The 205,213-nt window shown below is 49.3% G+C and overlaps 2 protein-coding genes and 1 long non-coding RNA gene across 6 annotated transcripts in view; 2 read left to right on the forward strand and 1 right to left on the reverse strand.

The window, feature by feature from the left end:
* The window catches only part of RXYLT1 (ribitol xylosyltransferase 1), an 8,978-nt gene extending 6,857 nt beyond the window's left edge, over window positions 1-2,121 (forward strand). For both annotated transcript variants that reach the window (XM_037515105.1, XM_037515106.1), the window contains exon 6: window positions 1,487-2,121. In XM_037515105.1, coding sequence (XP_037371002.1) covers window positions 1,487-1,901 — 415 coding nt within the window. In that variant the 3' untranslated portion in view covers window positions 1,902-2,121. The remainder of the gene's footprint in view (window positions 1-1,486) is intronic.
* Window positions 2,122-11,326: 9,205 nt separating this feature from the next.
* Window positions 11,327-193,868, forward strand: SRGAP1 (SLIT-ROBO Rho GTPase activating protein 1). 3 transcript variants are annotated; one of them, XM_037515107.2, is made up of 22 exons: window positions 11,327-11,422; window positions 96,815-97,010; window positions 101,524-101,686; window positions 112,355-112,417; window positions 126,576-126,758; window positions 127,226-127,354; window positions 138,977-139,198; window positions 141,127-141,228; window positions 149,331-149,528; window positions 150,057-150,141; window positions 155,988-156,015; window positions 159,568-159,670; window positions 163,487-163,547; window positions 163,958-164,035; window positions 166,448-166,582; window positions 172,861-172,966; window positions 175,275-175,499; window positions 177,866-177,945; window positions 183,656-183,836; window positions 184,671-184,805; window positions 184,936-185,275; window positions 188,065-193,868. In XM_037515107.2, the coding sequence occupies exons 1-22, from the start codon at window positions 11,356-11,358 to the stop codon at window positions 188,440-188,442; spliced, it is 3,258 nt and encodes a 1,085-aa protein (XP_037371004.1). In that variant the 5' UTR covers window positions 11,327-11,355; the 3' UTR covers window positions 188,443-193,868. The 3 variants fall into 3 exon arrangements, with proteins under 3 accessions (XP_037371004.1, XP_037371005.1, XP_054552719.1); XM_037515108.2 differs by lacking the exon at window positions 159,568-159,670 and adding an exon at window positions 160,178-160,211; XM_054696744.1 differs by lacking the exon at window positions 11,327-11,422 and adding an exon at window positions 68,182-69,016.
* Window positions 63,888-77,285, reverse strand: LOC119248116 (uncharacterized). Its single transcript, XR_005125862.1, has 3 exons — window positions 77,159-77,285; window positions 76,774-76,838; window positions 63,888-64,094 (listed from the first exon to the last, which is right to left on the reverse strand). It is a non-coding gene; the product is annotated as an uncharacterized LOC119248116 (long non-coding RNA).
* Window positions 193,869-205,213: the final 11,345 nt, after the last annotated feature.

Below are 205,213 nucleotides of genomic sequence, written 5' to 3' on the forward strand. Positions count from 1 at the left end.
ATCTTGTTCTCCAGTCTAAGCTGACTTACGTGGTAGCACAGGTTTCCACAGAGACGCTGCCAGCACCACCAAGAGCAGACTCACTAGAGACGGGTCGTGATTGGGATGGTTCTGAGGAAACCGGGTGCAGACGTGTACAGTGGGGAGAACCTCCCTTAGCGCTTGTCTGTCTTGAAAAGAAATCCTGGGGACGGTCAGATGCCAATGTCATTAATGTGTCAGGTGGGCCCAGAGATCGTGGTGCCTGGCCCCCCGAGAGGCTCAGCAGGCCAGAGGACTGGCAGGCAGTCCTCCTCCCCCTTCGGGACCCGACGCCACACGAGGAAGGTGTCACACCTCCTCTTCCTCGAATGCCCAGGTGTAACATGGAGCCTCCCACAGAGTCTTCTCTGGCCGCTGGGGAGGGAAGGGATGGATGGATTTAAGTCAGGTTCTCTTCCTTTCGTTTTTTACGTGGTAGTCCTGGTGTAGAGGAAGAAATTCTGCAATCACTCATTTTGTTTTTGAATAAAAAATAGAGTTTCATGTGCACACAGCAGTCAGCAAAGCAAAGAGTCCTTCCGGAGCTAGAATTGTTCTACATTTTAACAGATACTCTTTTAGAAAGCTTAGCGCCCAGTTCTTTCATTAGCGAACCACACTGTATTTAGTCAGTCAACAAATATTTATCAAGCAACAAGTATTTATCAAGCAGTTTCTGGCAAATAGCCAGAGCAGCTATTTGCCAGAAGCTGTGTGAACGGTGAAGGGCCCAGCAGCGAGCGATCCAATGTCCATGCCCTCTTGGAATTTGAAGGCTGGTCGGAGGTGATGAGTCAGTGACACACTGTGGTTCAGAAGATAATAAATTCCATTGTTTAAAAAAATGTGCAGACAGAGGGAGTGGAGATAACTCGGGAGGAGGAGCAGAGCATTTGCTGTTGTGCAGTGACCAAGGGAAGTGTTCGTGGGCCACCCGGAGCCAGGCCTGAGGAGGTGCAGGCTGACCTCGTGCGAGTCGGCCCGCCCAGGCGGCGGGGAGCAGAGGTCAGGGCCGCGTGAGGAACGACGTGTCTGGGCTGGGGCGAGTGTGAGGTGCGGTTTATTGTAGAAACGGGGTGATTCTCGTGCGGCGGAGGCGGGAGCTGGCCTGTTCTCTGCGCAGCGACCTCACGGCAGCGCTCACTTGTGTTTCTCCAATGGTTCACGATGGCGAGCGAATTTTCGTGAGTCTCTGCTCTCTGGCGTGCCTCTGTCCTTTCCCTGCTTATAAAATTGAGACTTCATTTTTCTTACTGTTTCCAGATCATGCCCGTCACCAACATGGCGGCAGTGATTCTTCCCTATTTTCTAGAAATCAGTCTAGGCGAGAGTTTACTGACCTTTCCTGCCCGTCATCGCTGTAGTGTGTTGACCATTTCCTGTAGCGCACATTGGAAGGAAGATCTTTTCTTTTACAAAGATATGCTTCATGAAGTGAAAACTACAGTTTCTCCCGCTTTTCTAGGTGGCAGCCTCAGGAGACAAACGAAAGCCTGAAGAACTATCAAGACGCGTTGCTGCAGAGCGACCTCACGCTGTGCCCCGCGGGCGTGAACACGGAGTGCTACCGGATCTACGAGGCCTGCTCCTGCGGCTCCGTCCCGGTGGTGGAGGACGCCATGACCGCAGGCAGCTGCGGAAACACGTCTGTGTCCCACAGCGCGCCCCTGAGGTTGCTCAAGGCCATGGGCGCCCCCTTTATCTTTATTAAAAACTGGAAGGAACTTCCTGCTATTTTAGAAAAAGAAAAAACTATAATTTTACAAGAAAAGATTCAAAGAAGAAAAATGTTACTTCATTGGTATCAGTACTTTAAAACAGAGCTTAAAATGAGGTTTGCCAGTATTTTAGAAAGTTCATTTTTAATGACCAAGAATTAACTGTTAATTCTTTTAGAGCAAAGATCTGATTTTTTAAAGCACTACTAATACTGTACAGAGGGTGTGTGTGTGGGGGCGTGTGTGTGTATGTGTGTAGATGCTCTTTGAGGTGCCCTCAGGGGCCCGGGGTTGTGTCCTGTCATGCTGTCCCTGTGCTTCCTTACCCGACAGCCACTTCAGAAAATAAAATGTTTCTCCGCTCACTTCTGCAAGGTGACTGATTCAGCGCTCGTCAGCTCTTTTCACCCAGTTAAACTCACTCTAGGAAGCAGCATTGTGTAGTGGGAAGACCAGGCCTTGAGTCACACGGATCCTGGGGTAACACCCGTCTCTGCGCCTCTGCCTGGGCACCTGGCGCCGGCGACCTGCTCCTTCTGAGTTCGGGCTCCTTTATGTGAGACGGAGCTAACGAGGAGCACCTTGTGGGGTGGGTTGTGAATGTGAAACGAGATCCTATGTGGAAAACCTCACATCAGTAGCAAACTCTAAAGAGTAATTTGATTCATTTTGCATTCCTTGCTGGTCAATAGGTAGGTACATGATAGGTCTGAATTTAAATATTTTAACACAGTTGCGTAATTTGGGGGCATCCTGCTCCGTATGGACGGTGTGTGGACAGACAGGACTTCGGATTGCCCAGGTCTTGCTGGGTGGTGCTGAGGTCGGTGCGTGGATGCAAACCCGTGTCCGCGTGGGAGAGGTTTCATGGCAGGTGACGGCTGCACGGAGATCAACAGACGCAGAGTGAATGTTGTATTTGCGCTTTTAAATACATCGTTTGCCAAGTTTAGACCGCGAAGCAGGAGTAAACAACGTTTTCATTCCGCGGGGGACAGTGCCTGGCGGCCCCAGTGCAGGGCCGGGCCTCGCCAGGAGCGGGAGCCGGGGAGCTGCGCTGACACGGTTTCCCGCTCCCTGGGGCCGCTCTGGGAGGAGGCGGAGGGAGGGACGTGGGCGTCCGGCCTGGGAACGGCCTCTCCGCCGCGGCCTGGGGCTGGAGCTGGACGCCCGTCGCGAGCCGTCTAAGCGCCTTTCCCTCAGGCAGGAGAGTCAAGACCGCGTCCTTCACGCGGGAAGCTTTCCCTTCGCGACCGGATGCCTGGAGCCCAGGACGGTCGTCGCTTCGTGGAGAGCGGGCCCGTGTCACCGGCATCTGGTGACACGCGGGAGGCACCACAGGGAGGACGGGCTGTCAGGGCCGGGCGCGGCGCCTCAGCCGCCGTCGCTTCTAACTGGTCTTGCTGTGGAGACGACCGTGACTGTTTTTATTAAACGCGAGACAGTCACTAGTGCGCGTGCAAATTTCACTTAAAGTCACTTGAGCTGAATAAATCCTGCCCCGTCACGGTCCTCAGGGGCCTAATGGCGTTTCCCACGGGGCCTCCTTGCGCCGGGGGGGCCCGGCCCCGCGTGCGCTCCCCCGACGGCCGGCCGGGCCAGGGGCAGCACAGACACGCGCGTCCTCGCGGGCGGGCAGGGCGGGCGGGCGGGGGTCAGTGAACGCCCCGCGCCGGCGGACATTTTCAGAGTCAGATTTGGGTTTGGAGGAAAGTGGCCGCCGTGGCGCCGCGGGAGGGTCTGGTCCCGCAGCCGCAGGAGGCAGCAGCGCGCGGCGGGAAGCGAAGCGAACGGCGCCCGCGGTCTGCGCCGCCCCTGCGGCTGACGGTCCGGCCGCAGCACGTGGACGCGCCCCCCCCCCGGGGTCCCCCGCCCGCGTCGCGGAGACGCGCTCGCCCGCGCGGGGAAGGCGGCCAGACGGTCAGCGGGCGTCGGCGCGCTGAGACACTGGAAATGCCGTCCGCGTCCCCCAGAAACGCCCCCGCCGCGCGGGAGGAAGGAGGCGTGGGCGTTCCCTGGGGAGGAAACGACGCCGAAAGCCCCAGGCTCGAGCCCACAGGGCGCGTCTCCCGCGCGGGGCCTGGAGAAGCGCCGGGACGAGGCGTCCCCAGCGCAGCCCGCGGGCTCAGGGCCCGGTGCCCGCCGCGCCTCCCGCCGGGGCCGCGTGGAAGCGGTTTCCTCCTCCCGCTCTCCGGGCCCGCGCCCTGGCCCGCGCCTCGTCCCCGTCCCCGGAGCCGCCACGCGGGGCCGGCCTGTCCCGCGCGTCCCCGCCGCGTCCCTCTCCCCCGCCTCGCTGGCCGGAGCCCGCGGGCCCGCCCGGGCGCTGCTCGGAGCCGGGGCGCTGCGCGGGGCGGGGCCCCCGGGCGCGGGGCGAGCGGGCGGCGATCCCGGGCGCGCGGGACGCGGTGAACGGGGCGACACGGACACCGCCCGCCCGTCCGCGGCCTCGGCGCGGAGACAAAGCCCAAGAGGTCGCGTGACGGGCCGAGCCCGCAGCCGTCTCACGCGGGCCTGGACGCCGCTGCCGCCGCGCCTCCCCGTCCCCGCCGGCCCCGCGCGCCGCGACGCCGGCCTCCCCGAGCTGGGGGCGCGGGTCTCGTGTGCTCCCCGTGACCGCCGCCCGCGTCCCGCGCGGGGGCAGCCGGCTGCGGGCGGAGCGTCCCTCGCGCGGCCTCTGGCGCGACGAGCCCGGAGCGGGGCGAGCGGGGACACGCGGCCCGGAGCGGGCTGGGCCCGGCGGCGCCCGCAGGGAAAGGCGCCCCCGGAGCCGCCGCGCGCCCCGAGCCCCCCACAACCCCCGCCCCCGCAGCCTGCGGCCGGCCCGGGCGGCCCCGCGGGGTGGGGGCGGCTCCCCGGCCACTGGCTGAAATTTTCCATTTGCGCGTCAAACGCCACGTGTCTGGGGCGAGGGGTGACGTCTGCCGAGGACACGCGTTTCCCCGCCGCGCCCCGCACCGCCCGGCCGAGCGCCGGCGCCTCGCGTGGGGTCACTGCCGGGCCGGGCCGGGCCGCCGCCGCTGCCCGAGGGCCTCGAGCGCAGCCGGACCCCAGGTGCCTGCGCTGAGACGCGCGCCATCTTCAAAGCTGTGGTTTCGTCTGCACAGCTGCTGGCCTTGGGGTGCAGCTGGAGACCCCCTGTGTGCACCTGCCGCTCCCCCTCCCTCACCCCACCTCACCCTCCGGGGCCGCAGCCCTGCCGCCCGCTCCCCCGCGCCTCCCCCGGGAGCCACAGAGCCCGAGAATCATCTCTCGTGGCTTGTGCTCTGGTCGCTCACACTCCCCAGGTGGGGGGTCTGGTCAGTGTCTTGTTTTCTGACTCGTTTCTCTCAGTATAAACACCGCAAGATCCAGCCATTTTGTCCCAGAAGCCACTGATTCGTCATTTTTAACAGCTGAGTAGTATTCCACCGAGCGTCTCCTCCACGATTCTCCCCAGTTGCCTATCAATGGACGCTTAGACTGGCCCCGTGTCTGGGCCAGCGCGAACCACCCTCGTGTGAACATAGGAATGCGTCAATATTTCCACCCATGATTTCATACTCTCTGGGTCCCTACCTGGCTGTGGTCTTGCTAGGCCCTATGGCATTCCTGTTTAAACTTCTTTGAGGATTTTCCAGGCCGGTTTCCATAGTGGTTGCACCAAGTTACATTTCCATCAACAGCAAATGCGTGTTCCTTTTCCTTAGAGGAGGTGACAAAATAAAGCCACCTTAAAATATCCACTGCCAGAGGCCTCCCTGGTGGCGCAGCGGTTGAGCGCTGGACTGTGAAGCTGCCCGCAGCCTCTGCAGCGCCAGTTTGATCCCCGGCCGCCGGCGAGGGTCCCACATGGCGCGCAGACGCCTCCTGCTGTGCCTGCTGCTCCCCTCAGCAGTGTCCTTCGGTCCTTCTGCCTGCTCTGCTCCCCGCTCTGGCTCTGGTGAATCCTCTCACCCTCCTGCGCTTCTGACTGTCCCCAGTGCTTGTATAAATAAATAAATCTTAATAAAATAAAATAAAATATCCACTGCCAAAGTCTGACAGCAAGAAGGGGAGGAATGTGTCATTCCTGTAAATAAGTGCCAGGATATCTGTGCCCCTGGTGCCATGAACCTGGTTATCAGCGTTGACCCCACAGTACTAATCCACTGCTGAGTCCCGCAAATGAATTGCAGCTGCCATTTCTTGCCTAACTCTGGCTGTTTTCCTCTGAGTAACAATACCACCGTGTTTGTTTCCGTGTGAGGGATGGGGTTTAACACTTTCATCAGGATGGGCTCATCGAATATTCATAGGCTGCTTATATTGTGCAGCAGCCGCATGAAGCGCCGTAGTAGGATTTCAAATCAGAAAATAGAACTGATGAGAAGACTATTATGTGTGGGTGTGTGGAAGTTATGAATGTGAGATGAAACAAAGCAAATTCTATTTTAATAATGATTTGTGTAAAATGGAAACAGGTGATTTTGAGCAGATGGCTAAATATATTCTAAAGCAATTTTATTCAAAGGAAATGAAGGATATTTTAAAGCCCAATTTATTTTGGCTTTAAATAGTTTTCTTGAAAATCAGAGATGAATTGGGGGGTGGGAGCTTAATTATACAATTGAGCATTTTAGAAGAATCATTCGTTGTATTGTTCTCTTTGGCTTAGCCTCTCCCGACTACCTTTACTTCCTGACGGCGCCTTCTTGTTCACCTTCCTCTCCCGTCTCTTGTCAGTCGCGCCTGCATTGGCCCCTCCAGGATCATCTAAACTCACCTTTATTGTTTCGTTCTACCGCCTCCCTGCCAGAGACAGGGCATCAGAATGTACTTGGCAGGTTCTTTCAACAATTTTTCTTTACTACCCCTCTTCCAGAAAGGGAGAATAACTATTTATATGCCCCCTTTTCTCAGGCTGTTTTTAGATTATGGGCCAACTTTCTCTTCAAATACTGACCCCGGCCTATTGACCGACCTCCAGCAAACTGCGCTGGGCTGATCCAGCCTGCGCGTGAGTGGGTTTCTCTGGATTTAGACCTGGTTCCACTGACCTCCCCCACAGATGTGTCCATGGCTTTACTGTTGAAGTTTTATTTATTTATTTATTTATTCTTTTTTTTTTTTAATTTTTTTAAAATAAATTTTATTTTTATATTCCCCATACAATTGCAACCCCCTTATTTTGACCCCAATCCCTCCCCTCCCCGCCCCCCACCCCCCACTGTTGAAGTTTTAGACTCACCAAAGTGTGTGAGGCTTATTGGGTTGACTCATGTGACATTGTCAACTTTATGACAAAAATGATCAAATATCAGCCATGTCACATCGTTCCGTTTAATAGACGCTCAGTAAATATCAGTGGATTAAACTGAATCAATTATGGAAATCATTCTATAAACAATTTGAGATAGTATATGGGAAATGCAGACACAGTAAACCAATAAACTGCAAGACCCATTATACACAGAGACATTCTCAACGAACACAGACGGTTCAAACAAGGAGGTCAATAAGAGACCGATAGCCGCGGTAGAAGGCCCTCCACAATTGCACTGGTTTTTCCACAAACTGGACTTTAACTTTCTGTACCAAAGTAATCATGACAAGAACAAGAACGACCAACATTTATTTAGCACTTACTATGTGGCTGGCTTGGTACTAAGTGCTTAAATGCTTTATACACACTGCACTTAATTTCCACCACAAGCCTGTTAGTGTCAGCAGGCCGAAGGGCACCTCAAACCCCCCCAAACCCGCCTTCTTTAAATGGGCTCTGCCATGCACTGCATCAAGACAAAGCGTACTCCAGTGCGTGAGGCCTTGCGAGGAAGGAGCTCAGATAGAACTGGTGGGCCACAGAGAGCAGAGAAACCATATTGTTTCCAAACGAAGCCCCCGAAGTCACTCGACCCCTCGTGGGATCAGGCAAGGGTGACCCAAAGCAGGGCCACGCGGACCTGAAAGCTGCCCCCGTCTAAGTCGCCTCCTGGTGGGGCGATGGGAACGGGCAGAAGGAGAGCCAGGCACGTGTGCAGGGAAAGAGCTAAATCAAACCACGAATCAAGGTAAAGGCTGCCGTGGTCAGCCTCCCCACGGGTCTCTCCGGGGCGACTGTCTCGAGTTTTCTCTCTCTGCGCCCTGCAAGTCCCTGGCACAGGGGAATGTGGGGCGGTCCTGAAGGGGAACAAGGTGGATCCTACGTAGGAGAGACCTCATTCTCGGGGGCTCCAAATTTCTCACAGCGTGCCCCCAAAGTGAGAGTGTGTCAGGGGCGCAGGAGGCTGGAGGGGCACAGCGCAGGCAGCCACCCTTGTTTTAGAGCGAAGAAGGCAGCTACCAGCAGGTGGAGCAAAGTCCCAGCCGTGGAGAAGGGCCAGCTCCCCAGCCCTGGCCGCGACACCCTGGCTTCCCCGGCCTGGGGTCTCCGTCGCTGTGCGGGGACAGGGCTCGAGCTGGGCAGATGAGGCGAGCCAGAGGCAGAACCGAACATTGCAGCAGCCCCCGGGGGGCAGGAGGTAGGGAAAGCCATGGACGCAGGTGCTGGACTTTCTGAGCCCCAGATTTCAGTCTGAGGAATGAGGACCGAAGTGTTCGCCTCGCAGGGCTGCGGCAGCCGCTTGCCACACGGCTGGGACCGTCTTCAAGGACAAGGAAACAGTGACTCCCCGATGTCGAGATGTCCACATTTTTTTTTAAAAAAAAAACCAGTTGATTGAGCTCCAGGATAAATCAAGGCTGGGTAGGAGACGGCCCCTATTTTTTAAATGACTTTCTTTTGGAAAAAAACTACAATCGAGGTAATAATGTCCATCGAAACATTCAGGAGGCAACTAAAAGGGGAAACGTGCGTTTATTCCCAGGTGCAGAGAGGAAAGGAAACATCAACAGGCAAAGCGGAGAAGGGGTGGCCCGCGCTGACACCCCAGGGGCTCTGGGCTGCGCCGCGGTGGCCGCCTCTGCCCTCGGGCCACAATCCGTCGGTCTCGAGCTCCCTGGTCCAGGGGACCGCTCGGCCACGGCCGGGCTCTGTCACCCAGAGCGGTCGCTCCTGCGCGGAGGCCTTCAGGAGAGGGACGCGGCGCCCGCGGGCGGGGCGGGCCTGGGGGACCTGCGGAGCGGCTGGCGGACACCCCGGGCCCTGGGCCTGCGCGAGCGCCTCGCGGGCTGGTCTCGGGGCGGACACTCCCGGGAGCCGGGCGCGCTTCACAGACGGGGCGGCTGAGGCCGGGGAGGCGCGTGACTGTCGCCCGTGCACCCACCCAGGACGGCGCAGACTGGGGCGCACGCTGGTCACCCCGCCTTGGCTCACGCTGGCCACCCCGCCTTGGCGCACGCCGGCCACCCCGCCTTGGCGCATGCTGGCCACCCCCCCTTGGCGCACGCCGGCCACCCCCCCTTGGCGCACGCCGGCCACCCGCCCTTGGCGCACGCCGGCCACCCCCCCTTGGCGCATGCCGGCCACCCGCCCTTGGCGCACGCCGGCCACCCCCCCTTGGCGCACGCCGGCCACCCCCCCTTGGCGCACGCTGGCCACCCGCCCTTGGCGCACGCCGGCCACCCCCCCTTGGCGCACGCCGGCCACACCCCCCTTGGCGCACGCCGGCCACCCCCCTTGGCGCATGCTGGTCACCCCGCCTTGGCGCACGCCGGCCACCCCCCTTGGCGCACGCCGGCCACCCGCCCTTGGCGCACGCCGGCCACCCCCCTTGGCGCACGCCGGCCACCCCCCCTTGGCGCATGCTGGCCACCCGCCCTTGGCGCACGCCGGCCACCCCCCCTTGGCGCATGCTGGTCACCCCGCCTTGGCGCACGCCGGCCACCCGCCCTTGGCGCACGCCGGCCACCCCCCCTTGGCGCATGCTGGCCACCCCCCCTTGGCTCGCTCCTGCCACCGCGGTCGTGTCCTGGCTGGGCCGGCAACTCGAGCGAGCAGCCCCCCGCGGCTGGGGCTCCCTCAGGTGAGAAATAAGTGACCCGCAGCAGCGCCGGCCGCAGCGGCCGCAGCCCGGTGACCCGCCTGTCCCGGGAGCCGCGGCGCCCACAGGCTGGGCCTGAGCTCAGCGCCAAGGGCCGCTCCCTGGTGTCCCCCCCGCCCTCCCCAGCTCTGCTCCTTATTCTGGGTGGCCCCCCCACTCTGGCACGAGACGGGTCCACATGCGACTAGGGCACTCAGGGGTCCAGGCGCACCCTGTGTGGCAAATGGGGGGGCCTTTGAAGTAATGAAGAAACTCTTCCCCACACCCCGCCCCGCAGCTGTGCAGGGAGAGACTTGGGGGGCATCACAAGCTGCGCGGCACCGGCCGTTGGAAAGTCACACGTTCGGGTGTTTTCCGTCCAGCAGAGCGGGGTTCCCGGGGGGCTCCTTGTAACCCTCTGCAAAGCGCCCCAGGGCGGAGGCGCCTCCCCCCACTGCAGGCCGCGCCCCCTCCAGGGAGGCTCCCGACCACACGTCCCTCACCCCGACTTACACACCACCCCCAGACCTGTCTCCCCAGACCTCTCCTGCGGTGCATTTTCCTTTCTGGGGCTCCCCAAAGGGGGGAGCGCCCTCTCGCCCCACGGGACGGCTGCGGGTCTGCGTCCGCCCACAGCCCCCTGGCCGGGCGTCGGGGCGGGTCCGTGGGGGGCGAGGCCGCAGCCTCGGGGCGCGGAGGGGGGGCCGGGGCAGGGCCCCGGGGTCACCGTGCGCCCCACAGCCCGAGGATGTCCTGGTGACCCCCGCCCCCCATATCCCGCTCACGAGTGGGGACACCCGGGTCCAGGCTGGTGTTTTCTCCACCCCGTTGAAGAGCTTTGCCCCCCGGTTTCCAACGCCCGGACCTTCCGGAGTCCGCGCCCGCCTGGTCCGCGTCTTGGGGTCACATCTCCTGTCGCGGAGACGCGTAACCCCGGCTCCCCCCACGAGCTCTGGGAGGGCCGGACCCCGGCCGAGCACCCCACCCCGGGGTGGAACTTTCCAGGCACTGGGGGTTCCGGGGAGATGGGAGGCGGGAGGGGGCGTGCGGGGAGCCCCAGGGGGTTCCCCAGTGGGGGGGCGCGGGGAGGCTGGGCTGGGGGCGTGGGGCTCAGGGAGCCCCGGCTTGAGGTATTGGGGGGCCCGGGGAGCCCCCGCGGGGGGCGGGGGCGTCGCCGGGCTGGGCGGGGGGCCGGGCCGGGGTGGCCACCGGCGTCCACCTCAGGCCCGGCCGGGGGCCTCGCGCGGGGCGGGGCGCGGGGGGGCGCGGGGGGCGCCGCCGAAGCCCGTGCACCCCCAGCGCGCGAGGCCCCCGCGGGCGCCGGGCGGGCCGGGCTGGGGCGCGGGCGGCCTGCGGGGGGCAGCAGCGGGCGGCGGCGGGCAGGGCCGCGAGCGGAGGCCCCGGCGGCGCCGGCTCCGGAGCCCTCAAGTCGCGGGGCGCGCCCAGGACGAGCTCCCGCCCGCCCGCCCGCCCGCCGGACCCCGCGCCGCGCCCCGACGCCCGCCCGCCCGCCGGGAGGACCCGCCGCGCCCCGGCCCCGCGCCCCGCGCCCGCCCCGCCCGCGCCGGACGATGGAGGGGGGCCCCCGCGCGCGCCCCGCGCCCGCCCCGCGGCCCTAGAGGAGGCGCCGCCGCCCATGGAGCCCGCGCGCGGGGCGCAGTAGCCGAGCAGGGCCCGGGCCCGCGCCCCCGCCGAGGATGTCCGCGCCCGCGCGAGGCCGCAGGGACAAAGAGATCGTCGCCGAGTACGAGAGCCAAGTCAAGGGTGAGGCCCGCCCCGGGGCGCGGGGCCGGGCGGGGCCGGCGCGGGGTTGGGGCGCGGGGGCCGCGCGGGGGGCGGGCGGGGGTCCGGGGCGCGGGGGCCGGGGCGCGGGGGCCGGGCGGGGGGCGGGAGGGCGCCCCGGCCGCGCGCGAGCGGGTCCCGGCACCCCCGGAGCGGCGAGCCGGCGGCCGCGGCTGAGCCTCTCGGACTCGCGGGGTCCTGCGCCCCGCGCCCTAGCCCCCCTTATTCTTTGTGAATGACACCGCCCCCCCCGCTGTGTTTGGGGGCGTCGCTGCTCCGAGGGGCGCCCCGCGCGGCCGGAGACCCGCGAGCACGGGGAGGGTAGACGTTTGCGCTGTTCACGACGGGTGTGCTGGGCGGACGCCCCCTTTTGTCACATAGCCCCCCAAAACCTGGCAGTTCAGCCGAGCAGGGACGAGTGGACCCCGCCCCCCTGAGGGCGCGTCCGCGCGGGCTCTGTGTTCGCGGGAGCCTGGGGGTTGGGGCGCGGGGGGACGGGGGGGGGGGGGGCTCCCCTCGGGCGTCTCCACCTGCGGCGCCGGCGGCTGGAAGACTCGATCCCCCTCGCGGGCCCGCGGCGCCGGCGGGGGGGGGGGCGCGCCCCACGTCGCTTGCGGCCCCTCGCCGGGAGCCGGGGGTGGGGGGCGCCGCGCTGCACTCGCGGAGCGTCCAGGGCAGGGTCGGGGGATACCCCCGTGGACACCTGCGCGGGGCCGCGCCCCGCCGGAGGGGCTGGGGGAGGCGCCCGGCTCTGCGCCCCGAGACCCGCCGAGCAGCCCGCGCGCCCTCCGCGTGGCCGAGCTGGAAAGGGCCGGGGTCCCGCGACGGCCGGGGACCCTCTGTCTCCCGGAGGCCGGGGCGCGCGCAGGGATGGGGCGCGGGGCCGCGGGGCGCAGCCCAGCACTGCTCAGGACGCAGACTCGGGGCCCCGGGGGTTCCCGCTGGGAGGGGCGCGGGCGAGCCCCGCGGGGACGCCGTCCCCCTGGAGGGGGGGGCGCGGGAGGGACGCGCGTTTCTCCTCCTCGCGGGCCAGACGCGGCCGGTTACCTCCCCGGGGGGCAGCGCCCCTCCCCTCGCCGGCCCTCCCGGCAGTTTCCCCGGCTCCTTGGGGCCTCCGGGCCTGGGGTGCGCGATTCTGTCCCTGGGGTGCCCGATCCTGCCCGGGGTGCCCGGGGCCCTGATATCAGAGACACTTCCAAGTGCTCAGCGAGCTCGTCCTGCCACAAGGTCCTTTGCCCCCACCAAGCCCTCGTCCGGAAAGTCCCCCGGGGTCACTGTCCGCGGTGTGGGTGCTGCGCGCAGGTCACTCCTCCAGGGCGCCAGGCCTCGGCGGGGCAGCGGGGACACGGGGGTGCGGCCGTGCCCGCTGTCTCCGCCCAGCCCCGCGATGATGAACCTGGTGCAGATTATGTTGGGGACAGAACTCCCTCCCCGGGAAGTGACCTCTCTCCCCCCAGCCTCTCTCTGCTTCGCGGTCTCGTCTCTCCACCACCGCCCCCCCTTGTCTCTGTCTCCCTCTCGGGGTCCCGCAGCTCGGCGACTCCTTCCCGACCTGCCAGCCGGGCTCCTCAGGGGCCAGCCGGGCTCCCCAGGGCCTGCCTGCGGGCTGTGGCTGCCTCCTCTGCCGCTCTGACCCGAAGGGCTGTGTCCCCATGCGGGCCTGGGAGCGGGGCAGACCCCGCAGGACGCGGTGGCCCCGCTCAGGCCCCTGGTCTAGGCGGCGCGAGCAGGGTGCAGGCAGGGTGCAGGCAGGGTGCAGGCAGGGTGCAGGCAGGCGGGACTTCGGTTTTGTTTCTTTCCCGAGTCCCTCTGGGTGAGACTCTTGCGGCCTCGTGTTTAAAGATGTGGATCCAGAACCAACAGCTCTTAGCTCCAGCCAGCGTGTCCTCCTCGACAGGCAGAAGAGCCGGGGCCTGTTTGTTGCTGACGGGGAGCCGGGCTGTTGGGGGCTGGCGGGAAGACACGGTCTGTCCCCAGGGGGTGAAGGCATTTGTCTGGGCCTCTCGGGGGACCTAGACGTGTGGGTGATTTCAAGAGTCATTTTTTATTTAAGTGATTTCTGTGAACCGTCTGGCCTGGAACCGCACACTCTGGAGTAGAGTCTTATGTTGCCCCCACTTCCCGGGGGCCAGCCACACAGGACAATTTCTGAGACAACGGTTAGCTCTACAGGAAAGATCCAGAAGTGGGATTTTGCCACTGGCTGCTTGCACATGTTTTCAGGACAGACTTCATGGGGCTCTGCTCACTCGTGAAAGGACCGTCCCCGCCTAATAACGTTTCACTGGGTTCCTGTAGCATCCGCAGCTTTCGGACGAGTCTAGTCAAATGTAACCTGTCGGGCGAGTCATTCAGCTGGACTTTGGGTTTTGGGTTTTTCCTATAAGATAAGGAGCTTGGATTGTCTTAGTCCTGAGGGTCTTGGGGTCGAATCGGAGGCCTCATGTTACTTCATATTAATCACTTAGTCAAATTTATTTTGAAGCTTTTTACATTTTCTCGCGACCGCCTTGTTTTGGGGGAATCATCTGTTTTCACTTTTTTTCATAATGAACTTACAAATGTATCCTTTGCACGCTCAGGGAATTATAATGTAATGCAAAAGAACATGCAGAAAAATAATAAAAACCATGTCCAGAAAAACAGAGCACAGAATTGGGCCGCAGGGAGAGCGGGCGGTGACGCAGGTGGGTACAGACGAGACAGACTCCCGGCAAGGACGCAAGGACCCCAAATAATCACTGGACAGGCGTGTTTACGGTAGGAGGAGAAAGACTGTTTCGGGGATGTTGGTCAACTTCCCAGAGATGGAGAATGCAGAGAAACGAATCTCGTGTTTGCGTGGGCCTTTGAAAAAGCGAGCTTGTCTGGGAACGTCCATGAAGCACACGCCCGTTGACTCTACTGCTTGATAGAATCCCCGGCAAAGGCTCCGCAGGGGAAAAGGTCCGAACAAGAAGCTAACAGAAGGTTGGTGTGGGGACTGCCTGTGGAAGTTAGTGACCTGTGTCATTCTGCAGCAAAAATAAAAAATAGTGCTTCGCGCACCGGAGCCAACAGAATCAAAAGATGCCCCTGAGGCAGAGCTCATGGGTGAGCGGGTGAGCTTGTTTTTAAAAATGCTGTTCGTTGCTAAGAATCGACAGCGATGACTTGTCTTATTTTCCTGAGGATAATCTCGTAGTCACCTGCAGGCCTCGCGTGCAGGACGTGTCAGGAAAGCTGTTGTTCCTCGACCGCTCTGCGGCCCGAGACACTCCGTAGCCGGGGGCCGTGGGGAAGGCTAAGTCGGTTTGCTCTGACCCGGTGGCACGCAGCAGGAGTCCGTGGGGGGCAAAGTGCTGTCGCCACTAATATGGAACCTGTGCCTGCATTTAATGCCTCTCATCTAAGGTAGAAGAGAAAACAGGCGCCGTTCAATTGTGAATTAAAACCTTATAGTGACAAGTGCCTTTAAGCATTTCCTGTCCAGCCCGCTCGTGGCGAGGAGCTTCATGACAGAGGGAAACAAGTCATTCACCCTACCCGGGACAAGAACCCGGGTCACCTGCTCTTTCGGGAGCCATGGTTTGCTTTTGATTCCTCAGGAGGTGGAGTCGGGGCTGGATCACCACACCCCCCCGGACTTTGCCTTCCTGGAGGAATATACAGCTGGATGGAAGCAAGCATAGTCAATCCAGTCCACTAATAGGAGGGGTTCGTTAAATTGATTAACTGTAACTAAACTGTTTTTTCCACCAGGATCCTTTCAAGAGGCCACAAAGCCCAGGCAGCACCCACGGGGTGTCTTTAAGATCAAGAGAAACAATGGGAACGTTTACAAATGTAACGTGCTTGGGATTTTTGGTCAGATTAGTTGCAGCGACTGTACACTCCCTTTCCTACTGCCCAGACTGTTTGTTTCCTAGAACTTCAGTATATACTCATGTGTGTAGATGCTGTACACATTATAGCTACATAGTACAGCTGTGTCCTCCATCTTCTTAGCTATATTTTAGTATCTTCAACGAGATACTGATGTGGCTTCCTGCAGCACAGTGAGGGCTGGAAGATGCCCTCCCTCCCCGTCGCCTGCGCTGGCTGCTCTCCCTCTGTGAGGCCTGAGGCCCAGATCCTCAACCCTGGTCCAGGCTGGAGAGTCTGGACTGACTCCTTCCCCGTGCTCCCGTCTGTCGCTGCAATTCCTGCAGCTGAGGAGACAGAAGAGGGAGTGAACATGACGTCTGACCGCTCGTTCTGTCTCTGTTTTAGTAGTCTGAAGGCAGGAGTTGGGAAGAGAGAAGTTGCTGGCAGGTATTTTTAGTTATTTGGAAGGTGAGTGTGTTAGCTCCAGGTTGTTTCCGAGCTCAGGAGGGCCATGACTGCCTCTCTGCGGGTGTCGCAGGACGGAAGTGGAAGTGCTGAGGTGCAGAAGCCTGGCTTAGTCATCCCCCCTGCGCTAATTAGATGTGTGACCACTAAGAGCCAGTGTCTTTATCTGTAAAATGGAGGTGAGGCTCGGACTTCCCTCTTTGTGTTTGTGAGGCTTCAGAGAGACAATTTGTGGGCAGCTCTCCTCAGACTTGGCACATAACACGTGGTCAATGAAAGTTAGTCATTGTTATCTGCTTAATTTTGGTTTTCTTTGCGCTGTAACTGCTGCTTGTTACATTCTGATTTGGGGTAGATCACCCAGTGGGCGAAGCTTGACGCATCCCACAGAGGGCTGTGGACTTGGAGAGTGGCCTTTCACCGCGGGGTTAGAAAGAGAATGTCATTGGCAAACCAGCTCCTTTTAATGTGACTTTTATCCCGTGTTATTAATTTTCATCCAAGTGCAAGTAAGAGAGCCTGAAAGCACCTTTCCAGGTGTGTTTGCTTGTTTTAAATTTTGTCTGTGGTCAGGGATGCTGTGTGGACAATGAAAACCCATCGTCCGGTCAAGGGGCTTGAGTTGTCTGTGGTGACAAGGATTCTGTGGCATCAGATAAAGCCTCTGACCTAATTCCCTGGTCTGAGGAAATTATTTTTGTTTAAAGTCAGTGTAGAAGCGAAAATTTCAGTAATAACTGAAAACTTGCTTCTGCCTCCTTAGCAAGTGCTGTGACCTTGGCGGCTGAACGAGGGTTCATTGAGGCCGCGCAGAAAGCCCTTGGAGAGTAAAAAGTACTGGACCTGCCCTTCCCTCACCTCTTAGGACAAGGCGTCATTAAACATTTATTGAATGAATAATCATTTGCGTTGCTATTTCTTTGTGATATAAATTAACAGGGTGATCGTTCAAAATTAGGTCAACGCAAAGAGTGTGCAACCGCTTTGGACAGCCACGCGCGGAAGCCGCCTCAACGCCCAGCTGGCGGGGACGCCAGATGCCACCGAGGAAGGTCGCCGGGGGGTGCCGTGGGCATTAACAGTGGCTTTGGAAGAGCACTATGTATGGGGAAATAACAATCACTGAAAAAAGAGCACGGAAGAAGAGTGGCAGCGTAAGCGAAAGTCATCGCGGCAGCCGTCGCGGGTCGCGGTCATGGAGCCCGAGGGTGTTCAGGACTGTTCGGGGCTGAGGTTCCCTGTTCTGGAAAACACTCTGTACAAACCAATATCTTAGTTAAGATCAGGACTAAACTGGGGATATGATCCTAGTTCTTTTGAAATAGATGATCTTTGTCTTGATTCTGTTGGGGAAAGTATCCCTTGATATCTGTCGACAGAGCTCTACATGCACACGCCAGGCCATAAAGTGTGGGGGGAGAACCTTCTGGCTATTTTCCCTGCCTGGTCTAAGTTTTCCTTCCTGCACTTTGACCATGACATATCCTGCTCCTGGTAGATTTCCTGGTTTCATGCAGGAACCTCACTCTGCGCTCCAGGGTGGAGACGAGCAAGATAAATCCACTGTTTAGTCTCTGGATTGAAGCCTCCGCTCATCAGATTTATCTGCAGGACAATTACTAACTTCTTGTTTGCTTATAGGGCAATTATATGTTTGGTTTTTCTTGCTTTTAGTTCTGCTGGGGTGTGTGTGTGTGTGTGTGTGTGTGTGTTATGAAAGTACTCACTTTTTTTTGGGGGAGGGTGATATATACATACAGGGGGTACAGAAAATGATGGTAATTAAATAATAATAGAATGAATATCTATTTAACAGGGTTTTAATATAGCATACATACTATCCTCTTGTTTTCTTTAATTTTATGACAGTTTTATGATTTTCTTTATGGATTTGATGTGTGTTCTATTCATATATCATGAATATAGAACCATTTGAACACTTACTGGACTTTGCGATGTTATGGAGGAATTGATATTAATTTTAAAAACTGAAATCAAAATAGTATTTTGGCATCTGTAATAAATCTTTATTTTTCAAATGTACATGCTGAAGTATGTGTGGGTGAAATGATGTCTCAGATTTGCTTCAAAATAATTTGGTGGAAGGGCCTCCCCTGGTGGCGCAGCGGTTGAGCTCTGGGCTGTGAAGCTGCCCGCAGCCTCTGCAGCGCCAGTTCGATCCCTGGTCACCAGCGAGGGTCCCACATGGCGCGCAGACCTCTCCTGCCGCCCGCTGCTCCCCTCAGCAGTGTCCTTCAGTCCTTCTGCCTGCCCTGCTCCCCGCTCTGGCTCTGGTGAATTCTCTCACCCTCCTGCGCTTCTGACTGTACCCAGTGCTCGTATAAATAAATAAATAAATAAATCTTTAATAAAAAAATTTGGTGGAAGAAGGCAGCAGGGGAATCAGATAAAATAAGGTTGGTCATGAATGGATAACAACTGAGGACATGGGGTTCATTATATGCTCCTTACTTTTCTGTACATTTAAAATTTTCCCTGATAAAAACAATTGAAGTGTGTATTCTGTGACTTCCACTTTTTTCTCCCAATATTATAATAGTAAGATTGTTCTACGTGAAGGTGTTCTCCTGGTGTGCAGTATTCCAGCAGGTGAGAATATTGCAGGCTGTTTGTTCATTCTGTGTGACTTCTGGATTATTTGTGTTTTTTGCCATCATGAATGGTATGAGATGCTATAGGAGTCTCCTGGTGCGTATGAGCTTAGCGGTGCTCGCTGGGTGTAGGCAACGTCATTCAACTCTACTAAGTAATGTCAGACTGTCCTCAAAGTGCTTGATATTTATACTCTCAGCAGCCATGGAAGAGAATTCCACATTCCTTAAGATAAAGACTAAATATAGATTTAGTTCTCTTGAAATATGTGATCATTACTTTGGTTCCCTTTGGCAAATTATCCCTTCTTTAAAAGTTGATCTGATAGCGACTTATATCTTGACCAGAGCTTCACGTGTGCATGAATCTCTTTCTGGACTTTGTTGGGTTTCATTGGTTAATTTATAGATTCTTGGATCAATACTACACGGTTTTACTGATGATAGCTTGATTACCAGTCCATTTGGTAGGCCAAGTCCACCAGCCTTATTCTCTTTCAGAAGTATCCTGGTGATCTTAGCCCTTCTCCAAATACACTTCAGAATCAGTTTGCCATACATGGGGAGCCCTTTGACATTGAGATTGAAACTGCATGAATATAACATCAATTAGAGGATGATTGGCATGTATATAAAAATAGCTTTTCTTACCTGTGACTATTTCCTCGTTTTTATTTAGTTTTTAAATGTTCATAGATCTCTCTTCAAAATGTTTTCCAATTGTTTCTAATCTTTAGAAATCCTGTTTTTTTTTTTTTGCATATTGGTCTCATTTTCAACTACTTTGCTAATCTATTAGTTTATCTTTTTCTTAAAAAATCTTATTTGCAAATAGACTTTTATTTTCTCCTTTATAAAACTTATAGCTTTATTTTTCTTGTTTTTTTCCATGGGCAGAATTTTGAACACAACATTAATAAAAATGGTGACATTGGCATTCTTTTGATCTGAAATTAAAGGGAATGCTTTCAAGTCCCTCCTCCCTTAAAGAAGGATGTTTTTTAAAAAGTTTAAATAGATACTTTTCATCAGATAAAGTCTCTTGCATTCTTTGTTGACTTGAAGTTTTAATCATTAATAGACAGTTGAATATTATCTTTTTTCTTTTTGCCTCTATTGTTATATCTTTTTTCTCCTTTAGTCTAACACTAGGAAATATTGGATTTCCTAAATATTAACTCATCTGGGAGTTCCAGAATTAAACCTGTTTTCATTGCTATGTTACCTATATGGTCTGATTATACTGATTTTTTGAAATTACTTTTCTTGACAAGATTTTCTTTGACTATGCAAAGAATTATAAAAGTCTTAAAAATTTAAGATTCTATGTAAGGATATGATTGGATTCAGTTGGCCAGTATTTAGCTTAGGGTTTTTGTCTCTAAATTCTTGACTGTAACAGGTCTATAGTTTTCCCTTTTGATAATGGGAAAATGGGAACCCTTGTTTGGGTTCATATCTACAATCACAGGATGTGTTAGAGTCTTGCTTCTTTTGCTTACTTAGTAGCAAAAGAATCACTATAGCTTACTTAGTAGCTATAGAATTATTTACTTCTTATTCTCCCACAATTCTGATAAGTTATATATTTTTTTAGAAATTTGCCCAATTTTGTAAATTTTCAAATGTGTTTACATAGTGTTGATGATAGTATACTCTTAAAAATATGAACTAATCTGTATTGAATTTAAAATACTTTTGCCTTATCCCTTTTTTAAGTTAGAGACAGTTTATTCATTTTTATTCTTTGCTGCTATAGGCACCTAAGGCAATAATCAATACTTGTGATAATTTCATTTTAGTTATATTAACTGCATCTCATAAGTGTTGACCTGCTAAGTTTATTAGAATTAAGTTCTAAGCATTTTAAAATTCTTATAATGATTTTTTTTTCTTTGACCCATGGAGTATATAAGAGGATGTCTTTACCTTAAAAAGTACCTATGTGGGGCTATTTAATTTATCTTTTTAAAATAGTAATTCCATTGTGATCTGAGAGTAATAGTATTGAAAGCAGCTGGGGATTGTTGTGTCCTCTTACAATTCTCTGCATGAGTTTGCATCAGATTGGATCATTGATGCTTAAATGTTTAGTAGAATTTACAAATTTTCTGATTTACTGACACAGAATTGTTTATAGTGTCCTCTTATCTTTTTAATCTCTGCAGCATCTGCAGTTGTGATGCCTCCGTCTATTAATAACAATCATCTGTGAGCTCTCTCCCCTCCCCCTCTGGCTGACCTTGCCAGCAGCCATAGACGTAAAAATGTTTATCAGTCTGTAAGTTCTTATTTATTTTCCTAGCTTTTATTTTTCTTTTCTAATGTAAATTTGTAACGTAATAAAAATTCCTCTGAATATTGCTTTGCCTGCATTCTGAAAATATTTATATGTTTCATTTTCATTTTGGTTTTCCATATTTCTCATTTCCGTTATGATTTTTTTTCCCCTGTGACTCATGGTCTACTTAAGTATGTTTTAAATTTTCCAAATGTACAGTTATTTCAGCTATCGCATTGTTGCGGATTTCTAACTTCACTTTATTGTCCTTGTAGAATATAGTCTGATTATGCGGATCTTTTGAAAAATTTTTGACAAGGTTGTTTTTCTAGGACGATGAGCTTTAATGGCTCCGTTTTCTGGCTCGTCCCATCTTTCTCCCTTTGCTTTCTGTCTCTCGGTGGCACTCGCTGTCACGGGATCTATTGTAGATTGACTTTATCTTGATTGGGTTCTTTCTAAATCCCTGCTTACATGAAAGCAGATGGTGTGATTAAATCATATTTTTAAAATATTTATCCAGCATTTTAGTTTGCCCAGGAGGTCTGTACACCGGTCTCTAAGAAAATTCACTATTCTATAGGAAATTGAAGGCTAATTCCCAGGTTTTTTTTCCCTGAGCCCATCAAAACATAATGATTTGTCCAGTGCTGAGTTCTATTTCCGCAAGAGACTTCCTATAATATATATGAAGTCATTATCGTTACTATGGGAAGAATAAATCTGCATTTCTTGTTCTGTAAAGAATGACAGGTTTCTTCTCCTGACCATCTAGAATGATGTTTATAATCTAAGATCCACACTTTGTATTTATGTATCTACATCTTCCTCTCCAAATACACACACATACACACATACATGCTCAGACACACCTACATACAGGAGAGTAAATAATTTGCACTAACATTTTAAAGTTCTTCCAACATAGCTTTGCCTCTGTACATGGAAAAATCCACGATACAGGATGAAAATGAAGTGTGGGTCACTGAAAGTTTCAATTATGTCGGAGCATAAAAACATCCACACGCGTCTGAGTAAATCTCGTCACTGTCGTGAATCATTCAGAGTTTGGTTCTTCACTCTCGTCGCTTGCAGGTGACAACTTTCCTTTGCTGCTACTTCCATGCTCGCCCTTGCACCTCTCTCCTGCTCCCCAGCTTGTCTCTCCTGCTCCCCAGCTTCCTGTGGAGCCCTCAGGTAACCTGGGCTCTGGAGGCAGCCTCCTGCAGGCGTCTTGGCATAACTGCCGAATAGCTGAGCCGGTGCGAGGAGCATCAGCAGAGGTTCCAGCAGCTCTGCAAATGCCTCCTGTCCTAGTTCTTGAGCTGTCGCCTCCTGTCTCCATCCTCAGTGGATGGTGAAAGACCTCTGCACTTTGCCCTTACCTCTGCGGCTCTGAAGGTGTGGTTTGCAAAAACACTTCCCTCCCCCAGTTCTTCAGGAACTGAGACTGAACAATAGGTGTCTGTTTCCCTTAAATCAGACAGTTTTCACTTCTGAGGACGTCGGAATTCCAGCCTGTGTGAAACTAGCTTGTTTTTTAAAATGTAACTAAGCTCCAACCATTACTTACGAGGAGAGGGGGTAGGATGAAGTCAGCCTCCATCTTGTGTTGCATGTGCCTCTTGTGTTGCATGTGCTGTGACTACGTTGCCTATTTTGAGGCCTTGTTGGCGCAGCTCACAGAATTTCTCCTGAAAGGATCCGAGAGGGCTGCCCTCGTGTTCATCTTGAGTGTCTGCAGTTACCCGCCCCCAAGTCCCAGGAGAGTCTGGAACTGGAGCCAAAGGCCCCATCACAGCTTTAGAACTAAGTGCTGCCCACGCCCTCTCCGGAGAGCAGGGGGGGCAGGGGTGAAAGGGGAGGTGCAGGCGGCAGCACTGGCGAGGACAGGCCCCTTTCCCGGCCACCCTGGCGCTGTGGGTTGGCTTTCCCTCCGTCACCCAGTCGAGTCTCCTTTCTTCCCGTCATGGCACGAGTGGACACGTTCCTTGCTAACGCTGTGGCACAGAGTGGGTCCATTTTGAGAATTTAGAGAAGAGAATTTAGCGTCTGTGTCCCTGAGATGGAGTTTTCTGAGTACAGCATCCAAGAGGACGCAAGCGAATGTGTCTCGCATGGGCCCCTCCATCTGGAAGAGCGCTCCGACGGCAACGGTGCCAAAAACGTTTATGGGAACCCTGCGGTGTGTCGCCCAAAATCTGCGCTTGAAGATTTCCAGGCTGTTGTCCCTTGAGTTTTGATCATACTCAGCGCCCTGCGCTGTGCAGAAACGTGACCTGCAGGGAACGCTGGCTGCGGGGACACCGCGCTCCTGCAGGCCCGGCGGGCCCTGTCTCCGGCCAGGTCTGCGCCTCCAGCCGGCTGGGGATGGAGGGGCGGGACGCGCGGGGAGCTCTGTGAGGAGGGCAGCAGTAAGAGTCATTCTGTGGTCTGCGGGTCTCTGGGCATTTCTGACAGTCTCCCCATGCCATGTCCGTGTCCCCAAACCCGCAACTCTGCGCCGAGCGCGCCCGCACATGGCTCTGGCCCGCAGCCGGGTCCTGTGACGTGGCCCGCGCGTGGCAGGCCGCCGGGGCTGGGTTGTGGCTCAGCTCCTTCCCAGCTGCGTGTCTGGGGGCAGGTTCCCTGCTGGCGGGTCTCGCTTGTCTGTGCGATGGAGACCACCGTCTCCACGACCACGGCCGAGCTCTGCCCCAGAGCACGGGGGAGACGGGCTTTGACTAACTCGCCAGCGCTCTCCTGAGCTCGGGCTCTGCAGGGAGCACTGATGACTGATGAAGCTCAGGTACAGAAGACGGAGCAGCCGGGCGAGTCCGAGGAGGTGGACGGGCAGGAAAGGTGAGGGGCCAGAGAGGAGAGGAACGCGAGGCAGCAGTGAAGACCATGTGAATAGAACACGGACTCTCAGCTCTGAAGCACTTCGAGGAAAACAAATTTTCTCTTTTTAAAAATCCCACTCATCATTTTCATTATTACAAAAATCCTGTTAGCTAGATTTCAAAATTGGCCAGACCAGCCGGGCATTCCCGGGTGGCCGGGGGTGTGTGCCCGGCGGCGCTGGTGCTGGTGCTCGTGTCCGTCGTGTCTGTGACTTTTCTCTGCACGCGCGCACTCGGGGCACGGATTTGCTGTTGTCGCTCCACCCTGTGCCACCAGCCCAGGGCTGCTCGGGGCTGGCCCGCCGCCCGTGCCCGCCGGGGAAGGGGAAGGTGACCGTCGCTCTGCCCCGGGCCCGCTTCCTCACGTGGCTGCCCGCCGAGCCCAGGCTCAGGGCTGTGGCGAGCGGGTCCTGGCACGAGCCCCTCGCTGAGGCTCTGCGTGAGCGTTCGCGGGCGGCGTGGGCAGTGCTGGCCCGCCCCGCTCTGGAGGCGCGTGTGCACGTCTGCCTGTCCCTTCAGGCCTGTGGTCACGGCCTGCCTATTACTGCTTTAGGGCCAAGGTCACCTTTTAGCGACACGGGTGACAATCCTCCGTGGGCCCCTCTGCCTTAATCATCAGTTTCAGTGAATGTGCTTTCCGCCAAAGCCCAGGGGGAAGCGGGGTGACCCAGCCTGTGAGCCCGGCCTGCATGCTAAGGGGTATGGGACCAGCCCCCAAGCAGGTTGATGCCGAGCACGAGAAAGGGGGGTCCGGGGGGAGAGAAGGCAGTGCCCGGCCGGCGTGCGGCGGTGTGCCCGAGTGCCCGCGGTCCTGCCAGCGGGCAGTGTCGGCTTCGCAGAGGTCAGGATGCCAGACGAAGCCGACAAGGACAGGGGCCTGCCTCTGTGTGGTCTTGTTAGGGTCCACCCCGAGTTCCCAGGGTGCCTGTGAGGGCCACCCGCTGGCTTGGCGGCTCTTCCTCAGCGCTCCCCATACAACTGACGTCTTCAGAGAGCAGCAGGTACGCAGGCCCGGGTCTTGATCCATTCAACTCAATTATGGTTTCTCTGGAGCCTGAGTGTTCTCGCTGAGAACAGGTATGATGGCTGCGTCTGTTTTTACAGGATTGTTGTGAGGATTAAATGAGATTAAACGTAAATACCTGGACAGAGCTCAGTGCTCTTGGCACGTCGGGCTCAGTGCTCTGGGGGCGATTCTCCATAGTCCCACCTTGAGTTTCCGTCTTTGCCTACAGGCTGCCCCGAGCGAGCTTAATGGCTGTTAACGAGCTCTGTCCCCACCTCTGATTTCGGGCCCTCTGAAGTGTTCATCCTAAATTTCGACTCTACGCTTCCATGAGTAATAAAAATGAGCTGTTATAATGATTATTATTAATATTTTATTTATTATTAATAAATAATTAATTTATTGTTAATATTAATAATATTAATATTGGCTTTTACCTGAAGCTGTCAGATTTCTTTCTTAAATCATTTAAAACTTACTCATTTCCAAAGATTGAAGTTACTGAACAGATTTGAATCTTAAAAAGCAAACACTAAAAATATGGATTTTCGTAGTTCTTTAGAACAGCAGCGGGAGGCAGTAGCCAAAATCACCAGACGCGATCCTGGACCCAGCCTGGCAGTTTCGTGCTGGTGAAGCTTCCGATGGATTTGCCCACGAAGAGGCACTTTGTTACGATTCTTTGCATCATGGTGTTAGAGAACCTTGGGGGCTAATAAATTCTGTTTTCTCTGTGTGTGTGTATGTGTGTGATCGCTGCTGTCGGTGTAGACTGCCCTCCCATTACCCTGCGCTTGTTCATTAAGGGCTGCCAAAAATAAATCACCTGCAGACAAACGGGGAGAATCATGGTTTTTCCAGTTGGCTGTTAAAGGCATAAATTCTCTCATTTGCTTGCAGACAGGATGGATCTGTGGGGGGTGTGTGTGTCTGTGTGTGTGTGTGTGTGTGTCTCTGTTTCTTCTGCCCTTTGAGCGAGGCAGTCAGTGTCCGTCATTCCTAAAAACACCCAAGAGAGACTCTCATTGAATGCTCTTGGCCTGGCTGTTTACAAACCTGTGACTTCGCCCTGATTTCTCCTGTGTTCCCCTCCAGATGCTCATTGTCCTGTTAAAGAGGCTCTATAATGTGACTCTTTGGGGCTAAGGTCAGCTAATACCTCCACTGCATTCCTGCTGAGAGGGGCCATACGGTGTCACCTTACAGATGGGGAAATGAAACTCAGAATTTAGAAACTTGAAGGAGTTTCCTCAAGATCACGCAGCTACTCAGCGCTCAGCCCCGGGGTCCCAGCCTGTGCCTGCCCCTCCCGCAGACTCCACAGGACGCGGCCCCCTCCGGTGCGTCACTTCATGTGGGTCACGCTCTTGGAACTTCCAACAAGCTAGACTTATGTTGCCTTCATGAACTTAGTTCAGATAAAAATCTGGTTTTTTGTTGTTCAGTGATTATGTTCTAGCATTAAATTATCGCCTTATTATGATCTCAAAGGATTACTCGGTGAGGAAACTTCTGGTGGAGCTGCTGCTTTGTACGCGTTAGAAAAGGCATATTGGAGGGGAAATGTTTTCAAAGCCCCAACTAGAATATTCTGGCTAAATTTAGTGCCTTGTTCCTGGGGATAATGAGAATTGCTGCCTCAGCTCCTTTGTCTCCCTCGGAAAGGCCTGCTCTTGCCCAACTGGAGAGGCTACTCCCTGGGTTGATTTCTCCTGGGAAAGAAGTTGCATCTCTCCAGCTAGTTCTCTAGATTTACGTAACTCTTTTCTTTTTGTTGCTGTTGTTCCTCTCTGGTGTTAGACATTCTGGTAGAACCACTTGGCACATATTAGAATCACCTGGAGGGTTTGTTGAAGCCGCTTGCTGGGCGCCACCCCAATCCCTAGATTTTGAGTTTTTAATCAGTTCCCAGGTGATGCTGTGGGTTGAAGACCACGTTTGGGGAACCATCGCTGTAAAAAAAAAATCAAAGCAATTCAGTCACTTCCTTAAGCTGGCCAATTTAGATGCTAATTTTCCTCCCAAGTTCCCCAAGATCTTTACCTTTCTTACAATTACTCTCGATTCCTGTAAATGGACATCAAATCATGGCTATTCAAACTAAGATGACAGGAAGCGAATGCCGCCCCGTCCTTGCTCTGCCTCTTGTACCCCTGGCCCCGTCCCCGCCTCTCCGTAATTGGTTAGTTTCTTCGATTATAAAAAGCCTGAGCACGTCCTTCTGGGTCAGTTGAAAACTGAAGTGGGAATGTGATGAGCCCGTGAGGAATCCTGCTTCCGCTTCCGTGCAGGCCTGCGTGTGCTTTCGGAACCGAAAAGCCAGGAGGAGAGCCCAGGGCGGTGCGCTCTGCTTCGGGCCTCCAGCGGCACATTTCTGCTTCCGACTGTCGCTGCCAACTCAGGCCAGTCAGGACACTTGACACCTACGTTTGGAACAACTGACGCGCAAGTTACGGTTCATTCAAGCTAGTGTGAGAGGAGCTGGTTGGTTGGTTTGCTTGTTTTTAAATATAGATAGGAAACTTTGTTTTGTTTCGTGAGCGCTTTAAATGCATTTTTTTTTTAATCTGAGGTCCACTAACCGTTCATGAAATTGACTCAGTAATAGTTGTCAGTGTGCAGACCAAGGGGCACCCCAGGACCCCCAGACTTGCACGCTCTAAATGGCACCAGCATCCGCTGCATAAAAGCAAAGATATTCTTAATGTGTAAGACCTTCAATAGAAAAGAACTTTAATAGGGTTAGTAGCATAGAGAAAGGAGAGGAGAAACTTTCCAAACAAAATCCCCATCCCCTGCATGTAAATGCTCCCCAGGGCTGGCCCAAGGCAGCCGCTGAAGCCTGAAAACTCAACACAAGGCAGAGAGAGGCACCTTCTGGCAGCGAACCCCAGGAAAGGGTTCAGAAGGGGCCGGGCAAGTCTCGGACGGAAGCAGCAAAATCAAAGTACAAATCGAGGTCGCAGCTGCCGCTGTCTCCCCACATCTCTTGTCAGCGTCTCTACCTGTCTCCACTCCCCGTGTCTCCTTCCACATCTCCCGAGGCCCGAGCTCAAGTCCAAAGCCAAGAAACAAGTTGCAGCGGCAGGAGGGGGCACTGGGCAGGTTTTCTGATCCCGCAGACCAGGAGAAGGAGGACAGACAGAGTCCTGGAGCCCTCGCTGGCTTTTCAGGCCTTTATTGGGATTTACCAGGCACACGGCAGGCAGAGGCCGGCCAGCCTCCCAGCCCCCAGCAAGTCTTCACCCTGTCTGGGCTCTCCGGCCTTCTCTGGCGGCCTCTGCTTCTCTGCTCTTCCATCCGCGCTGCTTCTCTGCTGCTGCTTTCTGCTGCTTCTGGCGTCCCCGTGACGCCGCCCTTATAAGCCCCGTCTCAGCCCAGGGGAATCCCCTCTCCCTAGGCCCACACCCCACTCCAGGGGCCGCCCTCAGGCATGCACTCAGGACCGCAGGGTTCCGTCATCCGTCCTGATGGCGGGAGGGCAGGAAAGCCTGATGCTTTTACCTCACCCTACACTAGTGAACCCTCCTTCACACGTCTCTCTGCCCCACGTGTCTGCCCTACTCTGTCTCCTCCAGGATTTCCCCAAGTCTTCTCCAGCTTTTCCTCAGCTCTCGGCACCACCCTTCCCCGGGGCACGGAGCATGGAATCGCCCCTTTTCTGGAGATCCCTTTTTGTAACAGAGTAACGTGGGAACTACAGAACATTGAGTGTTGGGCTCTCACATCAGATTAAAAAGGAGAAAAACAAAATCACCCTTGAAACTATCCAAGTTACCAAGATAACATTCATGAAGGCCCAGCAGCCAGCAGTTACCCTGCGTCTCTCTGACAGACTGGCCCCCGCCCCGACGTCCACGTAGCCCGCGTCTACCTGCAGGAGGGAAAGGACATTGGGGAAGATTGAGCTTCCCTCTCCTCCCCAGCCCGTCCAAGTGCTCTCGACGTACAGTTCACTTCTAACCCATTACATGCGACTCCACTGCTCTGCTACGCTAATTGAAGCGGTTGATTCTGGGTCACTGGTTTAAATTCTTCTACAGTCATGTTGAAATTAAATATTCATTCACTCATTCATTCATTCAACAGACAGCCATGGAAAACCCCCTTTGTCCATGTGTAGACTTCCCAGCTGCAGATATTGTGTCTTGGAGTCGTTGCTCAGGCAGTATTTACCTAGGGAACAGCTAGTGAAGCACAGGCGGTGCCCTTGTTTGGAGCCTGCCCTAGCCTTACAGACGGGGACGTGAACGAGATTGCCATGTAGAGGCTAGAAATGTTTGAAATTTATGGAAAAACTGTTCAGGAAGAAATTGTTTCTGCCTGGGAGAGAAGAATACAGACTTGAGGAGAGGTTTGAGCTAGCCTTGATGGGTAAGTAGGTGTTCCCCGGGAGAGGAAGGGCATTCCAGGTGAAAAAGTCTCTTCCAAAGAGTCTTTGAGTTTCCTTTTTAGGAATCATTAACTTAGTGTTTTTAAAGTTCTGAGCTGAGTAACTAGATAAGAATAGGAAGGCAATGCTGATAATAGCTGATAGCTCTTGGGCGTGTACTCTGTGCCTGGCGGCGGATTTTGCACACATTTTGTTTGACTCTCACAAGAGACACATGAGCTCAACACTGCTGGCCCATTTTCCATATGAGCACATACTGAGGAAAGTTTATTTTGCCAGTGATAACATAGAGGGTGGCACCCGTATGTTCTAATGTGCCTTGTTTGAATGCGGTGTAAGGAGCTTAGACTGCGGATAATGTCAAGTAGCTGAGGGTGACATGGGCAGATGCAGGAGTGCAGCGTAGATTACAAAACTCTTGGTGGAGGGAGACCAGATGAATAGTCTCCTGGCGCTCTACAGTGGCATAATGAGGCCCTCAGTTCCATCCTAGATCTTGGGCATTGAAACCTATGGGACAGGAAGGCGCTATGAGAGGTGCGATCAAGAGGACTTGGTGACCCATGGGAGAAAGAAGTGATGGTCAGGTTTGTAAAGACAAGACACTGATATGCTAGAAGAAAAGCTTGCGTGTTTTAATTGTCTCCTTTTAAGCCTGTGTTCTGTGTGTAGACTACCCAAGACATTTTGGACATTATCTGCACAGTGTTACATGTCCATAATTTTTTTTTTAAAGATTTATTTATCTATACAAGAGTTGGGGTACCGGCGAGAGGCACGAGAGGGAGCAGAACAGGCAGGTGGACTGAAAGCACCGCTGAGGGGAGCAGCGGGCAAGACAGGAAGGTCTGCGGCACCATGTGGGTATCTCCCCGGCTGGCCGGGAATCGAACCCATGCTGCAGAGGCTGCGGACAGCTTCACAGCGCTGCGCTCAACCCACTGCGCCACCGGGGAGGCCCACCTAGCCATCATTTTAATATAATTTAATTGAAATACATTGAAGTTATGCTCATTTTTTCTTTGTGGTATATACATCAGAAATTTTTGGAGGCTGCTGAGCCAAATGAACCCGAGAGATGTATCACCATCCAGAGTGGGTGAGCCCATGCCTGACTGAGATGAAATGATGGCGACCTGGACCTTCACTCCCCCGGGCAGGCTTTTAAAGTTCATTCTCTGTATTTTTTGAGCCATTTCTCTTACACTGTAGAATAATCCAAACATCTTTAAAGTCAGGATAAAAGTACGAAAGGGGGAGAAAGGTACCCCTTTCCTGTGGGAAAGACGCTGCTCCAGCTGCTCTCGGCATTGGAGAATGTTAGAAGTGAAGTGGACATGAGGGTCACGTAATTCAGCTTCTTTCTACCCATCCAGAATCTCAGCGTGTGGCCACCGGGCCTTGCTTTGATCTTGAGACACAGGCAGCCCAGTCCTTCGTGCAGAAGTTTGGACACATGTAGTGGTAGAAAGTTCTTTTTGCATGGTATGATTTCTCTTTCCCTTAACATATAGAACCAGGGACGCCATAAATAGTGCTTTTACTGTTTACCAAGTACTTACAAGTCTCATTTGTTGCTCAAAACTCTTCCATGGAGTGGGCAGATATTTATTCTAATTAAAGAAATGAGGCTGTTGAGACTACAGTTTCATGAAAGAGCGTCATAGTTATTTTACCCCTAAACATTTGTCATGCCTGGTTTGCATACTCTGTAGAGGAGTATTGCCAGTGCCAGGAGTCTTCTGACCTGAGTTTCAGTTCTGGTTCTACCACATTCTAGTAACAAGACCACTAGCAAGTTATGTAGCTTTTATGAGCCTTGGTTTCCTTGCCTATAAAAATAAGGACAATCTTCTGTATCTCAGGGCACTGTTGGGAAGATTAAATTAGCAAACTCTTGCCGAGCCCTGACTTAGAGAGAGGTATACAACAAATGTGAATTTTCTTACTTTTCTTGTTTCACATAACCTTTCAAAAATCCAGGTACAGTATGATGTTTATCTTTGTTAAATTTTATGTCAGGGGTTCAGTTCCACTGTATTAGCTAAAGGAAGTTACTCTGTTTCTTTCCCCAGCTGCATTGAGATATAATTGATAATTACATTTTGTGCTTTTAGGGTATACAGGGATAATTTGATATATACATGTTATTACAAAATGATTATTACAATAAGGTTAGTTAACATTACTATTACCTCACATAGATATAATTTGTGTGCTGAGCACATTTACTATCTACTTTCGTAGCAACTTTCAAGTATATAGAACAATATTTTAACTATAGTTACCTTGCTATATGTTGGATAACCAAAACTTATCTTAAAAAGGACTATAAATTGGTGCCCTCTTTCTATAGTGTAATTGATCTCTGTAATCTCACTTTTAGACGTCTATCCAAAAGAAATAATCAGAGATAAGGGTGAAAGTTTATCCCTCAGAATTCTTATCATAGTTTCTTTTAAAAATAAATGAAAGTTGTAAGCCACAAAATGTCCGTAAGTCAAGAAACAGTCAAGGCCCCTGTGGTCTGCCCAAGTGTTGGGATACTGTGGAACCACTAAAATTATGGCTCTGAAAGTGTTTAAAGACAAGAGAAACTATTCAAGATATAGCATTAAGTGGAGAAAAAAAATATGATATACACCAGAATATCACAATTGTTATTTCTGATAATAGGATGGGCTAAAATTTTTGTGTACACAAGTATTTATTACATTGAAGTCTAAATAAACATGTATTAAACACTAGAATTATGCCTGTTCCTACAGTGAGCTCTCAAATAGTAGCTTTTACTGTTGTGGTTTTTACTTTTATAATAAGAATAATAGAAACCCACTCTAATTTATTGTTGAACGACTTGTTTAATATCTGTTGTCTATAGATGGTGGCTCATTGTCTGACATGTAAAAGAAATTTATCATAGTTTCTTTTAAAAATAAATGAAAGTTGTAAGCCACAAAATGACCATAAGTCAAGAAACAATCCAGTCCAGAGCATAGCATGGGACATACCTGGCAGATAGTAAATGTTCAATAAATAATAGTTTGGCCCCTCAAAGATCAGATTTCTGTTTTCTCTTATTTCAGTCGCCTATCAAGAGGGCCACTTGAGAAAGGTATTAAAATGTTAGCCAATAAATATATTGACTGATTCTGAGGTTACAAATTTGGCAAGAATAGGCACACTTTTAATGGCGAGGAAGATATTTTGGTGAGACAGTGGGAATGTACCTGCTTATACAAAGATTCATGCTTTTATAAAAGGACATGATTTGAATCTGTAGCCGATTATAAGTTTAGAGGTTTCTGTAATATTCGGAGTTTCATAATTGTAAATAGTCACTTCCCGGGACTTGCTGATGTCTGTAAGGAAGTAACCTTGGGAAGATTTACCAGCTGCTGTTTATGAAACCGAAGGATAAAATTCACTTAATGAAAGTAATGTGCTGACAGCAGTGTTTATTGTTTAAAACATGGTAATCATGGGTGTTGTGTCTCTCTGAGACAGAATATATCTTATATATATACCAGAGGAACTGAGAGCAATATTCTTTCGTTTAAAGTGCTTTTATTTACATTAAACCAACATGAAAAGTTTGCCGAATTCTTTATTAGAGGCTTCAGTTTTATCCGTTAAGCTGGAAAGATTGCAGAATTGGATACTAACTATTATTTTTGGAAATACAAGAAATTCAGAAATATAAACTTAGAAAACAGGCACTTGGGGAAATTTTTAATATCATGAACCATAGACCTTGTGAACTTCAGAAGACCTTCAAACCCACTTGATAATTTTTGGAAGCCTGGAAATAGTGTTGAAATAACACGGGCTAGAAATGAATAATCAGGGAGCTTAATGCAATCAGAACCTCATAGTCTGTTAAGGGAAGTAGCATTTGGCAAAGCCGGCTAAGCTACTGTAAATGAATGTTAATCGCTTTCTATCTGCTGCTTTTACTATCTCTATTACATAATTTGAATATTTATGACCCTGTAAATATGTTTAACAGTGAAATTACAGTGTTTATAGAACTCAAATTCCAAAAAGCATACAGCCCTTTGATAGAGAAGAATTATATTTAAATACCACAAAATTCAAAGATGTTTCTGCCACTTGGCAGTAGACTGTATCCTGTGGTACCAGGATTTCTGAGTAAAATACTGTCAAACAGTGATGCATGTCAGAATAGGCTCTGAAGACAAATGTGATTTAGTTAATTTATGGTTTATGCAAAAATAAATAGCCAAGTAGAATATTAACATTTTAGGATCAAGTACGATTTATTTTATCAACATAGTTTATATCATTTTGGTTGATTATATCCTTATCTGCTTGGAAATTATTAATGAACCTCTTTTTTGAGATATAAACTAGGCTTTGGAATTCAACAGTTCCTCCTAATGTAGCAGCAATATTGAAAATGAAAATCATGGATGGGAATGCCTCTGTAGTTTTGTAATTTGTGCTTTCGCGTGTGTATGTACTTTGGGAAAACTTGACTTTCTGCCAGTTCTTTCTTCTTTGCAAACATAAACACACTCAAAGGTATTTACCCCTTCAGAGAGATCTAAATGTGCATTGTTCTTCTGGAAAGTACGGCCTATTAGAAAAGTACAGTTCATATGAGGGCAAAAAAAAAAAAAAACCCACCTATAATTATAATTAAGAGGTTTCTCGGTCACATTTTTTCCTGTGTTTTGTTAAAACAGAAACATGGACTCACTTAGATCAATAACATTGGTGGGTAAAACATTTATTTTCAAATAAATTATAGGAATAGTTACAGTAACGTGACAACTGACAGGCTATTCCACTTTGTCTAAGAGAGTCACAGTTCTCATTTCATCAAATTTGGGTATATCTGGTTATTTCACATTTTGAGGTTGATGGGGATTATTTTTGGTGTTGCTGTCCTTTCACACACGAGCGAGAGGCTCCTTGGAATCTGGGTGCGGGCTGACGCCCATTCCTGAGCCAGGGTCACCCGGCTGGCTTTGGTTCTGATCGGGTTTCTGAGCCTCAGGGCCGCCCTCACGGGCATCCAAGGGCCACAGGGAGGGTCTGCGAGGCAAACAGCTGGAAAGGGCTGAGGTCACGGCGTGTGGGCGGCAGCTGGCTGTGCCTCGGGATGTGTGGGTGTCTGTCCCAGTCGCGTGACCTGTTCAAGTTCCTTAACGGCTGAGCCCCACGTTCGTTGTCTGTCAAGTGGGGGTACCCACTGTCCTGAGAGGACTGTGACAATTCAACCGATGATCCATGAAAGTACTCGGTGGCCTCACTATCTCGGTAGCGCGTTGCGGCCCCTTCATGTGTAGGCGTTTGGGAAAGTGCGTGTACAGGTGTTCCAGGCTGGTAGTCAAAGGGCAGTGACGGTTTTCAAATAGCAGCCCCCAGAGGACCAACAGCAGTTGTGTTTGCAAACGACTTGTGTGTGCAGGGTCCTTATCTGACAGGTGTCCTTCCTGTTTCATATGCATAATTTATTCTTCCGGAGTCCTTCTTGAAACGGTTATCCTTAACTCTTAAAAGCGTAGCATCGACAGGTAGTTTATAATTTATTCAAATAAATTACTAAAATGCTAGGAAGAGCAATAAACAAACCATATGACACGAAGCTCTATTCATGGGATACAGTGTTAGGAAATATGGCCTGTCTTTGCTCTGACAGTCCTGCTCAGCTTGCTCAGCACCCAAGACACCCCTCGAGTTTGGCATTTGCTGTAAAGGGGAACCCTTTGAACGTGTTCTGTGGGCAGTTAGGGGCACATCAGCCGCTGAGACGGTCACGCGTGGATGTGGATCATCACCGTGACTCCCTTTCCTGCAAGGGCCGGCGGCTCATGCTGATTCTGTTTCTCCAGGTACAGCCAGCGCGCTGCGGGCTCCGACCCCTGCTGGAGGAGGGCAGGGTCACGGCACAGAGCACCCCTCCCCTGCCCAGTCCCAACCTAGTGCTGCCTTTACCAGGAGGAAGACAGTCTGGCGTCAGAGCATCTTCGAAGCAAACTTCACAGAGGCTAAGGGAGGAGAGTGTGCCGGGGGGCGGGTATTGGTGAGTAGGTGTTTCTGGGGGTGCCGGCCCCCCTCCTTCGTGCTACCCACTCTGGTGGGCCACTAGCAAAAGGTTGAGTTTGGGTTTCACAATAGATGAAAGAACCAAGTTGATGCAAAAGGTTGTGGTTTTTGATTGTGGGAAGTTAGAGGAGTCTCCGCTGTGGACGCCGGAGCCAGCTGGGCCTGCGGGTGAGCGGAGTGCGGTTGTGCTGGGCACTGGCCTCCCACCACCGCCCCTTCCTTCCCAGCGCGCCAGCCGCACGTAGGGGGAGAGGAAGGAGAGCAGGCCAGGCCCAAGGAACCCCTCCTGACTGCTCCTGGCAGAGGCATCCCTGCAAAACAGGAGGCCTGGCCTGGCCCCAGCAGGCCCGGAGGCCGGGCAGCCGCATCCTCCCCCTTGAGATCTCTGCCCGGCCTCTTCCAGTTTTTTCCCACTGGCTGGGGGACATGGCTCTATGGCGCTGAATGTCCCAACCTTCAACCCTCCTCCCGGGGCCCAGGGCGAGCGCATCCTTGGGGCCTTTCTTGAGGAAGTTCCACCCTTTCCAGGGCTGAGGGGGTGAAGGTCCTGCTAGCTCAGCGCTGGTGCTGGACGCCTCTCGGTCAGGTGCAGGCCCTTCCTCGGGTCAGGCCCCAGGCCCCGCCCTCCCTTGCGCCCGGGAGCTCACCTGCTTGGCTCCGGTCACTCCGCACCTGCCCAGGCCCAGCGGCCTCATCGCCACACCCGTGTGGCGGTCACTGAGGAAACCCCTGCTCTCCTGCCGCCGCTGCCCGTCCACTTGCCGCACCCGGTACCCGCATTCTCAGAGGTTCCTGCCCATCATCCCCACACCACACGGTCACCGTCTCCCGAGGGTGCCCCGAAGCTGACAACTCCCTTCCCCGAAATCCCCCTGTGCCTGCTGCTCTGACTCCAGCCCATTGGCTGACAGCTGCGGGCGGGGTCCCCTCACCCTGAAGATCGCTGGACCCCAAGCGCCCCTCGGTCCAGTCACACAGACCATGTGGAATGTTTTGTTGCCCTGAGTGAAGCTGTCGCTGGCTTGTTACATGGGAAGCGTATCAATAGGATGAGGAAAAACATTGTCCTGGAAGGTGGCCCTGTGCCTCCCTTCCCCCGGAAAGGCAGAGCAAAACGAAATCGTTCCAGAAATTCTGCAAGAGACTCTGCCCCCAAATTCAGTCTCGTAAGTTAAAAACAAAGGACGATGACAGTACCGTGTGCATAGGGTTAAACCATCAAGTAGGACCGTGCGGAGTAAAGAGCATCTTCTCCCGCCTCGTCTTGACCCACAAGCTCAACTGTGTTTTAATGTTCGGATTTTGGTTTAGCGGCTAGTGGTGGCCTGTGGTCGCATCTGAATAGGGCGGCTGCAAAAGACCCTAAAATAAAATCTGTAACACTGGGTCATTGTTCACTCTGGGTCCCTGGTACCAGTTGCATGATGAAAGCTACTGAAGATGTCCCAGTCTTTGAGGAACATCGGTACCCAGCAAGATGGCGGCCCTCTTCCTCTGAGAGCCCCGGGAACGGGTTGCTTGTCTCCTACACGCCATTGTCGGTGAGACAGGACTGCTCTACGGAGGGATAAATCCCCACACCTGCGTGATCACCACCCCCACCCCACGGCACCCCAGGCCTCCGCCCTCGACCCTGGGGCCGCCGCACTTGGCTTCCAACCTCCGGGAGCCTCGGTTCTGCCCTCGTCACTCTAGGGTTTGTTCTGGCTGGGGAGCGAAAGCTCCTGATGTTTGTTCGCTATGTTCTGTGCATTATTTCTGGGTGTTTCAATAGAATGAAAGTGGCATTTCCCCCAATCCTTTCTCTTTTCCTTGTTCTTTTGCGTTTTGTGGCCAATGTTTTTTTTATCATGTGAGGACGCAGTGTGGAAAGTGTTTAGCGCCCAATTCACAAAACCATGAGAAACTCCTTGTGCAGATTCTTAAGGAGAGCTGCCGCTCCCTGTCTCTGGGTGCGTCTCTGAAGGAAGACTGCCAGAGGGGCCTCTCCCCGGCCGAGGCGAGGCCTGCTTTGGAAAAAACCACGACCTAGATGCCTCATTACAAAATGCAAAATGGCTGCCTGGGGTGGAGAATGAGCTGGTAGGTAGAGACTTTAGCACATTTAATTAAAAGTACTGTGCTGAAAGAAATTGGAGCAATTACATATTATTAACCTAAGTGGTGCCGAGGCTTTGAAGTTGTCTGCCCTGGCCCATGATTCTCCTTGATGGCTTGCCATCCGCGACGGAGCGGGGCTGCGCAGCTATGCAGGCACGGAGCAGGGCCGCACGGTACACCCAGCACAAAATTAGGATCTGTGCAACTCTGGGCTCCACACCCGAGCAATTGCTCCGTGAATCCAGTCTTTTGCTGCTATCGTTATTTTGACTACGATTATGCTGCTTCTCTGCCCGCTCCCCAAACGATATTATGTAGTTTACGGGAAAATACATGTTGTAGATGTCAAGTAAGAACAGGGCGTCATTTGGGGGCTTGTATGGAGGAGCTTTTATTTCAAACTGAAGTGAATGAATAAGGAAACGAAAGGTCTGGGAAGAACAGAGCTGGGCCCATTACAAGGAAACCCAGCCTCGCCGCGGTGTGGGGCCTGGAAGTCGTTCTGTTTGGGGAGGGAGCAGGGGGTGTCTCTGGCTCCGAAGACATGGAGATGTCCTGTGCTGTGTTAGTAACTGCAAAGTGGCAAAAGGTTTCAGTGAAAAAAAAAATAAGGTTCTAGATCTGGTTTCATCATTTTAAGCTGAACTCGGCTGCAGTTATTAAATAGAAGAGCTTTGCCAGTGCCCACGACTTGCCTGGCAGCTAGACTTTGACAGCTGAAGAAGACTAGGCGTCGAAGGCCCACCCCCCGCTCCTCAGGAGAGGACACCTGGACACCTGCCTCTCAGTGACCGCGCACCGGTGCTCGCCTCAGTAAGTTTGCTGCATTTTGCTTTGATTGGCTCTGCACGTTTCTATGCACTTTAAGACTTATTGGAACCTTGTGACTGTAGTTACACCCCATGCTCCTGCAAAGGTGTGTTTGTTTTTTTAATGCACTAGGAAACTAAAGCTTTTATTTCTTTACTGAAGAAAACATTCACGGAGCACTGACTGTTCAGGGCACTCTTGCTTTTTGAGGTAGAGTTTGTTAGCTTCATGTAAAAGTAGTTAGTGTCAAAGCAAGTTTAGAACCTTTGACTCTTGATCTTTTTTTATCCTACGTGGGAGTTATCAAGCCTCTTAAAATAACTTTTATGGGACGACTCAGAAAATGTGGTTGAGGAAGCTCATGGCACTTTTATGCTGACATTGTCAAATATGCCAGGGCCAACCTAAAAATCCCAGAGGCGATGAAAAAGGAAAGCACATTGTTTTTGAGAACAAAGAATTGCGTTCTGGGGTTCAGAGCTTCAGGCAGAAGCGCTGTAACATGTCTGTCCCTCCCTCGCCTCCCCCTGTGGGGAGGGCCAAGCCGGTGGGTTGTATCAGAGGGAAAGAGGAAGATGAGGCGTCGAGTCTTACTGTGTTCTTGGCTCAACATAACTGGTTGCTGATGCTGCCGCTGGGCAATCACTCCATAATCTTCGTCCTGTGGATCCAAATGACTTGTCAAGACATTGATTGCTTGAGGGTTTCTTAAAAACAATTGTTTCTGGCTCAGTTCAAAGATCTTTGGCTTAATTCAGACAGACAGGTGTACTGGGGTCCAATTTCCCATGAGTGTGTAGAGGGAGCCCCTCACCAGCAAGTCATCCTAGACACGGGGAATCGGACAATTAATTCAGTTTGGACACTGTCTACCCAGAGATGAGCCGCATTCCACGGGCTAAGGACTGTCTTCGACGACCACCCTCTTCCGCAGAAACCGGCCACAAGCCAGGAGTGTCTCCTGTGCATCCGGCGGACAACTACGGTGGCCACAGCCCCCCTCTGGTTCAGTCAGTCTGCTCGAGTGGCTCACAGAGCCTGGGAAATCCTTTTACTCACTCGATCATTGATTTATTAGAAAGGATCTAACTCAGGACTAGCCAGAGGGCAGAGACGCACAGAGCAACGTGTAGGTAAAGGGCAGAGCTTCTCCCCTAATCTCCACGTGCTCCCCAACCTGGATGCCTTCCAAAGCCCTCCTCTTGGGTTTCTACGGAGGATTCATTATATGAGGCTCCATTGATTAAAATATTGACAACGGAACTCAGTCGTCAGACTCTCTCCCCTCCCCCGAGGTTGAATCCCAGGGTGGGTGCTCAGGCCCCCACCCGTAGGTCCCTGCACAGGTCGCCTCTTTCACTTTAACAAAAGGCACCTTTATCCTGCCCGCACTGGGGAAATCCCGAGACTTTGGGGAACTGTGCACGAGGAAGTGTGCATGGAGAGCAAATGTGTGTGAGACACAGATCTGGTTGCCTGCCCGGCCCAATGAACTTGATAAATCCCAGCATCGCAAGAGGGAACATAGTTTCTCTGTAATGGTTCCTGGGTCCATTTTTTAAATGGCTCCATAAATGTCAACTTTTGCTCCACGAATGTCAGCTTTTAAGCAAACTTTTTATTTTTCTTCTCTGCTCTCCACGCGCCTCTGTAATTTCTGGTTACCTAATGTGTGGAGGTTTTCCCCACATTAAACAGTGAGGCGCCCTCGATTTACCTCAGTTCTGACACTCGCTAGAGGTAACGTCACGTCCCACGGTCACGGGTTACGAGCCGCCCCACTCCAGAGGCCACCTGCAGGCCAAGTTGTCAGCCGGGCTTCTGACCACGGCGGGAGCTGGATGTCCCCGTGGCTGGGCTTCTGTCGTCTGCGAGAAGGGTTCGCAGAGCTCAGGAAAACAGTTTGCTTACCGGATCACAGGTTTATCCTGAAAGGAGACAACTCAGGAATAGCCGGAGGGGAGACTAGATAGTTAACTGTTTAGCGTGAAATGAGGCTCCGTGGCCTATCATACCTGTAAAATGCTCCCTGTTATGCCTGAAGCGTCCACGGAAAGCTAAACGCTGGGGCGCCTGTGAGCTGGTTACCGATGAGGAGTGTTTGCACTTGAAGTTCTTGCCTCCTTGCTGCCTGGTGGGGCATTCAAGGCATGTGCAGCCTCTCGCACCCACGTGCCTGTGGGCGAGCCCAGCGCTAACAGCAGGTGGCCGGTGCCTCTATTCCTTGGGTGATCACGAGATAACACGTTGTCTCCTGCCAGATTCCCTAGGCCTGTCCTACGCTGAACCCAGTTGTCTAAAAAGGCTCAGCAGAGGCTAGTGGTTGAGAACACGGGCCCAGCGTCTACCCGTGGCAAGTTGGACCCCGTTCTCTCGTCAGCAAGTGGGGGCAGGACAGGAAAGGACAGTCACCACAGAGGGGCTGCTTCTGTGCGCGCCCGAGCACACGGGCACTAGGAAGTGCTCAATAAGCGGGTTTTGTTTTTTAATAATAGGATGATGACGCTGAGAATTGGGCATAGAAACACTTTGCAGAACATTCTAATTCAGCTATCTGGTAGGAGTAGATTATCCGGGTATCTTGTTTCACGCTTGACAGAGAGAGGGTGGGATTTGAAAGTTTTCAGGTTGGCAAGGAAGGGTGTTCTCGTTGTCCTCATGGCTGATCAGCTCCGGGAAGCAGGCTTCTGGCTCTTTCTCTGTGTCCTCTCTCCCATGCATGTGGTCTCAAGGGCAAACACGGCCCTCAGAGAAGCAGCAGAAAGTTGCAGAAAGTTGACTGTGGGTCCATAGAGACACCATAGAGAATGGAAAGTCTGCAGCAGCTGGAGAATCCCTGGGGTCCTGCAGCGCTCTAAATGCACTGCTGAGCTCCAGCTAGTCATCACTGTGGATGGAGTGACAGTGAATCTAGGTGGTCTTGTGGCATCTCCAAATATTCAGCATTGGCTCAATTTTTATTTAAAACTCCATATGTACTAGATAGACCATGTCTGTGGGGTGGAGCATGGGCCACCGTTTTGTGATCTTTTTTTTAGAAGTAGGGTTTCCCAATATCTTCCAGAATGCCAGCTCTGTGAGCTGTTCACTTGGCATTACTTGAAAAGAAGATTCTGTAGTCAAATGATTTTGGGAAACCTTGCTTCTGTGACCAAATACAGTTAGAAAATACTTCGCACTGTGAAGCTGCCCGCAGCCTCTGCAGCGCCGGTTCGATCCCCGGCCGCCAGTGAGGGTCCCACATGGCGCGCAGACCTCTCCTGCCGCCCGCTGCTCCCCTCAGCAGTGTGCTTTGGTCCTTCTGCCTGCTCTGCTCCCCGCTCTGGCTCTGGTGAATTCTCTCACCCTCCCGCGCTTCTGACTGTACCCAGTGCTTGCATAAATAAATAAATAAATAAATCTTTTAAAAGAAAAGAAAAGACTTCGCACTGGAGGTGCAGGTAGAGAAGCCTATCCAAAGAGCCTGCCCCGTCACCCCATGTCAGAAGGAGATAGCAAGAGTGGGCTGATCTGGGAGACTGTGCGCTGCGGCTGCCCATCAAATCTTAATTAACACTGGGAGAGAAATTAGATCTTAATCTGCTAATGCTTTTGTAATGTAAATGGAACTCCTGGAACTGTCCACCTGACCACATCAGCTTTTCTGCTTTTATTTTATTTTAGGTTTTCTGTTTCTAAATAGAGGATCTTATCAGTGTGAAGTCTGTTATAGACGTAGGGTGCTTTTGCTGTCGTTTCTATAGGGATAGATATTGAGAAGGTTATTTTGCTTGGGAATTAGGCTAACATGTTCCGTAATAAAATGGGCGACCAATTTAGGGGATATAAAATATGAGCCCAGACTCCTGGAGCAGTTCTCAGGAGAATAAAGTCTGTCACACTCACCAAGTGTGCGAGCAACTTTCCTGCGGGTACATTATCTTAATGACTTTGTTACTTGGGGGGGTATTTTTCACTTTCATTAATGAAATCTGTGCAATATATGGGAGGAGGTAGAAAAATTCCTCTAAAAGCAATTCCGTGAATGTTCCATTTAGTCAGTAACTCCTCAGCATGCTCTCAAGAATTCCTTTGGTAACAACCTCCATCTACCTTGCCTGCTATTTCAGAGGTGTCTTAAAATAGCATGATTTCCCACAGTCCTATTGAAATTATTGTGCTTCTCCACTTAGTAAAGCGTTTCTGCATTAGATTTCACTTAATTGCATTTTCATGTGTCTTTATTCTGTGCCTCAAATTCAATTTGGGAGCACAGTTAACTAATACAAATCTTTCTGGGGATTTCATTTTGGGTGGCGTTTGAATTTGAGGGAAAGAAATAGATTTTTTTCCTCCTTCATGTTTTTCAAAGTATTTCTAGATATTAGTATAGAAATCAGCGAACAAGACGGCACAGAGGCCCACTCGCCTGAATATGCTTCAAACACCGAGAAAAAGGAAGCTTTGGGCAGTGGGCCGGTCTCACCCTCAGCACAGCTGCTGCACTGAGATAAGCCAGCAGAGCCCCATTCATGCTGACCTTGTATTCAACCTAAACTTATTCTGCAAACTATCAGGGGAATAAAGGAAGAGCTTCCTGTGAAGTGAAGCTGATGTGGGCCGGGAGAGGGTTGCAAAATGAAAAGCTGTGACATGACGCATTCTTGCAGGGGGACTCCAGCAGGATTTCCTGTGCTGGAAAGGAAGCTCGTTGGAACATTCTAGTTCATTCAGAAATGTGGAGACTAGTATGGCTGTAAGAAGCTCAGCTCTGCAGTTCACTGAATCTAGTCTGTTATAATATAGTCAGCTCCGTACATCCCAAATTATAAGAATATAATTTATAAGTTATGCACCATTTATTAGAATACACTGTACACAGTATAGTTAGATATTATACTGTTATAGTTAAATACTGTCTTATACTGTATTTATACTGTTATAGTTAAATTTATATTTATAAAAATATTTATATTTATAAAAATTTATGCTGTTATAGTTAGCTACTGTGCATAACTATATACTATACTAACTTGTGTATCTGGTTATACAGGTAACTGTACTGTGCGTAGTGTCTTTCTTCTGAACAGTGAGAATGTTGTCTTGAGTGGGCACCATTTCCCTTGACTATTGCACGTGTTCCCTTCTGATAATTTAATATGTAACTCTGGGGCCTCCTTGGTGGCGCAGAGGTTGAGCGCTGGGCTGCGAAGCTGCCTGCGGCCTCTGCAGCGCCGGTTCGATCCCCGGCTGCTGGCGAGGGTCCCACATGGCGCGCAGACCTCTCCTGCCGCCCGCTGCTCCCCTCAGCAGTGTATTTCGTCAGTCTGCCTGTTCTGTTCCCTGCTCTGGCTCTGGTGAATTCTCTCACCCTCCCAGGCCTCTGGCTTGTATCCAGTGCTTGTATTAAATAAATAAATAAATAAAATGTAACTCTGCCAGGTAAGATGGACACTTCCGTGGGGACCTTCAACTCTATTGCAATACGGAAATTTCCTCAAACTTAAATCATGCTGACTTTAAACTGAATGTCTTACTAAGATTTTTGAGAGCTTTACATTGTATAAATATTCTTAAACTGGAGTAGGTGCCAGAAAACATCATTCAGCATCAGATCATTTGAAACAACAGCATAAATCAAGACTCAAAGCAACAAATACGAGCTAATAAATGAAACTTGGTTGTTGTTTTAATTAACTTCTTTGCTGTCTTCATGTTTACCGTTGGTATGTATTTTCGAAATTGTTTTTGAAGAGGAAAACACAAGTTTGGGCACAGGTATACCTTTTGGCAAAAGGAATAGGAAAAATTAAGTTACTTTTCTTTCAAATTAGAGCAGTTATTTGGAGGAATCTTGATGAATGTGCTTCTTTCTTGTCTTTCCTCATGGAGCACATGGCATTGGTTGACTTTCAGTACTGTTTTTGCCAATGTATTTAGGTGCAGCTAAGTTACCATGACTACATTAAAATGACAGAAGAGAAGTATTCAAAACTTCCTCAGCTACGAAGTTTACGTTCATGAAAATAGGACCAGGTTTGCTAAATAATAGGCATCTTACAAGTCGTGTTTATATTGGTGTGTACGCATGACTTTTCTTAATCTCTGTGTTCTGTATTATAAGAATCGAAATAATCAGCTGTGAAGTATCTCCTTATATAATAAATGTAAGTTATCTTTGTTCCAGGATGTCAGATTTATAACTCATGGATAAATGTGAGGCTCTGAACTCAGTGTCACGGAAGTGTTAGTATAAAAGGACCTTCCAGAATCTCGATTCTCTTAAGAGGGTTTTGTTTTGTTTTATTTTGGGAGACAGATTGGGGATAATATTGTGATAAATAATGGTCTAAAGTGTTATGCCAGATATAGCAAAAGACTCCCTGCTTCTTCCAACAGACATTCCTTCCTCTGTTTGATACGTAAGCGATGCTGATGGGAAAAGTTCTGCTGCCGTAGTTACAAACTAAGCAACACCGCACATCTCCACTGGCCCTTCTTTATTTTTAACTCGCAATAAATGAAATTACAAGGAAGGTGTTATAGTTTAGCATTTTGTGCTCTCAAGCACAAACTATAACTCCTTAAGTAAGAAGTTATCCATGCTGAAGGACACTGGCAGGCGGGAGGAATGATGTGGCCGAGGTGAGGAAACTACTTAATGATGTTTTAGACCAAAGTCTCAACGCGATTTTTGTGGGTGTTTTTTTTTTTTCCTTCGGACAATCACGACTTGCTGGTTTGGGCTGTTGCTATATGGCAATTTTTTGATCACTTATTTGCCAGGCATTTTCAGAATACTCCGCACAGGTTAGTGTCCCGGGTGATAAGACCTCGTGGATGAATACAGTGTGGGTCCTTGTCTTGGGGAGATCTCACAGTTATTTAAAAACCCTTCCTCATATGGCTTGTTCTTATTTCTCCAACTAAAAGATGAAGATCTCTGGAGCAAGTAATTCTATCGCAGATACATCTTGAAGGGGGAAAGCAAAGGGAAACATTCGCAGTCTGGCCCGATATTCAGCCTTGCCAGTTCCCTCTCCCCAGTCCTCCAAGATGTGCGCTCTTCTTGGGGGGTTCCCTTGTTGATCTACCACACGAGCCTGCCTGTCCACCGTCACCAGTTTGCCTCTAACGCAGCTTGGTCCTCTCTCCTCTGACCATCCGAATCATCCTTGGTTTTAAGGTTGATCAAAACCAGGCTTGCCCATGTGCGGCCCCGTTGCTCCCCTGTCGCTCCTGCCTGCACTGACCGCTGCGTTACACTGGCCCGTCCAAAGTTGGCATCACACAGTCAGCACTTAATCACGCGTTGGTTGCTCAGTGGCTTTTTAGCCAGAGCCTCCACCCCCCCCCACCCCCAAACACACACACACCAGCATGGTTTTCTAAGCTCCTGGGAGCTGTTCCTAAGCCAGACCTGGATTCCAGCTGCTTTGGCTGGCAAAAAAGATCCTGAGATTGAAACGTAACCGGATTGTCATCATAAACTACAACCCGTATGAGGACTATTCAGCGCCAGGGATGCCAGGCAGAATTACTTATATGCTTTAATTTGCCAAAATTTAAGTTAACTTATTCCTGATGTGGTATTGTAAGGGGAGGACGGACATGGTGCAGGTTTTCTGGATCCAGCAGACCAGGTGAAGGAGGAGTCAGAGCCCTCAGTGGCTTTTCAGGCTTTTATTGGGGTTGACCTGGTACACAGCAGGCAGGGGTGCTGGGGGGCTGGGAAGCTGGCAGGCCTCCCAGCCCCCAGCAATCCTCACTCTATCTGGGCTCTCCGGTGATCTCTGCTTCTGCTTCTCTGCTTCTGTCTCAGCTTCTCTTTTGGCTTCTGCTGGCGTCCCCGTGACGCCGCCCTTAAAAGCCCAGTCTCAGCCCAGGTGAATCCCATCTCCCTAGGCCCACACCCGACTCGAGGTGCCGCCCTCAGGCATGCACTCAGGACCGCAGGGATCCATCATCCGTCCTGATGGCGGGAGGGCAGAAAAGCCTGATGCTTTTACCTTACCCTACAGGTATGCTCCCTAGCACTGTTCTGCACACAAATTTAAACTGGAGATTGGCAGGTCAGTGGGGTTAGCTGCAAAGTGCCTGCTTGGGCCATTATGGTGTTTGAAAATCAGAAAATCTTACAAAATTTTGAATCTCTTGGTCTGAAATATCCTCCAGAGACATCTCCAGGAAGCTAAATAGATGAGCTCTTTTTCAAAGGACCGTGGAGATGGCAGGTTGCAGCCGCGACAGCCGTGAACACACACGGGGCAGTTACTGTGCGGCAGGAGCCATGGGGCCTCGTGTCTCTAGCAAGCAGTGTAGGGGCAGGAATGACCACTGAGCAGGTTTTCTGATCCCATGCAGACCGGGTAAAGGAGTCATCAGAGTCCTCAGTGGTTTTGCAGGCTTTTATTGGGATTACCAGGTACACAGCAGGCAGGGGTGCTGGGGGCCCGGGAGGCTGGCAGGCCCCAGCCCCCAGCAAATCCGCACTCTCTCTGGGCTCTCTGGCGTTCACTGCTTCTGCTTCTGCTTCTGCTTCTGCTTCTGCTTCTTTGCTTCTCTCTTGGCTTCTGCTTTTGGCTTCTGCTGTTGCTGCTGGCGTCCCTGTGACGCCGCCCTTTAAAGCCCAGTCTCAGCCCAGGTGAATCCCATCTACCTGTGCCCACACCCTATTCCAGGTGCCGCCATCAGGCATGCATTCAGGACAAGGATCCATCATCCATCCTGATGGCGGGAGGGCAGAAAAGCCTGACATTTTCTTTACCCTACAGCAGATACTGTTATTCTCCTTGCTTTGCAGATGAGGAAACTGGGGTACAAAGAAGCCCTAAGCAGCCTGGTTGCAAATTCCCATCCTCATTCTGCTTTCCCGCCTCTTCAGAGGGTCGGACGGCAGCTCAGAGAGCCCTGGCCAGGGTCACCAGACTGGGTTAGAGAGCCACGAGGTGATTTCAGGAGCGAAAATTGTCTTTCTGGCCTTAGGTTGCTTTTCACTTGATTCTAAACTTGGAAGCAAAGTGAGGGCTGCAGGACGAGGCCTGCGCAGATTAATGGCTTAGAATCAGTTGGTGCTGGTTGTTGCTGTGGTCGGCGGCCTCCACCGCACGCGCTCTGTCGGGCCCCGCGGCCTCAGCCTTCCTGGCCGCGCGTCCTCCTGCCCGAGGGCTCCGTCTGCGCCTCTCCCCTGGCTGCCCGGCCGCGTCCCGCCCATGCGCTTCGAAACACTTTAGGGACGGCGCGGCCCCTTGCCCGCATGCACACTCAGCGCGTGAGCTGGCGGAACACTCGGGACAGCACTTTTTGTAAAGCAGGTTTTTAATAAGTCTTGTGAGACCGAGAGGGTGTGCGCTGTTTTCCAACGTGCTCAAGAGTATATAGTAGAACGAACCTCCACCCACCCAGATCCTGCGTCACCAACTCACATTTTTTTTTAATTATGAAATATACATGGAGAAGATACACACGCACGCGCGCACGCACACACACACGTGCCAAAAAAAGAGCCTGAGATTTAAAATTAACTAGTTGTATAACCCAGATGAGGAACAGACAACTCTGAGACTGTCAGAATTATTTAATGCATATATTTATAAACATATTGAAAAATATATATATAAGAATAGTAATTAAACTCCATGTTATGGTCCGCTGGCTTGAGAAATAAGTGTTATAAATACCCCTAAAGGCCTGGGAACAAAGCCTCTCCCCTCCCCGCCCCCCGAGAGAGAACTTCTCCCCTGAATTTTGTGACTGAAATTGCCACAACGATTTGTATGACCACACCTGCCTTCCCTTCTCTTTTGGAAATAACAAGGCCTCCCGTTTTAGCCGGACTCTGCCTTCTAGAGATTATTCCCCCAGCCCCCGTGTGCGTATGCATGATCACGTGACTGAGTCGCGCTCACTGTGAAAGAAGTGACAGGTGCAGAGTCTGTGTGGTGTCTCAGAAGGACTGTGCTCTCGCGCGCTCCCTCGTGTGGGTTAGAAGGTGGGCATGACGGCAGGTGTGACGCAGGGTCTGGGAAACTGTGAGACAGAGGCCAGGTGGGTGTTGAGGACAGAGAAGCACCCAGGGGCAGCCGTGCTGGCATCCCTGATCGTCTGGCTTCTGCCAGAGCATGTATGTTTCATTTATAATATGTCGCTTTAAAAAACAGTTCCTTTTAGATAAATGTTATAGTCACAGCCAACATCCGAAAGTCTTAAGGGGTAGGGGAAAAGCTTCTCTTTACTCTTCTACCTGCTGCTCCTCCTTCAGAGCAAATAATTCCACGACTTTCTTTTACATTGTCAACCTCCATCAAAAAGCGATCAGTTATTTCACCAGCAAAATGGGTTTCTTTGGAAGCAACAGGACAAAATGGCGAATTAGAAAGCGAGTCTCGTGGTGGGTACAAGGTCACGTTCCCAGAACTAACCCTGGCACCGTCCTCTGCCCCTGGCGGGGGCCTCCCGAGTAGAGGCCTCGTGCTCCTCCCCCGAGGCAGGGCCACGGCTTCCTGTGGCGTGGGGTGCTCCGTGGGTCCTGCCCGTGGCCGCCTGCACATGTGGGCACCTCTTCTTGCCTCCCGCCTCATTTCAGCAGGACTTTTCTGTATTAAAATGTTCACAGCCCCCTCCCAGGGAAATGCATGTCTCGTTATGTATGGAAAGTGTAGTGATTAGATTGTCCAAGTCAGGAAGCAGCTACGATTCCTCCTCGGGACATGTCTGTGACTCCCAGTTTGGGGCGTGTGTACGGGTTGTACCTTAAGCGACAATTTGGATATTATTAGTATCTCCTGAAACGCTGCCAGAAGGAATTCTGACGCGTCCTCCATCCAGTGAAAACAGCACAAACCCAAATGTCATCATCAGTTAGCAGAGTCTGGGCCCAGGAGGAGGTAGCTGCCCCGCGTGTCCAAGTTCTCTAATCACTGAGCTGTCATTGCCTTCGTTTCTTAAGAGATGAACTGATCAAGGGCCAGCAAAGATAGGTCCAGCACAGGAAGCACAGTAATACGGGGAGCCCAGCTGTCGTGGTAAAGCACCCCCTTTTCTGAATAACCCAGGTGCGTGCACCAAAGCTCATGTAGTTTACACACTGGGGAGTCTAAAAGGCTGCTCAGAACCTCACCCCCCAGCTCTGATCTCCCCATATCTCTGAGCCAGTCTGCCTCATCATTCGGGCGGCAGCGTTGGCATCCTGCGGGGGAGCAAGGACGCTTGCCCTGCGCCAGCCCGCGGACAGGAGTGAGAACCAGCAGCAGCCGGTGACAACACAGGAAGAACGCGGCCTCTGCAGCCCAGGCCACTTCCCAGAGGGACGGAGCCTCCCACAGGCCTCGGAGCGCTCGGGCGTGTGGACCCCGCACTGGACAGGATACGGAGCTGGTGTTTACAGAGAGGAGCTGAGTCCCCGAGAGAGCACGCCCAGCGGGTGGGGTTCTGAAAAGTTGGAACCAGTCAGTCCGTGGAGAAATGAAATTTTGAAATGATAGGAAAACTGACAGACTGAGCGAGACCAAAATGAACTTCTACACACAGGAAAAAGAAAGCAAAACAAAACAAGGGAAGCAACAAACTGGAAAAACTAGTTTTACTACTCGCGGTAAGCAAAGGGTCAACGCTGTGGCCTAGAGAGGAGTTCAGGGGTTTGCTGGCCAGGGGGACTTCCTACAGCTGAGCTGGAAGGAAAAAGGAAAAACCCCCTACCTCGAGGATGCAGCAACAGACGGCTTCGAAGCATGTTAAGTTTTTTACAATAATGTTCATGAGGATAAACAAAAATGTGTAGCAAAAGGCCTGGGACTTCTCATGAGCCGTTCTAGAAAGATTGTCAACAAGATGTATAGGAGACATCTCGGGTTTTTTGTTTCGTTTGCTTGTATGTGCAAATGGGGTACGGTTTAGAACCCCAGAAAGCTCTGCCAAGACTAATTTATACCCTTGGGGCAGTGCTATCCAGCGCACGCATAGGGGCCTGGGAGTGTGGCCCCGGAGGCCCTCGGATTCCACGAAAATTTTAAATACTTGGAGAGTTTTTCTGTGATGTTAAAAAGACATATACGGGGCTATGGGGTGGCGGCCTCCTGACACTGCTGCTTCATATTTGCTTTCGAATACAAAAAGCTTTAGATCAGGTAGAATTTATATCTGATAAAGCTAGTCCAGCTTAAGTAGACATTCCAGTGGTTTCAGTAAACTTACAGAATTCTGCAGCCGTTTCTGCAGTCTCGGTTCAGAAACTCCCATCACCCCAAAAAGTCGTCCCTTCTTGTTTTGTGCGGCTCAGCGCCCCCACCCCGCCCCAGGTAGCCAGTCCGCGCCTTCTCCAGACTCGGCGTATCAGTGGAATCAAGGAATCTGCAGTATCTTGCGTCCATGGGGCCTGAGGACCCTGGCCCCGGGGCCGAGTCCGGCCTCGTGTCTGTCCCCGGCGCCGTCCCGCCGCGGGGCGTCCCCGTCTCCGCAGGGGCTGCACCCGCTCCCCGGCCGGCGGACACCGGCTTGTTCCCAGCCACGTTCTCTCTTGTGTTTGCCATCAGATGGGCACGAGGAGCCGCTGGAATTAGGACAGAGGATTTCTCAAGGTGGAATTTTCGCAATTATTTTCCAGGACTCCTGAGTACACTCTTGGGTGCATCTTTGAACCAATTTCTTTTTCCTTTTTGCTGTTTGCTCATAATTGCTGATCATACCGTGTGTCAGTCAGGGTCTTCCACAGAATCAGAACCAATGGGACGTCTTTGGCAAGTTCAGAATCTGTGGAGTGAACCGGCGCCCTGGAAAACCAGACAGGAGTTCATGCTACAGTCTTCAGGCAGAATTTCTACTTCTTTCTGGGAAACCCTGGGTTTTGCCCTTACGACCTTCCGTGTGACTGGGGCTCCCCCACAGGAGGAAGGGGACTCTGGCCGGAGGGTGACCATAGTTACAAAATGCCTTCACAGCAACACCTCGATGGCGGATTAAACTGCGGGGTGCTGTCACCTCCCCGAGTTGACTCATGAAACGAAGCCTCAGAGACCAAGCTCCTGTCGGCCAGGGTGTGTGTCTTCTGCGCAAGGCTGCATAATCAGCAGACATACTATAAGTGTTCGAAGGAAAGAGTCAATGACATGAACAAGGTTAAACCCACAGTCCCGCTTGAAGCCTTGAGAGTTGTAATTTGGGCAGGGTGGTTGTTATGTAGCAGGTGTTGCTTCGCGAGGTGTCACTTACTTGTGCTGTCAGATATTATTAGCAAGAAATTGTTTTCCCGATCTCCAGCAGCCCAGCCACCCCACGAAATACATCTGTGCCTTCTGGTCTAGCTTTATTCCTGCCTCTGGGTCACTGACACCGAAAAAACTGTTTTCTTTAGTTGACGATCCTTCTCAAGGCGACTGGACTGTTGAATAAATGCAGCATTTGAGGGTCACGCGGTGATGCACAAGTCTTTCCCCCCGCCACATCTTGAGCTTGCAAGGATTGAGATCACCTGCCTGTTTTACTCTGCAGTAATGCTGAGTCTTTTGAAACATACTGAAGTCGTATATATTGCTTAAAAAATTCCAGAACCTGACTGGAATTTTTTAATAATTTCTATGAGACACGGTAGCCAAATAGAATTAAGAGATTAAAAGCATGTGTTTATCTTTTTGATTGCTGAGTAATATTCCATGGTGTGTATGGACCACACCTTCTTGATCCAGTCATCTATTTTTGGGCATTTGGGCTGTTTCCAAAGCTTAGCTATTGTAAACAGTGCTGCTACAAACATAGGGGTGCAGGTGCTCTTTGGAATGGATGTTTCTGTGTCCAACATGGCTGGCGCTGGAAGGGATCATGCTCAGCGAAATAAGCCAGAAAGAAGAAGAAAAATACCGGATAGTCTCACTCATAGCAGGAATCTAGAAAACTTAAATAAGGGACCAGGAAAAAGACTAATTATAATAAAGTAAAAATCAAAATCAACAAGCAACTATAAACCAGAGACACACTACGGGGTCAGGGAGAGGAAAGAGTAGGATCAAAACAAGGGGGTGGGAATTGTATGGGGATATCACCAAGATGAAAATGCATACATTGTGCAAAAATGAAAAATGATGTAAAAATATATAAAATTAAAATTAATAATAAATAAAATAAATAAAATAAAATAAAATACAAAAGCGTTTAAAAGCGCAGTGAGAAGCTTGGAAAGGCTGAGGAAGCATTTCTCTGCAGATTGCAGAGGGACCCTGGGCCTCCCGACACTTCCATGTGGGGTTTGTAGCCTCGAGAACAGTGAGACAATACTGCTCAGTTGTTTTAAACAAACAAACCCCAAAACATAATGAAAACAAACAAAGAATGGAAAGGTTGGTGGTGGCTACAGATGCCATAATAATATTTTCTCCTGTGCTTTTCATAGTCTCTCTCCAATGTCATTTTTTTGCCTGTAAAGGACGACACTTGTGCTCAGGGGAGGCGTGGTCAGCCCCGCCTGGCCCTGCAGGGGCTTCTGCCAGGGGTGAAGCGAGACGGACAGGCCTCATCACTGCAGGGTCAGATGCAGACCCGTGAGGTTACAGGGGAGCAGGGAATGGGCTTCAGAAACAATACACTTGACAATAAATTGCATTAGTTTTTAAAAGGTTGATCAGCCCGAGACACTGGAACTCTGGACGCATTTGCAGAGCGCCCTCAGCATCCTCAGAGCTGGGTCTTAGCATCTTGGAATCGGAGCATATTGCAGTCTTGCGCATCGTCTCTGGATTCCTTCAGGGTTTGACTGGTCTTCAGCACCATCTACGGCAATCTTGTTCTTCTTTGGAATTTGTGCTGATATCGGGGAGCCTCCGTACCCGTCCATGTAGGGGGGTGTTTTGTCTAGACAGTGCCCCAAGCTGGTCTCCCCGGAGACCTCAGGAGATGAGACTGCTGCCGGCTGCGCAGCTGCCAGATGAGGATAAACCCGTGCATTCCTGACCCCCAGCCCCCCCCTTGCCGAGCCTCGTGCGAACCCCACATCCACATCGCTTGCTCTGCAGCCCCGTCGTCGAACTCCAGCGCACTCTCCACAGCCAGCTCAGACGCTGAGGCGTGTAAGCATCGCCCTGATTACTTCTCATTGCTAAGAGGTGCTAAATGTTTTACATAAAGTCTCCTGAACCGTCTTGTCTCGCTCCGGTTTCCCTTCACAGAGGAAGTGTCTCTCAGTAGCCCCAACTCCTGGCTTCTAATTTTAGGGATTACCGAGGTAGGATCAGGACAGAAAATAAGCTCTTTCTCTATTGATTCTCCTTAGTCATTTCGCGCCACAGGCCTATCATTAGCTTTATTTTCTCCACCTGTAATACATGTTCAGGGCTTCGGTGGTGGCGGAGAAATGGTGTGGGAGGCACAGGGTGAGAATTTGAAGAGCCCGCTGGCCCCTGCTCCGCTGTATTTATGGAAGTGACGCCGGGGCGGGGAGGGGGGTGTTGTGTGTCCTGCCACCTCCTTTTCCTTTGATTTTTAATGAGAGGAAGGACGCGCTCTGCCCCGGCACGGCCGGGAGTCCTGTCCTTGTCACCTGCTCTTCTGCGTGACTCTTCCGTGGCCACCCCGGTTCAGTGTTGAGGAAGCTGAAGGATTCGATAAAAGTCAGCCTGGACAGAGCCCACCTCTCGCCGTGCCCGTCTGCAGGAGAGGCGGCCGGGAAGGAAGGAGAAAAATCACCTAAAAAAAAGAAGAGTAGGCGCCCACACGCGCCGCCCCTCTGTGTCTGCAAGCTCTGGGCCGTGTGCCGGGCCTTTCCCAGCACCTCAGAGGACCTGGCGGGCCGTGCCCGGTGGAGAGGGCGCACCCCTGCCTCGCTGGCCGTGCGGAGCAGGCACTGGTGAAGGCAGAAGCTGCGCTGGTGCGTCCCAAAGTAAATGCATTTCTGGCCATCCCTGGGGTGTCTGTGGAACGGCAGCTTCAGCGCCCAGCGAGGGCCTCGCTGCCTCCTTCTTCAGCCTCCTTGGGACATTGTGCCGTCGGGGACCGAGCCAACGCACCAGGCCGCGCTCGGGTGGTGACACCCTCTCCCTGGCTCCGTCACCCCTCCGTCCTCGCTGATAGGAAAGTCCTCGCTCCTCCCGCGCAGGGTGCTCCTGCCCGGGCGGCTCTTCCCGTCACCCCCGTGCGCCGTCCTGGTGTCTCCTGCTCCATTTGTAAAAGGTGGTTCAAGGGCCACACCTTCCGCGGTTTCCCCTAAGTTGGCCTCATCCCTGGGCCCGGAGACTGACCACGTCCTCCTTGTGACGATTTACCTGACCCGAGTGGGCGCCCGGGATGCTTTCCTGCGGGTCGGTCCTCGGCCTGAGGTTGCCTCACCGCCCTCCACGGCATCAACGCAAAAATTGAAGGTCGATGTTTAGAAGTTTGGAATTTTGCAAAAGTCCCCGCCTGTGAAGAAACAATCTTTCTAAAGAACTCCTCAGCGTGGATAGTCGGGGAGTTCCGCTTGTCATGTTTTCTCGCCAGTCCCGTCCAGACGGTCAGCAGCTCGCGGGCAGGTTCGCCTGGGCACGAAGACGACTCCTGCGTCCACGGTGATGAATTTGACCTCCACGTCCATGAAACCGCTTCTCTCGTTAAACTTGTTCTGGTCAGACACCCACCCCTTTTGGGCCACGTGGCCCTTTTTTGAAGACAGAATCGTGCATTTATGCTTCAGTCGTCATGTTTAACTCACGCTGTCATTATCCACTCAGGGCTGTTTTTCCCCTAAATCCTTATATGTGATCAGACTAGTTTTCTAATCACTTTTGCACCCCCAGCGCCAGCCTAGTGCTTGTGGACGAGCGTTCATGAAGCATTGCTGACTCAGGGAGCCCACGAGGGGGTCCTGGCTGTCTGTCCTTCCTTTTTCGTTCAGTGACGTCACTTGATTCATTAGCTGGCAGGTTCTACAGATGCCTGACGATTTAACCCTACGTGTTAAGGAAATATTTAAACAGGCCCAGAAGCATTAGTTTCTATCATTGAACTATTTATAGACTCTGCGCAATTTAACGGTGTTAAAAATAAAAACGAGCAGCTCAATTTTCGGTGGCACTGTTTTTTCCTACATGAACAAAATGAGGCTTGTCTTCTTTATTACTCGGACAAATAAAAGGTCTTTGTATCATGTTGCTACCAATTCACATGATTGTAATCCTGCCACCCAGATTCCTCCCTTCCAAGATAATCAAGTTTGGTCCTCAGCCCTGAGTTGCTCCCGCTCTCAAAAACATGGCAGCTAGAGGAAAACCCTCAGGGTTCTAAGAACCGTTTGCTTTGATCCATTGACTATCGATGTGGCTTTTTCTTCAAGATCTTTCCCGATTCTGCAGATCTGCCTACTTAGGACCTTGAAACACTCTGAAGAATCTATTTTCTAATTTACATTTGAATTCTAGATTTCAGCAAAGCCTCTAACCTTACTCAGAGGGCGCTAAAATTATTTTTTGAATGTTGCCTTTTAGCTTTCCCCAGTTACCGGGCCGTCCATTCCTAGATTTTATTTTAGTCTACTCAGCCTCTCAAGTGCTGTTTCCTCTTAGATATTTGGAACAAACAGTCAGCATGAAATAATTGAGGTATTTGATATGGGACTAATCATGTGAATTAATAAAAATATATTTACATTAACTTTAGTCAAATGGGGGAACTAGAAAAGTTGTATCCATTCGAAAGTTAATCTTGAGATATTCCAAGTCAGGAACTTGTTAAATAAACAGCACTGAAGAATCCCACTGAAGAATCCCACAAGCTGGTGTTTTTATTGTCCATGCTCAGTTTCTACCAGTGCGTATTAATCTGTGTTTTTGAGAAAGAGGAAGCAGCAGGATGAGCTGCCATGTGAATAACTTACTTTTAAGGATCAGGAAACATCAAAGTATAAATAGTATTTCTAATGAACTACCAAATGCAGTGATCCAAATAAAATCATCTCCAGAGGAACCAAAGAATGGGGATGTTCTGTTTGTATGAAATATAATGTGACTAAGAAACTGAGCGGTTGCAGTCGTAGAGAAATAAGCGACGTGTGAGGGGAAACAGCGAGGATGGAGGGAGGCCCGGGATGAAAGGAGCCGTCCGCATGTTGAAGATTTTTAGCCAGTGACACGAGCGCGCCTAGCAACCATCTCCAGGGAGACCTGTGGAAATGCAGAAAACGCTGAGGTCACCCAGAGAAATTCCGTGCTGATGAACAACTTCTAGATGCATCTCTCGCTGGTCCCCGTCGCTGCAGCGCGCCTTAGAAACAGCGCTTATTGGAAGGATAAAGGAGAAGCAAATGTGATTTGCCCCGAAGAGAAAAAGTTAACTCTCAGAGCAGAACCTCTGCCCCAGTCATGTGAGCAGCCTTTGGCTGAACCTCAAAAGCTGTTCAGAAACTTGGATATTAATGAAGTGAGGCGTCCCAGAGACCCGATGCAAGCCGTGGTCGTCGGTGGCAGTGACGGTCATTGTTTCACTGACGAAGATTCAAGTTTGAGATCTGGGCCTGGAAGCCAAGTTCCCAGGAGGCTCCTCCTCAAGGCCCTTCAGTGCTAGTCACGCAGCTTGACCCTGGGGCAGACACTCCTCCCTCTCCGAGTCCCTCCATCCAGCCCTTTCTGCAAGGGCATTGTTGGGGGGCACGGTGAGGAGGGATGTGCTCTGCCCTCGGAGCGATGGTGTGCTTAGTTCACGCGGCCAGTCAGCATCACTGTCCCTCGGCAGCTGCTCGGCCGACGCCACCAGATACCGGGAGAAGCGTCCCCGGGGTCTCGAGATGTGAAGACTTTCACGGGAAGTCGGACCCTATAAGTGGAGCCGCACACAGAGTGTGACGAGCACAGAGGGCCAGAGGGAGTGACCGGAGACATCTGAGTCAGGATGAAATAAATCCCAGGAGGAAGATGTGGCTGCGCTGGAAGCCAGGAGGGTGGAGGGGGTGGGAGGGAGGTGGGAGAAGGTCCCCTGGGTGACATAAAGCCGTGGGGTAGGACAGGTCTGGGACTCGGTGCAGGCCAGGAGACTTGGGGAGAAGTGGTCGGGGTGCGGGAAGGGACAAAAATTGAGTACCCCTTCCCTGCTTCTCCCCCCTCCTGCACATCCTCCTTTATTTCTACTTGGTTAATTCTGGAGACATAGCAGCCTGGATGGATAAGGGAGCACCACACGTCATCGAAAGCAGGCCACACAGGGCCTTCCTGGTGGTGCAAGGGTTAAGACGCAACCTATGAAGCTGTCCACAGCCTCTGCAGCACGAGTTTGATCCCCGGCCAGGGAGCTACCCACATGGCACAGCAGACCTCTCCTGTCTCCCCGCTGCTCCCTCAGCAGTGGATTTCAGTACCTCTGCCTGTTCTGCTCCCCACTCTGTCTCTGGTGAATCCTCTCACCCCCCACACCTCTGGCCTACACCCCATCTCTTGTGTGCATAAATAGACAAATCTTAAAAAATAAAAGCAGGCCACGCGATTGGGAGCCACTGACTCTTACTCTTGGAGACCATTTGGGATTTTAGCTCTGGTCTCCCCTGATCCTACAAGGTCAGTTGCGTATAGATGCTGCGTGTGCTCACCCAGGGAGCTCACAGGAGTCTCTCAAATTACAGACTGTATGCCCATCCCATGGAATATGTATGTAAATTAAGTGAGCAAATGTGTATACAAGGCTTGGAGTAAATACTGCCCAGTACATAATAAATACTGTGTAGCAGCTGCTATTGTTGTTGTTATGAGTCATGATCATCATTATTATAATCTGGAATTCTCCCAAGTCTTTGGAACCCCTGGGGTGTTACCCAGATCTGTAGCCTGAACAGAGCTGGGGTAGATCTAAAATGACCTGCAGCTCTCCAAGAGGCTGTGGCTTTCCAGAGGGAGGGACGCCCTGGGTCGTTGGCCGCAGCCCAGATGCGGAGCGCGGGTCCCTCCCCTGAAAGGCTCATCTTCCCTCCGAGTGGTCTGGGGCACTGTGGGCCCGTGGGCCTGTGGGGTTTGCGCCTTTTGAGGTAGAGGCGTCATGGTAGTAGTGTTGAGACGGAACTGCACGAATTACAGCTAAGTCTGCTTTCTGGAATCTTGTGCACACCCATGTCCCAAGCTGGGTGTTTGAGGAATTCTGAGATGACGCGTCCATGTTGTTGTGCATAGAGAGAAAACCTCAAAAAATGACAGGTGCTATTTTTGCTTTCCTCCATCGGTTGCTCCCCTAAGCTGGTGGGCAGGACAGATGCAAGGTTCTATTGTGCCATCCCCACTGGGGTTTGGTGCTTATGAGATTTCCCTGGCGCATCTCTGCAGCCCGACCAGACTGCGGAAGGAACCGTAGGATTCCAAATCTGTCCGTGCTTTAAAATTGGGTGTGGAGGAAACTGGTCATCGAAAAACAGCCCCACGAATTGGAATCGTTCGCAGCAGTGGAGAAAGGATATCTCTTCATGGGGAAATTATGTTGGTATTACATGCCAATAATTCTGTGCTAGGCAGAATTTAATCCTTTAACCATTACGTCCGCCTCTTGCTCTACATGACAGATGAGGAAGCTGAGACCCGGCGAGGGACTATCTCAGGGCCCCCAGCTGAGAGGCCGAATGTGTCGTGCTCCAGAGTCCGAACCAATCCATAGTCTGAAGCCCCAGTTCCAACACCCAGAGGCAAACACTGTTCCTGTTTTGTCATTTTCTATCCAACCTTTATCTGTGCCCATGTGTATTTTCCTAAAATAGTATCCGATTGTACTGCTTTTTTGGGTAGCACACCTTTTCCTCTTTATGTGTAGATGTATTTATGGCTATGGATAGATGTCGTCTCCATGTTACTATGGATTTTATACATGCAACCTCATTTTATAAAGGCTTGTCGATATTTTGTTCATACTTAAAATTTTTAATTTGTCGCCTTTTAATTTAACGAGTGGCTAGGATGAGAAAATGGTTCTCTCTTACTGTTTTTAAACAGTCATAGCAAAGAAATTTCACACGATTTTATATAAGAGACAGAAAAATTTGAATTTATAGCTACTTGGTACATAATTAAGATGGTATTTCATAGCCTCATCTGTCTCTCTAATCAAAATGATCTTCCTCCAGATGCCCATTTTAAAATTCCTTTGTTGCATAATATAATCAAGATAATTTTCTCCTTTATTAGACTAAGTAAGACATTCTGAGTTTCTTAGTTCTGTGTGAAAAATATACAAAGATGGCTGTCGAAATTGCTCATTTTTGGAGGAAGTCACTTGAGAAAGGCGGGAGTCAGTGCTGCACACTCTTAAGCATCTGAACTAGTCAGTTGGTGATGTGGACCCTCTGGCCACTCAAAACGCTGTTCATACCATTTGGGGTAAACCACTGCTCTGTGACAGGACCCGAACGAGCGGGGCCCTGCAAACCTACGTCTTCCCGTTTCTGTTATTTTTACTTTCGAAGCTTTCTCCATGGGTTGGGTTCTTCTGATTAAGCCCCAGAGAAAGCGGGTGTCATGCCTCTTGGTCTGTGCTACAGACCAGTTGGGTTTCTCTACGGCCCACCCCGCACCCCACCCCAGCGCTGCTCTTGGGAACGGCAGTCACCGTCCTCTGGTGACTCCCGGGGTAAGCGGCGTTCGCCGGCTGCACCGTTCAGCGGATCCTCTCACTTAGATGTCACATGGACAGTTTGGGGGACAGGGTGTCAGGGTTCTTCAAAATGCCAATAACTGATTTCATGTTGATTTTCAAAAAGACTATTTGCGTTCGTCTGGCTAACAGGAGCGTGCAGGACGAAGCAAATTCATCTGTAAAGACCTTTTTTGCTTCAATAACTAGGCGCGTCCTCCCTGTATCCCTTGGCCAGTGCCGCCTCTTACTGACGACCGAGGAGAGGAGTTTAGGGGACTCCCAGAGAGATCACCCTCTTGGGGACCATAGGGTTGCTTTCCTGGAGAACCAGCCTGTTTGAGGATGTGACTCTGACCGTCTCCAAGCACTTCTCACCTGGAGGCGCTGTCTGTGCAGTGCCTGGCCCTGGAAAGTAATAAGCAATTGCCAAATGAATGATTGAAAAAAGGAATGAATTATTTTAAAACTTTGTGTAAAAAAGGTGACATCACGACTTGACAAAGCCCTGCCATTTGGCTGACGGCTATTTACAGCTGGTCAGTGGCGTCGGTTTGCAAAACGCAGGAGGGGGCGACTGTCACGGCACCTGATGTTCCCCCGGGTGTCCAGAAGGCTTCAACAGCTGAGGTAAAGTGGTGGGTTTTGTTGCCTGGATCTTGATTTAGCCACAGAAGCTCTTTCAGAGTAAGCAGCCGACCTTCCCCAGCCGACGTGCAGAGAAGGGCCGCTCTGGGTGAGGGTCGCCCCGCGCGCACGGGCAGGGTGGCTGCCGTCCACACGACTCTCTCTTCACCATGATCTCTTGCTTCGGCGTCTGCAACTCAGTCTCTCCCCAAGGCAGGTGACTGCTGGTCCTCCGTGTTCTTCCTTGATGGCCATTTGGAAAACTAGCCAAGATGTACAGTATCTGAATTTTGATGAACTTTCTGTCAACTTTGAGGACAAAAAAAATGCTAATACTCGCGTCCATTAGCAAGAGAAAAGGATGCCCGCGAGGAGGCTGTACCTGCCGTGCAGAAATTACAATGTCGAGGTGGCGTCATCAGCTCCCCTCAGTGCCCCAGAACGCAGACTTTCTGGGAAAGGGTTACAGCGAAGCAAAGTGGAGCGAAATGCTAACATTTATGGAGAGTTAGGCGCTATAATTTTCATGTCCCAATATGTCGATGATCAAAAGTAGAAAGTCCCAGCAAGGAGGAAAAGAAGATGGAGGGAGCCAGACAGGGCAAGGAGGGGGACAGCGTGTTTGGCATGAAATGCTGCGTGGTGAGTCCATCAGTCTCGGCCAAGGGGCACCAGAACTGGGCCCAAGCGTCCCGAGGAGTCTCCTGCCAGTCCTTTCTCTAGATCCAGGGTTAACGCGCGTCCTGAAAACCTCCCGGACAGGAATATCTCCCCAGAGAGATGACAGAGGAGTCTAACACTGTTGAGGAGAGCCTGAGACCCCGTGTTTCCATTACACGTCATTTTGTTCCCGCGTGAAATATTAAATTTGGGACACGCCTGAGGGCAAGAGCCGGCCGGGAGGTGCAGGAGCTGGAAGGGGACAGGCAGGAGGAGACCCGGGGCCTCTCTGTGCTTCGCTCATCTCCGCGTGTCTGAGTCTTTGAAAGAGCTTGAATTTTCCGCCAGAGCAGGGCGTCGCTGCCGGGTGTGGCTGCCGCGCGCGAAGCTCTGGGCTCATGCCCGAGCAACACCTGCCCACGGGGAGGCCGCCGGGCTCGCCAGCGTCACTTGTGTGCGCGCAGGGGGGACGCGCCCCGCAGACAGGCGGTGTTGGTGGACGGGCTTGGCCTGACGACAAGACCTGAAGATGGGAGAGTCCAGCACCCTGGGGGTCGCGCTTCCTCGGCAGGCTCGAGGCCAGGGAATAGTTCACAGAGTGGCACACGCTTGAATCGCGCCTTGGCGAGAAGTGCATCAGGTTGTCAAGACGTGGAGGGTCCCCCAGGAGGCCGGGGCAGGGCGAGGGCGGGAGGCAGGGCCTGGGCGGGTTTGCCGTGTCTTCAGTGAGTCTCTTGGCATCTTCTCCTCCGTCGCGCGAGGGCCTGGTGGACGGGGCCAGTCACCGGGCCAGCTGCGTCCTGTGGCGTTGACCCAGAGGCGCACTCTTGGGTGCAAAGGACGGTTTGGCTGCTCCTGGGAGATGCCGTTTGGAAGAAGGGCTCGTTCCGTGGCGCCCCAAGAGTGCACACGTAGAGGGGGGAACAGTCAGGAGCAGGCGGGGCTCAGCGTTGCAGCAGGGAGGGTCCGCGACGAGGGAAACACTCTCCACTTATGAAGCTGGGGACGTGGGGCCATCACTGCCGGGGAACCCAGAATCCCGACAAGGACAGACGCCGACCAGAGAGGGAGAAAGAGCTGGGTGGGCAGCTGGGTGGGCAGCGCGGAGAGAGTCCTCTCCAGTCGTGTCCTCGGGCGCCGGCTCTCCCGGGGGCCGCGCCAGGGCTGTCTCTCCCCCCGCCTGGTCACAGGGCGCCCCCATACACTGAGAATCAACCATCGAGGACAGAAAGCTCGAGGAGTTAGAGCTTGAGTTAAATTTTTTTTTTTTTTTTTTTTTTTTTTTTTTTTTTAAGAGGCATGTATTTTTATTTATTTATTTTTATTTTGTTTGTTTGTTTGTTGTACATGCACTGGGTACAGTCAGAAGCGCGGGAGGGTGAGAGAATTCACCAGAGCCAGGGCAGGGAGCAGAGCAGGCAGAAGGACCGAAGTACACTGCTGAGGGGAGCAGCGGGCGGCAGGAGAGGTCTGCGTGCCATGTGGGACCCTCCTCCGGTGGCCGGGGAGCAGCCGGGGATCGAACTGGCGTCGCAGAGGCTGCGGGCAGCTTCGCAACCCAGCACTCAACCGCTGCGCCACCGGGGAGGCCCTGAGTTAAATTTTAAAAGGCAAAATAATTCTTGCAGTTTTCTTTTTTTTGATTGGATAATGTTGGTTGTTCTTTTTTTCTTCTTGGGGCGTCTACCCTGGTTAGGGGTCTGGGTTCACCGCAGCGATACCCCCACGTTCCCCGCAGAGTAAGTGCAAAGTGTTTTCCTGATCACTGACCTCCTCCCCTTTTCTGATGCTTAAACCTCCATGTTCCTCAAATATTAGTCACATTTTCCAATAATGTATGTTTTCTTACCACCTCGTGCCCGTCACCACCTGCAGCCGCCAGTCAGCTCCCCCGTCTGTTCTCTGCACCTTCATCTGGCAACCCCGACCCCTGTCAGAGTTCAGGGGGTTGTTTCTGGTTTTGTTTTCATTCTCTTTACATGCCACAAAGGAGTGACATCATCGTGTATTTGTCTCTCTCCCTCTGAGTTATTTTACTTGGATAATATCCTCAAGGCCCTTAAATATGGTCACACATGGCAAGAGTTCCTCTTTTTTATGGGTAAGCATATGTCCCATCGTGTCCTCCCACCCCACCCCCACACACACCCCTTCTTCATCCACTCACCCGTTGTTGGGCACTGGGATGTTTGCACACGTGGCTGTTGTGAACAACACTGTAGTGCACAAAGGCACGTGTGTCCTTTCGAATCAGTGTTTTCGTTTTCTTCAGGTAAATACCCAAGAAGTGGAGTGACTGGATCACAGGGTGGTTCTATTTTTAATTTTTTAAGGAACCGCCGTCCTGTTTCCCACCGTGGCTGCACCCGTGTCCATCCCCCCCCCCCCCCCCCAGCAGTGGAAGAGTCCCTTTCGCTTCACGTCCCGTCAGCGCTGGCTGTTCTTACTGTTTCTTGACTTTTCTGTAACAGCCGCTCTAACAGCATGAGGTGAAGTCTCACTGTGGCTTTGACTTGCGTTTAAGGACTGAAATTTTTTTTTTTAGATTGATTTATTTATGCAAGAACCGGGGTACAAGCCAGAGGCACGGGAGGGTGAGAGGATTCACCAGCGACAGAGCGGGGAGCAGAGCAGGCAGAAGGACCGAAGGACACTGCTGAGGGGAGCAGCGGGCGGCAGGAGAGGTCTGCGCGCCATGTGGGACCCTCACCAGCCAGCCGGGATGGAACCCACGCTGCAGAGGCTGCGGACAGCTTCACAGTGCGGTGCTCAACTGCCTGTGCCACCAGGGAGGCCCAGGACTGAAATTTTAACCAGAGAAGATAGGGAAGAGATTCTCAATGCTCATATACCCGTGGGAGCTCCGAGCGTGGCCAGGGACACACACACTCAGAGAACCCGCCTACCCGCCGCTTCCGCTGTCACCTCCTGCTCGTGACTCCTGAGTCAGCAGGCCTGGGCCTCACCTCCTGACTGACCTGTGCTCCTGCATTGTCAGTTGCCTCTGAGTCAGCTTTACTGGGTAGGTCTCCACAGGCCATTCCACCTACTGGCGATGACTTCTTGCCTCCGCTCCACCGGCCTCAGGAGCCCCGCAGCCACCTCCTCCCCCAGCTGTCAAGTCCTTGGAAGACGCCCTGGCCCCCTGGACGCTTTCCTTCCTCTGCACTCATAGACTCTCCACTGCCCTGTGTGGGGCTGTGTCCATGACCCACCTTGCAAGAATTCTTGAATTTCTGTCTGTTCCCAGGCATTGTTGTTTCAGGCTTTTGTTATCCACCAATGTGCTCTACTCGATTCTTCCGGGATCTGCACACAAAGCCCCCCATGGCCTGTAAACATCTGTAGGTTACAGATTCCGTAGATATCCTGCAGAAAAATAACTGCAGCCAGTTAACGAACAAGGCCTGGAAGGCCTCTGAGCATCCTCTCAGCCACTGCTGCTGCCTTTCCTCCTGGACTTTCAGGTTGCTCTGCATATTTTCATGCATTTCCCGAGGAGGCCCCCCAGCATTTCCCCAGCATTCCCAGCATTTCTCACTTATCCACTCCACCCCCACTTCTTCCCAGTGACTGTTGCAATCTGAATTCTAGAGTTTCTATTTAGACTTGCTTGCCCAGGTTTCATGAGTAAGATAGAGAATTCAAAGGGGGTTGTTATTGAAACGGAAACCCTTAACCCACGCGTTAACCCCTCGGTGATGTCTTTGAGTCTCCACCTTCCTGTCAACTCCATGGGGTGGGCGGGGGGGCCTTTGATTTTTGCACACCTCTCAGTCACCAGTGGCTGCAATGGCACATAGTAGATGTTCAGTAAATAAATATTTGTTAAGTAGAAATGAGAGAGAGAGAGTTTTAAAGGAGTGAGTTCACATGATGGTGGAGACTTGCTGGATCCAAACTCTCCATGGGAGACTAGCAGCCTGGAGACTCGGGGGATAGTTGCATTTCGAGTCCAAAGGCAGCTCTGGCAGAACTCCTTCTAGCTTAGGGCAGGTCAGTCTTTGTTCCACTGAGGCCTTCAGCTAAATGGCGGATGACACTATGGATGGTAACCTGCTTCACTCTCCACCAAGTTAAATGTTAATTTTATAGCCCCTCCCCCAAAAAAAAACCTTTATAAAATGACCAGTGTAATGTTTGGGCACCAGGACCTCGCCAAATTTACACATAATTCCACCATAATTATTCCCATATACTGATGATGCAACTGAAGTTACTTGAAACTAAAAACAACTTGCCTAAGGGCTCAAATCCAAGTTTACTCATTGTGAGTCTTTCTACCTTCTTTACCCTCTTTCAAACGGAGTTTCACGAAGCTGGAGAGATTTGTGCTTGTAACCAACCCGTTCTGGATCAAATGCCTGCTTTTCGCCAAGCAAAGTTCTAGGAGTCGGAGGCCCAAAGCCGAGGAGGGGAGGAAGAGACAGCAGGAGAGAGTGAGGGTGTGCTCAGCGGGGGCTTGTGAAGTCTCAGGTCGCCTTCACGGACGTTGCATGTTGATGGGTAATAATTTCTGGGTCTTGTTAAATTGGAATTAGATTGTGGAGACCTAAGAATTCCAGGCTAAATAGTTAATTTTTACATGGTGGGAAAAGCAGGTATGTTGATGACAATGTCCCAGAATCATATACAACCAAAAAAAGAGGACCTTTAACGCCCTTGCATTATATATATAAATATAATACTATATATATATATATATATATATAGTATATATATACAGGAATACATATATATATATTCCTGTATAGACCTTGATATAATGGAATCCCAGAAACATTAAGAATGCTTCTCTTGGGCCTCCCTGGTGGCACAAGGGGTTAAGATGCAACCTATGAAGCTGTTGGCAGCCTCTGCAGCACGAGTTCAATCCCAAGCCAGGGAGCTACCCACATGGCACAGCAGACCTCTCCTGTCTGGCCTGCTGCTCCCCTCAGCAGTGGATTTCAGTCAGTCTGCCTGTTCTGTTCCCCACTCTGTCTCTGGTGACTCCTCTCACCCCCGCACCTCTGCCCTGCACCCCAGCTCTTGTATGCATAAATAAATCTTTAAAAAAAAAGGAATGCTTCTCTTTACAGATGGATAAGTTAGCATTTTCCATACCTCAAAAGCAATTTATTATGATTTTATGAATTATTTAGTTCAAATCCAACTTGTCTACGACATCTGGGCCCCATATGGCAGATTAATTAGAGCAGGGATGCTGAATTTGGAGAGTTTGAGAGCCTCCTCAAGACCCATCTCCCTTAGGACTAACAGGGAAAATCCTGACATTTTGATTTCTCTGTGTTCAGGGACCTTTGACGTGAGAACAATAAACAGCCTTTCGGGGCTTTGTGAGGACCCGTGTGTTGAGCAAACACCCGGGGGCTTGTCTGAACTCTTCTCCCCGACTAGTCCCTAGTAAGTGTTCTCTGCATGCACGCCGCGGTGCCTTCTTCTTTATTCTTTCCACCCATGTCAGTAGTCTCGTGTTTTCTGGTCTCACGACCCTCCTGGAGTGTGGAGACAGCACACGAGTTCTAGAAGGTGCTCCCGGCACACTTAGCCTGGAATCTCCGTCACTCCCACCCAGCAGCGGGCGGCCCTAGGCTACCGGGTCAGCCAAAAAGTAAGTTGTGTCCTGCAAACTTGCAGTGTGCGATGTTCTCAGAGGGGAAGGGCTGGGTGCTCTCTACGGAGGTGGGTGCCCGGGCCCCGTGGCCTGAGAAGCCAGCCTTGCAGGAGCCGGACCGTGGAGGTGGCCGGAGAGGAGCGAGGGCGCCGTGGGCTTCTAGGAAGGCTGCCCTCGGCAGGGTGGGCGTGTCTCGTGTGTTCTGGTTGCCTGGCGTGTTTCCTCTGCTTCTAAATCTAAATGCTGACACTTCATCCAGTCCACATTTCACTTCTCTTCAAGTCACATGTGTTGTGTAGAGACCCGCACAGGCCCGTGCAGCTGGGCAGAGCAGGTGCCTCCCTGGCTGGGGATGGGGAATCTTCGAGGCTTGAAAAGGTGTCTGGTTGTGTCTCCGGTGACTACTCAGCGTGGCGTGTTCTTGCTTCCCGCTCACTTGCGCCCTAAACCCAACCCCGTCCCCTGAGAAGCTGAGCGGAAAAGAATACTTGACTGCTTTCTCTGTTACTCTTTTCCCCCCTTTCTAGGTGCTATTGCCCAAATAAAAATGATGCCTTGGGCAGCTGAACAGCTGGAAGGTGATGTCAGTTATTGTGCTGTTTGTATCATCTGGAAATAGAGGGAAACAGTAATATTCACCCCATTGGCACCTTCAGCAATTGTTTGCAAAATTCCTTTAGAAATATTTTTGAGGTTATTTCAGCCTGAATTGTCTTTCAGTTGAATTAAAATGTGTCTTAAAGACTTGAAGGTTTTGCTAATGTTCTTCCCAATTTCATCTGATTTTTTTTTTAATGTATAAAATCTGAATTGAGTTTTCAGTGAGGATCCCAACAAGTCTTGCTAGGAGGGCGTGTTTTCTAAGGGAGTGGACAGGAAAGCCAGCCCCAGCACTGCCCTCCGGTTCCCAGTGTGACCCCGAGAGGGAGAACAGTATCCTTCCATCTCCCTCCGCTGCGAGGTGCAGGGAGACTGTGAGCGCAGGCCTGTGAGCACCCCAAGGTCCTTAGAAGGGCAAATGTTACATAAGGTATTTGTAATATATCCTTTCGGGTCCAGCACGGTTTAGGGGAGCTTGTAAGGATCCACAAAATCCAAGAGAACGAAGATGTTCAATGGAGAGCCTGGGAGGACAAGAGAGTGCATCCAGGGGGCTGGAATAAGATTAAGGGGGAGTAGAAATAAGATTAAGAAAAATGGCCCCACCATGGCCTGATGAACGAGGCGGCCCCGGGCTTCCAGGAAGGTTTGTTTCCCCCGGTGGAAAGGGAAACCTGGCCTGTGAAACACGTCACAGCCGCCACGAAGGGGAAAACATGCTGTTTCTCGGGAGAAGAACAACCGCGTGGGTCGAGACGTCCTTGTCTCCCAAGGGTGCGCCTCGCTAGGGAGCTCTGAAGAGGCAGGCGCCGGCATCACGGCCTGGGGAGGGAGCCGTGTGGCTCCCCCTTCTCTTCCCTCGTCTGTAAAATGGCGGGATCGAGCTTAGAGCCCATCAAGTTCCCGCAGCTCAGCCCTCCAGTGAGTCTGCTCCCGACACGCCTCGTCACGTTCTCGTCTACACGGTCTTCTCTCTGGGTTTCTCCCCCATTTCTTCGTGCTGAACCGTCTCCCCTCCCAGCCTCCCCGCCAGGCCTCCCTCTGCAGCTGCCCGAGCGAAGGTCTGTCAGCCTCGTCTATCTGTCTCGGGTAGCTGCTCCTCTGCTTTCCCTTCTTAGAAAACAAAACCCCAAACACCAGAGGCAAAGGCCAGGGCCAGGGAGCGTGTGTTTGGGCGGCGGCCGCCCGGGCCGGGGCCGGGAGGGTCTGTCTGGAATTCAGGCCAGGAAGCAGGAAGCCTTTTGATGCTTCCTCCCCTTGCAGGCCGCTGAGGAGTCCGCCGGGAGCTCGGCTTCTTGTTTAAAACACAGGCCTCAAGACAAGCGGCTCTGGTGGTGCCCTGAACGGCTCATGGCTCTTAATTGCATTCTTCAGCGCGCACCAGACCACTAACGAGGGTGTCGGCTTAAAAACAGTGTTTACAGAATTTGTTTGTGCCTCCATTTGTTTTGAGAGTCTAGTGTTTTCACAATTGGAGGCAACTTGCCTCCAAGTGTCACACGAAGGCCGGCGGGGGCTTCTGTGGCCGACGCGTGCGAGTCCGCTTCATCGGCGCAGTGGACGCCAGAGCGCGGCTGCTTGGGGACAGCTGGGCCGCCCCTGCCCTGCCCGGGTCCGGCACAGGCAGCTTCGCTCTAGACGGGGTGTTTTGAAACTCTCAGCGGAGTGAGTTTTAAACAGCGGGGACGTGGCACGATCACCTGGTGTTGCTGGTCCAGGAGCGAGCGGCTCATCGTGAGAGGGAGACTTGAGGGCGCGTTCGGGCCTGGTGGGCGCATGTGAGATGGGTCCACTCTCTTCCTCAAGCCCCTCCTCCTGCCTTGCCCTGCTGCAGCCTGGTGCACCTGCTGAGCTGGGCTGCCATCCCTTGGCCTTCTGTGTGAATACAATAAAGGCGTGACGCTGGGTTCTCGTCACTGTGCCGAAAAGTAGACTTTAAACTGCAGGCTCAGAGGACTGGGCTTCCAAGGTTAAAAAATACCAGTCAAGTCTGCTGGATTTGACGGCTCCGCCGGGTACAGGTGTGGAGACTCGTGCTGGTCTGTGCTGTTACAGTAAGCTAAGCGCAAGAGCGGTGAGTACGTGGTTTCTCTCTAAAATTATAATTGGAATTTTTAGAATTTTACGTGGATTTCATCAAATCCGCCCCTTTATAGTACAACGTGAGATTCCTCCCCAAGCCCTCTGCGTGGCCTGTTTGTTCCCAGTGAGGGGGTCGTGGTCCACCCCTCCAACATGCCCGTTTAGAAAAGGAAGAAACAGAATTGACTCCTTTGAGTGGAAAGTCCTTTCTAGCTGCCGGCCACTTCCTTGCTTAATAGCTTGAGTTTGACTGAACATAATTGAACACGATTCTCTGGAGGATGGTGCCGGGGAGCCTGGGCTCCGCTGCGTGTAAGGACCTCGTCCAGCTGTGGTTGCTGAGCCTTTCGGTGTGAAATGTATTATTTGGTTATCTTTCTTATTGGCACTGCTTGATTCTTGCCATGTTTAACTTATTGCCTTCATTAGTTTTATAAATCAGATCTCCGTGGGTATTAGAAATCTGTGTAAAATGCGAGTAAGTGCGTGTTCATCATGGCCTGAGGGGAACGCCTTTGAGTACAGAACCTGAAATTCTGTGCATTTATAACCACTCCATCCGTTATGCAAATTTCTCCCCCTCTCCACTCCTTCTACTTGCACTCAGGTAAGAAAAGAGGAAGGTAGCCTCGTTGAAAAGACGCTGTGGACATCAGTGTAATGACCAGCTCGCGCTGGCAGGCCTCACGACTGTCACTGATGCTCTGAGAAAAACCTGGCTGTAGTTCTTTCATTAAATAAGAGGGACGTCCTTGAGAATGACTTTCCACAAGGTAGCTTTTATGTAGAACTTCCAAGCGATTAAATTAATGGCATACGTCTAAATGAAGCATATAATCATGAATTACACTTGTGTGGCGTTCTCTTCCAAGCCATCTCAAGTCATTTGGAAGATTTGGGAATAGCTCGTTTGGCAAGATGACGTTCTTTTTCCGTATTCGTTGCTTCCGATTTGCGGATAGATGCTGCTGCAGTTCGTTTTCAGTCCTAGTTGAACCACGTGATTTTGCTGGTCGGCTCAGTCGGGCTGGGTTTCCAGGATAACTTCTCTTACTCCATAAGGAGCGTGACGGTTGCCCCCCGGCTCCATCGGAAACATAGTGATGAACCATTATCACCCTCAATATAATTGGGGGAACTATAGGCACCAGAAAATCTAGGCTAGCTCCAGTTCCTACAGTGAGTCCCAAATTTAACTCTGTTTCTTGACAGTTCTAGAAAGAGAAGTGTGGTGAGCCGTGCGCCACTCGTTTGCTGCCTGAAGGAGGCACGCCAGGGCACCAGGAGAAACAATATAAATGTTCTTCTTAGCACTTATTTCTATGTGTGCGGTTATTCATGCCACGAAATTATTTACATTCATTCATTCATTCCACAAAATTATTTATCGTAACTTTACAATAAGCTGTAGATATTTTTGGCTCAGTTAAAAAAAGCACACTGAGCATCTAACATGTGCGAGGCGTTTTGCCAGGAACTGATCATACAGCGGTGACTAAGAATCCCAAGATCTCGGTCATCAAAGAAAAGCCCCTGAAAGTATCCCGCACAACGAGTTAATGGTGATGATTAATAACCATCGAGTTGGTGGTTGAGTGTCAGCCCCTGTCTAGGTGTGTACATGTGTGATCACGATCATTCTAATAACATGCTATTTGTGCCAATATTTCTCCATTTTACCGTTGAATAAACTGAGGGAAAGGGAGGTTAAATAATTTGCCCAAGTTTTCATCGCCTGTAAGTGGCAAAGCCGGGGTCCATGTCTGGCTAACTGAGGTTCCCGAGTGCTCACTTCTAGCAGCTCTTCTATGTCGTTCTCTAAGGACAGAAGAAAAGAGAAAACGGGATTGGTGGCTGCTGGAGGTGGGTGGAGATGATTGATTTGGAATTCGAGTTGAATTCCAGTTGCCTGACAGTATCGAGGACGGAGATGTCAATTGGGCCACGGAGTACACAGATGCGCAGCTGAGCGGAGATATCCGGGGATTTAGGAGGTTTATCCATGATGACAGGACATGGTTGGTGTGTGAAGCCATGGGGAGTAAGTCTATGAAATGGATGGGATAGGACAGTTTTTAAAAAGGTGCTCTCACAAGAAAAGGTCCAAGAACATATAGTAGATGATTGTGCAGTCAAGGTGTCATGGAGGGAGTTCATGTAATGCAGATAAAGATACGTAACCTTCAGGCAATGGGTGTGTGTGTGTGTGTGTGTGTGTTGGGTGCTGTGTGCACTGAGCTGGTCAGGAGGAATGGGTGGTAGCATTTTCCTCATGGGGCAGAGCCAGCCTCGTGTGGGGCACACACACCCCATCAGGTCTGACGCCCCCAGGAAGATGCTGTTATCTCCATTTACAGTTGAGGAAGCTGAGGCCTGCAAGCAGGTACCCTGGTTGCACGGCAGTCAGGGGGCAGCGCAGTTGAAGTCAGGCGTTTGCAGGAGCTCGCGGCTCCGGCTCCTGCTCTCGCTCCCGCTGCAGAATTGGGCCTGGGAACAGCAAAGGTTGTGAGAGCTGCCAGCGACGTGGACCGGGCTCACCTCACAGATGCGCAGCCACGCGTGGTTGCAGGCCCGTGGTGTGAGAAGAGATACTCCAGTCTGAAAAGCGTGGAGGACTGACCTTATGCGAGTCCCCGCCGTCTCGTTGAAGAGCCGGGATGACTCTGGTGACAGATGTGCTTGGGCGGGGGAGCAGGACCACGCCAGGCGGGCAGCAGCCTCACCGCCCTCACCGCCCTCGGCTGGGCCTCCTCTCCAGGCGCAAGCTCTGTGTCCTAGGTAGGCTGCCCCCCCCGCCCCCGGCCGGCCTGACGTGAAGAGGCCACGGATCCCCTCCTCAGCCACTCGGGCAGAACGATGCCTTCCTGGCAGAGCCCTCAGGAAGCCCCCCCGGCCCCAGGAAACCAAACAAACAGAGGCCTTCCTCGTCCCCTGCCCTGACATCCTCTTGCTCCCCCCCCACCCCGCCCCAGCAGAACTCTGGATTCAGCACTTTTACTTTTAACTCTTCAGGGCTGTGGGTGCTGGTGACTGTCCTCGGGCTCCGAGGGCCTCTGCCCTCTCGCCTCTGGCATCCCTGGCGCTCTGCAGATTGCCCATGGGCGCCTTCTCCGCGGGACACAGAGCTCCAGGTCGCCAGTGACGTGGCTCGTGGATCCGCCAGCTTCCGAGCGTCGTCCTCATTGTCCCCCAGGGGCGGCGAATGCGGGACCCTGTCCCCCTGCGGCGGGGGCGGGGGGGGGGCCGAGCGTCCCGGCACCACTGTCGTCCGTCCGGTACAGTCGCCGTCGTTTGTCTTCTCGGCTGAAGCCGTGCGTCTGGAACACTCTCCCTTTTCTCTGGCCAGTGATGGCAAGCCCTCCTTCCAGTCGCGAGCCTGCCCTGAGCGCCTCCCACACCTCCGCCCTCTGGCTGAGTGGGTCGGGGCCGTCTCGGATCTGGCTCCCGGAACCTCGGCGGTTGTGAGCAGGTCGCGTGTGGGGCAGCACTGCGGACATGCCCGCCCTGCAGGCGCTCGGGCCCTCGGGAGGCTGCAGAGCCTTGGGGGAAGTGTCTCCCTTCGGCCCAGGACAGTGGTTGGGGGGAACGCAGTTGGGGGCCCCGGGGCGAACCCTCCTGGCGGCTGGAGCAGGGAGGGCTTCGTCTGCAGCAGGCGTCTGAGCAGAGTCACCCCCTCCTCGGCAGCAGCCTCCCTGCCGGGCACCGCCTCCTGGCCTCTCCGGGCTGGGTCCCGGCTTGCAGAAGCCGCCTCGGCATCTGAAGGAGCAGGTTCCATGGGGAGCCCCCTCCGTCCCCGTCCCAAGCTGCAGTGCGAGATGATGCTAAGGAAGAGGAGCCACAACCAGCATCACAACGGGGAGCTCTGACTCCCCGTGTCTTCTGCTGCCGTCGCTCCCATCCTCGCTGTGGGCTGCGTTCCCTCTGCTGGGCTCCCCGGAGCGACTTCTCTTTCGCCCGATTGTTTCTTTTTACGGTTGACTGTGCTGCGGGTTGGCTGTGACACGCCGTGAAGTCTTTGTTGAGGGAGGGGCTCTGGCTTCCTTCCCTCGGCACAGGTGTCTGGAGATTCGTGGGCGTGTTGTGTCGACCCCTGGCTCGTTTCTCTGCACCGCGCGGTGCCCTGGTGTGGAGCTCTAGCCCGGGGCGGCTCTCCAGGGCCCTCGTCGGTGGGCGTCTGCGCTGTCTCCCCTTGGACCGCGCAGGAAAGGCACCTGTGACGCGCGTGTGGCCGTCGCCATGCAGCTCTGCAGCGTCGCTTCTCCTGGGCCCTGAGCGCACGGCGGCATCTCGCAGCAGGCCTGCGCCCAACTTTCCAAGAAACTGCCCAGCGGTTTTCCAGAGGGGGTGCCGTCCCGCGCCCTCCCCAGCCGTCTGCAAGCGCGAGGCTTCCTCCTCATGCCTCCAGCGCTGGACATGTGGGTCTTCTGCCTTTTAGCCCGTCTATTGATTATGTGTTGGCATCTCGTGGTTTTCAGTTCCATTTCCTTAGCCAGAGACGCCAACATGTTTATCTTATATTTTCCTTTAAAAGTTGTAAATGTTCAGTTTTCCCGTTCAGGTCCGTGGCCCATTTTGATTGAGTTCAGTGTGTGGCGTCAAGTGTCTTGTCTTGTTTGAGAGGCGAAGGACAATCGTCCCACTTTCTGTGGAGGAGATTCTCCTTTGCTGTGGAACTTTTGAGAAAGCCGCCCAGGAGAGCCGGGCGTGTCTGTTCCCAGGCTGCTGTGTCTCCGCGAGCGCCTCGCGGTCTGCGTGCTGACACCGCCCTTCCTGGCGACGGTAGCGTCATCGCTGGTCTTGAAATCAGGTAGCATCAGTCCGTCAACGTTGTCCTTTTTGTTTCTTCAGTTGTTTGGGCTACGTTGGGCGCCTGGTGCCGCCCTTGTCATTTTAGAACGAGCTTATCACGCCTGTGAGCGCCTCCAGGCCGGTGCTGAAGAGACCGTGACCGCGGCAGGGGTCCTCACCGGAAGGGGGGAGCAGACGGTCTCTCCCCCTTAAGTTGACCGTAAGCTAGGTTTCCATCGATTCCTTTTATCAGGACAAGGACATTTCATTCTAGTCCTCGTTTGCCAAGAGTTTTCATCATGAATGGATTTTTAATTTTGTCAAATGATTTTTTTCCTGCATCTATTAAGCTGATCATACAGTTTTTCTACTTTATCCCACAGAATGTACTTTAGCAATACATGGAATAATTTCAACTGAAAATATCACCTGGCATTTTCTAATCCCCGTGAAGTGTAGGCCTTCATGGCGTGACAGAATAACGAGCCCCTGCAGCAGACCTGGATGCCTTTCTTCTCTCCTCACCACTGTCAATACCCCGATATTGGCGTTAATCACGCAAGCTCAGATGAACACGCGAGTACTTGGCGTTTATCACTCAAGTCCAGATGAACACGCGGGCGTCTTAACTGCTCTTCCAGTCCAGTTCCTCGCCCTTTCTGGCGTTAGCTGGGAAAAACATGTTAGAGGACATCCCTGCTCAGGGTACTGTCTGTTTTCGTAGCAAATACCATCACTGGCTTCTCATTCCCCTCAGGACAAGGTCCCTCGGCTCAGCCGGGAGGGTTTCTCCCACGTCCCACAGCCGTGTCTGCCGGGAGAGCCCTCCCAGGCCCAACTCAAATGTGCTCACTTCCCTTATCAGTGTTCTCCTACCTCCAGACACTTACCACGCTTAGTTTTCTTTTTTTTCTATGTCTTTATATTTCCTGTTTCCCACAAGATTATAGGCAGCTGGAGATACAAACTATGTTGTATTTATTTTGATATACACACTGTGTCTCCCCAGTACGGGACCTTCATATCTCAGGCATTCCACATGTGTTTATTGAATGAATAGATGGACATAATTTATACAATATTCACAACTACATATTTAATACCAAATAAAAGAATATATTTTTAGTGCAGATGGAAAGTGATTTCCCACCTTCACATTGATAAAAATGAAGAATACTGATAAGTGTTCTTTAATTCTATCCTAGCTGCTGGGTGACTGCCATTGTTTTTAGAAAAATCTAGATTTTAGGACCAGATGTTTTCATTTTATTGTTTTTAAGGATTTATTTTATTTATGCACACAAGAGCTGGAGTGTAGGCCAGAGGTGCGGGGGGGTGAGAGGAGTCACCAGAGAGAGAATGGGGAGCAGAGCAGGCAGATCCACTGAAACCCACTGCTGAGGGGAGCAGCGGGGAGACAGGAGAGGTCTGCTGCGCCCTGTGGGTAGCTCCCTGGCTGGGGATAGAACCCGTGCTGCAGAGGCTGCTGACAGCTTCATAGTCCTGAGACTTTAACCCCAGCACCACCAGGGAGGCCCCAGATGTTTTCATTTTAAAGGCTATAATACAGTCTGGAAATGTAGTGGATTGCATACATGGGATTTTATGACTTTGCAGCACTTTTTCAACTGGTCAAGCACTCACCGTTACTGACAATCTTCTGACCATTACCAGTGAAATCCAATTATTATCTGGGCCGGGGGAGCCAGGGAAGAAGGGAATCCAAACTAGAACACACGCACAAATTCCCTCCACTCTGCGTCCGATTGAGCCTAATAGCCCTTGTTTTGAATGTCATAGTTCCAAGAGTTAAACTTGAAAATGTATTTCTAAACAATGGAGCCTCTGTTTTCCACCAAAAGGCAGTGATTGTGTTGAGCATTTTAACTGGTTATCAGACCTCAGGCTGCCGGTTTGAAGAGTGAACTTTGGCAATAGCAACTTGGCTCTCGACCCTGTTGTGCAGCTGGCTAGAATGTGAATAAACTCCCATTGACAGAGAGACGTGTCTTCTTAAAGACGGAGAGGAATAAAGTCCTCAACCTACCAGCCAGCCTATTTGCCGTCTGCCTGCCCCACAGTTCTACTTACCTTTCTCCAAAACATCTTCAAGGGTCGGAGAGAGCGAGGCTCTGAGATGGCTGAAAACTCTGAAAATAAGTGGACGTCCCAAGAGCTTCATTTGTCGTGACCCCCTGCTTCAGGAGTGTGGTTTGCTTTCTGACTTCTCCCTCTTTAAAGAACTGTGCAAATACTGCGAGCCTTTGTGCTCTGTGCAGCCCGACTGATTCTCTTTGGTTTTAATCAGATCCCGTCTGTCCCCTCGCACGAGAAGGGCTGTGATGGACGGGACGTCCCCTGCGGCGGCCCCGGCCTCCTGCTCACGCCCGGCGTCTGGTTTTCTCCCAGAGCATCGTTCTGGGGCCTCGTTCTGTTTGTTTTGAGAAAGGTTCACTCTTTCTGCAGCCCTCCATGCCCTCTACCACCCAGGGCTCGCCACCTAGCCAGGGTCTTTGAGTTTTCAAGTGAGGTGGCCCTAAACACTGTGCACTCATGCCGTAGGTTTGTGAATCCCCTATAAATCTACCAGACGCACTGGAGATAGGCTGCAGGTCTTGCCTGGGATTTATCATTCCAACAGTGAACCATTCCTGAACGTTCTTTACATGACGCCCACGCCCACAGAACGACCTCCCTGGAGTTCACGCCTAGATCTCTGTGGCTCCAAAGCTTGCACTCTTTAATTACACCCCACTGCCGAAGGTTTGCGTTTGGAAGCTGATGCTAATGTGACAAGGCCGGATAGGGAAGTGGGGGACAGGAGGCCGCTGTCAACAGTGATGTTGCCACACGTATTGGGGAGCTGTAGAGCGAGCCCCACGTGGAAAATCCGACACTAAACATCATCACTTTAAACTTCCATTTCTCCATCTTTGTAGAGAAGGAAAAGATCTTTATTACCTTATGAAGCGGTGGCCTCACTTCTCTTGCTCAAGACTTTGGTTAAGTTTCTGGGGTTCCGTCACCTGGAGAGATAGAAACTGTAGAGTTAGAGCGAAACTGTCCCCTCCAGACACTCACCCTGAGCTGCACCCCCGCTTATTTCAAATCACATGAACCTGGCTTTGTTTTGGGGTTTCCAGCACCGGTTTTGCTGTCGACAGGGTGAATGCAGTTTTCATTGACTCACTTCTGAGCCCTGAGCTGCCGCTGACCGATCTTCGCTCTGTGCGAGTATGTGAGGACACTGTTTTTCATTATCACCATTTTTTTGCTCTCTAAGACATTCCTCTGGTTAGGATGTTGCACCCACATTCTCTCGCTCGCACAGCACCTCTCACATTACCTGTCTGAATATTCTGGTCGGTTCTTTAAAACTTTGCTCCATTTTGTTCAACAAGCTGTGTCGTGAGAGTAGCTCGATGTTAAGTGTTTTTCTTCCTCCGCCTAGGGAACAAGGCGACAGCTCTGCATACGTCTCTTAGGAAGATGGATCAACGGTTCAGCATATTAGTAGCACAGGAAATCTAACATTTCTGTATTTTGTTTACCTAATTACTTTCCCTGAAAAACTTTTCCTGATCTAGCAATTTTTAGACTAATTTTCTCCTGTTCTATTCTGATGCAATTGGTCCCCCGGCTTCGTCATTAAAAAGAAAACAGTCTGATGCAGCTTAGTAGAGACAATTTGGAGCAATGGAAAGACATTCAAGTCACACAGATGTCGGTTTGAACCCCAGCTCTGCTGCTCTCTGAGTTGTGGGACCTGGAGCAAGTTCCTCACCCTCTTCGAGCCTTGGGTTTTCATCTCTAAGTGAGTCTGGTAACTCCCCTCAAGGTTGTTTTAAAGAGTGAGTGAGGTGATTCACGCCGGTATCGGTAAATGTTCGTACATTTCCTCTTTCCCTTTTCCCTGCTTTCTAAATACTTAATCTAGCTGGACTTAACACCCCGTCCCGCTCTCCTCCAGGGCCCCATAAATACCTACTTAATAGAATGCATTAAATGTAACTCTAAGGGAAACTCTACTGAGGCATAAGACCACCGGGGAAGGGAGACAGCCCAGGTGGGTGGCACAGGTTGGGGTGGGGGCAGTAGATGAAATGTGACAGAAGGTCCTGGCAGGCACGGCGTGGTGTATACTGTTGTCAAGGTGTGAGCTGTGCACGAAACTCGCAGCGCTGTACACCGAAACTCACCAAGGTTACCTCCGTGAAACGAAAAAAGAGTAATAAAGGGGGACAATTCTCCACGTTGATTTTCTTCATAGATAATCTGCTTTCAGGTAAGGTATTGAATTGTATGAAGTGGTTAATTTTTTCTTACTCTTTTTGACAAGTTCTTTTTTTGAAGAGGTACCTGAAACTGAGTTGTTTTTGCTTTAAAAATAATAAACTGCTCTTGGACATTTGAATTTGGAATAAAAAAAGGGAATATTAGCAAATTCATTTCTTTTGGTGACTATTGGTTTGCCGGGACCCGTTTATCTAAAACACTTGGCGATGTACGCTGCTGATTACAAATCACTGCCCTAAGAGAACTTTTATTTCTCCATCTGAAGAAAGCAGAGGGTCATCTAAGGTAGTGGACCTCTTTGAAGGACTCCATCCAGAAGGGATCATGTGCTTGGGAGTTTGTTATAGCTGAGCCCCTGGTTGTGTAATAAAACTTTGACGAGTTACTGAAGTCTCTTGGCTCCATCTGCATGACATGGAAATGATTCAGGCTCTTAGGCAAGCTAGGTTTTAAGAAATGGAAACCACTAAAAATGGTATATTTCACAAGCATGTAACATGCTTTAAAAGTTTTGATCATGCTCCATGATAGACCGGGAGATTGGTCAGAAATCTCTCTTGAATACAAGAAACGTCAGTTGTCAAAATCCTGTATAAAACATAGTATTTAACCAATTCATTCAGCAAATATTTATTGCGTGCCTACTATGCGTCGGGCAGTATCGTAGGCCCTGGGGAGACAGTGAGCAAAAGAGACACATGTTTCTCCCCACACGGGGTTACCCTCCAGAGGGGAGAAGACCAGTAATCAGCAGATCTATGTGCAGTGTATAATATGGCAAACGGTGGGACGCGCTATGGGGAAACCTAGCGCGGAGGGGGGCAGGAGCCCCCAGACAGGAGGGCGGGCGCGTGTGCAGACGTGGTGGTCAGCAACAGCTTCGCTGGGAAGGTCGACTCTGTCTTTGTAAATTCGCCCCCCCTCGGCACTTCTTATAAACGGGATTGTGTAACATATGCCCTCTGTGACGGCTTCTCTCACCTGGTGTGATAGTCCCAAAGGTCATCCCTGTTGGAGCAGCCACAGGTAGCCAGTCCTTTCTCCTTCCAGATGACCTCTCCTTCTGCGGCTGCACAGCCCTCTGTGTCCCTCTAACAGTTGGTCAGCATCTGGGTTGTTTTCGCTTTGGGGTCATTGTGTGTAATGCTGCTGTGAACACCAGAATGCGCCGCGTGATGCCAGGTGGAGTTATCGTGGGTTTTCTGCCCACCGGAGCCGGGAGCCAGGGCCCCCAACATCAACCCAGATCCCCACTGTCACCCCAGTTCCCCACCGTCACCCCAGGGCCCCCACCGTCACCCCAGGGCCCCCACCGTCACCCGGGCCCACTCTGGGAGAATCCAGGCATCGGGCAAGACTGCACTGGGCACCTGGCTGGGCTCCCCCTTGGCAGGGATGGAGAGAAGGAGCCAGAAGGGGCTCTGCAAGCCCTTCCCACCAGCTTCTCCCTGACTTTCCCACCAGCATTCTCGGGTCCTTGGTGTAAATGGTCGCTTCCGCGAGACACAGCAGGTGTGGACTCTCCCTGCCCCCCACCCCATTCCACACTGAGGGAGCAGGTGCGTGTGGGCGCGGCAGGGGGATGGTGAAGGGCCTCGCCCGCGGCTTATCTCCACTCGTCTGTGGCTCCCTGATGTGTCTTTTCTTCTCATCGGCTTTTTCTGGGAAGCTTTACTTTTTTTTTTTTGTTTCGCCTGTGCATTATTTGATCTTGAAGATGATGTGTGATGTCAGATTTCTTCAGGAATGATTTCGTAGTTGGAGCTGCGTCTCCCGTCTGCGGAGGCAACGGCCCGGACTCTGGGGTGATGTCAGAGCAGCGGCCAGGGTGAGCTCTCGAGAGGACCGGGGGGGACAGGCCACCGGAGGCTGCTCCCGTGGCCAGGAGGGTGCGGCTGACGGAGAAGTGCCCCGGGACAGCTCTCTGGAGTCTGTGGAGCCGCCCGCTTTCCCGCACACGCGTGCCCTGGTAGTGTGAGGACTGGGCTTGCCCACAGTGTCCCTGGAATAGCCGAGAACATGCAGGGAGAGGGCGGGAGAAGCAGCAGCTGAGGTGCCCTGGCATCCACTGGTGCCTTTGAAGGCCTTTCCAGAAGCCTGAAGGGCCCCCGAAGCTCCCCTCTGTGCACACTCGCGCGGCTGCCTCCCACGGCCTCAGCTCACTCCCGCCCACTCCCCGGAAGCCCAGGACTCGCACTCCTCAGCAGGACGCCGTGTCCACGCTCGTCCTCAGGATGACGTCGCCTGCGGCCTGTGGCAGGCCGGCTTTCATAGTGACCATTCACTGTGACTGGTCACCCTCGGTGAATGCCTCGGCTTTACGAGCAGCTTTACTGAGTGATTAACAAGGTGAAGGAGAGTCCAGAGGGTGTCATTTTAGACGTAGTTTGTGGACACTGAGATTGGCATTGACCTTAGCATGCTGTCCTTTGGTGATTGGGGTTTGCAGAGCCACCCGATTGTGTTACTTTGGCAGCCTGTGTCACGTTGTTTACCAGCTTTCTGCGGTGCTCCCTTTAAATCCCAAAACTCAACTGTGAATGTGTTGTTGTTGTTTTTAAGATTTGCTTTCATTTATTTATGCACACAAGAGCTGGGGTGCAGGCCAGCTGGGTGGTGAGGGGACTCCCCAGAGACAGAGTGGGGAGCAGAACAGGCGGATCCACTGAAATCCACTTCTGAGGGGAGCAGCGGGGAGACAGGAGAGGTCTGCTGCGCCCTGTGGGTAGCTCCCCGGCCAGCTGGGGATCAAACTCGGGCCACCCAGGCCACAGCGGCTGGTGACAGCTTGATATTGCTGACACGGTAACCCCTGCGCCACCAGGAGGCCCTCAGCTGTGAATTTGAAGCCTGGAAGTGTTGTGCCACATCTCACTAGAGGAGTCAAGTCAGCAAGAAAGTGCTGATTTTAACTATTTTTCATACTTAGACTTCTCTCTCCATCCCAGTCCGCTCTCTCCCTAAGCGCCAGGCTGGTGTGCGTCTCTTCATGAAGTTGCCCGCTTCCCTAGCGCTCCCGTGGAAGGCGGGCACGGCTGTCATGCGTGTGAGTGGGATTACTTTGTCACTTCAAGCACACCATGACCCCAGTGAGCCCCAGCATGGACTGTGGCTCAGTCTGTTTGTTTCCTCCCTGCCGGACACCACGCACGGCCTTTCCTAATCCTGGGAAATGATCCCCAAAGCCGCTGCTGCGTTTTCCCCAAGAAACAAGTTTGGGCGTTATCGTCAGGGAGATAAGGTCTGATGAGCAAAGTCTAGTTTTCAAAACACTTTCCCTTAGACCGTAGCTCGCGCATCAACTGAGGGCTCTTAGATATTTAATGTTTTCTAATTCAGGATTGATGCCCAGATAGCTTGAGGTGAGTTTTATTATAGTCTTTAAAACTCTAGGAAAGCCTGATGGATCATTTAAAACTGAGATAAAACTCAAGAAATTCAATTCAGCTGGCATTTGCCCTGAAGATTTAAGTCCATGTCATTAATTATCCGTAGTTATTTTGTGAGGATTTACGGATGCGTTTCTTTCCAGATCTAAAATTCCTGCTTCCGTGATTGGTTATTGTGGGTTGTTGGGATTTTTTTTTTTCACTGTTTAGGAGGCCAGGCTCAGGGTATTAATAATAACACATTTTCGATTATGATTCTTCCAAACAAGACTTTGAGTGAATTATCTTTATCACCTACTGAACGTGAGTGGGACGGAACCTGAACTCCAGCAGCCCTCAGTGACACGCATTCTGACCTTCCCTTTAAAGATGAAGAAACTGATGTTCAGTTAAACAGGCTCCTCAGGCTCCCCAAGTCAGTATCACGGCGAGGGCAGTATGTGGATCCAGGTCCGCGAGACAGCAAAGTCCACAGGCTCAACTGCGATGTTTATTCCGCTGCATCTCCCAAATGCATGTGTGGCTTTGACACAGAAACGCCCTTTTCTCTCCACCCTCAAACAACTCCCGCGCCCCGAAGACCCTGACCTGGGGACTCGACCCCTGGCCTTCCCGCTCATCTCGGAACATCCGGTGAAGCCTGATGGATCATCTTTTCCTAACACCTTGTCTCGGGAAAAATACTTACGAACAGGATTTTGCAGATGTAACAGCGTTAAGAGTCTTGAAAGGGGAGATTATCCGAAGAGTCCGGCGTGACCAGAGGGCCCTTCTAAGCGCGAGGCGCGGGCGTCCGGGCGGAGAAGGCCGCACGTGACACAGCAGCAGACACCGGAGTGTGGCTCCGGTCCCGGCCTCCAGAAGCTGGACGAGGCAAGGGGCCTGGAGTGGCCAGGAGGAACTAGCCCCCCGGGCCCCTCGATATTAGCCCCCAAAGTGTCATTTGGGTTTCTGACCTCCGGAACGTAACAGAACAGAGTTGTGTTGTTTTAAGCCATTAAGTGTGTAGTGATTGTTACATCACAATCGGACACCAATGACAATCTACTCAGTAATCACTGATTTTCTTTTCCACTAGCTTGTGCTGCCCCAACGGAGGACACTGGCCGCCTGTGGCTATTTCACTTTGAAATAAGACACAAAATGTAAATAGTTGGGCTCATCCAGCTCATTTCAAGCACTTACGCAGCACATGAGGCCGTGGCTAGGTGGAGGGTGGATCTGGAGTGCGGCTGGAGGGCCTGGAGGAGCAGGCTCGGGCTGCGTGGCGGGGACGTGTGCTGTGTGTGCTGCAGGGCCACGCAAGGGCCTCCCTGGCCCCGCGACTCCGTACCAGCATAGGGGCACCACTTGCCCAATTCTGGGACTCTCTGTCCTATTTGCACCTGCCTCAGTCCCTTATCGTGGATGATGGACGTTGAGTAAACAAAGTTGTTGAAATCCCACCTACGAATGCCCTGCCCCGTGCCAGCACTGGGTTTCCACAGTGAATTGAACAACTTCCCTGTCTCGTGTGCCTCATAGTCTAGGGAGGAAATAGTTAATTTGCTAATAAGTTCATAACGTCAGGGGAAGATGAAGGCAGGTGAAGAAAAATGACTACAGTAACGGCTGGGTTTGGGACGGCGGGTGTATTTTAGGTAGATGACTGGATTCACCCCTCCAGGGGATGGTGATGGAGCTCGGTGATGGTAGGGGTGGGAGGAAATTAATTTAAATCACTGCTGTTCAGAACCTCCTGTGTCCCGACAGCACACTGTAAGGGCAGGACTGGCCACAGGGCAGGTTTTCTAGGACCCAGCAGACCGGGTCAAGGAGGGGGTCAGAGTCCTCAGTGGCTTTTGCAGGTTTTTTATTTAGATTACCAGGTACACGGCAGGCAGGGCGCTGGGGGGCCGGGAGGCCAGCAAGTCTTTACTCAGGGCTCTCCGACCTCCTCTCACATTCTCTCTGCTCTTCTCGTGGCTCTGCTTCTCTCTCGGCTTCTGCTGCGTCTCTGTTTCTCTTTCGGCTTCTGCTGGCGTCCCCGTGACGCCGCGACTTAAAAGCCCAGTCTCAGCCCAGGTGAATCCCATCTCCCTAGGCCCACACCCCACTCCAGGGGCCGCCATCAGGCATGCACTCAGGACTGCCAGGATGGTGGGAGGGCAGAAAAGCCTGACATTTTTCCTTACCCTACACACAGCCACCCTCTTCCCCTGCTTCCCTTCGTGCGCTCACACCTGGCGTCCACACTCGCCAGGATTTTATTATTATATTATTATTTAAATACGGAAAATTGCATGTTTACATACACACATTTTTACAACCTAGCTGTTATTTAAGCTCTAATTGAAGAGGACATTTGTACTAAAGCACTCTCACTTTTAAACATTCGAGAACAACCAAACTGTTGTAGCGTTTTTGGTGATGGGAACGACAAATCTGGCTGATCCTCTGACCCCTCTCATACTCTGAAAGTGACCCCAGAGAACTGCGCTCCCCACTATGGCGGCCACACGAACAGCCTGAGGGAGCTGTGGCACCCGAAAACCCCGGGCGTGGTGTGCTGTGAGGGCACAAGGCTGAGATGCCGCCAGATCTTGAGGACTTAATGTAAGAAGTTATAAGGGAGCTCCTTGTTACCTTTTCATTCCTGATTCCATGTTACCGTTACAAAATTTCGATATGGTGGGTTAAATAAGCTCTATTATTAAAATGAATTTCACCTGTTACTTTCGCTTTCCTTCTTAATGTGGCTGCTAGAAAATGTAAAAGTACACGTGTGACCTGCATCCGTGGTGCATGTTCTGTCTCTGCTTTTCTTTCCCCCGGAATAACCAGGACCTTGTGGTGTTGGTGCAAGCACAGGCGGTCACAGTCTCTCGGCTTTTTAATCGAATTTTATTGATACGCCTTTCATTGGCACAACTGAGTGCAGGGAGGCACTTCACCCCTCGGTGTGTGCGCACGCGTGATCTGTGCTCCAGGGCCCAGGGCCAGGACACCGTCACTGCACCCCTTCTGGGCCCCCCACTCCCGTCTGCTTGCTTTTTGAGGGTACGTGTGTACGGTTTAGACAAATCGTGTGAATGTGATGCCGTCTAAAGACAAAAAGTGTGTGAGAGGAAACAGCCGCAGAACCACGCCGGCCGTGCAGGCCCTTTGGCTCCGCGGGAGTTCTGAGCGCGCAGGCGAGCGGGCATGGCGGGCAGAGTCCTGGGACCCTGGGAATAGGACCGTCATCTGCCGTAGGCCTTCATCGCCGCCGCACAGTTTCCTTCTTTGACGGTTTTTCCCAGAATTGAAACTTTAAGATCGTGAGCGCCACCCTCGAGCAAGGCATAATCTTTCAGGACCGTTGGGGGAAAGTTCTCGTGAGAAGCATCTTGAAAAGAGTCGTATTTAGTATTTGAAGAAATGAACCTTTAAAAACTTTGATGAAACGACCTAGAATTGCTAAGTATGACATTGCCGGAAGAGACAACATAACTGTCTTTCGATCAAAGGCTTGTTAAGATCGCTTTTTCAATGAAAACAGGTCATTGGAAGCAGCAGAAGTTGCTGAAATAGCAGAATATATGTCATTACTCTGTTTTCCCCTAAGAGACTGTGGGAAGTGGGAGAAGAGGAAGAAAAAAGATTCCAGCAATCTCCTTGTCATGTAACTTACAGCATCCCCGGTAGCCAGAGCGCCTGTGCATGGAGGCCCGCTTTACCTGCCAGCCAGGTGACCATGGGCAAGGCCTAAGCCTCTTCTGCCTCAGTTTATTCATCTGTAAAAATGAAATAGGGATAATACTTACTACCTAATCGATTGCTTAGAGAGTTAAATAAGCTAATCTGTGTAAAGCAGAACAGTGCTTGACATGCGGTACGCCCCCTGGAAGGCAGCGGTGGTGATCCATTCTTGCTGCAGTTGTCATTGTTTGATCGGCTCTTACATTCGAATGGAAAATTACAAAGTTCTGAACCCTTTGGTTCACATCTTCGTCTTTCTGGCAGTGGTGCGAGTCCACAAGGTGAGTCTGTATCTAGTTTACCTGTTTTATAATGAAGTCACTTGGGTCCCGAGAGGCTCACTTGGGTATTTAGTGACAGCTGGAAACCTCACCCCAGTGTGGATTCCCCGGTTACTCTTCATCAGAGCCTGATCAACAGGACTTTTAAGCCCCTTGCGGAATACACTGAGGCTCGGTAAGTCCCTAGTTACACTGTGGTTTTTACTTTTTGAATTACACCCCCAGGAATCACCAATGATTGCTTGTGGATGGCTTGAGGGTGTGTTTATTTACCTAAAATCCTAAAACTCTAAATTTAAACATGTCATAGCAGAGGGTTATCTGTGTGCTAAAATAGCGGGATCCCCGTCTCACCTGACTGTATTGAAGACCAAACTCTCCCCCGATTAGCTCAAAGGGACTTTGAGTCACTTTTGTCCTTTTGTTAAAGGGAACTGTACTGTTGATACGTGGTTCCCGAGTGAGGCTCTGTAATCTCACTTAAATTTAGGTTGGTACAAGGAGGGAAATGTAGACTTTGGAACCAGACAAAGATGGATGAGAACTAAATCTGTCTCTTTTCTGTGGCCTTCAGACTCCTCAATAAACTTTTTGAGTCTTTGTTTTGACATCTGCACAACAGGGCTGTGGGGATGAATTTGCAGGCTGACGTGAGGCTCGGAGGTGAGCTGAGGGAGTCTGGCCCCAGGAGCGGACCCGGGGCGGAGCTTATTCATGGGCTGGAATTTCTGCCTGGGTACCGGGGATTGTACCTTCAGCACCGAAACAGCATGTGCTAAGTCATGAGGGGTTGGGAATTCAAAAAAGAATATAACCTGGAGCTTTGCATACTGGAAGACTAGAAGGCTACAGAACAAAATATTATCAGTATTAATATCTTGATGATAGAAAATCAAGTGGGCTTTTTAAGTTACCTTTTCTGACTTATATATATATATATATATGTCTACTTTTGTACACAGTTATTTTTAAATTTAGAAAATCATTCCTATTTTTTAAACGGTGCAAAATGTAATCACACCATATTAGCAGATGCGTTCTCAGAGTGGGTGATTTCTCCCTCTTTCTACTTTTCTAATCTTCTAAAATGAGTTTGTTTGCATGAATAATGCAGAAAATAAAAGTGCATTTTAATGGCATAATCACCACCCCAAAATGGAACCTACGGTGTATTAGAATTCACAAAAATATGGCTTCTTGGGCCAACTGGTGTAGTAGTCCTATTGACAATAACAGGGCCTGCGTCCTGAGCACTCCTGCGTGAGGCTCTCCTGGAACCCTTGCATGCGCCATCTAACTAAATCCTCATGACAACTTAATGAAATTGGTTTCAGTTGAGGTTTAAAAGTCCATAAATTACCCACGGTTAGAACTCAAAATTTAAATTTATATTTTCAAAGGGGAAAAAAATCTTGATGTTAGTAACAGAAGAAATCTTCAGGTATCCTCAGCTGTTATATATGCTCCACAAAAGTTTTGATCATGTTCTCATTCAGCTAAGTGGTCTCAGCTGCTCGCTAGCTGTCATGGCAATCTAACTACCAGGCGACTTTTTTTCTGAATTTCTTTCTCAAGTTTGTGTTAGTTGGCCAATTGGGATGTGGATTATCTTTTTCTTGGTTTAGACTAAAGGACAGCACAGGAGAAGGAGAGATGTCTTGTTAAGGGGAGAGGTTTGTTTAGTGAAAACAGGCCATACAATCCAAGCCTGATTTTGAACAACTCGAAGGTGGTGGTTGGGGTGAGTTGATCTGCTCATCCTTGGTAGCAGGTAACATCTTCCTTTTAGCCTCTGGTTCCCAGAATGTTCAGGAAACGATACTGTTAGTATGAGTTCGCCTGAGTCAGTATGTGTGAGTAATCTTAACTGTTCTTCACCACCATTAAGCCTTTCCTTTCATTAATGTTTACCTTTTTTTTTTAAACATATTTCTGTATTTGCTGCTCCTGAATCATCTTACATCCTGGCTTTTTGATGGGTCTGCTTCTCCTGCTTCTTGAGTGCACTTACTCAAACAAAGTACTCTTGTGGAAGTTTGATATTTAATTTTAAAAGTATGTCTGTGAGCTTTTTTGCACAGGGGGAGGAGTGGCCTGGCTTATTCATCTTTATATAGAAGCAACGCGCATGAGTCATGCTGTTGGCATTTGATCCATCTTGTTGAACTCATAGATGAGTTCTTATTTCAGTGCCAGGGAGACTCCTCTAAGGACTGGAGATGCCCACTGGAGGCACAAGCTGAACCTGAGAATTCCATCACCAGACAGTAGACCTAGCGAAGTGATTTCCAAGCTTATTGGAAATCCGAGTGCCCATGATTCCTCTACTATCTAACACGCACCCAAAGAGGAGAGACGGGGCAGCTCCTGGGTAGACCAGATTATCCCAGGAAACCTCTGATGACAATGGTGACTAATGGGATTTGTACCATCACAAGGAACAAAAGCACTTTTCTGTGAGTTCTTGAATTGTAAACAGTGTTCATCTCCAGAAACATTTCCAGTAAGATTGGAGCTGACACCACTTTCTGGATATGGGCTGAGCCCCAGGAGAGCATAGTGAGGAGGGGGGAAATGCTGTAGTATTTTCAATTCTGAGAAAACTAGTAAGACGTTTTAGACCAATTTTCAATCCATTATCATCCAGGTTTCAAATAAATTCTCTTAAGAGCTGGGAAAAACCACTCCTCGCATATGCCACCTGACATGCTCTTGATTGGTTTCCACACACCATGTCCATTGCTGCCTCGTTAGCGAGGTCCCCCCAGTTATCCTTAGTTTAAATTTTGTTTCTCATATATTTATGACCTTTGGAAAAGGTAATCACTGGAATGTTTCTCTGTCAGGCCACAACATGGTAGTCAAGAGGTGGAACGTGGCACAAGGCTGGTGTTTGATGACCTCTACAACTTTTTCTTTTAATTCCTTGCTGGTATCTAAAATTTTGGAGATTTTACCCTCGAATCCAAGTTTCCGCTTTCTCTTTGAATATAGCAAACCCGGCATAACTGCAGGAGACATCCCCGCAGCTGAGATTATGGGGGCTCGCACCTGGGAGGCTGGTACCCACTGCGCCCCGTCACCTGCATCACGGGTGCGTCCCCCTCGGCCGCTCTGCTGTGCGCCCTGGGCGCGCCTCCCGGAGCCTTGGGTGTCGTGGACTCCGCGCAGCTGTTGTTTCAGCATCCGGGGCGGGGACCGCGGGGTGATGCTGGGGTCATTTTACAGAGAAAATGGGGCAAAGCATTGTGAGGACACCTGCCTGGTTTTACGGCCTTTCTGCTCCAGCCCTGAGCCGAGACAGACATCACACCCACAGAGGAGCTGGGAACCCTCCTTGAGGACAGGATGATGCGAGGATTGGGATCTCTGGCTGCAGGAGCACACTCGAGCAACAGGCCCTGAAAGCAGGCGGTGAAGGAGTCTTGGGGCAGATTCCACTGACATTAGAGCTACATTCACGACCAGTTTCTGCTCCACTTGGGGTTCCGGCCGCGGAAAGGTGGGGCAGACAGTTCATAGCTCTGAACAGCCCTCACTTTCCTGCTGCTAGGACAAAAATCTGCTTTATGTTTGACCCTGAAATTGTATTCTCACGCTGGCCCAAGACTGGAGGCTGACACATTGAGTTTTTTAGAAGCAAAATCTGCCTTCCAGAAATCTCCAAGCCCGAAGACTAGCAGGAAACAGCTACAGCTCTCCCCAGGCCTCTGTCCCCCAGGTCTGATCCAGGGACTTCCGAGCCTGTCCTCACTCATCCCCCCGGCTTCATTTTCTTCACCTGCCCCTTCCTTTTTCCTTACTCTGTCCTCTCTCTCTCTCTCTCTCTCTCTCTCTCTCTCCCCCCTGCCCCCCACTTCCTTGTCTTCTCATTAAGCTATGATTTCCTTTATCCCTTTTCTGCTCTCACCTTCCCTCTTCTTCTCAGCCATCTAGTCCACTGTCTTGTTTGCATCTTTTATTGCTCACCCAGGAGCAGGGAGATTTAACGGAGGAGATCTGCCTGGTGGGAAGAGAACAGGGAGGGAAGGATTCAAATAGATGCAACATTAAGATTCTAAGTGCAGACTACAGGGAGAGGTGGGGAGAAGCTACTTGGTGCCGGAGGCTTGGAGGGAGGGGGACAGCACTTTCCAGCGGTGCACGAAGAGCTGTTTGTGCATCTGATCGTGTTAAACGAATCTCTTCCAAATAAGAGCGGAAACCGAGTAGGCCCCGTGGCAGAGGCCGTAAACCTGATATTGCCTGTGAGATTCTACATGGAGCTCTTAAGAGACCTAAGACTGGGAAGTGCTGGCCCTTTACCTTAGCATCTCTGCTTTGTGGTAAGATTAAGTGACACAATATCTTTCAAGAGCTGCACCTTTTCAGAGTACATTGCATAGACCCCAAAGTGAATAGGAAAGAGAGAAGTTAGGTGTTTTAATTAATTTGTGGTTTAGGGCCACTTTAATTCAAAATTTATATCTAATTACAGTGAAATAAAAACAACTGATCATTTTACAATATGTATAAATCCTCCCACTCAGTACCCACTGTCATCTGTGAATATAGCTGCCTCTGCCCTTCCTTATCTAGATGAGCAGAAAACAGCTTTTACGAACTACGTGTCAAATTTGGGGTTGAAGATTTCTTAGTAATTTCCTCAAAACAGTCCTAGTAGATATCTTTTCTAAATGCAAAAACCATGCATGCATTTTTCATTTGTCAAATACATACATGGGAACGCCCCTATAGTGAGTGATCAGTGAGTGAGTGAAGGTGGTTCCCTTATTGCTGTGGAGTGTTTACTCCAAGCCCCTGGTGATTGGCCCTGCCCCTGCTCCCCCTGAGCCCTGCCATGCAGAGCAAACTGCACTCCTTACAGCACCCACACTCCCTGGACACTCATGCCCCTGGGCCTTTGCACAGCCTCCTCCTTTGGCCCACCATACCCTTGCCATCCCCACCCCCCAAAGTGGCACCTTCCTGCATAGCTACCAGCTCCAGTGCCACCTTAGGCCCGACTAACTGGCCAGCATGAGCCATTCCCTCTTGTGTGCCCTCAGTGTTACAGAGCAACCCCAATATGAAACTGGTTGCCTGGCTGTGGGTCCTCGCCTCTGTGCTTAAAGGGGATTTATTAATGCTAAACTGCAGATACACAAGTTAATAAAAGGCTTATTTACAAGGGAAGGGAAAATAAAGAAATGAATAACTCCGGGAGAAAAAGAAGGAGATAAATTCGTGAATGCGTCCTACCCATTCCACTGACCTGGAATCCCAACAACCCACTGAGGGCTGGTGAAAAGCCAAGCTCCGTGAGGCCAAGAGGGCGACCCCCAGCCACATGGCTGGTTATATACCCAAACAAAAACATGGCTGCTTAACTCCGCCCTCATATCCCAGCAACCCTCCCCTGGTGATCATGGGATTTGTAGTTCCCAGTGTCTTGGTGGCTTCGGTCTGGAGTGGGGGCGGAGTCCACAAAGCCTGTATGGAGTTTGCTCAGGACATCCTCCCCCCAACAGCAGCTCTGTGTTTGTGTTTCCTGCAGCCCTTCACCACTGCTGCACTGTAAATGACGATCATTATACAAATATCAGGTCCTCATTTCCCTGTCTCTACACTGCAAACTAGCCTGGGAGGCCCAGAGGGTAAAAAGGAATAGTTTTATTTTTGTCTCGCCAGAGTCCAGCATCTGGAAGATGTTCAGTGACAGCCCAATGAGTCGTGTAAGCGTTTCTGTGTGCATTTGCTCAGTGGACATTGCTGCATTCCATTTTTTCAGATCGTGTGGGTAAAATCAGATGTTTGTGCAGGACGAGACGTACAACTTTATTATAAAGTCTGGCTCATATCTGAGAATAAAGTAGAAAGATGTTATTTTTAATACATTGGTTAACTATCAAATTGGACATTTTCTTTAGTACTTTGAAGAGAGAAAGTAATGAAGAAGAGAATACGGCTGACATTTTAAACAAAGGTGGTTCGTGTTCAATACTTACTTAGACTTGAAAAAATACATATAATAATCTTTTTTTTAAAGATTTATTTATTTACGCAAGAACCAGGGTACAGGCCAGATGCGCAGGAGGGTGAGAGAATCCACCAGAGCCAGAGCAGGGAGCAGAGCAGGCAGACTGATGATACACTCCTGAGGGGAGCAGCGGGTGGCAGGAGAGGTCTGCGCGCCATGAGGGACCCTCGCCGGTGGCCAGGGATCGAACCGGCGCTGCAGAGGCTGCAGGCAGCTTCACAGCGTGGCACTCAACTGCCTGTGCCACCAGGGGAGGCCCATATAATAATCTTAAAAGATATATGTGTTGTATGTGTGTGTGTATGCAGATATCTACCTAGCTATCTAATTTCAAAAACTGCCATGTCGTTAAGTGTTTTATGCTTGAAACTTGGAAGGCGTTTCTTTTTGCTATCATCCAGAATTGAGGAGCTGGAGTGGGGTGCAGGGGGAGGAGGAGGAAGAGTTAGCAAATCTGAGTCCTAAGTCTATACCTGCATGCCCGAGTGCTTCTATGACATATTCTTGACTGAATGGGACATCTATCAAAGTTACTTATTGAGTGTTGTGTGTTTTATGACAATTTAGAGACATGATATTTCTATTCAGGGGATAAAATCTGTGTAGTTCAAATCTTCATAGAAGCAGTAACATAATAGTAATACTGCAGAATTATTTCGAACAAGCAAATATGGATTCCCTCAAAGCCATGGCAATCAGGAAACACTAGGAATTAGCATTAGCCACTAGTTCGTTTTTAAAAATTATTGGAATTTTTTTGTCGCCTTTTGTCTTTCTTACTTTTGGCTTTCTTTAAGTAAATGATAGAAATTCTCATTGTTTTTCTAAATGACACTAGACACTTGGCACTTGGCCTTTTATTTGACACATTACAATTACATGCAGCATCTGTATATATCCTGACAAGTTATCCAGACGCCCAGGTCACCTTGGCATGCTTTGTATAATTATACATCGTGTGTGATTGTGGAGCTCTATAATTTTGCGCCATGAACTTTGAAGTCAGACAAACCTGAAAGCAAATGCAAGCCCTGTTACTTGTTAATTGTATGATTTTGTGTAAAATACTTCACCTCTGTTCTTTGGTGTCCTCACCTGTGTGATGGAGTCACTGCATAAGAGGATTGCAGCGAAATTAAATAAGCTAAGCTATATCCAGTCCATATCACAGGATTAGGAACATAGTAGTAACTTAATAATCTGTTAGATATAAACACTAAGTTGCTTGGGAGAGTTGCTGTTCTTGTAGATGCTTTAAAATTGTAATTACTGCAATAGGGAGATAGCCTTGACCTGAAAAAGTCTCAATTTGCAATTAATTCCTATTTAAACTAATGGAAGAATTTTTCTTTCTTAAAACTAATAGAAAATAAAAGAAAAAACTTGTGCAAGTTTTTATATTACTCCACGCAACTTCATGTTGAATTAGATCAGAAAAGAGAGTCAACATTCAGAGAATGCCCCAAACTTCTGTTAGCGACACAGTCATTACTAAATGTAAATCTCTGTGCTCTCCGCGGATCAATGATTTCCACACACTGTCTTTCTGGTAGTGAAAATCAATCTAAGAATACGGTCTTAAATGTCTTGCTTAATTATGGGGAAGTTAATGAAATCATGCCTCTGTGCCTTCCACAAAAGCGCTGCAGTGAGTCGCTCAGACGTGCGCCCCCCGAAGCAGGCTTTGCCTACAATGTGGTTAAACAGCAATAATGGATCATCTTAATCGATTGCCCTTTATCCCGGCTAACTTTCATTGAGAAACAAAAGTGCACATTTGTTTTCCATTCTTTACCTAAAAATGTTATCTAGGCCCAAATACAGTATTTGGTTTTCGGGTGACAGCGCTTTGGAAACAGGATTGTTGTTTTTTTATCCCTATAGGCTCTTCCTTTGCTCGATCCTTCGGCCCAGAGATCGGTCTGAAACCCTGTGCCCTTCATAAGTCGCTTCATTTCAGATCAGTCATTTCATCCCAGTCAGGACCATTATAATATCAATGTATGTGACGCTCTGACCTAGGAAGTCGTCCTTTATCTTCTGGATTAAGATACTAAGAGAATATACACCTTTTTGATATCATAAGGGAAATCTGGCCAAATCAGACTACGGCCGTCTCGCTCACTCAGGGTCCAGTAGCCCTGGTCGCCCCGTGGCATACCGGAGAAGCAGCCACGTCTGGACTTACTCTTTCCAGGAAATGTGCCCCAGTGCCGTCTCACGCGATTTTATTTTTAGAGTTAGAACTTCCCTTTATCAGAGCAATAGCCAGGAAGGCCTCTGTCTCTTTCCCAGGCAATTCCATTCCATTGGGAAGGTGTTAGTCAGCAGATTTTTATAGCTCAGGGGAACTATTTCAATTTTTTTTTTTTTAACAAAATAGTTGAATAACTGGAAAGCGCGCTCAGTGTGTGTCCTGTGGCTTCACCGGGGCTGATTCACTCTGTGTGACTCTAGTGGAACAGAGTCACAAAAACAGAGGGTGGTTTTTAGCACCTGCATCCCTCAGCCCCCATTAAAACAGCCGAGATGATCATTGAGTAGGTCCCGCCCCAGATTTAAGTCATGGCCACTTGGAGGCTCTCAGAAGCGGCATTTTTCTGCCTCCAAGAAGTTGTGCCACTTACGCAGTTGTGTGGGAGTCAGGCGATCACCCCTCCTGGCTTCCTGTGGAGCAAGTTCCATTCCCGCATCGGAAATGATGCTGGCTAGGACGTCAATCTGCCACTCGGGCTTAAAGATAAATTCAGGATAAAGTGAAAATATTGAAAGAAATCCATTTTATGAAAAAGGCATCAGTTTCTTTATTTAAATTTTTTATTGTTATCTAAGAAAAAAATTTTTGAAAGACCCTGTGAGAATGGCCTTAAGAAACGAGGCTCACAGTTTTATTAGAATCAGTCCTTCATATGGCCCTTTTGCCAGTGCCAGCCCCGGTCTCTGGGGTGTTGGGGTGACCCACACGTGGCTCCCTCCCAGGCTGGCGTGGGCTGGGCCAGGGCCCCTGGCTTGTTGGCTCTGAACAGTGGAGAAAACGTGGTCCAAAATTTGTGTGACTAGGCATTTATTTTAATCATCTCATTTATTTGAAAATTTTTTACATTCTCAGTGCCGTGTAAGGTTCAGTCCCATCTAGCGAGGTTACCTGAATAAAGTCACCCCGTAAGTGCAGGAAGATGACCCCCCGTGCTGACCTGTGACTGCCGCAAGGTGTGGGGAACCCAAAGGTTTTCCATTGCTAACAAGATATTTCTTTTGGGTGTGCTTTCATTTTGATTGCATTATTTTTCTTTTTTTAATCTTTTCCTCCTTTGGCAAACTTTTTAAATTAAAGAGGCAGCTGAAGGGATTTTCCTGTTCCAGTTTTTGGAGCATATTCTATTTCCTCACAGCGATACTCTGGTGTCATCACCATTGAACTGCCGTGGGCGTCCTGATTTAATGGGAAAATCACAGGTAACATGAAGTAACAATTACTCTCCGCGGAATGAGGTTGAGGTTTAGCCAGGGAAGTGCTGTCCTCAAAACTCCCTTGTTGTTGACTTTGAGCTCCCAAGGGAGCAAGCAAGAGAATACCTGAGAATGAGACGTGACAGGGAGTCACATGTAATTTTTGTGCACTCTGACGAGATCCGAACTCTCAGCCACTTTTAATTCTTATTTGGCACTTCAAGGCCACTTTCAAAGAAACAGAAAAACTAGTTGACAGTCTAGAACGATTGATATATTTTCTCTTAGCATAGCAACATGTGTGGAGATTACTTCATCTTGAAATATTTATGGGATTCCTGAATGAGAAATAACCCCCACCCTTGAATATTTTTTTATGAAGCAAAAATATTTCTGCGTTTGTGAGGGGAAGAACTTGGCAGATATGCTGATTATCAAACTGCATTAAAAACACTTATTTTGATGGACTGGAAGCCAGATCTATCCGTCAGTTATAAGCCTGTGATAACGTCTTTACTCTGGCGGTCACCACATTTCTATGAGATTAGTAAAAGGATTCTCCAATCTAGACATGGAGAAACCAAAAGAATATACTTGAGAACTGTGTACAGATTCTTCTTTGTAAAAATGAGGATAATTCTGGTACCCCCTTCACTGGGGTATCGACTCATAACTGATCAGCATTATCTATTACTAAATTAAGCACATTTCATGAATTTCCATGCAGAACCTGACCATCCTGCTGTTCATGAGCTTGATTAAACATCGCCAAGTGTCTGCATCTATATGGTCAGCTCAGTCTTTATCAAAAATAATCGCAAGAAATCGAGGAGGTGTTTGGACGTTGCTCACTATCAACTCCATTGAACTAGCTTCAGCCCTCGCTGTGAGGGACTCTGTGCTCACACTGGAAAAGACAAGTGAAGAAGTTTCCAGTATGAATCTTCTGGCCTGTGGATGGTAGCTGGGGCTGAGGACAAAAACAAGCCAGTAATTAGTAGTTACTGTATCTCATTTTCCAAAACACACGTTTCATTGCCACAGTCATTTATAGAGAGTTTTGCCTGACAAGATTAGCTTTTGTGTCTTTTGCTAAATCACAAAAGAATAACCTTCATGTTCCTAATGTATTAAAATTGTCCAAGAATTTTCTGCAGGATACTAGCGTTGATAAGGCTGTTGGCTTGAACAATGTATAAAAAGCAAAGGCCAGTTGACATGAGCCCTTGATATTGTAAACAGAGTAATAATGTGGAATCCAAGGGTTGCCTCTTGTGAATGGATTACTTGGGTATAAAAAGAAATTATTTTTAGACGTGGCATCCCTGTAAACCCTGAAGCTTCGTGTTTTACAAACTAGAAATTTATGCACTAAATAAAAATTACCAGATGTCAGAGACGGTTGTGCCAACTGACAGATGAGGAGTGGCTCAGAGTCTGGAAGAAGTGATGCGCATTTCTTAGCCATTCAAACTCAAAAGGGGTAGTTGAGGTAAAATGCTGTTGAAAAAATGACAGTGCACTCAGGGTCCCCAGAGAGGTCACATGGGACAAATGATTATCTGGAAGTCTTTAGTTTTTCTTCCCTCAGGACTCCGTGTGTGTTTGTGGCATTGCAAATATAACCCATGTTTCTCTTCTAATTTATTCCATTCTTTCTTGTGGTTTGCTTCATTTCTTAAAGGGTCAGCAGTGACCTTATTAAAAGGATCAACCTGCACACAGTGGATTCATAAGGATCCATATAGAACTAACTGTATCACAGGATCCATCCCCTTCCCTTGCGCGGACCAGCACACCTTGGTACTTTTCATGAAATCGTCAAATGGATTTTTTTCTCTCTTTAGAAATTCGAGCTCAACTGGTGGAACAACAAAAATGCCTGGAGCAGCAAACAGAGATGCGAGTTCAGCTTCTCCAAGATCTGCAGGATTTCTTCCGGAAAAAAGCCGAAATCGAGACTGAGTATTCTCGGAACCTGGAGAAGTTGGCAGAACGATTCATGGCCAAGACGAGGAGCACGAAGGACCATCAGCAATACAAGTAAGAGGCTGTGTTGTGCCACCTTTCCAAGGCACGGTCCCGTTTGTCAGCCCCCTTCTTGGCTTCAGGACCTTCCGTTTTTGTCTTAGACGTTCAGGGATTGGCCATCTATGAACGCAACTCTCTGCACTTGTAGTCTGAGCACCAATTTATCTCATTTTATAGTCTTCTCTGGACACGTTTCTCTTTCCAATAAATATACATTTGTGGATAATTTTATATGCAAGAAGAAAAATATGTATTTATAATATCCATGATATCAACAAATAAGGAGTTGACACTGACCACGAGTAGATATTTGAATGAGTCTGTTTAACTGCTTCTCCCAGCACCAAGCTGAGGATTTCTGGAGTGATTGCTTATGAAAATAAGCAACAGGGGCTGCTTGCATTTAGCGCACCCCCCGCACCTCGTCATTACACTGAGACAGGCTGACAATAAGGGTCTTTGGTAAAACATTTACGATTGAGTATAATTAACCTTTTCATTCATTGTACTCCATTTGATTAAACACTCGTAGAGGCTCTTCTGATCATGACCTTGCAGCCTAGACCCTGGAGACAGAGAGAGGCTGGTCATGACTCCAGCAGAGGACACAGATGATGTGGTGGGGGGGGGGGGCTGTGGGGGGTGGTTCACAGGATGCCCTGGGCAGACAGGAAGTCGCAGCATTGGGGGGCGGGGAGGGAGATCAAGGGGAGGTCCTGGAAGAAGTGACGTGTCAGTGAGGACCTCATGGACAAGTTGGCCGGTTCCGGGGCCAGAGCCGGATGCTTGAGGCCGGAGAACAGCCCGTGTCGGGGACGGGGGTGGGTGTGGGCGGCCGTGCAGACAGAGCCCCGTCCCGCCGGGGTGAGCGCTGAGAGATCCTCTGCGTGGCCATAGCGGCCAGCGGGCCAGCTGGGTGGTGCTGGCCGTCCCTCAAGAGCAGCCTTTGTGGCTCTGCTGGATTCCAAGAGTTTAAGCGGAAGAACGGGCGGCTCAGGGCGGCTCAGGCCTGTGTTTTAACATGACAAAGACCAGGACTCCCGCCTGGGACCTTCCTCTGCTCAGAGAGCTTTCCTGTTCTCCAGGCGCACAGCACGCTTCTGGCTTTTCTGCCTAAGATAAATAAACAAGCAACAAAGCAAGCAAACAAACACATAGATAGCAAAAGCCAGAGACAGGACTGTGGGTTGACGGAGGATTAATCAGGGGGGGGGGACGACCCTGTGGGGGCTGCGGTCAGGCGGTGAACTGGCCACACAGGCAGGCAGGACGGGGCCCGGGAGGGTGATGTCTGGAGCCAGCACAGCCGTCGTGCCTGCAAACGCCCACACGAGATGGTCTGGGAGACACTTCTCCAAATCTGCCAGGAATGCCGAGTGAGACCCAAAGACATCTTCTAAACAGCATCTTCCTATTGCTGAACTCACAGGAAAGTGCGGGCGATTTCCAAGGGGCGAACAGGGGACGAAGGAGCTGAAAACCAGGCGGTGGTCACGTCCCGCCCCTGGCTCTGGCTGGAGAGGAGGCCTGTGCAGGGGCAGGGCTGGCGCGACGGCTCCCGCCACCCGTCCCGTCACGTTGCATGCCAGCCCGCGTCGGGCCGGAAGAGCTGCCAGCTCTGAGAATGGCTGAGGCCGAGAACCCTCTCCCCACAGCACAGGGTCAGCACGCGGAGGCCTGCCTGCTGGCCTGGGCTCCGGATTGCACGGGGCTGCAGAGACCCGTCTCTGCTCTTGGCTTTGCGGCTCTGGGTGGCTTTGGCATAAAAAGCCGGGCAGGAGCCACCCCTGCTAACACCTCAGCTACCCCTGAGGCACTTTTGAGTAAGTGCAGAGCTCTCCTGAGGGGGATACCTTTTTCTTTGTCTTTTGTTTTGTTTTTTTTTTTTTTTGGTTGACTTTAACCTCTAGTCTTGGTCCAGCATAGAAATCACTTAGCGATGGTTCCCAGGGAGAACAAAATGTCAAAGAGGCCTGACAAAGATCGGAGCCGGAGAGACGGGAGCCGTGTTATACCCCAGAGTACTGTCCTCCGTTACGTGGCGGCAGACAGAAGCCAGCCCGTCCCCTCAGTCAGTACATCTTTTTTATTGATGTCTCCTGTGTTCAGTCGAGAGCCGAACCCAGGTGTGGCTCACGCACCCTCCTCTGGTTCCCTGATGGATCAGCTTCCGCTTTTTGTGTCTCCTGGATTGTTTACTAGTTTTCCTCAAAAAAGTGGAATTTTCTTTAACGTGGGTGAGCGCAGCATCGACCGGGGCTGCAGGTCAGAGGGGTAGCCGTCGTGGACGGTACGAGGCAGCGTTAGGAAAGATTCGAAGGCAGGCTCTGGGAAGAGTCAGACAAAGCGGGTGTGAATGTCCACCCCGCCATGACGTTGGTCACGTTGCTGGACCTCTCTGAGCCTCGGCCCAGCTTGTGGGTGACAGTCGCTGACCATGAATGAGAAATGCAACAAAGATGTGGTTCAGTGTCGGGGTGGAGCGCGACGCCATGTTCCTGCTCGTCGCCAAGCCAGCGTCCATGTCTAGCATGAACCCTGCCAGCTCTTACAGCCGGGCTTCGGACCTGGCTCTCGCTCCACTGGGGGCGCGCAGTGGAGACCAGCTCTTGGCCTAAGTGGCCGCCGTGTGTGACGCCCCAGGCCAGCTCCTGGGCATCAGACTCTGACACGCTGTTGGCTTCAGCAAATGTCCGCCAACGGCTTGCTTCACCCCCTCAGCAATGGGGAACGCAGACCTCTGCCTCGGACGGCGCTGAGGCCGGTACTGCCAGGTGTCCGCCTGCTGGATGCCGTGAGCTAACTCGGGGCAGCGCTAACTGTGCGCCTGCAGCTCTGTGGGAAGCGCTGCCGTGTGCGTTAATGCCGGCGATGCTCATCGTAGACTTCTAGGTCTTGTCATCTGACCCACTCTAGGAGCGAAGCGACAGAGGCATAGAGAGGTTAAGCTCATGTGGCCGAGGTCACACGGCTGCCGAGGGCGGCTCTGGGGCTTGCGCCTGCACCGCGTGGACCCGTGTTTTACCCGATGGGCCTGTGCGCTGCTTCCCAGTCCCCCAGAGCTGCTGCTAGGGTGTTGCCGCTGAGGTTATTATGATTCACTAAGGCAGTAACCTTCCCTCCATGAATAGTATCTATTCAATATCTGAGAATACAAAGAAGCATAAAATGTTCTCAACGACTTGACCACTGTCCCCACGTGGACGCTGCGTCCTCGCTCTTCCCTGCGATGCCAGCAGCGCCCACGTGGAGTCAGGTGATTCTCGAAGTGTTGCCTCCTCTCTCCCCCTTTGGATGTCTCTGTCTCTGTCCTGATTCTTTCCTCGAGTGTCACTCTAAGCGCACCGCGTCTTCCTTCCCTTGGATCTTCCACTTCCTCGGCTTGCTCGGGGATTTTTCGCCTCCTCCGGTGATTGTCCTGCAGCCTGCAGCTCAATCATTTTCTTATTTCAAATTTCAGTTTCCACCTTCTGTTCCTGGATTGTATTTCTCAGAACGTTCATTTGCTTTCCGAGTTTTCTTGCTTCTCTCTGAGCTATTTTTTTCTAGTTTTCTTTGGATCGTTCCAATTCTTTAATTTTCATAATGATGACAATTTTGAGTTCTCTGTCTGAGAGGTGAGGAAGCTCCTCCGTGCCTTTGGGACTTGGTTCTGGGTTTGTTTTCTCTCTGTGGTGTGTTGCTCCCCCGGGGACTTGCTTGGCTGTTAGTATTTTTCTATCTCCCCGTTGCTTACTCTGGGCTTGCTCTGCCGTGACTGGGCCTCTGCTGGGTGTGGGTCTTGCCCTCCCCTGTCATTCACCAGGTGGCAGGTTCAGAGCCGGGGCCCCCGGAGCTGATCCAGCCAAGCTGGGCCGCGGGGCCCCTGGGGTCCCTGGGCCGGTGGGCAGGGCCTGCAGCTTCCCGGGGGCTTAGAGCCACACAGGTTTTCTTTAAGGATTTTTGCAAACTGTCCAATGCCATTTACATTCACTTTTAGCTTAATTATTAAAAACAAAAAAACAAAACAAAACCAAAAAACCCAAGGAGTTACCAACCTGAAGTAGTGTATCGGGTTAAACAGGCACGTGGCAGGTTAAGAGAGACTTCTGGGGCCTATTCAAAGCCTTGAGACAACTCTACAAAGTCCTGGCTCCTGGAAAGGCTGTTTGGGAGGCCGGGGGCCGTGGATCACGGGATTAATAAATACCCTCAGATTTATGTTCTGTGAAAAGCATCCCTGGCCAAATCGCTTTCCCAACAGCAGACTGAGCCGTCAAAGCAGGCGTTGTGCGCCGTCGAGGGCGCCAGCCAGTGGCGTCTACGTGAACACGAGCTGCTTCCCTCACGGGGTGTTGACGGCTCAGCACCCGCCTGCGTCTGTGCTGGGACCCGCGGCCCAGTCTGCGGTGCAGGTTCTGACCCGTGGTGTTGGTCCGGGTTTTCCCTCCCCAGCCTGGGGGCTCTGAGTTTGTGCTGGTGACTCCCCGCGGCTGCCCAGGGCCGCTCTGAAATCCACGCTGACCCTGTCTTCCTCCGTTTCTAGGAAAGACCAGAACTTGCTGTCTCCCGTGAACTGCTGGTATTTGCTCCTGAACCAAGTGAGGCGAGAGAGCAGAGACCACGCCACCCTGAGCGACATCTACCTGAACAACGTCATCATGCGGTTCATGCAGATCAGCGAGGACTCCACCAGGATGTTCAAGAAGGTAGGCCTGCCTGCGACCCGGCCGCGGGGCCGTGCGCTGTCCGGGCTCCGTCGCTGCCAGGTGGAGGAAGAAACGAACGCGGGTTTAAGGCGGAACAGCCGGTCAGGCCTCGGCAGGCGAGCTGGCAGAGCCGAGCCCCCGGGCCAGCGCACAGCAGGAGCAAAACCTGAAACCGCGCTGTCCCTGCAGACCGCACCTCTGTGCAGGCCACGGCGCCCTGGGCCGCCTCCCCCAGCGGTGAGGCCTCTGCCCGAGAGGACGCCCCTCCGAGTGGGTTTGGGGCTCGCACGGGGTCAGGGACTCGTGAACAAGATAACCGGCTGCGCTGCTCTCTCGGGAGACCCTTATCACGGCTTTTCTCACCCCGCCAGGCCGGAAGCCAGAGGTGACACGAGGACCTGTCCCCAGAGCACAGAAAACTCAGGGCTTCTTCCTCCCCAAATCCAATTGGCAAAAAAAAAAAGAAGGGGGTGGGTTTTTTAAAGCTTCTTTATCGTTGTCGCTAGGCTCAGCCAGCTCTCAGCAACTTTTTTGTCACTTGGACATTTTTGTTGAGAACAATAACAAGATGAGACTGTTTCCTGCGCAGCAAATGCAGCTCCTCGCTCAGAGCTTTTAGTTTTTATATTTGTAGGACAAGGGTCCCCCCCCCACCCCGGCTTCCTCGCCGTGGTCTTTGCTGCCCATACAGCATCTGTACTTCCCGTCAGCAAATGATTATTAGCTTCAAAAAGTAGGGGGAGAAGCACCTTGTGGATTACTGACGAGTTTCTATCTCGAAGGGCCCTCTCGGAAACAGAGACGCAGTGCTCAGCCGGCCGGCTGGGAGACCGCTCGGTCACGTTTGATGTAGCCACATGGGTTTTGATTTCTGCCTAGGAAGGGAGTCTAGCAGACTGTTTTCTTTTGCTATTTTTTTCTATTTAAGGGGGAAAAAAGATTTCAAACAAAGGAGAAATTTTGAGATTTGGAAACAAATGGGTTAAGAAGAGAGTGGAGACATAGCCTGTGTTCTTGAAAGTATTTATTTTTAAAAATAGTCCCGATGGACCGTGAAGGTGAACTTTCCTCATGCGCCAGACGACTCAGCCAGGTCCTCACTTGGTTCAGCGTGTTTTGTTGTTGTTGTTGTTTTAGCCTCTTCTATGAGCACATGATGCGGTTAGGGCTGCACAGACGAAGAAAAGCTCGTCCTCTTTCAAGGAGGTCACGGCTTATGCACATTTTTCTGGTGCAGGATGATGCCTCCCGGCCGTGGGGGCGCGGGCGCCTTGCAGCCAGGGCTTCTGAGACCAGCACCTCAACTGAGCTAGTTTATTTATCCAGCCAACAAAACATTTTTCAAATGCCCGGCTGAGGAAGCAGAATTAAAAGACTTGTCTCTGCCTGCAAGGAGCGCATCATAATAATTAACAGTTACCGTATGAAAGGAACGCAGACCCCTGTGGGAGCCTGAAGGCTGGAGATCTCAGCCCCTCTGAGGCGTCAGGAGCCGTCTCACGCCAGGGCCCCCTCGAGCGCGCTGGCAGCAGCTCCGCGGGAGGAGGTCGTCAGACCGACAAGCGCAGGGCGCCGTCGGGAGCGCGAGAGCAGAGCAGGTTCAGGGGCAGTTGGATGTCGCTGGCCCAGGGCGCGTGGGCGCGGGTGATGAGATGTGAGGCCAGAAAGGCCGTTCCTGCAAGGGGCTCCGCACGTCTCGCCGTGACGTAAGGATGTGTATTTTGTAAGTCAAGGCTTGATGAGACGGATCCGACGCCCAGCACTAAGGGTGAGATGGAGCTGGGCGTGCGCCCCAGAGCTCCCGCTGACTGGCATGCGGCCTCGGGAGGCAAGGAGCCCAGAGCTGGTGGGCAGGGCAGGCTGGGCAGAGGGGGACACTGAGCTGATGGACGGGCCGGAGCTGGGACAGGTTTTTGGGTTTGTTCTCGGAGTCTCTGAATTGAGCTGCACTTGGGGAAGGGCTGAGTGACCCTGGCGTGAGTGAGTCCCGTTCGCGCAGGGTAGTTCCCAAGGGGAATTCCCAAAGAGGGATCAGCTGGGAGGTTTAGCAGGCGCAGCCAGCATGCCCAGGAGTTGGGGAAGGAGCCCCCGAGTCTTGGAGAGAGGGTCTGGGGAGTGAACAGTGAACACACAGACTCACCCCACACCCTCCTTACTGACTGCCTGGAGGTTCTCTTCTGGCCCAGACTTTCTGGGACTCGGCGAGTTGCAGTCCTGGAAACCGTCTGTGTATACAAGGCCCCGGGTTGCTGTGGCCTGTGAGATCTCATGACAAGCAGCACAGTGATTGGACAGACAGCACGCGTGCCTGAGCGTGCAACAGGCGCGCAACACAATGATTCGGTATTTGCCTCTCGTCAAAGTTAAGTCTCGCCCACACCCATCGCCTGCGTTGACTTCGGTGCTGCAGACTCTCTTCTCACGCCGAACGTTTGCTGACCAGATGGGGAAAAAGTTAGCTGACAGTTCCAAGTGTCCCCTTCCACCTCCCTCAAGGAGACCCGGCAGGCGAAGCCCCAGCTCACGTGTTCTTGCTGGGAAAAGAACAAGAGGTGCCAGTTTTCAAAAGGGAGGGACCGCAGCCCGCTGAGGAGCCAGACCTCAGTGTCACCTGCCGCCGCGGGAAGCCCAGCTCCCCGGCAAGTCCAAGTGACTTCAGGCTCCTTTGGATGCCAAGGCAAGGAGAGGTTTTCTGCTCTCTTTTTCATCGTCCAGGCTTCCTCCCCAGCTGCTGTGGCCATCAGAACGGCCGGGGCACCCTCGGAGTGTACATTCTGGTCCGGGGAGGGAGACTAGAACCTCGTTTTCCAAGAAAACCCCGCGAGTGTGGGGGTCCGGACGGATGCTGGGTGTTTGACAGGCTCCCCCCCCACACACACAGCTGCATTTTACTCCGTGTCGTCAGCGATAGAGAGTCCTTCTGGCCGAACTATTGGAGCAAATAAATTCTAGGAAATTTTTGTACCCAAATAGCTCTCGTCATCCGGGAGACTCTTCTAGGGATCCCGAATCCCATGAACAGGCGGAGGGAACAGCTTCTCGTCTTAAATTTTCATCACCTCAGAGCCTGTTTGACTGAAAGTTTCAACAGGGAAAAAAGCTGAATCTTTTAAAAATAGCAATATCTGATTACTAAAATATTCACTACTTCAGATGTAGGCCTTTAGGGTGGTAAATGAGCCTTGTCTGGATCACACCCAGTCATCTCCGAGACGCTGAAACCAGATGTTTGGGTCTGTGTCTTGGCCGTGTACACGGGGGCATATTTGTAAATCCTTGAGCCTCAGTTTCCACGTCTGTGGAAGGGCCCCAGTGACCTCCTCCGGCTGACTGCACGGGCGTTCGTGACTTGTGCTGAGGTGGGAAGCCACTTACTGTGTGGACTTAAGTTCTGGCTTTTAGCTGCAGCTTCATTGTCTCCTGCCTTGTGGACCTGCCCTGCACCCGCGGGATGATGTCACGTGAGCTGACGCTAGACGTTGTACCAACGCTGTGTTGTTCTGAGGAGGACGTGGGGCTCGCCGTGCTCCACAACCACACGTTCCTCCTCATCACTCCTTAGACCTTCCAGACCCTACTTGGGCGCCGTTCAGAAGTGCCCTCGCCGCACCCCGGCTTGGGAGTGACTCGCGGTTGGGGTGCTCACATTTGCACGGTGAGCTGGAGCCGGGGGAGCACTGAGGGGCTGTGCCAGGCAGCACCCCCCGCCCTGCCAGGCCGGCGTCTCACGTGGGGGTCTTCTCCCTGATGCTGCCTTCACCCAGCACTCAGCCGTTCCCTTCTAGACCCCCGCCGGGCTTGGGCAGGGAGCGCGACAGGACAGGGCAGCGCCCTTCCCTCTCACGTTCCACCTTGTCCTCTTCGGAGAGTCAGAGACGGAAAACTCCTCGCGCAGACAGTTTGGAAACCCTGGCTTCTTCCCCAGGGAACGGGTGCTGAGATGCCCTGCCCTGTCCCGCAGCGATGAGTCTCGCCCCGTCTCTCCATCACTCCCCCTGGCAGCGCGTCCCGCATCTGGGGGTGCTGCAGCCGGGACAGGTCCTGCCAGTGGCCACGGTCGCGGGGCAGCCACGGCCGACTCGCAGCAGCGCCTCGTGTCAGCGCCTCACCCCGTGGTCGTGGTTCATTTTTCAAACGTTACTCGACGCGTGGAGTCGGGCGGGAGCCTGGAGAACAGGGGCGCTGGGACGTGTTAGATTAGCCGTGTGCCGTGAACTGTCTTGAGCTCGGTCGTCTCCCCACGGATCATGTTCGTCACCAGTGGTTCTGTGCCCCGACGTGGCGGAGGAGCCCTTCTTCTGCTTCCTCCCCGCTGGCAGCATCCGGGGTCCCCCTTCCTGCACTGTGTGCCCCTCTGTGCTCCGCAGCTCTCGGGCGCTAGCCCAGGCGTCCCCACAGCTGCCCGAGGAGCGGGCGTTAGACTCCACACTCCAGGGGGGAGGAAACACCCGCCCCCCGAGGGGCCCACACAGCTTGGGTGGCTGTAACTTCTGTGACCGCCCGTGGTGACTGGAGTCCCGCTCGGGGCGTAGGTCAGGAACTTCTGAGAATCGGGGCGCTGCTTCTCTCGGTCCCGTTCATACAAAAGTCCTGCAGAATGACAGAGTCCTGAGCGGGCCGCGGGATCCATCTGTCATCCCGGGGGTAGGCAGGGACCCCAAGCAGCAGAGACCGGCCCGGCCACTGAGGATTACCCCGCGTTAGTGTCAACGCTGTGGATTATCAGACTCAGGCGCGTGGGAATTAAATTAAACCACTTCGGTATGGCCGGGGACGTGGCTAGTCTGCAGAGAAGGAGCGATTCCTGGTAGGATTGGGAAATTTGTCGTCATTTTTCATTTCGATCAAAGCCAGCCATGGTCTATTTGCAGACTCCAATTTGAAAGAAAACAAAGACACGGAGGAAGAAAAAAACCGTGTCTTGGAGTAGACTGCCAAAAATAGGTTAATATTCAGACACGCATTTTACTGTAAGTTAGTGAAAGAGGCCAGATTATTCGAGGTCTCTGAGGTGCTAACGTTATTTTGAGAAAAGGCCCATGAGTTTTTAAAAACCTGAAAGCCGCTCATCTGTGTACATAAAAAGTTACCTACCGTCTTTCTTTTGTAATACTAAAATACGTATCATTGTAAAAACATAGAAGACACAAAAATATAGAAATGAAAGTAACATTTATCTGTATTACCGACTGGTAATATTTTAGGCTATAGCTTTTTGCTATTTACAGGTGTACACATGTATGTGCAGCAGACAGCATCTATACATACATGTTTTACAAAATTTCATGTAAAATATTATCAGCATTCCCCGTGTCTGGAAACAATCGTTCCTTAAAAGCAGCATAATTCACGCCTAAACAGTGTTTCAATGTCTTCACAGGCGTGTTATTTTTCTCTTGTTGGGCATGAAATCTCTGAGCTTTTTTCTATGATTTTTTTTTCTTATGCTACATTTCCTTGAAGAAGAATTATTAGGTCCAAGGTTCACATTAGAATTTTTGGCTTCAGATGAAATTTATACACTGCCTTTCTGGGATAATAATGTTCATGGCTATGATTTACCAGTGACTAATCTGGTCCCTGAAAAATAGATTGACTATTTTATTAGCAGAGAGCTATCACCTCTGATTTAGTATGCTGATGCAACAGTATTAAATAATATAACAAGTGGAAATTTTGCAAAGCAGAAGAATTAAATGGCATCCTGGTGGCCTCAAGGGACAGCTTAATTATTGATAGGGCGTGGACTATAGGGCGTGGACAAAGAAGGGAGAGCTCTCCAGCTAACAGTGGCTGGTGGCTTGAATTTTCCAGACTCTTGGGCTAGCTCAATTTTCTAGAGAGAAATCAAAACCAAACTATTTCTTGAATGATGCCATCTTCTGAAATATTTTAGAAGTCATTTTATTTGTATTTTTAATTGCTTATCAAGTTGACTGGTCCATCGTAAGTGCTCAGAGAGCAGTGGCTGGTGGTGCTGCTGTTTCTCCATTTTCATCACTGCTTTTGTTACTGAGCGACAGCGGGACATGTGTGGCCGACTTGGCTACAAATTTAACAGGTGAATTACTAGATAAGCACATTCACCATTGGCTTAGAAACTTTATTAAAGATATTTAAAGAGAATAATTCAGCAGGTGATATGTGTGTGTCTCCTTGGAAGATTATGTAATTTTTAAAACCTGGTGTCAACTAAGTCATACATTTTATCTTGCAGCATTTCACTGACGTGATCTTGTCAGTAGTTGAAACAGTTTTCCAAAAGCACCCGAAGTTTTTCTACAGTTAAATTAAAAATCTGGAAGGGTGGAGACAAACATTATTTAAGTGGCTCTCTCTGAGTTGATTTCATTTACTCTATTTGCTTCTCTGTACTCCTGATGTGTGTCTGGTGTACATATCGTCTATAACACACAAGAAATTAACTATTATAAACTAAAGCCTCACAGAGACCTGGCTCAGAGGATACAGGCACTGTTTACTACGTCGTCTGCACGTGTGGTGTACAGTGTGCATACAGATGTGCTGGACACTCTATTCAGGATGCTGTTCATGAATGGATAATTTGTCTGTTCTCCTGGTCCACTTGAAAATCATGCTTTGAATTTCAGTATCAAGATGATTAAAACGAAGGGCCTCCCCAGTGGCCAGTGGCGCAGCGGTTGAGCGCTGGGCTGCAAAGCTGCCCGCAGCCTCAGCAGCGCCAGTTTGATCCCCGGCCGCGGGCGATCACCCTCCCGTGCTTCTGACTGTTCCCAGTGCTTGTATAAATAAATAAATCTTTTTAAAAAATGATTAAAATGAAAAGACGTTTTTAAAAAGGAACTTTTGAACTATTGCAGGATGTGCATGGACTCCAGTGACCTAGATCCCAGCTGTCTTTAACCAGTTTTGAGGTGATGTTGTTGTTATTCCACGAACAATAGATCTTTAAAGGCAGTTTCTATTTCAGACTAAAGTCTTGAAGACTGATTAGTTTATAAGTTTGGAGTTTGGTTCAAGAGTTACACAGAGAGATTTTATTTGGTTTAAATTGTTTGAATAAGCGTAAGTCAGGCTGGCATAAAATTGGTTTACCCCCCAGTAGTTAGTTGTACAGCCGCTGTTCCATCCTCAGCACAGAGCGCGCTCATGCACACCGGCGAATAAATGAGTGATTGCATGAGTGAATGAATGTTTATCAGTTTCTCAAAGAATCTCTGCCTTTTGTGTATTAATTCAGTGGGTAACTTAAAAATGATCCAATCGCCTATATATTGACTTATTATTTTTAAATAGTCCCCGATTTTTTCTTTGCAGGGTGCTGTTAAGACTCTGATCATGGATTTCCTACACTAAGTGATTTCATTTGCTTCACCACAGATTGTACCCATATCCCAGCCCGCTGTGCCAGAGGTCTAACCTCTTGACAACACTGGGGCGTCCATGGCTTACCATCGCTGCATTACCATGCCTGCCGCAGGAAGCACAGTTGGCCTTAGTAATAAATTAGTAGACCCAGATTTATGTATGAAAACATTATGGTGGCGACATTAAGAAACAATAAAGCTGAGTCATTAAATGTTTGTAAAGTTCAACATGTAGAGAAAAGGTCTGGACGTCTATTTCTGATTTTTTTTGTTAATTACATTACGGTCTCAACCAGAGTTTCATAACATATTCTGATTTTAATTGGGTAGGTTTGTTTATATCAGTCCCTCCCTGAGGGTTTATGCCTAAGCAATTATTCATTTAGTGACACTGAAAAGGTATTTCGAATTTATTACCACTTTGAGTAGAACAATAACCCTAGCATGGAAGATTGTGTTTCTAGGGAAGTGAAAGCTGAAAATGAAGAGTTATTTTACCTACTCTACTCCCTGTAGAATGTGAACGTTCACTCTTGAGTTACTTAATCTGTTCGAGGGCTGTTTATACCTGGGAGGTTAGAAGTGACTTTGGCTCATGTGACTTTGCACTTGCAAATTATCTGCTCACAAATTGAAGACAGAAACCACAGGCCTCTTCACCGGGGTCTGGATGCCACCTTTGCCTAGTGATGGCATCAGTAAATAAGAGATGCCCCTGGTATTTCCTTTAAGATTAAGTTTCATCTCATTTCAAAATGGTCTGAACTCCCTGCATCTATGGTTCATTCTAATTTCCCCATGTTTTCTGGAATTTTGTCTAAAGGGATATTGAATGTGTATTTTCCTCAATCGACAGTGAAGTCGATCATGAAGCTAATTCCGTGCACATTAATATTTAGTTGTGATTTTAATAAATGCAAAACCATGTCCCTTGACACATAGAAGGGAAATGTGCAGAATCCACAAGCCTGGTCGAAGCCATTAAGCCCAAGTCAACTCTCTCCATCGTCACTTTAGAGGATGCTCTTGCCTCTGTCAGAAGTTGGTGGTGAATTACGAGAATCTATTATTAAAAAGACACATGAGCGTGAGCGTGGACACTTCCCGGCACACACACCGTGGAAGCATGGGCTCACCTTTTCACCAGAATTCACACCCCAGACTCACCAACAGTGAGACACTAAAATTCAAAACCTCAATAAATATTGAATCAGGTTTTCCTCTTTCCCAGCACAGGTCAGACTCCTTGGCTGGTCATCACTATAGATTTACTGTATAAGCACCTCTGGGAGAGGCCAGTGGCCTCTGAACTGACCATTTAATCTGGCCGCATGGACCCTTGAGGATGTGTCCATGTGCTCAGATTACTGTGCTCCTTCTCCCGCCCTCCGGTCCTCCCTGGGAGGGCCGAGGGGCAGGTCCCAGGCCTGCGTGGACAGGGCCGGGCCGAGCCACTCGTGGATCCGGTGACGGGGCTCCCCGGGGAGAGCCAGGCTTCCCTCAGCCCCAGGCCGGGTCCGCAACGAGTCCACTGAGCCCACTAGGGCTCCCCGGCCTTGGGGCCTCCTTAATTATTGCTGTTCTCAACCCTTGGCCGAGGGGCCTTTGCGCTGGGGACGCAGGACCTGGGAAGTGGGCAGCTGAGCGGGGTGGACGCGGGGCCTCAACCCCACCAGAGCCCAAGCTGGGCCCGGACCCGCCGTGAAACTGGGTGTTAAGATAACACGAGCCGAGGTGGCAGGAGGCCGCGGGGACATGTGTGCCTGAAGAGCAGCCCCGAGCAGAGGGGCCGAGCGCCTCCCGCGTGCGTGGCCGCGACCGTCCTCGAGTGCTGTTCACGCCTGGGAGGTTAGAAGTGACTTTGGCTTCGGGAACACAGGAAACCCCGGCAGGATGAAAACGCATACGCTGTGCAAAAATGAACAATGATGTAAAAATATATAAAATCACATTAAATTAAATTTAAAGAACCTGGTCTCTAACTCCAGTCTAGGAATTTTAGAAGCTTTCGGAGCTTGGTCATCCACAGCAGCCTCCTCAACGCTTCAGAAAACTCTAGGACTTGCTGCTCATGAATTTGGATTTCTCAATGATTTGAACCCATCCGTGCTCTGAGGACATCTCCCCACACTGCTTTTCCTTCCGCACATCTTTGTTTCATCATATTCCTTCTTTTCTGAGGGAAGCCTGACCCGATGAGCTCGTGTTTGCAGACAGACGAGGTCCTGCTATTTTCTGAAGAGCAGCTGCGGGCCTCGGCCTGCTGCCCGCGCACCAGCGGCCGACCCCTAGCAAGCTGGGGGGCTCCTCAGCTGTTCCGTGTCTTGTTTGTGGGTTCCTGAGCAAGGGTTTACTGGAAATGTTTCCTGTGCCCAGGCAGGACCCAGACTCGGGTGAGAGTAAATGTCTCCTTAAATTCTGACCCCAGGAGCAGCCACCTACCTCCCCCTCGTGCCGGCCCTGCACCCACGCCCCGTGCACATTTCCACTCACCGGGCAGATGAAGGTACACCCTGGTCCCGAACGCTGACCGCTGGCCGCGCACAAGCGACCAGGGCTCTGTCGTCTCAAAGTGCAGATCAAGCTGCGTCACACGTGATTTCCATTCTCTGTAGCTGCCTAGGGTGACTGCAAAACAGGGAATACATAAATATAAATATAGAGATATATATACATGAAATTTGAGTAAATGATGTCCTTTAAACAAACTTATAGATTTTGCTGAAAAAAAAAAGTTCCAATAATCTTCGACCAAACTCAGAATTAGCCAAGGAAAGAATATTTCAGATGTGACTGGCCAGCTGGGTAAAGAGTAAAACTCTGCTTTTGGTCTCCATGAAAATAAATAAATAAATGCAGAGGAAAATTAACATTATAATCAAAAGTATTTCTTTTGGAAAGAGAAAGTCAGTTTCCCTTTGTTTTCAGACTTTTGGGGAGTCACACAGCAACATTCCTTTGTGATGATATCAGTGTAGGAGACAGGACACAAATTCATCCTTGAACGACTTTGGTTCTGTCAGTCTTTTCTGAGCAAACAAGATGCTTTGCTCTGGCAACTCTCTCTGTCTTCTTGGTAAAGTCTGATTCGGATGGCAGGAGAGCCATGCAGGCCGTTGACATGTCTGCCTCTGTCCAGCCGTGCTGACCACTGCTGCATCTAATATGTATAAAGGCTATTCAGCAAAGGCCACACTCGCCTGCTTCTCACATAGGGACTTTTATTTTCAGTCAGTGGACTTTGTATGATGTAAATAATTTAGAAACAAAATTCTATTCCATTTCTAAATATTCCTTTTTAATTTCTTCTTAATTACAGAGCAAAGAGATTGCCTTCCAGCTTCATGAGGATTTAATGAAGGTTCTTAACGAGCTCTATACGGTAAGCTCATAGTCTTTCTTCTTCTGCAAGTATCTTTGGCTTAGAATTCTGGTTTGCAGAGACACTGCTCACATTAGAATTCACCCAAGCAGGGTGTCGATGTCGCTCATCTGGTGAAAATGTGGAACCAAGTGGACAGAAGCAAACTGCTGTGTCCCTTTGCTCTTCTCTTCCAGTGGGGGGGCCTGTATTCAGGTAAATATGTGTATGCAGTTAGCACGTTTGAAGAAACTAGAGTAGAGGTTTCCCAGCAAGACCTGTTTTTAATGCGTTGGGTTATATTCAGGTTTGTAATATTTTGTTAAAATCGTTGGCCTTCTTGGATTAGCCATTCTGGGATTTGAGCAATTTAGAGTTGCTTTATATTGGCATTTAATTTCTTTTTCCCCCCATTACAGCTAAATTAATTATTTGATTAATAACTTCATTTATTAAAATTACTTTGGGGGAGTTTCTGTTCTCTTGGCGATAATTTGTTTTCTGAATTTAAATTTTATCTAGGTTGCTGTGTATAATCACAAAAAAATAAATAATTTAAAACTAGTTTATTTTAAAAAATTTAACACCACTGTGGTTGCAAGTTGGAATTAGTCATATGCCCATGTAAATATTATTTTACACTAAATGATCATATTATTAAATACAAATTCCTTTTGGAGGAATTCAGCAACTTTTTATTTTATAAGAGAGGAAAATATTATGAGAAATGAGTAATACTAGTTTGCTCTAACTGTAGATATTTGTATTTTCATTGCACAAGATTATTTGAGTTTTCTTTGCAGGCAAGTTAAACATGAAACTTATTAAAATATGTTTCCTTTTTTTTAAAGATTTATTTATTTATGCATACAAGAACTGGGGTACAGGCCAGAGGTGTGGGGGGGTGACAGGATTCACCAGAGACAGAGTGGGGAGCAGAACAGGTGGATCTACTGAAACCCACTGCTGAGGGGAGCAGCGGGGAGAGAGGAGGGGTCTGCTGCACCCTGTGGGTAGCTCCCTGGCCGGGGATCGAACTCGTACTACAGTGGCTGCGGATTGCTTCGTAGGTTGTGTCTTAACTGCTTGAACCACCAGGGAGGCCCAAAATATGTTTCTTGATTTGCAAATTCTGTTTGTTCTTTAAAAGCCATGTGTATTAAGTGCAGTTTTGTGAATTTGTTTTTAATGCTCCACTGACGCTTGCTAATTATTGCTAATTCAAATAGCCTAAAATACTCCGTGTTCCTACCTCCTCCAGAAACTTTTAACTTTACATGCCCACAAGCAGAAGTATCACGTAGTGAGTGAGCATTTGCCAAATACCCGATGAAGTTGTTTTAGAGGATAAAGACCTGTTCCTAGCGCTTGCTTCCAGTGATGTGTTCACTTCTGAAACCTAATGTATTATCCATGTTTGGAAACCCCGGGTTTAGAATTTTAGAGTTAAATGAACTTTGTGGCCTGAGACGTCCAAAGGAAAATTTCTAGATCATCTTCCGTTGCACTCTTCTACAGTGAGGGCTTCCTGGCGCTTTCCTTGTGCCTCCCTCTGGGGGGGCCTTGTCTCCCCAAGAAGTAGGCTGACTACAGAGTCTTTATCTCTGTGGCCGTCGTCCTGGGGAACCACTTTCTGATGAGGAACTCACAACTACACAAATCATGTAAACCCTTTATTACTTGCTTGTATTTTCCAGAATCAGTGGCACTAATGTTATTTAATAACAGCCCGGGTAATAAATGGAACATGTGAATTAGTGACGAAAGAGAGCCACAGGGAGAATCAGCAAGTTTAGAGAGAGTTCAGAGAGCAGGAGACTCTTGTGCTGTGATGAAATGGAAATGACTGGACTGGCAGCAGCAAACTGGTCGACATGAGAATCAAAGACTCTTAGTTCACTGAGCCAGTCTCAGCGCTAAAGAGACAGAACCCCTAGGAGATAGAGGATGGATGGATGGATGGACGGACAGATGGACGATCAGAAAGTATTTTTAGTATTTGAAATATGCATATACCTGTATCTGTCGGTCTGCACCTATGGAGACAGAGCTATAAGTTAGAGATTTACTTCAAGGAACTGGCTCATGGACTGTGCAGGCAGAGAAGTCCAGGGTCTGCTAGCAGCAGGCCAGGACACTAGGGCCTGAGGCCTGAGGGCCAGGAGAGCCAGCGGGGTGAGCTCCAGCCCAGTTCACTTCCAAAGCAGGAGAAAACCTGGTCTCACCTCCAGGACAGTCACACAAAAGAGCATGAGTTTTTTTTTCTTACTCAGCCTCTTTGTTCAAGCCCTCAGTGGGTTGGGTGGGGCTCACCCACGGGGGAGGCCAATTTGCTTTATGCAGTGCACTGAGCCAAATGTCACTCTCGTGCAGAAACCCCCTCACAGGCACACAGAATAATGCTCACCCAGGTATATCCGGGTACTCCTGAGCCTGTCCAATCGACACCTAAATTAACGAATCTTCACAGCTCCCCGGCTCCTGAGGGAGAAGCCCTGCTTCCGCCCCAGCCCACCCTCTGGCTCCAGGTGGCCCTGGGCTCCGGCTTCTTGGCTGTCATGTGGTGATCGCAGTGACACCTGCCTCTTCAGTTGTTAGAAAGGATAAACATTATGACGGTCACGTGGTCAACAAACATTTCTAAATGACCACGGCTGTGCCAGACCCTGTCAGACAAGCTGGGGCTGTCGCTGTGATGGGGAGGGGCCGGCCCTGGCTCGCGAGGCATTTGCCAGCGCAGCTCTGGCCCGCGGCCAAAGCTCAGCGGACTCCGGTCACTCCTGTCGTCTCCACCCCGGTGGGCTGGAGGGGGTGACAGCCCCGTGTCTGCACACAGAGGACGGGGAGCTCGTGGGGTTAACAGCAGTTACAGGTGGCGTGTGCACATACGTGTGCGTGTGCATGTGTGTGCTGTTTTCCTTTACGATAAATGACATTTGTACAAAAAGGAGAAGGTGGTACCGTCCCCCAGGAAAGCTGAGGCAACAGTGCATGCCGCGGGGCTGCGCCGGGTCAGTGAGCAGCTGGGAAGGCACCGCCGCGGGGAGAGCACGGCCGGCGGCGATGGACCAGGGCCGCGGCGGGGGCAGAGCCTCGGGGACTGCACCTGAGGGGTCAGAGATGGTACAAAATGAACAGCGATGTAAGAAAATTTTCAACTTTAACTACTTTTTTAAGAAGGTACAACAGGAAAAATGATGACGCCAAAGGGGAGAAGGAACGTTCCAAGCGAAATGCGGCCTCGTGGGCCTGGCGCAGACTCCCCTTCGGCAGCAGGGTGAAGTGCCACCTGCCTCTGTCCCGACAGCGCTGAGGTTCTGCTGTGCTCTGGGGGAGAAACGTCCGTCTCCTGGCCCGGGCTTCACAGCGCTCTGCTCGCGTCCCGCGCGCCTCACCCCCAGTAGGCACGTTCTGAGAGATTACCACAGACGTCGGGGTACATCCCCGTGAAACTGATTGTTAATTATGTGTAATTGATGATCACGCTCTGTATACATCACTGCCACCCGCGGCGAGCCGGAGCCGGGAGGTGATCTATCCTCAGGTGCCGTTCAATCAGGGTGGAGAAAGGAGAAAATGAAGATTTATCCCGCCTTCCCTGTGAGGCCGCACACGAGCCCCTTTTCTTGAAGCAGCCTCGGAGGCAGGGACTCCCAAGCCCAGGGTTACAAGGGGGAGGTGAGCTCAGAAGAATTCGTTGAGGATCACACAGACGGCAAATGAATGTTCTGAAATCCAAACCCAGCTCTTTCCTCCAAAGTGCCACGAGGTCCCCCCTGGCGGCTGCCCTAGGAGGGACTGCTGAGGGCGCCCGACCCAGTGGTCACCTCCAGGTCAGACCCTGACACGCGTGCTCGGATCGACACTCGTGAAAATTTGATCAAACGTTCCAGATATCGATAGGGGTTCAAAATGGGCAACCCAAGTGGTTTTGCGTGTTCAGCTTTAATAATGGGGTGTGTTTATTTGGGGTGCCTCCCTCAGAGTGTGAGCATTCATTCTCGCTTTGTGGTTAGACGTGTCACCTCCTGTCAAGCATAGATTCACGCTCCGCGATGACGCCGAGTACTGCGGCTCCATCCACTCGTGTTTTCCTCCTTCTGAGCGCGACTCTGATCTGCCTGACGAGAAGAACCAGAGGCGGCCACTTCCCTGGTGCAGACCCGGAGGCTGCCGAGCGCCTCGCCCAGGGGCTGTGGGGAAGCCGAGTGGCTGGCGGCCACCCTGACCTTCGCGTGTTTTCGGAGCCCTTATCTCTTTTCAGTGTTAAAATGAAAAGGCCAATTATTTTTCAGAGGCGATGGGAGGGAAGATGCCGTTTATTATTTCAAGCCCTGCCTTGAAAGCTCGCCCCAGAGGACTGCTGAGGAAAGCGTTCCCGGCTGCTGCGGAGCCTCCCACGAGCCCAGAGCCAGCGCATTCTTCTAGAAAGAAGCAGCAGGCCCGGGGCGAGGTCGAAAAGTCCTTCCGAAGGACCCAAGACACTTGCCACCTCTCAGCGGACGGTTTTCCTCTGAACCTCAAAGAGATTTTTGATTTTTTTAAGTATTTATTTTACTTCAAGGGCATCTTGGGTGTTTGAAATAAATATTTCTGTAGTGAAAATGAAAATCCATCCCTTTGAGATGGACCACAAAGAGGCCTGATGTCAGAACAAAACACTGAGCAAAGAGAAATAAGGCATCAAAGAGATGTAAAAAACTCCCAGATTGAAAAAACCTCTTTGGACGTCCACACGCTCCAGGGTGCCACCTGGACAACTTTTTCAAACAGCAGTCTGCGTAGAGATGTTGGGGTGGCGGTGTGTCGCCGCGGATCCGTCCCCCGCCTTGTTGCTAGACACTCAGTGGGAACGCGGGAGGGCTGGGGTGGGGGACCCCCCACCGGCCCTGAGTCCTCAGACTGCCTTCCACACAGGTGAGTCGGGGAGGTAGCTCATTCGTCCTCATTTCCATTTCCTGCCAGAATGAAATTTCCATTGCAGAGATCTCAAAGGACAGCTGTGTGACAAGAACTTCACGTGTCGATGTCTTTGAGGACATCCCGCTGCTTATCGAATCCTCCTGCTCCCGAGCTCCTGCTCGGACTTCTCGCTGGCTCTCTGAGAGCTGAGGATCAGCAGTGACGGGTGCCGGCGACCTACCAACGAGACAGTCTTTTAAAGAAGTGAGCAATAGCTGAGCTCTCCCCTGCACCCCACTCTTTGGCTTAGGAATGAGAAGCAAGTATGGAAAATAGAGTTTCTTAAAAACAAAAACCCATTTTTCACTGAAAGAAAAGGATTCAGATTTTCTACCTCACTTGATATCTAATTCTAAGGGTTATAGGATTTTTATGACTTTATAGTTCCACTTACCTGTGTCCTCGGTTCCCACATCTCACTGAGGCATCTCGTAACTTTGAAGTCCCATCCACACATGTAATATTGATGATGTGTGACACATTTCTCTGAAAAATATAAAATATTTAAAATTGCAGGTGACTGAAATTCTAGTACATTCCTTGTCCTTTCATTAAACACGCGCTTTCCCCTCCACATTGCCAGTTACTCTCAGCTTTCCCCCTGCCACCGTATGCAGCGTGCCCTGCTTAGTGTGTATTCCAAAGGCCAACGCTTGGGTGTTTTTTTCAGTAGATTAAACTTGTATTTCAGGGCCTCTGAAGATTTTGTAGGAAAGACCTTTTGGAAACAAGGACTTTCCGAATGACCTTCTCTAGCCCTGGCTTTCTCTGTTGACTCATTGGGCGAGGATTAAGTCTTTTTGCAGCTCAGTTTCTTTGATCCATAAAACAAAGACCATCCCTCTGCTCTCAGTCCCTCAGGTGTGCAAGAATAAACAGGAGCGTTGGCAGAGCTCACGGATTCAACCACATAGTGGAAGTGTTGGGTGTTTCCCTAGCTATGACAGCACTCGCGGGGCACGCCTGTGTTCTGGCACCGCTGCCAGTGCTTGGCGTGTATTCACTCATTTTATCACAACAGTGGCCTTGTATAGGTAATAGCCTTACTCCAAATTAGAAGGGAACTAGGAGCATGGACTGGAGCCCCGGCAGTCTGGGTCCCGGGAATAGCGCAAGAGCTGTCAGAGATGCAAGGAGCTCTCTCGCTTCTTTTTTTTTTTTAAGATTTATTTATTTATGCATGCAAGAACTGGGGTACAGGCCAGAGTTGTGGGGAACAGAACAGGTGGAGCAGCAGGGAGACAGGAGAGGTCTTCTGCTCCATGTGTGTAGCTCCCTGGCCAGGGATCGAACTCGTGCTGCAGTCGCTGCGGACAGCTTCATAGGTTGCGTCTTTACCCCTTGTGCTGCCAGGGAGGCCCGCAAGGAGCTCTCTTTTAAGAAATATATAAGTCCTCAACACAAACAAAGAAAATAATCCAGTCAAAAAATGGGCAGAAGAGCTAAAAAGAAACTTCTCTGAAGAGGAAATGCAAATGGCCAACAGGCATATGAAAAAATGTTCAGCATCACTTGTCATCAGGGAAATGCAAATCAAAACTTCCATGAGATACCATCTCACACCAGTGAGAATGGCACATAGTAAAAAATCTAGCAACAACAAATGTTGGCGAGGATGTGGAGAAAAAGGAACTCTCCTGCACTGTTGGTGGGAGTGCAAACTGGTCCAACCACTATGGAGAGCTGTGTGGAGATTTCTGGACCTACTAAACATAGAGCTTCCACAGGATCCAGCAATTCCACTCCTAGGGATTTACCCAAAGGGCACAGAAACATCCATTCCAAAGAGCACCTGCACCCCTATGTTTATAGCAGCACTGTTTACAATAGCTAAGCTTTGGAAACAGCCCAAATGCCCAAAAATAGATGACTGGATCAAGAAGATGTGGTCCATATACACCATGGACTATTACTCAGCATTCAAAAAAGATAAACACATGCCATTTGCAGCAACATGGATGGCGCTGGAAGGGATCATGCTCAGTGAAATAAGCCAGAAAGAAAAAGAAAAATCCCGGATGGTCTCACTCATAGCAGGAATCTAGAAAACTTAAATAAGGGACCAGGAAAATGAATAACTATAAGAAAGTGAAAATCAAAATCAACAAACAACTATGAACCAGAGACACTCTATAGGGGGTGGGGGCAGGGAGGGGAGGGATTGGGGTCAAAATAAGGGGGTTGCAATTGTATGGGGAATATAAAAATAAAATTTATTAAAAAAAAAAGAAATATGTAAGTCCTGAAAATGCATCGGTGACAAACACAGCCCTGACTGTAAATGACTGTTGAGAGTTCACTAGAGATTAAAAACAAACAAACCAATAGCCTCTGTCTAGGAGTCAAAAACTTAAATTAGAAAAAACTGCCTCTAGTGACTGCTGAAAATAGAGTTAGTGCAGATAAAGATTAATCAGTTCAGCTCACCCTTATTGCAAACAGAAACACTTTATTTTTAATAAGGCATAAAAAATTTAGAGTAAATTAATCATTTTTCATTAAATAGTTTTATTGAGGTACAAAACCTCGTGAAACTAACTGTAATCTAGATTGCATTTAAAAATTAGTTTAATTTTGTATTTTTAAAAAGATGAGGAGTGGCCTGCTTTAATGTACATGTAACGGAAGCAGGTGCAACCCTGTCCCTACCAAATCATTCTCAGGTTTTCCTCCTTAATGAGCATTAAATGATGGATCACTAATCCGTTTGGGAGCTCATTAAAGTCACTGGAGTGATGAATATCCCGGTATAAGGTTCATCAATATAAGTGTGTTACACGATATGGGCCCCGTTTGTTTCTAGATATTTTCTCTGCAGCAAAGCCAATGAGTTATGGCCTCAGAGCCCACGGAAAATTCTAGGAGGAATTTCATACCCGGGGCATCGCGTGGTGCACTCCTTGCTGCCTCAAGTCAACAGAAGATAATGAGTGTCGTTTGTGGTTATGCTTGTTTTTCATTTTGCTTAACATGTATCTGCCACTTCCCCTGATGATGAGAAAAATCAACTGAGTGTGAGTGTGTGTGTGAGTGTGTAAAGTAGTGTTATAAGAGCAGTATCTGAAATCTTCAACTCAGGACTTTGGAGTTGGAAGAAGCCTGAGAGGTCCTGTAGCTCACCCACCTCCTTCACCGCTGAGAAAGCCGTGGCCGCCAGTCGAGAGAATCAAGGCTTGCTCACTGCCCCGGGGACGGGCTCAGCCAAAGGAGGCTCACACAAGAGGTCTACGAGTGGGGTCTCTCTCCACTCACATTCAGTCTTAAAGGTGGAGACGAAAACAGTAAATCCCTGCCCGAGAGAGGAGGCCTGAGTGGCAGCATGGCCCCATTCTCAAGTAGCCGCCCTGAGGCCATCCTGTGTGACTTCCTCTGCGCATCATTAAATATTCTCCTTTTAGAGGCACATATTAAAATTCTCTGAGACGCCTTCTACACCCAGAAGCTGCATAATCGGTTTTCCGTCTGTGATCAGGCCTCTGGTTTTTACTTTCCTTCCATGCCACACTTTTCACGGTGCTCAAGATGCAGTCTGATGTGATCGTAGTCCTGATTTGGGTCTGCGGGAAGACCTCGTGCTGTCGTCTCTAATAGACTAATCTCCCACAGAGGGTCAGAGGGGCTGAGTTACAAAGCAATTTTGCAGCAACGCTAGGACCAAAATCCAGGTTGATTGGATTTGATAGACCGAAGTGCTTTCCATTAAAGATGCTGCATGATATTGCTCCTGAAACAAAATCTTTACTACTACACTGACCAGAATGCCATTGCTTCTGTGATTTTCATTGGCCTTATTTCCTCCCCTTGTGTGTGTGAGCTGTTTTTTCCCTGTTTGGTTTGTCCTCCGCGTCTCCGCGGCCCGCCGTCGCTGTTGGCTGGCAGTGCCCGGGCACACGGGGCTAAAGCCCCAGACACTGCCTTTTGTTCACAGCACTTTTTTGGATCATGAAAATAATTTGATGATAAATTCACACTCTTGCGCTGATTTCATTGCAGTGGAGCCAAAACATACCTCTGGTCTAAGCCTGCAGCTATGAAGTCGCTGCGGGCAGTGCCGTGAGCAGTCACCGTAGTTGTTCCTTCCGACCGCCCACAGCTAGACTAAGAGATGGCTCGGCCACGCAGAGGCCTGAACTGGGGAAAGAGGCTAGAACCTTGCAGGCTCCTGGCAGTCCAGCTCTTGGGGCTCCACCGGGATGGCCCGGAGACCCTGCTTTCCCTCGTGGACCTGAGCGCTTCCTGGAAGCATGAAGAACGGCCTTCCCAGGCTGTGCACCTGCCTGATGGGCTGCGCTTGCACCAGCTCAGTGTCAGCCAGAGCTCTCGTGTGTATTGATTGGAGGAGAGAGATCTTTATCTTAAGTTGTCATGTAGTTTCTCAGAAGAGCTTTTAGTGATTGATGGCATTAGTGAAGCAGCAGGCTATATGAAATTAGGAAATACTGTTACTAACATATTGCTTTTCATGCCTCAGCCCCCAGCCACCACACTGTTTTTCATTCTAATGCGAACCATGTTTCACAGATGATTCAGAGCTGTCATCCCATTAACCCAACCCCAAGCGTCTGTTGGTGGCGCCATTTTGAATGTTGGGAATAGAGGAGAACAGGTCCATCCAGGCACTCAGCAAATATTTGTTAAATGAATAAATGAATGGGCAAACTGAGTGTAAAATGATTCCTTTCCTTTGTTTGATTCTCGCCAAATGCCTTTAGTACCAGAGGTAATAGTAAAGGTCAAGAGCAGCTTGAGATACCGTTGCTACCGTGGGTGGATTTACAGGACAACCCATCCTGGTTGAGTGTTACACAAATAAACAGCCCAGATCGCAGAGTCTGAAGTGTCTCAGCTCATGGGTCCTGGTGGTGGTTGGAACAAAAATGTTCTCACCGAGGATCTGCAGAGACTTTACCATGGGTGAGATCTGAGCTCGGCCGGGAGGACTCGTCAAAGTGTCGGCTGGGGGAGGGGCTGGGTCCGCATCCTGGCAGTGGGATTGGCTCAGGGAAAGGAGCAGGAGCAGTAAAATGCAGATTCTGGGGCAAGAGCATCCCCACCCATACCTCCAGGTGGTAAGCTCCGTGCAAGTGTTGGAGGAGTAAATAGTTACCTCACATTCCTTCCTCCGCCTTCCCTAAACATGACCAAGAGTGATCTCTACGCCAGGTGGAGAGGCCTTCCGCTGGGAGAATGCGTTAGACTTTCCCAAGGACAGTCCAGACACCTAATCTGGAGCCAGACTGGGGTGAGGAGGCCTCCCAGCTGCTCTGTCAGTGACGGCTGTGGCCTCTTGTTGCCTCACTTTTCTTATTACATAATGGGGAGAAGAAAGTAGCTACCTCCTCAGAGTTCTGAAATGTTCTCAAAAGAGTTCTTAGGAGTTTTAAAATTGTAAAATGCTTCCAACAATTAAGAGAAAATGGAGCAGAGAAGGTAAGGTGAGTGTGTTCCATGAAGAAGTATGCATGAGGTTTTAGAAAAGAAGCATTCAAACAGGAGAGAATGTGCCCTTGGGGCTACATTTAAATGACCACACGCCTTCATGCTGTCTGGTGTGCAAAGGTTGTGTGTGCATTAAGCTGATGGAGAATCTTATTTTCTTTACAGCAGGTATTCAAAATGCACCTTTAAAAAATAAATCCTCCCTTTACATCTCTGAAACAGAGAGAACTGTTATTTTATTTTAAATGCAAAACACTTTTAACTTCTGTCAACATCTTCATTTTAAATAATGTAGTTTGTACTTCCATTCATTATCTGCAATTAGGGTTCTCAAAAAGCTTTTAGTGTTCTTCTCCTCAACGTTTAAAGTTCATTCATTGTAACTTAACATTTTAGAGAACAGTGAAGACCATAAATCAGATTGGAAAACTGAACAAAGAAAATTCCTTTCTGGAAGTGACTGTAAAACTGGGTAGAGGCTCCTCAGAGACTGGCTGAGCCCCAGCATAAGACAGTCACACCCTTATCTTGCTGGTGGGTCAGGTGAGACTCAAACAGTCTTCTCTGAACCCAGACTCGTTAGTAAGAAATGCAGTGTTGGCAGCCAGCTCCATCTCCTCGGTGTGGAAGGCCTATTAGTTTGTGCAAATTGCCTGCTTGCGCGGGTTCTCAGCATGGAAGTAAAGCAGAGTCAAGAATTTAGGGCTGCGTGTGACATGTTTAAAAGAAAGGTTTCTTAGATGTGCGCTGTCTGCGAGACCTTTCCACCAAACTGTGATGGATGATGGGAGTCACGTGTTCCTGTTGCTTCTCTCCTTTGTGTCAGCAAGATGTGTGTGTGTGTGTGTGAGAGAGAGAGAGAGAGAGAGAGAATTATTGAAATTATATTGATTTTAGACAGAGAGAGACACACAGAGACAGAGAGACAGAGACAGGGTCCTTCCCCTTCTCAGCTGAGGTCTAGCTGGAACGGGCCCAAGGGGTGTGGGCTCCCCATGGGCAGGGAGCGTAAACAGCCAAGCCTAAGTATGCAAGGTGTGCAGCAGACCCACTGACCTCGGTGTTTGCCCAGCTGTGGGTGACTCCCTTTTCATCCCCAGCTCCAGCCACTTCCTGGCACTGTTTTATTTTTCTTTTAAACTGGAGTAGTCAACCAAGTTTTCCCCAGACAGGCTTGATAATTACTAAAAACAGACAACTTAGCAGTTACTCACAGCTCAGAAAAGGCCGCCACCTTGTTCGGCCCTTACTTTAGTCCCATTGAGCGACGCCTGGACACGACTTGCGGGCCTGCATTTTCAAGACGTCCAGTTTTATGAAAACAAGTTAAGCTCTGCATGAACTCCTGCTCTGCTTTCCAAATAGTCATCTTCACAACATGAATTAAGCTGGACTATAAGAAAGTGCTGATTTTCTATCTTTTTAATATAATCTACAACATCAGCAATTTCATATAGTTCAGCCTAAATAAATACTTATTACTTCCAGCCATCGTTGCAGTTGCTAAACTGTTTCAAAAATCATCTTTTAGAAGGTGAAAAACCAAGTTCCTTACTTCAAAACATTAATCTTAACTACTTAGCAGCTGCACTTCAGTTATAGAGTTGACTCTGAATAACTGTGGTATTTACAAATGAAATAAAGCTGTCTTCTGCAGATGAAAATTTGACTTAATTTATGAGAAAGTGCCACCAATGATTACTTGCGTACTAGGTTCTAGTATCTTCTTTGCTACATCCATGGCAGAGTCATAGCTTATGTGTTGTTTCCTTTAAGGAAGTAGGATTGGGCTTGAAATAAACAGATTTCAGAGTTGGCCCAGATGTCTGACTCAGTACATGGAGTAGATTGAAATTATATTGGAAAATTCTGATTTTCAAATAAAATCTCTGAAAATCAGTGACTGTTTTCTTCTGTATCTAAGAATACAGATGTGTCCAGATACAATAAGTATTACTGTAAGAATAAGTAAGATTTATCATTTGAGAAAACGTTTATTAACCATCTACATTATCTAAAGTGCTTTAAGAGATAATTATATAGATCATTTTCTTTTTAAGTTAGCAGAATGTTAAATTGTCATTATGTGTAAAAACTTCAAATGTGTGTAGATTCCCTAACCCTGCAAGTCTGGTTCTGAAAATGTATCCTAGGAAATTAGACATTTTTACCCATGAATATATCTGTAACAATGACATAATCAAAATTTTTAATTATTGAAGATTCATTATAGTTACAATATACATGGAAAGGATCTATTGCAAACATGTATGATTCACATATTCTTGAATTTATTAAAATGCAAATTATATATAATTTCCATGAGCAAAAGTGGTAGCAAATACATCAGGGGTTTTCAGCACAACTTTACTTATAAAGTAAAACATTCAAATAGCCTAAAATGTTCAACAGTAGGGAATTAGTTAAGTAAGTTATGGCACAATGTATAAAGAAATACTACGGAGCCCTTAAAATCATGTTTTAGAAGAATATTTAGTAATAGAGGAAACTGTTTTGTTATATAAGGTCAAAGAAGGACATTGAAGATTAAAAATTAGATAAAATGTGATCCTAGTTTCTTATTTTTTTTTAAGATCTATTTATTTATTTTATACAAGAACCGGGGTACAGGCCAGATACATAGGAGGGTGATACACCAGAGACAGAGCAGGGAGCAGAACAGGCAGACGGATCGAAAGCACTGCTGAGGGGAGCAGCGGGGAGACAGGAGAGGTCTGTGGGACCCTCGCCGGCCGGCCGGGATCGAACCAGCACTGCAGAGGCTGCGGGCAGCTTCACAGCACAGCGCTCAACCGCTGCGCCACCAGGGGAGGCCCTGATCCTAGTTTCTTAAAAGGAAAAATGATGTGTGTTAATTTGAAGTGTGTCTATGTGTGTATTTTCATAGGAAAAAGATTAAATGGGTGTATATCAAAATCTTAACAGTGATATCTCTGTTTGCTTTTTCTTTTCCTTTTATATCACCTGTTTTCTACATTGCTCATAAAGTACTTGAACAACTCTTTGAAACTATATGTGACCTTAATATTTAAGTTTTGTGTTTTGACGAGTAGATTTTATGCAATAAAATCCCTTAGTAAGGGCTATACTAATTTGGAGTTTATAATTCCAAGGTCAGGCTCAAATGCATCCATGAATAATGGTTTATTCTGCAAATTAATAATGCAGAGGACATTTTAGAGAAACACTTTTAAGCTTAAGGGAACTTTTCAAGTACATTGAAAGCATGCGTAAGGCTGTAAATCATTTTTTCATCAAAGCCTGTCCCCTAAGTGCCTCTTCCTGGCAGGTGAATTTGCATATTTCTGTTTGCTCTATGTAGAAGCAATAGCCCATAATTCATCTACTTTACTAACAATCAGCTCTTCCCTGCCAGGGCACGATTGTATCTGTAACATATATATGTGTGGGCCTCCTTGTGGGTACAAGCGGTTAAGTGTCAGCACTATGAAGCTACCTGCAATTACTGCAGCACGAGTTCGAATCCCAGCCAGGGAGCTACCCACATGGCATGGCAGACCTCTCCTGTCTCCCCGCAGCTCCCCTCAGCAGTGTGTTTCAGCGGATCCACCTGTTCTGTTCCCCACTCTGTCTCTGGTGAATCCTCTCACCCCCTGCACCTCTGGCCTGTACCCCAGCTCTTGCATGCATAAATAAATAAGTCTTTTAAAAAAAACAAATAAGTGTGTGATGTGATGATTTCCGTTCACTCTCTACGTTGCAGACATCTTCTAACAGTTCGGGTCGCATTTTGCAGGTGATGAAAACTTACCACATGTACCATGCAGAGAGCGTCAGTGCAGAGAGCAAGCTCAAGGAGGCCGAAAAGCAAGAGGAAAAGCAAATCGGCAGGTCTGGCGACACAGTCTTCCACATTATACTTGAAGAGCGTCACCAGCGGCGGAGCTCTGTAAAGAAAATTGAAAAAATGAAAGAAAAGGTAACGAAAACTTTGGTGCAAAGCTGCTTTATCCTCAGCTGGGGGGACAGTACTCAAAACACCACTGCAATGGCTGGTCGACACTGACTGTGAGTTATTGGGAAGGGACTTGCATTTCCTCTCACGGGAATGAGCGTGTTTAAGAGACATTGGACTCCCGCGACAGCAGCTGGGCACCGTTCCGTGGTGAATGCCAAGTGCTCGGTACAAATGTAGAAACTGAATATTAACAAAGAGATTTCATCCCAAATGGGCCTGGAGCCCAAATATATTGTTGTTTCTTCTCTGGCTGCGTAATTTTAGTTTGTGATTTAAATCAGATTCAAAGTCCTTCTCAAAAGACTTCAAAGGTCATCTGTAGACGTAGACTGGGTGTTTTGATTAATATAAATTCTTGTATGTTTCTCCCTGTCATTAAAAAGTTGCCTTGTCGTCTTCCCCAACTCCTGTGTCTTCTTCACTTGCAGAGACAAGCAAAGTATTCGGAAAATAAGCTAAAATCAATTAAGGCACGGAACGAATATCTCCTCACGCTTGAAGCAACCAATGCCTCAGTTTTCAAGTATTATATTCATGATCTCTCAGATCTAATTGATGTAAGTACTTAAAGTTTTCATATTTCCATATTGAGATGGAATGAGTGGTAACTATTTCATTGATTCTAAACCACCATCACTTATGACAACGTTATTTTACATAATATTCAGAAAGAAAATGCTGCATTTAAACTATACGTGCTACTAAGAAACTATTTGTTGTAAGATGCATGTGACAAAACAATGACAACCAAATGATTAAGTTCTGTGAAACTGTAAGGGCCTGGAACACTTGGCTAGGCGGAGTGTGAGAGGATTGTCATCTCTAGATGATGTGGTGGAACAATCCTAGCTGCATTCCCTGATTCAAAGTGTATTTATGGAGCCCTCACTACAGCGAGATGCTGAAGATAAAAGCCATATATGGTTCTTGCCCTCTGGAATTTAAGGTAGAAAAGTTGGTGCTAAACAAATGACGACACACAGGATTTGCTTTCTTACAGTTGTCACAAATATGCAGCAGAAGATAGCGCGTGAATGCCTATAGTAGATTTATCTAACTCTCTCACGGACTCTCCTCTCAGGAGGCATGACATAAAAAAGCAGAAATTGGGCTCATTGGCAACGCTCCACATATAGCCACTGTACTCATTACTGCCAACATTGCCCCAACATTCCCCCATTAACCCTCTGCATTGCTCTGTGATTCAGAAAACATTTGCTGAGTAGCCCAGTCATTGTGCGGACACCCGAGGGCTGCCAGGGTTACACAAAGCTCCTGTGTCCAGAAATGTCTGCAAACAAAAGGAAAAAGTGTTCTAAGAAAAGCACAGACAAAGGCACAGAGGTTCAGAGAGTTAATCTGCTGGAACTTTGCTCGTACATTACTTTGATTGATTGAATTTAACGGAGTTTTATGATATTGGGAAGTTATTTTCTGTGGCTCAGAGTATCTATCAGAATTTAGACATGCAATGGGTTCAAACGACTATTTTTATGTGAATTTAGGTCTCGTGTATTTAGCTATTATTTGAGAGCCACAGCTTGGGACATCTACAAAAAAATTGTTAAGGGAGAGAATTATTTTTTAGTTCATTACCACTGATGTGACATCTTCCTTTTATTTGTGTATAAAAGCAGTTTTATCCCCTAGTGCCATCATTTCTCAGTACAGAACCATTTCGTACTGAAACCGGGGAAAGCTTCTCTTTCTTTTCCTTTGTTGCAAGAATTCCATCAAGTAATTAATCACTTAATCATTTTAAATACAGAACCTTTTAAAAATATTTATTTTCTTCCAGCACTTTGATGAAATTAAAGGCTGTCTCTGCAAGGTTGCTACTAGATTCCGTGAAAAATCCATGAAAAATTTTATGACCCTGATTTCACTTAGATCTGTAGTGATTCTGCAGAGTATATGGGCTGTAGCAGAACAAATTCTTTATAACTGCTCTGCTTGATGTTTGTTTGCTTGATTTCAGTAGTGATGACAGTGCATGGCTACACCCAAGACGATTTAACATTAGGTAAAATCCCCATGTGTTGAAAAGTTTTCCTGGGGTAGCTGCGGTGTGGCCATTACGGTTCTTGACAAGGGGTCCAGTGATGAACAAACCTAAGTCCCCATCTTTGAGGTGTTTGCTTACTGGACGAGGAGCAGGTGATAACGACTTTATGTTTACAGCACACACACACACACACAGTCATGACGGTGCCACGAATAAAAATGAAACAGCCCAGCAGTGCTCCTTTAAATGCCCTGGTCCAGAACAGCTTGATAGTCCCGCCAAGACATGAACTGGAGAAGCGTGTGGCTGTGCGGGGACAGACCCTTACGCAGGAGGCCTGGCAGCGCCGGGGCTGTGGCGGCAGAGTGGCGTTTGGCGAGCTCCGATGCTCAAGCAATAGCACAGGAGGCCAGAGTGACGGGGGCAATGAAGGAAGAGAGCCAGGGGAGAAGGCGGAGAGACACCAAGCACTCAGCCTCCTGGACGAGGAAGGGGCTTGGACGTTGTGTGTGTGTGATGAGAAGTCTGGGTGGGAAGCAGACTGAGGCCAGCAGGGAGAAGCAAAAACAGCAGGTTTCTGAGGTTGTCCAGGCTAGAGAGGGTGCTGGCCGGCCTGGCACAGGAGCAGTAAGCCAGTGAAAAGTGGTTGGCGTCAAAGTATGTTAAACATAGATCTAAATGGAATTTGATAGAATGTGTGAAAAGAAGCATAAAGACTTCAGATTCAGGTCCTCTGCCACTAGGTTAGTGATGACGTCATTTAGTGAGATGGGGGCTCTGGGGAGAAGCCGGCCGGGAGCAACGGTTCTGTTCCACCTGTTGACGTGGAGACGCCTGTGGGCATCTGTGTAGAGGTGAGGGTAGCCCTGGAGAATTCCTGGGCTAGACAGGACAGGAAGAGCATGTCAAGGGGTTTGGAGAGTCTCCTCTTTGTCACAGGCAGTTTTCTAAGCATCATCTCACCTAATCATCACAACCTTATGAGGAAATGCTGTTTTCTCCATTTTCTCAGTTAAAAGGACTGAGACTTAGCTAGTCTGGATAACTTGCAGTGTACTGAGTTAGAAAGTAGGCTGCAGACACCTTAGCCTCCAGATCTACCTCTGATATAAATAAAGTCCTAGTTACATATGCCAAGCAATTTCCAATAAAAAAAAAGATGGAGTTTTAAAAGATCAGCCACTAATTTAAAAGGTGAACAATTCTCAAATAGAACTTAAATATGAATTTTTTGTACAATATAAAATTGGCATATCAGCATATTCAACTAAAATTGAATACCCTCTTAGTAAAAATTATGTATTCGCCCGCTCATTTCGAAGGCAAGCACAGTGTGAATATGTACATTCTAAAATGGCTGCTGATTTTGCAGGAATCCGATTTGCCTATATAGTGGTGCTCCTAGAAACCATTAAGCTTGACCCATCCTGGTGAAAAAAGAAACAGACCAATTATGCAAAGGCACCTAAAATATCCTTTATGCTTTGTGAGTTCATTTACCAAAGTACCTTTTATACTAAACTATCGAATAATTATTGAAAACGTTGTACTTCTATTGAGAAAAAGTGAAGACAGCGTTTTTACTGCACACCCTTTTATATGTGAAGTGCCGTGGAAGATGCTAAAGGCACCTTAAGTCACAGTGTTGTGAACAGATATACCTCCAGTTCCCCTTGCTCTCTGCTCCTGTCAGTATCCCTCTTTTACACATTTTCTCTGATGAGTGGATCTATTGATATAAAAATGTCATGCATTTTCTGTAGAATTTGTATTTTAAAACTAGTCTTTTACTAATACTGAGGCAGTTCATATACTTTGTAGAAAACTAGAAAATACTACAAGAAAAATAAAATGGTCACGTTCTGCCACCAGAGATCTCGGATGGGGTTTTGTGGAGAGCGGGGCCCTTGGTCACTCCGGGAAAGGTGTCGCCAGAGCTCCCTTCAGCGGCACGCGGCGAGTGTCTCCACGAGACAGAGACGTCAGTGATATTTAAAGAGCAGGTTTATTAGGGGAAAGGAAAGGGGCAGGTTTGCTGAGAGAGGCCTGCGTGGCTGCAGGCGGGCGGCCTTGACAGGCCCCGGCAGGCAGGAGGCTGCTGCCCTGCAGAGGGAGGAAGAGGCACCTGCACAGTCACGGTGGGCAGAGGGCCGGCTGCCCCGAGCCTTGCAGAGACGGCCCTGAGACAGTCCTCTTCTCTCGGGGAGGGTCACTCCTCCGAGGAGCGGCTGCTTGCTGGCGATGCTGGGTGACAGGCAAACCCAGGAAGGGGCCAGAGATCCCAGGGTGGGCCCAATCTCCATATCCGTCCCCTCAGGCCTGTGCTCCACTCCCTAGAGCATCTGATCCTGCTCGGGTCTCCTGCCTGGTGACCAGGCACTGGCCCCTAAGGGTCCTGCCCTCCAGTGGTCCTGTTATTCCCCTTGACCCCCACCTCCTTGTGTGAGTCAGATTTGGCCTTGGAGCACCTCCTTTCCAGTCTTTCTATCCTTGTCCTCCATCAGTCTCCATTGTTAAAATATGAATTTTTTTGTGGTCATATCTCCATTTTTTACAAGATAAAATCTCTTTATTTGGAATTGGCAGGAAGTGGAACTGAGTTACCTTCACAAAGAGAATTTTTATTATGTCATTGTAAAGAATAAATAGGAACTCTGAGAAAAGTATTACAAACAGGAAACCTAACAGGTGTGGGGGAATGCTGGTATAACTTACAGGGGAAGGCAGACTTTAGTTTTATAAATAACAGATATCACGTCTGTGATCATCAGTATCCCCAGCATTAAGTACCTCGACCGAGACCTAATTATTGTATAAGAATTAAGATGTATTACAAACAGAAATATCATACAAATATTTTTAATTGAATGCTGAGATTTTCAAGCAATTGTGATTTGCTAGGAGATAAGAGATGATTATCAAAGTCTTAATACTAAGAATCTCTAACTTATTATCAAATTCACCACTCTGTAGCTCTGGAATTCTTGAAACAACTGGTTCTAAGATTGCGTGGCTGGGATGTTGTCTCTCTCACCCACAGCCACAGAATGCATTCAGAGAAACAAAAAAAAAAAAAAAAAAAACAGTGGTAAAATACTCCGGGGGCCTTTCTCCCAGAGCGCCCGCCGAGGAGTAATAGAGGATTTGTCATCCGTGCACTACAGTTCCGTGGTCTCCAGTTACACCTGCAAATGTTCTTAAGTCATTTTGGAACTTGAAGGATAAATCTTCGTTACTGTTGTGGACTATTGCTACAGGTGATTTTCTGGTAGAGATACTTGTATGTGTTTTATCAAATATTTGTATAGAAGAAGATTGAAAATGGAATGCTTTGAATGACACATGCGTGTTTACTGTTTCTAAATAATCAGATGTGTCCTTGAGCGTTTAGCTTTATCCTTTTGTCTCGAGGGGCCTGTGTTTAACTAAAAAGCAACATACTCAGAGTTTAAATTCTTCTTAGTTTTACTTTCCCTTCATACACAATAATATTAAGATGTGTCTATGTCAAATGGTAAAACTGTCATCCCTATAAAGTCTGTCATCCCTGTAAAGTCCCTATAAAAACTGTCATCCCTATACAGCTCTTAGGGAGATGGTAGGGACATCGTGTTAAATGAGTTAGGACAGTTCAGTGAGCCTATAAGTTGATGTCTGCGTGTTTTATCCATGGGGATCAGAAGGGTATTTAAGAACTGAGATAAGTTACTGGATTGAAGTAGGTGGCCTTTAAAGTTTTTCTTCCAGGGGAGAGGCCTTGGGCCTATGTCAGAGGAACCTGCATCCACCTGGCAGCTGTGTCCACCAGCCTGTGTCCACTCTGGCAGCTTGTCCTGCTCCTTGTCAGTCTCCCGTGCTCGTCCTTCCTTCTCGGCTGGGCCCGAATGTCGGACATCGCGGCCTGTTCGTGGCGTTCTGTCTCCTGGTGCCTTGGCTCAAATGCCCCATGATGGCTCCAGGACTTTTATCACCAGGCTTGATCATCTTGGGCCTCAGATTTGTGTGTCTGACCACCTGCTGAGTAGCTCCAACCAATACGACCCAAACAATTTTTTAATATCTACCATCATCCTCCGCACATTTCTTCTTATCCCTTTTATAAACTCAGAAAATGGCACCATTTCTACCAGCTGCACAACCAAAACCCCATTCCTCTCATTCCCCACACACAAAAACATCATCAAGTCCCGTCAGCTCCCCCTCCTGTGCATCCCAAACCGTGCCGCCCGCACCCTCTCCAGGCTCGACTCCGCGACAGAAGCCTCTTCGCCGCTTTCCCACACGTCTCCCAGCTTCCACTACGAGCTTCCAACTGATAATCCGCTCTCTTCCTAGGCAGCCAAAATATTAAATTCCATCCCCATTTATAATTCTTCAAGGTTAATGTCCTTAGAATAAAATCTAAACTATTGCCCAGGACCCTACAGGACCGGCCCCGCCTGTCCCCTCCTGCACCGTCCCTTAGTCCCCGCCTCATACTCGACCTGTCTGCTGCCAGCCCCGCAGAGCTGCTTCCTGCCTGCGGCCTTTCTCCTTTCTGTCTGGAACACTCTTCCAAAGCTTTGTGACACTGATTGCTTTTCTCACTCATGTGGGGCCAGCTGCCCCGATGAAAAAGCAGCCCCCTGCCCTCCGGCTCCCCGCGCCTCGGAGCCTTTCTGTTCTCCATAGCATTTGCCACCTGACCTTATTTATTTTGGCTGGTTTTATCTGTTCTCTCTCCTCTTTTGTGATTTTTCAGGCTAGTTGCAGAGATTTGGCCCGGGGAATCATGAGTCTGGTAGCACCTCCCTGCAGGAAACCGCGGCCTGCGCGGGTGGGAGGGCGCTGGGCAACAGCGACTGTGATTAACCATCGCCTCACGCGTGGGAACCGCCCCTCTCCCTGTTTTCTCTTTGTATCCATCCTTGTCCCACAGTTGTACCATTTTGACCTTTGCATTGCTCAAGAGATACTCCAAACCATATCTGGTAAATGCTTGGCCACCGTCATTAAAGCTGTAGATTAAGATTATGAGGCTTGGGGACCCGCAGGAACCCCGAGAGTGAGAGCAGGATTAACTGTTGCCTGCGGGGTTCTAGACACACCTAGTGCAGGCTTGGGAGAGGCCCGTCTTTCACAAAATGTGTTTGTGGTTTCCAACGCACTAAATATGACAATAATGAAGGGCAAAGCAATAATTACTGGGGGGAAATCCACTTTCTTCCTCTGACGTCTAACAAAAGCTCTGAAATCGTCTATTTCTGGTCCATTGGCAGCGCGGGTGGTCATGTGGAAGCTGTCGAGTTTTTGCAATTCAGTTTGCTTAATTGCACTATTTTTCAGAAAGGCTCAAAACAAAAGGTGGATCAGGGCTTTGCTCACTATCCCTGGCCCTGGAATGGCCGAAGCCAGAGCTCTAGCCCAGGGCAAGAGACCCTAGAATCTTGTCAGAGAGGCGGGAGTGATGAGGTCAGAGAGAGCACCTTTCTACAGAAGCCCTCCCTTCCCCTTCTCACGACAGCTGTTTCATTCTGAAGCACCTGAGAGCGAGGGGTCCGTCCAGGACGGTCCTGCAAATGATGGGGCTGTGGCTGTGCCGGCAACGGGCAGGTCGGGTTTGTCTCCCGCGCAGTTCCTCTGGGGTAACTGCCAGCCTAGGACCAAACTGCCCACTGGGGCTTTTTTTTTTTCCCCTTGATTGAAGGCTTTATAGTACATAAAAGGTAGGTTTTTGTAGTTGCTCTCAGCTTTTTACACACAGACTTCCGTTGTATTTGGGTGTTCCATGCCCGAGACTGCTCAGCTGCTGCTGTTGCCATTGGTTTGTTTTTTTTTCAGGATCAAGGTGGGTGCTTTCATATAAAATCTTATTTCTAATTCCTTCTCTGGCAATTCTTTCCTGGATTCTTTGTTTTGCATAGTTGTACCTACAGTGGAACCAGCATCCTAAAGTCACTAAGAAAAATCCTCCTACTCCAACATCACATGATCTTCTAATTCTACTAGTTAACAAAAAGTGTCCCAGGCCAGCCACAACAGATCCTAATGAACCATGTAATGTCAAATCCCCGGCACAGGGGATGTTTTCAACATCTAAAATTCCTAGAAGTTTAAAGGGCTGATAGGAGGTGGCTGCACAGCGCATGGTAACCACATACAGGCATGGCGTGATGGGAAAAACTGGAGAATTTAAGCAAAAATAAGAATAAAAACAATGTTTTCTCCTTGAACAGCTGTGATGCAGTTAGACCGAACCTCATGCCCACAGTGTGGATTTCAGCTGCACTCTCAGCCCTTAGGACAAGATGGGGTGTTTGTTGCAGTGCTCAGAATCTGGGTTTCATCTTCGTTTTTTATACTATTTACTGATCTTTGCCTGAGGAAATTGGCCTGATTTAGACTAATAAATAGTAGAATCTAATTTGGCAACACTTAGGAGATCCCTATGTATATACATGCATATGTGTGTATCTATGTGTGTGTGTGTGTGTGTATCTATGTGCGTGTGTGTATATACACAGAGAGTACACCCTTTTGCTTCCAAGTCTTTCCTTTCCCAGTTTTAATCCCTAATTTTATGTGTCCAGTCAGAGTTTTTCATCCATCAGAACAATACTCCTCTGTTTTCATGAAATATTTTATTGGTTTCTTATGTATTTTCATCGTTAAATGCACTTGCGTTATAACTCAACTCTTTGTGCAGAAGCTGGCTTTTCATATCATTAATAATTCATAAGCTCCATAGAATTACTTTAGGCCTTTTAACCAAGTATCTTGAATTTTAACATATCCAGTGTCGTTTTAGCTTCCAGTTTAGGGGGAAAAAATGATGATTCTGTGACTGGCCTGGCTGTCTCCGGAGACTTTGAATAAGAATTTTTTCCCTGTTTCTTATTTCTTTTCAAATTCAGGATGCTTGAAAAATCTAGAGTGTAGAAAATGCTGCATAACAGAAGTAATAAAATTATGCCAACTAAGTGGCCTTACAGGCTGATAAGCACCGTAGGAGTCAGAGAAAGAAATTTCCCATCAAGGCTCATCACAGACGCTCCTAAGTGTAGCGCTCAGTCCCGGAGACCGCTGGGTGGGTTACTGAGCCCAGCCAATTGGGAAACCCCAGTGAAATTGGGGATCTCTTACTGGGTCCTACAAATTCCGCCACTAAACTGGGTGTGGAAATACGCTCAGGCGCTTTCGTGATCTTGACATTTACTCACCAAAGACGTCATGTTAGAAATTTTAAAAGTGAACAGGGAAAGTCTGGGAATAATGAAAACTAAGAATATTATTTTTCAGGTCTCTAACTCAATTGGATAGTTGGGTTTGGATGCCTGTCTTCTTTTTTTTCTTCCTCTTTTTCTTTTTTCTTTCTCTTTTAAGTTGAAAAGAGACCGGATTTTGGTTGGAGGGAAATAAAGCATTTCTCTGTTGTTTTTTCCCTCGAATTTCAATTTACTATTAAGCCCCGTTGGGATCAATATTCATAAAATAGATGTCGATTAAGCCTCCAAGAAGATATTCATAAACTATAGAAGCCTGTGTGATCTGCTTTGTTACAATCAAGTGAGATCTGGCTTCTTTTGGACTAGTGGCATGTTTTGAAGCACCGATACATTGCAGAGAAATTTGCCTATTTCCTTTACAAATTCACGCCTGCCTAAAATGAGATGCTATTAAAAGATAGAATAAGTTTTCAGTTCTTTTGTGCGTGAAACTGCTGCACAGAACTTTTTTGGATTTTGAGGAACAAGAGGAATAAAAGCGGTCTTTGCTCATCTGAGATTAATTAACTGAAAATGAATCATTCTCTATTTTGAGCGCAGCTGATTCCGCTGGAAACGTGTTCATGATGAGACTGATTGCTGCAGTTTGCTGGTTTGCTTACATTTCTGATTGTGTTGTAGCAGCTACTTTCTGATTTTTTAAATCAAAAAATCTTTAACCAAGTCGATTCTTTGGCCTATTTGAGAAATAGCATCCCCAGGGGCAGGCTTCAGGACCCTTCTACTTGATGGTTTAGCGCAGCGCTTCTCAAACTTTGGCATGTGTGTGGAGCACTTGTGGATTTTGTTTTTTTTAAACTAAGGATTCTAATTGAGTAGATGGTGCCCAAGATTCTGCGCCAGTGCTGCTGCTGGTCACAGACCAGGCTTCAAACAGCAAGATTTTAGAGTATTATCTAAAAATCCCAAACAATAATTCTGGAATTGCAGGTTGGGGGTGGAATTAAATACATGAGAATTTCTAAGGACAAACCAGTGATTGAATTTGTACCTTCCGAAAGGCACTTCTGTTGGTTCATGCCCTGCTGGACACAACCCTTGCACAAAGGTTGCTGCTTCGGTGCCCTTTCTACTGATCTCCTAGAAGCAAACTAATGAACGGCTAATATTTGGGTTCTTTGAGGATGGCAGTTATATTTTACAGTGATTCAGTCTTCATATTCCTGGAGCCTATTTCCAAGCACCAAGTGGAGAGCTGATTAGAGAGTTGAATCGAAAAAAAATTGAATTGATTGAACCACATTAGAACAATATAAGGACGGCCCGCTCTGTACCTTTAGAACCACTTGTTTCTTTTTTTAAGAGATTCATGGGCTTCATGTACGTACTTAAAAGTCTGTCGGTAATTTGCTAGTACCCAGAGGTATGTTCTTTTTAAAATTATATTCTCTTAAAACACAACATGAAAAAATAGGGACAAATATAAACTAAGGGTTGTGAAGTTTCTGAAATTGCAAAAACCCTTTTACTTCTAGCCATACTAAACAGAGTTCTATCTCCAATGAAAGCACTTTCACAATCATTTGTTAGGATTTTTATTTTAGGGACAAAAATAAGGATATTTTGTCATAGTCAAGCCAGTACTTCTCACTTTTGAAAGAGTACAGAGCATTCTTGAGTCTTCAGCAAATTACACATTTCCAAGTTATTACAGTAGTATATTTGCATCTTAGAAGATTTCAGTGAATCACTGGACCCATCTTGGTATGCATGAAGAAAACCTAAGAGGTTTTTTGTTGTCGTTGTTCTTTCCTGTCAGTATTTGACTTCTTTTATTTTTAATAACTTGATTGAGATAACATGTACCGTACAGTTCTCTCATTAAAAGCCTGTAATTAGCTGGTAGTGCAGTCAAAGAGTAAACCATTCCCACGATCAATTTTAGAACATTTTCATTACTCCAGGAAGAAGTCCCACGTTGCTGGGCACTCACTGTCCAGCTGCCCCACCGCCCAGCCTGAGGGAACACTAATGCTCTTTCTGTCCCTCTCAATTTGCCCATTCTGGACGTTTCATGTAATGGAATTATACAATGTGTGGACTCGTGACTGGCTTTCATCGTAGCATAACGTCTTGGCACCCATCCATCCTGCAGCCTGTACAGTTCCTCGTTCCTTTTTATGACTGGGTAATAGTTCCTTCTGCTATTCATTGGTGGATGGACTTTTAGGTGGTTTCCATTCTTCAGCTTTGATGAGTAATGACATTCATGTGTGAGTTTCGGTGTGAAAATGTGTTTTCATGTCTTTTGCATTTACACCGAGGAGTGAAATCACCAAGTTAGATGTTGACTTTACTAAAGCTTCACCCTCAGAAGCGCTGCAGGCTGTTTCCAACGTGCTGCATGCTGCTCTCATCAGCAGTGCACGAGGCTGCGATGCCTGCACATCTCCCACACTTGTTCTGTCCTTTGGTTATAACCATCTTAGTGGCCGTCCAGAGGCGTCTTTGTGGCTGTGATGTGTGTTTCCCTGATGACTCTGCACGTCATTTCCTAGACTTAATGATCATTTGTTTGATCTTTTTTGAAGAAATGCCTGTTCAGACCCATTGGCCATTCTTAATTGGACTCTTTTTGTTATTGTGAGAGTTCTTAATCTATTTTAGATATCAATTCTTTATCAGAGATATGATCTGCAATTTTTTTTTCCCATTTTCGAGTTTACTTTTCACTCAGTAGTGTCCTTTGAAACACAAAAGCCATCAATTTGATGCAATTCAGTTTATTTTTTCATTTGTTGCTTGCATGTTTGATGTTCTGTCCAGGAAACCAATGCCTAATGCAAGAGGATCACACTTTACCGTTATGCTTCCTTCTAAGAATTTTATACTGATAGTTGTCGCTGCCACATTTAGGTCTTTGATCCATTTTGAGTTAATTTTTTATATTGCATTCTTTGGGCTTGAAGTGCTGTGACCTTGGCTACCACGCAAGTCTGAACAGAGCTCTGAGAACATACCTCTCTGCGGAGTACAACCTGGAAACCTCCAGACACGAAGGCCTGGACATTATCGAGAACGCGGTGGACAACCTGGAGCCCCGGAGTGACAAGCAGAGGTTGCTGGAGATGTTTCCTGCCGCCTTCTGTCCGCCCGTGAAGTTTGAGTTTCAGTCTCACATGGGTGATGAGGTCAGCGCTTGATTATTTTAAGACCAGTGAATCGTATGTTCACTTGCATTTCTCTTCACCTGTAACAGTTTTGAGAATTCCAATTGGTATCTCCCTCCTTGATGTGGGATCTTAGCGTAGATCAGGCCCTACTATCTTTTAAAGCAAGGGGAAAACACTCCGATGTCTGCCGATAAAGATGCAGGCTCACTGGTGTGTAAGCATTGCACTGTCCCAGGATAGCTAGATTTTTTTCCTTCCACTTCCAGACAGTCAAACTTATTTGTTTATCTATTTGTTTGTTTATTATTTAAGTAACACATACCCGACACTGTGTATGATTTCAGAGAATAGGTTGACACCTCTTTAGATATCAAGACATTCAGGTTTAAATTCAAAGTCTAACAAAACATTTTTCTGGTCTAATAGAATGTCTCTGGACTTCCTGTCATTCTGATTTAAAGATTCCCATAAAGAGAAATAAAGGGCAGGAAATGTAAATGACCGAAGGAAAAAAACGCAAGACAGCTTAAGATTCAAGCTGGCTCCAAATTGAGAAAATGAACCTTAGGACTGAGAGAGTATGCCTCCGCTTCCTTTACCCAGGGGCGAAAACTCCATTTACAGTGATTGTGAGAGTCAGTGGTGTATTCTATTGTCTGCAGTGAGGAAGATAGAAGAACCAATAATGGAATACACTGTATATAGCGCTTGGAGTCCCAGCTGTGCGAAACAATACTCACAGATTAAAAAATCAATTTGAGCTTATAGTGGTGACCATATGTTTTTAAAAATAGATGTCAGTTACGATCCGTGGCAGATTTCTTTAGTGTCACAATTTTTTCTAAAATGTTTAGTGTGAAGACTCATAAGTCTGTATTTGTACCGACTGTATTTCTAATCTAAGTCTTTTTGCTTGATTTGGTAGAAAGAATCACTTGATTAGAAATGGTAAGCAGTTTTTATACCAATAGCACATGAATTTGACAACCGAGTGGCTTAATCCACTCTGAGTTATGTTTCCAAAACCAGGTGGTTGCTGTTTAATTTTTTAATGAAGCATACGTCACAACATAGAGTGATAAAGTATCACAGACAAGTAACACCAATGGGATTCATAGGTTTTCTACCTTTTAATTTTTATTATATTTAATAAAGTGAGTTTTTGGTCTTCTTTTTATGGGCAGTTCTGCCAGGATGCAATAATCTTTATTATACTTTAAAGACTCCATAAATGGAACGCACATCTGCCAAAGCTCCTGTGGCAAGCGAGATGAGAAGAGATTGTTTCTGGTGCAGTCTGAATATAACACCCTGATTTTGCCCTTAGGCGTAATTGAGATCATGGCCCAAATATCTTTCTACCAACTACCGTGAGGGGTCTCTTGAAGTTCTTAGTTAATCACCTGATATATGTGCCTCCCACCAAAGCAAGCCATGGGCGAAAGAGCGAAGAATAGTTGTTCACCTTTTCTGAGTTTTTTCTAAGTGCTTTGTGTACAGCATCTCAGTCCACACCCCGCCCCCCAAACAACCCTGTGGTGCAGAAACTCTCATTACCCCGCTTTACAGGAAGGAAACTAAGTAGCCTGCACAGTCACCTGCCTGACACTAACTAGTAGTACATGTCCCTTTGGCCGCCCTCGCCCTCTGCCCTCTGCCCAGCGCAGGCCAGCCTCTGCGCGCCCTGAGCTCGGGCTCCGGCAGCCGCCCTGCCTGGGTGCTGCTTCCCCAGCTGTCCCCGCCAGTCAGCTCCCGGCCAAGCAGCTGCTCGCTGCCCTGCCGCTTGGAACAGTCTACATTTAAAACTGAAGTTTCGAGGCGGCTGTTGAAAGTAAATACGTGCTTGGACTCTGTAGTGTGGGCTTCATACATTTAAACAGGGAAGCCGGCCAGGGTGGCAGGCTGGGCGGCTCCTTCGGTAACAGCCATTTCCGATTCCTCCCCAGGTGTGTCAGGTCAGCGCCCAGCAGCCGGTCCAGGCGGAGCTCGTGCTCAGGTACCAGCAGCTGCAGTCCCGACTGGCCACGCTCAAAATCGAGAACGAGGAGGTAAGCGTGCCGGCCGCCCCCGGACCTGAGTCCATGCAGACTGGAGCGTCCTGGGCGCAGTCTTTGCATCCTGCATTTGCAAGTCAATCAGGATTCCTAAGATACTATTTTTGGAAAATAAACGCAGAGTCTGCAGTCTGCCATCGGTAACTACTTTAGCAGGGATTCCCTGCGAGCACATATGGACGTGCTTAGTCTCAAACGCGTGCTTGACACTAAGCTCGTGTCCCGGGAGTGAACAAACCCAGCAAGGATCCCAGAGCACGCGGTCGTGTGGAATGCAACTTTTGGTTGACACATTAACCCTCACTTGTGAAACTAGTGGTTTTTTTCTTTATGCTTTTCTGTATTCTCTAGATTTTTCGGTATCGAACATGGCATTACGGCTACTATTAGCACAAAAGTTCTAGTTTAAAATAATACTGTGAATGAGAGCAAGAAAATGCTTAATTGCTGACATCAGACTTAAATGTGTAGAACATACACTGTGAGTTGCACATGCATGTGGAGCCAGGAAAGAGTCGTACGGTTCAGCTGCCTCTTTCTGAAAAAAAATTAACAGGATCCATGTTCTCAGAAAACAAAAAATGTGAAGCGCAAATGCTTCTTGTATTAGTCCAGGCTCAGTTGTAATTTCCAGGCACCCAAATCAAACTTCGCTGCCGTGAGAAAGTTAGCGTATGAGTCCGTATTTGCAGGAGCCTCGGGCGTGGCTGGCCTTTGCTCAGATGACATTATCAGGGATTTCTCTGCGTCCCTTTACCTCTGTGGGTGTTGGCGGTTCCCCCATGTACTTGGCTCCTGGAGATCTAGACCCCCACAGCCCCCAGCTTGTCATCGCACCCCACTCTGGCTCCCTCCCCTCTGACACGGGATCCACCCGCCTTGCTCCCGGGAGGCGGGATCTCTCCGACAGCCAGCCTGGACCTCGTGCCCGCTCGTGGGCACCTGTGATGGCCGGGCACAGGAGGCGTGTTTTTCTAGAGAGAAATCATCCCCCAAAAGGGGGGCGTGCTGGGCAGAGGGGAGAACAATCAGTGATTCTCCTCAGCAAAGTAAATGACCAGATTCACCTCGGTGCCCGCTGTTGTGTTCATCTCAGGGGGTTCTGGCGACACCCGTGTCCGCTCTGTTAAGAAAGTGACACGTCTCTAGACCCGTGGAGTTTGGTCAAACCCTTGCAGCTGTCTGGCTTCCATTCTTTGTAGGAGAACCAAACCACGGCTTGTTCAGACGTGTGTGTTTAAGATGCAGCCGATAGAACTGAAGACTTCGGTCTGTGAAAAGCCCCACAAATGAGCCTTTCCAGCAAAAAGCTGTTGCTCTCCCTGAGTGTGTTTGTGCTTCGGCGTGTGCCCCACGGCACACTCGCCTGTGCAGTGTGCTGAACCGGGCTGTGTGTGTGGCGACTTCCAGTTTTTCTCATGCGTATCCTTCTGCTCTTTGCTTTGGAAACATTCTCCAGACTGCAGGGAAATGTGTTATTCACAAGGTCGAAGCTGGCAGCCCTGGGGTCTGCTTTGCTTGGCACCTGCAGTTGGACCACTGACTGGGGGGGGGGGGCTGGGGGCGCGGGTCCTGCAGAGCCCCGAGGCGTGAGGAGTCGGGGTGTTCAGACTCCCCGTCCGTCACGGCCCAGGTCCTTCCCGTGCTGCACCAGCCCGTCGTGTCACCTGCGTGGCCTCAGCTGTCGCTGGGGTTTCTTTCCTTCAGTGGAGGCTCTTGGGGCTTATCTGGAAAAGCCCCGTATCCTTATAAACTGGAAGAATCAGGCAGTGCTTCCTGAGGGCGAATTTTTTTTTTTATTTCACAATAAAAAATGAATGAATTGGATCATCCTGATGGTTCTTATGAGCACAACTAGCAGGTCGTGCTCTGCCGGCTGGGGGGCAGTGCGCGGTGTGGGTGGGACGCCCAACAAAAATAAGATTTATATTGGACTTTTGATCATCAGAAATTTCATTAGGTGTGGAAGGAGGAAAAAAACATTCCAGTGTATTTCAGGGTTCCTGGGAGAACGGAACAGTTTGGTTTTCACCTGAGTCCCCCTTGGGGGTGAGCTGTAGCTGCAGGAAGCTGGCGTCCTGGGGTAAAAAGACTTGAGAACCAATAAATCGTTTTAAAATTGTGGGTCAGTTTGTTTCAGTGAAAGAAATATTTGTTGGGCAACTTCTAGAGTTCACACATTTTGTCAGGTGTGGCGAGCAGGGGACGAGGAGGTCACATGGGCGCCTGATGGCGTGAGAGACAGTGGCGCACACCATTCGTGTCACGGCAGACACAGACATAACTTGGGGCCACACACCAATCGTTGCGAATGTAGAGTCCCCAAAGGGTGTTTTTCTTGACCACATATAAGGAATTTGCCTCTGCTACACCGATGACAAAAGCAGAGAAAATTTGCACACTAGGATCACACCAAAATACGCAAGTAAAGCCCCACAGGTATCAGCAGTGTAAGGCTTTGCCTCTGCACAAACATGTATACACTCAAAGTCCAGAATTTGCTGGAAAGAATTCGGTTAACTAAAAATAATTGACTGCACAGTGAAAAAATTAAAGTTAAGGGAGAATTTCGTCAAAGTTACGAAGTGTGTATGGTCCAGCAAAGCAGAACACGAGCCTCTTCATCCGCACTCAGACAATTGTAAATAACGGCACCATGTGAAACCGTAGGGGCCGCTTCAAAGGGGCTTCTGTGTTAAGAGCCCAAAGACCGTATCTGACCATGGACACATTTTGTTTGTTCTACAGTGCTTGATTTTCAAAAATGTGTTCTGCCACTTAAAAAATTAGAAATAGTGCATTAAAAAATCAAATTTCAGCTTCTAAAAATTTAGGTCTGACCACGCTAGACCTGCCTTTCTGCACAACAGTGATGAACTGGAATTGAGCAATGAAATCTCCCATTAAGACACAGAGTCTCCTGTGTGCCATACTCCCCACTCAGCCCACTTGCATCATTTTCATTATGTATTGGGTCCTTGTAGATATTTGCATTTGTAGCCCCTGCCTTCAATCTACGAGGAACTATAAGCTTTTGTGAAACGGCCTCAGTAAACACAGAAGTAATAAAGGCAATAAAGTAAAAGTACTAAAATTATAATGAAAGCCAAAACGTTTTACTATAGTAAAGGTTCCAGACGGGCTAGATTGAACTTCTGGTGGATGCAGATTCATATGGGTTGTGACATTTATTGTCACTTTACTTTAAAAGGAGCTTCGAGTTCGTTATGTTGCAAACTTGCACGTGGTGCCTCCGTCTCACAGCTCTGATCTCCAGTGACCCGGTGAACAAATCTTTATCATTGTCCACCAGGCGTCACACACAGAATTAGAGTGTGGCCTGCTGCGCAAACCACTTCATTCCTAAATTTTCTTTTTCTTACTTAAAAGTCTAAATTCCTGTCTGAACATTAATGAAGAATACATTCAAAGGTGGCACTTTAAAGCAACGTAAATTTAAATGATCATTTTTACCTTTCTCATGATAAACATTTTCCAGACTCTTTGTAATCCAAAGTAACAGTCTTGTCCACCCACGTTGCACCCTTGCCATAGGGATTTCCACGCAGGACTCACGCCTTTTGCTCCTCTCTCAAAGCAAGCCTTTGGGGTCATTCCCCAGAGATTGCATTGCCATTTTCTTACAGTTCTCTTTCCTCTCTTTACCTGCATCCCGTCAAAGAAAAAAGAAAAATGAATTATGGAAGCAACTATGCCTTTCTCTGTTGTTATGGCAGCCTTAGTTTCCACTTGCTTGCCCTATTTTCAGATCATTTGTCTCAATATTTGGTCCAGAAAATAGAGCTTTCATGGCTTGCCATGTCTGTGCTGTGAGTAAAATCTTCTCTCATATAAAGCAACTGGTTTCTCTTAAGCCCTGATAGATGTGCTCCCCTGAAGAGAGTGGGAGAGAAAGAAGCCTGCAGTTCCGCCACTGATTTTCAAAAATGTTTAATGAACCTATAAATTTTCTCACCGCTGCTTAAAATCCTCCACCAACAGCTTACTAAGGAGTATTTCAGAGACAATTCCAAAATCTTATTCCTCACAAAGGTATTTTAGATAACAATGAACAAGATTTGGGGCCTCCCTGGTGGCGCACGGGGTTAAGCACAGCACCATGAAGCTGTCCCCAGATCCCCGGCCAGGGAGCTGCCCACAGGGCGCAGCAGACTCTCCTGTCTCCCCGCTGCTCCCCTCAGCAGTGGGTTTCAGTGGATCCACCTGTTCTGCTCCCCGCTCTGTCTCTGGGGAATCCTCTCACCCCCCACCTTTGGCCTGTACCCCAGCTCTTGTATGCATAAATAAATAAATCTTTTTCAAAAAATAAGCAAAATTTTAGGCAAGCATTTGAGACAGCTTCCCGGCATGGGTAACGGAGGGAAGCTTTTGCACGTGACTCCTACTGAGAGCAGGAAAATCCCCTTTCCTGCCCAGTGCCAGGGACTGCAGCAGGGTCTCCGGCTGGAAGTGAAGGCGCCAAGCCTGTTGGGAATGCACAGACTCTCTTGAGACTTGCTCAGAGATGTGGACGGAGCTTGACACCACGTCACCACAATCGCCTTGTCAGACTTTCTTCTCGGTGACTTTCCACTCATCTTCGCTGATTCGAGTATCTGGCCTGCCGGCAGCCTGCTGTAGTGACGCGGGGACAGCAGAAGCTCACGTCATACGGCTGCCCCTTGTGCTGTGGCATAATATCATCGTTTCAGCCAACACTGAAAATAGGATCAAGTACGTTCGGCTGGAAGCATGTGTTCTAGACGCAGCGCCTGGGATTTCGTGTGTGGGGTAAGCGTCAGCGCCTGCAAGGCCGTCCCTCAGGAGAAGGCCAGGTGGCGAGGACAGGGCCTCTGAGGGAGACGGTGGCTCTCGGGGGGCTCGGCAGGAGGCCGCGCGGCGGGTGTGCCGACCCTTTCTGTGACCGCGGGCGCGCGAGGGGAGGTGACTTCCCCTTCCCGCCTCGCTCCGTGGGCCTTTGGCGGCGCCCTGCCCCGCGCCCGGCCTCCTGAGCTGGGAGCCGGGGGTGTCTGTTCTCCCCGTGGTCTGTGACGCGGGAAAACTAAGACCGCGTGGGAGGCGCTGAGGACTCGCTACCCAGCGGGGCTGGGGGCCGAGACCCCGACGCGAGTGTCTTGTTTTTCCCAGCGCTGCGCCGCCCCGGGAGAGGAGCCGGGCCCAGCGGGCCCCAGGCCCGCTTCTCCCCATCGCGCGTCCTGATCCTTCTCTCGGAGGCCAGGCCGGCTCCTCCAGGGCAGACGCTCCTCCGGGTTTTTCATAACCTCTTGGCACGATTTGGCCTTTCCTTCCACCAAACCCAACTGCATTTTCCTGCTGCTGATGGAGACCGATCTCCAGCCCGTGTGCGCTGCGGCCTATCCACCCGGTCGTGTCCCCGGTGACTGATTAGCGCGGCCCGCGGGGAGCAGGGGCTGGTGTTGTTCTGTGTGGAGCGGGCCCCGGGGATGGCGCGTGTCCCCGCCAGCACGACTGGTGGCTTCTGCCACAGCCTTTACTCTTCCTGCCAATTCCAAACCCAATTGTGACATCCTTGCTGCTGGGAAAAGAAGGAAAACAATGTTGTTGGCCTTGACAAGGAAGCACGGCTGCTGGGGCCACCGTGGGGGCCCTGGGAGTGTGGCTTCCTGGGAGTGGATCCTGCCGGGCTTCGGGGAGATGGTGCTGCTCCCCAGAGCACGGTCCGCCCCAGCGTCTGCACTTGGTCCACACACGGGGCATCTGCTGCCTGGTCTTGACAGGTGTGGCCCCACCAGGGCACAGGACAGGCTTCTGGGGGCAGAACAGACCCAGAACCCAGCCGGACACAGTTCCAGCTAAGCCACAGTCCGTGCCAGGCCCATGGCCAGGGCCGATGCCTGCGGCCTCAGGGGACAGACAAGCTTCTCTGTCCACAGCCCTGGCAGGAGGGAGAGGGCAGAGAGGGCCCCTTGGGAGCAGGGCTGCTTCAAGCTATGACGTTGGGGTCCGGTTGGTAGCCCCGCTTCTGGGGACACGAGTCGATTCGTCTTTTGGAGGCCCCCGGGAAGATGTGCCTGCCCTGACCGTCTCTAGGAGGTGTTAGAACCAGGTGATAGCATCCACAGCTGGACTGAGGTTGGTGGGTCTGCTTCTGGGGGCGCAGAAGGACATGTCTCCATTAGTCCTTGGAGAACAGAGCAATCCCTGACGGCGCCAGGCTTGTCTGGAGCCAGGAGCAGGGTCACGTCAACTCTGCAGTCTGACCAAGGATGGCAAAGCAGCTCCAGGGCCTTCCCCATCCTGCCTTTGCATATGGGGGGGCAGCTTCTGGTCTATTAGGACAGTTGCAGCGGCCCCCTGAGTCTCAGTGAGCTGTCAGCTGTCCCCCTCCTGCCTCCATCCTCCTGGGCTAACACAGAAGATCTTCAAGTGGAAAAAGTGCCCTAGAAACTGACAGTAGAGAGAGGAGGCACTCGTAGACTATTGTCCAACCAAAAATAATAACAATAAAAATATAACAGAGAGCCATCAGACGGTAATAAATACACGGATAAATCTAAGTATAACAATATAAATATAATATAAAATAAATACATGGATAAAGTTAAATGTATACTATGTAACAAGAGCTAATGTCGTCTATCTAAACATACGTAAACACATATCCTGACATCATATACTACAAAAATATTATCTGAATCAGGAGAAGTGCATTGTCCAGGAAAAGGATAAAACTATCACTTTACATTAGACTTTGATAAGCAAAGGTGGGGTTTGAATTACACGGGAAGGTACTTCGAAAGGCTTCTAGAAGATAACATGGAACAGTATCTTTATGGTCATGAGATAGGGAAATATATTTCTAAATAGAATACAAACAGGAAGAACTTATAAAGAGTTCTTTATGAACCCACAAAGGAAGGTAAATTTATTACATTCAAATTAGAGAGTGTTCATCTGGACAGCGTAGAACGAGGGAAAAGCCAGACTACGGAGTGGGGAAGGAAATTTGCAACACAAATAACAAACACAATGTTCATATCCGTTTATCTACAAATCAATAAGACTCAAACCAGTAGAAAATTGGGCAAATGAATTGCATAAACTACTTCCAAAAGAAGGCCAGATGCCTTAAACACACACGAGCAGCCTGCTTGATACCTGCCAGCAGCAAAATCCTGTTGAAAGCGAAGTGAGACACCTGCACACACCCCACAGCGGTGGAAACTAGAGACTCACAGAATCAGCTGTTGAGGACGTGGAATGACAGGAATTCTCCCTGCGGTGGAAATACGAATTAGAATAATAATTTTCTCTGTTTATTTGTTGTAGTTTCTATCCTGTAAACGGCAGTGTGGTCATGAATGTGTGGTCCCCCAAAAGTGTGTTCAGACCAGTAGTGTTCATAGTGGCCCCAAACCAGAAATGAGTCATCTGTCGGCGGCTCGTGGTTCAAAAGCGTGACTTGTGATGGATCCTGACAGGGCATGTTCAGTGACGAAACCCACAAGAAATGAATAAATCTTACGACACACGTGGAGCAAAACCACCCAGGCTGGAGCATTCTGCTTAGATTAGGTACAAACCAAAAAAGGCAGGTCTGGACTCACTTCGGCGGCACAAATACTAAAACGAGGACAAGACAGAGAAGGTTAGCATGTCTCCTGCGCAAAAACAGGTCCACCTGTTAAATGGTGTTAGAAACGAGAAAAATGGTTAACTTTGGGGAGAGACAGGGTCTGTGGTTGTTAGGAGAAGCCCTGGGGTATTTATTTCTTGGTCTGAGTGATGGTCACCTCAGTGTGTGCCCTGGGTGAGAACTCAACCCTGGTCACCTGCGTCTTTCCATGGAGTCTCACCTCAGCTGCAGTGGATGCACGCAAGGAAAACTGGTGGAGAGAGAGCCCAGTGGTGCACGAGGGTCTGGGCACCCCGGTACAGACTGATATTCTCAAAGTAATTTTGAACAAAACCACGAGTCACCTCCCTCTGCCCTCAGAGATGCTGAGCTGGGCAGGGCCCGAGTCGCCAGCTCTGCCCGACAGAGGCAGCTCTCAGGGAGTGTTTGTGGATTCACGGAATAGTAAGAACATGAGAAAAATGTGTTTTGTCCCCAGGTTAAGAAGACGACAGAAGCCACCCTGCAGACAATACAGGACATGGTCACCATCGAGGACTACGACGTGTCCGAATGCTTCCAGCACAGCCGCTCCACGGAGTCGGTGAAGTCGACCGTCTCGGAAACCTACCTGAGCAAGCCCAGCATCGCCAAGAGGAGGGCGAACCAGCAGGAGACCGAGCAGTTCTACTTCATGGTGCGCGGCTCCTCCGCCACTCAGGGCTCAGCTCGGGGTCCCCAGACACCGCCTCTGGCGCTGCCCCAGCGTCAGCGGGGAATCTCGGTCATGCTGTGGGCTCCTGTCTAGCCTCTGCGTTCCCGCTCAGCTGCACAGGGATGGGGTTTGGGGTCCGTTCTCTTTAAAAAGCCCTCCAGGTAATTGTTGGTAGGCAAACAGATTTACCAAAGAGAACGGAGAGACTTGGCCTGAAACAGAGCACGTTCATACCGTCCTTGCACTTACCGTGCAAACACGACACCAGAAGAAGCTGTTAACATGCAAGCTCTGCTTTCAGTCGGCCTGGGGAGGGAGGGGCCCGAGCGTCTAGCTCCCGGGTGATGACCAAGGCCCCCGGGTGATGACCAAGGCCCCCGGGCCGCAGACCATACACTGAGTAACCAGCCTTAGCTCTCAAAGAGAAAGGGGCTGGGTTTTTATGTGTCCTGTGGGAAGTGCCTGGAAATGGAATGATTTTAAGTTAAAAATTGATCTTTCCTTTTGCAGAAACTCAGAGAATACTTGGAAGGTAGCAATCTCATCACAAAACTCCAAGCCAAACACGACCTGTTGCAGAGGACCCTTGGAGAAGGTCAGTTATCTGGATGGTCAGGCGGTGGCCTGGCGTCGCGGTGGTGGTAGCATGTGTGCTGCGTTAGAGACGTGTCCGTGAAGACTGTGCACCGTGGCGTTGTGCTTGAAGGAGCAGAGCACACTGGATGTTCAGATTTGGCTTTTATTGTGCCTGTAGTCCTAAGATTATCCTTGGAGCTATTTTCTTCATAAGCTGATGCTAGCCTTGGAGAGACTGGCGGGCTGGGAGGGCTGAAGAGCCAGCACTGCGAACGTGGTGGTGGGGACAGCAGCAGAGTCTGCAGGAGCCGCACCTGCTCGCAACTGCCAACCCAGTCACTCCCCTCCCTCTTGGCTTCTCCATCCTTCCAGCCCGCCCCGTTCATGGGACCGGACCAGTATTTGCTGTCCCATCTAATGCCTTCGGACTCTAGAAACAAGTTCAGCCAGTTTGGGTGATTTTTTTCTCAACCCAAATTGGTTTGGGTTGAGAAAAAATTAATCTCTAATAATAATAACAAAAATATCAGTGCCTACCCTTACATAAGGCTTTCTCTACCAAGCATTATTCTGAGCTCTGTATTTAATGAGCTATTATTTTCCCTCGTCTTATGGAGAGGAGGATTATAGGAAAAGGAGGCCTTTATAAAATTTATTCTCTTCTCATTTTCATGAAATTTAAAAGGAAAAAATAAATACAAGCCGAGTCCCTGCCTCAAGGACCGCATCCTCTATAACTTTATTTTTTAGTCACGCTGACATCTTGCTGGAAGTCATAAAAGTGAAAAATGAAGTAGGATACAGCGGAAAATGAAGTGCTCGTGTGTGAGGAACCCAGGCCAAGAGAAACTCTTTGCTACTGAACGAAACTCTTGTCTCCTGCCATTCTAGAAACTGCCCTACCCATGAACACATACGTTTCCTATGTGTTTCCATCACCTTATCTCCTCATTTCCTCAAAGAGCCCATTATCCTTGGGAAATGACACTTGAAGAATGGCCTGAGGCTCCGTGTGTTGCAGTTAGGACACCACATTCCAAGATGGAAAATCAACTTCACTTAGGAAAAAAATTAACACTTAAACTACTAAAAGATGTATTAAATATACATATGAATTTTACATATAAATATAATCCATGGAAGAATAGATGGTGCATATTTGAGCCAGTGAAAGCCATTTCTTGCTTGATTTATCCTTTAAAAACAAAGTTCCCTGAACGTTTAAATTAAATAATTAATTACCCAAACATAAGAACTTTCATTAGATTCTGAACCAAAATGCAAAAATTATTGGAGGCATTTTAAGTCCAAATGAGGAAATGTAAGTAGACTGTGCCCTGCGTGATATTGGATCACTGTTCCTTTCCCCCGATGGGGTAATGTGTGGCTACAAAGGAGAACATTCTTATTTTTGAGAAACGCTTACAGAGTATTATGATGTCTGTGATTTACTCTTAAATAATTGAACATAAAAAACAACAGCCCTGGCCCGACCGCTGCTCCTCACCTGGAGCCCCGGGAGAGGGTGCCCCGTCCACGCTGCCCACCGGACACCTGGCCGCCCTCATGGCCTAACCTGCAAAAAAGAACCAGAGAGGAAATTCATATAACAATGGGAATCCACTGATACTGTTTTACCTTTGGGGCCTCCCTGGTGGCGCAAGGGGTTAAGATACAGCACTATGAAGCAGCCACTGAGTTCAATCCCCAGCCAGGGATCTACCCACATGGCACAGCAGACCTCTCCTGTCTCCCCGCTGCTCCCCTCAGCAGTGGGTTTCAGTGGATCTGCCTGTTCTGCTCCCCACTCTGTCTCTGGGGAGTCCCTTCACCCCACACCTCTGGCCTGCACCCCACTTCTTGTATGCATAAATAAATAAATCTTTAAAGAAAAAAGAAGAAAGAAATACCCAACGGTGAGTCCTTGTTAGGCCTCCAGGTCAAGTCAGGCTCAGCCAGGTTAGTGGCACAGGAGTCAGTGGGCTGTGTGGGGACAGCCCTAACTCTCTACATGGAAATCCTCATCCTTGAGGGGTGTCCATGTAGACTCGCTGCTCAGAAACCACCTTCATAGTAAAGCAGAGCCTCGCCCAGGATCTGGCAGCTGACCGTCCCCAGCTACCACTGCCGCTGAAGACACATGCTTGGCCTGCCTTCTGCTAGCTCTTGGCTGGCAACAGCTGCCCAGTAAACCCTTTGATTTACAACATTGAGAAGTAACTGGATTCAGCCCTTAAAGCAGCACCGTCGTGTATATGGACCCCATCTTCTTGATCCAGTCATCTGTTTTTGGGTATTTGGGTGTTTCCAGGGCTTAGCTATTGTAAACAGTGCTGCTATAAACACAGGGGTGCAGGTGCCCCTTTTGAATTAATGTTTATGTGTCCTTTGGGTAAATACCTAGGAGTGGAATTGCTGGATCCTATGGAAGCTGTGGTCCATATACACCATGGAATATTACTCAGCATTCAAAAAAGATAAACTCATGCCATTTGCAGCAACATGGATGGCGCTGGAAGGGATCCTGCTCAGCGAAATAAGCCAGAAAGAAAAAGAAAAATCCCGGATGGTCTCACTCATAGCAGGAATCTAGAAAACCTAAATAAGGGACCAGGAAAAAGACTAATTATAATAAAGTAAAAATCAAAATCAACAAGCAACTATAAAGCAGAGACACACTACACGGGGGGAGGAGGGAGTGGGATCAAAACAAGGGGGGTGGGAATTGTCTGGGGACTATAACCAAGATGAAAAGGCATACATTGTGCAGAAATGAAAAATGATGTAAACAATGTATAAAATAAAAATAATAATAAATTTTTTTAATTAAAAAAAAAGCAGCACCGTCAAAACTCAAAATTCTAAATCTCTGAGAACAACTGAAACAGAAAGAAGCACACGATGAACTCTCAGGCCACAACCTCACACTCTTCGGCCTGCAGCAGCACCGTAGCATCCTCACGTGATGTCCTTTGTTTTTCAGTCGGGGAAGTTAAGTCAAGCCCAGTAAACGTGAGACGCACATCTATAAAACCGAGGCACTGGATTTTTTTTGAGCAACGAGCCTCTGTTCACATTGGCTTCTTTGTGCGCAACATTGGTGGTTAAGGGGAGTGAAAATATCAGCGCGCTTTTGCCAAACAGAAAATCAAACACTGGAAGCCAAGCACCGTGCCACGTTGTCTCCAGCCCCGGGCAGGAGCGTTCTGACGAAGAACGAGACGAGTTATCCTCACACAGTCCATCCCATGGCTGTGAGTAGGGTGCAGATAGCCTTTCAGAGAGAAGCTGATTGTGAATCATTACATTTTGTATTGAAGCATCGCAGGAGTTGGCATCTAAGGGGAAAAAAAGGACCGGCCGGTGACCCAGGAAGCCTTATCTGTCAGGGAGCAAGTCCCGAGCGCCTCTGTTCCGCTTGAGCTGGGCACGTTTTAAATATTTTATCTAGCTTTTTCATCTCAAATTGCCACTAAGCCATATTTTAGTTTTTCCTTTTACTGCACAGATGAAATACATTCAGGTGTGGAAAAGAACCCAGCTCCTGATTCTCGGGTGAAATTATAAGCATCCTTCAAGTAGGTGTTTGCACCACGAACACGATAGCCTGGGGTCAGGGATCATTTTTTTCTTCCAAATGACTTTCTTGGGGGTTGGGAGTGGGGAGGTGTCTGTTGTTTTTAATAATTAAGTAGCCTTCCAGAGAAAGTGATTGAAATCTAATCCTCAGACCACTCACTTTTCTCTGGGAAGCAGATTCTTCTAAGCTTGTATGTTATTGATCTATTAATGATAATACTGATTAAAAAATAAAGCCTCATTCATCAGTTGAGACACACTCAGCACTATTAGCTGCAAAGAACAATAGATGTGGTGGTGGCGGTTACACGGTGAGTGATGGTGCTTGCAGGCCCTGCTCGTGGCTCATTAATCAGAATGTATCTTTTATAGGTTTTTAATTTTTTATCTCATGCTATTAACCATGGATGGTTGGAACAGAATGATTTTAAGCCATTTTACATATGATCTTCTTCTAAATCTAGAGAATATCATGGGATATTAGTGACGAAAAACAGCAAAATTTCAGAGTTATAAAGCATTTCGTGTATAAGTAATTATTAGCATCTTTATCACTGCATCATTAGGAAGTGAGTTAACCTCTTCAATTTAGTTTTAAGGATATGTATTAAATGTATTTAAAAATTTATATTAATTTATTAAATCTTCAGCATTTGTGTTTGGTTTGGCCATATGACGCAGACGGAAGCATAAACACTAATATCTACCTTCTGGGATCTTTGCAAATATTTTCTGGGGAAAACTTTCATTTTTGCAATAGAATACTTTGGGAATTCAGGTCTCCAAATAAATAACCTGGACCCTAGTGCCAGACCCAGCACGTGTCAGCAGCAGGCCCTTGGGCAAATCTACCTGTGTCTAAACGCAACTTCTGTATGCTCCATGTCTTCTGCAAAGTGAGAATGACAATAGTCCCTACGTCAAAAGAATGTGAAAATTATGGGTTAATATATAAAAAGTCCTTAGAACGGTGTCTAATAAACATTAGGCATGCTGCTTTTCTGGTATGCTTTATGCTATGATCTTAGATTCCAGTGACGTCTACAACATGACAGACGCAGGAGCCAGCCTAAGTCAGTAGTTCTCTGCCCTCAACACTTTACTCATTCTACCGACTCCCCCTGGTGACCTCTCCTTTTCTTCTCCCCCAAAGTAGCAGAAGATCAGTAAAAAAAAAAAAAAAAAAAAAAAAAAAAAAAACCAAAGGTGCAGAGTTGCACGATCGGTAGAATGAGCTGACTGGGGGAAATCATTCTTCATTTTCCTCCTCACCGGGTCAGGGCTGAGAACTGATTCTACCAATACATGCAGTAGCTTGGGTCGGTTTTGAGAAAGCTGCTCTCTGACATTAGCTGTTGCCTGTGCAGCCTGAGAAGCACTGAGAGAGTGTGGAGCGTTAGAACGAGAAAGAAGTCTGAATATGTAAGAAGAGCCTCATGTCTTAAAAGTCTTGTTTTTTTTAAGATTATTTATTTATGCATACAAGAGCTGGGGTACAGGCTGTGGGGGTGAGAGGATTCAGAGACAGCGTAGGGAACAGAACAGGCAGACTGACTAAAGTCCACTGCTGAGAGGAGCAGGGGGAGACAGGAGAGGTCTGCTGCACCATGTGGGTAGCTCCCTGGCTGGGGATGGAACTCGTGGCTGCGTACAGCTTCACAGTGCTGTGCCTAACCCCTGCACCACCAGGGAGGCCCGAAGAGCTTCATGTCTTAAATAAGAGTGCTCCATTAGTGTAATGTAGTATGATTTCATGTCCTCAGACTTTAATATCTGCAGATGTCATTTCTGATTATAAAACGCAGCTTCCTCCCCCATGTCGTGTTGTGGAAAGACCCCCAGCTTAATCATTCCAGACTGAGCGCTCCCGCCCCTATTGGTCTTCCTCTCCCCCCTCAGAACTACCAGTCAAGACAAAGAGAGTGACTAATATTTGAATCTTGGATTTGTTTTATTTATATTTCATCTTTCAGCTTACAGTGGAGACCAAGCAGCTTGTTTAAATAATAATAGTAATTATTATAATTGATAATAAAACTCCCAGACTCAAACTGCCAAGTGAAACATGTTTCCTGAACTATAGCATTTATTAAATTTTGTGTATAAGTTTTCAAATGTTGACTTCGAATTACTTGTCTATCTTTATATGCTACCCTCGTGCTTCCCACCATGACACAGCTAAGTTATTACTAACCCACCCTCTTCAAATAAGGGATAGGTGATACAAAAGGTTATCCAATGCATTCCATTGGTTTCATTAAATTATTTTCATGTTTTTCCCTGCAGGTCACAGAGCTGAATATATGACTACAAGGTAGGAAAATATTTTATCGTCACTCATGTGTCTCACTCGCTTCTGTCTTTAGTAAAAAGCAACCGTCTGAGTGCTGCAAGAATAAGCATATTTTGTTCAGGAACATGGAAAATAGTTTGGGCTTAGCAAAACAGTAATAGGAAGTATTGGGGACTCTCACAAGGCCAGGCTGGCCGTGACAGGCAGGAGGACTTCCTGATGGATTTGTCAGGCTCTTTAATGAGTAGGTTCAGTGAAAAAAGACCTAATTGAACAGGCTTGTTTTATCTCATCCAAAACACTTTACGTTTCTAGAAATAGTCTGACGAGACTTTTGATTTGATGATTTAATTAACAAGCAATTTCATCTGCATACCTACTGTGTTAGCAGATAGAAAGTATGATTAATTACTTCCTATTCCTCATCTCCCTCAAGTCGTTAAAACTAGAGCTTTATCGAGTATTCCTGGGGTGCCCGTCCGCCACTCCTCACTTCACCTGCTAGATTTAACTCTAATTCCTACAACCATGTTGCGCTTTTTTCTTCTTTTTTTTTATTCGTGAAAGAATTTTGAAGTTACTGCTGAGGAGGAAAAGCCTTTTTGGATGCATATTCTAGTTGGGTTGGGCAAAGTTCGCGGCAACTTTTATTTTCCGATGTCAATGTTTGTGCAACAGTTAATTGGCATAGCAAGACTTTGCACTTTTGAAGTTCAGTTCTCCTTGAGGTAAGAGGTATTTAGAACACTGGTGTGTCTGTTGAATTAATTGGCAGGTTGATTTTCAAGATTTGCTAATGTTTCTACTCGGCAGTTCACTCAAAAGCAAGCCTTTCTTATTTCTTGGTGAACCAGCTGAACTTGACTTGTCTAAACTTTGCAAAAGAAAATAATGAGATCTTTCTTTGCCTCTGTCAATGACAAGAAAAAATATTACTTCTACATAGTAAGACAGCTTCTGGGGCTTTTTCACATATGATACCTCCTTGCACTATCAGTTATTTATCATTTATAAATTATAATTCATGCAAGTCACTTCAAAAAGCATTTTTTGAGAGGAAGGAATGCAGATGTATTAATTTGCAATGCGAGCTGTAATTACCAAGTAGACTTGATATTCATATCAACCTGCTGGCACTTCCTCTCATCCCCACTGGCACCCTAAAGAAGAAACCAGATCATGAGAAAGTTGTGGGGCGCCACAGAGCCAGGCAGGTCACTCAGCTGGAGTTTTGAATGACCCGGCTCTGTCCAGCTGCCATGTGCAGAGTGGAACCGGAGCCGCCGGCCTCCTGGTCACCCACCTCTGCTGTGGACATTGAGAAGCATGCAGGCAGTCTGCTCTAACCTCAGGTCCCTCTCACACCTTGAATGTCCTCACATTTGCCTCACTCACTATCTAGAACCATCAGGGAAGGCAGTTTTGATGCCTTTGCTGGAAGGCTCAGTAGCCATCCTGCCCCACGCCAGCCAGGGGGTCTGCGGCGGCTCTCAGCCTGGCAGGAATAATCATCCAGCGCTGCAGGAGGCTCAGGCCCCTGCAGGGAGATCTGCTTGTCCCGTGAGGCACGACTCCCAGAGGAGGGTCCTCATCCCTGACCTTTGTCAGCTGCCCCAGATATCCCAGATGTGAGGCTCTGCTGGGCCTTGTTAGTAACAGCGACACTCTCTGTTCTCTGTACTTGATGCTGTGATACATCTGGATCTTGCTGACACTATGGGGACCGCCACGCCCCAGGTTAGCCAATTCCTCGCCACAGTAAGGGCTCCTTGCAGCACACCTTTGTAAGCCAACTAATGCAGAGCCCAGGCCTGCAGCGACCTCCCTCACCGGGCCTTCGTGCACAGGGCCAGAAGGTCAGGTGTCAGATAACTGGGCAGAACGCTGTTCCCCGGTGCCCACCAAAACTTTCTAACCAGCCAGCCCCAGCCGTCCCCCTGCCCTGCCCATCCCTTCGTACGGAGCCACGGTCTAGACTTGCCGCCAGGCTTCCCTCCTTCCCTCTGCCTCGTGCCCATGTGCTGACCCCCATGGGCCCTCTCATGGCGATGTTTCCTCCTTCCCTGGAACTGTCAGGAACAGACGATCTTCTCAGTGACCATTGTCTTTCCAGCTACTGACCTGAATACAAATAAAACCCACAACTAATATGCTTCTAAAGTGATGAAAACATCATCCTCGTGCTTGATAAAAGTGGATGAAATCAACCGCGTATAGTTAACCTCGTCGGTGGATGGTTGTTTGGCTTTGCTCCTCCCACACCCACCAGATCCTTTCCTCCATGAATGGCACAGAATTTGGTGTATAAAAAGGAATTCAGAAATGGCAGCAATGTGTGGGACACCACATGCCGCTGGTGGAAGGTTCTGTATCACTTCTAGACGGTTGCAAAAAGCCCTTTTAGCTCCCAAGCCAGTGCTGAGGCTTCAGGTACTGCCGGCTGCACACCCACGGAGCCCACCCACTGGGCGAGTCCTAGGCTTTTCCTGTGGAAGGCATGACCAGCAAGTTTGCTCCCCTACCTGTTTTGGTGGTGGAGCCTCCCTGCTAATTGTTGAGATTTTGTTTCTAAACTGACCTGTGTTTTCTGGACAGCAGTAACTATTCCTGGAGGGCTGGCAGTGTGGTGAATGGTTTCATTCCCAGGTGTGACGTGCATGTCCACGTTAGCCTTGCAGCCAAGGAGGAGCTTAAATTGGAATGTCCAGCGAGCAGTCCTGAGACTCTGCGTCCCTAGAGTCATTCAGCACAGCTGCAGAGTTGGCTCAGGCATCCTCGCCCTCCTGTCTCTAGAGAGAGGACAGCAGAGGCGCCCTCTCTCCAGTTACAGAGCAGGAGGGTATCGGGATTCTAAATACAGCACCTCGTGCCCTAAGTGTGCCTGTGTCAGAGAAACCAGCTCGTCCACGGCCACCAAAGCAGCAGGTGGACAGTCCAGAACAAAACATGTGGGTGCATCCTCATGTTCTACGAACACTTGGGCGATGAGATTGCTGGATTTAAAGGAATTATCATTCACGTGAGCCTGCGCCTCCTTCTCCCCCAGAAATGGCACTGAAATATTTTTCCAGGTTTCACTGTGAGCCATTAATTATTACTTTTGCATCAAACAAAACCCCAATACTTATGGGGATATTGAGTAGATACGATATTTTTATTGAAGAATGATGTTGTCACTAAAAAGAATGACATTTACCTTCTCACGTTGGGATCCCCCAGAGCCCTAATTTTTTACAAACTACTGTGTTTTCCTTGAGCCTGGTAAGCGCACACCTGGATTTATAACACTTGGCCAGATCGTTTACGCTTCCATTTGTTGATACCCTATTTTAACCAACGAGCAAGCATTAGCCGGGAGGCACCAGAAGAGTGTGTAGCCTGGATGAGTAGCTTGTGCGGCTTTTGAAACCTAAGTGCAAACAAATGGGCGAGGGGGAGGCTCTGCTTTCCCATGGGGAGGGTTGGGGGAGGGACACAAGAATCCCTGTGTTTTGCAATTTTGATGTGACCTATGGGTGTTTCATTTATTGTTTGATTTCTGCCATGCTCAGTAATTATATTCCCTTCCCGTAGGCCTCCAAATGTTCCCCCTAAGCCCCAGAAACACAGGAAGGCCAGACCCCGCTCACAGTATAATGCTAAGTTGTTTAATGGGGATTTGGAAACATTCGTCAAGGTACTGGCACCAGCCACCTGGGGGGCTGCCCTCCACGCGTCTGACCATAATGGTCTCGGCCTCTCATAAAAGGAGGCGGGTCATTATGTCCAAGTCTGTCCTGGGGCTCTTTGCTTTCCCAGAAAATCAATATAATATTTCCTGAAGTCAGAGGGGAAAGAATATTCGGATGGAATGCCTGCAGAAGAGGGGATAAATGCGTTATTAATGTTGGCAAAAGAAAACCCTCTTTCTTTATTAAAAAAAAAAAGCCATAATTGGTGCAAAAAGGAAAAGAACAAGCTGATAAAATACTTCGTTTTCACTCACGCAAATGACATGGCACAAAAATATGCTTTTCGGTCCCTGGTGAGACGCGCTGTGGGGCACAGCAGGAGTTCTGATTTCCCATGACTTGAGGAATTCATTATATTGGGTAAATTGGAAGACCCTGGGGTCTATATCTGGAGTCTCTGCTGTGTTTACTCTGTCTTCTTTTTCACCCTGTACTTCTGATAACGCTTCTAGCCGAGGACGAAGGAACTCGCACGCGAGACACCAGGTATCGTGCTGGCGCGGGCTGCGGGCGCGGCTCTCCTCTCCGATCATTTTCAAATCATGGTCATGCTTGGCGTTCATGAGATTTTTAAAGGTCTTTAAAAGAAAAATGTTTGCAGTTGGAAATTAGCAGTTTTACAAATTGGCCTTCCTGAGAAAGTCACTCTAGAAGTCGAGCGCTGAGCCCCAAGGAATGGTCTTCTCGAGGAACAGTGGATCAATTCTTAGCTTTTGCATCGTGTGTTCAGCAGGCATCCCAAATCTGAGTCAGGGGCTTTTGTCAAGGAAAGTCAGTGCTAGATACCAAATGCGCTTTGAATACTCGATGATGCACCCCGTGGAAGTCACACACCGAAGAGGAAAACCTTCCCTGTCATAGGTAACATTTTATGACGTGGGCCACGGGTTTCCAGAGACTCAGTTTACATGGAAACCACATCAGTGGTCACTTCTCAGTTCCATGTTACAGACATCTTGTCCTCTTTAAGGACAGAGTCTTTATTGAACATGCACACTAATGGTTAAAAAATGTATGTGCACGTGTGTGGCGTGTATATCTGCAGAGACACACATCCTTACACACGGAGGCTGACAACCTCTGGCAGCCTTCAAAAATGAATCCTTACCCTGAATTAAGTGAAAAGCCACTGAACGACCTAAATAGCAGTCACAGATCCGCCACCAGCAGCCGAGCCTTATTGGCTAGCGCCAATTTAATATAAAATTATTGTCAAATCTGATTAACTAGCCTCCCAGCCCAGGGCTTGTAAGCAGGGGCAAATTCGATGGAGAGAAGAGAATGATAAAATGAAAGCACTGGGATGTGCAGCTGGTGACCTGGCAGAGAAAATAACAGACAAGCTCAAAAAAAGTAAATATAGGAAATAGGATATTTGATAACACGGTGCAAGATGGCTGCAGACGATGACACGGAGGCACGTGCTAGACTTCTAAAAGGTTTGTCAATAGAAATAGCTCAGGAAACTAATTGTGGGTACAGTAGAAGGAGTGAGATTATCATGGAAAATTCACTTATGTGGGCTCTTCACCAGCCCTGATGGCGCATGGAAGAGTCGTCAGGGACAGCAGGAGGCAGGGGTTGCAGGGATGCTAACGCGTCTCAAAGTGCCCCGTCCACTGCAGACCCCACAATGTCACCGTCAGGCAGCAGGAGAAGCCGCTGCTCCTCTCTGTCCCGGAAAGGAACTGAGACAACAGGGATTCGTGTCAGTGACGGGGGGACCACGGCCCGTTGTTTCACTTCTTGTAAAATATTTTCTAATCCCGGATGGTCTCACTCAGAGCAGGAATCTAGAAAACTTAAATAAGGGAGCAGGAAAATGAATAACTATAAGGAAGTGAAAATCAAAATCAACAAAAAACTATGAACCAGAGACACTCTATGGGGAGTGGGTGCGGGGAGGGGAGGGATTGGGGTCAAAATAAGGGGGTTGCAATCGTACGGGGAATATAAAAATAAAATTTATAAATTAAAAATAAATAAATAAATAAATAAAATATTTTCTACCCAAACATCTGGCATCCATACAATTAAATTAAAACACACCTATTCATATTTTTTTCACTACAAAATTTATTGTATCGGAATGAAATACTGATGATGATGATAATAAAAGATTAGCAATTACCCGAGTCGTGTAAAGAGAAAGGTATTTTGTAAATAATATGAAAACCTAAGAGATTTTTTATGTGGAAGTTTCTTAGTGCAAACATTTTCCTTTTAATAACCTTTTGTTCTTTGTCTTAATACTAAGTTCAGCAAAGGTGAAGACTAATATTCTCCTTTTATCGCACATTTAAATATTTGTTGCTCTTTTATCTCGATCACAGTGTTATATGAATTGATCTATAAAGCTTGCTTCCCTTGAAACATATTTGTGTCATAAAAGAAAAGTCCCCTCACATATTCAGTAAGTTTTTGACACAACTACACTGCTAATCTTGAACCAACTAGTCCTCATTAAAAAGTTTTTATTCTTAAGACCCTTCTTTAAGAAATGAATAAAGTTTATGCTCCTAAAACAAATTAACTCATTAGAAAAATTTTGCACAAATTCCAGAGGTAATGGATCCATTAACTGGCTGACACACCGATTAGGTTATCTCAACGCCTAAAATAAAGCCGTTCCTCTAGAAGTGTATCACCTATTGTAGGAAGAGCAGAGTTTAAACTGCTGAATGACATTATTCCCATTATGACATTATCCCCTCCTGCTTAATGGGGAAAGTTCGTGGATTCTGAATTATTCTAAAATTTTAAGACAGCCAAGTTCTTCTTATGTTTCAGAATAAATTCCTCATGGAATGAGTGCCTGGTGTCAGCTAGTCAGGACCCGCCATGTTTCCTTTAAAGATCTAATATCCTGAAGGCACAGCCTTAGTAGTACATGAAAAAACTCCATAGTTAGTAACTTCTTCAACCACATGGAGTGTGTGGCGCGATACACACGTAACTACCTCAGCAGTCCTTCATCTCATTTGTCATCCTAGACCTGCCTTCAGACACGTCCAGAACTCACGTTTCTCTGGTCGAGTGCACTCACTGTGTTACAAGGTGGGGAAACAAGGCCCGAAAAATGAAATCTAATGGATCACATTTATGCATTTTTTCCCTCATCCTTAAAACATGAAAGCATAACGATGAAAAATCTTTAAGGTTGAGTAAGTTCTGATGCAAACTAAATAAATACATGACACATTATAGGCATCTATAAAGCGATTATTGTCCAGTGCATCTGGAAGAATGTGAGCCCACTATGAGTGCCGTCATGTAGACGGCATACGCTCGGGGGGCAGAGCGGATCCCAGGATAATTGAAAGGTTGTGTTCGCTGACTAATGCAGCCATCTGTCCAGAGAGTCTGTGGTTAGAATACAGAGTTTTCCTTTGGTCCATTAGTTTAATTACTTGTATAAGACGCTTTTAAAATGTAAGTGACTCATGCAAACATTTTGGTATATGAACCTCAGTGTAAGTAAAAGAGAGGAATTTGCTTTGACATCTCTAGGCACAGCAGAGTAAGAGGAAACAGGATTACCCTCAATGTATTTAATTTAGTTTGTTCCAGAACTGAAAAATACCTTTGGTTAAATGCAGTTTTATTTTGGGGCCTTGTGGAATAGTTTAGGTGTGATGAATTTGAAAATGATATCTGAAAAGGCAAAAAGCTTTCTGTACTTAGGGTTCAACTGTGACCTCTTTGCTATGTGTGATTCATGCCATTCCTGCGAGGCTAACCAGCTCCGTCTCTCCCCCCAGGACTCAGGACAGGTTATCCCTCTCATTGTGGAAAGCTGCATTCGGTTCATCAATCTCTATGGTAATCCATTAAATTACACAACTCTGTATATAAGTGTGTGTGTGTGTGTGTGTGTGTGTCTGTGCGCGTGCGTGCACGCATATTGTGCTTATATAGTGTGTCTCCACACACCCACACATGCATACAGGTGCATACAAAAGGGGCAGCTTTATTAGAAAATTAAGAGAACGCTTGCATAGACACAAGCGGGCAGGCGGAGCTGCCTCTGAAGCTGCTTTGTTAAGAGACGCCTGCGTAGACACGGGCGGGCAGTCTTGGGCGAGAGTTACCAAACTCTGGAATTCTTACTTTAAACAAATCACTAGGAATATTTCAGAAAATGTGTGTTTCCGTTAACACTTAATGTTAGCCCTTGGGAAGAGAGCGACTTGGCACATGACAGAATCTCTGTTCCCTCCTCTTCCCTCCAGGTCTGCAGCACCAGGGGGTGTTCAGAGTGTCCGGCTCCCAGGTGGAAGTCAATGACATCAAAAACTCATTCGAGAGAGGTAACTGTGCAGCTGTGCCTGTAAGCAAACCCTGTGGAAGGTCATTATTTTCTGCAGCCTCAAGTGGGTGTGACTATCTTCAACACCTTTCTCCTTTCATGTGCGTAACTGAGGGTGCTGAGGTGAGAATCTAAACAGCTGAGAGCGGAGGTCAGAATCACTGGGCTCTGGTGTCAGGTATGGAAAAGCAGAGGAGCTTTGCATCCTGGCCTGGGACTGGCCTAGAGAACCCTCAGTCCATGTGTCGCAGGTGGCACAGAGGGTTCTGGAAGGGCCGCACGGGCGGCCCTGGGCCTTCACAGCAGGGCCCGAGTGGACCCGTCCGGCTTCCTGTCTTCTTATTGTCTGGAAGTCTCTCCTCCTACTGCCATCCCCGGCTCCTTCCTGTGACCCTGTTTGGCGCTTCCTTCTTGTCCGCGGTCTGGTAGTAAATACATCCTGTTCCGCTGGTAGGTCGCCCTTTCTGAGTAGCAAAACCATACACTTGAGTGTCAGACAGAGCTAGAATCAAATCAGACGCTTCTATTTACTAGTTGTTTGATTTGAATCAAGTCCCTCGGGTCTTTGGCCTGGGATTCTTCATCTGTGACATTCCATGACTGGCGTGAGGATCAGATAGAATCCATCAAAACGCCCAACTCTGCAGTGGCGACTCGTGGTCATCGATGCCCTCCCTGGTCGCTGACCTGCGCTGTGTCTGTTCCCGGACACAGGCCCGTCCTTCCCCTGCAGGAGGTGCAGGTGGGAACGGGCGGGTGCGGGCATCCCCGGTGGCGTGGGGCTCCCGCGCCCCCTTCCGCCTTCCCTGGCCCAGCCTGGGCACGCAGCCTTTGAACGTTTCAAACCTTGGTTAACGAGGTAAACTTGAAACCAGATTTTTTTTTCCTGTCCCCAAATCTCTAAGAGCCGTAGACCCCGGGGCATCCCTGCCAGCAGCTGGGAGTTTCAGGCCCTCGCATCCGCCCCATGCAGGATCAGCTCCAGGGTGCGCAAGCCGGGCTCCCGTGCCCGCCGCCACAGGCGGGGTGCTGCGTTGTTTTTTCTTGGAGATTCCCCTGCGAGTTGTTGTTTGTTTGCGATGTCTTTGAGGGAAGCTTCTCGGGGTGGCAAAACAACATTTCTGGTGAATTCATGCTCAAGTAATTCTTGCCCTAGTTGCCGAGAAAAAGGAACACTAGGTCCCTGGAAATAAACTGCCCCGAGATGCCAAAACAAAAGTTGAAATGAAATGGACAATTTTTGTGAACTTTGGAAAAACTTTTATAAATTAAAAAAAATTTATAAAAAAACTTTTATAAATTAAAAAAAAGTTTGAGGGCCTCCCCGGTGGCGCAGCGGTTGAGCGCTGGTTTGCGAAGCTGCCCGCGGCCTCTGCGGCGCCGGTTCGATCCCCAGCTGCTCCCCGGCCTCCGGAGGAGGGTCCCACATGGCGCGCAGACCTCTCCTGCCGCCCGCTGCTCCCCTCAGCAGTGTCCTTCGGTCCTTCTGCCTGCTCTGCTCCCCGCTCTGGCTCTGGTGAATTCTCTCACCCTCCCGCGCTTCTGACTTACCCAGTGCATGTATAAACAAAAAAACAAACAAATAAATAAATAAATAAAACATGCCTCTATTAAAAAAAAATAAATAAAGAATAAAATAAAATTTAAAAAAAAAAAAAAAAGTTTGAAATAAGGTGTATGTTAAGCTAACTTATTAGGAGATTTTATCTCAATTTAATTCTCAGCCAGCCCAGTTAACTAATCTATTTGTTTAGTTCACTAATATTTTAAAACCGCTTACCATAATTTCATGTTTGTGACATAGTTTTTAAATTTCTACTTTGCATACAAATTCCTTAGCACTGTTAAGGATACGTTTTCAAATTCCTCTACCTGGTTTAAAAACCTCCCACTGCTATAGGCAGATGCAAATGTGCACATGTGAACACACCATGTCGCTTTAGGAAACATTTATTTAACTGGAGATGGTCATAATTTGGTGACGCCTGGACTATTTCTGATAAATTTGGCTGATGCACATAGCACAGCCAGACAGGCCTCGTACTGTGTTTTTTCCCAGTAGAATAAGAAACATGGGACGTAGTATTTGAATTCATGTCAAACTAAGATTAGAGATTTTAGTTCAAAAAAAATCTAGGTAAAATTGTAAATCCCACAACATTTTATTTTAAGATTCGGATAACTTGTAAGGGATTATTTGGGTAGCGTAAGATTAAAAAAAGCTTTATTTTAGCCAACTATTTTTAAGTTAATCACGGGGTAGACTGTGTAAACCAATTATTTTAATTTTAGTGCCATGTAATCTTTCATGAAAGCGTAATTAAAAGATGCCTGTATATATAGAAATGTGTGTATATATAGAAACGTATTTTTTGTGCGGCGCAGGACTGTACATGTCACTGGTTTTTTTTAGGTGAAAACCCTTTGGCTGACGACCAGAGTAACCACGACATCAACTCCGTGGCCGGCGTGCTGAAGCTCTACTTCCGTGGGCTGGAAAACCCCCTCTTTCCTAAGGAAAGATTCAATGATCTGATTTCTTGTATCAGTGAGTAGATTTTTTTTTTCTTCAGTCTTTTCCCACCAGAACTGTCGAAGCAGTTTCCTGGAAAAGGCAGTGGCCCCCCCGCCCCCCGCATGCCCTCCCCACCGCCCCCCATCACCACCAACTCTCTGAGACCATTTGTTTTCTTTGTGGTCCAGCTGAGTCATCGCCCCAGCTGGGGCCTCGCCCTTGGCTGAGCCCTGGCTCCGGCTCCGTGGGGCTCGGCTCCCCACGCGGGCTGGAGTGATGGGGGGGTGGGGGGGGTGGGGGGGGTGGGGGGGTGGCAGGGGCCGCTTCGCTGGGGCCTGAGGACGCGGGAAGTGTGGAAATGCCGCTTCTCTGGGTGTTAGCTTTGGCTTCTCCCCCAGTCTCGGGAGCAGGTCCTTCGTCCGTCTTGGAGTGTGACTCCGGGGAGGAGGTGGCGCGAGGTCGGACACCAGGCGGGCTCCCTGCCAGCGGCGTCTGCAGGACAGGCAGAGCTGCCGGGGCCGTGTGGGGCTCGTGGCCCAGTCCCCGCCAGGGCCGTGTGGGGCTCGTGGCCCAGTCCCCGTCAGGACCGAGCTCCCAGGCCAGGGTCCGGAGCTGACCTCGCGTCCCTCCTGAGGCTTCCATAGTGACCACGCTTTGCTCTCATGGAGACACCCCCTGCCTCCGCAGCGCCCCACACCCCACCTGAGGCCACAAGTCCTCCTGGGTTGACCTCGGAAAAGGCTGTGCCCGCCCCTCTCCCCCCGCCTTGGGTCCCACTGGGGCTGCTGTGAGGCTCCTACGTGGAGTCACCCCCTCTGGGTTTTGCCCTCTTCTGCCCCCCGATACCACCACACCCACATCCTCCATCATTCACACTGCAGCTGCTCAAAAGGACAATTTGGGCTCAGTCACACACACGGATTCTCTCTCTCCCTCCCTCCCCCTGGGTTAAAGCCTGTTTCTGTGTTTCCTGCCTACACACTCGCGCCTGGGCATGGATTCTCTCCGATGGTCTTTGTCTCTCTGACCTTTCTTTCCCCCCCATGATTCCATTTATTTATTTTCCCGATTGTGTTGTCTTCTGACTGAGGTGATATTGGCTGGTGATGTTGTGTGATTTAGGGGGACAGGGTCACACCTATCCACCACCGTCCACCACCAGAGCACCCACAATCTCCCACCATAGCCCACTGGGCCCTCTGCCCCCCACCCGCCCCCTCTGGTTGCTTCAATTCTGCAGTCGATTCCTAGAGTTATCTGATCTCTTTCTACTTCGGTGCATTCATCTCCGGCCACCCTACCCTGTTTGCTGTGGATGTCCGCCACAGAAAACTGCACGTGTGGAGGACATCCCACCCCCCCACCTGTGCCCTGCTGACTCAGTTGCCGTGAGACACCCGGTGTGAAGCCTTCTCCAGAACACCCTGCTCCCCACCACCCCAAGAAGAGCCAGTCTCTTCCTCCTCCACTAACGTTCCACCACGTGCGTGGATCTGTAATATCCCCATCACCCCACATCATACATCTTGAACCCCTCTGTCTCCCTCTGCTAGAGGGAGAGTTTAGAGAAGAAGTTAAGGACGTAGGCTCTGGGCTCAAACAGCCTCGGTTGAAGTCTGCGTCCGAATGGTGTGCCAGCTGTGTGGATGTGCGCGAGTCTCTTAACCTGAACCCCAGCTTCTTCAGCTATCACACAGGGAGACTATTAAACCATATGTCATAGGGTTGCAAGAATTCCGTGAGTTAATACTTGCAAAGTAGCAAGAGTACCTGGCATGGAATATGTGCGGCGGACTGACCAGAGCACACCAAGTAGCTGGCCACGGCGAACTCACAGGCCTGAGATCTCGACAGGTTGTCAGATTGTAGCCCCAGCACTTGGCGGAGTGGATTCCAGCCACAACATGAGTGTGTGATTCACAGTCGTCAAATAGAGTTTAAATGAAATGAAGTCAGATTCCACCCAAATTCCTCTGTTGGTACCCAGGCCTAATGCCCTGGCTTTCCTTGACTGTGAATGCCCCAGTCAGAGTCCCGTGGCCTCCCCCACACATGCTCTGCGCGACAGAGCCATGTCTTGTGTGCGATTCAGAAGTGTGCCTGTGTGTCCATCCCAAGGCGCTGGCGTAGCCTCAGTCATCACAGAGGGCCTCTGACCCATCTGGACAGAACTGAGAAGGAGGCATCACCCTTTAGGAATTCGCTTTTGGCTCTGTCCAAAGATTTCCCCACTTCCTGGCCAGAAAGCTTAATTCAGGAAAAATCCTGAGCACGATGCCGTGTGGAGTGGCGTTTACACTCATCACACCCACCTTTGTGTTTAGTGTGCGGGCTGGGTAGAGCAGTGGCGACACTTCCAGCTGCCGTGTGCAGTCACGCCCGTGTTATTCTATGTGGTGGTTAAATGCTAAGGTCAGAGAGTCGGAAGGATCTGGGTTCAAGTCCATTTAACAGCTTTATGACTTTAGGTAAACATGAATGATTAAATAGCTGTTTATTTATCTGCTTCATCGCATCTGTGTGAAGCGTAAATGAGATAATCTCTAACCCTGTTTACCACCATGCCTCGCCCACAGTGAGCCTCAATAATGTCGCTGCCGTCCTTACAACTGCTCCAAGCCCAGGGCACGCGTGAGTTAGCTGCCTATTCAGCTAGACAGGTGTCTCTTTCACAAATGGATGTGAAATTTCTTTTTGAGGTGATCAAAATAGTCTAAAGTCACCTAAAGCAATGGTCACTCAACTCTGAATCCACTTTAAACCACTGAATTTATTATTTTATTTTTTTAAAGATGTATTTATTTATGCATACAAGAACTGGGGTACAGGCCAGATACTGGGGGCTCAAGGAGGGGGTGAGAGGAGTCACCAGAGACAGAGTGGGGAGCAGAACAGGCAGATCAACTGAAGTACACTGCTGAGGGGAGCAGCGGGAGACAGGAGAGGTCTGCTGCGCCATGTGGGTTGCTCCCTGGCCGACCGGGTATTGAACTCATGCTGCAGAGGCTGCGGATTGCTTCATAGTGTGGTGCTTAACCGCTTGCACCACCAGGGAGGCCCTGAATTTATTATTTTAATGGGTGAATACATATGATATGTATATAACTCAGTAAATCTGTTATTAAATTATATCCTACCATACTTGCTGCTTATAAACCACATTTAAATTTAATGTTATTAACATCTTTGCATCTCAGTAACTATTTTTCAAATACAGTTTTTAGTGGCCATATAAGGTTTTGGTGTTTTTTAATAGTATTATTTTTATTGAACTAACCTTGCACAGTGTATGATTTGGGGGTGTAAGGGTGCACACTTAGCACACCACACCCAACACCAGAGCACCCATAATGTCCCACCATAGCTTTTTTTTTAACGAGTACTCTACTTTTAGAAATGGACATTGTTTCCAGTGATTTTGCAGTTATACAAAACATTGTGATGAACCTTTCAGTGCATAAGCTATTTGCCCGTTTCTGATTGTTAATGAGCAATTCTTGAACTGGTTACCTGATGCCCCTGTGGGTCTTCTCAGAAGGGCTCAGAAGGTGTTTTTCAAGACCTCCGGAGTGGCCTTTCCGCAGTACACGCCCCATGGCCGTGTTGACATAACGTCAGCTGAGGCCCTGGAGGCCAAGGAGAAACTCTGGCTTCTCCCCAATCCCTCGCCCTGCCCCCGAGGCTGAAGTAGAAACAGTTTGGGGTGTCACCCAGCTGTAGGCTTTTCGAGAACACGTCCTCTCTGAGAAAATCTTTTTCCATTAGTGAAAAGATGACACCATCCCGTCCTCATCGTGTGCAAACCCCACCTTTCTTGGGTCCTTTGCACAAGGGTTAAGCCCTTGGTTTGACCCTATTACCTTAGAATTTACAACCATGTAAACGCTCCATACGTGAATTTATTAAATTTTGGTTTATTCTCCTGCTGATCAGTCGCCTTCTAATTTGCTCCATCATCCAGCCTCAGAAGAACCCAAAGGGATGATAGAATTTTCTCCTGCACCACATTTTCTAAAATACGTTTTTGTTGCTGAAAATTCTTTTCAACTGTACTGCATACCTGGTGGCTTTCTCTCTGAACTCTACATTTCTGTTTGATGCCTTATAGCAATTATCTTAGGGACCCTTTTATCCTTAAAAGGATTTAATAGGTTTAGTGTCTGAACTGAGCAGGTCAAGTCCTAGGCTAAGAATTGGTTTCTTTAATAACCTCCATATGCTAATTCAGCAGAAAAGGGCAAATTGTGTGTGTGTGTGTGTGTGTGTGTGTGTGTGTGTGTGTGTACGTGTGTGTGTGTATCTCAACGGTGTTGCTAATTAGCTAGGAAAGAACACAGTGGTGTAATTCATAGAAGTTGGTCTATTGATGGTTAATAAAAGAGATTTGTAGCATTTTGAGTCTCACCTAGAGCAGCAGCTGGTCATCCTCTCGAGGCTAAGCCGAGCTCCGTGCACACGTGCCGGAGCATCCCTTGTGCCCTTCCCTCTCCCTTTCTTTGTCGCGCACACTTCCACGCAGGCAGAGTCGACTCCGAGGTTGTCACTGTCAGGACCTGCGGTGACCCCAAAGCTGTCCTGGGGCTGGGAAATTCACTGTGAATACCGCAAGGCTGTGAAGTCAGACATGTTTGCGTGTTGCTGCTGTTAAACAAACCATTTCCAAATGTGGCCACCAAGGAATTTCCTTCCCTGTCTTCCGACTGAAGGATGCATTTGCATCTTGTGATTTATGATTTGTTTTCTAACAAATACTTTTGCAAATGGTGCCACAGCAGAGCTGGTCTTTTCAGGGTACCCGCCATTTGGACTTTTGGCTGCTTTCTGGGGTCACCCGCACGTTGTGGTGAATTTTTCACCCACGTTTCCAGGGCCCTCGCCCCCATGCGGTGCGGTCGGGAGGCCGACCTGGGGGCGTCCAGCGCTCGGGGAAGAACATAAATGAGCCTCGGGAGCCTTGATTCTGTGCCCAAGGTTGGCAGACGCCACTTCACCTAATCACATTTGCTCCTGAGTCGTGGAAACCAAGGGCAGCGTGAGCGAGAGCCAGAAGAAGGCTGAGCTCCTGCCCTGACTTCCCGGGCGGGCTGCGGGGACGCAGAGCTCTGTCTTGCCACGCAGCATACACCTGCGACCATCACCCGCCGCTCTCAGAGCCCGCTGGGCAGGGCGTCCAGCAAAGGGCTGTGGGAACCGTCCATTGGGACCCGCTCTCTGGACGCAGGACAGTCTGGGGCATGGGTACCGCGCGAGAACGCGGCAGGACGCGCGCCGCGGGCCTGTTGAGCCACAGCCGTAGCCGAATCCTGCTCACGGCCGTGGGGGCTGAGGCCTTGGGACAAACGGGTGATGGGTTTGCTGCTCTGCCCGCCGTGCCAGCCCGGCCGTCTGGCTGAGATCGGTCTCCTGGCGGTGCAGGAGTGGACTCCTGCCGCCCTGGCTCCATCTAGTCTTCTCGGTCTCGCCTTCTCGTGCACCTGTTGCTTTTCTCTCCTGAAATCTCTCGTTTGCATCCACGGCCTTCTCCTCCAGTCTTCATTTTTAAATTGTATTTAAAATACACGTCACTTCATGCTCATGAGGTAAGCACTGGTGGGTGTGCAGGTCCGTGGCACTAAGCACCTTGTCTGCAGCCGTGGCCACCGTCCAGTTCCAGAACCCCTCGTGGTCGCAAACTGGAAACCTGTCTCCATTTAATACTAAACCCCCGCGCCTCCCGCCCTCAGCCCCTGACGATGCTGGTTCTACTTTCTGTGTCTTTGAATTTGACTATTCTAGAAACCTCAGCTACCACAGCTGGCCTTTTGTGATGGCACGGTCACTTAGCATGAGACCTGAAAGGGTCATCCGTGTTGTAGTGTGTATTAGAATTTCATGCCTTTTTTATGGCTGAATAATATATCATTGTGTGTGTATATATTCGGATTATCCATCCATCAGTGGATATTTGGGTTATTTTTCATTTCTGGGAGGAGAATCAATTGCCTTGGAGCGTCAGAGGCAAGACCTGTGTGTCTCAAGAGTAATTAAGAACGACGTAGTAACACCTAAAACCTCCGCCATGTTGTAAGTTTATCTAGAAGACGCTAAGCTGCCCAAGGCCAAAATCATGGGCATCAGAGAAAACTGTGATGCCCTCAGAAACGGTGGTGCCTCCACGCCGACCCCCTGGGCACTGTGTGGGTGATGACTGACTCACCCAAGGGCAAGGCGTGACTTATGTTCAGACACATACATGAAACGTGGGTGCTCCGACATTCTGCCTTAAACGTTGCGGGTGAAAGGAAGCTGACCGTGTCCCCTCTTGCCTGCAGGAATAGATAATCTCTATGAGAGGGCACTTCACATCCGCAAACTGCTCCTCACCTTGCCCAGGTCGGTCCTTATCGTGATGAGGTACCTCTTTGCTTTCCTCAATCAGTAAGTACCTGATGCTCTGCCAGAATATCCATCTAATTCTGTTTATATCTCTCTGAATTCTGTCTTTGTTTTTGGATTCTGTAAAATGTACGTTGAGTCTGTTTATCAGCAGAGTTGAAGAGAGGATGATTGAATACAGACGACAGGTGCATTTTTCAACAGATCAAGGTCGTTATGTGACAGATGAAAGCTCTGCTCCGGATGCAGCAAATATGGCCATCGATGCAAACATATACAAATATTGCTACAAAGAACACATTTTAGTGAAATATGTTTTTCTAACTTCTGTCCAAAGCTAATGTCATGAATGTTTTCATCAAAATGATGTAAACCACCTGCAGAAAATGTGTGCAATTTTTGATGTAGGGGAGTGACTTGTAGATGAGACGTATACACAGATCCCAAAAAGAATTTCTGCGAAATCAGCAGAATGAGAACTTGTCAAGAAGAGATTTCTAAAGCGTTCTCTAAAACAATGTAACAGAAATCATAAAAATCAGCATTATCTTCAAAGATACTTTACTCTTCATTTAAGCAACTCAGCTTTCAGCTTCGTTACTTCCTGAAACATGCTCCCCGATGGGAGAATCACCGAGTCCCGGCTGAACAGTCTCCTTGCTTTTCAGTGTTTGGGCCAAGCCGTTGGAAATAAGGAACTCCAGGGGGACGAAATTTGGAGAAGTGCCTTCTCCACCTGGCGTGGATTCTCCCTGCCTAGAATTACGATGTTTTCTTTTCCTTTTTTAATTTTTAAATGAATTACTTTTTTCTTACGTCACTGTGGATATTTGGACAACGTATGGCTTCTCCCCCCAGGTGTGGTCGCCGTAGTTCTCCCGCCACCAAAGCACCCACCGTCCGTCGCCACAGCCCCGTGTGCTCCTCCACCCTCCCTGCCTCTCCCGCCTTCCCTACCACCCGCTCCTGGACGTCTCATATCTGTGGGCAGCTTCCAAGGACTGTCTTTGTCTGACCCTTTGTTTGCTTTGTCTGTATTCCGCAAAATTAGGATGTCTTCTCTTCTCAATTTCCTGAGAGGGTTTATGTTCACGAAATTCATAGAACTAACTGCAGCTCTGCTGACTCCTCCCGAGTCACACCCACTTAAGTCTGCCCCTAACAAGCAAGCCCACATGATAGGACAACGCCAGCAGGAAACAATGAACTACCACGTTCATACATGGCGGGACCCCGTTTGTACAGAAGCCACCTCTGGAAGGAGCAAGATGTCAAGGCGTGGTTATAAATGGTGTCTGCACTTTCACCTGCTCACCCAGACTGTTGGGAGACTGAGGGATTGTCGTCTTCACCTCTCATTACATGTGCCTCCCCACACACACACACACACACAAGGAGAGCCTTCCCGCCCAACCCGTGCTCGCCCCACCAAATTTTCCTGCCACACCAGCACTAAGCCCACTGTGAACCAAAAGACCAGAGTCAACTTAATTCTGAATGTGGAATTAGGAAAGATCTCCCAACCTGCATCTAACCACCCACAAAGCGCAACACAATGGCAGACGTGCCGGGACTCAGCTTCCGGCCTTTCTGCTCAAGCCTGCCCCGGCTCCTGCTACCGGCCTGCAGGCGGAGGGAAGACCCAGCCCTCTGGGTGTCCTGCGTGGGGCAGGAACTGTGAAGAGAACTTGCCTGTTCATTTTCAGTTGTAAAATTGAAATGTAGAAATAGCATTTTTATATCAAGTTTGTGCTCTTCAAGCCGGCACTGCATTAAAGACCCAGAAACCTTGGACTGTGACTCCCCCCCACTGAGCTTCGGTGTCTTACAGAAATGAGCCCATCCCCACTCTGAGCCTGGCTCCTTCCTCTCTCCGTTTTCATGATGCCCTGTAACGTGATCGTGAGCTGCTGCTGTCAACTTTTTTTAAGATTGAGAAGTGGCATGAGGGAAAGACATATGTTAGCTGAGGAAATTATGCCTTTGTGTTTCCTACTTTCTGGGCTATCCTATTTCCAAAAAAAAGTCAAGTATCATGTCACATGGTGTCTCCGTTTCTTTGTGTCAGTCACCAGATCGCAAAGGGAGTGGAGTATCTTTTTTCTCCTTCCATTTGTCATCTGTTCACCTGGATTTCACATTCCCCCCAAGAATGGTCCTTTAGACACTGGAGGATAATGTTCTAAATTCTCCCTTGCCCTGTGTTAGAGGCTTAACCACAAGGAGCTGGCTTAGCGTGAGTCATCTGTGGAAAATATCTCACAAATATCCATTAAATCTGAATTTAGAGATTAGTGCTAGACAGCTAGAAATCTCCCCAGAATAACCCCTGTCCTGCTTCCTTTCACAGTCTCTCGCAGTACAGTGATGAAAACATGATGGACCCGTATAACTTGGCCATTTGTTTTGGTCCAACACTGATGCCCGTTCCAGAAATTCAGGATCAAGTGTCTTGCCAGGCTCACGTGAATGAAATTGTCAAAACCATCATCATCCACCACGAGACTATTTTCCCGGATGCTAAAGAGCTGGAAGGCCCAGTTTATGAGAAATGCATGGCTGGAGATGACTACTGGTAAGCCCGTGAATGTTAGTCCTCTCCCTGGAGAGAGTTCTGAACATGTGTTCAATATTATTAGGGGGAAAATGGCCAAAAGTCACCAATGCTTCACTTAAAAAAAAATACAAAGGAAGAAGCAGGCGACGTGAGGTAAATTAGAGTACTAAGTCGCGTGACAGCACTAGCTTCTTATGGACGCTCACATTTTCTCCTTTTCCACAAAGATTACATCTTTTTAAACATCCATCCCACCATGGCTTTTATAGAGAATAAAGGTTTGACTTTACAAAGAGCTTTATTAATCTTCACCATTACATCCCCAAAAGAGAACTATTCACAGATTCCACTTCATTCTGAAACAGGTTTGATCCTCAGAGCTGTCATTTCAAAGGAGCCTGGTCAGCCGGTGTGTTTTCATTCTGATTTTCACTTTCACTCTTAGTGATAAACACCCTAGTGAGTTGCAGCGGTAGAAGGCGTTTTGCACAAACTTGCCACGTTAATGTGTTGTTGGGACACAACAGCTTTTAATAAGGCAGTCCAGTCACTCCCAATGAAGTATAAAAAGGGGGGGGGTGTCAACCAAATGATCCCAAAGGTGAGGAGCCCTGTTTGACACGTGTTTCTAGCTGCTGACAGATCATGCACAATAAAAATAGCTTCCGTTCCTGCGCGCCTCCCCTTACATACCACGCCAGCCACTTGGTGCATACGGTGGCTTTTATTCCACACAAACGCTCCACCAAGTCAGCTGAGAGAGGCCAAGAAGCGGCTCTAATGCCTGGTGGTAACCGGAGACAGCCCAGGTCTGTCTGACTGCAAAGCCCACAGGAGACTTCCCGCTCCACAGCTGCCCCCGGCCTACCTCAGAAGGCCCCATGCAGCCCAGATTTAGGAGCCGCCTAAAAATAGACTTGGCTGAGGCCTTCGTTCTGGATCCTTCTCAGGACACTTTGTCCCCCATTTCCTTCCTGGGGGTTAAGTAGAAGCATTCATAGAACAAGGAGCTGAATGTCTTAGGTGGCTGAAGGTACACTTATTTTTTTCTTATTCCACAGTTTGGTCATATGCCTTGAGGAACTGAGACTTGGGCCTCCCTGGGGGCACAGGGGTTAAGTCTCAGCACTGTCAAGCTGTCCGCAGCCTCTGCAGCACGAGTTCCATCCCCGGCCAGGGAGCTACCCACATGGCGCAGCAGCCCCCTCCTGTCTCCCCGCTGCTCCCCTCAGCAGTGGATTTCTCAGTCTGCCTGTTCTGTTCCCCACTCTGTTTCTGGGGAATCCTTTCACCCCTGCACCTCTGGCCTGCACCCCAGCTCTTGTTTGCATAAATAAATAAATCTTAAAAAAAAAAAAGAAAACTGGGCCTTGACTATCCCAATATTGCTCTAAATTAACAGCAGGGCATGGTAGATTCCAGTTCTATGGTATATCCAGATATTTTACACATGGATTCAATTTAAAAATATTTCCTTGAGCACCTACTATGTGCAAGGTCCCCACACAAGCTTGACTCTGGAGAGATAAATGAGTAAAACTCAGCCTTGCTGAGTTCCGTAATTTTATTTCCACGGTCACATTTGTTTCATGGCCAGAGTCAAAGGCATGTTAAGTATTTCCAAATATCCGGGGCTATGTGTGCAGGCTCTGCTGTCTTGCTCGTTTTATCACAAAGCAAATATATGAATGTCTGGCCAGTATTTCTTGATGTGTGATATTTCAGGATTTTTGCTGGTCATTACTTTTTGCGAGTAGGGCGGCCCCATAACAAAGAAGCTTGCAGCCAATTTGATCATGTCCTTCCCCATCATTCATTTTCAACACAAAGTCAATATCACGATAGTTTCCTTTGTCCCCGAACACGGCTTCCACATTAGCGTCAGGTTTGTGTTTGTGGCCAATACATCCCGCTTGTCAGCGTTCATTAGGGGAGACGGGGTGTTAGTGTCAAAGGATCAATTTTTTTAAAGAATAGACTCACAACTCTCGTGTAGATAGAAAATGAAACTGTCCACCAAAAAATGGAGAAGCTACTACAACCCATTAAAAGCAGAAGTCAAAGAAACCTCCATGTGTGCAGAAAGGCGTGTCCAGAGGAATTTGCACAACTGGTGTAACCGCAGGGCGATGCCCAGCGACACGCCGCTGGAATTCGAGCTCATCTTCCGTTCCCCGGAGAGGAGGGACTGGTCAGGCTGTCGGGCTGGGACAACCCCTTTGTCTTTAGAGAATTGTAAGAAACTGAGCCCAAGGTGAGGCCACCACACCCCGTTTCGGGCTTGTTAGTGACTCCTGGGCCCCCACAAAGGCTCATCTTTCTCCTCCTCAGCAGTTGTTCACTTTTAAGTCCTCACTTGGCCTCACGCGACTTTGTCCCCACAGCGACAGCCCCTACAGCGAGCACGGCGCGCCCGAGGAGGCAGACCCCGACGCGGGCACCGGGCCGCACACCAGCGACGACGGTGAGCCCTCGCCCCGGCCCGCGGGCCTGTCCTCTGTAGCGTCGCTTCATTCGCTAGTCAGTGCAGGCAAAAGGATATTTTTTGACTGTGTAAACTACGTAGAATAATATCCCCGTGAGCACCCAAGAGCCACCACCAAGGTCAAGAAGAAAGCCACAGGGACCCCCAGCCACAGGGACCCCAGCCCCCGGCCCCCGCGGCGCCCCCGGTGTCTGTGTGGAGAGCGGTTGGCCTTTCATTTGCAGCCTCCTGGAACTTTCCATAAGTGGCCTCAGACCTTCTGTATTTATCATGATTTCTCTACTCGGGATTATTTTCCCGAGAGTCACCTGCATAGTATTCCACTGCATTGCCTGGCTGGTGGGGGCGGGAGAGGTGTCTTCTGGGTCTCTGCCCTGGGAACAGCCGCTCGCAGTGTTTCCAACACGTCTCCCGTTGGAAACGTTCGGGAATTCCTCGAGAACACACACACCTACCAGCAGGCCTGCCGTCCACTCTGTTGGATTCTGCCAGGTTGTTGCTGGCGCTGGCTGTGTGATACGGACCCCGGCCCAGCCCACAGCCCCCGGGGCTGGCCCGCAGCGCCCGGTGTTATCAAGTATCGCCGTTGGCCACCATCGCAGTAGCTCTCGGTGATTTCATGTGCCCTTCGGTGACTACTGAGGATGCTGCTGATAAAACGCAGTGTCTCGAGAGGAAACACGGGGTACAGGAAGACCAGCACAGTCGGACGGGGTCTCCCGTGAGGACACGGTTTGTTTCTCACAGCTCCCCAGAGGAGGGGGAACGCTACCCCCTGCACCCCCTGCAGCCCCTGCAGCCCCTGCAGCCCCTGCACCCCCTGCACCCCCTGCACCCTCCCCACACGCATTAGTCAGCATGAGTCGCCTCTTGTTTGAAGAGGCCTTTTTTTTCCTTTTTCTAACTTTTTAAGTTTAACGTTTAACATTCGTTTCCAAGACTTTTCATTTGTTAGTATAAACTATGAAACTAAGGACTTTCTCTTCCTGCCCCTCTGGCTGTGCAGATGGGTCTTTCTTCTCTCTTTAGCTGTGACTGCCGCATCCTTCTTAAAGCCACCCGCTGAGTTTTTAGTTTTCATTGTTTTCCCCGCGGGCTCTGTTTGGCTGCTCGTCACACGCGCTGCTTGGTCGTGCTCACAGGCTCTTGCTCCGCACCCGCCACGTCAGCCCCTTGCATCGCTTCGGGCTGTGTCGGGTCGTTCGATGTCTGGAGTCTTCCTGGATTTGTGGCCGCAGGTTCTTGCTCGTTGAGTCCTATTTGCCAGGGGGTTTTAGAAAGGTTTACCCATGTCTTAGAAGCTGGTAGAAGCCCTTTGGCTCAGTAGACGGTGGGTCTCTCCGAAGAGGTTTCACTTGCTGTGAGCTGGAGTGACCACTTGAGGACCACATGGAGTTTCCAGTTTGCGGTTGTCCAGCCGCCCAGGTCGTGTGAGCTGCAAACCTGCCTGCGCCCGGTGTGGCTGCGTCTCAGGGATCATGTGCCCAAGGATGGAAACCGCCGGTTCCCTTCAGCCTGGGGGCGAGGACGGTGCGGGTGCTTACAGTGTGTGCAGGCCAGGAGCAAAGGCCATTTCTTGATCGAGAAGTTCACTCCAACAACTGAGAGGCTGGTCCTGGGGCGTGGGGAGTGTAGTTCGGGTCTCCACATCGCGTAGGATGTGGACTTAGTCACTTTCTATGTAAAATAAAGCTTCAGTTTTCCAGGCGGGAAAAGCCCCTTAAGGAAAATTTTGACTCACATTTTCTAGAGTTCTGCTCGCTAAGCTCTCGTTTCCACTGAGATTTTGATATTTAGTGTTCCTTGCGGTTGTGATAGTTTATTACTGCAATTACAAACCCTCTATTTTTAACTCCAGAATTTTCAGTTGTTTCAGCAGAGGGTATTCAAAGCGTCTAGTGTCTACCCTCTGCTCGAGAGAAAGACAGAGCCTGTGTTTTTTAAAGTAACATGAATTCACACGTCTCGAAATTAAGTTCGGAGAAATTCTGTAAGAACTTGTATTTGTCTTTTTGCTTTTGAAGGCCTCTGAGCCCTGCCTCTAGCAGGGCTTGTCTTGGATTTCTTTCTCTCTCTGTTCCTTTTCCTCACCTCCTCCAAGCGTTGCTCACCTTCCTCGGTGGCTGGAAAAGCCAAGACAAAGCTCCAGCCACATCAGCTTCCACTTGATGCCATGTGTCAGTTCTTTGGCCATTGACTACAAAAGAAAAGATTTACAAAAGGCTCTGGGTTTTAAATAACATTTTGATCGTGTTCACCTGATTTTGCTGGAAATAAAAGCATTGCTTAAAAAGACAGCTACCCCAAGCCAAGCCAGCCTCTAACGTACTGTCACTAAATTAACTAGAGTATTGATTACCTTTTGATCTCCTCGGTGTTATTGTATTTTCTTTTCTCTGGCATGGATCGCTAGAGAGAGTAGCTTTTGTTTCCAGAAGAGAGACTGTCACAGAACAAGGCCGTCATCTGCAAGGGCCAGGTTTACAGATCCAGGAAGGAAAGTGTCAGGGAAAGCAAGGTCCCAGATAGAAAGTGTGCTAAGAGTTTGTGTAAAATGATGAGAAATGGAAATGCAAGCCTTGGCCAAGCACCAGGCATTCAGAAAATCAGCTCTACTGAATTCTCTTTCCTTTTTTCGAAAACTATCATAGCCGTGCAGAAATCTGAAGTTATCGTGTTGTTCTTTTATTGTAATGTAGCAGCAGTGCTCTGCAGCCTCTGCAGGACCTGGGAGGACCGGGTAAGTCACTGTGTGAAAGGAGCAGGGTACATTCCATGCCCAGAGATTGATTTCCTCTGCACTGACTAGACTAAGATGTGTATAAATAGCTTATTGATTCACACTTGACTGTGAAATGACTCTCGAGGGAGAAGAAGGAATCCAAATAATGAAATTGCTCAGAATTACTAGTTGGTGTAGTAGGATCATCAATAAAATGTACTTTTGATCCACCTGGTCATTCTTTCATAACCTCTTCCACATTCAAATTCCATAAGCAGGGCCTGATCGGCCTGTTGTTTCAAAGGATAAAAAGACAGGATGGTCACAGAGGGCATGGTTCTGAAATTATGATAAAATATGTGTAGATCTGTTAAATAGTCTTCAACAGCCTTGGCCAGCATTGCAGAAAGCTGTGTAACCGAATGTCACTGAAGAACAGGAATGGTTCTCTCTGTTTCACTGTGACACACGCATAGATTTTAGATGATGTGATAGATCAGTCTCAATTTTTCCAGCAAAACAGAATTTAAAACATGGGCATGTTCACATGGGAGTTCACAGATTACATGCCACGGAGTTTGTTTGAATAAATCAGTATAGACTAGCTTCCCCCGCACTCCATGGCTGTGTTTTATTTCTGTCCCCCAGAGAGAACAGTATCTGTCTTCTTAGATCGAGGCTTTGTTCTTCATCTGCAAGTTTAAAACAAACTATAAAGTCATTCCTTTGAATATAAAGTTATAGTCCCACCCCATGAAGCAGATTTATAGATACATAATAGAGCTGGTACTTATTTACTGTAGTAAAGAAAATATAATTTCAGGGGGAAATATCAGAGTGTTACTATATGGCCAGAAAGCTACCGTCCGTTGTTAGTGGACTTAAACTGTTTAAATATAATTTTTATGCCTGCTTTGCTGAGACGTATGCTGCACGCGGACTATGAAGTTGCCGTATGACACATTTACCTCAAACATTTTTCCCTTCCGAAAAATGGAGCATTATTTTGTTTCTCTTTTAAATATTTAGTTGAAATTCACCCAGGCCCTTCATACAAGGTAAACCTGGTTTTTTTCGGTATGGCTGTTGATTTTTGTGGCTTTGCCTTCCATGTCTCAGAGAATGTTTGAATTTATCAAGCGAGAAAGAAGGTTAGCTGGCTCTCTAAGGACGATTCGGGCAGTTATTCCATATAAGTACAACAGATATTGCAATGAACTTTGGAAAAATAAACTCTTTTAATGGGAAGGTTTGTTAGCAAGGGAAATAGAAGATAATTTTCTAAGAAAATATTTGACAGATAGGCAGGCTTGAGTCTCTCATGCGGGGCACATATTCAACAGTATCTGGAAACAAATACGAATTCCGTTTTTAGCAAATTGGGGTATTTCTTGTCGCATAGCTCTTTTTCTGTAGGCTTGTACTTCTGTCGTGACCCTTTTCAGTTTCGTTATTGTTGGCTAGATGTTTACTCACTGACTGTTGACAGCAGGGATGAGGATGGAGTGATGGTGGGAGGGAGCAGGAAAGCTCAGACAGCCCCAGATTGCAGAGCGTTTCACAATACGCTGAATCACAGAAAGCACCTGTCCAAGTAGTTCGTTTGGTTTGTCCTCAGTAACTGTGGTTAGAATTCCAGGAGAGCTGAAATTCTGATTCTAGACCCAGAGTTCACTTTTTTTATTTTGATTTACCATTTAATTATAATACTCCGTGTACGTTTCAGGGGTAGAGCTTCACACTTTGATAAATGCAGACGCCGCGCTGCACCCACCACCCAGTGTTAGTGCCGTTCACCACTATCCCGTTGGCCCCTCTACCCGCCCCTCCCACCTGCTTCCCTGCCCCTCTGGAAAATACCACTTTTTGTCAGAGTCTAAACGTTGGTTTTGTTCTGTTTTATTTTGCTTTGTTTCCTTGTATTCCACAAATGAGTGATCACTGTTCATGCACATGCCGTAGTAAGAAATGGTACAGACAGGTGCCATCTGGCGACCACTGATTTACCCTCTGTCTTGATTATTATGTCATCTCAAGCATATTATATAAATCTAATTATACACGTAATATAATCTATAGGAATTGGCTTTTTTTCACTCATCATAATTCCCTTGACCATTAAGCTCATAATGATTTTATATTCGTATATATTATTAAATGATCAGTACAGTAAATCTAATATCTGTTACCACATACAGACTTTTTTATGACGAGTGCTTTTAAGGCTACGTCCAGCAATTTTTAAATATGCAATACGGTATATTAAGTAGGGTCATATTGCATCTCTAGGAGTTACTTGTTTGATAACTGGAAGTTTGTACCTTTTGACAAACTCCTCACCCATTTTGCCTGCCTTGACACCCTAGAAAATATAATCATTCGATCTGGGGTTTTAATTGGTTATAGACCAACCCAAGGTGTGCTTGCATCACAGATGTCCCCCAAAATGTTACTAATACTAAAGAAAGCCAGGTTGTTTTATTATTGGTGAAAGAGTGACAGTCTGGTTGTGCCGCCTGAGAAAAGTGAATCTATTCAAAGAGTAATTATCGTGATGCGTTTTGTAAGCTTGATTTTTAAAACGAAGCAAAGTATAAATCCTTAGTGTTCTGGGATCTTCCACGTAATAAATGGCATAACAAAGCAGCTCCACCAATGCCACAGTAATATTGACGCAGTTGTGGAGAACGTTCCAGCTCTGGGGGAAATTTTATATATCGTATTGCAGAGTCTAAAATACTCTTTCTTAGGCTGCCCTAGCTCTAGCAGGAGGCTGTGGAAATTAAGATGTAGTTCGTGGTGTTCACTTTTGCTTTGCAACACTGAGGCCAGAAGGAGAACGTGGTGATCGCTTCTGTCGTATTCGGGCTGGACACTGTCTGGCCTGGCTGTGTCTGTCCACAGCCACACGCGGCCTCTCCCCGCGCGTCCTGCCCGCCCTCAGCCTGGTCTCTGTGCTCTTTGCAGAGTGTGAGCCCATAGAAGCCATCGCCAAGTTCGACTACGTGGGGCGCTCGGCCCGGGAGCTGTCCTTCAAGAAGGGCGCCTCGCTGCTGCTGTACCAGCGCGTGTCCGGGGACTGGTGGGAGGGCCGGCACAGCGGCGTGGAGGGGCTGGTGCCCCACCAGTACATCGTGGTGCAGGACCTGTGAGTACCCCAGGCCCAGCAGCGGGCGGGGGGCCGGGCGGCGGCGCTGGTCCTGTGCCAAGGGGCGCGTGGAGAGGGGCCCGGCCGGTGGCTCTTCATCCCCGAGGGGTCTCCGCAGCACCTCAGGGCCAGCGGGTGTCACTCCCAGATTCTAGCAGGAGGTTGGGGCAGGGCCCGGTGTGACCCCAGGCTCCCAGGGAAGCAGCCTCCGCAGAGGCGGCAGCAGCAGGAGCTGCTTCTTCCGTTGAGATTCGGAAAAGGGGAAAAGCTGCCAGAAGCCCAGGACGCGCCTCCACCCCAGGCTCCTTCCCCCCACCTCCCCCAGGAGAAAGCCTTGTTGCCCTCATTTCAAAAATGTGAAAGAGAAGGGGGGCGCCACGCGGCGGCCAGGGAGTGCGCGGCCTGGAGCACAGCGCTCCCCGCGGGCCTCGGCCTGGGGGGGCCCCCCCCCCCCCCGCAACCGCCCCAGGGGAAGGAGAGCGGAGGCTTCTGCCTGATTGAGAAATGCCAGAAAGTGCGCCTCCCAGCCCAAGGCCCCCTGTGCCTGTGCTCACCCCCCTGTGGCGCGACGAGCACACGCGTGTGTCCAGGCGCAGGTGTGCAGGGACGTGTTCTAGAATGCCAGCGGTGCTGGTCCCGGATGTCACGTCCCTGTGTGAGCGAGGGGTGTTTCCTTCTTTTCCATGTAGCTGAGCTTCCCGGTTGATTGCACCGTTGTAACAACAATCAGAAGGGAGCTGTGTTAGCAGGAGAGGCCTCACCCTCGCAGAGGTCGCCCTGACGCTTCGGCCCGGCCCGCGAGTGCTGCCCCCTCACCCCGTTCTCCTGTTGCAGGGACGACACATTTTCAGACACTCTGAGCCAGAAGGCCGACAGCGAGGCCAGCAGCGGGCCGGTCGCTGAGGACAAGGCCTCATTCAAGGACCTGAGCTCCCCCACGGACCGCCATCCCGACGGCTGCGTGGCCAGGTGTGTGGGGTGTGGGGCTCGGGCAGGGGCCGTGCCTCTCCAGGGCTGCGCGGAACCGTGGCGTCCTCAGTCCTGTGTGTCATGCAGTGTCTCGAGCCTCCCTGCGCGCTCTCTCTCTCTCTCTCTCCAGGCAAAGAAAACGAGGCGACCCGCCCCCTCCAGCGAGGCGTCCTGGCAGGACCAGTGACAGCCACTGCCCTCTGCACCCCCCTCATGCCCTCTCCAACTCCTCAGTTGACCTGGGGTCCCCGAGCCTGGCCAGCCACCCCCGGGGCCTCCTGCAGAACCGCGGCCTCAACAGCGACAGTCCCGAGAGGAGGCGCCGGCCGGGCCATGGCAGCCTGACCAACATCAGCCGGCACGACTCGCTCAAGAAGACCGACAGCCCTCCCATGAGGAGGTCCACGTCCTCGGGCCAGTACACGGGCTTCAATGACCACAAGCCACTGGACCCGGAGTCCATCGCTCAGGTGAGCCCTTGGGGTGCGGCAGGGCGGGCTCAGTACCTGGGGGTCGCAAAGGGGCGTGTGCAGATCTACTAGATTCTAGTCGACCTAGAAGCTACTAGAGGAAAGAGAGAGGCAACTTCCGCGCCCCCAGGCTGACTTTGGCTCCCCCTGGAATAACCATTTGTTCCTATTGACTTAAACAGACACGTGGCAGAAACGTGGGCCCAGACAGTCAGACCCATCGTCTCCGAATAGCCGGGAAACAAAGGCTAGTGAGGAGGAAAGAGCCCCACCTGTCAAATTCGAGCTAAATATAGTAAAATAGACAAACTGATGGGAAATGGAAAGCCGTGAAACAAAAATCTCAGTACGCGATGGAGATGATACGCTCCACTTGGGAAGCGATGAGTCAGTCAGCAACAGCGTGATGGTAACGGGCAGCGATTAGAGTAAGAAGGAGCCTGAATCCTGCGTCACTTCCGAAAGTATCTGTGTCTGCCCTTCGGAAAAGTGATTGCACGCAAGGGTGCTGGCGCACGGCTAATGATTGGAATTAACAAACTAAAAGTAAAGCAATTTTTAAAAAGATTTACTTATTTATGCATACAAGAGCTGGGGTGCAGGCCAGAGGTGCGGGGTGAGAGGATTCCCCAGAAACAGAGTGGGGAGCAGAACAGGTAGATCCACTGCTGAGGGGAGCAGGGGGAGACAGGAGAGGTCTGCTGCGCCCTGTGGGTAGCTCCCTGGCCGGGGATGGAACTCGTGCTGCAGAGGCTGCAGACAGCTTCATCTTTTGTCTTCAGATTTTCCCTTGAGGACAAGTAAACCTGCCATCTTGTTCATACAAAACAAAAAAATGTCAATTCTTTTATCAAACAAATCAGTGCACTCCCTGTTGATGCTGTCCTCCACCCGGCAATGTGTGACCGTGCCCACCTTTATTCACGTAGCAAGCCTTGATTGAGCACTTACTGTATGCCAGGTCCCAGGCTAAGCTTTGTGGATACAAAATCCAAACCATCCAGGTGATACCTGAGGTGCTTGCAGCTCAGGTGGGGGCGTGGATACGGAAATCAGTTGCCATTTGCAGCGCCAGAGGGTTATGCTCTAGGTAAGTGGGGGGATCCCTGAGAATGAAGAGAGGAGACATTTTAGTGAGATCAGGGAAGACACTCTCCATCCATCCCGCCTCACACAGTACTCTGTGTGTGTGTGTGTGTGTTAAAAACCATAACATAGGGCCTCCCCGGTGGCGCAGCAGTTGAGCGCTGAGTTGTGACGCTGCCCGCGGCCTCTGCGGCGCCGGTTCGATCCCCGGCTGCTCCCCGGCCACCGGAGGAGGGTCCCGCATGGCGCGCAGACCTCTCCTGCCGCCCGCTGCTCCCCTCAGCAGTGTCCTTCGGTCCTTCTGCCTGCTCTGCTCCCCGCTCTGGCTCTGGTGAATTCTCTCACCCTCCCGCGCTTCTGACTGTACCCAGTGCTTGTATAAATAAATGAATGAATGAATGAATGAATGAATGAATAAATAAATAAATAAATACCATAACATAAATTTACCAGCTTAACCAGTTTTAAGTGCACAATTCAGTAAAACATATTTACCTGTGAAACAGATCTCCAAAACCTATTTCTATCATAAAACTGAAACTCTGTGTCCGGGCCACCACCATTCTGCTTCTGCTGCTGTGAGTGTGACGCCTCATCAAAGGGGAACCACACAGCATTTGTCTTTTTTGACTTGCTTAACACATGAAGCTCTAAACATAAGGAAACATAATTAAAACAACACAATGTATTTAGTGAATACTTGACTACATTAGAAGAAAAAAGAAGTAGGAAAGGCTTTCACCTCCATGTAGGATTTCCATAAATACAAGTGAAAATGCACATTGATCTGAGAGTATTAAGTTAGTCTTAGCTCGCATTCCGTGGGTAGCATTCGTAATGGGGAAGGTGGGCAAACCTTGGTCCTACAGTTCTAAACAAAATAAAGTATCATTTGCGTGATAGTTGCATCCCTAGAAACCGAGCTACATAAAAAGTATGTTTTGCGTTTATATATAAGAAAAAGTTTGTTTCTGAGCTCTGGTCATCATAAACAGAATTTTCACCTACATAATATCTGGGGAACATTCAAAAGTTGAACAAGATGCAGGACAAGTCATTGCACATAACCTGTTCAGCGCAGTCTCCAGCTCTCTAGTTGGTCTGCGCCTGCCCACCACATGCCAGTGAAGCCACCCCATAATTGTGACATTTGAAAACACACATCTATGCCGAGGGCTTCCATTGAGATCACCGGGCAAGACGATCAGGGGAGGCGTCAGCTGAATTTTAAAGAACGGCTACGAGTTCGCCACGTCCATAGCGAGTGTTCAAAACTCACCTGTTGAGTGAATGGGGAAAGTCTGATGTTTTGTTCCTATTCACATTCATTTCTTAAGAAATTGCTCTATTAGAGTTCGGCTGTCTCTCCCAGGGGTCGAAACAGAATTCCACATCACACGTCAATATCTAAGGTAGAAACTACCAGAAGGAGACCGGTGTTTAGGAATGGCAAAAAGTTGGCATCCGGTTCTCCTGCATCTTGGCTTCCTGAACGCTGCGTCAGAACAATGTGTGTGCAGGCAGAACAACGTGTGTGTAACAACGTTGTGTTACACGCCAGCCGCTGTAACGTTAACACGCACGGTCTTGCCGGCCTGCTGGCCTTAAAAATGAAGCGTCTGGGTTGCGCGGGCTGTGTTTGTACCCAGTGTGTGTCCGTGTTCACGATCGGCCTGTTCTCTCCTGTTGATGGTTTCCCACAGGACATCGAAGAGACGATGAACTCGGCCTTGAACGAGCTCCGGGAACTGGAGAGGCAGAGCACGGCCAAGCACGCCCCCGACGTGGTGCTGGACACTCTGGAGCAAGTGAAGAATTCTCCCACCCCGGCCACCTCCACGGAATCGCTCAGCCCTTTGCACAACGTGGCCCTCAGGGGCTCAGAGCCCCAGATTCGCCGCAGCACCAGCTCCTGCAGCGACACCATGAGCACTTTCAAGCCGGCGGTGGCGCCCAGGATGGGTGTGCAGCTCAAGCCCCCGGCCCTGCGGCCGAAACCTGCTGTTCTCCCAAAAACAAACCCCACAATGGGGCCCGCCCCGCCCGCCCAGGGCCCCGCAGACAAGTCTGGCACCATGTAGCCACCTGCGCGAGGCCACCCGGAGGTGATCGAGGCGAGGACGGGTCGGTGACAAAGGTCACTGACCCACAGTGTCCCCTAGTTTGTGCTTATAACTGGAGACCTTTTGGCTTTTCTGTGTTCTCGAATGTAACGTCTGAGACTGGCCACGTAACACGGCATTTGTATTTTGTAATTTTTTTTTTTTTTAAGAACTGGACATAGCGTATGTCATTTCAAAGACAATAGAAACACTTAGACTTACTTGAAAATCCAATGCTGCACCATTTGTCATGAAGGCAACACTGCCCTCCCGGCGCACAGAGCTTCCGAGCCAGGCGCGGGAGCGCGGGCTCGACGGCTCAGGGGCCTGATCGCGGCCGGCCGGAGCGTGACCCGCGTGTCTGCGGCCCTCTGGGCTGGGACTGACTAGTGACAAATGCACGGTCGCTCGCTGGCAGCACCTCAACCCCATATGGGGGCGCGTCCCGCTCATGCTTAAGACCCCGCAGTGGCCGCTGTGCGGTGTCCCCGGCCGCGCGCTGGAGCAATTTCCTCTTTCATGGAATCGTTTCCCTGGGTCCAGGGTCAAGACGCAGTGGCAGGAGAGCTCCCCGGAGCTACTCGTGTGGCTCCACCACAGCCTGATCAGGCCCAGAAGGTCTCCAGGCCGCCCTGCTCCCAGAAGGATCAGAACAGCCTGACCTGGACGGCGCTGGGAATACCCTGCTCGAAACTTCAGACATCTGCTGTTCAGAAGCTGCCTAGGGACTGGGTCTCGCGCCCCCCCGCCCTCGTGCTCCCCTCTATGGAAACAGAGACGCAAGAGCACACCAGGCCTCGGTTCCCTCAGCCTTCTCTTCCGACCATGTGACCGCAGGCCCTGCCCGCCCCACGGAGCCTGATGGCCCAGATGCGGCCCAGCTGTCCTCGCCTCTGCCCACTCGGGACGGCGTGGTGCTGGAGTGAGGGGTGTTCCCGGCTCGGCTGCAGGGCTCCCCTGTGATTCCAGGGGGATTTTCTCCCAACGCTGTTCTTTTTTCACACGGTCTCTACACAACTCGCATCACCGGGCCCCGCAGGGCCACTCTTTCTCGGACGTTCTAGCTCATGATCATCTTGCTGTAGCTCCTACTTAAATGCTCTGTTTTCTCTCTATCTTAAAAAGGTTGCTTTGAACTCAGTTGTTTTTACTAAGGTACAAGCCACACCCTCTGCCAGCAGCCGCTTGCGTCATCGGTAACGCTGTGAGCATTTTTGGTTACTTTATCATGGGACTTACTGATGAAGAGACTTTCTGAACAAAGAAGAACGGGCGGCCCAGGACCCACCCCTCTGGACTCCGCCGTTTTCCCTCCAGGTCTGGTTCCAAACTGGCAGCCAGGTGCACGCCCACCTGAAAGACACAGCACAGACTCATTTCTCAGCCCCTCCGTGAATGTATCTCGTGGGAAAGGATGGACTGAAATTCAACACCCTGACTCTGATCTCTACCTCAGTTTGCCGTCGAATCATTCTATTGCAGAGAGAGATTAAATCCATGAAACGCCGCCTCCTTTCAGAGCCACACCCTGGCCCGCTGCCTGTCTCACAAATGGGTTGCATAGAAATTTATTTTCCTGAGTATTTCCAGGGGTGGTGAACTCTTAAACCTGAATTTTCAGAGTGATTCTTTCTGTGCATTTTGGGGAAAAGCCCCAGCTCAGCGCCGCGTGCAAGCCTCACCACTTTTCCTGGGAGATCGTGGTCCTCGACGCCTGTGGGTGCCACGGCGAGCCCGCCAGGACTGCGCGTTGACTGTTGCTAACCCTGTAAACAATCGCCCCAAAGTCCGAGACACTTAAATTCTCCTGAACAATCTCCCAGTTCTTTCTGGATCCCACTTTCTCATTCTCTGTTGTTGGATGGGGAGACAAGCAGAAAATAAAGGTGGAGCAGTGGGGGTGGGGGAGGAGGGGACAAATCTTTTAGAAAAGCTAAAGTGAAAAGGACTCCTAAAAATCATTTTCCACCTTTGATGGGGGAGTAAGATGTTAAACAGGCAGGATCCAAACGGCAGAGGTTTGGATTTAGTCATCTTGGGGGGTTCTTCCGCAAGCTTTAACTTAGCTTCTCACATCGTCGGTAGCTCATCTCTCCAGACCTCTCCCTGGGAGCTGCTCAGCGTCTCTCCTGAGGGTGTCTGCGCCTGCAGGGACCGCCTCGCCACCCACCCCGGGTCAGGGCTGTGCCGCCTCAACGGCAGGCGCACGCTGCTGCAGCCCCCAGAGCCTCAGAGGCTGTGCCTTCTTCAGGATCAGCACCTCGCAGCCCGGCCCCTGCTGCTGCAGCCAGCTCTGCCCCCCATGCTCCTGAGGTTTGTTTTTTGTTTGTTAGGGTTTTTGTGTGTTTGGCTGATTTTATTTTGCAATTTCCAGGAAGGGTTGTGACGTCAGAGAAAGGAAGGAGTCATGTGTCTCTCTCACTCTGTTTAGTAAAGTCTTAAGATTCTAGGGTTAAGACAAGGCGACCACTTCACCAAAAACCCAAACTCCTCAGTAAGTTCTGAAAAAGCTTCAGCAGCTGAGCGGGATCACCTGGTGCCCGCGTGGCCCTTTTTTTTTTTTTTTTTTTTTTTACAGCCACAGGTGTAGCGCGTAGCGGGGGGATGGGAAGGCGCCAGGGACAGGAGAGAGGAAAGAAAATGAGTCCCTGGGTTGCTTTTGCTTTGCCCCCCGGTTCAAGGATCTTCTCAGTCCGGGTGTGCAGCTTGGGAAGGACCATCTCGCGGGAGGGTGAGTGACGGCTCTGCCAAGCCCCCCGGCTCCCCCTCCACCAGCGTGTGTGCTCACGCTTCTGCAGCGGCGGGTCCCGCCCGGCCTCACCACAGGAGCCGTGTGGAGTGGCCTGGCTGAGGCCTTCTAGGAGTGGAGCGGGAGGACGGAGTGAAAGGTCATTCGTGCACATTTTCGGATGAACATTCTCTAACATTCAGTTCAAACTCCTAAATGACCCTTTACAGACCGCTGTGTTCACGCTCAGTCTCAACACCGTGGTCGGGAGCTGTGCACATTTTACACACCGCAACCCGCCTCTGGGGCCCCGGGCTCGGCCCCACTGACCTGCAGTGCGCGGACAGTCGTCCATGGCTGCCCAGCAGCAAGGCCCAAACCAAATCAGTGAAGAGTTTTCTGTCCTTGTACTTTGGCCGTTCCCCCAGGCGGATGCGTAATTTACTTAGGGAAAAGGAAAGTGGGGTGGTGGAGTAGGGGTCTCCTTGGCGTTCAGGATTGTCATACAGACTCTGGGGTCTGCCTGCTGAGGAACCGTTAACAGGTCACCACAGCCTCTGCTGAAAAGCATGTGGGTCTGCTGAGAGGGCCAGAACACTTAGGGTCTGAGGTGACCCTTGTTTTTTCTTGGCCACGCTAGAGGCCGCGAGTGCAGGAAATGCCCTTGGGGTCGAGTCTAACTCTGAGTCCCCCACCCCAGAGCCCTGAGCCGCTGGAGCATCCTGGAAGTGAAGACTCTACCCTCGTGTACATAAAGCTCCTTGTTCCAGACCGTCCCTGAGCTGAAAACCAACCTCCAGCTGGGCTGGGGTGACGTTGACAGAGTTTTGTTCAGTAAAACAACTGGAAATTGAGCTTTCACTTACCCTAGCATACTTTTTTAAAAAACTAGTCTGTGGTATAATCGAGTTGGGTACCTGTATCTTTAAATTACTAGGGAATTTTGTATGTTTAAATAATTGTACTGGGTTCCATAATGCTTATCTTAGAAACTGTTTAGTAAAAGAAAATATATCAGCCGTGCGTTTGTGAATGCCCCGTAGAGCATTCGGCCAAGTCCGGTGTGTAGTGCGATGGTCGCTCTAGATGTCTGAAGTGTCGTCAGTGGCTGTGTCACGGGAGAGACTCGATGTCCCTGCGGACGGAAGGGTAGCTCCTGCCCGGTGATGAAGTCAGTATTGTCCCCTCCTGTCGTTCTGATCAGTTGCAGTTCTGGTGGCTTCCTGCTTGTGACTGTTCCCTACCGTGTCGATGTACATGCGTAGTATGTACACGTGCAAGTGCCTTTCTATCTTAGGAGTCTTCGCCTTGCTCCTGCCCTGCGCCCTCCTCCCTGCCCCGACCCCTGCTGCCCCCCTTGGGTGTTTGTGAACTTCCCTCCCCTCCCCAGCTGCTTCCCTCCCCGCCTCTCTGTGCCTCAGTGCTCAGTTCTGTCCGTCCTGCATCCTTGTCGCTCATCAGACTGTCTCGTTTTCCTGTAGCCGTGACTGTGCCTTTCCAGCCCGTCCCCCACCCCGCACCCCCGCCCCACATGCCACCCCCCGGCTCACGTGCTGCGACTGCCGTCCTGTGCGCCCCGGCTCTGCGCCGCCTCTCCCCATTCCATCCCCGCCGCCGGGAGGTGACAACACAGGGGACGCTTTCACGGTTCTGGAAGAAAACAATGTTTGTTCCTCTGTTGTGACGATGCACTTTTATGTATAGGACTGTACACTCGGCATGTACCGTTCCAGGCTTCCGCCGTCAGGTCTGCTCCCCGCGGTGTATCTTTCTAATAAATAAGATAGTTCTGGCTCCTTTGTCTGCTTCCGGCCTGCTGTGCCTCTCCACGGCGTGTCCGTCCCTGACCGCCGCTTGCCCGGCCCAGAGGGGTGAGTGGCGTGACCGAAGGTGAAGCCCTCTCCTCTGCAAAACTGCTGGATCTCGCGTTTTTATTGGTGAATCTGGAAACGAGGCCCGGTGTATGGGGCCTTCCCCATGAAACCGTGGGTTTTTCAGGGACATGCTTTGGTGACCCCTGCGTGGCAGCCCAGGGGGTTGGGAGGCCGGGAGAATCCCATCCTGCTGGACACACATCAGACAGATCTTCCCTTTGAGATGGGTTTTTTTCCTGTCCTAGTTAAACCTTGCCAAGCTGCCCTTCGGTTTTACGTGGATAAAGTGAAATGCCGTCTGTAGGTATAGAATCACAGCATTCAGAATTCCCCGATGCGCTGAGGTTTTTTCTCCAAACTGGAGAAAGAAAAGGCTAACTCTTGAAATCCAGCAGTACCTCAGAGTTTTATAAAATTGTATCAGCAATGAATGTTGATAAGACTGAATATTGATGAGATTGAATATTGATGAGATGTGGAATTAAAAGTTGACGTTTAATTGAAGAGAGGAAAACTACTGGAGGTGTCAAATATACACAGAAAAGTGCACAAATCATTCATGTCAGAGTTCTCACCAAGTGACGTGCTCACGCATCCACCACCCGGATCAAGAGATCACTCACCCCCGCAGCCCAGAAGCTACGGGCGTGTCTCTCCAAAGTAAATCAAGAGCCTGAGGATTAGCACCTGTGGCTGGGTTTGCCTGCGGCTTCAACGTTCTGTAAACGGGCTCTGTGTTGATTTTGTATCTGGCTCTTGCTGAGAGTCGTCCGGATAGTAACATATTACAGGCGTTTCCTTTCCATTTTGGGATTCCATTTTTGCTTTATGGGATTCTGTTCCAGGAATGTGCTGGGTATGTTTATTTTAGCATTTCCTCATTAAGCTTTGGGTTTTGTGTGTAAATATTTTTAAATATGAACCAATGAATGAAGAAAAAAACACCTTTTCAAGGAAATGTTTTCCCCAGACATGGTGGAATAACATTGAACTAAGTCATTGAAAGGCACCAACTTTATTCCCGTCGGTGCGCCTAGAGCTCTCGCCTCCTGCTGGAGCCAGGGAGGAGACAGTCGCCTGGTCGTATAGCCCTCTGGAGGGTCCGTGAAGTCCGCCTGGCTTTACGGCCTGGCCTCTGTGGCCGTCACCTGTACTACGCGGAAGGCTCGTGGCGTGGGGCAGCGAGCCTGACCATGGACACCTGAGCGTGGTGTGTGCGCGTGTGCAAGTGCACACCTGAGCCCCGAGGGCAGGGCTATGAGGGCGGCATCACTCAGAGACGCCTGCAGCAGAGCAGCTGCGAGGACTAGCGAGGCTATGAGAGGACAAGGCAGAGAGGCCAGGGAAAGGAGGCGCAGGGGTGCCCTGTTGTCTCCCTGCCGCCTGTTCCCCCGGGCAGCATTCAAACCTGTGCCAATGATGCCAGGAGCCCCACAATTCTCCTTCAAATCACTAGAACCTACCTGGCCTGGGATGGTTGCAAAACACATTTGAAAAAAAGTTTTAGGACCTAACACTGCTTATATCTGTAAATCTCTGGTTCAGCCTCACCTCACAAAGTGCCAGGTACCATCAATTGCTGAGCTTTTGAGAAGCACCTTTAGTGCAAGTCAGTTTTCCAGCTTGGAATTCAACTCTCTCCTGCTGCTAAAAATGTCCCCTTTTGCCTCCTTTGTATCTTCCACACCTTGGTTGCTGTAGTCACCCCTCTTGTTCTCTTGCACCCGAGTTTTTTAATGTTCTTTGTTGTGATTTAGAGAAGTGTCAAGAGGCAACTGTTCTGGAATCACCTCCTGTGAGCAGGAGCTCCTTTAGCCTCTCATCAAAACTCTTTCTGCTTACCTCAGCCGCCGCTGGTTTCTCTTGCTTCCAAGTGAAATCTGTCATTCACATGTTCAGAAAGGATTTTCTTCCTGTAAAGGTAAAAGTTCTTCTTGAGGGCAGCAAGCAGAACCCTAGATGTTAAAGAGCGGATCGCTAGTCTGGACGGTGCTGCTACTTAACCAGAGAGAATTTCCCAGCCTCTGCAGACAACACGGTCCCACCTGCCTACACCTGCTGTGAGCAGCCTCCAGGGAAGATGGCTCGGAAGAGACACAACCTGAACTATCCTCTCTTTACCTGGTTTCGTTATTTTAACATGTAGAAACAAAGCAGTGGGAGAAAGAGTCCTTTTTTTAACAAAAAGAAATTTAAAGAAAAAAATTAAGCATCAGCCGTGGGGAAAAGTTGCTTACCTGGGTATGAAGCAAAAAGTGCAACAAATGTTTATTGAGTAAATAAAGCACCCGCCCAACGCAAAGAGCAAAATGACCCCCCATGATAGCTCCTGAGTTTCCATATGGAAAAAGAAACACTATTAAAGCTTCTTTAGCTCGGGGGTGTGTTAACAAAGGAAAAATGGTAAGCTTGGCCAGGGAATCCAGCATCTCCAGAGATCTAGTCAGGGAAAAGAGGTTCAAATGCATCTGCTCATGGGCCCCCCACAAATTACCTGTGGGCTCTGGGAATGACGTATATTAAAACAAGAAAATTTCAAAATAGGAATTCACCCGCCTGTGCAAAATAGGACAAACGCAAGTCACTTGCCGGGTGTCGATGGAGGGAGGTAGCGACACGCTCAGAGCCGGGGACACAGGCTGTGGGTCCAGCTCTAGACAAGAAAGGCCAAGTGCGTGTCCTCATGTCCTGGTCAGAGGGTAACCGGGAGGTGAGTGCAGAACCCAGGGACAGAGCTGGATTTGTGCACGGGGATGCAGCCATCCGGCAGCCACAAGAGGACTGCTGGGGAGAGCCCCTGAGACCGAGGCGGTCAAGGGTCAGGCCACGGTCTCTGAAAACCCACCACACTCTTCTCTAAGGAAAGAGCTCATATTTTTTTTCACTTTGGCTCCAGCACAAGCCAACTCAGCACATCGTGCCCATCACGGAAGCCTGTTCGATCCCTTCCCTGCTCCCTGAGCCGTCGCTCCCTGATGGGCAGCGTGCAGGCTCCCTCAGTAGCCACGTTCCAGGGCAGCCCCCATGTAGAACGGGTTGCCTGAGGGTGGGCCCTCACCTGCGCGCTTCAAGGGGACGCACACTGCAGGCCCACGGGAAAGGCTTATTTCCAAGGGAAGGGACATGGGGAGCTGTACAACCCAGAAAGAGGGAGATACATTCTGAAAGGCGTCCTACCCTCCGCCTGATCCCAAATGACCGGCCAAGCCCAAAGCTGCCTGGCCAGGAGCGCGAGGCAGGTGCCCGGGACCCACGAAAAGGGCTGGTTTTATTCACAAACAGAGAAAATGGCTGCTGACGCCACCTCAGGGCCTGCCGCCTCCCGTGGGGAGCCCGGGATTTGCGGTTCCGGGGTCCTGAGGGCGCGGGGCGGCGCCCCCCTCCCCGTCCGCTGTGTTTCCATTACTAAGTTGAAGTTTCCTCAGGGAGTGGGTCGGGGTGTCGCGCGCGCGCGGGTGAGTGGAGGGCGCCCCCCCCGCCCCTGTGGGGATCACGTCACGGGCACCTGCCGTGCCCTTCAGCGCACAGAGTTTACGTCAGGGACACGTCACACGGGCGTCCGCCCGACGCTGTTCCGTTTCATGGACTAGTTCTGGAGCAATCAGTGGAGTTTGGCGGAAACGCTTTCGGGGTGTGGGGGTGGCAGGAAAAGCAGCAGCGCGGGTGAGTCTCTAAACGAAGCCGGGCCCCGAGCTGGTTCTGGGGTCCGTCCTCAGCCGGGGTGGCGAGGGCTGCGCCCGAAGGGGTCAGCCAGGACGAGGGGGCCCCCGCGACGCCCCCGCAGGCCCGTCCCGACAGGGCGCGTGCGCCGCGGGGGCGAGACCGGCCAGGGGCGCACCCCGCGGAGGAACGGGCCCCCAATTTCCCGTCTCATCCCCGCGAACTGGCGCCCGGGGTGGCCAGTTACCAGCCGGGGGCGCCCGTCCACGCGGGGCGTGAGACCCCGCGACCCCGCGCTGCCTCCTGTGAGCCCCATCCCTGGAGCCCCCCAAACCAGATGCTGTGTTGGGGGGTGAGGCCGTTCCAAGGAGGGCGCGGTCACTGCGCCCCGCGTGTCACCGCCTTCGCAGGCGCGGCCGCCCCCCACCGCGCCTCACCGCGCGCGCCCCAGACCACAGCGGGGCGCACCCCCCTACAGCGGGCGTGGGCACGGGGGGCGCCCCTGAGACCCGGGCCCTCGGCTGCCATGGGCGGTGCCAGGGCGCGAGTGTGACGGTCTGGACAGAACCGCCTCGATTGCCCCGGGGACCTTCCAGCCGGGGGTCCTTCCAGGGGCCGGGGAGGAGCCGCTCAGCTAAATCAGGGCTTTGGGCTGTTCCCAGAGCTGAGCTCTTGTGAGCAGTGCTGCTCCAAACACGGGGTGCAGGTGCCCTTCGGAGTTGGTGTTTCTGTGTCCTTGGGGTAAACACCCAGGAGTGGAATTGCTGGATCCTGTGGAAGCTCTTTGTTTAGTAGGTCCAGAAATCTCCACACAGCTCTCCATCGTGGTGGGACCAGTTTGCACTCCCACCAGCAGGGCAGGAGAGTTCCCTTTTCTCCACACCCTCGCCAGCATTTGTTGTTGCTAGTTTTTTCAATATGTGCCATTCTCACTGGTGTAAGTTTTGCTTTGCATTTCCCTGGTGACAAGTGATGGTGAACATATTTTCATATGCCTGCTGGCCACTGGATCAAGAAGACGTGGTCCATATACACCATGGAATATTACTCAGCCATCAATAAAGATAAACTCATGCAATTTGCAGCAACGTGGATGGCGCTGGAAGGGATCATGCTCAGTGAAATAAGCCAGAAAGAAAAAGAAAAATCCCGGATGGTCTCACTCATAGCAGGAATCCAGAAAACTTAAATAAGGGACCAGGAAAATGAACAACTATAAGAAAGAAAATATCAAAATCAACAAACAACTATGAACCAGAGACACTCTATGGGGGATGGGGGGCAGGGAAAGGAGGGGTTGGGGTCAAAATAAGGGGGTTGCAATTGTATGGGAAATATAAAAATAAAATTTAAATTTAAAAATAAATAAATAAATAAATCAGGGCTTTGAAACAAAGCACAGGTGAGCAGGTGGACCCAAGAGAGACAGGACACGAGAGACCGAAGTTTTAATCCGGGCTGACGGACCCGAAGCTCAGGTGCTGCAGGGACTGGAAAGGGGCCCCCGAGCCTGCATCCCAGTCAGCGCCAAGTGTGGTGGAGAGAACCCGGGAGATTCCAGGGCTTCGGGGCCCGGGCAGCCGCACAGGAGCGGGGATCAGGGCAAGTCTGGGGAAGCGCTGAGTGTCTGCAGAGCATCCCAAGGAAACCAGCAGTACTTACTTGGGGTGCCGTGCTAGCCACCCTCAAGACTTTCCGCTTCTCCTGAGTAACCATTTGGTCTTCAGCAAGAGTTGTACCCCAACAGAGATTTTTATCTTGGGGTACGTAGACCCACAGGGATTCCATGAACCCTTGAAATTGTAAAAGCAAATTTTGTTTGTGGACTGGGCATTTTTCGGGAAGGAAGCACATCCCTTCAACACAAACTCAGACTCTGTGACCCTCTCCCCCGGCAAAAATGTTAAGGGATCCTCTATTCCTTCATGCAAGCACTCCAGCAAGGTCCGTCCCCCTGTCTGATCATTTGGGAGGGGGAACGCGCCTCTCCTAACCAAAGGCCGTCTCAGTAACGAAGCAGCGGTGAGACCTCAGCCGTTGTGCACGTTGTGAGTCAGAACAGCTCACCCCGCAGCGGCCAGATGAGGAAGGAGTTTGGAATGTCTTGGTCGCAATTCAATGGAGATGACACTGAGTTGCTAACTCAGCTCTTGAGCCAAACCTTACTTGGATACCTGTTTCTACAAGAGCAGTGACTAAAGCCCCAACTTTTAACACTAAAAATGGTCATTTTTGTAATTGCTCCTGCACCAGTCAGCTTTCCACTGTCGGGAGAAGCCAGTTGCGCCAGGTCGAAACAAAGCCCAGTGCGGAGCAATCTTCTGCCTTAGTGTGGCCCTCTGCTGGCTGGTTCCAAGCTCCCCTCGTCAACAATCCTTGTTTGCTGCCAAATGAAAGATTTTACAATTTTGCCAGCTTTGAGAGAGCCTCTCTGGAGAGTTCAGATCCCCAAGAATTCCCCAAAAATGAAACAGAAACCTAACAACTCCAAAAACAAAATAACAAAATGTCAACGTTATTACTGGAAAACTACAGCATGGTCTGAACTGCGCTTTGTTGATGCCCACTGAACATTTGTTAACCCAGATAATTAAAACAAAGGGTACTTTTAATGTCATGTAGATGAAGTGGTAATGAATAAGCAGAAGAGGCCAAGATACTAGGAAATTTAAAAGTTGGGCCAATAAAACGGAATAGGAAAATAAAAGCCTTGAAAATAGTTGGGGTTTCCCCCCACATTAGAACTAATTACCTTTGTTAAGTAGTATGTAGAAAGTGGTTTTCACAGTATGTTTAATAAACACAGTGACAGCGATTGCAGCTGCATAGCCGGGAGTCAGCATTGACTGGGAAAAGAAACCTCCCCAGTAAGGACTTCTTTCTCTTATCTTCCCAGAAAGCACTAGAAGAAAAAGGTTTGATAACTTACCTCTAAGCACACATACAAACCTTATACCTCCTGGGCCTCCCTGGTGGCGCAAGGGGTTAAGACACAACCTATGAGGCTGTCTGCAGCCTCTGCAGCACGAGTTCCATCCCGGCCAGGGAGCTACCCACATGGCGCAGCAGACCTCTCCTGTCTCCCCGCTGCTTCCCTCAGCAGTGTGTTTCAGTCAGTCTGCCTGTTCTGTTGCCCGCTCTGTCTCTGGTGAATCCTCTCACCCCCTGCATCTCTGGCCTGTACCCCAGCTCTAGTATGCATAAAAAAATAAATCTTTAAAAAAAAGCTTTACTATTAAATAAATGAACCTATCCCTCCTCATATCGGCACAAAGGAAGAGCTGAAAGAAAAAGGCAATTGTACTGAATTAGCCCCTTCTTCTCCTTTTTTCCTTTCTTTAAAAAAAAAAATCAGCAAAGCACTTTACCTTTGGCTCACCTTCACATTAAAACTTTAAAGATTGATTAGAGCAGGATGGCAGAACGGGGGGTCTTCTGACAGCAGCAGTAACTTGTCAGCCATCTTCAGACAAAAGTGCCCTTTTGGGAGCTTGTGAAACTGCAGGAGTCATCCAAGCCTTGTGGAGCTGCCATCAAGAGACACAGAGACCAAAGGACTAGAAGAGAGAGCCCAGAAACCCCCCCACGTGTGCTGTCCACTGCTCTCTGGCAAGGGCGCAAATAATACGCAGTGGAGAAGCAACAGTCTCTTCAATTGTCAGTATTGGAAAAAAAGAATATTCCCACAAAGAATAAAACATTGGCTCTTTATTTCACACTTTACCTAGGAATTAACTTGAAATGCTTTAAGACTTAAACGAAAGACCTGAAACCATAAAACTCCTTGAAGAAAACATCGTGGGAAGCTCTGACATTGGTCTTAGCAATGATTTTTTGGAATTGACACCAAAGGCACAGCAGACAAGATGAAACCAAACACCAGTGGGACCACATCAAACTCAACATTTTCCGCATTGTAAAGGAAACAATCAATGAAATGAAAAGACAACCTACAGAGTGGGAGGACATATTTGCAAACACATGTGTAAAGGGATTAATATTCAAAATATGAATGGAATTCAAATGATTCAATAGAAAAAAATCAACCTAATGGTTAAAAGGATCAATGATAGGAATAGACATTGTCCCGAAGACACGCAGATGTCCGAAAGGCATACAAGAAGGAGTTGGGCATCACCAGTCATCCAGGAAATGCAAACCAAAACCCCACTCTGCGGGGCATGCTCACGACCCAAAAGCTAGAGATAACAAGGGCTGGTCAGGGTGTGGAGAAAAGGGAACCCTTTACACTGTTACAAGGTAAATTGCTATAGTCATTGAGGAAAACAGTATGGAAGCTCTTTAAAATAGAAATATCAGCAATCCCACGTCTGAATATGTAGCTTCAGGAAATAAGATCAATTATCTCAGAGAGGTCTGTACGCCAGTGTTCTTAGCCCCTCTACTCACAATAACCAAGGCATGCAGTCAACCTAAGTGTCCACCAACAGGCGAATGGATAAAGAAATTGTGGTGTGTACACACATAGACGTGTGTGCTGGAATACTATACAGCCTTTAAAAAGAAAAAGATGGAAATCAGATCATTTGCGACGACATGGATAAAACTGGAAAGCTGAATGCTAAATGAAATATCCGGTTCCAGAAATTCATGTATATGTGAAATCAAAAACAATGAACAACTAGAGAAGAAGGGTGGTGGCCAGGGGTGGGGGTCAGGGAAAGGAGAGTTATCAAAGGTACAACTTTCTGCTGTAAGGTGATTTCTGGGGATCAATCTACAACATGATGATGTAGATAACACCACCCTTTGTATATTTGCTTAGAGAGTAGACCTTAAGTGTTCTTAGTGTTAGGGAGAAAGAATGCCCTGAGCAGACTCCATACAGGCTTTGTGGACGCCACCCCCACTCCATCCAGACACTGGGAACTACAAATCCCAGGATCCCCCAAGGGAGGTTGTGAGGACCTGAGGGCAGAGCTGGGCAGCCATTTTCTCTGTCTGTGAATATAACCAGCCATGTGATGGGGGCTCTCGCTCTCCTGGCTCGTGCTCTTGGCCAGGCACCGCTTGCTGTCTGCGGGACATTTGGGATTCCAGGTCAGTGAAACGGGCAGGACGCATTTAAGAATTTATCTCCCTCTTTTTCTCCCTGAGGTGTTCATTTCCTCATTTCCCCTTTGCTTGTTAATAAACCTTTGATTAGCCTTTTATGTGTGTCCGCAGTGTAAGTCCCCTTTAAGCGCGCGGGTGGGGACCTACAATCAGGCAACCCATTTTATATCGGGGCTGCCCTGTAGCATTACCACATACACACACAAATGGTAATTATCTGAGGTGAAATTATCTGAGGTGACGAATGTGTTACTTAGCTTGATTGTGGTAATTATTTCACAATGTACATGTATCAAGTGACCATGTTGTGTACTTTAAATATATACAATTTTTATTTGCCACATATTCATCGATAAAGCAGGGAAAATAGTAGAAAACATCACATTTTATCTTTCTTTCCTTTATTCCCCTCCTGTATAATCAATACATATAGATGACTGTCAGTCACCATCTCCCCCTAAACAGTCAGCAAACCCTCATCTGATACGGAATTAAAAAGCCCTTTGTTGATAATGAACGGATATGTTGCTGTTCCTTTCTTCCTATGACTTAAGAAACAGTAGGAGGAAGAGAGAAAACATTGCTACGCTAACTCATAATTTTGATGTCAACAGTATTTTTTCCCTCCTTAGACATTCCAGCTCCCCCCACCCCACCCCGATCTAAAACCAAAATTCTTCTCAGGGAGTTACGAGGGGTTCCAGAGTAGACAGGAGCAGCTTATACAGCAGCATCTCCACTAACACCCGAGAGCCCTCCTCAGGCATTTTTCTCCACTTGGCGCAGGCACCTAAGGGTCGACCGAACACTACTAGGCAGGGCCACGCTCAGGCCCGTTCTGCTGTTCTCTCATTCCATCCAGCAACCCCTTCCCCTCCACTGCCAGCCCCAGTTCTCTCTTCAGGGAAGCAAGAGAAAGTCCTACCGATCGTCTAAGTAGCTTCTCAAAATATTTCTTCTACACATGTAATACTTTCCCCAGGAAGAATTTTCTTATCAGCTGCTCGGTGGTTGACACTTTTCTGCAATACTGGACAATTCTCACTTGCATGCAGCAAACATTTGATAGCTCTGTGCTCTTTTTTTAGGAAGGGGTTTCTTCAGCTGTTGCAGGTCCCACTTTATTGGCAGCTAATTCCCTGAGGACACAGACAAGAAACTTTCTTTCCTCAGTGTCGTTCATCCTTTTAAAAAGTAAGCCACACTGCGAAGGCTCAACTTTGAGAACGTGAGAAATGATTGCTTTTAGAGATTAGTGCTGGTTTTAGAACTAAAAATAACATTTAAAAAAAGGAATCACCTTCTCAAGCTCTCCAAGGACAGCTGTACTTGCTAGAGCAAGTGGTTACAAATACATCACACATAGGGAGAAAATGCTCGTCATCACTTAGCATCAGGAAAATGCAAATCAAAACAACATAGAGATGCCACCTCACACCTTTGAGAATGGTCCAGATATTAAAAAAAAATAATAATAACCAAAACAACACAAACAACAAATGCCAGCAAGGGTGTGGAGAAAAAGGAAGCCTCCTACACTGTTGGTGGGACGTAGACGGCTCCAGCCCTTATGAAGACAAGCGTGGAGATGCCTCAAAAGACTAAAATGGGCCTGCTGTAGGCCACAGCAATTCCACCCCCCTTTCAAGGACGCGTGTGACCTTGTCACACCTGGAACACTGTGTCTTCCTCAGAGCAAGGAGCAGGAAGACCCTGCCGACGACGGCTGGAGACTTCTACCCTCTGGGCCAGAGACGACACGTTTCTTTAAAGTCCTAGGATTTGCGGGGCCTCCCCGGTGGCGCAGCGGTTGAGCGCTGGGTTGCGAAGCTGCCCGCAGCCTCTGCAGCGCCAGCTCGATCCCCGGCTGCTCCCCGGCCACCGGAGGAGGGTCCCCCATGGCGCGCAGACCTCTCCTGCCGCCCGCTGCTCCCCTCAGCAGTGTCCTTCGGTCCTTCTGCCTGCTCTGCTCCCCGCTCTGGCTCTGGTGAATTCTCTCACCCTCCTGCGCTTCTGACTGTACCCAGTGCATGTATAAACAAAGGAGAGAGAGAGAGAGAGAGAGAGAGAGAGAGAGAGAGAAAACATGCCTCTCTATATATAAAAAAAAAAAAAGTCCTAGGATTTGCGGCACTTTTTTTAATGACAGCACTAGGAAAGCAATACGCTTCCTGCCCAGAGTAATCACGTCTCCCTTGAGCTAATGGAAGACGCATTTGCTGAGCATTATAAGGGATTTGGGTTTTTCTTTCTTTTTTTTTAAATATTTATTTATTTATGCATACAAGAACTGTGGTACAGGCCAGAGGTGCGGGGGGTGAGAAGATTCACCAGAGACAGAGTGGGGAGCACAACAGGCAGACTGACTGAAATCCACTGCTGAGGGGAGCAGCAGGGAGATAGGAGAGGTCTGCTGCGCCCTGTGGGTTGCTCCCTGGCCGGGGATCGAACTCGTGCTACAGAGGCCGCGGACCGCTTCTTAGGTTGCGTCTTAACCCCTTGCACCACCAGGGAAGTTTTAGGTTTTTCTCATCAGAATTTCCCTCCTGAAGTGCATCTGTTCTGTGAGCCAGCATCCATCTGGCCATTCACACTGGCCCTGAGGAAGCTGAGGCGCAGGAAATAATTGCAAAAACGGTGAAATGCGGGATGTACTGGCCACTGGTGACCCCGGAATGTCGTCCCGCGTTTCCTGCAGCGTCCAGGGAACTGTGGGAAGCCAACTTGTAAAATCTCAGACCCTTCCAAGTTCTTAACAATGGGGTATTCTGCATGGTGCAAAAATCTCTTCCCACCAAATAAAGGGACAAATTAGACAATATCATGAACTCAGTCACCATAAACACTGTACCTATTCGTGTCATTGAAAGAGGTATTTCGAATTAAATATCCCAATGCAATTTCTAATGCACATGCCATTTGGGCATTAAACTCTTAGATCCTTATGCAACAAAAAGAATATGTACATATATACTCTTTACATACAAAAATAACGCTAAGAAGTATTTAATAAGGTGACCACTATGACTTTCAAGCAAAAAAAAAAAAAAAAAAAAAACACCAGGGGAAGGAACAGAATGGAGGTGAGGGGGCAAGAGGAGTGACAGAATCTCTCTAATTGTTACTTAGCATCAGATATTTTTTAAAATAGGAAACGGTAGCTGCCAGGTCTCTGTCGTGCCAACACTACTGGATATACTGGAAAGAACAACTGACATTTTGAAAACCGTCATCATCTCTAATACAGGACAAATGCAGGGTCGAGACTATTTAAATGACAATTTGATTTTTTTAAAAAAGCACACCAAGGGATGATTTTTCCACTGACAGGGAAGGTGCGCGAAGAAAACAAGTCTGAAAACTCTTCATTGCCTCCCTTCACAGCCCTCAGCTCCCCTGCCTGGCGGCCCCG

The sequence above is a fragment of the Talpa occidentalis genome, unplaced genomic scaffold, assembly GCF_014898055.3.
Source record: "Talpa occidentalis isolate TD23 unplaced genomic scaffold, MPIMG_talOcc4v2.1 talOcc4.16, whole genome shotgun sequence".
In the NCBI taxonomy this organism is placed as follows: domain Eukaryota; kingdom Metazoa; phylum Chordata; class Mammalia; order Eulipotyphla; family Talpidae; genus Talpa; species Talpa occidentalis.

What these genes read in the sequence shown, in the direction of transcription:
- SRGAP1 (XM_037515107.2), top strand. Translation starts at nt 11,356, where the DNA reads ATGTCCGCGCCCGCGCGAGGCCGCAGGGACAAAGAGATCGTCGCCGAG. An exon ending in ATGGCTGGAGATGACTACTG is followed by an intron (nt 175,500 to 177,865) that starts GTAAGCCCGTGA and finishes TTGTCCCCACAG; the next exon opens with CGACAGCCCCTACAGCGAGC. An exon ending in TACATCGTGGTGCAGGACCT is followed by an intron (nt 183,837 to 184,670) that starts GTGAGTACCCCA and finishes CTCCTGTTGCAG; the next exon opens with GGACGACACATTTTCAGACA.